The 286729-nt window shown below is 43.8% G+C and overlaps 1 protein-coding gene and 1 non-coding gene across 7 annotated transcripts; both read right to left on the bottom strand.

Annotated features, from left to right (window-relative positions):
• Positions 1-46515: 46515 nt before the first annotated feature.
• sfswap (splicing factor SWAP) lies at positions 46516-222989 on the bottom strand. Of its 6 annotated transcripts, none has more exons than XM_059994591.1 (19): positions 222565-222665; positions 218559-218659; positions 218127-218246; positions 217469-217600; positions 212156-212235; positions 207689-207914; positions 196719-196828; positions 195702-195837; positions 178224-178458; positions 176271-176402; positions 168536-168629; positions 153813-153987; positions 148389-148601; positions 119737-119933; positions 96054-96325; positions 91951-92082; positions 80231-80419; positions 50937-51009; positions 46516-47295 (listed from the first exon to the last, which is right to left on the bottom strand). In XM_059994591.1, the coding sequence occupies exons 3-19, from the start codon at positions 218134-218136 to the stop codon at positions 47245-47247; spliced, it is 2457 nt and encodes an 818-aa protein (XP_059850574.1). In that variant the 5' UTR covers positions 218137-218246; positions 218559-218659; positions 222565-222665; the 3' UTR covers positions 46516-47244. The 6 variants fall into 6 exon arrangements, 4 of the variants coding, with proteins under 4 accessions (XP_059850574.1, XP_059850570.1, XP_059850571.1 ...); XR_009516562.1 differs by lacking the exon at positions 218559-218659 and adding an exon at positions 52805-55823 and having other exon boundaries at positions 47231-47295; positions 218080-218246; positions 222565-222989; XM_059994587.1 differs by lacking the exon at positions 218559-218659 and having other exon boundaries at positions 218080-218246; positions 222565-222984.
• Positions 222990-234913: 11924 nt separating this feature from the next.
• On the bottom strand, positions 234914-234986 carry trnaf-gaa (transfer RNA phenylalanine (anticodon GAA)). The gene has a single exon. It is a non-coding gene; the product is annotated as a tRNA-Phe (tRNA).
• Between the last annotated feature and the right edge of the window lie 51743 nt (positions 234987-286729).

Genomic DNA, 286729 nt, shown 5'->3' with positions numbered 1-286729 from the left:
TGTACCCATCCAAAACTTCTCTTCAACTTTGAAATCGAGCTCGCATGCACCCCTTGCACTGGCAGCTGGTTCCACACTCTCACCACCCTCTGGGTGAAGAAGCTTCCCTTCATGCTCCCCTTGGAGCGTAGAAGGCTGAGGGGGGATTTGATTGAGGTATTTAAAATTTTGAGAGGGATAGATAGAGTTGACGTGAATAGGCTGTTTCCATTGAGAGTAGGGGAAATTCAAACGAGAGGACATGATTTGAGAGTTAGCGGGCAGAAGTTTAAGGGAAACACGAGGGGGTATTTCTTCACTCAGAGAGTGATAGCTGTGTGGAATGAGCTTCCTGTAGAAGTAGTAGAGGCCAATTCAGTTGTGTCATTTAAGGTAAAATTGGATAGGTATATGGACAGGAAAGGAGTGGAGGGTTATGGGCTGAGTGCGGGTAGGTGGGACTAGGTGAGATTAAGAGTTCGGCACGGACTAGGAGGGCCGAGATGGCCTGTTTCCGTGCTCTGATTGTTATATGGTTATATGTTATATGGTTAAACTTTCACCTTTCACCCTTAACCCATGACCTGTAGACCCACCCAACCTCAGTGGAAAAAGCCTGTTTGGATATAACCTATCTATGCCCTGCAAAATTTTGTACTAAATTATACCTCTGTAACAACTCCTCTCAGCCTTCTACATTTCAAGGAGACCTGTAACTTCTCTTCAACTCCGCTGAATTCATTAAGGTCACCGCACAGGGTGTCATTTGCCCGGTGTTTCTTCTAAGTACCCCTCATTTAGTCCACTTTATTGCTCTTTCTAACAGTCCACTGAAAAAAGTTAATGAATTTCTGTCACCACCCTTTGGACACTCTCCAATAATTGCAGCCTCTGTAGAATCATTTTTCATCTTCCTCTTGTCCCTGGGAAGTTCGACCACATTAAAACCATGAAAGGAATGCAAATGTCTGTTGTCTCCGGCTAAGCTTGACTTCGCCTCCTGACCCAACTACATCTTTGCTTCAGTAATTGCTGGCTGCAAGCTGGCTTGCTTTGAACAGGTAACCACCACCAGAACACTTGGACCACATCAAGGGCTGTGGAAACATACTCATCTCCATCCAAGGAGCCCACTAAGTGTCTCCATGTTTAGATCTGTACATGCCAAGACCAGAGGATGTGTTTAAGGTGATTAGAGAACATCTAGTGGCCTGTCTGAGGGAGCCTTCATTTCAACACAGACAGTGGGGGTTATTTTAGCTATTTATTTAGAGATACAATGCGGGACAGGCCCTTTGAGCCGCACCTGCCGATTTAACCCTAGCCTAGTCACAGGACAACTCACAATGACCAATTAGCCGACTAACCGGTACGTCAATGAACTGCGGGAGGAGACTGGAACAGCAGGAGAAAAGCAACAGGTTCCACAGAGAGGACGTACAGACTCCTTACAGATGACCATAAGACCGTAAAGTGTAAGAGCAGAATTAGGCACCACCATTTCATCGTGGCTGGCCTCTTTCCCTTGCAACCCCGATCTCCTGCTTCCCCATTCCTGATCTCTTCATGCCCTGACTAATCAAGAATCTATCAACTTCTGACTTAAATATATACAATGACTTGGCTTCCACAGCTGCCTGTGGCAATGAATTCCACAGATTCATCACCCTCTGGCTAAAGAAATTCTTCTCATCTCCATTCTAAAAAGATGCCCCTCTATTCTGAGGCTGTGCACTCTGGTCCTAGACTCCCCCACTATAGGAAACATCCTCTCCACATCCACTCTATCTGTGTCCTCTAGTCCTAGACTCCCCCACTATAGGAAACATCCTCTCCACATCCACTCTATCTGTGTCCTCTGGTCTTAGACTCCCCCACTATAGGAAACATCCTCTCCACATCCACTCTATCTGTGTCCTCTGGTCCTAGACTCCCCCACCATAGGAAACATCCTCTCCACATCCACTCTATCTGTGTCCTCTGGTCCTAGACTCCCCTACTACAGGAAACATCCTCTCCACATCCACTCTATCTGTGTCCTCTGGTCCTAGACTCCCCCACTATAGGAAACATCCTCTCCACATCCACTCCTCTGGTCCTAGACTCCCCCACTATAGGAAACATCCTCTCCACATCCACTCTATCTGTGCCCTCTGGTCCTAGACTCCCCATTATAGGAAACATCCTCTCCACATCCACTCTATCTGTGCCCTCTGGTCCTATACTCCCCCACTATAGGAACCATCCTCTCCACATCCACTCTATCTGTGCCCTCTGGTCCTAGACTCCCCCACAATAGGAAACATCCTCCCCATATCCACTCCTCTGGTCCTAGACTCCCCCACTATAGGAAACACTCCTCTATCCTGAGGCTGTGCCCTCTTGTCCTACACTACCCCACCATGGGAAACATCCTTTCCACATCTATTTTGTCTAGGTTTTTCAACATTCAAAAGGTTTTAATGAGATCCCCCCCCCCCCATCCTTCTAAATTCCAGTGAGTACAGACCCAGAGGTACCAAATGTTCCTTGTATGATAACCCTTTCATTCCTGGAATCGTCCTTGTGAACCTCCTCTGGATCCTCTCCAGTGCCAGCACATCTTTTCTTCTGGCACTGTTAGTGTCTTCCACAGTGAAGACTGATGCAAAATACTCATTTAGTTCATCTGCCATCTCCTTGACCCCATTATTATTCCTCCAGCCTCATTTTTCTGGAGTCCTATATCCACTCCCATCTCTCTTTTATTTTTTACATACTTGAAAAAGCTTTTATATGATACGGTTTGCTAGCCTGCTTTCATATTTACCTCTTCCTTCCTAATGATTCTTTTAGTTACTCTCTGTGAGCTTTTAAAAGTTCCCCAATCCTCTGTCTTCCCACTAATTTTTGCTTTGTTATATGCCCTCCCATTTGCTTTGCATTAGCTTTGATTTCATATTAGGACAGCTGTGGCATATTAGCCACAGTTGTACTAATATGCCATTTGAGCAGTTCTTTGTTTTTGGAGTACATTTATCCTGCACCTTCCTCATTTTCCCCAGAAACACAGACCATTGCTGCTCCGCTGTCATCCCTGACAGCATCTCCTTCCAATTTACTTTGGCCAACTTCTCTCTCATACCACTGTAATTTCATTTACTCCACTGAAATACTGCCATGTCAGACTTTACTTTCTTCCTATCAAATTTCAAGTTGAACCAAATCATATTTTGATCACTGCCTCCTAAAAGTTATTTTACATTAAGCTCTCTAATCACTTCCTAATTACATGACACCTAATCCAGTATAGTTAATCCCCATGGGCTCAATGACAAACTGCCCTAAAAAACCATCTCGTAGGCATTCAACAAACTCACTCTCTTGAGCTTCATTTCCAACCTGATTTTCCCCACCGACCTGCATGTGGAAATCTCCCATGACTACCATAACATTGCCCTTTTGATACCCCTTTTCTATTCCCTGTTGTAATCTGCGGTCCAAATCCCAGCTACTATTGGGAGGCCTGTATATAACTGTCATCAGGGTCCTTTTACCCTCGCAGTTTCTTAACTCAACCCACAAGGATTCAACATCTTCCGATCCTATGTCTCATCTTTCTATTGATTTGATGCCATTCTTTACCAGTAGAGCCACACCACCCTCTCTGCCTACCTTCCTATCCCTCCAATATAATGTGTAACCTTGGATATTCAGCTCCAAACTACACCATCCTTCAGCCATAACTCAGTGATGACCACATCATACCCGATAATCTGTAATAGTGCAACAAGATTATCTACCTTATTTCTTATACTCCGCGCATTGAGAAATAACGCTGAGTACTATATTTGCGACCCTTTTTGACTCTGCATCCCTAATGCACTGATAATCTCCCTACTGGCTACAATTATGTCCCATCACCTGTCTGTCCTTCCTGACAGTCTGAATGCACACTACCTCTGCTTTTTATTTTTTATCTTTGCTATTTATTGATATTTATTTATATCTGCATTTGTGCAGTTTGTTTACAGTTAACAGTTTCTGAATTCTACAGTTTATAATTACCGTTCTATAGATTTGCTAAGTATGCCCACAGAAAATAGATCTCAGGGTTGTATGTAGTGACATGCATGTACTCTGATACTAAACTTAACTTTGAACTTTGTACTTGGAGATGAAGGCTAACTTTGTATTTACCTTCCTCATTTTGATATCTTTTTTTTCCTTTTCAGGGTGTGTGGGGGGGGTACTTTTGGAGACCTGACCTGGAGTTACACTTTGACTTCGGTTCTTTGTGGGAGTGGGACCCGCTCTCAGGGCCTCACGACCGGCCGCTTTTCGATATCCCAAGGATGTGGCCCAGAAGATGAGCGTGACTTCAGGGTTCCGGGTTTTTGTGGCTCTGGGGAAGTCCTGATTCTAGGCTGGGGCCCTGCCTGAAGCGGTGCAGGAGAACGTGGAACATCGGGTGCAGTGGGTTAGCTGCTGTGTCCGAAGAGCTGCCCCTTTCTGGGTCAACCCTCTGGCGCAGAGCTCGGAAAAAGTGACGCAACGAACTCTTAACATTGTAAACCAGTGAGTTGTTTGTTATTTCTCCCCTCTCGCTGTGAAACTGGGACACCTCTTTTTCCTTTATTAGGGAGACTGAGAGAGCCTGTGGTGTGTCAAATTATTGGGGTACTGCAAGTGTGTGTCTTTACTGATGCTTTGCTGCACACTTGTGGGACTCGCTGGAGGCATTTTTGCTGGTGGGGGGAGTCGGTACCTTGCTGCTGTCTGTGCATGGGGGGGGTTTGGGTTTAACTGTCGTTCATTCTTTGGGGCACTTCTCCATTTTTGTGGATGTTTGTGAAGAAAAAGAATTTCAGGATGTACATTGTATATATTGTTACATACCCCGTAACTGGGTGTCTAACCAGCAGAGAAAGAAGAATCCATTGGAGTCTGGTGGTACTATATTCAAAAGTGTTTATTAGTAAAATAAGCAAATCAATACCAAAAATGCAAATATATAGATAACACACGTTAGCAACAATAAACCTAAAAGTGTATGAATAATAATAAGCAATAATAAACAAGCTCTATCGATGTCTAGGGGTAAATGAATTGTCATAGAAAAGTATAAAGTTCAGTTCAGTTCATGTGTGCTGAGGTAGATATTGGTTGTTGTGTTGTAATCATTGTAGAGAGAGAGAGAGAGCGAGAAGTAACAGCTACAGCAGTCAAACCTTCCTTTGCGTTCTTGATCCGTCGTATCATTGTGGTCATTCAGTTATGACCTCTCTGTCATTCAGCTAGACCGTTCTTCTGTGGTGGACTCGTCACTCTGGCATGAGTGGATTCACACACAAGTCCCCACCGGCCCTTCTATAACACTGTGAGTTTTACTGACCGACCTCCTGGTTCAGTCTCCGAAGCCCCACAACTTCCTGTGGGTTCCAACACTCAATCAGTGTCCACGAGTGTGTCTCCTGGTGTGTCTGAAGGGTGTCTCTCCAGACCTGACTTTCATCCCTACTCACGGGGTCTCAGCTATCAATTAATTTTGAATGACTGTGTCCATCAAACCAGCCCAGTCCAGCTGCCCACTGAGGAATGTTATAAGACAAATAACCCTCGCAGAAGTCATAATACGGTAAATCTCCTCTCTTCTCTGTAGCAGATGTTCTTGCATGTTTTCTTTTCATCTCTCTCTCTCTCTCATGAGCAGCATAGCAACAGTAATGGTTTGTGATTCTCAAAAGGGGGGGGAATATGGGCAACTCTGCACCCTATTATCAGAACTGTTCATCCTTCATAACACTGTGTATACCCACAAGAAAACAAATCTCAGGGTTATATATGGTATACAGTGGCATGCAAAAGTTTGGGCACCCCTGGTCAAAATTTCTGTTACTGTGAATAGTTAAGTGAGTAGAAGATGAACTGATCTCCAAAAGCCGTTTCTTCAGTTCATAATGTAATTAAGAAATGGCAGTTAGCAGGAACGGTGGTGGTCAAGTTGAGGTCTGGAAGACCAAGAAAACTTTCTGAGAGAACTGCTCGTAGGATTGCTAGAAAGGCAAATCAAAACCCCCATTTGACTGCAAAAGACTTAGCAGACTCTGGAGTGGTGGTGCACTGTTCTATTGTGCAGCAACACCTCTACAAATATGACCTTCATGGAAGAGTCATCAGAAGAAAACCTTTCCTGCATCATAACAACATTTCTCAGATATTAAATGTATCTGTTGAAATTACCTACTCAACGTGCAAATTAACCTTTAGGGAATGACATCGGAATGAACTCTAAATTCTGATGCCCTGATCTGTAATAGTATCACACTAACTGTGACGCTGTGTGTTTAAGAGAGTCTTCGATAGCTGAAGGGCCTGTACTGTACTGTACTGACTAAAGCCCTTCCCCTGGACAACATCGGTGGCGTGGAGAGGGGAGACTTGCAGCTTGGGCTACTGCCGGTCTTCCATAAAAATAAACCTTGCCCGGGCTTGCGCCCTGGAAACTTTCCGAGGTGCAAATCCATGGGCTATCGAGACTAACAGAGGCCTACACTGTACTGTACCGAATTCTATGTGTGCACCTGATGTCCATCATTGGACATCGCTGGAGTATCTGAAACTAGAATTATGGCACAACTTTGAGACCGAGATGAGAATAGATGAGAATCCAAAGGAGAGCGAAATCCTGAACCCAATCACAGACTGAACCAAAGCTGAGTTTGGGTGCTCTTTAAATATCCAAATCTTAGCACCAAAACATGGCCACCAATTAGCGGAGTGGGCCAGAATCTTTAAGGGGGCCTCGCCAGCTATCCACACTCTGGGGAATTGGAGTGGCCAAGCTCTGGAGGCTGGCTCGGTTGGGTGTGTACCGTAACACCTCCATTTTCCTATCAGCCATGTTCCTATTCAAGAGTCTCTTAAATGTCCCTAATGCATCTGCAGCTTCCTCCCCCACACCGCCACAGCAGGGCGTTCCAGGTTCCCTCCCTTCCACCCAACACGCTGTTCACGCTGTCAGTTATCTTTCGGAGGCTATGGAGCTGCAGTTTTCCACCTTGGTGTCCAATGCAAGAACTTGTGCTTACAGTTTATTAGTTCCTGGAAGCCTTGGCCAGACACACAGTTTTTCATCCACTTCGGGTAAGGCTCAAAATCAGAATCGGGTTCATCACCACGAACGTGTGTTCTGTCATGGTCTTCAGGCAGGAGTACAGAGCAACTCGTAGAAAATATATCAATCACAATAAGCAATATAAAGATAAATAAACACTGCAACAAGCCAAAGTGAGGTAGTGTTCGTGTGTTCATTCAGAAATCTGATGGCAGAGGGGGAGAAGCTGTTCCTGAATCATTGAGTGTGTGTCTTCAGGCTACTGTCCCTCCTCCCTGATGGCAGAGGGGAAGAAGCTGTTCCTGAATCACTGAGTGTGTGTCTTCAGGCTCCTGTACCTCCTCCCTGATGGCAGAGGGGAAGAAGCTGTTCCTGAATCACTGAGTGTGTGTCTTCAGGCTCCTGTACCTCCTCCCTGATGGCAGAGGGGAAGAAGCTGTTCCTGAATCACTGAGTGTGTGTCTTCAGGCTCCTGTACCTCCTCCCTGATGGCAGAGGGGAAGAAGCTGTTCCTGAATCACTGAGTGTGTGTCTTCAGGCTCCTGTACCTCCTCCCTGATGGCAGAGGGGAAGAAGCTGTTCCTGAATCGCTGAGTGTGTGTCTTCAGGCTCCTGTACCTCCTCCCTGATGGCAGAGGGGAAGAAGCTGTTCCTGAATCGCTGAGTGTGTGTCTTCAGGCTCCTGTACCTCCTCCCTGATGGCAGAGGGGAAGAAGCTGTTCCTGAATCGCTGAGTGTGTGTCTTCAGGCTCCTGTACCTCCTCCCTGATGGCAGAGGGGAAGAAGCTGTTCCTGAATCACTGAGTGTGTGTCTTCAGGCTCCTGTACCTCCTCCCTGATGGCGGAGGGGAAGAAGCTGTTCCTGAATCATTGAGTGTGTGCCTTCAGGCTCCTGTACCTCCTCCCTGATGGCAGAGGGGAAGAAGCTGTTCCTGAATCATTGAGTGTGTGTCTTCAGGCTCCTGTGCCTCCTCCCTGATGGTAGCAATGAGAAGAGGGCATGTCCTGGGTGGTGGGGGTCCTTAATGATGGATGACGCTTTTTTGGGGCATCGCCTTTTGAAGGTGTCCTCAACCCTAGGAAGTCTGGTGTCCATGATGGAGCTGGCTGAGTTTACAACTTTCTGCAGCTTCTTTTGGTCCTGTGCAGTGGCCCCTCCACACCAGACAGTGATGCAGCCAGTCAGATTGCTCTCCACCGTACATCTGTGGAAGTTTGCTTGAGCCTTGGGTGACATACCATCTCCCGAAACTCCTGATGGAAAATAGACATTGACTTGCCCCGTTTGTAATGTCATCAATAGGTTGGGTCCAGGACAGAGCAAAGATTTAGCTCTTAAAGCCTACTGCTCCTGAGCATACCTCCCTTGCAGATTCCTGACATTCGACAACCCTGTAATTGTCAGAGGGCTTAAACACGTGGCTGTGTATGTGCGTTGCTCAGGGTCAAGCCAAAATTCCGTCGGGGATTTCAACACATGCTCTAACAACAAGGTTTCAACCTTGAGATTCGTCTGCTTACCGGCAGCTACAAAACAAGAAACACCAAGGAACCCAACGTAAGAAAAGCCAGCACCCACCCGATGCTCAGAGGAAGAGAGAAAAAAAGCACAAATCCCACAAACAGCAAAAGCAAGCAACAGCATCCCGAACAAAACTGAGTTTCATTGACCTGGAGCTCGGAGCAGACGGAGTAGGCCCACAGCCTGAGCGTCAGTTCATCACAGGTCGCCGCAAACCTCGCAGACACGAAATGCTTCGCAGCCTCAGCGCCGCAGAGAGACGAGGAACCATCGTGGGAATGTGAGCGGAATTGGCCCGACATCCTGTCCTTTCAGTCTATCTAGTCCGGCCAAACACAAGGTTATGCCCCGCACTAGGTCCTGGGCCCTGCCATGGCGATACGCTGTGGGCCTGAAGCCCATTGCCCAGCCCGTGGTCATTCTTGACCTTCCCAGATTGATCCAGTCTCTCTCCCAGTTTAGGTGGGCAGGCTCTGAAACTTCTCCACACCGACTCCGACTCAAACATGCCTGGACTTCACTCTGAACACGTCTCCTTGAACATGCCGTGCAGACCTTGCATTGAACCTGCAAGGCTCAGTGCTCAAGTCAACCTCGCCTTTGCTGGCCCCTTCATCGTTTACCCCAGCAAAAGTGTTATTAATAAAGTGTTAGTCATATTTCTTACCTTATGAACCACCAGTAAGTTGTCTTCCAGCCTCAGTAGCACCACCTTAAACCAGACTGTCGATTGATCTGTAACCCTGGCCCAAATTTTTCTAACACTTTTCCAGCCTCGTTAACTGTGGCTGAACTTCCTGAGCAACTCTCCAGCTTCCCAGCCTTGCTTTGTTTTCACTGAAACCTATATTCATCTATCATGGGTGGAACGGCAAACTACATCTCTGGTTTATATTGTAACAAATCAGAAATTGTTTGCAAACGTTAGCTCCCACTGTGAAAGATCTTTTCTTCAGTTCCCTCGCACCAGAAAATTTAACATTTTCCTCCCATTTATTTTTCAAAGAAACACACCATTTTACACACAGGAGGGTACTTTGTACAAAGCCTATAAATTTCATGTGGCTAAATCTATTTTTGTCCAGTGGATCAATTACCGATGTGCACACACAGTTAAGACACTAAAATCCACATTGTTACAATGAACGCTGCAAGGCACAGAGATATTCTCTCTAATGACAGCTCTTTGCCTGGGCTTATTAAAACACAGTCTTTTTCAGCGATCAGAGTCAGAATCAGGTTTGATATCACTGGCATATGTCATGAAATTTGGTGTTTTTTTGCAGCAGTACAATGCCATATATAATAATAGAGAAAAATTGTGAATTCCAGTAAGTGTGTGTGTGTGTATAAAATAGTTAAATTGAATAAACAGTGCCAAAAAGTAGTGAGGTTGTGTTCAAGGCTTCAATGTCCATTCAGAAATCGGATGGCAGAGGGGAAGAAGCTGTTTCTGAATCGCTGAGTTGTGTGCCTTAGGAACAGGAAGGGGTCAATAACTCTACTGGGTGTTTTTTTATAGACCACCCAATAGTAACAGGGGCATTGAGGAGCAGACAGGGACACAGATTCTGGGAAGGTGTAATAATAACAGAGTTGTTGTGGTGGGAGATTTTAACTTCCCAAATATCGATTGGCATCTCCCTGGAGCGAGGGGTTCAGATGGGGTGGAGTTTGTTGGGTGTGTTCAGGAAGGTTTCTTGACACAATATGTCGGTAAGCCTACAAGAGGAGAGGCTGTACTTGATCTAGTATTGGAAATGAACCTGGTCAGGTTTCAGATCTCTCAGTGGGAGAGCATTTCGGAGATAGTGATCACAATTCTATCTCCTTTACCATAGCATTGGAGAGGGATAGGAACAGACAAGTTTGGAAAGCATTTAATTGGAGTAAGGGGAAATATGAAGCTATCAGGCAGGGACTTGGAAGCATAAATTGGGAACAGATGTTTTCAGGGAAATGTACGGAAGAAATGTGACAGATATTCAGGGGATATTTGTGTGGAGTTCTGCATAGGCACATTCCAATGAGACAGGGAAAGGATGGTAAGGTACAGGAACCGTGGTGTACAAAGGCTGTTGTAAATCTAATCAAGAAGAAAAGAACTTACAAATGGTTCAAAAAACTAGCTAATAATAGGAATCTAGAAGTTTATAAAGCTAGCAGGAAGGATCTTAAGAAGGAAATCAGGAGAGCCAGAAGGGGCCATGAGAAGACCTTGGCAGACAGGATTAGGGAAAACTCCAAGGCACACTACAAATATGTGAAGAGCAAGAGGATAAGACGCAAGAACATAGGACCAATCAAGAGTGACAGTAGAAAAGTGTGTATGGAACCGAAGGAGATAGCAGAGGTACTTAATGAGTACTTTGTTTCAGTAATCACTACAGAAAAGGATCTTGGTGATTGTAGGGATGACTTGCAGTGGACCGAAAAGCTTGAGCATGTAGATATTACGGAAGAGGATGTGCTGGAGTTTTTGGAAAGCATCAATCAGAATTAGAATCAGGTTTATTATCACTGGCATGTGACGTGAAATTTGTTAACTTAGCAGCAGCAGTTCAATGCAATACATAATCTAGCAGAGAGAGAAATAAATGATAAATAAAAAATAATAATAACAAAACAAGTAAAATAATTACGTATATTGAATAGATATTAAAAATGTGCAAAAACAGAAAAACTGTGTATTAAAAAAGTGAGGTAGTGTCCAAAGATTCAATGTCCATTTAGGAATTAGATGGCAGAGGGGAAGAAGCTGTTCCTGAATCGCTGAGTGTGTGTCTTCAGACTCCTGTACCTCCTCCCTGATGGCAGAGGGGAAGAAGCTGTTCCTGAATCACCGAGTGTGTGTCTTCAGACTCCTGTACCTCCTCCCTGATGGCAGAGGGGAAGAAGCTGTTCCTGAATCGCTAAGTGTGTGTCTTCAGGCTCCTGTACCTCCTCCCTGATGGTAGAGGGGAAGAAGCTGTTCCTGAATCGCTAAGTGTGTGCCTTCAGGCTTCTGTACCTCCTACCTGATGGTAACAGTGAGAAAAGGGCATGTTCTGGGTGCAGGAGGTCCTTAATAATGGACGCTGCCTTTCTGAGACACTGCTCCTTGAAGATGTCCTGGGTACTTTGTAGGCTAGTACCCAAGATGGAGCTGACTAGATTTACAACCTGCTGCAGCTTTTTTCGGTCCCGTGCAGTAGCCCCTCCATACCAGACAGTGATGCAGCCTATCAGAATGCTCTCCACAGTGCAACTACAGAAGTTGGATAAGTCACTGGGACCAGACAAGATATACCCCGGCTACTGTGGGAGGCGAGGGAGGAGATTGCTGAGCCTCTGGCGATGATCTTTGCATCATCAATGAAGAGGTTCTGGAGGATAGGAGAGTTGTGTATGTTGTTCCCTTATTCAAGAAAGGGAGAAGAGATAGCCGAGGAAATTATAGACCAGTGAGGCTTACTACAACTCATGAAGTAATATTACCACAAATAAAGTAAAAAATAATAACATGAGCTATTATTTACATATGTTATAGGTGTCTCATACGTGAGAAGATCTGGCTGGTGGCAGGGAGTTCGTTAGTCTCATGGCCTGGGGGAAGAAGCTATTTCCAATCCTAACAGTCCTTATCCTAATGCCACAGTACCTCCTGCCTGATGGTGGGGGGGTCAAAGGGTTTGTTGGATGGATGAGAGGGATCATTGACAATGGGCCCTGTTTATGATACTTGCTCCAGACCTGTGAATGAACTGACGAACTTCATGGTACCGTCACGGTGAGCGGTAGCCGACCGGTGGTGTAATGGCACCTACACCGGACTTCGAGCCAAGTGGTCCCGGGTTCGAATCCGGCTGGTTCCTTTCACGCTTTCCATCTGTGCTGGTTTGAGCATCAATTTAGCAACTCGGCCTCGTAAAATTCAAATGCCAAGGAAGCGGGAAGTTGGCTGCCCGATGTGCCTCAGGGTGCGGAGAGGGAGGACAGCATCAGTGAGCGTTGACAACCACTCAATCCAGGTGCACAGACGAACAAGACTCCAACGTAGTGACGGAAACAGCAGGTTTTACATAAAAACACCAACAGAGCACTGGTGGCACGATAGATAATTCTCCACACAAGGAGTCTGCTCCAGCAGTAATTGAGTCCAAATTAAACAGTCACAGAATATGGAGAACCCGTGCCAGTCACAATTAACTTGACCAGATCAAACAGAAAGCACCGGGGTTAATGACTCTCGTTAAGACAACAATTGGAAGAAACCTAAAAGGCCACTACTCTCGAGGGCTCTAGGGCTGATGACAGGTGCTCCCAAGCAGGGAAGGTGATCACAGTCCAATGTCAATTTTCAAATGAGGAAATTGTTGTGCAAGGCAATGATTAGACAACTCTATGGCTCCTAGTGATCCAAGGTCAATTACTCATGAAGGAGGGGAAGAAATTTACTATCAATTTGAAGGATGGAAGTAGCACATTAGCCCACCTGTGATATACGATGAAGTGACCTGGCAGAGGAGCCATCTCTCTGCATGGAAGGGGAACACTTAGCCCAGAGCCAACTTCACGCCCTCTCCACTGAGCACTGAAATCACACCAGGAGCACGTCCCTCCCCACCGTTGGAGGCACTTACACAAAGTGCTGCCTCAGAAAAGTAGCATATATCGTTAAAGGTCGGCAAGTCACCCTCGGACAAGGTGTAGCACCTGCTCAGCCCCCAATCAGGATCACGTGAATCCACGGGAGCAAGTGGTGGACGGTCGTTTGAGCAGCTGGTGCAGATCACAAGTCCTGGTCATGTGACCACTGACCCCAGGCATCTGCAAACTTTCTCCTGTTTATAACTGAACCTCTTGACCGTGTCTGCATGCTTTTATGCATTGAGTTGCTGCCACATGATTGGCCGATTAGATAGTTGCATTAACGAGCAGGTGTACAGGTTTACCTAAAAAAAAGAGCAGCCGCTGAGTGTAGTTGGGTAGTGAGGTGGAGTTACATCTCTACCAAAGGAGGTGTAGGGTATCCCTTCCTTCCACTGCCCTGCAGGTCACCCTTGGGCAAGGTGTAGCACCTGCTTAACCCCCTGATCAGGGTCACGTGAACCCATGGGAGCAGGTGGTGGACGGTCGTTTGAGCAGCCGGTGCAGATCACAAGTCCTGGTTACATGACCACCGACACCAGGCAGACAGTCTCTGAAGAGTATTGATAATGGCTGGGGTCACCCGTCTGGTAAAGACACTGCTCAGAAGAAGGCAATGGAGAAACAACTTCTGCAGAAAATCTTGTCAAGAGCAATCACGGTCATGGAAGGGCTGTGATCGGCCATGCCATATAAGATGGCACATAACAAACAAACTGTCATGGCTGGGTCCATTGACTCTGTTTTCCAGTTCACGGTCCGGTCCGCGGACTCCGCATTCCAGTTCACGGTCCAGTCTGCGGACTCTGCGTTCCAGCTCACGGTCCGGTCCACGGACTCTGCATTCCAGTTCACGGTCCGGTCCACGGACTCTGCATTCCAGTTCACAGTCCGGTCCGTGGATTCTGCATTCCAGTTCACGGTCCGGTCCGCGGACTCTGCATTCCAGTTCACGGTCCAGTCCGTCAACTCCTCATTCCAGTTCACGGTCCGGTCCGCGGACTCTGCGTTCCAGCTCACGGTCCGGTCTGCGGACTCTGCATTCCAGTTCACGGTCCGGTCCACGGACTCTGCATTCCAGTTCACGGTCCAGTCCGTCAACTCCTCATTCCAGTTCACGGTCCGGTCCGCGGACTCTGCGTTCCAGTTCACGGTCCAGTCCGTCAACTCCTCATTCCAGTTCACGGTCCGGTCTGTCAACTCCTCATTCCAGTTCACGGTCCGGTCCGTGGACTCTGCGTTCCAGCTCACGGTCCGGTCTGCGGACTCTGCATTCCAGTTCACGGTCCAGTCCACGGACTCCTCATTCCAGTTCACGGTCCGGTCCGCGGACTCTGCAGTCCGGTTGCTTCTGTTTTCCCTGTTCCCTTGGGCACCTTAATTGAGGCACCTGATTCTCGTTTCGGGCTATAGCAACATAAGTAGCTCCAGGGTCTGGTTTCTTCGCTGGACCGTCCCTTCAGAAACCCCCCTCCAAGAAGCTCGTTACCAGAAACACGTGGCCTCAGCCAGTGCGGGAAGTCTGGACCATTATCGGAGCTACTGAGTATCGTGGACACTAAATCACTTCGGTGCCTGCTTAGGGGATTCGGTCATTTTCGTGTCCAGCTGAGTTGCCGCTGTCTGCCGCTGCTCTGAGTAGGGTACCAATTCTGACGCTTTGGTAGCCAACTGAGACTGGCTGGCGGTTTGCAGAGTCCAAGCTCGAGTTCCAGGTCCAGGTCGAGCCAAGCCCGAGTTCTCAGTCAAGGCCCAGGTACCGAATCCCTGCCAAGGCCCGAGTTCTCAGTCAAGGTCCAGGTACGGAATCACTGCCAAGCCCGAGTTCTCAGTCAAGGTCCAGGTACGGAATCACTGCCAAGCCCGAGTTCTCAGTCAAGGTCCAGGTACGGAATCACTACCAAGACCCGAGTTCTCAGTCAAGGCCCGAGTTCTCAGTCAAGGTTCAGGTACCGAATCCCTGCCAAGGCCCGTTCTCAGTCAAGGTCCAGGTACGGAATCACTGCCAAGCCCGAGTTCTCAGTCAAGGTCCAGGTACGGAATCACTGCCAAGCCCGAGTTCTCAGTCAAGGTCCAGGTACGGAATCACTACCAAGACCCGAGTTCTCAGTCAAGGCCCGAGTTCTCAGTCAAGGCCCAGGTACCGAATCCCTGCCAAGGCCCAAGTTCTCAGTCAAGGCCCAGGTACCGAATCCCTGCCAAGGCCCGAGTTCTCAGTCAAGGCCCGGGTACCGAATCTCTGCCAAGCCCGAGTTCTCAGTCAAGGTCCAGGTACGGAATCACTGCCAAGCCCGAGTTCTCAATCAAGGTTCAGGTACAGAATCACTACCAAGACCCGAGTTCTCAGTCAAGGCCCGAGTTCTCAGTCAAGGTTCAGGTACGGAATCACTACCAAGACCCGAGTTCTCAGTCAAGGCCCAGGTACCGAATCCCTGCCAAGGCCCGAGTTCTCAGTCAAGGCCTGGGTACCGAATCCCTGCCAAGCCCGAGTTCTCAGTCAAGGTCCAGGTACGGAATCACTGCCAAGCCCGAGTTCTCAGTCAAGGTCCAGATACGGAATCACTACCAAGACCCGAGTTCTCAGTCAAGGCCCGAGTTCTCAGTCAAGGCCCAGGTACCGAATCCCTGCCAAGACCCGAGTCCTCAGTCAAGGCCCGAGTTCTCAGTCAAGGTCCAGGTACGGAATCACTGCCAAGCCCGAGTTCTCAGTCAAGGCCCAAGTTCTCAGTCAAGGTCCAGGTACGGAATCACTGCCAAGCCCGAGTTCTCAGTCAAGGTCCAGGTACGGAATCACTGCCAAGACCCGAGTTCTCAGTCAAGGTCCAGGTACGGAATCACTGCCAAGACCCGAGTTCTCAGTCAAGGCCCGAGTTCTCAGTCAAGGCCCGAGTTCTCAGTCAAGGTCCAGGTACGGAATCACTGCCAAGCCCGAGTTCTCAGTCAAGGTCCAGGTACGGAATCACTGCCAAGACCCGAGTTCTCAGTCAAGGCCCGAGTTCTCAGTCAAGGTCCAGGTACGGAATCACTGCCAAGACCCGAGTCCTCAGTCAAGTCCAAGTCCCAAGTCCTAGCCCAGGTTGAATCCTGCGTCTATGTCCGTGTTGTCATCTTGTCCTCGCTCCTGGCTTCCCTAATATTCTTAATAAACATCGTCCTGCTCCCAACTCCGCCTTGTGACAGGACATCGGCTAAATCCATTCAGGCTTTTCACTGGGGTCTGTGTCTGGAGGCTTTTGCTTGCCTCGGTTAAGTTGGCTGAAGCTGGTTCTTTGTGATTCAGCTCTTGGTCGAGTCACCCACGCCAAACAGTCGGAGTGGTCTCTGCTCTGGCCGATCCGCGCTGCCCCGCGTTCACTGGCAATCCTGGAAACGCCTGGAGTCCCGGCTCATCCTCGGCCCAGCCTGAGCTTCGGAAACCCGACTGGGTGAGGCCGGGGTTGTAACCCGGGCATCATCCCTGGTGGAGGTGGCAGAGTTTGTCCTCGAAACGTCGGGTGAAATCAATACCTGTGCCCAGCCGGAAGCCCGGGATGTTATCGCCAATTCCGGAGGGAAGGCTCCAGATCCCTTTTCAGCAATGAAGAGTCCTTCTACATCTGAGTGTTGCCGAGTCTCCGCCCAGGGCCTGCGTGACTGACCGTGGTGAACCCCGCCGGGGATGGAGGCGCTTCACTATTGCCCCAAGCGCCAGCGCCATACCAGACGGCAGAGAGCGTGGCACCCAGTCCCGATGGCTCATGTATCTCCCGTTTCAAAATCCACATCTGTGCTTTCGAGGTAAACGGGAATGCAAGAGTCGACGCTCAGGATGAACTGTGAGCGCACTCACTGGGTCCTGGGAGACTTCCAGCTCGGAGCGCAGAAGAGAAAATTGCTTACGAGCCTTCAGAGTGACGGGGCAGCCAGAAAGGGGCTTGGCTTTAATTAAAGGCAACTTCTGCAGTTACGGCAGCTTAGTGGGAGGATCGGGAAGCTCTGGGGCCCGCCGATCAATGTCCGGAACCTACACATTACAGGCATTAGTCTGGCAAAGAGCTAAAGTCTTCACTGATGTAACCAATGTTCACCAGTTCACTGTCAGCCATTAATAAAAATGTTTCAAAGTATAATAAAATAGCTGATTCACTGACTGCAATAACTTTCACAGTTCAACGAGATCCAGTAAAATATGAAGTTTCATTTTAAAGCTGTTTGGTCCTCCCCCTGTCCTCCAGCTCACAAGGTTCACAACATCTCGGAGCACCTCTCCAGAACAGCTCATTTAATCTGATATATTTACCATGGATTAGTGGCTGCAAAGTTATGTTTAGAGAGTTTAAATGTGCTGAAATTAATAACACGAGAGAGTCTGCCGACGCTGTGAATCGAGGCGGCCCACACACAGGAACTCAGCAGGTCAGGCAGCGTCTGTGGAGATGGGGCGATAGATAGCCCATGTTTCGGGCTGAGACCCTTCAGTGGGAAAGGAAGGGGGAGTAAAGAGGTGGGGAGGTGATCGGTGGAAAAGCCAAGGGGCTAAAGTAGGAGTCTGATAGGAGAGGCTGAGAGAAAAGGGCACAAGAGGTAGGTGAGCAGAAGAAATAAAGTTCAAGTTAAATTTTATTATCAAAGTGTAGATATGTTACCATATACAACCCCAAATTCATTTTCTTGTGGGCATACTCAATAACTTTACAGAATAATCATTTATAATAGAATCAAAGACAGACCACACTACTAGGGCGTTCAGCCAGAGTGCAGAAGGCAACATGAAAAGGAATATAGAAAGGAAGAAATAATAAATAAACAAACAAACAAGCAAGCAAGCAAGCAGTATCGAGAATGTTGGAGGAGCTGTATCCTCTTCGGAGAATATGATACTCACATCACTACTAGGGTAGGACTCGTCCTGTGAATTGAAAAAAATTACAGCTGAGTAACAGGCCCTTCAGCCCATCCAGTCAGGGATGGTAGGGTCCTGGGGAGTATTGTGGAACAGAGGGCATGAGGAGAGTTTGTGCTCATTCACTGAAAGAGGTGTCACGGGTAGACAGAATTGTGAAGGAGGTGTGTGGCACACTGGCCTTCATCAGTCAGGACATCGGTACAGGAGTTAGGAGCAGAAGAGGTTGTGCAGATGCTGGAAATCCAGAGCAGCACACACAATGCTGGAGGAGCTCAGCAGGTCAGGCAGCATCTAAGTTTTTGAGTATATTCAAAACGGAGGTTGGTAGGTTCTTGATTAGTCGGCGTGTCAAAGGTTTTGGGGAGAGGGCAGGAGAATGGGGTTGAGTTGGTTAAGTCAGCCATGATGGAAGAGTAGAGCAGACCCAATGGGCCAAATGGCCTAAATTGCTCCTGTGTCTTATGACTCATGTATGGAGTTGACATTTCGGGCTGAGGCCCTTCATCAGGAGTGGAAAGGAAGTGGGGGGGGGGGGGCGGTCGGATGTTTTTAAGTAATTATTCCCCATTGAGCCAGAGTACTGGTATCTGGCAGATTGCGGACTTCAAGAAGGGAAAGTCGAGGGAACACAGACCAGTCCTCATTGAGGGATTGCCAGTGGACGGGGTGAGCAGTTTCAGGTTCCTGGGCCCAACGTACTGATGCAATGCTGAGGACTGCCCCGGCTAGTGTGCTCCGTGCCTGCTAATATGATGAACTGATTCTGAGGCTTTGGGCCTAGTCCGAGTTGCTCCGTGTTTTAGATCTAAGGACTCAGTTTGGTTCGGAATGTTCTTGTTCACTTCTATTGTTAGCATGATTTGTGCTTTTCTCCCCCTTTCTCTGAACATCGGGTGTCGGTCTTTTATTTTTTAACTGGATTCCTTCGGGTTTCCTGCTTTGTGGCTACCTGTAAATCTCAAGGTTGTATAATTTATACATTGTTTGATAATAAATATACTTTGAATTACAAAGAAGGCACGACAGTGGTTAAATTTCATCAGGAGTTTGAGGAGATTTGGCATGTCACCAAAAACACTCGAAAAATTCTGCAGATGTGCCATGGAGAGCATTCTGACTGGTATGGAGGGGTCAAGGCACAGGATGGAAATAAGCTGCAGAAAGTTGTCAACTCAACCAGTTCCATCATGGGCACCAGCCTCTTCCAAGCATTGAGAACAGCTTCAAAAGGCGATGCCTCAAGACGGATATATCCATCACTAAGGACCTGCACCACCCAGGACGTGCCCTCTTCTCATTGTTACCATCAGGGAGGAAGTACAGGAGCCTGAAGGGACACACTCAGTGATTCAGGAACAGCTTTCTCCCATCTGTCATCAGATTTATGAAGGGACAATGAACCCATAAACTCTACCTTACTACTTTTTCCTCTCCTTTTCCGCTACTTGGTTAATTTAATTTCTTTTTCTATATATATATATATGTTATTGCAATTTATATGTATTATTATGTATTGCATTGTACTGCTACCAGAAAGCGACACATTTCTCAGTTAATGCCAGAGATATTAAACCTGATTCTGATTCTATGCTACAAAGCCTGAAAACAGGAAAGAAGAACTGGGGCTGGTCACTTGTGCATTTGGGACAGAGGTTCCCAACCTGGGGTCAACGGACCCTTTGTTTAATGGCATTGGTCCGTAGCACTAAAACGTTTAGGGTTTAGGGTTCCAGAGGATGTTCAGCAGCTGGGCTACCCGCTCCTGAAGACTCACTCTCCAGACAGTCCTGTCCGAGGGCCAGAACCAGTTGTGCTCAGCGGGTATCCCGCTCACCTCTCGAGGAGGATGTTCTGGGTTTCAGCCCTACTTTAGAAAGCAGAGCACAAGACCCTCCACTCACACTCCAGTGCCATTTTGAGGATGCCACACTATTATAGCTGTCATAGAGCACCTCAGTACAGGAACAGGCCCTTCAGCCCTTCTAGTTCATGCTGAACCATTAATTTGCCTAGTCCCATGCACCTGTATCCAGACCATATCCCTCCCATCCATGTACCTGTTCAAATATCTCTTAACTGCTGAAATCAAACCCGCATCCAGCACTTACAGCGGCAGCTCATTCCACACTCTCATCACCCTCTGAGTGCAGAAGCTCCCACTGAAATATTTCAGCTTTTGCCCTTAATCTATGATGGCTGGTTGTAGTCGCACCCAATCTCAGTGGAAAAAGACTGCTTGCATTTACCCTATCTATATCCCTCATAGTTTTGTATATCTCTATCAAATCTCCTCTCAATCTTCTACATTCTAGAGAATAAACTCCTAACCTGTTCAATCTTTCCCTATAACTCCGGTCCTCTAGTTCCAGCAACATCCTTGTAAATTTGCTCTGCACCCTTTCAATCTTTACTTACATCTTTCCCATAGAGAGGTGACCAAAACTGCACACTATACTCCAAATTGGTCCTCACCAACATCTTATAAAACTTCAACATAACATCCCATCTCCTGTACTCAATACTTTGATTTATGAAGGCCAATGGGCCAAAAGATTTCCCTTTCTATCTGTGACACTACTTTCAATAAATTATGGATCTATATTCCCAGATCCCTTTGTTCTACCACACTCCTCAGTGCCATATCCTGGTTGGTCCTCCCAAAGTGTAGCACCTCGTGCTTGTCTGCATTAAGTTCCATCTGCTATTTTTTCAGCCCATTTTTCCAGCTAGTCCAGATCCTGCTGCAAGCTTTGACAGACTTCCTTGCTGTCCACCACACCCCCAATCTTGCTGCCATCTGCAAATGTGCTGATTCCGTTTATCACATTCTGATTGTTGAAATAGATGACAAAGAACAACGGGCCCAGCACCGATGTCACCATTAGTCACAGTCTCCATTCTGCAAGGCAACCATCTACTATCACTCTCTAGTTTCTCCCACAAAGCCAATGTCTAATCCAATTTACTACTTCATCTTGAATGCCAAGCGAATGAACTTTCTTGACCAACCTCCCATGCAGGACCTTGTCAAATGCCCTGATGATGTCTATACAGACACCATCCACTGCCTTGTCTTCATCAACCTTCCTGACAACTTCCTCGAAAAATGCTCTAAGATTGGTTAGACATGACTCAGTGACTATGCCTTTATAATTTCCTGTCTGTCCAAATATCTGGTCCCTTAGAATACCTTCCAATAACTTTCCCACTACTGATGCCACTGGTTTATAGTTCCCTGGCTTACTCTTAGAGCATTTCTTAAACAACAGAACAACATTAGCTATCCTCCAATCCTCTGACACCTCACCCGTGACTAAAGATGTTTAAGTATCTGTGCCAGGGCCTCTGCAATTTCTCACTAGCCTTCCACAGGATCTGAGAGAACATCCTGTCAGGTCCTGGGGATTTATCACCATAATCTGCCTCAAGACAGCAAACACCTCCTCCACGTTAATCTGTACAGGGTCCATGACCTCACTGCTGCTTTCAATGGACTCTGTGTCCATCTCCCAAATAAATTGAGATGGAAAAAATCCATTTAAGATCTCCTTCTGTTATGGCTCCACACATAGATTACCACTGTGATCTTGTGTAATACCAAATCTGTACCTTGCTATCCTTTTCCTGTTAATAAATCTACAGAAACCCTTTGGATTCTCATTCATCTTGTCTGCTAGAGCAACCTCATGTCTTCTTAAGTGCTTTCTTGCATTTTTATACCCCTCAAATGCCCCATTTGTTCCTACCTGCCTATACCTGCTATGAACCTCCTTTTTCTCTTAACCAGGGCCTTGATATTATTCAAAAATCAAGGTTCCCTGAATCTGTTATCCTTGCCTTTTATTCTGAAAGGCACATCCAAGGTTTGTACTCTCAGAATTTCATTTCAGAATGTCTCCCATTTACCAAGTATATCTTTGCCAGAAAACGGCCGTCCCGATCCACACCTGCCAGAACCTTTCTGACAGCATCAAAATTGGCCTTTCTCCAATTTAGAATCAATCTGAGAACAGGTCTTATCTTTTTCCATAGTTACCTTGAAACTAATAGCATCATAATCACTAGATGCAAAGTGTTCCCCCACACAAACTTCTGCCATCTGCTCTGTCTCATTTCCTAATAGCAGATCAGGTTTCACACACTCTCTAACACATGGGGCATTGTCATAGGAAAACAGCATCCACCATCCCACAGGGACTCTCACCACCCGGGTCAAGCTCTCTTCTGGCAACAAATTCCACAGATTTACCAACTTCTGACTAAAGTAATTTCTCCGTACCTCAGTTCTAAAAGGACGTCCTTCAATCCTGAATTCATACCCTCTTGTCCTAGAATCCCCTACCATGGGAAATTACTTTGCCGTAGAAACATAGAAAACCTGTAGCACAGTACAAGCCCTTCGACCCACAAAGTTGTGCCGAACACGTCCCTACCTTAGAAATTACTAGACTTCCCCATAGCCCTCTATTTTTCTAAGCTCCATGTACCTATCCAAAAGTCTCTTAAAAGACCCTATCGTATCCGCCTCCACCACCGTCACCCCATTCCACGCACTCACCACTCTCTGAGTAAAAAACTTACCCCTGACATCTCCTCTGTACCTACTCCCCAGCACCTTAAACCTGTGTCCTCTTGTGGCAACCATTTCAGCCCTGGGAAAAAGCCTCTGACTATCCACATGAACAATGCCTCTCATCATCTTGTACACCTCTGTCAGGTCACCTCTCATCCTCCGTCACTCCAAGGAGAAAAGGCTGAGTTCACTCAACCTATTCTCATAAGGCATGCTCCCCAATCCAGGCAACATCCTTGTAAATCTCCTCTGCACCCTTTCTATGGTTTCCACATCCTTCCTGTAGTGAGGCGACCAGAACTGAGCACAGTACTCCAAGTGGGGTCTGATCAGGGTCCTATATAGCTGCAACATTACCTCTCGGCTCCCAAATTCAATTCCACGATTGATGAAGGCCAATACACCATATGCCTTTTTAACCACAGAGTCAACCTGCACAGCTGCTTTGAGCGTCTTATGGACTCAGACCCCAAGATCCCTCTGATCCTCCACACACTGCCAAGAGTCTTACCATTAATGCTATATTCTGCCATCATATTTGACCTACCAAAATGAACCACTTCACACTTATCTGGGTTGAATCTAATTTGTTATATTATCTAATCTGTTATCTAATCCATTTCTAATCTGTTCAGACCTTTTAACATTCAGAATGTTTCTATGAGATCCCCTCATTCTCCTAAACACCAGGGAATACAGCCCAAGAGCTGCCAGACGTTCCTCATACAGTAACCCTTTCATTCCTGGAATCATTCTCGTGAATCTTCTCTGAACCCTCTCCAACATCAGTATATCCTTTCTAAAATAAGGAGCCCAATACTGCATGCAATACTCCAAGTGTGGTCTCATGAGTGCCTTATAGAGCCTCAACATCACATCCCTGCTCTTATATATTATACCTCCAGAAATGAATGCCAACATTGCATTTGCCTTCTTCACCACCAACTCAACCTGGATGTTAACCTTTAGAGTATTGTGCTTAAGGACTCCCAAGTCCCTTAGCATCCTGCATTTTGAATTCTCTCCCCATCTAAATAATAGTCTGCCTGTTTATTTCTTCCACCAAAGTGCATGACCATACACTTTCCAACATTGTATTTCATTTGTCACTTCTTTGTCCAATCTCCTAAACTATCTAAGTCTCTCTCTGCAGGCTCTCTGTTACCTCGACACTACCCGCTCCTCCACCTATCTTTGTATCATCGGCAAATTTAGCCACAAATCCATTAATCCCATAGTCCAAATCATTGACATACATCATAAAAAGCAGCGGTCCCAACGCTGACCGCTGTGGAACTCCACTGGTACCGGCAGCCAGACAGAATGGGATGTCTTTATTCTCACTCTCTGTTTTCTGCCGATCAGCCAATGCTCCACCCATGCTAGTAACCTCCCTGTAATTCCATGAGTCTTATCTTGCTAAGCAGCCTCATGTGCAGCACCTTGCCAAAGGCCTTCTGAAAATCCAAGTACACCAAGTGCATCTCTTTTTTTCTACCCTGCTTGTAATTTCCTCAAAGAATTGCAGTAGGTTAGTCAGGCAGGATTTTCTTTTCAGGAAACCATGCTGACTTTGGCCTATCTTGTCATGTGCCTCCAGGTACTCCGTAATTTCATCCCTAACAATTGATTCCAACAACTTCCCAACCACTGATGTCAGGCTAACAGGTCTATAGTTTCCTTTCTGCTGCCTCCCACCCTTCTTCGGAGTAACATTTGCAATTTTCCGGTCATCTGGTACAATGCCAGAATCTAGCGATTCTTGAAAGATCATCGTTAACGCCTCTACAGTCTCCCCAGCTACTTCCTTCAGAACCCGAGGGTGCATTCCATCAGGTCTAAGTCATTTGTCTACCCTCAGACCATTAACCTCCTGAGCACCTTCTCAGTCGTAATTTTCACTGCACGAACTTCACTTCCCTGACACTCTTGAATATCCAGTATACTGCAGATGTCTTCCACTGTGAAGAATGATGCAAAATACGCAATCAGTTCCTCACAAACCACAAACATCAGGAACAAGGTACAGGAGCTTCAGAACTCACACCACCAGGTTCAGGAACAGTTATTGCCCCTCAACCATCAGGACTTTGAACCAAAGGAGATAACTTCACTTGCCTCATCATTGAAATGTTCCCACAACCAATGATTTCACTTTCAAGGACTCTTCATCTCATTATTTATTGCTGTTTATTTATATTTGCATTTGCACAGTTTGTTGTCTTCTGCACTCTGGTTGATCTTTCATTGACCCTGTTGTAGTTACTATTCTAAAGAATTGTTGTGTATGCCCGCAATGAAATGAATCTCAGGATATATACTTCGATAATAAATTTATTTTGAACTTTGTATAGGTGATATATATGAATTTGATCATAAATTTACTTTGAACTAATTTCTTTCTCATCCTCAACTTCTCTGAAGCCAGTTCAGTGGTTGATACAAGTCAACCTCATTGTTGAAAAATACTCAGGGAAATACTCAGCAGGTCAGGCAGCATCTGTGGGAGGAGAAACAACTAACATTTCAATTCAAAGACCCCTCATCAAAACTGGAGTTAGAACTTTGTCAGAAGAGTGTTTGACCTGAAATGTTAACTCTGTATTTCCCCCTTACCCATCTTCACTCTGGCCTCTTAGCACTCCCCCCCCCCCCAACCTGCTTATCACCTCCCTGTGCTGTCCCTCCGCCTGCTCTTTCTCCCACAGTCCAATCTCCTGTCCCATTAGATTCTTCTTTTTCCAGCCCTTTACCTTCCCCACCTATCACTACCCAGATTCTTACTTCATGCCCCGTCCGCCCCACCCACCTGGCTTCTTCTATCACCTTCTTTCCCCTCCCCCCATCTTCTCACTCTGTCATCTTCCACCTTCCCTTTCCAATGTTGACAAAGGTTCCTGGCCCAAAACATTGCCTGTTTATTCATTTCCATAGATGCTGCCTGATCTGCTGAGTTCCTCCAACAGCTTGTGTGTGTGCTCTGGATTTCCAGCATCTGCAGGATCTCTTATGTTAACCGACTTCTCTTTCACAGATGCTGCCTGACCTGCTGAGTTCCTCCAGCATTTGAGACTTCCTGCAGCTGCACTGTTTAGTCGTATTTACCCGGTAAAAGACACAAAGAGCTCAAGCCTGGGAGAAGAAGGATCTTTGAGGATGGCCTACATCTGGGAAGAACTTGAAAGACCAGCCCTGGTTAGAGGGTGCTGGTGAGCTGTAGTCGGTGGACAGTGCCCCAGTAGGGCTGATGGGCTGAAGAAGAACTACAAAGAAAAGGCAGTACCCTTCCACCCCTGAAGAGCAATGCTGAATCCTCAATGAATAAGCCCACAGATGTTCAGATCCTGGTTCTTTTCTAACAGCCGATCCCATGCCATATTCAAGTTTGCTGATGACACTTTTGCTGATGACAAGGCTGAAACAAAGGTGATGATGAATCAGCCAACAGGAGGGAGATTGAAAATCTGGCTGAGTGATGTAATAACAACAACCTCTCACTCAGCGTCAGCAAGACCAAGAAGCTGATTATAGACTTCAGGAGAAGGAAAGCAGATATCTATCAGCCAGTACTCATCAGGGGATCAGAGATGGAGAGGGCCAGTAACTTTAAATTCCTCGGTGTTATTATGTGGGAGAGCTGTCCTCTGCTCAGCACATAGGTGCAATTACAAAGAAAGCACAGCAGACCTCTACATTCTGAGGAGATTTGGCATGACATCTAAAACTCTGACAAACTTCTACACAACTTATAGGTGTGCAGTGGAGAGTATATTAACCAACTGCATCACAGCCTGGTATGGAAAAACCATTGCCTTGAATGGAAAATCCTACAAAAAGTAGTGGATTTGGCCTGGTCCATCACCAGTAAAGCCCTCCCCACCACATCTACATGAAACGGCGTTGCAGGAAAGCAGCATCTATCATCACTGGGTGCCGTGGTCTCCTTGGGTTGTAAGGGCCTGTTACTTTATCCTCCTTCTAACTACCTTGGTTGCATTGTGTTTCAGACAAACTCAGCGGGTCGGGCAGCATCTACGGAGAGGAATAAATAGTCAATGGTTTGGGCAGAGACTGGAAAGGGTTGGGTAGGGGGATGAGGTGAGAAGCTGGGAGGTTAAAGGCAAAAAAAGGTAAAGGAATCTAACAGGAGAGGAGAGTGGACCATGGGAGAAAGGGAGAGGACTACATTGCATTTTCCTCTATTATGTCACTTTGATCTCCTAAACACAATGTAATCATCTTACATGATTTAAATATTATACTTTTTATTTTACTATGGGAGTGGATAACTATTTCCTCTCCAAATATTCTATTTGCTACTCTTTTGTGTATGCATTTAACCAGATTACACCTTTTTGCAGACTATATCCCTCACAACATCCCCATCTACCTATCATCCCTTCATTTACGAGCGATTCATAACCTCAGTGAAGAAATTCCTCCTCATAAATATTCAGTTATCTGCACCCCAAAAGTGATCCAACTGTTTAGAGCTTGAAACATCAATGTTCAAGAACAGAAAGGCTACAAAACATGCTGGATATATCACAGGGAAAGCCCTCCTCACCACTGAGATGATCTACCAGGACTGCTGCATCAGTCGTTAAAGAGCCCCCACCATTCAGGCCATCGGGCAGGTGGTACAGGGGCCTTAAGTCCCACACCACCAGGTTCAGGAACAGTTATTAACCATCAGACTCCTGAACCAGTGTGGATAACTTCACTCACCTCAACTCTGAACTGATTCCACAACTTACGGACTCACTTTCAGGGACTCTACAACCCATGTTTTCAGTATTATTTATTTATTTTTGTATTTGAAGTTTGTTTTCTTTTGCACATTGGTTGTTTGTCAAGTTTGTCATCGATTCTATGTCTACGGTGAATGCCGGCAAGAAAATGAATGTCAAAGTAGAATATGGTGACATATACAGTGTCTTGAAAAAGTGTTCAACCCCCAATCTTATGTTCACATAAGCGAGTATTACAACCAGGGATTTTGATCAATTTTACAGATATTTTTTATTTGTGAATCACACGCTCCTTTTTTGATGGTAGATCCCAAAAAAACCAGGAAAAATTAAAAAGCACAAAAAACAAAAAATTCAGAAGTTGTAATGTTAACAGTTCAAAAGTATTCACCCTCCTAGTGAAAGATGAACTTCATCTCCATTTTAAACTGTTTGGCAGGGGCCAGCAGGATTTTATCCAGGATCTCTTTGTATTTAGCAGCATCGATCTTCCCATCAGTCCTGACCAGATTTCCAGTCCTTGCTGCTGAAAAGCATCCCCTTAGGATGACGTTACCTCCGCCATACTTTACAGTGGGGATGGTGTTACCTGCCCCATGTGCTGTATTAGATTTATGCCACATGTATCACTTAGTCCCGAGGCCAAGAAGTTTCACTTTCGTCTCATCTGACCACAAGACCTTCTTCCGCATTTTCACAGCATCTCCTAAGTGACGCTTTGCAAAGTGTTTGAGGGCAAGGATGTGCCCTTTCTTTCAGCCGGGGGTTCTTCCTTGCCACTCTTCCATAAAACCCTCGTTTTGTGGATCCATGAACTTCACCTCCAATTGCAGCCACTGACTTCCGAAGCTCACTCAAGAGTGACTGTTGGTGTCACAGTTGCCTCTCTCACAAATGCCATTCTTCTCTGGCGACTAAGTTTAGAGTGTGGCTGTGGTTTCACAAAGCTCTGGGGTATATTCAGTGGGGTATATTCTGTGGTTTGACAAAGCTCTGGGGTATATTCAGTGGGGTATATTCTGTGGTTTCACAAAGCTCTGGGGTATATTCAGTGGGGTATATTCTGTGGTTTGACAAAGCTCTGGGGTATATTCAGTGGGGTATATTCTGTGGTTTCACAAAGCTCTGGGGTATATTCAGTGGGGTATATTCTGTGGTTTCACAAAGCTCTGGGGTATATTCAGCGCCCTTCCAAGAGATTTGTGCTTCTCCGTTATCGTTTCCCTGACTTGTCATGAGTGCTCTTTTGCCTTCATTTTGGTTTGGCCTGTTGAAAACCTACCATGCTGTTGGACCTTACAGAGAGAGGGGATTTATTCTTATGAATTCATTAAACATGGGTGACCCTCCAATTTTGCACATCAACAAACTGGGTGAGTTGGTAAGGTAATGCTGTTTATTTCACCTGAGGGAAGTTAGTGTGTCAATTATAAATGGGTCCAATATTATTTCAGCCTCACAAATTAGTTTATTAATATTAATTGTTGGAATTTTTCTTTTGATTTGATATGATGCACAATGTTTTGTGGATTAGTTCCAAAAAGTCTTGGATGCTGCCTAGTTTAAAGGGCGAGTGCCATCACGAGAGTCTGAATGAACTTGGGTTGTTTTCTCTGGAGTGGCAGAGGCTGAGGGGAGATCTGAGAGAGGTTTATAAGATTATGAGGGGCAGAGATAGAGTGCCTGTTTCCCAGGGTTGAGATGTCTAATACCAGAGGGCATGCATTGAAAATGAGAGGGGGGAGGTTTCAAGTGGATCTGAGGGCTAAGACTTTTACTCACAGAGTGGTGCTGCCTGGTGTGGTGGTAGAGGCAAACACATTCAAGAGACATTTGGATAGGCACGTGTTGGCGTGTGGCCTAGTGGGTAAGGCATCGGACTAGTGATCTGGAGGTCACTGGTTCGAGTCTCAGCTGAGGCTGTGTGTTGTGTCCTTGAGCAAGGCACTTAACAACACATTGCTCTGCTGGGTCCTAGTGCCCTTCCCTTGGACAACATCGGTGGCGTGGAGAGGGGAAGGCCTGCAGCTTGGGCAACTGCCGGTCTCCCATACAACCGTGCCCAGGTCTGAGCCCTGGAAACCTTCCAAGGTGCAAATCCATGGTCTCATGAGACTAATGGATGCCTAAAGGACAGGCACATGGATGTCAGGAAGATGGAGGGATATGGACATGGTGTAGACAGCAGGAATTAGTGTTTGGGGGGGTGTTGATTTACTTTTTAGCTGATTAGGCACAACATTGTGGGCTGAAGGGCCTGTTCCTGTGCTGTACTCTTCTACGTTCAAATATATTTTAAATTTAAAAAACAAGATAGTAAAGTGTGAAAACAGTGTTGGGACTGAATACCTTCCCAAGGCACCGTACATACTTTAATAAATTTACTTTGAAAACTTGTTCATCATTATATTTTGTTTTCTATTTATCAATCCTCTGACTACAATATTAGCCTTGCCACCAGCAGCCTTTGTTATGAACAATAACCTTCTGAAACACAGGTCTAGCATCTATCTTGCAGTTCGTGTCCTCAAAGAACTCCACCCATTCCTCTTCGTTACCTAACGTTGACTCTTCCTTTCGACCTTTTGCTTCTCCAGGACCTCTTTATCTTTTCATTCATAATGGATCATGGAAAGTTTCCAATAATTGAGGCTAGAATGGCACAATTACCCATTTTATTTCTCACTCTTTCAGTCCTTGAAGCAGAGTTACACGAGTTGTTTTGTAATCTGCTAGATTATTTTTAAGATTTTGTAAATTCAAGGCCATTTTCGGTTGTCAACTGTACACAGGAATACAGCCAAACAAAATACTTCTAGTAATTTTCTCGTAATTTTTCTAGAAAAATATTCCCCAAGTCCCCGAGTACCATGGTCCCGCAGGTTGATTGTGCATGGATGTTGTCCTGCAGCCACGTTTCTGCAAGAACAACCACGCAGCAGTTCCTCATCTCAAGCAAGATAAAGGCAATCCAGCTTGTCTTGCTGGGAGTGAACACTGGAGGGCAGCACGGACAGGAGGGGCCAGCTCCCAACCCAGTATGCAATCCCGTGGCACACAGCTGGGTTCATTTTTATGGCAGCTGCAACAGGTGCCCTCGAGGCATTAGGGCCCAGTCCGCATCACGACCGAGGAAAGTGACAATCAATATGCCATCTATCCAGTCAGGTCTTGGGAGTCACATATCGATGGAGGGGATGTTTCCTGTGCTGGGACAGTTTAGGACCAGAGGACATAGTCTCATAATAGAGGGGCATCCTTTTTGAACAGAGATAAGGAGGAATTTCTTTGGCTAGAGAGTAGTGAATCTGTGGAATTCATTGCCACAGGTGGCTGTGGAGGCCAAGTTGTTGGGTATATTTAAGGCAGAGGTCAATAGATTCTTGATTAGTCAGGGCAGGGAGGGGTACTGAAGAAGGCAGGAGATTGGGGCTGAGAGGGAAAATGGATCAGCCATGATGAAATGGCAGAGCAGACTTGATGGGCTGAATGGCCTAATTCTGCTCCTATATCGTACGGCCCTATGTACGTCGAAAGATACAGTGAAACGCGCCATTTGTGTCAAGGATGTGCCGGGTTCAGTCCGCGAGTCTTGCCATGTTTCTGGCGGCAACACAGCAGACCCACAGCTACCCGCGTATCGACGGACTGTGAGAGGAAACCCACGCGGCGACAGGGTGAACGTACAGGCGTGGCGGAATTGAACCCTGATCTCACACCGCAAAGCACTAGTTTCTCTCTTCCATATGCCCCTAATTTCCTGCTTCTGGGCTGCCTCTCGTACCTTCTGCCGTGAAGACAGATATAAAATGCTTGTTTAATGGCTTATTCTTCATTAGTTCTCGAGCCCGAGTTTCCAAGGGAGCAGCATTTACTTGCTCTATTCTGTTCATGTGTAGAAACACCATTGCTGAGAGTTTTTTTATACCATAATTAATTAATGGAAATTAAAAGTCATTAGCTGCAATGCTGGTGTTTGAACTCGTCTCTTCAGATCATTACTCCAAACCCCTGCATTACTAGTCCAGCATGCCACTCTGTATTGAACTCGGAGACAGCCTGCTGCGCATAATGCCTCCCGTGTTGTGATAATGACTTCAAAATTACTGCAGCAGTTATAAAACTCTTTGGGAAGTTCTGACAAGGGCACAAAAGCATTAAATAAACACGACTCTTTGCAAAGGATTAACCATTGAGCACATCTACATGAAATGGTGCTGTCATCAGAGATCCCCACCACCCAGGCCACGCTCTCCTATCACTGCTGCCATCAGGTAAAAGGAACAGGAGCCTCAGGACTCGCACCACCAAGTTTAAGAACAGTTACTCCCCCTCAACCATCAGGCTCTATGAAAAGAGATAACTACACTCAATTGCCCGTCCATTCAGAGGTTCCCACAACCAACGATCTCACTTTATTTTCAAAAATTTATTGACGTACGATGCAGAACAGGCCCTTTGAGCTGACCCGCCCAGCAACCTCCTGATATTTTAACCCCAGCCTAATCACAGGAAAATTCCCAATGATCAATTAACCTACCAATCGGTACACCTTTGGACTGTGGGAGGAAACCGGAACACCCAGAGAAAATCCACGTGGTCATGGGGGGAGCATACAAACTCCTTACAGGCAGTGGCAGGAATTAAACCTGAGTCACTGGTACTGTAAAGTGTTGAGCTAATGACTCTTTATCTCGTTATCTCATGTTCTTGTTATTTATTGCAATTTACTTATATTTGCATTTGCACCATTGGTTGTCTTCTGCACTCTGGTTGATCGTTCATTGATCCTGTTATAGTTCTTATTCTATAGATTTGCTGAGTCTGCCCACAGGAAAATGAATCTCAGGGTTGTATGTGGTGACATAGATGCACTCTGATAAAATTTCAACTTTGAAATAGTATCTGTGTTAAGGCAACCAACAACTTTAGAGCAGAGGGGCATAAAATCGGAAGCTAAAAACTACTGGGGACATTCCCCCCACTTAACAATTTAATGTTCACCTAGTCTCATCAGAGGAAGTTCTGGAAAATAAATGAGTTCTAACATATTGGTCCCTTCAAAAAGACCACAACATTGTCGTAGGGTTTGGAGGCTTGCATGCCTCAATGATTTGGAGAGCTACGTTGGCTGGAGTCAGGGCTTTATGCTTTGGCTCTTAGTAGGGTCTCCCAGGCCAAACAGGTTAAAGGGTAGAGGTCAGACTAAGAGTGGGCCACTGGTCCTCCAGGTTCAGGGGCTCAGCTCAGGGTTGACTGGTCAAACAAAACTTATGGAAACAGCAATGAAGGATCCTTTTACATCTGGGTGTGACGGTACTTCACTTCAATTGTACTTCAGGGACTCGCATAACTGACAGTAGTGAAAACTGAGAGGAAGCTACTGACATGATGAAGGAAGCTCTGAACACCGCCAGAGATGGAGAACCTTTATTGTTGCCTTAAAAATCAGTGGCGTAATGGGCAAGACATGTCAAGATGAGACCACCCCTAGGGTGGAGGTGCAACACCTTATATTCTGTCTGGGTAGCCTCCAACCTGATGGCATTAATATAGAGTTCTCTTTCCAGTAAAAAAGTTTAGCTTTGCCCTTCCCCTCTTCAATTCACCAATCTGGCATCTTACCTCTTCTCATCTCCTATCACCTCCTCCGTCACTTTCTCCTATGGTCTATTCCCCTTGCCGATCGGATTCCTTCCTCTCCAGCCCTCTATCTTTCCTATGACTTGGCTTCACCTATCACCTCCTTTCCCTCCCTGACACCTTTTTATTCCAGCATCTTTCCCCTTCCCGTCTTGGCCTGATGAGACATCGACTGTTTAATCATTTCCATCGATGCTGTCTGACCTGCTGAGCTCCTCTAGCATTTTGTGTGTGTGTTGCTTTGGATCTCCAGCATCTGCAGAACTTTCTTGTGTTTCGCTCAGACTCAGAAACCTACTAGCAGGTTGCCCTTCGTATCCGACGAAGACAGGGAACCCGTGTGGGAGAGTTTTTAAAGTGGAAAAGCCACTTCCATGGGGATATTAGCTGGCAGTTAAAACAGTTTAAGGTTAAAATGATTCAATTGCACTTCAGGAAGTAGTTTATTTACATCTTTTACAGGGCTCCCGACTTCACATTGCATCATGCAATGGAGGAAGGAGATGAAAGCAAACAGAACGGTAGGAAACGTGACTTGGTTACAGGTATTTTGGGGGCAGTTGCAGAAGAGGTAAAGATGCAAACTGCTTGCCAATCCTCTCAACTGTTTGGTCAATTTGAATATGCAACAGATAAAGTGTGACAAGATAAAAACCGAAAACGCTGGTGATACTCAACAGGTTGGGCGGCATCTATGGAGAGAAATAGACATAACGTCAATGCCAAGTACCTTCAGTATTTCCGGTTTTTATTTCAGATTGCCAGCATCTGCGGTTTTGTTTTGCCTCTCAAAACTCGTTGAGATATTTGAGAAGTGATCAGGTGTTGTAACTTCATTTCTCTCTTTCACAGGTTTCAGTTTGCCATGGACAATGCCAAGCCCGGTTGTGAAAGGAGGGTTGGACATGGGGGTGTGAGTAACCCATCCTGTAAAAACTCAGTGCTACAGAAACAGCAACAGAAAAGCTCCAAACACCTCATTCCTGGGAGAGGAAGGAGACACCAAAATGGGTGACACCAGGGGACAACTTGAAAGGCTGGCCCAGGACAGAGGGCCCTGGTAATCCTCTATTGGCAACCTATGCCCCAGTACGGGTGATGGGCTTAAGTAGGTTAGTACTTTCTCCCTCCAGGAGGACCACAACCTTGTTGTAGGGTTTGGAGGCTTGCGTGCCTCAACGACCCGGACAGCTATGTTGGCTGAAGTCAGGGCTTTGTGCTTTGGCTCTTGGTGGGGTCACCCATACCAAACAGGTCAAAGGGTAAAGGCCAGACTAAGAGTGGGCCACCAGCCCTCCAGGTTCGGGGGTTCAGCTCAGAGCTAACAAACCTGACAAGTTAAACAAATATTGTTACAGAAACAGCAATGAAGAATCCTTCTACATCTGAGTGCATCTGAGGACCCTGAACACAAAAGGCAGGATCTCCCAGTGGCCACCCATTTCAGTACTACGTACTCCCCATTCCAACATGTCAGACCTCCAATGTCACAATGAAGCCACACTCCGTCAGGTTGGAGGAGCAACACCTTATATTGTCTGGGTATTCCCCATCCTGATCAGATGAACATCGATTTATCGAATTTACCGTAATTGCTCCCCTCTCATCGTACCTCCTCACCTGTTCACCTCTTCCTTCTGGTGCTCTTTCTTCCATGGACGTGTCCTCTTCTATCAGGTTCCCCCTTCTCCAGCCCTTTATCATTTTCTCCCAGCCCTTCACTTCACCCACTCCCTTTCTCCCAGTCTCACTCATCACCTGCCACCTTGTATTTCTTCCTCCCCTCTTCCCACTTTCTTACCCTGACTTCACCCCTTCCTTTCCAGCCCTGATGAAGGGTCTCGGCCCGAAACATCGACTGTACTCTTTTCCCACAGATGCTGCCTGCCCTGCTGAGTTCCTCCAGCATTTTGTGTGTGTGTGTGTGTGTTAACCTGAACCACAATAGGGTCTCAACAGAGAAGAGGGCCAAGGACAGAGCGAGATGGAGGATCTTCATTGCTGCCCTAAACACAAGTAGAGTAATGGGCAGTGAGTAATACTGCTTCCATAATCTCTTCCTGACTCCTTGAAAGTCGATGGTTTGCTCTGGTATCCATGGTATCCGGAGCTCTCTGTAATACTGGTAACTGGAGTTATTTCACAACGCATTGCAGGTGCCAGATGTTATGCAGATTAATAATTGAATCTAGTTGTAAATTACAGCTGTACAAATCCCACAGGCTTGGGACTCCTCCCCATCAGGAACTCCTCCACAAATCACTTATTGGATGTGTGACCACTTCTGGGAAATTTATAATCAAAAGTTTTAATGATTTAGCAATATTCCTGAAGAATATGTTCCAGAGATGGTCAAAAAAAGTCATAAGATTAAAAGCCCAAATACATAAATTTTTAGAAAATGAGTCATTATCGTAAAGCATTGTAAGGGCTCTTAAAATGATTCTCGTTTGGGTTTGATTAAAATTTGGGATCAGGTAAGTGTACAGCAGCACCAGTTGCAATGAATTACCTTTATTCCCTCACAAATCTTTCTATTAATGCTTTTGTTTTAATAGGAAATAGCCTTTCAGGATATTTCTTCTTACACAACGTTAAAGAAGACATATACGCAAAGCTTAAGAGGGCTGAAAGAAAATGCAACAGAAGACCAGCATTATCCTTTAAAGACACAGGAGTCATAGATAAATACTTCACTGACTCTTCAAACTTAATAAGTTCGTGTTAGAGGAATTTGAACACCTATGCTAGCAAAGATAACACGTATGAAAAGGATAGACATATTTCAGCAATTAATAACCATAAATCTAATTTTACTATAAGAAAATAGCAGAAACGAACGTACAAATCTTCAGTTGCAAATTTAAAAATTAAATCCTTTTCAAAATAATTCTGGCTTTATTGAAACAAAGTAATTTGGAAGACAATTTGCAGCTATAAATTGAAATGACTCTCAAAATTTTCACAGAAGCTTATGGTTCGGAACCTATTCCCCATCTACAATTCTGCCTCTCTTGAAACTCCTTTGTAAACGCAGCAAAAGGCATGGTATCCCAGGGTGGCACAATTTAGCATGACGACATTACAGCTTGGGATGTCGGAGTTCAGAGTTCACTCTTCTGTAAGGAGTTTGTCCACTCTTCCCTATGGAATGCTTAGGTTCCCTCCCACAGTCCAAAGCTGTACTGGTTAATTGGTCACTTTAAATTGGATGGCCCAGCTGAAAGGGCCAGAAGGACCCATTCTGCAGTGTATCTCTAAATAAATAAAATCGCTTTAACCCTCAGTCAGGCACCAATTATGAGCTGTCTTTGCTCCTATCAGAGTGATCTTGCTTCAGAACATTCTCTACTTACATTTATCCTCTATATTATAATGACATAAGGAGGCCCATTGGGTCCAACCCATCTCTAGACGTCCTGTTCTCTGGTACTTACTTTCCTGTATGTATGAAGCTCAAGTTTCTCATATACTTCCCTCTTTGCCTTTAATCTACACTTTGCTAACTTATAGAGTTCAATGAATGTCTTCAGGACACTGATACTGCAGATGCTGGAATGTAGAGCAAAATGTAGGGGACTCAGCAGGTCACGTGGGGAGCAGAGTGGCTCACAGGGTCTCGACATGAGATGTGCACCCTCTCTTTGGCACCAAAGACATTGCTTGGCTTTCTGCAGTTCATCTTTCAAGCACACCTTTGGAAACTGGAGAACCCAGCATAATATACCGGCTGGGTAGCCTCCAACCTGATGGCAAGAACATTGACTTCTCTAACTTCCGTTAATGCCCCTTCTTACCCCATCTCTGATTTATTTATTTTCCCCCTCCCCTTTTTGTTCTCTCTCTGCCCTTCACTCTGCCTGTTCTCCATCTCCCTCTGGTGCTCCCCACCCCCTTTCTTTCTCCTGAGGCCTCCCGTCCCATGATCCTTTCCCTTCTCCAGCTCTGTATCACTTTCGCCAATCACCTGTCCAGCTCGCAGCTTCACCCCAAACCCTCCGGTCCTCTCCTATCATTTCGCATTTCCCCCTCACTCCCCCTGTCCAAGTCCCAGGTCTGCGGCTGTCCATGCTCCCCCTGTCCCAGGTCTGCGGCTGTTCATGCTCCCCCTGTCCAAGTCCCAGGTCCGCGGCTGTCCATGCTCCCCCTGTCCAAGTCCCAGGTCCGCGGCTGTCCATGCTCCCCCTGTCCAAGTCCCAGGTCCGCGGCTGTCCATGCTCCCCCTGTCCAAGTCCCAGGACTGCGGCTGTCCATGCTCCCCCTGTCCAAGTCCCAGGTCCGCGGCTGTCCATGCTCCCCCTGTCCAAGTCCCAGGTCCGCGGCTGTCCATGCTCCCCCTGTCCAAGTCCCAGGTCCGCGGCTGTCCATGCTCCCCCTGTCCAAGTCCCAGGTCCGCGGTGAACCTAGTCCCTAGTCCCTTAGCCCGAGGTTCGTGTTCCTCTTTGTCCTCCATTTCCAGATCTTCTGTGTAGCGAGTAATAAACACTATTTTATTGTACCTAAGAAAGACATGTTTGTGTCCTGTGTGTGGGTCCTCTCCCTGCACCCTTGTCCCCACCTCGTGACACCTGGTCCCTCAATATCACCTCCCTGAATAGGAAGGCACAGCAGCGACTCCACTTCCCAAGGAGATTGAAGCAAGCGAGGCTGTCCCCTCATCTTAACTGAATTTCACAGGAGCACCATTGAGAGTGTCCTGCCAAGTTGCATCTCCATCTGGTCCGGGAGCAGCCGAGCATCGGACCGGATGTCCCTACAGAGGACGGTGAGAACAGCCGAGAGGATCACAGGGGTCTCCCTACCATCCATTGTGGACATGTTTCAGGAGCTCTGCCTACCCAGGGCCCTCAGTATTATTAAGGATCCCACCCATCCATCCAGCATCCTCTTTGACTTTCTACTGTCGGGCAAGAGACTCCGATGTATAAAGACAAGAACGGTCAGGATGGGAAACAGTTTCTTCCCTCGGGCTATTAGGCTTCTGCACTCCCTGCCGCATCACATTCAAAGGTCACCTGTTAACCTGTTCTGTTCCTTACAATATTTAATTTATGCACTTTGTTTTGTTAATGTAATCCATTTGTAGATTTAGTTCTTACTTTCCCAAATTACTGTGTGTTGTATGTATGTTACGTGTACTAGTGTGCTTTAAACCCTGGTTCAGAGAAACGTCTTGTTTGACAGTGTACATGTATATAGCTAAACGACAATAAACTTGACTTGACTATTCACCTTTCTTAAGCATGTCGACAAATGGATCACATAGACTACGGGCACTAATTATAGCAATCTCAATTCAATCAAGGATTACTGCTTGAAGTGCATGCCCCACTCTGGACAGGTGGCCCAGTAACTGTCAGGGTCATGGCACCTGTATGAAATGGCCCAATTGTAACTTCCTCTACACCTAAAAATCACAATGGAAGAAAACTCTATCAGACTAGTAACAAGTGCATGGAGCAGTCCGCCCATGGAGAACAGCATGTAGAAACCCCTGTCAGGAAATGGATTTATTTACTTATTTAGAAATATAGCCTTTCTGGCCCGATGAGCTGCAATGCCCAACAACCCATTGATTTAACCCTGGCCTAATCACTGGATGATTTACAATGACCAATTAACCTACAAACTGGTATGTGTTTAGACTGTGGGAGGAAACCCACGTGGTCATGGGAAGGATGTACAAAGATTCTTACAGAGGACACCAGAATCGAACCCCTCAAGCCTCAAGCTATAACAGTTTTGTGCTAATCACTACACTAATGTGGCGCACAACAGGTAAGTGCCAGTGTTGAAACCCAGACTTGAACCAGGGACCTTTAGATCTTCAGTGCAATGCTCTCCAAACTGAGATATTAATCCCAACCTAATTACGGGACAAGTTACAATGACCGATTAACCTCCAGGTGCTCCAGTTTCCTCCTACGTCTTAAGGACTGTGGGAGAAAACTCACACATTCCACAGGGGGAAGGTGCAAACTCCTTCCAGAGGCTGGGATTGAATGGCAGACTCCAGTGACCCGAGCTGTAATGGCGTCGCACTAACTGCTACATTACAGTACTGTAATGTTCCTACCGACATACATTAAGGTTACCCTGGGAGTATAGGAGGAATATGTTGTGGATCCATTCTTTTAGATTTTCTACTTACAACTATAAAAAAGGCATAGAGTTTAAAATTCTCTTACCTCTGGGTTTCAACATTCCCTGATCACCTGCTTTAACTGGGAACTTGTCATTTAATCTTCTTCAGAGAGCTTGTCAAAAGTACAGCACCGAAGGGGCAATCATCTGGCTACGTAAAGCAAGCAACTAATCATGTGACGGAGGAACTTTTGACAGCTGTGGAAATTTTCAGTAATAAACCTGACTACAAAAAAAAAGAAACCAATGGCAGTCGATTACGAGGTTTTGCAAAACCCCTTATAGATTCTTACCTCCCTGATCTACACAGCATTTGACGACAGAAGATGACAGGGAAAAGAAAAAGAGGTGACTAAAATTAGGGTAACTCCACTATAGATGGTCCCGAGCCCAGCTGTGAAAGGAGAGGGGTCAGGCATGGGGCTGTAAACCATCCTGTAAAAACATGGAGGTACAGAAATGCCAACCGAAGCTCCAAAGACCTCATTCCTGGGAGAGAAAGGATTTTATAAACCAGTTAGCCCAACCTCAGTGGTTGGGAAGATGTTAGAGTCAATTGTTAAGGATGAGGTGATGGAGTACTTGGTGACACAGGATGAGATAATACCAAGTCAGTGTGGTTTCCTTCAGGGAAAATCTTTCCTGATGAACCCATTGGAATTCTTTGAGATTACAAGTAGGATAGATAAAGGCAATGCAGTGGATGTGATATATTTGGACTTTCAGAAGGCCTTTGACAAGGTGTCACACACAAGGCTGCTTACCAAGTTAAGAGCCCATTGTATTACAGGGAAATTACTGGCAAGGTTAGAGCATTGACTGATTGGTAGGAGGCAGTGAGTGGAAATAAAAGGATCCTTTTCTGGTTGGCTGTCAGTGACTAGTGGAGTTCCACAGGGGTTGGTGTTGGGACCGCTTCTTTTTATGCTGTATATAAATAATTTAGATGATGGAATAGGTGGCCTTGTTGCCAAGTTTGCTGATGACACAAGATTGGTGGAGGGGCAGGTACTTTTGAAGAAACAGGTAGGATGCAGAAGGACTTAGATAGATTAGGAGAATGGGCAAGAAAGTGGCAAATGAAATACAACATAGGAAAATACATGGTCATGCACTTTGGTAGTAGAAATAAATGTGCAGACTATTTTTTACACAGGGAGAAAATACAAAAATCTGAGATGCAGAGGGACTTGGGAGTCCTTGTGCAGAACAGCCTAAAGGTGAACTTGCAGGTAGAGTCTGTGGTGAGGAAGGCAAATTCATTTCCAGAGGTCTAGAATACACGAGCAAGGATGTGATGCTGAGGATTTATAAGGCACTGGTGAGGCCTCACCTTGAGTATTGTGAACAGTTTTGGGTCCCTCATCTCAGAAAAGATGTGCTGGCATTGGAGAGGGTCCAGAGGAGGTTCACAAGGATGATTTCGGGAATGAAAGGGTTATCATACGAGGAACATTTGATGGCTCTGGGCCTGTACTCGTCGGAATTCAGGATTCCTGCACCAGGTGTGTCGAGCTGCAGCTCCTGAGGGACTGAGTTAGGGAACCGGAGATGCAGCTCGATGACCTTCGCCGAGTCAGGGAGAGCGAGGAGGTGATAGAGAGGAGTTACAGGCTGGTGGTAACACCAGGGCCATGGGAGATGGACAAGTGGGTCAGTTAGGAAGGGGAAGGGGAAGTGTCAGATACTAGAGAGTACGCCTGTGGCTGTACCCTTGACAATAATACTCCTGTTTGAGTACTGTTGCGGGGGACAGCCTACCTGGGAGAAGCAACAGTGGCCGTGCCTCTGGCACAGGGTCTGGCCCTGTGGCTCAGAAGGGTAGAGAAGGGAAGAGGAAGGCAGTAGTGATAGGGGTCTCTATAGTTAAGGGGTCAGACAGGCAATTCTGTAGATGCAGGAAAGAAACTCGGATGGTAGTTTGCCTCCCAGGTGCCAGGGTCCGGGATGTTTCAGATCGTGTCCAAGATATCCTGCAATGGGAGGGAGAACAGCCAGAGGTCATGGTACATATTGGTACCAACGACATAGGTAGGAAAAGGGAGGAGGTCCTGAAAACAGACTACAGGGAGTTAGGAAGGAAGTTGAGAAGCAGGACTGCAAAGGTAGTAATCTCGGGATTATTGCCTGTGCCACGTGACAGTGAGAATAGGAATAGAATGAGGTGGAGGATAAATGTGTGGCTGAGGGACTGGAGCAGGGGGCAGGGATTCAGATTTCTGGATCATTGGGACCTCTTTTGGGGCAGGTGTGACCTGTACAAAAAGAACAGGTTGCACTTGAATCCCAGGGGACCAATATCCTGGCGGGAAGAGTTTAAACTAGAACTGTTGCGGGGTGGGAACCGAACTGAAGAGACTGGGGAAGAGGAAGTTAGCTCACAAATAGAGAAAACTTGTAGACAGTGCGAGAGGGAGGATAGACAAGTGACAGAGATGGGACTTGCTCAGATCATTGGTTTGAGATGTGTCCATTTTAATGCAAGGAGTGTTGTGAACAAAGCGGATGAACTTACAAAGTGTGGATCAGTACTTGGAGATATGATGTGATGGTCATTATAGAAACTTGGATGGCTCAGGGAGAGAATTGGTTACTTCAAGTGCTGGGTTTTAGATGTTTCAGAAAGGACGGAGGGAGGCAAAAGAGGTGGGGGTGTGGCATTGTTGATCAGAGATAGTGTCACAGCTGCAGAAAAGGTGAACGCCATGGAGGGATTGTCTATGGAGTCTCTGTGGGTGTAAGTTAGGGACAGGAAGGAGTCAGTAATTTTATTGGGTGTTTTTTATAGGCCACCTAATAGTAACAGGGAAATCAAGGAGCAGATAGGGAAACAGATCCCGGAAAGATGTAATAATAAGTTGTCTTAATGGGAGATTTTAATTTCCCAAATATCGATTGGCATCTCCCTAGAGCAAGGGGTTCAGATGGGGTGGAGTTTGTTAGGCCTGTTCAGGAAGGTTTCTTGACACAGTATGTCGATAAGCCCACAAGAGGAGAGGCTGTACTTGATTTGGTATTGGGATATGAACCTGGTCAAGTGTCAGATCTCTCAGTGGGAGAGCATTTTGGAGATGGTGATCATAATTCTATCTCCTTTACAATAGCATTGGAGAGAGATAGGAACAGACAAGTTAGAAAAACACTTAATTGGAGTAAGGGGAATTATGAAGCTATCAGGCAGGAAATTGGTTTAATTGGAAACACATGTTCTCAGGGAAAAGAACGGAAGAAATGTGGCAAATATTCAGAGGATATTTGTGTAGAGTTCTGTATAGTTATGTTCCAATGAGACGGGGAAGTTATGGTAGGGTACAGCAACCGTGGTGTACAAAGGCTGTAATAAATCTAGTCAAGAAGAAAAGCTTACAAAATGTTCAGAGAGCTAAGTAATGTTAGCGATCTAGAAGATTATGAGGCTACTAGAAAGGATCTTAAGAAGGAAATTACAAGAGCCAGAAGGGGCCATGAGAAGGCCTTGGCGAGCAGGATTAAGGAACACCCCAAGGCATTCTACAAATATGTGAAGAGCAAGAAGACATGAAAGAATAGAACCTATCAAGTGTGACAGTGGGAAAGTGTGTATGGAACTGGAGGGAATAGCTGAGCTATTTAATGAATACTTTACTTCAGTATTCACTATGGAAAAGGATCTTAGTGATGACTTGCAGACTGAAAAGCTTGAGCATATATATATTAAAAAAGAGGATGTGCTGGAGCTTTTGGAAAGCATCAAGTTGAATAAATTGCTGGGACCGGACAAAACGTACCACCAAGCTACTGTGGGAGGCGAGGGAGGAGATTGCTGAGCCTCTGGTGATGATCTTTGCATCATCAACGGGGGAGGGAGAGGTTCTGAGGGTTGTGGATGTTGTTCCTTTATTCAGGAAAGGGAGGAGAGATAGCCCAGGAATTTATAGACCAGTGAGTCTTACCTCAGTGGTTGGTAAGTTGATGGAGAAGATCCTGAAAGGCAGGATTTATGAACATCTGGAGAGGTATAATATGATTAGGAGTAGTCAGCTTGGCTTTGTCAAGAGCCTTATGAGCCTGATTGAATTTTTTGAGGATGTGACTAAACACATTGATGAAGGAAGAGCAGTAGATGTAGTGTATATGGATTTCAGCAAGGCATTTGATAAGGTACCCCATGCAAGGCTTATTGAGAAAGTAAGGAGGCATGGGATCCAAGGGGACATTGCTTTGTGGATCGAGAACTGGCTTGCCCACAGAAGGCAGAGTGGTTGTAGACTGGTCATATTCTGCATGGAGGTCAATCACCAGTGGGGTGCCTCAGGGATCTGTTCTGGGACCCCTACTCTTTGTGATTTTTATAAATGACCTGGATGAGGAAGTGGAGGGAGGGGTTAGTAAATTTGCTGACACAAAGATCAGAGGGATCTTGGGGTCCAAGTCCATAAGACCCTCAAAGCAGCTGCGCAGGTTGACTCTGTGGTTAAGAAGCCATATGGTATATTGGCCTTCATGAATCGTGGAATTGAATTTAGGAGCTGTGAGGTAATGTTGCAACTATATAGGACTCTGGTCAGACCCCACTTGGAGTACTGTGCTCAGTTCTGCTCGCCTCACTACGGGAAGGATGTGGAACCCGTAGAAAGGGTGCAGAGGAGATTTACAAGGATGTTGCCTGGATTGGGGAGCATGCCTTATAATAGGTTGAGTGAACTCGGCCTTTTCTCCCTGGAGCGAAGAGGATGGGAGGTGACTTGATAGAGGTGTACAAGATGATGAGAGGCATTGTTCATGTGGATAGTCAGAAGCTTTTTCCCAGGGATGAAATGGTTGCCACAAGAGGATACAGGTTTAAGGTGCTGGGGAGTAGGTACAGAGGAGTTGTCAGGGGTAAGTTTTTTACTCAGTGAATGGTGAGTGCGTGGAATGGGCTGCCAGTGACAGTGGTGGAGGCGGTTACCATAGGGTCTTTTAAGAGGCTTTTAGATAGGTACATGTAGCTTAGTAAATAGAGGGCTATTCAAGGTAGGGACATATTCAGCAGAATTTTGTGAGCCCAAGGGCCTGTATTGTGCTGCAGGTTTTCTATGTTTCTATGATGAGGGAAGATCTCATTGAAACCTTTTGAATGTTGAAAGGCCTAGATAGAGTAGATGTGGAAAGGTTGTTTCCCATGGTAGGAGAGTCTAGGACAAGAAGGCACAGCCTCAGGATTGAGAGGTGACCTTTCAAAACAGAGACGTGGAGAAATTTCTTGAGCCAGAGGGTGCCAAATTTGTGGATTTTGTTGCCATGTGCAGCTGTGGAGGCCAGGTCGTTGGGTGTACTTAAGGCAGAGATCGATAGGTTCTTGATTGGACGTGGCATCAATGGTTACAGGAAGAAGGCCGAAAGAAGGAGAGAAAGAAAGGATCAGCCATGATTGAATGGGTCAACTCGATGGGCCAGATGGCCTAATTCTGCTGCAATGACTTTGGTCTAAAATGTATAAAGTTGTGAAAGCAAAAACCACAGTGCTGATTAACATTCGGCCCAGGCTGGAGGACTCCGGTGAGTTGTTGTCAGTGGTCTTTGCTCCAGTGGGGTTTATGGGGTGAAAAAGAAGAAAATTAAGGTGCTTTTGTAGAAGGTAGTATATCATTCTTAGAGACTAGCATTAACCATTTCCTGTCTAAATAGTGTGGGTTGCAGTACAGCAAATTCTAGAAAGTCTGCAGATGCTGGTAATTCAAAGCAACACACACAAAATGCTGGAGGACCTCAGCAGTGCAGGAAACATCAATGGAAAAGAGACAATTCGGGCTGAGACCATTCATCAGGACTGATTGAGTACATTGAACTGATGCCTTTCTTTTTTAAAAAAAAAGGTTGTGTGGTTGTCTTAGCTAATATTTTGAGATTGGCCAGAAGATTTATTTATTTACTGAGAAACAGCACAGAATAGGCCCTTGCAGCACTCTGAGTCATGTTGCCCAGCTAACTCTCCCCTCCTCCCGATTTAACCCCAGCCTAATCACAGGACAATTTGCAATGACCAATTAACCTACTAACTGGTGAGTCTCCGGACTGTGGGAGGAAACTGGAGCACCCGGAGGATACACAGACTCCTTTCGGGACAGAACCCGTGCCGCCTGTGCTGACCACTGTGCTGCCCCCAAGCCTGGTATGGATACATGTTTTCAACCACTCAGATAGTGAACTCGAGTACAATGGATAATAATTAACATTGTTTCATGCTCTGGTAATTATTTTATTTTTACAAGAATGAGTGGCTATTGACGTTTCACCTTGATTAGCTATGCAATCATTTTATCTTTGTTTAGTCAGAAATAGTAATTTTCCTGCAATCTTACTGAGTTAGCTCACATCATTGCAACTGCATGTCAAGGAGCTAAGATGGCACTGGAGGGTGACTTCTTCACATTCATCTGCGAAACAGCTTAAATTCCTCTCTTTAATGTCTTTTCTTTCCTTTTTCGGGTGGCTGGTGTTCTGTCGGAGTCCGTGATCTACAGCTGCACTCGAACTGCGGTTCTACACGGGAATGGGCTCTCGCTCTTGGAGCTTGCTGAGAGGTCATTTTCGCTATCTCCAGGGTGGACTCGACTCCTCGCCGGTGTTGCCAGCTGAAGCGTTCTGAGAGACTGGGTGCAGCTGTCGGAGGTCTCTGCACTTGAGCGATCGTTCTCTCTCCCCCTCTGCTCATTCTTGAGTTGAGTGAGCTCGAACAAGCAATGCTGCAGAAAGTAACATCAAAACAGCAAACTGTTGGTCTCCTCTCTCACTGTGGAAGGGATGATACCTCCTTCAACCTCATTAGTGTGAGTGAGAGAGAGAGAGGGAGAGGGAGCGAGCCTGTGGCAGTCGTAGTGCTGGATTATGGATTGTAGTGTTTGATTGACTCTAGATCATGGTCTCTTCACGGTTTTGCTATTGCTGGCATGTTGCATAGTGGGGGCTGATGCTTCCTGCTGGAACAAGTGAGGAGGGGAGGGGGAGGGTTGATTCTTTCACTGCTGCTAGTGTATGTCTGGGGTTCTAACGTTTTCCTGACGTCCATTCACTGGGATTTTCTTTTGTCTCGTGGATGTCTGCTGACAGTAACAATTTCAGATTGTTTACTGTATACTTTCTCTGACATTAAATGAAACCATTGAACTGTGTGCAAAGTTTGTGAACTCCACTATGATCAGCTGTGTTAGAAAAGCTAATCCTAAATATGGCATATCAGTTCAACAGGAACTTTGGAATGACCTTTCCAACTGATGGAACATTAGTGCATTTTCACTCCACTTTGCCCCACAAATCAGTCTTTAACCACCATTCTAAACAAATAAATTATCTTTAATATTTCAATCGTTTTTTTTTTGCGTCTGTAGTTGAAAACGTTACCAGAGCCAATTCCCTTCAATTTTCAGGGCAGGAGATCAAAGTAAATTTATAGATGGTGTTTAAATAAATGCAAAGTTTTCTCAAAATGGTTGATACACAATACATCATAAGTAATGCGGATACTACGTTCTGCTGTACTTCCACCGGTCTTCGTAGACTTGCCTGTACAAATTGCTCCAAGTTTAAAACCCCAGACATCTGTCATCCAAGATTTATGCCTTTTGACCTCCCTTAAATGTACAAAGTGGGATGTAACCTCATTGAGAAATCAAATAGTAGAACTCCTTCACAGAAGGACACGCTGAGCTCCTGTCTGGTTCTCACAAGTGACCAGAGGCAGCTAGATCTTAACGCTCAAAGGGCAGCCCCGTGCTTTCAGAGACACAGCGGGCTTCCAACGCCTTAAAGCACATTATCATTGTGTTCAAGAACAGGAGAGGGGAAACTGCGAAACGGCAACAGAACAGAATAAGATCTTGGTTCAAACTGTACTTATCAAAAGGAGCCGTACAAAAGTTTGTGCCAAAGTGGAAATACTGCCCAAATTGTCTAAATCAGTTAGTTCTTCTGCAACGAGGCAGCTGAAACTGCGGGAAGCCACTTCGGATCTCTGTGGTGCTGTAGGGTCCACTGATAGCTGTTCCTCCAGGAAAGATGGGTCTATACATCTTTTGAAGCAGCCAGCATTGCTCGCACTTTGGCCATTAGATCCTACACGAAAGAAAACACAATGTAAGCAATGTAGTGGAGTGTATAGTTGTACAACATCTCCGACACTCTTCACACAGAAATATTACTTCTGAGGTACTGTGATTCTGTCATGGCTGATGTATCAACAGTGTAATCAAAGTCAATTTATTATTAAAGTATGTACAGTGGATTTGGGTTGGTTAGTCAGGGCAGCTGCTTATTTGGGTCAAATTTTAAAGAACCAAACCAACTCCAGAAAACTAGCTGGGATTCCCTTCATTTATTTAGGACACTACGCCACTTATTTGGGGCAGGAGACTATTGCTGAAGAGTTTCTAGCTATCACCACTCTCCGTTAGACACTACACCATGCTTAGACCTAACAGTTTTTAAACAGCATCAGCTGTGTGTGTATGGGTTCAAAAAGTGAGATTTTTGTCACTGATAATTGGTGACAAATAAGCTGTAAGAAAATTTGTTTTGCTCACCAAAGTTTCAAGCATTCAGGCCTGGGGATGCCAGAAAAGGCCTGGAGTGAAAATGAAACAATTTCATGACTTCAACAAGTTAGGAATTACAAAGGTATGGGCAATCGTCTTGAATGTTAGAAGGAAAATGAAGATTTGGAGGATGCAGTCTTCTAAAACATTGTATGAAGTCAGTCTGTTATCTGGTGTCTGCCTTGATTTTGCTCATTTACAGGCAATCAAAACAACGTGGCAGATAAATTCCTGCATCAATAACTATTAGGAACTAATACACAGTTTTATAGTACTGTGGAGGTATTGATAGTGTTCTAATTTGTTCTGTATTTCATTTAAATACATAATTTGTCACTCACTTAAAAAGTAATTTGTCTTTTTTTTTAGTACCTTTTAACTATTTCCCTGAAAATTCAGCCAATTGAGGCAGCCACTCAAACGAGCCAAACTGTACTGATAACGATGTGTCCCAATTAACTGGAATCCATTGTGTATGTTACCATATACTACCTTAAGATTAATTTTCTTGCAGGTATTCATGGGAAGTCAAAAAATACAATAGAATTTCTGAAAATCTATATACATAGATAAAGGCTGACAATGTTCAAAAGACGAGAAATTGTGCAAATTTTAAAAATAAGTAAATCAATCGAAGATGCGAGTCACAGAAAAATACAGCAGAGAAACATCCCCTTTGGTACGTGCCAAACCATTTACACAGCCTACTCCCACTGAGCCGCACAAGTGCCTTAGCCCTCCACACCTCTCCCACCTACATATCTATCCAAACTTCTCATAAAAACATTGAGCTTCCATGCACCACTTGTGCTGGCATTCCATACCCTCACCACCCTCTGAGTGAAGAAGTTACCCCTCATGTTCCCCTTAAACTTTTTACCTTTCACCTTAATTCATGATCTCTAGTTGCTCCCAACCTCAGTGGAAAAAGCCTGCTTGCATTTACCCTTTCTATACCCCACCTCATGAGGGGCAATATTTTTTACATCGAGTGGTGGGTGCCTGGAATGAGTGGTGGTAGTGACAGAAACATTTGAGACTTGTAAGAGGTGTTTAGATAGGCACATGAATGTGAGGAAAATGGAAGGATATGGACATTGTAAAGACAGAAGAGATTACTTTAGTTAGCCATTTCACTTCTAATTTAATTGGTTTGGCACAACATTGTGTTCTTGTGCTGTACGGGTCTATGTTCTATGTTAATACTGAGAATGTGAGTTGTAGAGTTGCTGAAACTGAATCTGTAGGTTGTAGATCATAAATAATAAGCTTCAAAGTTCTTTCTGTATATTTCTCTTCCTTTTAGTGCCTTGCATAGCTGGATCTGGACTTCCTGTCAGATCGCTGGCAGGTGGTTAGAGTGGGCTCCCTCACCTCTGCCCCTTTGACCCTCAACACAGGTACCCCTCAGGACTGTGTACTAAGACCCCCACATACTCTATGAATAACCATGACTGTGTTGCCACCCACAGCCTCAATCTGCTAATTAAATTTGCTGACGACACTACACTGATTGGCCTAATCTCAAATCATAATGACGCAGTCTGTAGAGAAGAAGTCATTACCGTGTCACGGTGGTGTCAAGAAAACAACCTCCCCCTCATTCGTCAAAAAAAAGGAGCTGGTTGTGGAATGGAGACAGGCTAATCCCCATTGACAACAATGGATCTGGGGCTGAGAGGATGGACAGCTTTAAGTTCCTTGGCATAAACATCACTGAGGATCTCACATGGTCAGTACATACTGACTGTGTAGTGAAAAAGGCACAACAGCGCCTCTTTCACCTCAGACGATTGAGGAAGTTTGATATGGGCCCCCAAATTCAATGAACTTTCTATAGGGGCACAATTGAGAGCATCTTGACTGGCTGCATCACTGCCTGGTATGGGAACTGTACTTCCCTTAATCGCAGGATTCTGCAGAGAGTGGTGTGGAGAGCCCAGCGCATCTGTAGATGTGAACTTCCCACTATTCAGGATGTTAACAAAGACAGATGTGTAAAAAGGCCTGAAGGATCATTGGAGACCCGAGTCATCCCAAATACAAACTGTTCCAGCTGCTACCATCTGGGAAACAATACTGCAGCATAAAGGGCAGAACCAACAGGCTCCAGGACAGCTTCTTCCACCAGGCCATCAGACTGATTAATTTATGCTGATGCAACTGTATTTCTATGTTATGTTGACTGTCCTGTTGTACATAATATTTATTATAAATTACTCTAATTGCACATTCAGACGGAGACATAACAAAGTTTTTTACTCATGTATATGAATAAGTAATAAAGTTAATTTAATTCAAAAGTATCAGAAAAGTCTCTGAAGTACTTTCCTTACAATCTACGCATCACCTATAACCTTCAGGTTTTAACCTTGCTTATATAAAGACCCCCTTTACAAAGATCAAGATTCAAGATTGTTTAATGTCATTTCCAGTACAGAAGTGTAAAGGAGAACAAAATAATTATTCCTCTGAATCCGATGCAGCAAAAAAGAAAATCCGTAAGGTAGCTTATATACGTAGATTGATTGTATGTCCATAAAGGATTATTGGTACATAAGATGACAGACAGGAAATGATAAATTAGTGGTGGTTGGGGGTGTGGAAGGGTGGTTAGTGGGTGGAAGTGTTCTTCAGCCTTACTGCTTGGGGAAAGTAACTGTTTTCGAGTGTAAAGACACTGCCCAGGAGAAGGCAATGGCAAACCACTTCTGTAGAAAAGAATAATCATGGATATAGACCATGATTGTACTTGTCACACAACATGCCACATAATGATGGTGATAGCCCTGGTGTGGGTGCTACATAGCCACTTCCTGATGGAAATGGGACAAACACTCCACTTCATGATCCTTCATCATGTTACCAACCCCTTTCCAGCACCTCTCCGTAAATATGTCCTAGGTGCAAGTGCTGGTGATGCATTGGGCAGTTTGGACTATCCATTATAAAGCCTCCCTGGCCACCGCAGTGCAATTTCCATACCAAGCACGAATACAGCTTGTTATGACGGGCTCTACTGCACACCTGTAGAATGGTGCGAGTGTAGATGTGCACATAAAGTATAGATTGGTATTAGAAGTGCAGGGCAGCACCAGGGAGCCTTGTTAGCAATGCCATGACTTCAAATAAAATCTAACACAGCAGCTGCGTTATTCATACCTGAGTTATTTTGCTCTGCACTGTTGACAGAAGTTCTGGAGATGCTGTTTCATCTTTTTCCTGTGAGCCACCCCTAAAGATGACACAAAAAAAAGAAAAAAATGATATACTGGTATTCTGTAACTACATTAGCATCACTCATGTGAGGTATGCACAATACATGTATAGCATGAGCCTACCAAAAATATCCTGCCTTGCTGATCATTTACCTATAGATCGGCATCCTTTTAATTCCACCTTGTTACTTCTCTTCTAGCTCTAGATTATAAACTGTCATCTCTGCAACATTTGTTGAGTAATATTAAGGAAATAAAAATACAAACTTCACAAGCACAGAGTTGAATAGTGGGCAAAATGTACAACTTCAGGGCACAAATTCCACCATGGACAGCCCCAAGCCCGGCTGCGAAAGGAGGATTGGCCATGGGGCTAGTAACCCCATCCTGTAAAAACCCAGGGCTACAGAAATGCCAACAGAAGCCTCAAAGTCTTCATCCCTGTGAGAGGAAAGATTTTCAATGGGCTGCACCTTGAACCTCCAAAAGGACCACAACCTCGCTGTGAATAAGAGGTTTGTGTGCCCCAATAACCCAGAGAGCTACATTGGCTGGAGTTGGGGCTTTATGCTTTGGCTCCTGGTAGGGTCACCCATGCCAAACAGGTCAAAGGGTAGAGGCCAGACTAAAAGTGGTCCTCCAGGTTCGGGGGTTTAGCTCAGGGCCAGCAACCTTGACTGGTAAAACAAAACTGTTAAGGAAATAGCAATGAAGAATCCTTCAACATCTGAGCGTGATGGTATTCCTGAGTCTCCAGCTGAGACTTGCATGACTGAGAGTAGTGAAAAACCGAGCTGCTGACATGATGAAGGAAGCCCTGATCCCAGCCAGAGATGGAGGACCTTCACTACTGCCCTGAATGCCAGTGGCGTAATGGACAGTAAGTAAGCACCTTGAAAGACTGGCCGAGGATGGAGAATTCTGTCAGCACCCTATGCCTAAGTGGGGGTGATGGGACTTAAGTAAGTAAGTTAAGGGCATAGGTCAACCTCAGTCCAATTGACAGGCTGGGCTTTGTTCTCAGACAGTTACAATGGAGCCTTTGCTGGCCATTTGGTATTCACACTCTCACAATGGAAAACTGTAATAGTGTCAGCAAAGTGAACTTTGCATCAACTTTAACCGACCAGCAAATAAGAGTTGTTTGGCTTGGTTGTACATTTGTAACTCAGCCTTCTTGGCTCGGCTAGTTGGCGTGAAGAGCTGTTACTGTGCTGTATTTCTACAGAACAAAATAAAATAAATCGAATTGGACAGCTATAATTTGCCTGTTCTACACAACTAGTTGGTACATTTAATAGCTATGAAAAGGTCTACTGCTTTAAAAATCATCAACAAATTTTAAAACCACTAAACTAAAACCTTTTAAATTAAAATATTAATTAAACTAAATTTCTAAACTGATAAAGGAGACGATGACGACCCTTAAAAATTAGCTGTTTTAAGAGGGAAAAGGAAAATAGCTTATTGAATTTGGCCTAACACAGCAAATTTGCTACCAGTATGGTGAAAATATGTTAAAATACAGTACTTACTGATTTTAAAATCTCACTGTCAGTCAACTATTACAAAATCTATTCTGTTTCCTGTAATGTGGATTCAAGGCGACATGTAGGTTTAACAAGGTCAAGCTTGTTTAATTTAAAACATATGCTTTATTTGATCTTACCCTTTTATTCAAGCCTGTTGGAGGGTAAAAAAGTCGGCTGCAGAACAACATTGATACCTTCACAGCCTTTTTCCATGCCCCCAACTAATTTCTAGTTCACTAATTACTACTCACATCCGTTATCAGGAAAGTTAGTGACGTACCTCTAGCAGGGTCTTCTCCATTCTTCAAATGAAGTTATCCTTCACATACCAGTGAACAAGCCCAGTTGAATAGGGGGGGGGGGGGAAGAGTTTAAATTAAAGCACAGGGACAATACCCCCTTACAATTGGATACCATGGTCAAACGACCATCCCAGTCTTTACATACAATTTCTGCCCTGGACCATTCCTTGGTTGCTTTCAAAACCAAGGAACTGGTAGCAATGCAGCTGAAATTAGGTAGATGATTAATTTTTTTTTAAAAAAGCACAACAAGCCCATACTCCCAGATTGGTGGGGACAAAGGAGGAAAGGGGCAAGAGATAACTAGGGGATAAATAATTAACAAAAAGAGAATTAAGGCCTTACCAGAGGTAGGCTGTCCTATTTATTCGATTCATTATCCTCTGGAATCAAATGAACTTCGACCTAAAATACTCCTTTTAAAGTGAGACCAGTTTCAGCATCAGCAGTGCTGCAGTTCCACCTCCGTCTTATCAGTTATAGATCTGTTAGGGGGTCTCATTTCAGAGAAATTATTAACCAGTAATGTATCAACCATAGAAAACTACCCTTAACTTGGGAAGAGAGAATGGAGGAGAATGAAGCTGCAGAACAATATGGAAACATGTAGAGTACTTCAGAATAATATCAAAGGAAAACTGGTTTCAGAGTTCTACATTTTCATGCCTCATGCATAAGGAATTCCATCATTCAAAGCACGAGTACAGCAATTTTTCCAGCCTTAGACCAGGGTTCTAGCCACAAACATAGATCTGTGGGGTGGCCTGTTTTCTAATTCTCTTTTCATAAAATGTAAATTAAATGTGTAGTCCCTCAATGAATGGGTGAAAGATGAAAGGAAATTTTCCACTGCAGCTGTTTATGCTGGTATGGAAGCAGCTTTGATTCTGCAGAGTTAAACAGCCCTAATAATGGGAATATTGTCGGCAGGGGTCACCATTCTCAGCTGAGGGCCATTATAACTTCCACCACATCAAGAGATGTGCTTTGTGTGTTGCTCTTTTCTAATACGTGTATCATCAACCAAAGGAAGCAGAACTCATCTCTATTTACAGTACCGATCTCCGTCATTGGAAAAATAACATGAAGGTTGGAGAGGGGTTGTTCAAACTGGAGTTAGAATCTTACATCCCAGCTTCTCTTCCTACAAGATGAAGAGGTGAGGGGAGCAAGAGTAGTGCTGGATCAAAATAAACTCTTAAAGCTTTCTCCTTTAAAGTGAAAGGAAGGCTTTCAAAGGATTGTGGCTGTGAAGTAGGAGATGTGCAAAAGTCAGTATTAATTACCAAAAGATCCACTTCCGCTTGGGAAAATGGAGTTTATCTCTGAAAGCACTTCTATAGATATAACTTATTTTGGCAGACAAACACGGTGCTCTTAAGCTAAACAGAGAAGGCTAGCTCAACCTGATGGTTCTGGTATCCAGAAGCCCACCAGTGGTACCCAGCACCAGTCAGAAACAATCATTTGGCTAACAGTGCCCATGTTTGTGCACCACCTGCACTGGGAAATGATTCACTAATTTACAATGTGAGGTTTAATTTTAGAATGGAATCATCGTTCCAGCACGAGGACAAGTTTGAGAGAAAACTTTAACTTCAGGACTGCAGGTCAAACAGTGCCGTTGTTACTGTCAGTCACTAGCACCATGATACGCTGAACCATCTGAAGACTTAACCAAGCTGGACCAGTATTATAACAATTCATTGCCACCTTCAAGCTTGAGACCTGTTCCTGTTGCCTCAAATACTTGACAGTACAGTTTTATAAACTGAATACTTCATGGGGTTCATTCTGATCCAGTAACGTTTGGCACTTGAACACAATCAGTAGATGCATGATATCAGATTATTCTCATCCAAAGGGCCTTGTGGGGACAAAGGACACTACGTTCTTCGATCTAGTCAAACCCTGGCCTTGCAACATGGCTCTTGTCCTGCACAGTTGCCTTCCACAACTTTACTGGTATTAGAAACTCTACAAAGGATTTCAGTCACAGCTTTAAAAGTCAGTATAAACTAAGAACTATTGTAATTCATCAGCCCAATTGTTTTCATCCTGAAACTGCAATTCTCCAAAGTTGGCATTGAGGATCACCTCCAAGACTACCACGGCTGCCCAAGAACATTAAGTTCAAAGCAATACTCTTACGAACATCTCAAAGTGCCAAAAAGAAGGAACAGACTACAAATCCCTTTCCAGAGGACTATCCAGTATGTAACATCTGGAAGAGAAATCCACAAAGTAGGTCTCATTGAGACATACCAGGTGAGCTGAGCACTTCAAAAGTTGGTCATTCAAATGGAATGTCCATTCTTGGTCTTAGATCCTGGTTCTGTCAGGACTGGAATTTACATGGGGAAAAGAAAACCTCCAGCCAGACTCCACCATGGCCTTTAATGCATTGAGGAGGAGTTCAGCAGCTAAGGCCTCTCTTTTTCTTAACAAGGCATTCATAACCAAAAGCAGTTTTGGAATTACACACAACAGCTCATGTAAAGGGTTCGCTCACTGATTCAAGCAGCAGGGTCCTCTAATTTATCTTGATGCGAAACCATCAATGCTTTATTTAACCTTAGTTATCTTCCTTGACTCTGCTGATTAAAATTATCAAAAAGAAACCAGTGCTTGAGGATGCTTTGAGAATGCGCTGACACATCCAGCCAGCATGGGAAATATGAACCCTAATTGGTGAGGTTTAAGAATCGCTTTGGGAGTCCACTGTACCAATGTTAGCTGTCAGAAATGGCACAGGGGACTTCTCAAACAAAGCCCTAGACCTGCTTTGTTCCCTAGACCCATCATGGTCAACCCTCTGGGAGTGCTTCTTGAGCTTTTAAGTATGTTTTTCCCACAATGATGAGGGCTCCCTGGGCTCACTCATGGCATGTCTGGTGCTGTACAGGTTGGCACTCCTGAATATCTCTGTGTCGAGGCCTGACATCCAATCTTCTACAGTTTGCTTCCAAGTTCTCATTCTTTCTTTCTAGGTTCTCCCTGAAAAGTGGGCAGTGGGTAGAGGATAATAAATTGAGTCCCAAGAGAAAGAGGAAGGGACAGCAGTGACAGTGGTCAGAAATCAGGAAGGTCCAGTGACACGTGCAGCACATTTTAAATTCCCAAAGGGTCACCTAAGTCTCCTGCAATAGAATAAGGTGCAGAGGAAAAAATCCCAATACTGGTGGACTCTACAGATCTAATATTCCAGGACAATGAGGAACATGTGGTCAACTACAGAAACAATGGCACTCCCAAATATAGAGAATAAGGGATGGTTGTGTCACCGGAACATCACAGACATCTTCTGCACCCCTGCCGCACATAGTCCCCACCACATAGATAATATGATTGCCATCTTCAAAACAGTACATTTAAAATAAAAATACACAATAAAACCACTCAGTCTCTGTGCAAACTTGGTAATATGTCATGATACCACCAGATTGAATGGTTATCCTTGTAGACTGGATGACACCTTTTACCCCATTTTTAGAATAGGGTTACCTTATGTTCTGGATGCTCAGATACTGATATAACCTGTATCTACAGACAGCATATTCCTGGTAAGCTGGCCCTTTCATACATCTGGACTGAAAGTCATAACTATTTTACCATATGGAATACCTATCTCCAAGCATGCATGCAGCAGAGCCAGCAAGTGAAAATACAGTGGATTCCGGTTAATTGGGCCATTTGTTAGTCAGAAAAGCCGCTTATTTGGGACAACTCTTAAAGACCAAAAACGAATTGAGAAAATAACAAGGATTCCATTTGTTTATTTGGAAAACTGTGCCTCCTAAATGGAGCAGGAAACTGCTGCCGAGCAGTTTCTAACTAGTGTCAGTGTACTAGCATGGCTTAGAGTGAATAGTTTTTAAACACGTTTCTGTTCAGAAAGCAGCAATTTTTGTCTCTGATAGTTGGTGAGAAATAAGCACTAAGACAATTCAGAATTATTTTGCTCATGAGTTTCAAGTATTCAAGCTTGGAGATGCCAGAGATGGCTGTGAGTGAAAATGAAAGCATTTCACTACTTCAACAAGTTAGAAACTGTGAAGAATATGAAGATATCAACAATCACCTTAAATGTTACAATGAAAATTAAGATTTGGAGGATGCAATTGTCAAAATCATTGAATGAAGGCAGTCCAATTTTCTATACTAGGTGACTGCGTTGATTTTGTTCATTTACAGTCAATAGAATGCAAAGTACGTGAATTTCTCCATCGCTAAACACAGTCTTAATTTGTTCTGTATTTCGTTTAAGTACATAATTTGTTACTCAGTTTGGCTTTTTTATACCTTTTTAACTACTTTCACGAAATTTCAGTTAATTGGGGCAGCCGCTTAATTGGGCCAAGATGTACTGGTCCTGATGTGTCCCAATTAACCAGAATCCACTGTATATCAAAAAGTGGGCATCTCAAAGTGAACTGAGGCAACAGGTTGCGCCTATTCCCAACATAACTATACTGGGTAAATGTATAGTTGTGGGTACGACTGCAACAGCAGTATGAATACATAAGGGGCAGACAGAAACTTATTAATTGAGCAGCTGCCCTGAGATTTTCCCATCATGAGGTTGGATGAGAGTAGGTCATGGGCTAAGGGTGAAAGTCGAAATGCTTAAGAGGGTCTTGAGGGGGAACTTCTTCACCCTGAGAGTGTAGGATGAGCTGCAAGTGCAAGTGGTGGATGTGAGTTCGTTTTCAACAAATAAGAGAAATTTTGACAGGCACATGGATAGGGAGGTAGGGCTGTGATCCCGGTGCAGGTCAATGGGACTAGGCAGGTCATACATGAGATGGGACAAAGGGCTTCTTTCTGTGCTGTAATGTTTTATGACTCTATGCGTATCAGTTTATCCCTTTCAATGAAAATTCTACAAAATTCTTGTACATTTACCAGTACAAGTTATTTTCATCACTCTCCAGTGCTAAGGAAGTTGGTAAACACTTTCAGCATTAAATTAGAGGCCATTAAATGATGATACTTCAGTTCAGTTTGAGTTGTGACAATACACACAGTTTGTCACTGATCTTGTAAGGATTCACTGTAAAGCTGTTTACCGCTGAGATAATATTGCTCGGTGGCAAGCTAGGCACCTTAAAAGATAAATGCTTCTACTGGGATGATGCTGGATTAGCTGACATTTCCCTGCAACATATGAAAGAAGGCGGCTTCAGAAAGTAACAAGTTGTTGCCTACCGCTGGGAGGAATAAAGGAAGCATGAAGCAGCAGAATGCTATCCTGTTGACAATGTACCATACAGGAGCCATTTGGTGATATGGTATTGTTATACTCTCAACACTCAATCCCAACAAACAGTACGGTAATGAATACAGATAAACCAAGTGAAATGTGTGACACTGGGCAACAACAAACAGGGTTAGATTTATACTTGGAGGAAACTGGGTTCCAGCTTTATGAAACACCTCCATTCAGTACACAAGAAAACCCCAAACTGCCACTGCATGTCACCATAATTCTAAAAAGTTCAATGTTCAAAGTACATTTATTATCAAAATATGTATACTTTGTACAACCCTTAGATTCCTTAAGACCATAAGACATTGGAGCTGAATTAGGCCATATGCCCATTGAGTTTGCTCGACCATATCATTGTGGCTGATCCAGTTCCCTCTCAGCCCCAATCTCCTGCCTTCTCCCTGCATCTCTTCATGCCCTGACTGATCAAAGATCTATCAGCCTCTGCCTTAAATACACCAGTGACTTGGCAACGAATTCCACATACTCACCATTCTCTGGTCTGAGACTCCTCCACCATAGGAAACATAAGAACATAAGAAATAGGAGCAGGAGTAGGCCATCCAGCTCATTGAGTCTGCCCCGCCATTCAATAAGATCATGGCTGGTCTGTCCATAAAGTCAGCTCCATCTACCTGCCTTTCCCCCATAACCCTTTAATTCCTCTACTATGTAAAAATCTATCTAACTGTATCTTAAATAGATCTAGTGAGGAAGCCTTAAACTGCTTCCCTGGGCAGAGAATTCCACAGATTCACCACTCCCTGAGAAAAACTGTTTCTCCTCATCTCCGTCCTAAATCTTCTCCCCTGAATCTTGAGGCAATGTATCCTAGTTCTAGTCTCACCTACCAATGGAAACAGCTTTCCTACTTCTATCTTATCTATCCCTTTCAAAATTTTGTATGTTTCTATAAGATCCCCTCTCATTCTTCTGAATTCCAGAGTATAGTCCCAGGCGACTCAATCTCTCCTCATATTTAACCCCTTCATCTCCGGAATCAACCTGGTGAACCTCCTCTGCACCGCCTCCAAAGCCAGCATATCCTTCCTCAAGTATGGAGACCAGAACTGCACACAGTACTCCAGGTGTGGCCTCACCAGTATCCTGTATAGTTGCAGCATGACCTCCCTGCTCTTGAATTTAATCCCTCTAGCAATGAAGGCCAACATTCCGTTTGCCTTCTTAATAACCTGTTATACCTGCAAGCCAACTTGTTGCGATTCATGAACAAGCACTCCCAAGTCCCTCTGCACAACAGCATGCTGCAATCTTTCACCATTTAAATAATAATCTGCTCTTCTATTATTCCTTCCAAAGTGGATGATCTCACATTTACCAACGTTGTATCCCATCTGCCAGACCTTGGCCCACTCACTTAACCTATCTATATCCCTCTGCAGACTCTCCACATCCTCTGTACAATTCACTTGTCCACTCAGTTTAGTGCCATCAGCAAATTTTGCTACGCTACACTCAATGTAAATGGTAAACATCTGCGGGCCCAGTACCAACCATTGCGGCACCCCACTCACCACTGACTGCCAACCGGAGAAACACCACCTCTCTGCCTTCTATTCGTTAACCAATCCACAATCCATGCCAATGCACTTCCTCCAACTCCATGCATCCGCATCTTATTTATAAGTCTCTTGTGTGGCACCTTATCGGACGCCTTCTGGAAATCCAAGTGTGCGATATCCACCTGTTCCCCTTTATCCACTGCACCCATTATGTCCTCAAAGAACTCCAGTAAGTTTGCCAAACAGGACCTGCCATTTCTGAATTCATGCTGCATCTGTCTAATGGAACTCCCCCTTTCTAAATGTTTCGCTATTTCTTCCTTAATGACAGCTTCAAGTATCTTCCTGACTACAGATGTTAAGCTAAATGGCCTCTGGTTGTCCTTCTTTTGCCTACATCCTTTTTAAAAAAGTGGTGTGACATTTGCTATTTTCCAATCTGCCGGGACCTGCCCAGAGTCTAGAGTTTTGGTAAATGATTACCAACGCATCTACTATAACCATCTAGAAACATCTCTCCAACTCCTCTCCTTAAAGGCAGCCACAAAACAAAGAAAACCAATAGAACCCACTAAAAAGACTGTCAAACACCAGATCTGCAGAGAGAAAATCAAATCATGTGAAGAATCAAAGTGAACAAATAGTATTTTACCAAAGTGAGTCCACAGCCAGTTAGTTTAGAAGCCATTAGTAGTCCCATTCTATCCCATCCCATTCTCACTGTGACATCCATCCTAAACCATCCGCACTCTTCTACTGCAACTCAATTCAAGCTCGAGGGACCGTACCTTATATCCTAGAATGATTGGAAATCCAGCCACTAATCTCCCTCCTGGCACTTATCCCTGCAACTAGCAGAAATGCTACGCCTGCCCATTCACCTCCTTCTTCATCTCCATTCAGGGCCCCAACAGTCCTTCCAAGTGAGGCATCACTTCATCTGCAAATCTGTTGGGGTTGTCAGCGGGATCCACTGCTCCTGATGCGGCCTCCTTTACATTGGTGAGACCCATTGTAAATTGGGGGAACCACTTCATCTGCAAAAACTGGAAATTCTCAGTGGCCGAACATTTTAATTCCAATTCCAACTCTCATTCTGATCAGTCCACAGCGTTCTCTTCTTCCACAATAAGATCACTTCAAGGGTTGGAGAAGTAATATCTCATGTTCTGTCGAGGCAGCCTCCAACCTAATGGCATGAGCATTGATTTCTCCAACTTCAATTATTTTATTCCTCTGCCCTTTCATTTCTCCAGTCTGGCCTCTTACCTCACTTGCCCATCATCTCTCCTGGTGCCTACCTCCTCCCTTTTCTCCCACGATCTGATAGAAGAGGAGAATCTCATTTCTTATCAGATTCCTTCTTCTCCAGCCCTTTGACTTTTCCACCTATCACCTCCCAGCTTCTTAATTCATCACCACTCTTCATCCACCTGGATTATTACTTTCTAGCTTGTCCCTCATCCCATTTTCTTATTTTAGCATCTTCTCCCTTCCTTTCCTGTCCTGATGAAGGGTCTTGGGACTGTTGATTCAATTCCATAGATGCTGCCTGACCTGCTGAGCAGTGTGTGTGTTGCTCTGAAACTACAGCCAATTGGCTCCTCAGTGACTTCAATAACTTCAGACCATAAGATAGAGGAGCAGAATTAGGCCACTCAGTCCATTGAGCCTGCTCCACCATTCCATCATGACTGATCCAGTTCCCTTTCAACCCCAATCTCCTGCCTTTTCCCTATATTTCTTCATGCTCTAATTAATCACAAGACTCTATCAATCTCTGCCTTAAATACACCCAATGACTTGGCCTTCACAGTCTCCTGTGGCAATGAATTCCACAGATTCACCAACCTCTGGCTGAAGAAATTCCCCTCGTCTCTGTTCTAAATGGACATCCCTCTATTCTGAAGCTGTGTCCTCTGGCCTAAGATTCTCCCACTATAGGAAGCATGCTCTCCACTTCTACTCTATTAATGCCTTTGAACATAACAATAGGTTTCATGACCACACACTTCCTAACTGCCATAGTCCTGCTGTAGCTTCTCTGTTTCCTCAACTGCACCTGCCCTTCCACCCATCTTCGTATCGTCCGCAAACATGGCCACAAAGCCATCAGTTCCAGCTTTCTGCTATATTTCACATTACTGCAGAGGTCTTTTTCTTCTGGTTCTCCCAGTTGTGACTCTCTAGTGTACCTCAAATTCACAAATCCCCCTTAATGTACAATTTAACTCCTTTCATAATTTCAACCCTTCCGGCTTCCATCTTACCCAGACCTGCTCTCTCCTTCCCTCTCTGCATCTTAAAATCTGATATTCCTCAGTTCTGGCAAAAAGCCAACAATTCCATTTCCCCATCTCAACAGATGCTGAATGACCAGCCGGTTATCTCTGGCATTTCCTCTTTTTATTTAGATTTCTATACCAGCAGTGCTTTGCTTTTTGACTAGTAACTTAAGTAATTATTTTATGAAATTCCCCAATGATCTAGTTTGGATTTTGTCTATGAATTGAATTAAAGATTTACAATTCATCAAATAAATACCTTAAAGAAAGGTATTAGTTAAATGACTCTATAGATTCAAAGTGCATTTATTATCATAGAATGTATAAATCATACAATATTGAGATTTGCTTGCTTACAGGTAACCACGAAGCAAGAAACCTGAAAGAACCCAATTTAAAAAAATTAAAAGACCAGCACCCTATGCGCAAGAGAAAGAAAAAAAACACAAACCATGCAAACAATTGAAGTGAACAACAACATTCCAAACCAAAATGTGTGCTCAGATCCGAACCCTGGAAACAGCAATGAAAAATCCCTCTACATCTGAGTGTGATGGTATTCCTGAGTCTCCACCCGGGACTTGCATGAAAATCGAGAGGAAGCTACTGACATGATGAAGGAAGCCATGAACACTGTCAGTGATGGAGGACCTTCATTGCTGCCCGAAACGCCAGCGGTGTAATGGGTGAAACAAGAAGAATCTAATAGTATTAACTGCCATCTCCAGGCCAAGACTGCTGCTTTTAAGTAAACGACATACTGAGGCTAAAAATGCTGCTCTAAATCACCATGAGAGCAAAGTACCAGTCTTGCCTTGGTGATAGCAAACTGGGCAGACTGCACAGAGAAATAAAGGCTCTCATGAGCATAATTAAACATAGCATAATTACATTTCTCTTGATCTTGGTTAATTCAGTACTACAAAAATCAATTCCAAGACCAATCAAATGCCTTAAACATGTTTTAAAAAATCTTGAAATTAACTTAAAAAAATAAAATGTACAAATGTATCAGAATCAGATTTAATATCACTGGCATATTTTGCAAAAAATGCTGCTTTGCAGCAGCAGTATATTGCAATACATAATAAAAAAACTACAAATTACAATAGGATATATATTGTATATATACAGTACTGTGTAAAAGTCTTAGGCGCACACACACACACACACACACACACACACACATATATATATATATATATATATATATATATATATAGCTAGGGTTCCTCAGACCTGTCAACTTGGAGCAGAGAGTGAATTTGTAAATCTGGCAGGAACAAAGGATGCTGGTAACGGTGAGGGTGGAGTACCATGGGAGGGGTTTGGGACAGGTAGCAGAGAAGGCATGCCAGCGGCCGGGGGCGGGGGGTTTGTGCGTGAGTGTGGCATGGGTCCAATGCAGACACACCCAGCCTGAGACACCAGGAAAAGTCATTTGATTCCAAACAATTGGTTTAGTGATCATTACAGAATGTCTCTCTGGTGCTTCCTGCTCCCTCCCCTCTCCCTGACCCCTCCCACTCTAAATTTAAAAGTAATTATATAAAATACTGTACAAAAGTGCTAGGAACATATATAAGACTTTTGCACAATACTGACTATTAAGTCTTTCCAGTTACCAAACAGCACTTAACACTACTGAGCTAATACAAATTCAAGTACTCTTATTTCTGTTTCCCAACCATTTTCCTATTTTAACCAGTACTCTATGTGTTTGTGTTTATATGAGTATGTGTATTTATATACAGTGCCTATAAAAGTATTCGTCCCTTGGAAGTTGTTGTGCCGACCCATATAATCCTTAAAAAAAGTACTAAACCCACACTACCGAATAACCCTCCATTTTTCTTTCATCTATGTGCCTGTCCAAGAGGCTCTTAAGTACCCCTAATGTCTTAGCCTCCACTACCATCCCTGGCAAGTCATTCCAGGCACTCACAACCCTCTGTGTAAAAAAACTTACCCCTGATGTCTCCCCTAAACCTCCCTCCCTTAATTTTGTACATATACCCTCTGGTGTTTGCTATTGGTGCTCTGGGAAACAGGTACTGTCTATCCACCCTATCTATGCCTCTCATAATCTTATAGGCCTCTATTAAGTCCCCTCTCATTCTTCTACGCTCCAAACAGAAAAGTCCCAGCTCTGCTAACCTTGCTTCATATGACTTGTTCTCCAAACCAGGCAACATCCTGGTAAATCTCCTCTGCACCCTCTCCATAGCTTCCACATCCTTCCTATAATGAGGTCACCAGAACTGAACACAATACTCTAAGTGCGGCTCACTAGAGATTTGTAGAGTTGCAACATGACTTCTCTACTCATGTTTTTATTATTTTACAACATTGAATCACAGTGGATTTTATTTGGCTTTTTTGACACTGATCAACAGAAAAGACTCTTCTGTGCTTAAGTGAAAAAAAGATCTCTATAAGTGATCTAATTACAAACATAAAACACAAAATAATTGATTGCTTAAGTATTCACCCTCTTTAATATGACACACCAAATCACCACTGGAGCAGCCATTTGGTTTCAGAAGTCACATAATTAGTTAAATGGAGATCACCGTGTGCAGTCAAGGTGTTTCCAATTGATTGCGGTAAAAATACACCAGTACCTGGAAGGTCCAGCTGCTGGTGAGTCAGTATCCTGGCAAAAACTACGCCATTAAGTCAAAAGAACACTCCAAGCAATTCCAAGAAAAGGTTATTGAAAAGCATAAGTCAGGAGTTGGATACAAAAAAAATTCCAAGTTACTGAATATCCCTTGTTAAGTAAATTATCAAGAAATGGAAAGAATACAGCACAGCAGTAAATCAGCAAATACTGAGCAACTGTGCAAGAGGTGACTAGTGAGGGAGGTTGCCAAGAGGCCTATGACAACTCTGGAACAGTTACAAGCTTCAGTGGCTGAGATGGGAGTGACTGCGCATACAACAACTGTTGTCTACATGGTTCACCAGTCACAGCTAAAGGGATGATGGCAAAGACAAAGCCACTGTTGACAAAAAACTCACATGAAGTCTCGGCTAGAGTTTGCCAGAAGGCATGTGGGAGACTCTGAAATTAACTGGAAGGAGATTCTGTGGTCTAACGAAACAAAACTTGAGCTGTTTGGCATAAGCCAAACTGCACATCATCAAAAACACACCATCCCTATCATGAAGCACGGTGGCGGCTGCATCACGCTGTGGGGATGCTTCACTGCCGCAGGTCCTGGAAGGCTTATGACGGTAGAGGGTAAAATTAATGCAGCAAAATACCAGTAAATTCTGGAGGAAAACCTGATGCAGTCTGCAAGAGAACTGCAACTTGGTTGAATTGTTTTCCAGCAAGACAATGACCCCAAGCAAAAAGCCAAATCTACACAGAAATGGCTTAAAAACAACAAGGTTAATGTAGTGTCCTGGAGTGGCCAATTGAGAGTTTTGGCTGGACTTGAAAAGGGCTGTTCACTCATGATCCCCCTGCAACCTGACAGAGCTTGAGCAGTTTTGTAAAAGAAGAATGGGAAAAAATTGCAGTGTCTTAATGTGCAAAGCTGATGGAGACCTATCCACATAGACTCAGGGCTGTAATTGCTGCCAAAGTTGCATCTACTAAATACTGACTTGAAGGGGTGAGCAAATATCAATTAATTGGTGTTTAATTATTGTAATAAATTTAGATCAATTTGTAGAACTCTGTTTTCACTTTGACACAAGAGTTTTTTCTGTTGATCAGTGTCAAAAAAGCCAAATTAAATCCACTGTGATTCAATGTTGTTAAACAATAAAACATGAAAACTTCCAAAGGAGGTAAACACTTTTTTATAGGAGAGAGAGATATATATATAATAGCAAAAGGAAAGCAAAGAAAGTGGTGAGATAATGTTCACGGCTTCATTGTCCATTCCGAAAGCAGATGGCAGAGGGGAAGAAGCTGTTCCTGAATTGCTGAGTGTGTCATCAGGCTCCTGTACCTCCTTCCTGATGGTCACAACATAAGAAAGACAACTGAAAATCCTTAAAGATGTACATAGGATAGAGAGTTGGAGGTCGCCTAGAGCAAATTCTATGATTAAACAATCACTTTCACAGCAATTAGTAGGAGGACTGCCTACAAGTTCTGGGTGAGATCAGGAACCAAATGTATTCATTGCTTACTGTAATACCTTTGATAACTTAAAGTCCTATGAACTGTTAACAAGAGCATACGTCCAGCAAAGCCATAAAATAAATGTAAAATCTCTCAAAAAATGACAGCCAATAGTTTCAGTAGGAAATATCTATTTATGGTTGGAGGTAGTTACATCCCCAGCATCCCTAAGAAAACAACATGCAACATTTTCTTTAAGGGCCAGAATCAGGCCATTTGGCCCATCAAGTCTGCTTTGCTATTCCATCACGGCTGATTTATTATTTCTCTCTTTAAGGGTTGGCACAACATTGTGGGCCGAAGGGCCTGTACTGTGCTGTACTATTCTATGTTCTATGTTCAACCCGATTCTCCTGCTTTCTCCCTGTAACCTTTGACACCTTTACTAATCAAGAACCTATTAACCCCTGCTTTAAGTATACCCAATGACTTGGCCTTTTTCACTGCAGCTTTATACATATTTTAGACAATAAGACATAGTTGCAGAATAAGGCCACTCAGCCTAACGCATCTGCTCTGCCATTCCATCATGGTTATTATCCCTCTCAACCCCATTCTCCTACCTTCTTCCAATAACCTTTGACACCCTGACTAATCAAGAACTTATCAGGTTCTACATTAAATATACACAATGACTTGGCCTCCACAGTCATCTGTGGCAATGAATTCCAGATTCACCACACTCCGGCTAAAGAAATGCCACTGCAAAAAGCTCTGTATCATAGGTTTGCAAGACAAAGGCACATGTCATGTACAGATGGAGAGTAAACATGTTTTCAAGAACTTTAGTTCAATTTCTCTCTCAAGAATTTGGCTGATCTGCTGAGCTTTTTTCACATTTTCCATATTCTGTTAGAATAAACAATTCAGAAAGAGAGAGCTCCTTCGCAAAGATACCCAAAAATCTGTACTGGTATTCTGTCTATCTGGTGATCTACATTGACAATTTAAATCCCAACAAGTCCTGATGAAGGGTCTTGGCCCAAAACCTCGACTGTTTATTCCCCTCCATAGATGCTGCCTGACTTGCTGAGTTCCTTCAGCATTTTGTGTGTGTTCCTTTGGATTTCCAGGATCTGCAGAATCTCTAGTAATTCTGACATGCAATATACACTGATCAGGGAGATGGGAGCAGGAAGCCCACACTCAATGGCAGAGAATTAGCTTTGTCTCCTTCCATCAGATTTCTGAATTGACCATGAACACTACCGCATTCTTCTTCTTTTTGTACTATTATTTTATTTTGTAATTTAGTGCAGTTTTTAGGCCTTTGCACTGTACTGTTGCTGCAAAACAAATTTCACATCATATGCACAGTGATAATATTCCCCACTATGGCCACTTAACTCTTCTCCTTACCTGCCTATCACCTCCCACTGCCCCTCCTCCTTCCCTTTCTCTTATGGTTCACTCTCCTCTCCTATTTCTCCAGCCCTTTGCCTTTTCCACCTATCACCTCCTAGCTTCTTATTTCATGCCCCACTCCCCCACCACCTTTCATTTTCCAGCCTGTCCTCCTTCCCCTCTCATGGAATCTTTGCCCTTCCTTTCCAGTCCTGATGGAAGAATCTCAGCCTGAAACGTCAACTCTTTATTCATTTCCATCGATGCTGCTTGATCTGCTGAGTTCCTCAGCAAATCTTGTGTGTATTGCTCTGGATTTTCAGTCCCTGCAATCTCCCTTGTGTCAGTGATAATAAACCTGATTTTGATCAAATCCATGACTGAGATCACACCAAGCTGGATAAATCTGATGAAGCAGACATGAACTCAAAACTATAATAAAACATTTCTGTGGGCAAAGTAGCCACCACAGCTGAATTATAAGGTGTCACAAGATTATGGAATATATTTAATGAAACTATACAGAAGCTGATAGGTGAGAGGCAGGCAATAACAAGTCTGACAATACAAGACAGATGAGACTTTTATGGACCTGACTTGGTGCCTAACAACCAGCCGAGCTACTTAGTTGTGCTGGCTTGAACCCAATTAACCGGTTGAAAATCTTGGACAGGTTGAAGTCCAGTCTCCCTCTTAGTGAACTGCCTGTCATTGGAGTGTGTTAATAGGAAAGGACAAGCGTTCATTGGATTTTCCAGCTTTAACAGCAATTCCCAAGGGCCGAGGTAATCAAAGGGAAGGAACAGTGGGCACAGAAAATTAGATGGAAGAAGCTTTCTTCTTTGTTTAATTTCAAAGTAAATCTTATTATCAAAGTACATATACGTCACCATACACAACCCTGAGATTCATTTTCCTGTGGGCATACTCACTAAATCTTTAGAATAATAATCAAAACAGAATCAATGAAAGATCGCACCAACAGGGCAAGCAGCCAGTGTGCATGCAAAAGATAACAAACTATGCAAATTCAAAAATAAATAATACAAAAGAAACAATAAATTGTAATAATTATAAATTATTAAGTAATAAATATCGAGAACATGAGATGAAAGTGAGTCCATTGGTTATGGGAACATTTCAATGATGGGACGTGAAGTTGAGTGAAGCTATCCCCTTTGGTTCAAGAGCCTGATGGTTAAGGGGTAATAACTGTTCCTGGTTAAGATGGTGCTACTGAAGTTGTGTGACAGCCTTCTTACTGGCAAGAAATACAACGAAAAACATACTAATAACACTTTTTCTGAAGTAAATTGTGGTCAACTATCACCAGAAACATGAAAAAGCAAGTGAAGGTGAAGCTAGTTCGAAAGATGAGCCATACTGGTTATCGCAAAGGCAGAGCACAACGTATTCAAGTCGCAGTTGCAGATGGAGTGAACGACTTGGAGAGGAAGCCATGTAGAAGAATTACAATGCCTGCCCACCTAACCCAGGTGCGAGGATGGATCGCACCAAGTGCCGAGCCGACTTGTGAGATCGAGAATAGTTTAGGGCTGAGTCCTAAAGTGAGGCACTACTTGGTGCTTGGACAACTTAAATGCCTGTCCAGATAGATTAGGCAGTCCAAGTGTTAGGAATGGAGGTGCGGTTCAGGCTGATTTAGCTCACTCTTCTGCGATGATCATTCCCCTCGCTGGTGGATGTCACCTCTGCTAGTTTCACAGCATTTGTGCCCTACTCATATGATGAGCTGAGATAGAAGCTTGGGCCTACTACTTTGACTGCTCTGGGGAGCAGATCCAAGGACTCAATCTGGCTCAGAATACTACTGTTTGCCCAGTGGCTACAGTCTTTCTTTTTTTGACTTGGGTTTTTCGGGTTTCTTGTTTTGGGGCTGCCTGTAAGCAAACAGATCTCAAGATGTAAAATGTATACATCCTTCGATAATAATTGGTGGGGGTCCCTGCTGAGGAATGCTGCTTTTCTGTGTAGATGTGCTCAATGGTGAGGAGGGTTTTACCCATGATGGACTGGGTCATATCCAGTATATTCTGCAGGACTTTCCGTTCAAGGGCACTGGTTTTTCCATACCAGACTGTGAACACAGGCAGTTAACACACTCTCCACCACATATTAATAAAAGTTTGTTGAAGTTTTAGACATCATGCCATATCTTCGCAAACTTTTAAAGAAGTGGAGGCACTGCTGTGCTTTCTTTGTAATTCCACTTATGTGTTGGGCCCAGGAAAGATCCTCTAAAATGATAACACACCAAGGAATTTTAAGTTTCTGACACTCTCCACCTCTCATCCTCCGATGAGGTCTGCTCTTAGACCTCTGATTTCCTCCTCCTGAAATCAACAATCAAGTTCCTTGGTGTTGCTGACATTGAGTAAAAGGTTGTGGTGGCACCATTCAGCCAGATTTTCAATCTCCCTCTAATATGCTGATTTGTCACATTTGATTCGGCGTACGAGAGTGGTGTCATCAGCAAACCTGAATGTGGCCGTGGAGCTGTGCTTAGTCTCACAGTCATAAGTGTAAAACGAGTAGAGCAGGGGGCTAAGCACACAGCCCTGTGGTGCACCTATGCTGATGGAGGTTGTGCAAAAGATGATTTTGCCAATCCAAACTGACCGAGGTCTGTAAGTGAGGAAATCGAGGATCCAATTGCATAAGGAATCATTGAGCCAAGGTCTAGGAGTTTATTGATAGTTGATTTAAATATATTTAATTGTTCAGAGTTGTGAAAATTCGCAGAGACTTTCATTATAGCTCTTAAGTTCCTGAGTTTTTTTCCTGATTAATTTCAAATTTATATCAACTATAAATTTTATATAAGCTACCTTACCATTAGATCATAAGACATGGGAGCAGAATTAGGCCATTTGGCCCATTGAGTCCATCATGGCTGATTTATTGTCTCTCTCAACCTCATTCTCCTGCTTTCTCCCCATAACCTGTGACACCCTGGCTAATCAAGAACCTATCAACATCTGTTTTAAATGTAACCAATAACTTGGCCTCCACAGCCATCCGAGGCAATAAATTCCACAGATTCACCACCCTCTAGCAAAAGGAATTCCTCCTCATCTCTGTTCCAACTGGATACCCTTCTATTCTGAGGCAGTTCCCTCTGGTCCTAGACTCCCCCACTATAGGAAACATCCTCTGCACATTCACTCTATCCAGACCTTTAAATATTTTATAGGTGTCAATTAGACAATACACTGCCCTACTCTATATTTCATCTGTCATTTCTTCAGCAGACTCCCTGCTGCCAACAATATTTGTCCCTCCATCTATCTTTGTATTATCCATAAACTTGGCCACAAAAACATTAACTGCATCACCCAAATCATTTAATTATAACGCGAAAAGAAATGGCCCCAACCCTGACCCCTGCGGAACACCACTAGTCACCCGTAGCCAACCAGAAAAGGCCCACTTTATTTCTGCTCTTTGCCTTCTACCAGTAAGCCAATCTTCTATTGATGTTTCTTGTATACTCAGACCCTGCATAGTGCTGATTCGTTGCAACGTGGTTATTTAATTCTTTATTAATTTTTTAAATGACAAAAATTCATTCTAAACAACACATCACCTCTTCTTAAGAGTGGCAACCATTACAGTAAACATTCAACCAGCCAAGGAGAATGTTTTACATATGCTCTGAGCCACCCACAACCAATCATGTATTAGTTCACTCTGCCTCCCTCACATGGTTAAGTGTTCTTGCTCCCTTGCCAATTTATTCCATTCTTTTTACCCAAATATCTTCTCATGGCGACAGCCTTAATAGTGAAGAGTTTCTAGAAATGGCAGAGCAACACACCCTGGGTGAATCTGAGGACACGGATGGAGAAGATGAAGACGAAACATTAGCAAGAAACCTTACCACAAAATTCCTCAACACTAGCATCACCACGATCACACAGATCATCGATAATCCCCATCTGGAAGTGAAGCAATAAGGCAAAGAGAGGTTCTCTCAAATCTCAATGCCTACTTGAAGAAGAAGCCAAAGATAGAGGAGGACCCACAACCTGGGCCCTCCTCTATGATGTGACCACCACCTGCTTCCCTCTGATGCGATGTGTTGCTGCTCCACTGATGTACAGTTTAGGTCTATTTGCGTGTTTGTTACTCCATGAATTACTGCATATACACAAAATAATATATCACGTCTCTCGGTTTTGACATTTTTTAAATCAAGCAAACATGTCTTTACATAATGTTATAAAGACCTTGCAAAACACTGATTTACACAGCACTCCCCCTCCAAGGAACACATCTTCAGTGTTAAGCAGGGTTTGAGTGCAATACCATGAGCTCTCAGCTTGTAAGGCAGCCTCACAAGTACATAACATCTACGGATTCTCCTTTGTCTATCCTCCTTGTTATTTCCTCAAAGAATTCCAACAGATCTGTCAGGCAAGACTGTCCCTTGAGGAAACCATGCCAACTACAGCCTATTTTATCATGTGCCTCCAAGTACCCTGAGACCTCATCCCTAATAAATTGCCTCCAACATCTTCCCAAACACTAATGTTAGACTAACTGGTCTATAACTTGCTTTCTTCTGCCTCCCTCTCTTCTTAAAGAATGGAATAACATTTGCAATTGCCAAGTCTTCTGGAACCATTCCAGAATCTAATTACTCTTGAAAGATTATTACTAATGCCTCCACACTCTTCAGACATCTCTTTCAGAACCCTAGGGTGTAGTCTATTTGGTCCAGGTGACTTATCTACCTTCAGATCTTTCAGTTTCCCAAGTACCTTCTCCTTAGTAATAACGACTACACTCACTTCTGTCTTTGACTTCCCTTTGTCAACCACAGTTGCTTCATCCTCCCTTTAGAATACTTCTTCATCTTTGGGATATATCTATTCTGCATCTTTGTATTGCCACAGAAACTCCAAGCATTGTTGTTCTGCCATCATCCCTGCTCGTGTCTCCTTCCAATCAACTCTGGCTAACTTCTCTTTCATGCCTCTGTAATTCCCTTTGTCCCACTATAATAATGATACATCTAACTTTATCTACACCCTCTCAAACAGCAGGTTGAATTTTATTATATTATGATCATTGCTTCCAAAGGGTTCCTTTCCCCTAGGCTCTCTAATCAAATTTGGTTCATTCCACAACATCAATCCTGAATTTTCTTTCCCTTAGTGCATTCAACCAGAAGTTACGCTAAGAAGCTATCTTGTGGGCATTCTACAAATTCCCGCTTGGGATCCAGCACCAACCTGATTTTCCCAATCTATCTGCATATTGAAATTCCTCCATGACTAGCACAACATTGTCCTTTTCACAACCCTTTTTTTATCTCCTGTTGTAATTTGTATCCCATATCCTGGCTACTATTTGGAGGACTGTATCTAACTCCCATCACTGACTTTTTACCCTTGCAGTTTGTCTCTACCCACAATTCTACATCCTCCAATCCTATGTCACTTCTTTCTAAAGATTTGATTTCATCTTTTATGAACAGAGCCACACCAGCCCCCCCAGTCTACCTGCCAGCCCTTTCAATGCAGTGAAACTATGATCTTCTTTCAGCCACAAATCAGTGATGCTCATATCGTATCTCCTAATCTCTAACTGCTGCAAGATCATCTACTTTATTCTGTCTTCTGTGTGCATTCAAATATAACATCTTCATCACCCTTTTTGATTTTGTCCCCATGTTACATTTTAACTCATCGCACTGACTGCAATGTTGCTCTAACTGCCTGTCTTTCCTCACAGTCTCATGACACACTGCATCTACTTGTATACACTGCCCCATCCTCAGCCCTAACATTCCGGTTTCCATTCCCCTGTTAAATTAGTTTAAACCTTCTCCAATAACTCTAGCAAACCTGTCTGCCAGGAGGGACATGATAAAATAGGCTGTAATCAGCATGGTTCCCTCAAGGGAAAATTTTACTTGACAAATCTGTTGGAGCTCTTTGAAGAAATAACAGGCAGGATAGACAAAGGAGAATTGGTTAATGTTGTGTACTTGGATTTTCAGAAAGCCTTTGACAAGGTGCCACACACGATGCTGCTTAACAAGTTATGAGCCTATTCTATTACAGGAAAGCCCATGGATAAAGCACAGGCTGATCAGAAGAAGGCAAAGAATGAGAATAAAGGGAGCCTTTTCTGGCTGGCTGCAGGTGACTAGTGGTGTTCCACAGGGGTCTGTGTTGGGACCACTTCTTTTTACGTTAAGTCAATGATTTCAGCTCATGTAATGAATATCCTAAATTTGATCAAAGAAAACATTTAATTTCAATGAAAGAAAACACATGCAAAGGAACTTAGGAGTCCTTGTGCAGGATTCCCTGAAGGTCATCTTGCAGGTTGAGTCAGTGGTGAGGAAGGCAAATGCAATGTTAGCATTCAATTCAAGAGGATTAGAATATAAAAACAAGGACATAATGCTGAGACTTTTTAAAAGTACTGGTCAGGCCTCACTTGGAGTATCGTGAGCAGTTTTGGTTCCCTTATCTTAGAAACCCCTTTACCTAATTGAAACTTATCGAATGGTGAAAAGCTTTGATAGAGTGGATGTGGAGAGGATGTTTGCTATGATGGGAGAATCTAAGAACAGAGGACACAGAATTTGTGGATTTTGTTGCCATAGACTGCTTTGGAGGCCAAGTCATTGGGTATATTTAAGGCAGAGGTTGATAGATTCTTGATTAGTCAGGGCATGAAGGGATACAGGGAGAGGATAGACGAGAGGGGCAGTGGGGAAAATTGGATCAGCCAAACACATCTTATTTTGTTTCAGGCCAGCAATCCAGAGATCCTGCTTTTTAGCTTCTTACCCTACTACCTATATTCTCTCTTCAGGACTTCCTCCCATTTCATACCTGTGTCACTGGTACCACCACAACTTCTGGTTGCTCACCCCCTTCAGAATGCTGTGGACTCAATGAGACACCACAGACCCTGGCATTTCAGAGCCAAAATACCATCTGGATGTCTTTTTCACATCTACAGAATCTCCAGTCTACACCACTAACTATGGAATCCCCTATCACTACTGCACTCCTCTTCCCTTCTCAGCCACAAAGCCACAGCTTTGGTCACTGCAGCTTCCTTGTGGTAGATCCCACTACCCCTCCCACCAACAGTTTCAAAGCAGTATACTTATTGCTGAGGGGAACAGCCACGGGGCACTCTGCACTGGTTGCTTATTCCTTTCTCCTTGCCCAAGTCACTCTCATGCCTGCCTCCTGCAACTTAGGGGTGACTACCTCCCTGTAGCTCCTATCACCTCCTCATTCTCCTGTATGATCTGAAGGTCATCGAAGCTGCAGCTCGGTGAACCTTTGGCAGATGTAGTCATAAGGGAGACAAGAGGTCTCCCAAAGCTCCCACATCTCACTCAAGGGAGATATCTTTAAATCTGGGCCCATTCTCAAGTGTACTGGCTATGTATAATAGAGAAAAACATTACTAGAAACTTATTTACTTGTATCTATGTTTGCCCAAGTCTGTTGAGCCAAGGCCCAACCACTCTAACACTGGTCCACATACACAATGGCTGCTCCATTACAACTTCTTTCTTTTTATTGGCCCAAATAAGACTCACTCCCAACAAGACTTGCAGGTTTCAAATGGCTACAGCCCTTCAAGATGTTACTCTCTCATTTGTTACTTCAAACAATGACTCACTCCTGAGGAGATTAGCAGTTTTCAATTGAATCCTACCCTGCAGGATGTAGTTCTCTCACTTGCTACTTCAAACAATGACATATATATGCAATATATTTTTGGTTTTTATTATTATTATTGTGTTCTTAATCTTATTTTATTTTAAGTGACCTCAGATCCAGAGTAAGAGTTCTTCTTTACACTTGTGCACTGGAAATCACATTAAACAACCTTGAGTTTAGTTTTAGCTGGAACGACAATTTGAAATTGATTGAAAGGAATGAGTTGCCAGTGGAGAGGTTGATTACACTGTTTAAAATATGTGTGGACAAGCACAGGGATCAGAAAGGTTCAGAGCCAGGGTTTCCAACCTTTTAATGCCATGGATCAATACCATTCAGCAAGGGGTCCGAAGATCTCAGGTTGAAAACCCCTGGTTTAGAGGGATTTAAGCCAAATGCAGACCAATGGGATTAGCTCATGAAGACACCTTGGTTGGCATGGGCAGGTTGGGCTGAAGGGCCTGTTTCTGTGCAGTATAACTCTGCAACTTTACAAAAAGCCACACACTCAACGTTTCAGGGACAGCTTCTTCCCCTCCACCATGAGATTTCTGAACGGACAATGAATCCATGAATAATATCGTACTATCTCTTTGCACTATTTATTTTATTTTTAAAATATATACTTAATTGCAATTTATTGATTTTTAAATGTATGTTTGCAATGTATTACTGATGTAAAACAACATATTTCATGACATATGCCAGTGATATTAAATCAGATTCTGAAGTTAATCCATCAAGGGTAACGCCTTCCCCACAACTGAAAATATCTACATGGAGTGTTATTGCAGAAAAGCAGCATCCATCATCAGAGACCTGCACCACCCAAGTCACGCATTCTTCTCGCTGCTGCCATTGGGAAGGAGGTACAGGAACCTCAGCACAGTGGTTCCCAACCTCCGGGCCGCGGAGCATGCAGGGGTGCAGCGGTAGGTGGAACGCACCCAGCAAATCTTTAAGAAAAAAGCCGAAATAAACAAGCAATAAACGTGCTCTACACAAACGGCAATCTCCTCTGATCTGGGCAGACATTTACGTGCCAGGCAGCACCTAATTAATTAGCTTGTTTATTTCGGCTTTTTTCTTAAAGATGTGCTGGGTGTGTTCCGGCCACTGCTGTACCCTCTGCGTGCTTCGCAGCCTGGTATCAGTCCGTGGCCTGGAGGTTGGGGACCACTGCCTTAGCACTCACATTATCAGGTTCATGAACAATTATTATTCCTCAACCATCAGGCTCTTGAATCAGAGGGTAACTTTACTTGCCTTATTATTGAACTGTTTCCACAACCTATGGCCTCACTTTCAAGGACTCTTCATCTCATGATCTTGATATTTATCGTTTATTTATTATTATTATTTCTGTTTTTGATTTTGCACAGTTTGTTGTCTTCTGCACACTGGTTGAATGCCCAAGTTGGTGGGGTTTTTCATTGATTCTGTTACAGTTATTGGATTTATGGAGCATGGTGGCAAAAAAAGATCCTCAGGTTTAGATATAGCAACGTATATGTAGTCTGATAATAAATTTACTTTGAACTTTGAAGAGAGGCTGCCTATTAACCTACTAACCCCGTACATCTTTGGAATCCCACAGCGAAGCATCCAGAGAAAACCCACTTGGTGATGGAGAAAACAATAGACAATAGGTGCAGAAGTAGACCATTCGGCCCCTCGAGTCTGCACCGCCATTTTGAGATCATGGCTGATCATTCACTATCAATACCCAGTCCCTGCCTTGTCCCCGTACAACATACAAACACCTTATAGACAGCAACGTAATCGAACCCTGATGGCTGGTGCTGTAACTCCTACCCTACCGTGCCGCCTCAACAATTTTATTGATTAGACAAAGTGGGTCAAGTGGCGGGAAACAAATTTCTTAAGGTTTTCTGTTGTTTTATACCATTACATATAATTGTGCGATCATTATATCTTGTTTCTTGCTATTTATTGCTACTTATTTATATTTTGCATTTGCACAGTTTGTTGTCTTCTGTACTCTGGTTGATCTTTCATTGATCCTGTTATAGTTACTATTCTATAGATCTGCTGAGTAAGTCCACAGGAAAATGAATCTTTGGGTTGTATATGGTAACATTCTTTTTTTGATAATAAAATTTATTTCAAACTTTGGTGTTTAACGATGATGTTGTGTCCAGAAACACTTCTGGACAATTAATATTATGAAGAATTCATCATTTGAAGGACACCTGATGACCCTACCACGCCCTCCAGATCATTGAGTCCGAGGATTGGATAACCCCATTGTAATCTATCGAATGTTGAAAGGTCTCAATAGGATGGATGTGAAGAGGATGTTTCCTATGGTGGGGTAATCTAGAACTGTAAGACAAAGCCTCAGAACTGAGACGAAGAAGGATTTCTTTACTCAGAGAGTGGTGACTCTGTGGAATTTGTTGCCACAGGCAGCTGTGAGGCCAAGTCTTTGGGTATACTTAAGGTAGAGGTTGATACACAGTAGATTCTTGTTTAGTCAGGGTATGTAGGGATACGGGGAGAAAGCAGGAGGTTGGGACTGAGAGGGAAAATGGATCAGCCATGAAGAAATAGCAGAGAGGATACGATGGGCCAGATGGCTTAATTCTGTTGTAGTATCTTATGGTCTTATGGATATTTGGGTAGGCAGGAAGCACAAGGGCTGGTGACCTCCTGGGGTCAGAGGTCTGTGCAAGTCTGGTATATAAGGCCTGGATTTCGGGATCCTGTGATTGGTGAGTCCCGGAGTTTCTATCGAAGATTAGAGCCCGAAGGGCGAGGACCAAAGTCAATGAATCTGGAAGTCAACAACCATATCTGTGAGATCAATGGAGATTGGAGGCCAGAAATGACACATCATGTGTTTGTAAGAGTAAAGCAGCTTGTTTTGCTGTTGCTGCTTGATCACAGTGGACATGCTGGAAATAAATGAAGCTGAATAACTAACAAGATCATTTAGAACTAGGTGGTGACACTGGCACCACCAATCAATACATAATTAAAAAAATATGACTTACACTAAGTATAATTAAAAATCAAGTCGTGCAAAAAGTACATTGCAATACATAATTTATAAATCAATAAAGTATAATAAGTATATATTAAAAAACTTAAATTAAATAGGTAGTATTCATGAATTCAGGAACAGTTTCTTCCTCTCTGCCATCTGAACGGACATTAAATCCATGGGCACTACTTCACTACTTTCAAATTTCTATTTTTATACTACTTACTTAATTTAACTATTTTACTGTAATTCAGGCTTTTTATTATTAGGTGTTGCATTGTACTGCTGCTGCAAAGACAATAAATTTCCTTACACATTTATTGTATTTTTAATTGTGATACTGAGTCATGCTGTCCAGCAACCCCTGATTTAATCCTAGCCCAATCACAGGACACGTTACAATAACCAATTAACCTAACAACCGGTGCGTCTTTGCACTGTGGTAGGCAATCAACGTTTCCTCTAATTTGTAATGACCAGTGTCTGCCAAAATATAGTGATGTGCAATATTTTTGCCAAGTGACACGTGCACACTGAATTTTTAAGTGGAAGTACAGTTAAAGCTATTCTAAGGATAATAAACTACCAAATCCAGTTTATTGTTCATTGTTTAAAATAAATAAAATAACTATCAATAAGAACTTTGATCTCCTCTGGGTTTGATTGTTTTTGCTCTCAATTATCGGCACTCTCACAATACTTACGTAGCAGGCCATGCAGCGGGGAATGAAGGATTTTCTCACTGGAGCTTTTGCACACCATCCATATGTGATTTGCTTGCTATATAATGCTTTAAAAAGTCAAGTTTTCAAACATCAGTGCACTTCTTCTCACATGCAAATTCTCCAGCAACTTTTGCATCGTGACAGTAGATGCAGGTAACACCAGTTTCTGTGTTGTATATAAATATTTCTCATAGCTGCATCTTCCTGACATTGTGAATCACTAATTTCTTCAGTAAAAAAGTATAAATAAGCCCATTCTAAAATCTGCAGAGAGATCATTGCAAACCCCATGTTGTCAACACTGTCCGCATCGGAAACAGGCAAAGGAAATGTGATTGTGTACGATTGTGTAATATACTTAACATGCCAGCGAGGCAGGGGGTGACAACCTTTTGTGTGCTGGTAGCAGAATGTGTGTGGACACGTAGACCTTAGAGGGAACACTAGAGGAAACCCACATGGTTACAGGGAAAACGTACAGACTCCTTAAAGGCAGTAACAAGAACTGAACCCAGGTTGCCTGCACTGTAAAACTACTGTGCTGATGATATTAAACCTGATTCTGATTCAAGGGTTCATTGTTAAGAAATCTAATGGCAGAGGGGAAGGAGCTTTTGCAGAAAAGTTGAATGTGTGGCTTCTTGTAAAGTCATGGAGTTGTACAGCAGACTAGGAAGAAACGTGATAACACTGCTAATGGACAGAAACACAAAAGTAATCAAATTTAGACATTTGATCACAAAATTCTGTCAACTTTACCACAGCTTTATTAACTTTGTAATCCTGCAGGAATAGAATAATAAAACTGATTTAAATAAACACTGAAGATTAAATGTGAGCTTATCATTAAAAGCAGCAGCTCTGGAAGAAACAATTCCCAGCCTGATAAAACAGAATTTCACAGTAAAGGCCTCAGGTACAAGAAAAACATGCACCACATCATCAATAAGACTCCTGTATGGTACCAGACTCCTTAGGAACTTGCATTCCACTGTTCTCTTCTCCTTTCAACGGGAGACAACCTATTGTACACTTAGCACCGATGAATGTACAAAATAGCTTTTAAGGCCATCGCACAGAAATGATTAAAGTGGTTAGCTCAGTTCATTTAAGGAATCAGCAGTTGGCAGAGAAGAGCCAGCCTGCTGTGCAGAGAACAGACTGGTGAAAAACTGTGTATCGAGACCCACACGACGAGGGAACTTGTAGTTACCTCATCTACAAAGTACTGACAACTCACTGCTCCAATTCAGCAGCTCTAATGAGAAAATTAGGAATGTACACTTTCTGAGCTTACTTAGCAATTCATCAGCTGCAATACTTCCAGAGAATAAACTAATCTAAAATGTAGTTTATGCGTAATAAGAATCTGAAAGACATTACCTTGAATGATCCTGACTGGAATCTCTGCTTTCTGCTGGTGACAAGCTAGTAGAGTGCGCTGAACTTCTCGCGGAAGACTTCATACTCGACTTTTTTGGTGATAAAGACCGTGAGCGTGAACGTAAAGGTTTTTCTTTTAACTTGGGGTGAGATTTAGAACTCTTTTTCTTCTTCTTTTCGTATGGTGACCTGGGAGATGCAGTTTTTAAAAAAGAAATGTGTGAATAAAGTATCGTTGAAATGAAAAGCCTGCTGGACAGTGTGTGAACAAGTTACCCAATAACATCATTAAGTACAGCAGTTATTTATTTATTACTATTATTCCTTTGTTTTTGCATTGTAACATCGGAGTCTTTGCTCCCGTTGTTGCAGAGGCTACCTCTCTCTCACTCCTGTCTGAGATACCGAAGTGCTGGGTTATGGACTGTAGTTTTTGATGGACTCTAGATCAAGGTCTCTTGCAGGGCTTTTGTTATTGCTTGGATAGTGGGAGGGGGGGGATGTGGGGTTGGTGCTTCTGCTGCTGTTTGTGTATAAGGAAGGGGAGGAGGTGTCAGGTTTTGATGCTTTCTATGGGGTTTCTTGCTTTTTGGATGTCTGTAAAGAGTACGAATTTCAGGATGTATACTGTCTATGTTCTATATTAAATTGAATCTTTTGATTTGAACTATGTGCAAAGACAATAATCTATCCCTCAACGTCAGCAAGACGAAGGAATTGGTTGTTGACTTCAGAAGGATTAGCGGACCGCACGACCTGACTTGCACTACCTTACTTTCCCTTTTCCATTTTCTAATTATGATTTACAATTTAAATTTTTATTATATTTACTTTGATTTGTACTTCAGGGAACACGAAGCGCAGTATCAAATATCGCTGCGATGATTGTACGCTCTAGTATCAATTGTTTGGTAACAATAAAGTAAAGTAAGTAAGTTTGTTGTCTTTTGCACACTAGTTGTTGGCCCTGTTGGGCTGGATGATCATTGATCCTATTATAGTTACTGGACATATCCAGTATGCCTGCAAGAAAATGAATCTTAGGATTGTATCTGGCGACATATATGTACTTAGATAATAAATTTACTCTGAAGAAGAGAACATCCAATTTTCCTTACTACCATTAAATACACTCAGCAGGTGGTTTGAATTCTTAAGCATTCTTCACCTTGCTCTTGACAACTCTTCAAATTTATTCAATGAATACTTATCATAAGATAACTGTTAAGAGGCTTAATACCCTCCGCATTAATATTCCACACATCCATATTTGTGGTAGGAAAGCATAACATCGGAAGTTGTGTGGATGGGCAGGTGCGAGAATGGAAAGGGGCTCTTGTTGCTGTTGTTATTTTGTTGCTTACTGTGTTCTACTGAATATTATGGACATGTTACATTGGCACCAGAATGTGTGGTGACATTTGCGGGCATCCCCCAGTATATCCTTAGGCCTTTTTGGGTGCTAATGCAAACGACTCATTTTGCTGTGTTTCAATTAATATCATCATTGTCATTATGTGCCATATCATATGACATAGGCAAATATGGCCTTTTGACCATAATCGTTCTTGGTAAATTTTTCTACAGAAGTGGTTTGCCATTGCCTTCTTCTGGGCAGTGTCTTTACAAGATGGATGACCCCACTCCAGCCATTATCAATTCCCTTCAGAGATTATCTGCCTGGCGTCAGAGTTTGCATAACCAGGACATAATATGTACCAACTGCTCATATGACCTTCCACCACCTGCTCCCATGGCTTTATGTGACCCTGACTGGGGGCTAAGCAGGTGCTACACTTTGCCCAAGGACGACCTGCAAATTAGTGAGCCTTATACCTCCACTGGTAGAGATATATTGCCACCAGAAAGATATGTGATAAATAAATCTGAATCTGAAGTTTGTGACTGGTTGCATCATAGCCTGGTTTGGAAACACCAATGCCTTTGAACGGAAAATCCTACACAAGGTTGTGGATTCGGCCCAGTACATCACAGGTAAAGCCCTTCCAACCACTGAGCACGTCTACACGAAACATTGTTGCAGAAAGGCAGCATCCATTCAGAGATCCTCAGCATCCAGGTCATGTTCTCTTCTTGCTCCTGCCATCAGATAGAAGGCACAAGAGCCTCAGGGCTCACACCATCCCATTCAAGAACAGTTACTACCCCTCAACCATCAGGCTCTTGAATAAAAGGTGATAACTACACACATTTGCCCATCCATTGAGATTTTCCCACAATCAATGATCTAACTTCAAGGACCCAATCTCACTATCTGATGTAATCGTTATCTATTACTATTTATTTATATTTGCATTTGCACAGTTTGTTGTCTTCTGCACTCTGGTTGATCTTTCACTGACTCTGTTATAGTTACTATTCTATAGATTTACCCAGTATGCCCACAGGAAAATGAATCTCAGGGTTGTATATTAACATATATGTGCTCCAATAATAAAATTTACTTTGAACGTGAGTCCTATATTACTGTTAGTGCTCCTTGGCTGAAGGGAAGGAAGTCTAATTTAGTTATGAGCCATGGTTCAGTGGTAGCAATCCTGTTTTACTTATTGTATATTCAACTCCCATAGACAGTAGATAATTAATACTGTAATTCTGTTTAGCAATGACGTAGTCCTCTGCTGAAATGTGAAGGCCTCCAGTGCCCTCCAGGTTGGAAGCAATATTTACAGTAGAAAATCTTGCACCTTCTATTTGTTTGAGATCCAAATTAGATTATTGTCATATACACCAGGGTGCAATGGAATTAACTGCTCATTTAATATCACTTGAATATGTCATGAAATTTGTTGTCTCTGTGGTATAACATAATAGAGGGAAAAAAACATGAATTACAGCTAGTATGTGTTTGTATAATACACAAATAAAATAAATACTGCAAAAACAGAAATTTGAAAAATAGTAGTGAGGGGTAGTGTTCAATATTCATTCAGAAATTGGATGGCAGAGGGGAAGAAGCTGTTTCTGAAACATTGAGCGCTTTTAGGCTTCTGTACCTCCTCCCTGATGGTGGTAATGAGAACAGGGCATGTCCTGGGTGGTGGGGGTCCTTAATGATGATTATCGGCTTTTTGAGGCATTTCACCTTGTAGATGTTCTGGATACTACGGAGGCTGGTGCCCATGATGGAGTTGACTAACTTCACAACTCCCTGAAGCTTATTTCGATCCTGTGCAGTACCAACCCCTTCCCTTTACCAGATGATGATGCAGCCAGTTAGAATCCTGTCCATGGAACATATGTAGAAAACTGCAAGTGTCCTTTATGACATACCAAAACTCCTCAAACTCTTAGTGAAATACAGCCACTTTCTTTGTAGCTGCACAACATTGTGGGCTGAAGGACCTGTACTGTGCTATAATGTTTAAATACAGTGACAGGAGCAAAAAGAAATGATAAAGAGTCCACACTCCCTAAAACACATCCTCCCTTTGTTAATCCTTCCGTCAACCTTTGACTCAGTATTTGCCAATAAATCTTTAATTGCTTCCCGAGTTCTTGAAAGGTCTGAAACCTTAACATCTTTTCTTCCTCCACAGATAATGCCTGAACGTTTGTGCTGGAATTCTCAATGATGCACCTTGTGGAATAACCGAACACAGAATTCATGAAGAATTAATTGAAAACTAAAAAGATCAAAACTGCTGAATGATTCGAGAACATTTCAATCGTAGGAACTAATGTTAGCGGTTAAATGTTTTACAACTGACAAAATTAAATACAGATCACAGCTTAGTTATTAATCTGAGTGAGGTTGTGTGTCACACTAGTTACAGAATACAACACTAGCTAATTATTACTGTAAAAGCCATGCATATAGTTTTTTGTTTGCATTGTATTCTGTGTTGTGGGTGGTCTGGTAGCGTAGTGGACAGCACAATGCTCTACAGTACAGGCAATGAGGGTTCCCGCCGCTGTCTGTGAGGAGTTTGCATGTTCTCCCTGTGGCTGCGTGGATTTCCTCTGGCTGCTCCAGTTTCTTTCCACAGTCCAAAGATGTATGGGTTGGTAGGCTAACTGGTCATTATAAACTGTCCCGTGATTAGGCTAGGATTAAATTGGGGCATTGCTGGGTGGCGTGGCTCAAAAGGCTGGTTGGGCCTATTCCACGCTGTATCTGAATAAATGAATATATTAATTGATTATGGTAACTAATTATGAGTGGGGACCTGGTAAAAGCGGGGGAGTAAGTTACATAATTGTACTTAGTGCTGGTCAGTTTGGCGCTGGAGACCAATGGATGTTACAGCTTTTGACCACTTAAGTTATGTTTAAGTTGCATTGCCTCAAGATTGTTTGCTTTTGCTAGTTGCTTATAAAAGATCAATTGCAATTGTTAAGACTTTTGAAAGATCATTACGGGAGAGACTGGAGGGTGCACCATACAAGAAAAACAATCTGCGGGGGGTCGGCAGCAGTGGACACAGATTTGTTAGAATTGGCAGCTATGTTACAACACTGCAGTCTTTTTTAAAAAAAAGACTGTGTATGAGTATATGTGTATGAGTATATGTGGTCAGAATTTTTAAAAATAACAAATAAATGCAAACCAGAATGACAGTTTTTTCTCTTGGTTTTGCAGATGAAAGCACCAATGATTATGCTCTTCTTTTCATTCAAGGATTTTTCTCTGACAGAAATCTGAAGCAATTTAGACCTTTAGATATCAGCTTCTTTGTGAAATAAATCTGAGGCCGATTGGTGAGAATGTTTATTTAAACTGATAAAAGCATAAGAGATATCCATCCCCAGGCTTCACAGTTCTGTTGGAAAAATCATGATATGAACGAACACTATTTGTGGTTACATCATTATTTTAATATTCTTGACAGATGAATATTTTTCTTACACAAATATGATGAGTGAAATGGCTTTTCATACACAAAGCAGGTTAGCTGTTAAGTAGGAAAAATATATTAACTTTCAAGAGGACTGATAAATGAAATTATCTGATGGAACACCCACAATTGGCCTTCATTACCAAATCACCTATATCATCTCCTCAATTAATCTTGATCTTGCTGTGGTTGCACAGCAACATTCATACTGTTAAACTTTGCAGGGAAATGCTTTTACAGTCAGAGTCATGGAAAAGTACAGCTTGCATGCACCACATGCACTGGCAGTTCCTTCCACACTCTCACCACCCTCTTGAGTGAAGAAGCTTCCCCTCATGTTCCCCTTAAACTTTTCACTTTTCACCCATAACCAATGACCTCCAGTTTATAGTCCCACCCTACCTTAGTGGAAAAAGCCTGCATGCATTTACCCTATCTATACCCTTCTTAATTTTGTGTACCTCTGTCACATCTCCCATCAATCTTCTACAGTCTAAGGAATAAAGTTCGAACCTATTTAATTTTCTGTAACAACTCAGCTCATCACCCCCCCCCCCGCCCCACCCTAGTCCCGGCAACATCCTTGTACAACTTCTCTGTATTCTTTTAACCTTATTTACATCTTTCCTCAAGGGAGGTAATCAAAACAGCATACAATACTCCAAAATAGGCGTCACCAATGAATGGTACAACTTCAACATAACACCCCATCCTCTGTACTCATTACTTTGGTTTATGATGGCCAATGTGCCTTCTTTGGGAATACAACAACGTGAGGCCTCTGCTCGTGGGGTTTGAACGTGAATACTGCATCCTAGCTGTCTACATGATATGCTAGCCAGGTCAGTATGATATAGAGAACAAGCTGTTCTGATACAGCAGGCTCCCCCTCCCCCTCAGCTAATGAATCCAAAGCAAGGGCAGCGACGGTACAATTTGGTGTCAGCGGCATTGCAGGAGTTGTGAATCAGTATTGAACTCAACGTAGGACTACCTTAGGAACTCCAGCTCCTGATTTTTCCTTGGAGTTTACTCCCAAAGCCTTCCTGATGAATGGATGCAGCCGCAAAGCAGGAGAAGATTGAAATCAATGTGGATTCAGTCCAGATCATAATGGGAAAAGACCTTCCAACCATTGAGCACAACTACATGAAATGCTGTCGTAGGAAAAGTAGCGTCAATCATCAGAGATCCTCACCATCGAGGCTATGCTCTGTTCTCGCTGCTGCCTTCAAGTAGAGGGTACAGGAGCCTCAGGACTTGCACCACCAGGTTCAAGAACAGTTACTACCCCATAACAATGAGGCTCTTGAACAAAAGGGGATTATACTCAATTAACCATCCATTTGAGACGGTCCCACAACCAATGATCACACATTAAGGACTCTTTATCTCATGTTCTCGTTACATATTGATATTTATTTACATTAGTACATTTTGTTGTCCTCTGCACTCTGGTTGATCTTTCATTAATCCTGCTATAGTTACTATTCTATAGATTTGCTGAGTATGCACACAGGAAAATGAATCTCAGGATTGTATATGATGACATAAAAGTATTCTGATAATAAAACATACTTTGAACATTCCTTCCCTTAACAATATTGGTAAAATTTATAGCATTAATATATTTATTGCAGTCAAGAGTATGGACTTGAAGATCTGCTACATCATTGCTGTGTAAAGCCATCCTTTGGAGAGAATGTGCTCATAATGTGTGGTCAACAGATGTAAATGAGCAATGGTAATTGGTCCTAGGTAACTTACGGGTCTCAAATGCTTCCTAAATTATTTGAGCATTCTCACCAGGACACCATCTTAACAGATTCCATGCCTCGATCACAGGATGTTTGCTTTGCCCGCTGCTCTACTCTCTCTACACTCATGACTATGTAGCTAAGCACAGTTCAAACAACATCTAAAGAAATGCTGATGACACTCTTGTGATTGATGGTGACCAAGATAGCTTATATACATCAATTGATTGTATAGGCACAGGAGTGTCTGTACGTAAGGGCACCAACAGGAAATGATAAAGTAGTGGTGTTGGGGGGGCGGGTGTGGTGGGCTGGGTTAGTGGGTGCCAGTGTTGATCAGCCTCACTGCTTGGGGAAATTAACTGTTTTTGAGTCTGGCTGTCCTGAGGTGGATACTACGTAGTCTCATCCCTAATGGGAGTGGGGCAAGTAGGCCATAAGCAGGATAAGTGGAATCCTTCATGATGCTACTGGCCTTTTTCCAGCACCTTTCTGTGTATACCTCCTTGATGACGGGTAGGCTGGTGCTACTGATGTGTGGTTCTGTGCTGTATAATTACGACAGTGCTTTGGACAGAAGACTTTGACTTGGCCTTAGTAAGACCATAAGACATAGGAGCAGAATTAGACTACCTGGCCCATCAAGTCTGCTCTACCATTTAATCATGGCTGAACCTTTTTTATCCCCTCAACCACAGTTCCCGGCCTTCTCCGATTAACCTTTGATGCCATGTCCAATCAAGAACCTATCAATCTCTGCCTTATATATACCCAACGACCTGGCCTCCATAGCTGCACGTGGCAAAAAACTGCACATATTAACCACCCTTTGGCTAAGAAGCTTCTCCGCATCTCTGTTTTGAAAGGGCGCCCCTCTATCCTGAGGCTGTGCCCTCTTGTCCTGGACTGTCCCACCATGGGAAACATCCTTTCCACATCATGCTGTGGTGCATGGTATTTTTTGCAAGCAGGGTCAGATTTACAATCCTAGCCATTGCTTACCCGTACATTAACATTCCCACTGCCTTTTTAGCATGCTCCAGCAGATTTTGTTGTTAATAACTTTTCTGGTACTATTTAACCCAATTAAAGAAGCTGCTGAGTAGGACTTGTATTCAATCTCTCAAGTTTTTTATTTTATTTAGAAATACAGCACAGAATAGGCCTTTCTGGTCCTTCGAACCACCCTGGCAATAATCGACCGATTTAACCCTAATCTAGTCATGGAACAATTTACAATGACCAATTAACCTACTACCTGTTGGACTGTGGGGGGAAACCAGAGCACCCAGAGGAAACCAATGCGCACACAGGAAGGAACGTGCAAACATTGCTTACAGAGGAGTTGAACTCTGAACTCATTAAGGTCCATCATTCAGGATCCCCATCACCCAAGATGTGCTCTCTTCTCATTGTTAGCATCAAAAGGGAGATACAGAAGCCTGAAGACACACAGTCAACGATCCAGTAACAGCTTCTTTCATCTGCCATTGATTTCTGAATGGATATTGAACCCAGGAGCACTACCTCACTACTATTTTATTTCCTATTTTTGCACTACTTATTTAACTATTTTATATATATGTATTTATTGTAATTCAGTTTTCTTTTTTCTCTCTACTATTATGTATTGCATTGTACTGCTGTCACAAAGTCATCAAATTTCATGACATTTGATATTAAATGATATTAAACCTGAATCTGATCTCCAACACACTGAACTGGAATAGCATCACACTAACCATTATGGATTCCTGCTGCAACACCACACCATCCAGGAATCAAAGTCACCACAAATTTGATCTGACCCGGACTCATCTGCAAGGTGTTCTTGGCATCATTACTAAACTATGGGCACACTGCGTTCAAATCCTGAACCCAAGCTGTAAATGATGGTAATTCAACAAAGCATCCTTGCACAAACACATGCTCTACCATGTTCTAATAATGATCTTGCCTATTCTTTTTAAATTTTACCAAGTTCAGCTTTTTAAACAAAGCCTTGCTATCTTTAAATGTGAAAATTCTGCATTGTTAAAAGGCAAGTGTAAGTCAAAGGTCACATCTGCAAGTAATTAGTGGTGTTCCGCAGGGATCTGTGCTGGGGCATCTGCTGTTTGTGATGTGTGTAAATGACCTTGATGAAAATGTAGATGGGTGGGTTAGTAAATTTGCAGATGATACTGTGATGTCCTGGTTAAGACTTTTACTGCTATGCTGTAGGTATTTCATTATTAGTGGTTTTCTGTAAAAGCAGTGTGCCATGCTGGAAAGCATGTTGTGGCTTCGGCTAAGTTAAGGACACATGTTGTCCAACTTAGGAAATTCTGATACTATCCTGCTTTCTGTGGGACAGTAGTCTGGTTCGGGAATCTGTTTGGTGAGAGAGAACAGAAGGGAAGATGAATGAGGATGCTAATCCTGTTACACAAGGTGCTTTATGCAAATAGCTGGCTCCAAGGTGGAAGGGTAAATACTCCCAAGAGAATGCCCATTTGTTCGAGATGAGGTGTGTCCCTTCACACAGACCGTGGGCCCAGTGTACAAGTTAAAGATGACTCCAGTATGAGATCCAACTTTATGTGTGCATTTGGACTGGGTCAACTGTAATGGGCCATTTTATTTTTCCTTTTCTTTTTCCCACTGTTTAATAAAGCTGAAATTTGTAAATATACTTCCTTTATAACTTTATACAGTGTACAATTTGATAATTCTTGCCAACTGACAATTAATTGTACAAAGACAGTACTTACACAGCATTCGCTCCAATCAAGGTATCTTTAATCGGAACATCTCTATGTTCCTGTTTGGTTGAACTCCAAATCAATCCAGCCCGTACATTGTTTACAAAGGGTGGCCCTCTTACTGTCGAGTCCTGTAGCTGTTAGCAGGGCTGGCAACGAGCCAAGTTTCTATATGAGTCCAGTGTGGGGGCTTCAATACCAAGATTGGGGTTGTGGATAGTGTAGAAGACTGGCAAAGAATACAGTGTGATATAGATCAGTTGCAGATTGGGCAGAGAAATGGCAGATGGAGTTTAACCCAAAATGTTAAGCATTGTACCTCGGTAGGGAAAATGCAAGGAGATAGTAAAGGGCAAGATCCTTAACGGTGTTGCTGAGCAAAGAGATCTTGGGGTCCAAATTCATAGCTCCTTGAAAGTGGCTACTCAGGTCAATAAGGTGGTTAAAAAGGCTTATGGAATGCTTGCTTGTATTACTCGAAGCAGTGTTCAAAAGTCAAGCAGTTATCTTGCAACTTTATAAAACTCAGGTTAGGCCACATCAGGACTATTGCACACAGTTCTTGTTGCCCCATTATAGGAAGCATGTTGAGGTTTTAGACAGTGTGTAGAAGAAGTTTATCACAATGCTGTCTGGTTTCGAGGGCATGTGCTATCATGAGAGGCTGGACAAATCACCATTGTTTTTTCAGGAGCGGTGGAGGCTGAAAGGAGAACTGATAGAAGTTTATAAGATTATGAGAGGCATAGATAGAATAGACAAGGTATACCAGGGTATAAATGTCTAATACCACAGGACATGCATTGAAGGTGAGTGGGGGTATGTTAAAGGATAATGTGAGGGGCAAGTGAAGGACTTAACTCAAGAGTGGTGGATGCTGGAATACGCTGCCAGGTATGATGGTAGAGGCAAATACATTAGCTTTTAAGAGACATGGATGTGAGGAAGATGGAGGGATGTTGTGTACATAGGAGGGATTAGCTTTTTTTTACTTTCCAACTGGTTTGGCACAATATTGCGTGCCAAAGGGCCTGTTCCTGTGTTGTACAGTTCTATGTTCTGAATGTGGGTATCACTAGGCACTGCCAATCCCAATCGGCCATTCATTGTGGCTTGCTGATCCATTTCAGAGAGCAGTCAATTGCCAATCATGTTATTGTAGATGGGGAGGCACTGATTTATTCACTCATTGCTAAAGAAAGGAAGATAAAACTGAGGTAATATACATGGGGGTCCTTAGTGATGGATGTGTGTAGGTCTGTTGTCACCATTACTGATCTTAAATTAAATCTCAACTTCTCTGGTCAGGATGAACCTAGTATGTATGTATGCTGAACTTCCTATTCAGCAACTTCAACAGCACGACATCATGCCCCACTTCCAAAGCTACATTTTTAAAAAAAGGCTACGAGAAACACTAAAGGCCACCTTGCTCATCTGAACAGACATGAGATTACAAGCATTTACAAGTAGCTTAATGAAGTGCATTGCAATGGCAGCAATACAACCAAAGCCATTAATGGACATACCTGAGGTATCTGATTCTCAAGTTTGACTATAGATGCTGCATCCTAGCTATCTACATGCTATACAAGCTAGGGCAGTATGATATGGAGAGCAAACTGTGCCCATCTTGACGCAGCTGAGGTACTCAGAGAAACAGTAGAGATCGATACAGTTTGGCACCAGGAGTTGCCAGTCAGCGTTGAACTCAATGGATGACTTCAGCTCGGGATTTTCCATTCGGGTTTGCCCCCAAAGCCTTCCCCATGAGTGGATATAGGTGGAAGTCAACTGAGATTTGAAATCAGAGTTTCTCTTCTCCTAGATGAGCTGCCAACCTCAGCTGATGAGCCCCATCTGCCCGAAGCGACTGGTTTTAAGGCACCTGTAACCCGCCTTTGTCCCTTCTCCTGTCAGTAAATACTGTTCCTCTGGCTAAAGCCTCAGGTGAACGCCAGGAGCTGGATTTGGTTTTCCAAGGCTATTTGAGACAAATTTCATAGGGATCATTTAGTAGGTAATGGGAGCTTATCCCCATTATCCACACACCTCCCACCCCAACTTATGACATCCTTAAGGAACATATCTGCATATAACATTATAAAGTGCTCTCCAGTGGTTCAAGACAGCAACTCCCCATTGCCTCTCAAGGGCAATAGAGAGGGGTGGTAAAATACTGGCATGGCCACGTATTTACAGATAGCAAAAACAAAATCCTTCATCAAACTGAAAGTTTAACTTTGTTTCTCTGTATACAAATGTGCTGTGAATACATTTTATTTTTATTTTATGCTTCCACTGCTTACAAATTTTCATTACTATGTAATTTAGAAGGATCTGCTACGCAGGAGGCCTACCGTGATCGCTTTCTGCCACCTATATCGGAGCTGTTACCAACACGATAGGCTGTGGGTACATTCCTGTCCCTCTCTCTCTCCTCGCGTCGTCTTTCTGATGACTGAACTCTTCTCCCATGAGGCGACCTTGATCTACAACCAGGGAAAATATGATGTATTATTAAGAAAGCTGCATAATTGATTACATTTTTCTCAATTTGCCTTGTTTTCTTTTGTCCGAGGAAGGCACTGTGTGAATCAGGGATGAGAATTTTTTCCAGTGACTTCCCTTATCTGCCCTTCCTATTACCCTAGCTTAATCGTGGGACAATATACAATGACCAATTAACCTAATAACTAGCACAGCTTTGAACAGTGGGAGGAAGTACGAACTCCTTATGGAGAACGCCTGTATCGAACTCCAACTACCTGAGCTGTAATTATGATGCACTAAGTGCTATGCTACCATAGCACCACTGCCTCAAGTATTCTCAGAACATCTAAAATATACTTGATCAAGCACTTGAAATGGTCAAAGCATACAAAGATACGGATCAAACACTGGCAAATGGATCAGTATAGATGTGTACTTGATCCAGACAATTGTCTGTTTCAGTCCTGTACCATTATGATGCTACAACTGCAGTGGTTTGCTCTGGGAAGAAGATCATAATGCAGCGGTGTACAATATTCTTTTTGCAGGGAGGGCCAAATTCACCATCTTAACCATCCCAAGAAATACACTCATAAAGTCATAGAATATTACTGCACAGAAAAAGGCCCTACAGTCCATCTAGTCCATGTCAAGCCATTTAAAATGCCTACTCTCACCAATCTGTACTAGGACCATAACCCTCCATACCCCTACTATCCATCTAAATTTCTCTTAAACATTGAAATTAAGCTCACATGCACCACTTCTGCTGGCAGCTCATTCCACACTCTCACCACCCTCTGTTAAGAAGCTTCCCTTATATTTTTCACCTTTCAACCTTACCCTATGACTTCTAGTTGTAGTCCCACCCAACCTCAGCCTGTTTACACTTACCCAACTATACCCCTCTTAATTTTGTATACCCGTATCAAATTTCCCCTCAATCTTTACATTCCAAGGAATAAAGTCCTAACCTATTCAACCTTTCCCTATAACTCGGATCCTCAAGGCCCGGCAACATCCTTGTAAATCTTCTCTGTACTCTTTCAACTTATTTACATCTTTCTTGTAGCTAGGTGACCAAAACTAAATACAATACTCCAGATTAGGTCTCATCAATGTCTAATAGAACTTAAACATAACATCCCACCTCCTGTACTCAACACTTTGATTTATGAAGGCCAATGTGCCAAAAGCTTTCTTTACGACCCTATCTACCTGTAACACCACTTTCAAACCTGTATTCGCAGATTTCTTTGTTCCACAGCACTCCAGTATCCTACCGCTCACCCAATTTAAACGGCAAATTTGGCAGTCCATTTTAACATCAGGCAAAAAAGTGAGGATGGGGCCTTCAAGATTGCTATCAGAGAACAAAGGAAGCCTGGAAAGATACGGCTTGGTAAACTGTTGGAAGCTGGCAGTCATAAAGAAAACATCAAAATCAAGACCAATAGAGCTTGATATGAAAGAACATTAAAAATTACAGAGCCATGCGCAAGAAATGAAAAGACAGATCAATAGTGTTTTAATTGAGTGGTAGAAAAGACTTGAGGGGCAGAATGGACTTCCTATATGTGGCTAAGGGTGACAGACTTAATATATTGCAGAAGGACCAAATAAAATAAAAGCCTGCAGAACATTGCACAGACTACTTTCTCTGAATAACTTGCTATTAGAATCAGGTTTAATACCACTGGCATGTCGTGAAATATATGGTTTTACAGCAGTACATTGTGATAACTAATAAAAAATTATAAATTACAAAAAGCAATATATATAAAAATGAATTAGTGCTTATTGCCAATTAGAAGGACGAGAGGGGATCTGAATGAAACATATAAGATTATTAAGGGACTGGACATGCTGGAGGCTGGAAACATGTTCCCGCTGATGGGTTTAAGAATAAGGGGTAGGCCATTTAGAACAGAGATGCGGAAAAACTTTTTCACTCAGGGAGTGGTGGATATGTGGAATGCTCTGCCCCAGAAGGCAGTGGAGACCAAGTCTCTGGATGCATTATAGAGCCCTTATCGATAGCGGAGTCAAGGGATATGGGGAATTGTGTATGATGGGGAACGGCAGGAATGGGGTACTGATTGTGTATGATCAGCCATGATCACAGTGAATGGTGGTGCTGGCTAGAAGGGCCGAATGGCCTACTCCTGCACCTACTGTCTATTGTCTATAATATTCTTCCAAATTCAAAGTGCATTTATTATCAAAGTATGTATATTATATACAACCTCGAGGTTTGTCTCACAGGCAGCCACAAAATAGAGAAACCCAATAGAACCCATTAAAAAATACCTAAAGTCTGACAGCCAATGTACTAAAAAACGAACAAATTGTACAAACAATAGAATGTAAGCAAATAATGTTCAAAACTAAGTTGACGAAAGTGAGTTCACAAAGGCAATCGCAGCCAGTCCAGATGCCCATTAGTTGCAGGCTACAGTGTAGAGACAAGTAAAGCTGGCTGAGCAGTGAGCTGAACACCAGCCCACAATCCAAAGACATACCAGTTGGTAGGTAAATTGCCCAGTGATTAGACTAGAGTAAAAATCAGGGCTTGGTGGGCAGCACAGCTTGAAGGGCCAGGAGGGGCTACACTGCACTGTATCTCAATAAATAAAAAATAATGGGAATTTGAATAAGAGTGCAACTCCCCACAGTTTGGTCAGTGTGTGTGGAAACAAAGTGAATTTATGCTGTGGATACAGGCACAGATTTGGGCATCTTCAACCTCGAGTCTACTGGAGGAATTTTTCCCCATGTGGTCGATTCCCCTCTCCCTGCCCCCTCCCCACTCTCAGTCCACAACAGAGACCTATATCAGAATCAGGTTTATTATCACTCACATATGACATGAAATTTGTTTCTTTGCAGCAGCAGCAGTACAGTGCAATACATAAAATGTCTGCAGTACTGTGCAAAAGTCTTGACACTCTAGCTACATATATGTGTACATATAAAAGTAACAGTACTGTTTATGAGTATAGACATGATGGGCAGGAGGGCTTGTTTCGATATGACTAACACTGAAGCTGTAGGCAACTTTGCATCAAGCACAAGGGGAACTACAGAAGTCCAGAACAAACTCATGTCTCTGCTGAAGGCTGATTTTAAATTGAATTAGTTCTGGCTGTGTCCTAGATAAATATCCATACTAATTGGATATAGTTATTAAACGATACAGCATGGAACCGGCCCTTCTGCCATCCAGCAACCCACTTATTTAACCCTAGCCTAATAGGACAATTTATATTGACCAATTATTCTATGCAATGTTTGTCAGAAACAAACATACAGCATTTGAGGAACTCAGGCAACATTTATGGAGAGGAATAAACAGCTGACATTTCAGGTCAAGACCTTTTGTCAGGACTAGTACAAGAGTTCATGAAGGGCCAGCACAAGAGCATCTTCCAAGAGAACCACAACTTTGTCGTAGGGTTTGGGTGCTTGCGTGCCTCAATGACCCTAAGAGCTATGTTGCTGGAGTCAGGGCTTTAGGCATTGGCTCTTGGTGGGGTCACCCATGCCAAACAGGTCAAAGGGTAGAGGCCAGACTGAGTGGTCCACTGGTCCTCCATGCTTGGGGGTTCAGCTCAGGCCTAACAACCTTGACTGGTCAAACAAAACTGTTTCGGAAACAGCAATGAAGAATCCTTCTACATCAGAGTGTGACCCTTATTCCTGAGTCTCCCCTAGGGCTTGCATGACTGAGAGGAAGCTACTGACATGACGAAGGAAGGCCTGAACATCGTCAAAGATGGAGGACCCTCACTGCTGTTTAAATGCCAGTGGTGTAATGGACAGTAAGTAGGCAAGTAGAAGAACATGGTACTGAGGTAAAAGTCAGTTGTGGTCTCACTGAAAGAGCGGGATACAAAGGGCTAAATGGGCTAAATGATTTTATTTCTTATGTTCTGCTGAGGTAGAATATGTAATAACTTTGAGAACACACCTCGAATGTCGAACACTTCTGTATGCACTGGGCAGAGAATGCTTTGCTTTTGACCGCGACCTTGACCTTGATCTAGATCTTGATCTGGATCTTGATTTCAGGCGATATCTGGGACGTGACCGAGATCGTGACCGGGACCTCTTTCTGTGCTTTTTCTCTTTCTTCTTCTCTTTTTCTTTCTCCTTTGAAATTCTTTCGCTTTTCACTGAGATGTGACGTGACACTTTCACTTCAGTTGCTGGAACAATGTTGTAAGAAATTTCACTAGTGACCTACAGAGGAGCAAGAGATAAAGTTTATAAAACCCTTCAAAGCCAAGGAAATGTTTTCTTCTCTTTCTAGTTCAAAGCAAATTTTTATCATCAAACTACATATAGTCAGCCCTCCTTATCCGTGGGGGAATGGTTCTGGACCCCCCCCCCCCCCACGGATACCAAAAAACACGGACGCTCAAGTCCCTTATATAAAATGGCATAGTATTTGTGTATAACCTACGCACACCCTCCCGTATACTTTAAATCATCTCTAGATTACTTATAATACCTAATACAATATAAATGCTATGTAAAAGTTGTTATACTGTATTGTTTAGGGAACAATGACAAGAAAAAAGTCTGTACATGTTCAGTACAGACGCAACCATCATAGCCCTTCTGGGAATGCTGATGCTACCTTGGCATCAGCCGATCCCGATTCTCCCGTGATCTTTACATTCTTGAGGCTGTAGCGCTTCACATAGCCAGCCAGCCATCCCTTTACTTGTCTTAAACTCTTTTCTCTCGCTCTCATCAACCCCATCACAGTAGTGCTTTTTCACATATAATTTGGCCATCGACAGGGATTTGCTTCTGTGACATGTCCTCTAGCCACTCACTTAATGCTTTCTCAGTCTTCGCAAGCACTTGATCATGAACCAGAGAGACCACTTTTGCCGTTGTAGGGGCAGCACTAACACTTCCACGAATTTCAGCTTCTTTCTGCTTTATTGTGCGAATGCTCAATTCGTTCTTACTGACCTTATGGCCCACTTCGGAAAGCAACATGCCACTTTTCAAAAGATCTAAGATTTCTACTTTCTCGGCAAGAGATAGCACTTTACTCTTAGCCTTTGAGGAATTGCTTTGACCACCTAATTGCTTTTTAGGAGCCATTTTTTCACAGAAACAAAGTAGTGACCCAACGAGACGTGCAGCGAACAATGCTCAAACAACAAGTGCTGGAGAGAGAACTTCCGGGTTTTCCCAATCCGTGGTTGGTTGAATCTGCGCACGTGGAACCCGTGAATAAGGAGGGCTGACTGTAAATCTCCTCATACACAACCCTGAGATTCATTTTCCTGTGGGCATACTCAGCAAATCTATAGAATAGTAACTATAACAGGATCAATGAAAGATCAACCAGAATGTCGAACACAACAAACTCTGCAAATGAGATAATGAGATAAAGAGTCCTTAAAGTGAGATCATTAGTTGTGGGAACATTTCAATGGATGGGAAAGTGATTATAGCTTCCCTTTTTGTTTCAGAGCCTGATGTTTGAGGGGTAGTAACTGTTCTTGAATCTGGTGGTATGAGTCCTGAGCTCTTGTACCTTCTACCTAATGGCAGCAGCGAGTAGAGTGTGGCCTGGGTGGTGGGGTCTCTGATGATGGATGCTGATTTCCTGTGACAGCATTTCATATCTATTTAAAAAACCACAGCAGGGTGCTTCTTCACAGGCTAAAAACACTGGTATTTACATACAAGCAGATTTTGCAATTCAATGACAATTGGGAGCTAATTATTAATGGCCTGGATTTTTCTCTCAGCCACAAAGTATTGGCATTTACCACTGACCTCAATAATACAGCAATGAAAGATCTGCCTAATCTGTGACATGGACCTTCGATCAGTTTACAGAATTAGATCTAAATGATCCCTAGTGGCCAACAGCCGTGATTTAATTCAGAGTTGGTTAAGTGGCCACTTTGAAGAATTCCCACAGGCAGAAATATTTCGCCAGCCTTATAAACGTTCTTCAGTGCAAACTAACACTGGAACATACATGAGTAAATGTAAATAAAAATTTACAACCTAAAGACAGTGACAGCGATTTTTTTGATAACCTGGGAGTCTTCTTCCCATTCGTCTGCAAAACACTTTGATTTCTTCTCTTTTAATGTCTCTTTTACCCTTTACAAGGTGGTGGGGTCCTATCGGAGTTTGTGAACTACAGCTGAGGTTCTTCACGGCGGTGGCTTCTCACTTTCAGAGCTTGCCCAGCAGTCTAGAAGATGCATGCCTTCAGGGCTTGGCCTTGTGGACAATCCAATTCCTCACAGATGTCGCCAACTGAAGTGACACTACAGATTGTAACATCGAAACAGCGAGCTGTTGGTTTCCCTCTCATTAGGGGCAGAAGCAATACCTCTCTCTCTCTCTATTAGTGAGTGAGAGAGAGAGAGCCTGTCTGAGATGTCGAAGTGCTGGGTTGGACAGTAGTTTTAGATGGACCTAGATCATGGTCTCTGGAGGCTTTGCTATTGCTGCATGGTGGTTGGTGCTGAAGCAAGTGCGGGAAGGGGAAATGGGGCTTTGGAGTTCTAACGTTTTCTGTCATTCATCCTTTGGGTATTTTTTCTTCTGTTTTGCGGATGTCTGCGAAGAGCAAGGATTTTCAGGCTGTATACTGTATAGGTTCTCTGATATTGAACCACTAAGCATGACTGAAAAGAATCATATGGTAACGATGTAAGTTTATAAAACTCTGGTTAGACCATGCTTGGAATATTGTGCACAGTTCTGGTCACCTCATCACAGGAAGAATGTGGAAGCTTTAGAGAGAGTGCAGAGGAGGTTTAACAGGATGCTCTCTGGTTTAGAAAGCATGTCTTATGAGGAAGCATTAAGCGAGTTAGGGCATTTCTCTTTGGAGAGAAGGAGCATGATAGGTGTTAAGATGATAAGAGGTATAGATGGAATGGGTAGCCAGAGACTTTTTCCCCAGGGTGGAAAAGGCAGAATTTCAAGGTGACTCGTTGAAAGCATGGCATTGCGGGGGGGGGGGGGGGGTGGGGTGGACTGCTAGTAGTTATTTGGTTTTACAGAGAGTGTTAAGTACATGGATGTACTGCTGAGGGTGGTGGTAGAGAATGATACATTAGGGACATTTAAGAAACTTTTAGGTAGGCACATGGATGATAGAAAAATAGAGAGCTATGTGGGATGGTAGTGTTACACTGATCTAGGAATAGGTTAAAAGATCGGCACAATCCCGCCGCTGCACAAGTTTGTATGTTCTCCCCGTGACCGCATGGGTTTCCTCTGGATGCTCTGGTTTCCTCCCACAGTCCAAAGATGTACTGGTTAGTAAGTTAATTGTTTGTTGTAAATTGTCCCTTGATTAGGCTGGGATTAAATCTGGGTGTTGCTGGGCGGTTTGGCTTGAAGGGCTGTAAGGGCCTATTTCGTGCTGTATCACAACAAACAAACAAACAAACAAATACATAAACAAACATTCTGGGCCATTGGGCCTAGTTTTGAACTATGGTCTACAAGAGGCTGGATAAGCTGGGACTGTTATCCCTGGACTAAAGGATGCTGAAGGGTTTATGAGGTTTAAAGGTTTATATAATGAAGGTGATGGATGTTCAGAGTCTTGTTCCTGTGGGTAGTGGAGTCTAAAACTAGAGGGCTTAGGATTAATGTGAGAGGGGAAAGATTTTAAAGGGACCTGAGTAACTCTTAGATAGACACATAAATGATAGCAAGACAGGGCTATATGGAAGGGAAGGGTAAGATTGATCTATCACGAGCCGAAGGGACTGTACTGTGCTGTTTTATGTTCTAAAAACAAATATTATGCTATTTCCAACAGGGACAGCTACGTGAAGCTGGATTACTGGAACACGAACAACATTTTACAAGATTTACTTGAATAAGACAGAATACAAGGAGAAATATGAGACTCTTGTTAAAAGCCATTTACAGCAGTGAGCCTTGTTAACCAGAAGCACAAGCTACAGCATAAAGGAGAATGATTGGTAGGCCACCCACAAGCTGCAGTTCTGCTGGAAATGCCATTGCTCGGAAACAGGTATACTGCACTGCCAAAGCAACACACACAAAATGCAGGAGGAACTCAGCAGGTCAGGCAGCGTCTATGGAAAAGAGCAAACAGTTCATGTTTCAGACCGAGACCCAGTTTATGCTGGTGTTTATTCTGAGAAGGAGTATTTCTTCTAAGAAGAAATATATTCTGTGGTCACTTTATTTGATACCTCTTTTTGCACTACTTAAATCTTCTTCCTTTTATAAATACAGTTCTGTGCTAAAGTCTTAGGCACATATATATAGCTTAGGGTGCCTAAGACTTTTGCAAAGAACTGTAGTAATTTTATGCATTGCACTGTACTGCTGCCACAAAAAAAAATCATGACATATGTGAGTGATGATAAACTTGATTCTGATATGGGTCTCTATTGTGGACTGAGAGTGGGAAGGGGGCAGGGAGAGGGGAATCATGGTTGGGAAAAGGGGAAGGGAGAGGGGAGGGAGCAAGAAGCACCAGAGAGACATTCTGTAATGATCAATGAACCAATTTGGTTGGAATAAAATTACCTTGCCTGGTGCCTCGGGGCTGGCTGTGTCTGTACCCACAACACCCCTCCCCCCTGGTACTCTTTCTCTGCCATCCATTCCACCCCTCCCATGGTACTCCACCCTCACCATTCACAACATCCTTTGCTCCCGCCAAATTTACAAACTCACTGCCCAGTCCATGTTGACAAATACAGTTATATGCAAATGTCTTACACACCCTAGCTATACATATAAAACTCACAGTACTGATGTAATTTACAGATTTTTATTACGCATTGACATGTAGTGCTGCCGCAAAACAAATTTCACAAATATGCCAGTAATATTAAATCTGATTCTGTACCCAATAAAGTGGCCACTGAGTGCGTGTTTGTGGCCTTCTGCTGTAGCCCAATCACTTCGAGGTTTGATGGTTGAGAGATGCCCTTCTGCACACCACTGTTGTAACGCACCGCTCTGTTTCTTTCCTGTCAGCTTGACCCGGTCTAGTTATTCCTCTCTGACCTTTCTCATTAACAAGGTGTATTTGCCCACAGAGCTGCCACTCACTGGATTTTTTTTTGTTTTTCACACCATTCTCTGTAAACACTTGAGACCGCTGTGTGTAAAAATTCCAGCAGTTTCTGAGACACTCAAATCACTCTGGCTCCAACAATCATCTCACAGTCAAGTCACTTTGATCACATTTCCTCCCCATTCTGATGTTCAACAACTTAACTTCCTGACCACCTCTGCACTGGCTTCCTTTACAACGGCGACTAGATCTCAGGTGCTGAGACTCCGTGCTTGTGGAAAGACATTTCCAAACGATAAGCCAGAGGTAGAGCGCTTCAGATGAACTGTAGCTTGTCTGTCAGGGTACAGTCCAATCCAACCCTAACTGTTCACACCTACCTACACTAATCTCCAGTAAATACCTTCCAATGGCTGTCCTTGTTCAGCCTCAAGCCTCAGCAGTTTAAACTACAGGCAGTTACTTCAGGGATATGCAGACTCGATTGCAATGCGCCAGCCGATAAGAGATGCCTACTAATATAATTCACTCATATTATTTCAAAGTCAATTATCTCACTGGGTGCCTTTATTGGTATCTACAGTATTAATCAACAGTAGACATTGTTAAGCAATGGAAGTATAGCTTTGAACCATTTACTTTCATGATAATAGGCCCCAAATGGAAAGTTGATGACTTTGGTTCTGCTAAATGCACAACCCATTAACCATGGCGTCATCTCATTTTCATTAGCACAAGCGAACCAAAGTCTTTATGCGCTTTGCTTAACTAATACAAAGTGTCTGCTTGTTTTATAGATGAACCAGTCAAAAATTCCCAGGACAAGAATCCCTGATGGACTCAGGAGGCAGAATAACAGTAAATAAATTAGATGCAAGGAGAGGGCCATTAGCAAAGACGCAGAGCCTCTCAAATGTTGAAAGATCTCGACAGAGTAAATGTGGAGAGTGAACTAAGACCAGAGGACACAACCTCAGAATAGAGGGGCGTTTCTCTAGAATGGAGATGAGGAGGAATTTCTTTAGCCAGAGAGTGGTGAAGCAGTAGAATTTGTTGCTTGGAGGCCAAGTCATTGGGTATATTCAAGGCAGAGGTTGACAGATTCTTGATAGGTCAGGACATGAAGGGATACAGGGAGAAGGCAGGAGATTGGGGCTGACAGAGAAAATGGATCAGCCACAACGAAATGGTGGAACAGGCTCGATAGGGCAAATGGCCTAATTCAGTTCCCATATCGTATGGTCTTAGGGTCAGTGAACTGATCTCCACATCTGTCTGTGGTAATGGAATAAATTCCCCATTATCTCTGTTCCAAGTGGACGTCTTCTATTCTGGTACACAATATTCCATGATTTACTTTATTTAGAAATAGAAAACCATGCCAACCCAGCAACCTGCCATTCAACCCCTGCCTAATCACAGGATAATTTACAAGGGTAATTAACCTACCAAATGGTGTGTGTTTTAGACAATGGGAAGAAAGCAGAGCTCCCGGAGAAAACCCTCACACTCCATGGGGAAACATGCAGACTCCTTACAGATGACATCACAGGAAGACAAGGGCATAAAGAATGCTATTGGCACATTGACTTTTATAACTCACAGTACTGAGTACAAGAGATGGGATGTTATGTTGAAGCTGCATTAAGACATTAGTGAGGCCTAATTTGCAGTATTGTGTGCAATTTTGGTTACTTATCTACAGGAAAAATGCAAATGAGGTAGAAAGAATACAGAGAAAATTTACAAGAAGGTTGCTGCAACTGAAGGAACTGAGTTACAAGATTGAATAGGTTGGGACTTTATTCCTCCCAACGTAGAAGATTGAGAGATTTGATAGAAGTATACAAAAGTATGAAGGGTATAGAAATGGTAAATACAAGCAGACTTTTCCCACGGAGATTGGGTGGGACTACAACCAGGTCATGGGTTAAGGGTGAAAGGTAAAGTGCTTCAAGGGAACATGAGGGGAAACGTCTTCACTGACAGGGTGGTGAGAATGTGGAATGAGCTGCCAGTGCAAGTGGTGCATGCGAGCTTGATTTCAATGTTTAAGAGAAGTTTGTGGATAAGTGCATGGATGATAGGGGTATGGAGGGCTATGTTCCCAGTGCAGGTTGATGGGAGTAGACAGATTAAATGTTTCGACACGGACTAGATGGGCAGAAGTCCAGTTTCTCTCTGTACTTTTCTATGACGCTATTCCACGGGGAGGACATATAGATTATTGGCAGAACTCTCACACCCTGAGCAGCAGGAGCCCTGCGCTAACCACTACACTGCCATGGGTTCTGATACACATCTCTTCTTACGGTATAACAAAGTATTAAAAAAAAATGGCGGGTCCTTTAGTGAGCTACAATTTGGTCCTATGATGCTGTAAGCAGACAGCTAAAGAAGCATCAAACTACCTTAATCTGTCTCACAGCTTGCGGACCCGTATTCACAATATCCATCTATTACATTTGAATTTGAACATGCCACAGTCACAGACAACACCCAGTTTCACGCCAGAAGACAACAGTTGACTTTGGAATATGTTCAATAAATATTTTACTAAATGAAAGAGCCTTCAGTGACATTTGGGGGAAAAAATGGCATACAGCCAAACTTTGACAATATAAGATACAAAACATGGTGTTGAGTCTATTTTAAAGCATAATTTGAATTCAGCAAAAGGCACAATCATTGTTGAATTTTTATTCTCATTTTGTTTAAAGAAAACTCTGACCTCAATATATTTAATCACTTCAAGCATCTGCCCCCTAACACCAGTGAAAACTCACTTAACTAAACTTCCACAGATCCTTTAGGCAACAGTTATTACTTACTGAGCTGAATATAAAGAAGTGCACTGAATTTTAAGATGCATCAAATTTCACTGCCAACTAGTACAGTAAAACTTCAATTATTCAACACCTGATTGTCCACACAAGTACCAACAGTTTGACATCTGCTTCAGAGTCACAGAAAAGTACAATGCAGAAACAGGCCCTTCAGCCCATCCAGTCCATGCTGAGCTATTAACTTGCCCACTCCCACTGAGATGCACAAGGACCATAACCCTCCATACCCCGACCATCCATGTACCTATCCAAACTTCTCTTTAACATTGAAATTTATCTTGTATACACCACTTAAGCTAGCAGCTCATTCCACGTTCTCACCACCCTCTGAGTGAAGAAGTTTCCCTTAAGCTTTTCACCTTACACCCTTAACCCATGACCTCTAGTTGTAATGCCATCTTACCTCAGAGGGAACCCCTGCTTGTATTTACCATATCTATACTGCTATAATTTTGTATACCTCCAGCAAGTCTCCCCTCAATCTTCTATATTCCAAGGTATAAAGTCCTCACATATTCGACCTTTCTTTGCAACTCCAATCCTGGTAACATCCTTGTAAATATGATGTGTACCTTATTTACATCTTTCCTGTAGGCAGGTGATCAAAACTGCACACAATACTCCAAATTAGACCTCACCAATGTCTTATACAACTTCAATAAAATATCCCATCTCCTGTGCTCAATGATTTATGAAGGCCAATGTCCCATGACTCTAACTCCCTATGATATCACTTTCAATGAATTACAGACCTGTATTCCCAGATCCCTTTGCTCTGTCACTCTCCTCAGAGTCCGACCACTCACTGTGCAAGACCCACCCTGGTTGCTGCTGTCAAAATGCAACAACTCACTCATCAGTCTGGAACGTGAGCCGCGGCCAGGCAGAGTCTGATGTGTTTATACACTTCATACTTCCTCTAAGCTTACCTAGTTCACTGGAAAACTGCATAATATTACTGTGTAAAATGTGAAATCAAGTGCTTAGGTATTAATTAACATCCAATCTTTCCGGAAATTTACCAATATGATATCACCTGGGTGTCAATATCTCGGAGGACCTAACCTGGACCAAACAGCAGCTAAAAAGGTAAGACAGCAGCTATATTTCAGTAGGAGTTTGAGAAGATTTGGTTTGTCATCAAAGACACTCGCAGATTTCTAAAGACTTATCGTGGAAAGCATTCTAACTGTCTGGTATTGGGGAGGCTCCTGCACAGAATCAAAAGAAGCTACAGAGAGTTGTAAACTTCGTCAGCTCCATCATGGGCACTGGCCTCCGTAGTATCCAGGATATCTTTAAGGTGCGATGCCTCAAAAAGGTGGCATCCATCATTAAATCATTAAAGACTTCCATCACCCAGAGCATGCCGTCTTCTCATTGCTACTATCAGGAAGGAGGTACAGAAGCCTGAAGACACACACTCAATGATTCAGGACCAGCTTCTTCCCCTCTGTCATAGATGTCTGAATGGACATTGAATCCATGAACAATACCTCACTACTTTTTTTGTACTACTTATTTTATGTGCATGTGTGAAACCGCTAAACCATCAAAAGGCAAACGAGAATTACTTTACAATCTGACAGAAATCCAAGGGGGCAATTTAGAAATCAGCAGCTTATCCAAAGGGTGATTATTACCTGCACAGATGTGAATGTAGGAGGACAATTTGCAGATGACATGACAGTTGATGGCAGTGTGGATTACGAGGAAGGCTGTCTAAGGCAAGAGCTGGATATGAATCAGATTAAATGTTGGCAGGGCATTGGCAGATGGAATTTGATTCTGACAAGAAGCTTGGAGAGTCAAATAGGGGTGAGGGTGCTAAGGACTACTGATGAACAGAGGGGCCTTAGAGTTCATTGTTCCCTAACAACTAGTTATGCATCAGTTTGCAGCTTTGAACTGTGCTTGGAGTACAGCGTGTAGTTCTGGGTGCTGCACTCTTTAAAAAGATGTGGTTGTGCTGGAGAGAGTGCAGAGGAGATTCACAAGGGCATTGGTTGGAATGAAGGACTTCAGTTATGGGCACAGACTGGATATTTTGGGTTTGTTTCCCTTGGAGTGAAGGAGGCTGAGTAGTGACCTGATAGAAGTACACAAATTATAAAAGGCATAGAGAATCAGAAGCAAGTTTAATGTCACTGGCATATGTCATGAAATTTGTTGCTTTGTGGCAGCAGTACATAATACATAATAATTATTATTATTATTTCTATAAGAACAAAAAATAAATAAATAGTGCAAAAAGAGAAAAAATAGTGAGATAGTGTTTATGGGTTCATTGTCTATTCAAAAATCTGATGGTGGAGGGGAAGTAACTGGTCTTGAAAAATACAGCGTGTGTGTCTTCAGGTTCCTGCACTCCTCCTTGATGGTAGCAATAAGAAGAGGGCATGAGTATGACCGCAGGAAAATGAACCCCACCCCCCAGGTTGAATATGGTGAAGTCTATGCACTTTGATAATAAGTTTACTTTGAATTATGAACTCCTGGCTGATGGGGTCATTTAGTGATAGACGCAATCTTTTTAAGGCATTGCCTTTAGAGGATGGGTATATGAGGTATATAGAATCTCATGGCATCTGTTTTAAGGTGAGAGGAAAAAGCTGTAATTTTTGTTTTGCACACAGAATGAATGATAACGGGAACTTGCTACAAGAAGAGTTAAACAATTTTATGTGCTTTCTATTTTTTTATGTCTGGCACTTTAACAAATTTGCTACCATGGGGGTGTCTAAGACCAGATTTTCTGAGGCACACAACCTCAGAATTGAAGGACAGCCAAATAGAACAGAGATGAGGAGGAAATTCTTTAGTCAGAGAGCGGTGAATCTGTGGAATTTGTTGCCACAGGTGGCTGTGGGGGCCAAGTGTTTGGGTATATTTAAGGCAGAGGTTGATAGATTTTTGATTAGTCAGGGCATGAAGAGACACAGGGATAAGGCAGGAGATTGGGGCTGAGAAGGAAAATGGTTCAGCCATGATGAAATAGCAGAGAAATGTCCCTATTCTGCTCCCATGCCTTCTGGTCTTAGGTAAGGCACATGGAAGGATCAGAACCAATGCAAGTAATTAATGCACAAGGGCAAAAGATATCACGGACACCATGGACTGAATGCCTTTGGACAATAGCTGTAGTACTTTAAATTTTGAAATGCTCAACAGGAGTTTTCTACAGATCAGCAAGTTTGCTGAATGTCTCTGTGCCATGTCTTTTACCATAATACCTTCATGTCAACAATTATAGATAAAGTACTGGGCTTTCATGCAAAAAGGATTTGTTTTATGATGAAATAGGAATGCTATCATATTAAAAGCTCAAAGTAAAATTTATTATTGGAATACATATGTGAACTCTTCTATTTAATAACTGGTAGAACCTCCTTTAGCAGCACAAGCTCCACCAAACATTTCAGTTCCACAACACTAATGCTTTTTTTTTTAAACCATTCTGTTGTTGTTCTTGTGTTTCGGATCATTGTCTTGTTGCATCGTCCAACTTCTGTTAAAGCTTCAGGTGATAGACTGCTACCCTGACATTCTCCTGCAAAATGCCTTGAAACAATTTTGAATTCATTGTTTTTTCAACAATTGCAAGCTCTCCAAACCCTGAAGCAGTAAAGCAGTCTATGATGCTCCTTCCATCATGCTTCACAGTTGGGATAAGGTTTTGGTGTTAGTGTGCTGTGCTCTTATTCCTTCAAACATAGTAGTGTGTGCTTTTGCTAAAAAGTTCAACTTTCGTCTCATCTGTCAACAGAACGTTGTCCCAGAAGCACTGTGGAACATTCAGGTGGGCTTTGCAAACTTGAGACATACAGCAATTTTTTATTTTGGAGAGCAGTGGTTTCCTTGGTGGTGTCCTTCTATGGATACAATTCTTGTTCAGTGTTTTTCTTATTGTGGATGTATTAACAGAGACTTTAGTAAGTTCTAGAGATTTTTGCAGGTCCTTTGCTGTTACCTTTGGGGTCTTTTTCACTTCCTCCAGCATTGCACATTGTGCTGTTGATATGATCTTTACAGAACACCCACTCCTAGGGAGAGCAGCAACAGTATTGGATTTCCTCCATTTGTAGACAATATCTCTTACTGATATGATAGGACTGATGAACACTCAGGTTTTTAGAAATGCTTTTGTAGCCTTTTCCAGCTTCATGCATCTCTATAATTCTTCCTCTAAGGTCCTCTAAAAGTTGTTTTTGATGAAGTGCTCATAAACAGATCTTTCTTGAGAAGATGAGGCTCTGTCAGTAACCCGACTTTGTGGGTCTTTCTTGTAGTGCAGGGCACCTTTACAACCCACACCTCCAATCTCAGCTTATTGATTGGAACACCTGATTCTAAATAGCTTTTATAGAAGGCATTAACCCAGAGATTGACACTTTTTTGAACCTAGACTGATTGTTTAAATTGTGCACTCAGTATTGACAAGTAGTAGTATAATTATTTGTGTGTTGCTAATTTAGGCAGATTGTGTTTATTATTGTGACTTAGATGAAAATCAGATGACATTTTATGTTATTAATTCAGAAAACCAGGTAACTGCAAAGGGTTCACAAACTTTTTCTTGCAACTGTAGTTAGTAAATCTATCTACAAAGCAGTAACTGTAAACTGTAAGCATCAAAAATTGTGCAAATGCAGACATAAATAAATAGCAAGAAAAACAAGCCTGAAATAATAACATAACTGAGTCCTTAAATGAGTATAGCAATCCCCTTTTGTTCAAGAGCCTGATGGTTGAGGGGTAGTAACTGTTCTTGAACCTGGTGGTATGAGTCCTGAGCCTAACATACCTTCTACCTGATGGCAACAGCCAGAAGAGAGCATAGACTGGGTGGTGGGAATCGCTGATGATGGATGCTGCTTTTCTACTGCAACATTCATGTAGATGTGCTCAATGGTTGGGAAGATTTTACCCATGATGTACTGGGCCAAATCCACTACCTTTTGTAGGACTTTCCAAAATGTTGACATTCCCATACCAGGCCATAGCACAGCCAATTAGCACACTTTCCGTCACACATCTATAGATGTTTGCCAAGGTTTTCGATGAGATGCTGAACCTCTGCAGACTCCTGAGGAAGTAGAGGCACTGTCAGATTTTCTTTTCAATAATATTTATATGATGGGTCCAGGACAGGTCCTCTGAGATAGGAATTTAAAGTTACTGACCCTCCTTGCCTCTGATCCTTCAATGGTTACTGGCTCTGGTTTCCCTCTCCTGCAGTCCACAATCAGTTCCTTGGTCTTATTGAAACTGAGTGACAGGTTGTTGTTATTACACCACTCAGCTAAGTTGTTGATCTCCCTCCTGTATGCCGATTCATCATCAGCTTTGATACAGCCCACAACAGTGGTGACGTCAGCAAGCTTGTATACGGTGTTGGACCTGTACTTAGCCACACATTCATAGGAGTAAAGTGAGTAGAGCAGGGGGCTAAGCATGCATCCCTGCAATGCCCCTGTGCCGAAAGAAATTGTGGAGATGATTTGTCAATCCAAACTGACTGGGGTCTTCAAGATGCTGTGGACATTACAGAGACTTGGACGGTTCAGGGGCAGGAATGATTACTTTAGTGCCAGGCTTTAGATGTTTCAGAAAGGACAGAGAGGGAGGCAAAAGAGGTGGGGTTGTGGCACTGTTGATCAGAAATTGTGTCATGGCTACAGAAAAAGAGGAAGACCTGGAGGAATTGTCCACAGAATCTCTGTGGGTGGAAGTTAGGAATATGAATGGGTCAAATTGGGTGTTTTTTTATAGACCACCCAATAGTAACAGGGACATCGAGGAGCAGATAGGGAAACAGATTCTGGAAAGGTGTAATAATAACACGGTTGTCATGGTGGGAGATTTTTAATTTACCAAATATCCACTGGCATGTCCCTAGAGCGAGGGGTTTAGATGGGGTGGAGTTTGTTAGGTGTGTTCAAGAAGGTTTCTTGACACAACATGTAGACAAGCCTTCAAGAGGAGAGGCAGTACTTGATCTGGTATTGGGAAATGAACCTGGTCAGGTGTCAGATCTCTCAGTGGGAGAGCATTTTGGAGATAGTGATCACAATTCTATCTCCTTTACCACAGCATTGGAGAGGGATAGGAACAGACAAATTAGGGAAATGTTTAATTGGAGTAAGGGGAAATATGAGGCAATCAGGCAGGAACTTGGAAGCATAAATTGGGAACAGATGTTCTCAGCGAAATGTTTGGCAGAAATGTGGCAAATGTTCAGGGGATATTTGCATGCAGTTCTGCATCGGCACGTTCCAATGAGACAGGGAAAGGATGGTAGGGTACAGGAACCGTGGTGTACAAAGGCTGTTGTAAATCTAGTCAAGAAGAAAAGAACAACTTATGAAGTGTTCAAAAAACTAGGTAATGATAGAGATCTAGAAGATTATAAGGCCAACAGCAAGAAGCTTAAGAAAGAAATTCGGAGAGCCAGAAGGGGGCATGAGAAGGCCTTGGTGGACAGGATTAAGGAAAACCCCAAGGCATTCTACAAGTATGTGAAGAGCAAGAGCAAGCGGATAAGACATGAGAGAATAGGACCAATCAAGTGTGACAGTGGAAAAGTATGTATGGAACTGGAGGAGATGGCGGAGGTACTTAATGAGTATTTGCTTCAGTATTCACTATGGAAAAGATCTTGGCAATTGTAGGGATGACTTACAGCAGACTGAAAAGCTTGAGCATGTAGTTATTAAGGAAGAGGATGTGCTGGAGCTTTTGGAAAGCATCAAGTTGGATAAATAGCCGGGACCAGACAGGATGTACTCCAGGCTACTGTGGGAGGTGAGGGAGGAGATTGTTGAGCCTCTGGCATTGATCTTTGCATCATCAGACAGGTGAGGTTTGGAGGATTGGAGGGTTGTGGATGTTGTTCCGTTATTCCAGAAAGGGAGTAGAGATAGCCCAGGAAATTATAGAGCAATGAGCCTTACTTCAGTGGTTGTTAAGTTGATGGAGAAGATCCTGAGAGGCAGGATTTATAAACATTTGGAGAAGTATAATATGATTAGGAACAGTCAGCATGGCTTTGTCAAAGGCAGGTCGTGCCTTACGAGCCTGATTGAATTTTTTGAGGATGTGTCTAAACATGTTGATGAAAGTAGAGCAGTAGATGTAGTGTATATGGATTTCAGCAAGGCATTTGATAAGGTACCCCATGCAAGGCTTATTGAGAAAGAAAGGAGGCATGGGATCCAAGAGGACATTGCTTTGTGGATCCAGAACTGGCTTGCCTACAGAAGGCAAAGAGTGGTTGTAGACGGGTCATATTCTACATGGAGGTCAGTTACCAGAGGTGACCCGATCTTTGTGATTTTTATAAATGACCTGGATGAAGAAGGGATGGGTTAGTAAATTTGCTGATGACACAAAGGTTAGGGGTGTTGTGGATAGTGTCAGAGGTTACAGCTGTCAGAGGTTACAGCAGGACACTGAAAGGATGCAAACCTGGACTGAGAGTGGTGGATGGAGTTCAACCCAGATAAGTGTGAGGTGGTTCATTTTGGTAGGTTAAATATGATGGCAGAATATAGTATTAATCTTAAGACTCTTGGCAGTGTGGAGGATCAGAGGGATCTTGGGTCTGAGTCCACAGGACACTCAAAGCTGCTGTGCAGGTTGACTGTGGTTAAGAAAACCAAAGGTGTATTGGCTTTCATCAATCGTGGGATTGAGTTTAGGAGCCGAGAGGTAATGTTGCAGATATATAGGACCTGGTCAGACCCCGCTTGGAGTACTGTGCTCAGTTCTGGTTACCTCACTATAGGAAGGATGTGGAAACCATAAAGAGAGAGCAGAGGAGATTTACAAGGATGTTGCCTGGATTGGGGAGCATACCTCTTGAGAAGAGGTTGAGTGAACTCGGCCTTTTTTCCTTGGAGCGACGGAGGATGAGAGGTGACCTGATAGAGGTGTATAAGATGATGAGAGGCATTGATCATGTGGATAGTCAGAGGCTTTTTCCCAGGGCTGGAATGGCTAGCATGAGAGGGCACAATTTTAAGGTGCTTGGAGATAGGTACAGAGATGTCGGGGTAAGCTTTTTTTTTTAAACGCAGAGAGTGGTGAGTGCATGCAATGGGCTGTCGGCGATGGTAGCGGAGGCGAATATGATAGGGTCTTTTTAGAGACTCCTGGACAGATGGAGCTCAGAAAAATAGAGGGCTATGGGTAATCCCAGGTAATTTCTAAGGTAAGGACATGTTCGACACAGCTTTGTGGGCTGATGGGGCTGTATTGTGCTGTAGGTTTTCTATGTTTCTAAGTGAAGAAATCTGGTATCTAATTGCACAAGGGGGTATCAAGGCCCAGATCTTGGAGATTACTGATTAGTTTTGAGGGACGATGGTGTTAAATGCTGAGCTGTAATCAATAAAGAGTATCTTGATGTATGCATCTTTGCTGTCCAGATGTTCCAGAGTTGTGTGAAGAGCCTACAAGATAGCACCTGTTATCAAGTGTATCATGTACGGAACTTTCTACTAACTGAATATTTATCAAGCAAAACATGATTACTGTACTCTTAAGGTGAGTTTTACTGAACAGGCAGGCTTGCTAACAGTTACTTTCAGAGGTAAACTTACACAAAAATATAATTTTATTTATTTATTTATTTATTCATTCATTCATTCATTCATTTAGAGAAATAGCACAGAATTCGCCCTATAAGCCTCACCACCCAGAAACCCCCTATTTAACCCTGGCCTAATCACAGAACACAGAACATAAACACAGAAGAGTACAGTAGATGAACAGGCCCTTCAGCCCACAACATTGTGCTGAACCAGCTAATGAGTAAATAAAAAAGAACAAAATCTAATCCCTAATACCTGCACAATGTCCATATCCCTCCATCTTCCTTACATTCAAGTATCTTAAAAGCCTCTAATATATTTGCAATAATCAATTAACCTACTAACCAGTAACCTTTGTACTATGGGAAGAAACAGAAGGACCTAGAGAAAACCCATGTATTCCAAGGGGAAGACATACAGATTCCTTACAGATGATGTTGGGTTTGAACTCTGAATTCCGACGCCTGAGCTGTACAGTGTCATGCTAACCGTTACGGTACGTTTTAGGGAAAAAATCGTCAAAGGGTACGGGTAACAGATAAAATGCAGATTGCTCTACCATTAAATGGTGGGATTGTAGACAACAGTTTTGCATAATAGTGAAAAAAGGATTAATGGGGGAAACGAGCAAAAAACTGGGGGAGGAGAAATAAAATAGAAAATAGAGGATAGTACATTGGCGACTGTCATACAAGAGGTGGTTTAATGGTTGAACAGATTTCTATGCAGTTGTAAAGAGGAGAAAACTGCTGAATAATGTAGTATAGTCTGAGGCAATATAAAAGGTCTATTCAATCCACGATGGTTTTTCTAAAATAATGAAGACCTGTCTTCCACAGTCCACAAGCTAAATCTATTATAGAAGTCTGCTGAAAAATGCAAATGTGCTCGCTGCTCATGAAAGGATGGAATACTAAAAACAGAAACAGAACTGCTCACTAGGCTAATCAACAAGTTTTAAGTACTGGAAAAATATTAGATCAGCGACAATAATAGAAAAAATTTAGCACCTTAAAAAATTATTACTGTGCCAATGAAGCAGCTGATAGCTTTATCAGATTGCTAAATCATTTAAATCTGGCAAATGCTGTGTACTACAGAAAGATTCTCCTCAAATCACAGTTATGGTAATTAAAAAATCTCTCAATTTTTCATGGCTCTGGACTAGCATTTCCTCTCATTTTTGTTCAGCTGCATGGACCAACCATTGTGTTGAGCAGGAAATATTTACATGGCCTGAAAACTGCACAGCATACTAAATTTTTTTTGTAATATACGTAGATTGAAAATTGTAAAAATCACATACTTCTGATTTTATTAATTGAAATGTATAATGGAATACAGTAGAACAAAAAAACCTTTCACATTCCATAAACTTTTTTTCATCTGTCTTTATTCCAACTGCTTGGCAACTGGGCTCTATGCACAGGAGGTTTCAATTACTGTGCGGCCATGCACCCATGATGTAGGAAAACTGACACACAAGTGCAAGCCATTGTTCCATTTCCACTTACTATACAAAGGACTGAAGAAAGTCAAAGCAGCAGCCAGTAATCTCCCAGGAATGTGGCTGGACCCTCTTCCATATTCAACCAGTTTGACACCACATGGTTTCATGGTGACTGCAGTAGTAGTCATTATCTCACAGTTCAATAAAGTCTTGAAATTTCATTTGATTTGGAGGCACCCACAGAGGCAAAAATCAACAGTTTTACATCAAGTTATTAAGAACCTGGGTTGTATGGGGTGGCCAGAGATGGGTAGCACTTTTGGTGAAGGGGTTTGTCATGTCCATTCTGGGCCAGCTCACTCACCTTTGGTCCCCACCAGACACTCAATTCTCACCCGTGGCTCCAAGTAGCTGCTTTCATGCAACAGCGGCCACACCCTGATACAGCTCTTTTGACAGGTGGGCTAAACCAGGTGAGGGTTATCCCACTGAGAAAGGGACATGCCGGTCCTAAGTCAGCTCAGGTGGACTGAGCAGATGAGATCTATGTAAGATCCAACGGCTAGGAACGCTGTACTGCAACACTCCACTGAGAGCGAAGGGCATGACGAGGCACAAAGTCATGGTCATCTAATGCAACCAAGGAAGACCCTGTTGTGATCATGAGTACTCGTACCACTGGACCCAGACTTCCAAGGCTGAGACAGTGCAAAGGTTTTCTACTCTAAAAACCCATTCGACATAACGGACTCAATCTAATCCGAGCACACAGGTGAGGAATCCTATGATGCAAAGTTTGTGAAAGAACTGTAAGATGCGTAGGAAAGAAACGGAAGATGGCAGATGGAGTTGTATGTTCATTGAATCAAGTTCAGTTTAGTCTTTATAAGGAACAGATACTAAACAGCTAATAATAAATCCAAGAGCCTCCCCCCGCCCCCAGATCCTCCAAATCCAGAGCAACAGACACACAATATCAGGCAGTATCTATGGACAGTATGTTCTTGGGCCAAAATGGCAATTGTTTATTTCCCTCCATAGATGCTGCCTGACGTGCAGAGGTCCTCCAGCATTTTGTGTGTGTTGTGCGAAACTGCTAATATTCTGCAGGTAGGTGGAGTTGACTTATGTACATTACTGTGCAAAAATCTTAGGCACATATATATTTAGCTAGGGTGCCTAAGACCTTTGCACAGCACTGTGGTAATTTTATGTATTACACCGTACTACTGCTGCAAAAATAAACGCATTTCATGATATATGTAAGTGATGATAAACCTGATTCTGATATGTGTCTCTATTGTAGATTCAGAGTACAAAGAGGGTAGGGAGAGGGGAATCAGTTGGGAAAAGGTGAAAGGAGAGGGGCAGAAGCGGGATGACCTCTGCTTTACTGAAGAAATCCGGACTGCCAGCAGATATCCACCATATAATTCTACCTCAGATGCAGGTACCACCAAGACTTTATGAGCTCCCAAAGCACTTAACAACCATGCTGTCTCCCTTTGTTGCAGGCTGTGAGCATCACATCACGAATCTGACTGATTTTGTTATAATGATAATCAACATCCAACTGAACTCAGAGATATAATAGTTAGTTTCGATGTGATGTCTCTGTAGACGAGAATTCTCACTGATGTCCTGCCATAGGGTCTCGATCCAAAATGCCGAATGTACTCTTTTCTATAGATGCTGCCTGGCCTGCTGAGTTCCTCCAGCATTTTGTATGTATTGCTTGGATTTCCAGCATCTGCAGATTTTCTCTTGTTCATGTACAGTATTAATAAACTATGTACTAGTTCCTAATTGTTATCGACGGAGGGATTGATCCAGTATAACTCTATGTTTTCTTTTGATTGACTCAATGATCAAAATCAGCACAGACACCTAGTGCAGATAAAGGACTGAGTTCATACAACTGTGTCGACGATTGCATCCTCCAAATCTTCATTTTCATTGTAACATTCAAGGTGATTGTCCATATTTTCACATTCTTCATAGTTCCCAACTTGTTAGGTAGTGAAATTGTTTCACTTCCACTCCCGGCTGTTTCAGGCACCCCAAGCCAAATGTTTGAAACCAGCATGCAAAACAATTCTGAATTGATTTACTGTTTATTACTGCTTTTTGAACACAAACACAAGCAACTGACACCATTTAAAAACTCTTTGCTCGAAGCACAGTGTAGTGTCTAACAGCCACACAGGTGCACGTGCCTGACGCTAGTTAGAAACTGTTCGGCAACAGTCTCCTGCCCCAATTAAACGGCACAGTGTCCCAAATAAACAAAGGGAACTCTTGGTTTGTTTTAGTTCTTTAAGAACTGTCCTAAATAAGCAGCTGCCCTGATTAACCGAAGGCCCAATTCATCAGAATCCACCGTATATATTTTCCAGTTTCAATGAAAGCTCAGCAAACAAAAACAATACCCATCATTACTCTTTTGAGAGAATACATTATAGTCCATTTGCATTTGAGCTGTCAAATATCTACATATCTTTTATTGCTTTTCTTAGGCTGTAACTGGATAACAATACATGTATTGTGTAATGTACATACACATGCAAAAAGCATCCAAGGAGTAACAAATCACAAACAAGAGAAAATCTGCAGATGCTGGAAGTCTCAGCAGCATGCACAAAATGCTGAAGGAGCTCAGCAGCCCAGGTATCATCTACGGAAAAAAGCAGTCGACGTTTTGGGCCAAGACCCTTCGGAAGGGATGGCGAAGAGTCTCGGCCCGAAACTTTTGACTGCACTTTTTTTTCCATAGATGCTGCCTGGCCTGCTGAGTTCCTCCAGCATTTTGTGTGTGTTGTAAGGAGTTTCGAGTTAAGTATTTAGAGTTATATACCTGAAAACACACACTCAACGTTTCAGGAACAGCTTCCTTCCCTCTGTCAGCAGAATTCTGAATAGACAACGAACCCATGTACACTACCTCAATACTTTTTCTCTATCTTTTTGCACTCCTTATTTAATTTAATTTGTTATATATCAGAAAATATCCGGAAGAAGATGGCACCAGCGAACAACACTACCAAAGATGACATCCTCAAGACGGTTCACAGAGCAGCTTCTTTACCCTCTTTCGCATCTTTTTATTTCAGATATGGTTCTGCTGCTGTTAGAACCTGTTATCTACATTCTGGCAGTGCGTTTTCGAACTGATCGGGAGATCTGGCGCTTTGCTGTCTCCAAGAGGGTTCCATGAGGCAGCAAGCAAAGTGTGCGACATGGAGGCCAGGAAGCCTGAAGACGGGAAGCAAGCCCGTGATTGACTCCATCTCTTGCAGATCAAAGCACTGAGAAAGATTGAAATCATCAAAAGTGTTCAGCGTCAATGACTAGAGCCTCGCTCTCCCTCTTGCTCAATGCTTCTGAAGGAAGGTCCTTGCGTTGAGCGATTTCTTTCTCTCCCTCGATCCTGTTGGAGCATGGTTCCAGAGCAAGGTTTACTCGACGCACTTTGCGCACTGTGGCCTCTAATTCAAGTTTATGATGTGTTCTAGTTTCTGGTCACTCCTTTTCTCTGTTGCTATCTTTGGGTGATTTTTGAATTGGGGTGGCCTGCAGATAATGAACACTGAGATATGCCTTTTGATTTTGTGTTTTACATTCTGTTTTTACTCATTTATTTTGTTGCTGTTTGTGGGATTTGTTATTTTCTTGCATGTGGAGCGATGGAGGGGTAAGAGAATGATATTTTATTTGAATGGGTTCCACGGTTCTTCTTTGTTCCCTTTCCCTTTGATGATTTCAATCTTCCTCAGCACTTTGACCTGCAAAAGATGGAGTCAATCACAAGCTCACATCCCATCTCCAGGCTTCCTGGACTTCATGCCGCACACTTTGCTTGCTGCTTCGTGGAACCCTCTCGGAGACAGCAAAGCGCCAGATCACCCAATCAGTCCAGAAACACACCACCAGAATGTAGACAACAGACTCTGTCTGTGGGGAAGATGAATCTCAGGGTTGTGTACTGCATGCATACTTTGATAATAAATGTAGTTTGAATCCTTTGAATATTTCCTACTGTAATTTACAGTTTTCTCTACTATTATATAGTGCAATGTACTCAAGCTGCAAAACCAACAGATTCCACAAAACACAAAGCATGCTGCCGATGCTGTGGTCAAATCAACACATACAAACAAGCTGGATGAACTCAACAGGTTTTCTACGGATACTGCCCGACCTGCTGAGTTCTTCCAGCTTGTTTGTATGTGTCGATTCCACAAAAGATGCCAGTGGTATTAAACCTGATTCTGATTCTCAGTAGGTATGGAAATTCTGTACTATACAATAGATCCTTTATTAAATGAGACACCACTGGGGAAAGAGAAAGAAAACAAAAGGCAAACATCTCAGTTCAGGAATGGGACACAGAGATTGAACACAAATGCCCAAGAGTGCTGTTCAATTACTTTTGGGACCAGTGTAGTTCAGCATAAATTAAAGACCAATAAAAGATAAGTGGAACTTTGGAAAGATTAAGATTCTTGGGCCAAATAATCTTTTCTCAATATGTACTTATGAACACATAACATTATGTTATATTGTTTTATTAATTGTTTTATGATGTTCCCAAAAAAACAATGATCTCACTTTTAATGACTTTAACTCATTATCTCATGTTCTCATTATTTATTGCTACTTATTTATATTTGCATTTGCAGTTTGTTGTCTTCTGCACTCTGGTTGATCGTTCATTGACCCTGTTAGAGTAACTATTCCATAAATTTGCTGAGTATCCCCACAGGAAAAAGAATCTCAGGGTTGTGTATGATGACATATATGTATCCTGATAATAAAATTTACTTTGCACTTTAACATATAGTTAACGTTTAGCCATATAAACACCATGGCTACCAGAGCAAGTCAAAGGCTAGAAATCCTATGGCATGTAACTCACCCCCTGCCCCCCAGAGCCTGTCCACCATCTATAAGGCTCAGGTCAGGAGTAAAATGGAACACTCGCCTGGATGAGTGCAGCTCCATCAACACACAAGAAGCGTGACACCATCCAGTACAAGGCAGCCCTTGATTGGTACCCCTTCCACAAGCATCCAATCCCTCCACCATCAATGAACAATTGCAGCAGTGTGTACTATCTACAAGATGCACCTCAACTACACAACAAAGTTCCTAGGGCAGCACCTTCCAAACCCATGACCACAACCATCTAGAAGGACGAGAACAGCAGATACCTGGGAACACCACCACTTAGAAATCCTCCTCCAAGTCACTCACCATCCTGACTTGGAAACATCACCGTTCCTTCATTGTCACTGGGTCAAAATCATGGAATTCCCTCCCAAAAGGCACCGTCGGTGTAGCTACACCTCAGGGACTGCAGCGGTTCAAGAAGGCAACTCATCACCACCTTCTCAAAGGCAACTAGGGATGGGCAATAAGTGCTGGCTTAGCTGGTGATGCCCACATCCCGTAAATGATTAAATAAAAAATACAGGAACAGTCAACAACTAATTCTGTAATAAAAACATTATTCATAAGCTTCAATTTAAAGGCAGGTTTTATGGCATTTAATGAGAAAAAAATGCATTGTGCTTGTTATTAATAAAGAAAGAAGTGCCAAGTCAGACTCAACCCTTGAGATTGACCAGGAGAATTGAAAAGAAATATCTATATATTTACTTAATATAGTGTACATTTAGTGCTTACTGATCTCCACTGACCTGTATGCTCTGGGAGGTTTCTTCAGTGGCTGCAGTTTCCATTTCTCCGGAAGGCATGGGGGTTTTCAAGGTTTGCAAGAAAAGTGCAGCTTTCTTTTTGCGCTCCGCCTGCAGCTGCCTCTCCTTGCATTCTTTTGAAGCCTGTGCGAGCTTCTCCCTTGCAGCTGCTGCCAGTCTGTCCTCCAGTTTCTGTTTAGCTGCAAGGAGCAACAGAAAGCACTAATTATCTTATACATGGGAGATTCTGCAGACGCTGGAAATCCAGAGCAACACACACAAAATAACGGAGGAACTCTGCAAGCTTAACAGCATTCTATGGAAAAGAGTAAACAGTTGACGTTTCAGATCAAGACCCTTCATCAGGACTGAGAACGGTGGGAAGGCAGATAGCTAGAAGGTGATAGGTGAAGCCTAGAGGGTGGAAAGGTAAAGAGCTGAGAAGAAAGGAATCCGATAGAAGAGGAGAGTGGACAATAGCAGAATGGGAAGGGGGAGGGGATCCAGGGGAAAGTAATAGGCAGGTGAGAAGAAGTAAAAAGTCAGTGGAGAATACAGGAGGGGGGTGGGGGAGTGGAATTTGTTCACTGGAAAGAGAAACCGAGTTGGAGGCTACCCAGATGGAATGTAGGATGGTGGAGGAGCAACACCTTAGAACAGGAAAAGTGGGCAACTAGAACTTACAGCATGAAGCCAAAAAATACACAGCTGTTTATTTTAAAAAAATACGTTGTTTTATACAGTTTGCGTAGAGCTTCACCTTTAATAGAACTGGTGACACTAAAGTAGAATTGATGTACAAAACATTAGTGTAAATTCTTAGTCACATAATAGGACAGCAATTAAAATTTAAACACAAATATTTAGATATATTATCAGCTCAATTGCCAGGATTTTACAAGCTAAACATACGAATCTTAAATTAGTTGTGTACATTTGCATTTCATTATAGATTGTGGATAATTTAGCAATCATTTGATTAAAAAACGGCTCGATGCCAGAGAGCAGATTTCTACATTTTTGCATACAAATTGCAATCAGCCAAGTACAAATTCTAGTAAGCAAATGAATTAATGAGAAGACGAAGATGAGAAATTAGTCATAATACCTTTGGTTTGGTGAAAACTCGACCGCTAACAAGATCAGAGAACCCGCTGGTCCTCTGAGTTTCCAAAGGACTGAACAAAACTTCAGGATGGATACCAGCACTGGGGGTTTATTAGCTCAATCAGCGGACAAAGGCATGAGAGAAATCCCTTTGCCGCAGAGAACCTGGTTTAAACCAAGCCTCGCTGTTGGAATAGAAAATTCTTTTATCTTGGTCAATGCAGAGAGCTCCACCATGGACAGTCCCAAAAAAGGAGGAGAGTTGGGCATGGGGCTAGCTGTTGTGTGCTTAATGTTTCAGTAATATTTGAGTAATCTTATATATATATTGGTTGATTAAACATTCTTGTTTGTTTAAATAATTCATTATCATTAGACACCCTCACCTAGGTGACCAAGTCTGAACACGTCATGGCTTGATCAACCATGGCTGGGTCTCCTGCGTGAGGCTGTCTGACGTTGAAAGACCCAAAGCACCTGATGGTCCCAGGCTATATCACGGATGATGTGTTCTGAGCATCGAGAGGTGTATTCTTCAAACTATGGCTTACATGTAAAAATACACAAATTGCACATGTCATCACACAACCATGCGATACATGCACATCTTGCTCAAAGTAAACACAGAGTTAGATCCATATTCCTGGACTTTTAACTAGTTTAAGGTTTTCAAGTTACAAAACATAACATTAGCAACCCTATCCCGGAAAAACCCAGAGCTACAGAAACATCAACAGAAGCTCCAAAGACCTCATCCTTGGGAGAGGCAGGGTCTTCCAACATGGGCTACAAGCTGGGGTGAATTTGAAAGCCTGGCCCAAGACAGGGGACTTTGGCGAGCTGCTGTTGGCGGCTTATGCCCCAGGAGAGGTGACGGGCTAAGAAGAAGTAAAGCAATAAACTCTCTAATTAAGGGCAATTACATTAACCTTCTAACATCAGGGAGTCTTAGATTCGCACAACAGAGAAAGAGGCCCTTTGGCCTATATGTCTGTTCTTGTCATCGGTTACCTGTCTATACTAATTCCATTTTCTAAATTCAGCCTTTAGTCTTCTCCCAAGTGTGTCTGCAGCCCTCAAGCCACTAAGTTAATTGGCCACTTAAGTACCAGCTCTGTCTGATAAACTGCTTCTTCGAAATTCAAGTGAAAATATATTCAAACCACGGACATGATCTGTCATTGAAGAATGGCGGAAGCAGTTCAGAAAGCCAAACAGCAATCAGGTTCCATCATTCATCAGGACTGGAAACACAAGGTGAAGAGAATATTTTATGTTGTAGAGAGATGGAGAATGAAACCATAAGGTATAGGAGCAGAATCAGGCTATTTGGCCCATTGAGTCTGCTCCGCCATTCCATCCTGGCTGATTTATTATCCCGCTCAACCCCATTCTCCTCTCTTCTCCCCATAACCTTTGACACCCTGATGAATCAATAACCCACCAACTTCCACTTTCAATATACCCAATGGCTTGGCCTCCACAGCCTTCCATGGCAATGAATTCCAGATTCACCACCCTCTGGCTGAAGATATTCTTTTCATCTCTCTTCTAAATGGACGTCCCTCTATTCTGAGGCTGTGCCCAGAACACAGGGTGCAGCCCAAGGTTATCGGGTAACAAAGTGGCAAACTGACAAGGTGAAACAGGGACACCACATTTGCTGGGAAAAAAAAACAGTAGTTGGAGTGTTTACATGAAATGTAAAGTCAATATTAAATCCCAGCACAAGCACGTGGAAGATGAAGTAATTTGAGCTTCCTATGTGTATTACACAAAAAAGTTAACATACAAGGAGTGTTTGATGGCTCTGGGGCTGTATTTGATGAAGTTTTAAAGAACGAGGAAGGATCTCATTGAAAATCTATCAAATATTGACAGGCCTACATAGATTGGATTTGGAGAGGATGCTTCCTACAATGTGAGAATCTGGGACCAGACAGCACCGCTTCAGAATAGAAGGAAGTCCACTTAGAGCAGAGATGAGGAGGAATTTCTTTAGCTAGCATGTGGTTCCAAGGAATAAAGTCTGAACCTATTCAATCTTTCCTTATAACTCAGGTCCTCCATATCCAGCAAAATCCTTGTAAATTTTCTCCACACTCTTTCCGCCTTATTTACATCTTTCCTGTCGGTAGGTGACTAAAACTGTACACAATGCTCCAAATTAGGCCTCACAAATGACTTGTACAAATTCATCATAACAACCTATCTCCTGTACTCCATACTTTGATTTATGAAGGCCAACATGCCAAAAGTTTTCTTATGACCCAATCTACCTGTTATGGCATTTAACAAATTACAGACCTTTATTCCTAGATCCCTTTGTTCTACTGTACTCCTCAGTGCCCTACCATTTACTGTGAAAGATCTAGCCAGCTTGGACCACCCATTTCCTGTACTCAAAGTAACCTCAGCCTTTCCAATCTAACCTTTTAGCCAAAGAACACTCTTAATTGGAACCACTGGGGTTAATTTTCTGCAGTCTCTTTGGAAGAGAATAAGGGATTTTTTTTTACAACCAAGTAAATCAATAATTATTGCCATTTCCATCTGTACGTTCGGCACTGCACTAACTCACAATACAAATAGAGTTCATCTGGGAAATCGGTTGCCGCTCAATAACTTAAATGGATGCTGATGTTTCCAAACAATTAGTCCTGAAAATTTCATATTTCAATTTGTAAACATTACAGATCAATCAGTATAATCATTTAAGTGCATAAAAATCTAATTTAGTAAGGAGAACTCATGCAGCTCCACCATTAATTCAACTTTTAAATGGTTACTGAACCGACAATACAATAGCTTGAGAACATTCACGCAGAGTTCGTAAAGACTGCAATTGGTGCTTCATTACTTGGAGAGCATAAGTGAATGAAAAGAAAAGCCTGACTTCATAAACAGTTGGGTGCATTGTACCCCTGCAGCCACTGCTGTCCGAAGAGATGCCACATCTGATATGCGACTGTACTACTTGGCATCAATCCAGCAAAACACACTCTGAAGATGTACCAGTTGGTAGATTGATTGGTCATTGTAAATTGTCTTGTGATTAGGCTAGGATTAAATCTGTGGATTGCTGGGCAGCATGGCTTGAAGACCCAAAAGGACTTACTCTGTGATATATCTCAATCAATCAATCAATAAATATTCTCAGGCTAGTATATGGTGACATGCACATACTCTGTTGCCTCAGAACCCAACCCTACACCCGCTCTTCATGAGAGGTGGAAACGGGTAAAGCCAGCCAACAGGCCCTGGTGAAGCTGTGTAGGCCAAACCCCTGTACATTAGACACAATGGATTACAGAAACAATGATGAACTCCAACCACAACATCAACTTTGGACAGTGGAGACAGGAGGTTGTTGATGGCGAACGCTCCCCTGGGAGCTCAGGGTCCAAGAAGATGGGCTTTGATAATAAATTTACTTTGAACTTTGAATGGAGGTCACTTAAAGCCAGGATCCTGTCCTCGTCGCTGTCTGTGTGAAGTACGCATTTTTGTCCTGCGAATGCATGCCCCCCCCCACCCCAACCCCCTGGTCTGGCTCCTTCTAACCTCCTGAAGACGGGTGGGTCAGTGGGTTAATTAGTCCCTCCAGTGCAAATGAATGGTGGGGGGGAAGAGCGAGGTACAGGGAAGGTGGGAGGAATATGATGCAATTAGTGTAATCGTAGAAGGTCGGTACTAACTTGGAAGGGCCAAGGGCCTGATTCCGTGCTGTGTTACTCAGTAACTTGAAAAAGAAAGTTCAAGGTTCAAAGTAAATTCATTATCTAAGTACATGTATGTCACCATATACAACTCACCTAGGGCCATTCAGAGTAAATACAAAGAAACACAACAGAATCAATGGAAGACCACACCCAACAGGACAAACAAGCAACCAATATGCAAAAGACAGCAAGCTGTGCAAAAACAAAAGGAAAAAATAATAACCATAAATAAACAGGCAATAAATATGAGGGGGGGATCTCACTGAATCCTATCGAATGTTGAAAGGTCTCGATAGAGTGGTTGTGGAGAGGAAGTTTCCTGTGGTTTTGGACCAGAGGGCAGAGCCTCCGAATAGAGGGATGTGCATTTAGAACGGAGATAAGGAGGAACTTCTTTAGCCAGAGGATGGCAAATCTGTGGAAATTCATTGTTACAGATAGCTGTGGAGGCCAAGGCAACAGGCATATTTAAGTTGACAAATTAGTCACAGCATGAAGGGATACGGGGAGAAGGCAGAAGTTTGGAGCTGAGGAGGAAAATGAATCAGCCACACTGAGATGGCGGAGCAGACTTGATGGACCAATTGGCCTAATTCTGTTCCAATATCTTATATGAGATGAAGAGTCTTGAAAGTGAGATCAGTTCAGTGTTGGGTTGAGGGAAGTTAGCCGCTTTGGTTCAGGAGCCTGATTGCTGAGTTAGTTAAGTGGCTGCTATTTCAATCAGAAAGCATTGATAGTGTGCAAAACCCTCAGTGAATTATTTCATAGAATCAACAGGATAAGGCCAATGAGTAACTTGACAAATCATGTTATCCATAAAGCAATAACTTGCAAAGATACCGCAACTTTTTACTCTTATTGAGAAATATCTGCAAACCCTCAAAGCATTTTACGCTTAGCTTCGGCTATCTAGACCGGCAACTTGTCATTCTCTTGGACTTAACTACGCTACAAAATAAGGGTTGATTCCAGTTTGCAGTTCAAACCGGTCTCACTTACATTGGTGGCTGCAAAAATACATAATCATTAATCGGGGTGGCTGGGGGGGGGGGCAGGTTGCTTGAAGGGATGGAAGGGCCTGTTCCATGCTGCATCTTAATAAAAAAAAATTTCCAATCCTTTGCAGGCAAGCTTTCCAACCATGTATGTGTAAACATAATAACCATATTTACTGCACTCAAATCCAAGTGTATCTGTAGACACTTACAAAACTACTCCACTCAAATCTAAGTCTGAATGGCTCCATCTCCACCAAACTCTGGCGACTGAGTTGCTGAGAGGTCCTTCACCTACGAGACGGAATGATGCAGCTTGATCTGTGCCACATTTCTATGGTTTGCTCTTTTCAGCATCCATGTTATTTTGCTTTTCAACTTGAACTTGAAATCTAAACACATACATATACAGTAGATCAACTGGACTCTTTCAAATGTGTTTTTATATTCTGTGCATTTTTTCGTTCTTTCTTGTCGCTGTGTGTATGTGAGGGTGAGTGTGTGTGTGTGTGTGTGTGTGTGTGTGTGATGTTTTTGCTGCTGTTAGTGCAATTTGCATTTTGTGCTGACGGGGTCAGGGGGATGTTGATGTTCTTGCTGTCATTTGTGGGATCTTTTTTGCACATGGAAAGAGGCGATGCTCTTGTTGACATTTGTGAAATACACTAATTTTTTGCATGGGGGGAGGGTTGATGTTTTCCTTTGAATTGGCTCCATGGTTTTTGTTTCGTGGTTGTCTGTGGGGCAGGCGAATCACAGGGTTGCACACTGCACACATATTTGGATAATGAATTAACTTTGAACTTTGTAAAAGTATTCAGCTCCTGTTTGTTCACATAGATGAGTATTACAACCAGGGTTTTTGATCAATTTAAGCGATTTTTAAAAATTTGTGAATCACATGCTCATTTTTTTTCCACAATAAACCCACCAAAATATAAGGAAAATAAAGTATGAAAAAACTAAAAATTCAAAACCCTAAATGTCAACAGTTCTAAAGTATTCATCCCTCTTTGCTCAGTACTTAGTTGAACTACCTCTTGCATCTAATATACCCAGAGGTCTTTTTGGATAAGTCTATTAACTTTGCACAATATGATGGAGCAAGATTTGTCCGTTCCTCCTTGCAAAATTGTTCAACCTGTGCCAGGTTAGTTGGGGAGCGGCAGTGGACAGCAATCTTGAGGTCTTGCCAGAGATGTTCCATCAGATTAAGGTCACGACTTTGACTGGGTCACTCAGACATCAATTTTCTTTATTTGAAGCCACTTCATGGATGCCCTGGAAGAGGCTAGCAGGCTTTTATCCAGGACCTCTCTGCAATTAGCAGCATTCATATTCTTATCAATCCTGACCAGATTTCCAGTCCCTGTTGCTGAGAAGCATCCTCATAACATGATGCTACTGCCACCATATTTTGCAATAGAACTGGTGTTACCTGCCTGATGTGAGTATTAGATTTACACCATACAAAACACTCCGTGTTTAGGCCAAAAAGTTCCACTTTATTCCTCACCACATCTTTACAGTATCTTCTAAGTAACACTTTGCAAAGTCTTTACTTGCACGGATGTGCTTTTTTTCAGCCAGATCTTCTTCCTTGCCACTCTTCCATAAATACCTTTTTTGAACAAGGCTTTAGATTGTGGAACCATGAATTTCTTCTCCAGTTGCAGCCACTGATTTCGGCAGCACACTCAGAGTAACTGTTAGCATCACAGTAGCCTCTCTTACAAGTGCCATTCGTCTCCAGCGATTAACTTTAGAGGGGTGGGTAACCTGACCCAGGCAGTGCATTTTTTTCCACATTTTCACGATGGACTGCACTGTGCTCCAAGGTATGTTCAGTGTCTTTGAAATGGTCTTGTACCCTTCCCCAGATTTGTGCTTCTCTATTATCATTTCCTTGACTTGTCTTGAACACTCTTCTTTTCATTTTGGTTTGGTCTGTTGAAAATCTACCATATTGTTGGACCTTACAGAGAGAGGGGGGTATTCTTATAAATTCATTGAAAACAGGTGATCCTCCAACTTTCTACACCAACAAATATGGTAAATTGGTAAGGTAATATACTGCACCCGAGGAAAGTTAACGTAGAAATTACAAAGGGGATGAATACTTTTTCAGCCTCACAATTTTGGTTTTTAATCTTTAGTAAACTGTTGAGATTTTTGAATTTTATTTTGATGCACAACGTTTCACAAATTAGCTCCAAAAAAAACCTACTTCAACATATTGTAAATTTAGAAAATGAGACAGTAAGATGTGAAAATAGTTGTAGCAGCGGAACAGTTTTTCAAGGCACTGTATAATCTGACAGACATTGAAATCATCTAGGGCCATAACGCAGAAAAGAATAAACCATTTTGCCAAATTTCCAGGGATAAATATTTCCACAAATTCGCAAACAACAAACAAGTCTGGATGGGGTCTGTTTTTCAGACTCAATGGTTAACAGTGAAATGCCCAGTTCAGAGGGATGTCAAGGGATGTATTATGTGTCACTGGCATAAAGCTTCTCTCTAATTCACAAGGAACTTTAAAGAATCCCCATAGGAAATGCATAAATCCAGCAAATGTAAAGTGTAAAGCCAAGAGAGCTCTGTTTTAGAATTTCACCTCCCACGTCACCTATTGCCGTATGAAATCCGATGTCTCAGAAAAGATAGCAAACATATCTCTGATGCATCTGAGAACAAATTTCTTACAGTAAATAAGGAAAATATTCACTCTTGATATTTTCTTTAAAGTTTAAGGCTCATTTAATATGAAAGAATGTATGCGGTATACAACCTAAAATTCATGCTCTTCACATACATCCACGAAACGAGATCCCATAGAATGAGTGATACAACACCAAGCCCCAAAGCCCTTCTCACCCCACCCTTCACACAAGCAGCAGCAAAAGCATCATCCCCCTCCCCCACTTGTGCCAGCAGAAGCACTCACCCTACCCACCCACCCCAACATGCAACAGCAACAGTAACAGCTGTTTACATGTTCAATTAAAAACAGAATACAAGGCTAACACCCTGCAGGATTTTCATTCACATTTACATCAGTTTTTCCAAATGTTACCAACTTCAGGTTCCTTAAGATTTTAATACACAGAAGTGGTAGTGGGGATAAGCTTCCCATGGCCTGCATCTCATATAGCCTCTGTCAACCAAGTCCAGCTCCTGGCCTTCATGTGTGGCTTAGCTACTAAACCTGGCAGAACTGGTTCTACTGATAGGAGAAGGGACAAAGGCCTTAAAACCAACTGTTTCAGACAGATAGGGAGGAAAACTCTGGCCTCAAGCTCCGATACCATGTAACTATACCCACTCATGGGGGAAGCTTTGGGAATAAACATAGAGGTAAAATCTAGAGCTGGAGTCCCTGAAGCTGGCTGGCAATTCCTGTGACACCGCTGGTGTCAAACGGTTCCTTTGGATTCTCAGCTGCGTGGAGAGGGGGAGCCTGCGGCATGGACAACAGCTTGGTCTCCATATCGTACTGCCCTGGTCTGCGTATCACGTAGACAGCTGGGATGCAACTTCCACAGCTGACCCTAACCAATGGGGAGCCTCAAACAATTTATGGTATTTTGTATGTCTGTATTTGAATTATTGTGAATTAGATGTCGGTTTGTTAGCATGGGTCAAAAATGCTTGCAGCAGACCCCAGGGGTGGGTAAATCCAATTAAATTTTAGGTTCACTTGATTAGCATTCCATTGGCAGAGCACTTAGGAATATTGCAGTCTGCTGAGAGAAAATCTTTAAAATTTGTACTACTGTTATGTGTCAAGACTGCTAATCCTATGACAAAACTGGATAGCTGACCTATCTTCAAAACAGTTAAAGGTCTAGAAAAATTGATCTTCTGTTGAACCCCTTTTGCTTGTTGGGATTAAGAACTGTAAAGAATTGAATGTACAGTTTAAGGATTTCCCACGATATGCTGTAGAACTCCCTAGCAATTTTATCTAATGCAGCACTCATATCAATTAAAATTTCTTGAAAAACCCAAGTTTCATTGTCACTATGAGTCAGGGAACTAAAGATCAAACTGTTGTATCATGAGGGATGTGACCCGCTTCTGAAGGCGACCACTGGGGAAAATGAACAAGAAAGGTATTTCATACGGAGATAAATTAATTGAAAAATTTAATGTACTTACACGTCCTGTAAATGTTTAAGCATTCACACAAAATGATCTGATTGACAGAGAATGGTTACTATATTTGTCCCTACTTAAGGCACAGAATGAGGCTCCGAAAATCTTTTTGTTAAAATACGTTAAGTTAATAGATAGACATCTCATCCTTAATATGCAATTTGTTATTCTCAAAGAAGCGCTGCTGAACATTAATGGAAACTGAAGAGGGTCGGTGCAAAAACTAACACGTAAAAAAACTAACTGACTGACTTTTCAAATAATGTCACTTTGAAGGTCTCCATTCAGTTCTTGACATTATCCTGGGAGAAAGAAAGATCACTTGCATTCCTCACTGCATCTGCACAATAAGGTTAGATGATCAGGCATGGTTAGACTATCAACTAGAGAAAGTTCACTAGGCACACAGAAAAAAAAACAAAAATATCACCATTCTTTGTGTGGTTTGTGGGAATACGATTTGAAATAGGATACAGAGGTTATTGCCTGCAGAATGTAACAATTGTCCCTGATTGCTACAATTCAGAACCTTTAGGTTCTGAGCAATGAGAAACAGAGAGCCCTGGAGAAAAGAGACGGAATGCCAAATCTACAATACTGCAGCCAATCAACGCTTCTCAGTGTTCAGAATTGTAAAATTCATACTGGGACAACACTGCAATTAATCTTATAAATAGCAAGCTTCTGAACTCCAGCAAAAAAAAAGCTTCAACAATTTGGAGAGTTTACTGCCAATTACAATTTCAAATTGGGTAAAATCATTGAATATAACTCCAGTTCCAACAATTATTTTAACAAAGAGCTACAATCCCAATATCAAGCCTTAAACTTAGACCTAAGCCTCCCACTGACTAAATTACACTATTTACCAGATTCAGTCACATTACTGGAGAGCATATCTAGAAATCAAAAGCACAACAGCACCATCTCCTTGACAAGATAAAGGCATACACACTCACCCCATGTTAAAGATACAGTGCTTTTCATCTCAGTGCTCCCTAACCGTGCAAATGTTCACTGGAGAAAAATTACTGGTTTGGAAAAGTCACCATGCATATCAGAGCTGACAAGCTGAACTACTCAACATCATGGGTAAAGCCCTCCCCACCGGTGAGTGTATTTACACAGAGCGCTGTTGCAAGAAAGCAGCATCCTTCATCAAGGACCATTGCCATTTAGCCCACTTACTGTTACATCACGGGTAAAGCCCTCCCCACCACTGAGCGCATTTACATGGGGCGTTGTTGCAGGAAAGCAGCATCAGGGACCATCGTCATTTAGGTCATACTCTCTTCTCACTGCTGCCATCAGGAAGGAGGTACAGAAGCCTCAGGACCCACATCACCAGGTTCAGGAACAGTTATTACCCCTCAACTATCAAGCTCTTCAACCAGAGGTAAATTCACTCAACTTCACTCACCTCATCACTGAATTGGTCCCACAACCTATGGAGTCACTTTAAAGAACTCTTCATCTCATGCCCTCAAGACTTATTGCTTATTATTTATTTATCTATCACGTTTGCACAATTTTGTCATCTTTTGCACATTGCTTGTTTGTCTGCCCTGTTGGCTGCAGATTTTCATTGGTTCCACTGTGCTTCTTGTATTTACTATGAATGCCCACAAGAAGAGGAAGCTCAAGGTTGGATGTGGTGACACGTATGTACTTTGAACACGTTTTACAGAACATCATTTAAGCCACATTACTAAAATGGATAACTGCTGCTGTGACAGGCTGAGCTTCAGCCTAAGGTTAAACATTTCTCATTGGGAGGCACATTACCGTAGCATTCACAATGTCACATCCTGGAGACCAAGCACAGAAATCCAGATTGACAGTATGATAAGGAATTTAGGAATTCTCTGGTGCAGAGACCGTTGAGGGTGGAGATAGGTAGATATTTGAAAAAGTAAGGGATTGAAGAACTTGAGGCCAGCATAATCAGTCTTGATCATATTGAGTGATTGGGATGGCTTGAGGGACCGAGTGGCTTCTCCTGCTACAACTTATAATTACCAAAGAGCATCAGGAGAAGCAGAAGTGATGCCTCCAAAAGGTGGCATCCATGATGAACAATCATCACCAACTCTGCCTACTTCATCATGGGCATTAGCCTGCCCATCATCAAAGACATCTTCAGAAGGTGATGCCTCAACAAGGCAGCATCCATCATTAAAGACACACATCACAGGACATGCACTCTTCTCATTGCTACCATCAAGGATGAAGTACAGGAACCTGAAGACACACACCTCAAGGTAAAACAACTTCTTCTCCACTGTCATCGGGCTCTTGGACCAACCTGAAAAACCTCTAACCTATCCCAGATTACATATGTTTTCCTATCATGGGCACCAGCCTCCTCAACATCAAGGACACCTTCAAAAGGCGATGCCTCAAACAGGAGGCATCCATCATTAAGGACTCCCGTCATCCAGGACATGCTATCTTTCCATCAAGGCAGAGATACAGCAAAAGGATACACACTCAATGATGCTGGAACAGCTTCTTCCCTTTTGCCATCAGATTTCTAAATGGACAAAGAACCCATAAACACTACCTCACTTTTCTTTGCTCTCTTTTTGCACTACTTACTTAATTAAATTTTATATATAAATTTCTTATTGTAACTTAGTTTTTAAAATTTTGTATTACTGCCAAAAAAACCAGCAAATTTCACAACATATGCAACTGATTCTGATTCAGAGTAACACATACAAAATGCTGCCTGACCTGCTGAGTTCCTCCTGCATTTTACATTTGTTACTCTAGATGTCCGAGCATCTGCAAAATCCGTCGTGTGCATAAGGAGAAGCAGAAGACCATTCAGCTCCTCACATCGAATCTACCATTCAAGAACATAACGATCCAATCTTTTACTTCAGCACTACTTTCTTCTTCTAGTCTCATCTCTAAGATTCTTCTGGAATCTGTAATTCTGTCTCCAAATATACTTTGCCACAGGGACTCTTGGGTAGAGAAATTTATATATTCAAGGATGTTTTTGCTTATTTGGGCCTAATTAAGGTAGGGATCAACTTGATTTTGATTCTGACCCAACACATCGATTATCCCTCTGCCACCAAAGAAGCCACTCAACCCACCAGGTTGCTTCAAGTCTTTGTTTTACTGAACGACTAACCCCTTCTTTTGAGTGACCCCTGGCTCGAGATGCTCAAAAGAGAGCAAGAGAACCAAAAGAACATCAGCCTTGCATTTGCCCGATCAGCCTGGTTTCATCAAGGCATTCCCTCAGTTATCTAAAATCAAGAGACAGGGGTCCAGCCAGCTTGATCTCTCCTCCTGGAACAACCTCACCTCTTGTAAATAATTTATTTATTCTACTGTTTACTGTCCATTAACCAATCTCAAATTTACGGCATATAGCTTTCAATCCCAGATTCTCCAAATTTTGTTGGATAACCTCTTGCAGTTGACAGAATGATATATCTTTTATTACCACTGCTTTGCGCAGGCTCAATTCTAACCTCTGGCGAAGTCTGCGTGGTGTTTATAAGAAAGAAATCTTATCAAAAGCTTTACCAAGATCTAAAAACATCACACCTACTTTGATTCTGCTGGTTCAAATTTCAAAAAGCTAAGAGATTTGTGAATTCCCTTTCATAAATCTACAATTACGGTGCATAATCCTATTATACATACCTAAACATCACATTACCATTTCAAACTGCAGAGAGTTGTGGACACAGCTCAGCACATCACAGAAACCAGCCTCCCCTTGATGTACACTTTCTACATTTCTCCCTGCCTTTGTTAAATGACTAACAGAATCAAAGACCCCCCTGCTCACCCTGGACATTCTCTCTTCTCCGCCCTCCCATCTGGTAGAAGATACAAAATTCTAAAAGCATGCACCACCAGGCTCAAGGACAGCTCCTATCCCACTATTATGAGTCTATTAAATCATAACACCAAGTTCAGGAACAGTTATTACCCCTCAACCATCAGGCTCTTGAATCGAAGGGGATAACTTCACTCAACTTCACTTATTCAGTTACTAAAATATTCTCGTAACCAAACGACTCACTTTCAAGGACTCTTCAACTCATGTTCCTGATATTTATGCTAATTTATTTATTATTATTATTTCTTTATTTTCGTGTTTGCAATTTGTTGTCTTCTGCACTTTGGTTGAACACGCAACCTGGGCGGTCTTTCATTGTTTTGCTTGTGTTTATTATTGAGTGTACCCATAGGAAAATGAACGTCAGAGTTGCATATGGTGACACAGAATCACTTTGATAATAAAGTTTACTTTAAACTTTGAAATCGCAGTACAATAAAATGGGACTCTTGACTTCATAATCTACCTTGTGCTTTATGATCTACCTTAATGTTCAACTGCACTGCCTTTTGTCTGTACTGTAATATTTTACCATGCCACTTCACATTGACACCATCAGGGAGGAGGCAAAGGAACCCGAAGAGCCACGCTCAACAATTCAGGAAAAGTTTCTTCTCCTTCATTATCAGATTTCTGAATGGTCCATGAATCCATCTACTTCATCTTAAACCCATCACCACTACTGAAGCACAGGTTACTGACAGCAGCTCACCAGATTCTTCCATCTTGGCCGAAGGCTGATTGCCCCATGGCATCCACACAACATATCAAGATCTTTCCTCTCCCAGGGTAGAGGTCCCCCACCACCCAGGACATACCTTCTTCTCAATGCTACAATCAGGAAGGATGTTCAGAAGCCTGAAGGCACACATTCAAAGAATCAGGGACAGCATCTTCTGCTCTGCCATCTGATTTCTGAATGGACATTGAACCCCTGAGCACCACTTCACTACTTATCTATTTCCTATTTTTTTTATATGACTTAAGAACACAAGAGATAGGAGCAGGAGTAGGCCATTCGATAAGATCATGGCTGATCTGGCTATGGACTCATCTCCACCTACTTGCCCTTTACCCATAACCTTTAATTCCCCTACTATACAAAAATCTATCTAACCTTGTCTTATTTACTGAGGTAGCCTCCACTGCTTCATTGGGCAGAGAATCCCAGATTCACCACTCCTTGGGAAAAGCAGTTCTTCCTCATCTCCATCTGAAATCTCCTGAATCTTGAGGCTATGTTCCCTAGTTCGAGTCTCACCTACCAGTGAAGAAAACTTTCCTGCTTCTCTTAAATCTCTAACTCGTCTATATTCCGATTGTATGTCCATCAAATGGTGCTAAGAACAGGAGTGTCTGTACATAAAGTGGCTGGCAAGAAAAATGGTGAAGTAGTGGTGGTTGGGGGTAGGTTAGTGGGTGGAGGTGTTTCTGCTTCTGACAAAGGGCTTGACATACACGACTCTGAAGTACTGGGAAGGATGAGTAGTACTGAATCAATACCGTAAATTCTGGTGTATAAGCCGAGAATTTGGCCCTAAATTTTGGTCCTAAAATCAGCGGGTCGGCTTATACAGAGGGTGCCAACTTTGGAAAAGCAAGTACACAGAAGACAGGTCGTACTTATTGGCTGTTTTTGAGTCAAATTGGTTCCACTGTCGACACATGAATTCTTTGGTTTGTTTAAACTCACATCCAGTGGCTGGAGCACGGACATCAAACCACCAGGGATGACTGCAATGTCCGTATTTTCAGCTTTCAATGCCGCTTTGGTCTCACCTGACAAGTGCGCTTTGAACATGTCCCAGACAAGTAGCAACTTTTCCTTCCTGACACTTTCAGGACATCAACACCACACCTCTTTAACACACTTCAAGCAACCCGCTTCGTCCATCCAGCAGTGTTCTTGAACATAAACAACACCCCGCGAGAATTTTCTAAGCAATCTTTGTTTTTTGTCTCAACACAGATCACATCTATTCATAAATTTGGTGCACCAACTTCATGTAGCTTTGAAATTTTCGCTGATCTCACAGTGTTTCTCGTCCCATTTCAACACTTGAACTCGAATCATTTCTCTGGTAACAACGTATCCAGACGATCACTGGTGATTCACCCACTCTAAAACTTTTTCTTCCAGTTCAGGCCACTGGCATGTTTTCCGCGGATTGCACATTTCGTCTTTGGCATTTTCCCTCAGCGTGTCCTCCGCCTTTCCCCACTCTCTCTCGTTTACACTAAACTTCTTAACAGCTGTAGAATTATTCATTCCTTTAGCAAAATCAACAACCTTCAGCTTGAAGCCAGCATGTTTTAATCTTTTGTACATGGTGGTCGCAAACTCAATACTGAGTACACGTACTGATCCCACCACCCTGTGTTATGTTTTAATGAGATTACGATGGGCGCTAAATGGTTTCACAGGGATTACATTTCAGAGGATTCTTTTCCATTGGAAACCTAATCCAATATTTCTCTCCCTGATTTATTTATTAAAAATTTCCAGGGTCTGGATCCTACAAAGCTGAGTACCGGCAAGTGAGATCTTGTGACTTTTCCTGGTTAAATCAAAAACCTCTACAAAAGGGGTTGGCTTATACAAAGGTAACATGAAAAAGCCACTTTTTTAACCTTGAAAATGTGGGGGGGGGGGGGGGGGTCGGCTTATACTCCAGAATACACAGTATTCCTAGCCTGGTCAATATATATTTGGAAATTAGCATCTCTTGGATTTTCCACCTCACTGTGTGATCTTCCTGTGCACAAACTGGCTGCCGCATTACACGGGCAACTCAATTCACTGCTGGTGAGGCACTTTGGACACCTGTGAAGTCACAAAAGGCAGGATTTAAATGCAAGTCCTTTCCTGTAATCAGCACTCTGAAATGAAGCACACTATGTTCAGTACTTAGAGATTCAGAACAGATTTTAAATGTCAATATATTAATGCAATCACCTGCAAGCTGTCTGGATTAGCTACACCAGTGTAATTCAGGGACAAAGTAGTATCTTAATGAATGTAAATGACCTGCAAAGCCAGCTCTGTTTTCTTTACCCTTCTTTGATGGAGCCATTAAACTCACTTAAGTCTATAGACTCCGGGCTCTCTCCACTGGTTAGCATTTAGGAGTGAACATTTTCAATCCAGTCCTGCCCTAATCTGATATTTACATACGTGCTTACACTCTGTGGCCACTTTAGTAGGTACAACTGCTTGGAATGCAAATATCTAATCAGCCAGTCACCTCAACCCATAAAAGCACGCAGACAGTCGAGAGGTCCAGTTGCTGTTCAGACCAGACATCAGAATGGGGAAGAGATGTGATCTAAGTGACATTGATTGTGGAATGATGGTTGGTGTCAGATGGGGTGGTTGGAGTTATTCAGAACTGCTGATCTGGGATTTTTACACAGAACAGTCTTTAGAGCTTACAGAGAACAGTGCACTAAATTAAAAAAAAATCCAGTGAGTGGCAGTTCTGTGGGCAAAAAGTTTTGATTAATGAGAGAGCTTTGAGAAGAATGGCCAGGCAGGTTCAAGCTGACAGGATAGTGACTCCAGTCATTATCATGGGTTAAGGATGAAAGGTGAAAGATTTAAGGAGAACCTGAGGGAGAACTTCTTCACTCAGAGGGTAGTCAGAGTATGGAATGAGCTGCCTGTGCAGGTGATGGTTGCAGTTCCATTTCAACATTTAAGAGAAGTTTGGATAGGTATATGGATAGGAGGGGTATGAAGGGCTATGGTATAGATGCAGGTCAATGGGAATAGGTAAAATAATAATTCATCACAGACTAGACAGACCAAATGGCCTCCTTCCATTCTGTAGTGCTCTATGACCCTGTGACATCACCAGTGAGTCAATGACTAGCCAGCACATGTATAAAACACTCAAGCATTGCCACCATTCCAGCAGACATTAGCCCTGCACACCACTGCATCACTACAAGATGGTATTGAGGACCTCAACACTACACACTGAGAGCACAAACAGGAAGTGCAAAGGGTCGGGAGTGTGCCACCTCACTGTCTCTCCATCAGCCCCACTGTTAACCCATCTGTGGGAGAGGCTTTTCTCATTGCTCATTAAGGGGCTGTCCTAGAAGACAGCAGGCCTGTCAAAGAGAATGATTTTACACACAAGTTAAAATGAGAACAGAGTGAAAAGGTTAAGGACAAGAAAAAAAGCCAAATTGCAGAGCACAGCTGCCAATTGTGGGATGAAAACAATGAGAGATGCACAGAATCTCAGGTCTCCAGCAATCTCAAGAGAGTTGTGGTGGCTGAGGAGGTTACAGATCAAGGCCACAGAGAGAAAGAAAAATAATTTTGGCCAAGAGACATCTTTTATGACTTGCCCAATCAATCAACTACATCATTCTGCACAATTTTAAAATTAAAAACTTCTTTTGTTTGAGCATTTTCTGGGGTTGAAAATTCATGATTACCCTTCCAAGTCCAATGAGTTAAAAATGGCAGTCAAAACATCTAAGTGGCACACTCTGTGGGTTAGCACAGCAGCTCTAAACTTCTGTTATTACAGAAACTTAAGAGACGGTGGTTCTAAGGCATTATTTAAAATGTCATTCTTGTCATGAGCAAATGCTCAACCATTTCACACGACAGCAGTTCCATCATGTGAAGCCTTAACCACCCCGAGTTGATTTAATTAATGTACTACCAGCTTGACGTCTTATTAATAAATCCACCACACTTTAATTCCACAAGATTATCAACATTTTTACTGGCACTTTTTGGGATTACATCCTCCAATTCCAACCAAGTAGAATTAGGCCCTCTGGTTTTATAATGAAAGAGTCAAATTCAATTTTTATTGCATAGAATTGCAGGGCTTGGGGAATCACATTGAATAATTCCATTCATTGTCTGCGAGAGTCATAAATCAGTGGTTCTAGTGAAGAGGCAGCCCTACTATTCAATTACATTCATGATGAATAGTGCACCGGAAAAAACAAAATGCAGCTCCATTGTATCAAATCACATTTAAGATTACAGCAGATGGTATAATAACCATCAGTACAGACAAACGTTGACATGCAGTACAATCATGCTGTAACTTCCAATCTGCTGTTTACAGGTATAGGGACAGAAATATTGAAAAATGGTCAACAGGCATTAAAATTGGTGGAGCTGTGGATAACGAGGAAGGACTCTCTGGAACTTGAAAATTAGTGGAATTGCGGATAATGGGGAAGGGATTGAATATTGGCGCACTTGTTGGTAACAGCATTACAATATTATCTACTGTCTACATTGGGAGTTGAATATACAAGTATTAAACAGGATTGTTACCACCAAACCATGGCTCATATGTCAATTAGACTTCCTTCCCTTCAGCCAAGGAGCACCAACAGTAATTAAGGACTTCAACTTATCACTAACTTCAGATTCAGAAACATCTCTATCTTCCCTCCACTTGCCCGCAGGTTCTCTCTTGGCAAGGTGTTGCACCTGCTTAGCCCACCCCCTCTGATCAGGGTCATGTGAAGCCATGGGAGCAGGTGGTGGATGGCCATATGAGCAGCTGGTGCTTATCACAAGTCTGGTTATATGTCCCTTGACACCAGGCAGGCAATCTCTGAGGAATATTGATAATGGCTGGGGTCACCTGTTTGCAAACATACTGCCCAGAAGGTGGCAAAGGCAAACCACTACTGTCAAGAACAATCATGGTCATGCACATAATGAACAAACGATACACAGAGTGGTCAGTATCTGGAATGGGTTGCCAGGGAAAATGGTAAAAGCAGATATGTCAGCAATGCCTAAGAGACATTTAGACAGATAAATGAACAAGCAAGGAATAGAGGGAGACAGATCCTGTATAAAGTTCAAAACAAGTGTATTATCAAAGTATGTATAAATTATACAACCTGGAGATTCGTCTGCTTACAAGCAGCACAAAGCAAGAAACCTGAAGTAACCCAATTTTAAAAAAGACAAAAACATTTCACGTGGAGGGAAAAGAAACATCAATCAAATAATAAAAGCAAGTAACAGCATTCAGAACAAAAGTGAGTCTACGCAAATGATAGGTTAGATTAGCACCTGTGACCATATTGTGCTATGTGCAGTGTGCTGTGGGTAATGTGTTTCATGCCTTGGTCCCAGAGGAACCTTGTTTTGTTTGGCTACATTCATGTCTGGTTCAATGATAACTAAACTTGATCTTAGTCAGTGCAAGTATGATGACGCCACAAGGCCTACTCTTTTGCTGTGTAAACAGACCACAACTGCATGTGCTTAAATCAGGGGTATCTGCTCTGTAGGTCCACATTTCCCTCTTGCTTAATGGTATTGCTCCACGCCACAAAAGGGTTAGGAACCCCTGGCTTAAATTTTCAAAATATGTACTGGTAACTAGAATATTCAAAGACATACACCTGCTCTCAACTTCCCATTATAGATTCTATTCAACGTTCATAATAAAGATTGATGTTATGAACTTGTCACACAGTGCTCACATCCATATGTCTGTAGATGTGGTGCTGTGTATTTATCAGAATGAAAGATGCAATCATCACAAGAAGTTAACTGAAGTGGTTTTGAGTTAAAATGTGACCATAATCATTTTAATGGTAACAGAGCAACTGATTTTAAAGCGGGGACTGAAAGGTGTGAAAAATTGGTCAATTTAATAAAAATGCTTTCAACATTCTAAACACAAGAGATTCTGCAGATGCTGAAATCCAGAGCAACAACACAGAATGCTGGAGGGACTCAGCAGGTCAGGCAGCACCAATGGAGGGAAATAAACAGTCAACCATTCGGGCCAAGACCCTTCATAAAGACCTGAAGAAGTCTTGAGTATAAGAGCCATGTATCTATTTCCTGGCTGTCTGTATCGTATTTCGTGGTGTGTGTTTATTATGGGTAATGCCATGTAGATTGGGGCGTGGTAAATGTGATATTTATGGTTAGCCAGTCTTTGGTCTGGTTAGAGAGTAGGTCAGGGGTATAACTTTTTTTGTTGAACATTTAAGAACGCTTAGTTTTTAGACTTTTTAACTATGTTTAAGACCAACTAAGTTGTTTGAAGACAGTTTATTTCATTATATCACTAGTTTTAGTTTCATTAACTCCTTTATCCTTACAAGACTGTTCGTTGTGCTGGATTCTGAATAGAGGGTTGAACACTTTCTTCAGCTTAGAACCTCGTTATTGGAGCCCATCATACAGTGGCACACCATCCCCCCCACCCCGCTTAAGTCTATGAATGGTTTTGGTTTGTTTTAAGGGAACTGCTACATTGACAGGTCTCAGCTACTGTTTATTCATTTTTATAGATGCTGCCTGACCTGCTGAGTTCCTCCATCATTTTGAGTCTGTTGCTTTGGATTTACAGATTCTGCAGAATCTCTTCTGTACTCATATCCTGACTGTTAAAGGCCAGCGTGTGATGTATCTCCTTTACCAACCTGTCGACCGCCTATCTTTCCAGTCCTGATTAAAAATCTCAGCCCAAAATGTTGACTGTTTATTCATTTCCATAGACGCTGCCTAAACTACTGAACTCATCCATCATTTTGAGTGTGTTGCTCTGGATTTCTAGCATCTGCAGAATTTCTTGTGTCCCTAACTTCTCCTATACTCATGTCTTGGCTGGTGAAAGCCAATGTGCAATGCACCTCCTTCATCACCCTATCTACCCTCATCGTTTCCAGTTCTGATGAAGAGTCTCGGTCTGAAACATCAACTGTTTATTCATTTTCATCAAAGCTGCCTGCCCTTCCCAGTATTTTGTGTGTGTTATTTTCACCTTCTAACATTTGCTACAACTTTAATACTTCCATTTAGTCCAAATGAGAAACACTCCAAAAGCTTGGCTTCCTGTGAAGCAAGCCTGACATTAAAATTATTTTTAAATGTGATGCAGATCCACTCGATACTAGAGATCAGACGTAGCATTAAGCTGTGGACTTAACATTTGTTAACTAAAACGAAGATGAAACTCTGTAGATAACGCACTAACACAAAGCGTGGAAAAAGTGCAGTCTTACTCCTAATAAAACATAGAACAGGATGGAAAAGGTTGCTGGCCCATAACCATGGCCCGATTATAACTACCAAACTCAAATGTTAATCGATTGCAACATGAAACGTCTTCAAAATGATGGGAGTAAACCTAAATGTTTAGACCAGGAGTTCCCAAACATTTTTTATGCCATGGACCCTTATGACTGACCTTTATGGTTGGGAACTCCTGGTTTAAATTGAGATCCCTGCACTACTTTGCAAAAATAGTTTCAAGGGACATGGTGCAAAGGCGAATAATCGAAGTTTATTTATTTTTATTTTATATTATTTAGCGATACAGTGCACAACAGGCCCCTTCTGGCCTATCAGCCATCTATTTGACCCTAGCCTAATCATGGGACAATTTACAATGACCCATTAACTTACTAACTGGTACCCCCTTGGACTGTGAGGCGAATTTCTTGCAGATGCAGGGAGAGCGCACAAACTGCTTACAGACGACGGAAGGAATTGAACCTGGATGGCTGGCTCTGTAAAATCATCATGCTAACTGCTACGATACTGTGCTGCCCAGAACGTGATGCATATGTGATGAGCTAATTGAATGGTAGAAGAGATTCAAGAGGCAAAATGGCCTTCTCTTCCACTTATGCTCACTTTCCATTCACAGGCCATACCCATATCTGAAATCATTCATTTCCAATAAACCTTTAGCCTCCATTCAACAGGAAAGTGATGGATCTCCTGTTGACAAGTGGCAAGGTCTGAGATGTTACAGTCAGCGGTGAGAAATCAGCGCTCAACAATAACTCTCTGAGTCAATCTGCAGGTTGAGTCAGTGGTGAGCAAGGCAAATGCAATGCTAGCTTTCATTTTGACAGGACTAGAATATAAAATGCAAAGATGTAATGTTGAGGCATTCTAAAGCACTTGTGAAGCCTCACTTTTGAGTACTGTAAGCAGTTTTGGGCCCCTTATCGGAGAAAGGATCTGTCGACATTGGAGAGGAGGTTCACAAGAATGATTCTGGGAATGAAAATCTAACGTATGAGAAGCGTTTGATGCCTCTGGGCCTGTACTCACTGGAATTCAGAAGAATGAGAAGGGATCTCTTTGAAACCTATCGTATGTCGAAAGGCCAAATGACCTAATTCTGCTCCTATATCTTGTGGTGTAAAAATATGCCATCTCAGACCAGCAAACTCTATCAGATGGACCTTCCTTTTTTTAAAAACATTGGTTGCTATTAAAGATCAGCTTAGGTTCAGGAGACCCTTCCAAGCTGATAGTAAAGAACTCTTAAGACATCTATTCTCAAAGTTAAGAAGTTAAACACAAGAGGTTGTGCAGATGCTGGAAATCCAGAGCAGCACACACACAAAATGCTGGAGGAACTCAGCAGATCAGGCAGCATCTATCGAGGGGAATAAACAGTTGATGTTTCGGGCCAAGACCCTTCATCATGAGACCTGATGACCGGTGGTGGTTGCTTCAGACCACCACCAAGTTCAAGAACAGTTAATACCCCTGAACCATCAGGCTCTAGAACCAGAGGGGTAACTTCATCTACCTCAAAACTGAACTGTTTCCACAACCAATGGACAAACTTTCAACAACTTTTCATCTCATGTTTTCTGCTTTTTCTTTGTGCTCACTGTGAATACCCACAAGAAAGTTAATCTCAGGGTTATATATAGTGACATATATGTACTTTGATACTAAATTTACTTTGACTTTCCATAGAAGCTGCCTAACCTGCTGAGTTCCTCCAGCATTTTGCATGTGTTGCAATGTAAAAAGCATGATTTTAACCAATATTTTCAACAAGGCACAGAACGATAATGTCAAAATGAATAATTTAGGAATCCAATAAGTTTATCTGATCAAGTTAAAATCCACACACAAAAATATTATTAAATATAATGACTAATCTCAAGATTGTATACAGCATACATATTTTTTGATAATAAATGTACTTTGAATCCATGAATCTTTAATAGCAGTTTGGTAGATTGTTAAAATTTACTTCTCATAGTAGTTGTAATATTTGCCAGAAACAGGTGAAATTCTAGAGGCTGTGATTAACAAAGTTAAAACATTTCCCCCCGTGGAGCACTGAAATAGTGGCTTTCCCTGCTTAAGAGCATATGCTCCAGCTCTGGAAGTGTTGGTAGTCTCATAGTCTGAAGATACCAATGATGACAGTTTTCCCGTCTTAACAGTTGTAAAAAAAAACCTGGGTCAAAATTAAATGTCAGAGAGAAGGAGAAACTTCTCCTAACATGATGAGAGCACAATCTGTTGCCAGGATTAGCAACAAAGGCAGAAACTTAATCAACCTTCAAAATTAAACCAGACCAGATACAAGAAAACAAAATTAATAAAGGAACAAGTTCAGAGTGTGAGTGTGCGTGCCTCTGTCTGAGTCCGAGTCTGAGCCTATGCCTGTCTGTGTCCGAGCCTGAGCCTGTGCCTGTCTGTGTCCGAGTCTGGGCCTATGCCTGTCTGTGTCTGTGTGCAAGCCTGAGCCTGTCTGTGTCCGAGTCTGGGCCTATGCCTGTCTGTGTCTGTGTGCAAGCCTGAGCCTGTCTGTGTCCGAGTCTGAGCCTATGCCTGTCTGTGTCCGAGTCTGAGCCTATGCCTGTCTGTGTCTGAGCCTGAGCCTGAGCCTATGTCTGTCTGTGTCCGAGTCTGAGCCTATGCCTGTCTGTGTCTGAGCCTGAGCCTGAGCCTATGCCTGTCTGTGTCCGAGTCTGAGCCTATGCCTGTCTGTGTCCGAGTCTGAGCCTGTGCCTGTCTGTGTCCGAGTCTGAGCCTATGCCTGTCTGTGTCCGAGTCTGAGCCTGTGCCTGTCTGTGTCCGAGTCTGAGCCTATGCCTGTCTGTGTCTGAGCCTGAGCCTATGCCTGTCTGTGTCTGTGTGCAAGCCTGAGCCTGTGCCTGTCTCTGCCCATGACAGTGTGTAAGTGTCTTTGCCTGTGTGTGTGTGTGTGTGTGTGTGTGTATATACAAGAGTGAGTGTCAGTACAGGAGCTTGGTGGGAGAGAGAAAAGCAACTTTTACTGCTGATGTTCTGTTATTAGACCATAAGACATTGGAGCAAAATCAGGCCATTTGGCCCATCGAGTCTGAACCACCATACCATCGTGGCTTATTTATTATATCTTTCAACCCCATTCTCCTGCTTTCTCCCCAAATTATTGACACCCTGACAAATCAAGAATCTATCAGCCTTCACTTTAAATATATCCAATGACTCTGCCTCCACAGCTGTCCGTGGCAATGAATCCCAGATTCACCATCCTTTGGCAAAAGAAATTCCTCCTCAATTCTGTTCTAAAAGGATGCCCCTCTATTCTGAGTCTGTGCCCTCTGGTCCTAGACTCTCCCGCTACAGGAAACATCCTCACTAGGTCCACTCTGTCTGAGCCTTTCAATATTCGATAGAGCAGGATACAAAAGCTAGAAAGCATGTACCACCAGGCTCCAGGAGAGCTTCTATCCCACTGTTCTCAGACTTTTGAAAGATTAACTGAGATAGATAGCTTGGTTGGCATTGAGCAGTTGGACCAAACGACTGCTTCTATAAGATCATAAAGACATAGGAGCAGTTAGGCCATTTGGCCCATCAAGTCTGTTCTGCCATTCCATCACTCTCAACCCCTTTCTCCTGTCTTCTCTCCAATAACCTTTGATGCCCTTACTAATGAAGAAGCTATCAACCTCGACTTTAAATACTGTTGTGAGTTGCCTCTTGTGTAGTTCTACTGAACATTGTAGATATGTCAGGTTAGCGCCAGAATGTGTGGTGGCCCTTGTGAGCTGCCCCCAGCACATACTTAGGTTATGTTGGCTGTTAATGTAAACAACAGATTTCACTGAATATTTTGATGTACATGTGATAAATAAATGAATCACAGCCTGAAGGTAAAATTGATAATAATTATTCTTATACTTGTGTAAAGGGTGGGGGCTTTGTTGTTTCAATTATTAACTCTTCGGTGATTCTTGTTTCGTGGATGTTTGTGAAGAGGATGAATTTTAGGTTGGATATTATATACTGCACACATTTTTTGATATTAAATGAACCTTTGAATTATTCTCCTCTATAGAAAATGGATAATGGCACAAATTATTTAGGCTGAGCGCTTTTTATCTATGCTGTGATTTCTATTATATTTTTGTAACTGTAAATCAAATCTTCATCCAAGTACCCAAAATAGCACATCAAAGTTGTGCCTGAAATTTAATGCAATTTAAATTTTATTCTGACTGCCAAAAAGGAACTAGAATTTTAAAAATTATAACAAGCTGCATTTTGATCATACTCTTAAATACCAGAGACAATTCAGAAAATTAAATCAACTGATCACACGGTAAAATTTGTGGCATTCAGAAAAAATAACATTATTTTGCAACATGTAGGAATCTATAGATTAAAAAAATGATTTCTTTGAAAAAATAGCATTTTTATTTTTTATCTTTTTTTTTGAGATACAGCGCAGAATAGGTCCTTCTAACTATTCGAGCCACGTTGCTCAGCAATCCCCCAATTTAGTCCTAACCTTATCACAGGACAATTTACAATGACCAATTGATCTACCTACTGATACAGTTCAAAGGAAACCCACGCAGTCATAAGGGGACTGTGGTAGGAATTGAAGCCAGGTCGCCTGTGCTGCAAAGCGTTGTGCTAACCATACACTATCGTGCTGCCCCAAATATAGGAAAATACAATCTTTACTTAAGTAAACACTACTTGAAGTGATTCCTAAACTCAGGAGATTCTGTAGATGCTGGACATCTTGAGCAACACACACAGAATGCTGCAGCAACTCAGGCAACATCTATGAAGGGGAATAAACAGTTGACGTTTCAGGCTGAGACTATTCTGCTGAAAGGTCTCAGCCCAAAATACTTGACTGTGCATTCCCCTCCACAAATGTTGCCCCACCTGCTGTGTTCCTCCAGCATTTTGTACGTGTTGCAAAAGTGATTTCTGCCTAGTAAGATATAATATCCCATATTTCCTAGATATATTTCACATCATTTATGGCTTCTACATTTGTTTTTCATCTTGGATGTTATTGTGGAACTGTTGGAGCCTGTGATTTGCTGTTGGGAGATTGTTTGGGTGTTCCAGCATTCTGCAGTCTCCGAAAGGATTATGGAAGGCAGAGGTGGTATGAGCGAATCTCATGGCGGTCAGGCTACATGCCAAAGTTTGACTCCATTTCAATGAAAGCTTCTATTGTTCTAAAGTGACGAGGGAGATTGAAACGTCAAGGTGAATGCGGAAGCTTGGAGATCATTTGGGTGCTTCAGCACTCTGCAGTCTCTCAGAAGTCTCCAGGAGACAGCGGCAGCGTGCGCGAACTTAGTGTCGAGAAGGCTGCAAGCTGTCCCCCATTTCGCCAATTAGAGCTTTTATTGTTTGCCAATTAAAACAGGGGAGATTGAAGAATCAAGGCAAGTTTGGAGAGCAAGTGCTGGCTGCCTATCTTTTGATTGCTCTGATATGAAGGGAAAGGTCTGCCGTTGGGCCCGGTGCATGTTCCCCAGGTTTTCTGCATTTTGGATACGGACATGGACTATAGACTTTTCTTTCTCGGTTTTAGATATTTTACATTTTATGTTTTTCACCTGATCTTTCTTGGTTTTTTTTAGTATGGGAGGAGGGATTTGGGGGTTGATGATTGTGTTGTCTGTCTTTACTTTCTTGGTTTTATGGCTACCTGGTGAAAAATTTCAAGATGTATACTTTGATAATAAAAGAACCTTTGAGTGGCCAGTTTAAGCAGAGCATGTTTTATTACAATGGAGTCCACTTTCCTTTCCTACCGAATAAAGATAATTTGAGTGAACAGACTACTTGGGATATTCACACAATTAACATATGAAGACCCTGGGCCTGTACCCACCAGTTCAGAAGAATGACGTGGGATCGCATTGAAATCTATTGAATATTGAAGTGCCTAGAAACAGTGGGTGTGGTGAGATGTTTCCTACAGTGGGTGAGTCTAGGACAAAAGGGTAAAGCTTCAGAGTAGACGGATGTCCATTCTGAAGAGAGATTAGGAGGGATTTCTTTAGCCCGAGGGTGGTAAATATGTGGAACTCATTGCCACGGACAGCTGTGGAGGTCAAGTCACTGAGCGTATTTAAAGCAGAGGTTGACTGGCACTTGATTAATCAGAGGGTCAACGATTACAGGGAGAAGGGAAGAATCTCAGGGGTGCACATGGTGACATATATATACTTTGAACAGGAGAATGGGGCTGATGGAATGGTGGAGCAAAATCAGAAAGCCAAGTGTCCTATTTCTACTCCTATGCCTTATGGTCTCATGGAATGAAGAAATATTTCAGTTTCACCTTGAACTAATTTGCAAATAAGAACAACCGACTCAGCGATGTGCAACTCAAGTCCTGGAATTCCAATGCCAAAAAAAGAGGCAAATTGATCATATTTGTTATTCTGTAGCAAAACTCACTAAATTTTGGACCAGTATCTCAATTGTCGGTTATTTTTTAAACATAGGGTGCCAAGATGTATTAAAGCATATACAAACTAAGAAAACACGACTCCCTCCACATTTTCTGTGACCAACAGGTTCAATAAAATATAGAAAATGAAAAAATGGAAAGTAATTACTGCTCATTGTCACAACAAGATACAAACTATTTGAAGCAAAAGGATAATTTCCCCACAGAAATCAGGCTCTAAATTTAGCACAGAATTACAAGAGAACACAGTCTGCGTTTAAAACATCTCCTCTAAATGTCACGCCTGTCAGCTTACCTTGTTTTGCCTCTATTTCCTCTGCTGTAAGTTGAGGTTTCTTTTCCTCAGGAGGGAGGGAGGGAGGGACATCTTTGCTGGATTCATTGTTGACAGCTTCCTGTACGTCTTGGTCTTCATCACTATCATCATCCAGTTTAACTCGCTTTTTCTCCAACGGGAGCATATCGTTTTCTTTTGCCTTAATCGCAAAACTTATCGGCGCAAAAGATGCTGTGAAGGAGATGCCCAATGTAATGAAAGTTCCCCACAATCAACATTTTTAAAAATAAACCACCTTCTCTGATCAAAATAAAATACAGTGGATTCCAGTTCATTGGGCCATTGATTAATCAGGGCAGCCACTTACTTAAGGCAACTTTTAAAGAACAAAAATTAGTTGAAAAATAGTCCGGATTTCCTCATTATTAAGGACCCAATGCCATATAATTGGGACAAGAGACTGTTGCTGAACAGTTTCTAACTAGTATCAGTTACATGCACTTGTGTGCCTGTTAAGACACTAACCATGCTTAGAGCAAACAGTTTTTAAACAGCATCAGATGTGTGTGCTTGTTATGTTATCCATTTGAGCCAAAGGACGCCAAATCAAAAAGCAATATCTGATAATTTTGCTTTTTTAATTTTGATAGTAAAAAAAACTTCAGACCTTTGCCAAGAGTCCATGACACCTATCTACATTAGGTGTCTGCATCAGTTTTTTCATTTACAGTTAATCAAAAGAACATGGCAATGCATGTACACTGGATGAATTCCTCTGTCAATAACTAATAAACAGATTATTTTTATTTTATATGGTGATACAGCATGGAGTCAGCCCTCTGAGACACACCGCCCCATCCCAATAAACCCTGACAAACTTGATTAAACCTAAGCTAATCATGGGATAATTTACAATGACCAGTTAACCAACCCAGTACATCTTTAGACTGTGGGAGGAAACTGGAGCACAGCAGGAAACTCATGTGGTCACATGGAGGATGCAGAGACTCCTTAAGATGCTGTTGGAATTGAACTCTGAACTCCAGTTATTTCTTTTTTATACCTTTTAAACTATTTCCATGAACCTTCAGATAATTGGGACAACTGCTTAATTGGGCCAAAATGTGCTGTTCCAGATGTGTTCCAATCAACCAGATTCCACTGTACACATTACCCGCTATACTATACAACCCTAAGAAATGTGACTTTTTTGCTATCCAGAATATTCAGAGAAATTTGCACTGGATGGGCACCGAGCGAACAACCCAATCTGGTTTATCATCTCCCATTCCTATGACATGAAATCTGTTGTTTTTCCCGTGTAGTACAGTGTAAAAACATAAGAATTACTATAAATCACAGAACAATTACTCTGCCATGAAAGGTCCCAACCCTAGCTGCGACAGGAAGAGGGTTGCCGGGGGCTAGCAACCCCACCCCATAAAAACCCAGTGCTATAGAAACCCCAACAAAAGCTCCAAACACCTCATCCCTGGATGGGAAGAAGATGGGCTGCACCTGAGAAAACTTGAAAGACTGGCCCAGAACACAGGACTGAGAGCAAGCTGCTCTCAGTGGCCTATGTCCCGGTTGGGATGACAGAGCTTAAGTATGCAAGTTCAGTCCAAAAACATAAATATTACCATAAATCACAGAACAATAGCACAAAAAATAGAATAACAACAGTGTTCAAGGGTTCATTGATCTTTCATACATGAATACATGGTACAGCTTCTTCCCCTTAGCATGTGAGTTTTCAGGCTCCTGTACCTACACCTAAATGATGGTAATGAGAAGAGAGCATGTTCCGGATATATTAGGAATAGTCGCAGGTCATAGTGCTCTCAAGCCTGCTCAGCAACCGAACAAGATCATGGCTGATCTGTCTGCAATTGTAGCACCTCATTCCTACCTAACCCCAATAGAAATCTGGCCCTCCGTCTTATCAAGAATTCATTTACCTGTACCTTAAAAACAGTAAGAGACTCTGCTTCATCACCCTTAGCGGTGTAGAGAGATGCACGTCTCTCAACCTTCTGACAGACAGGAAAAAGCTATCCATTCTAGGGGTGACTTATTGTAAAACCACAACCGTAATCTTGCGTTCTCTTCTCTTTGCTGCCATTAGGAAGGAGGTACAGGAACCTCTGGACCCACACCACCAGATTCAGGAACAGATATTAACCTTCAACCATCAGGCTCTTGAACTTAACTAAACTCATCAGTGAACCGTTCCCACAACCAATGACTTACTTTCAAGGATACTTCATCTCAAGTTCGCAATATTTATTGCTTATGTATTTATTTATTATTGATTTTTTTTCCCTTTCTGTATTTGCAGCTTGTTGTCTTTGCATATTGGTTGGTTGTTTGTTTGTCATGTTGTGTGTGGATTTTAATCGATTCTACTGAGTTTCCTTATATTTACTGTGAATGACTGTAGGAGAATAAATCTCAGGTCTGTACATGGTGACATATGTACTTTGATAATAAAAAAATACTTTGATTTAAAAAAATTACTTTTAACTTTGAATGTTTATATTGTACACATTTAACAGAAAGAGCCCAATCCACCTTCTTGCTGTTCACAGGGGAGCAATAATCGCTCGATTCCCATCCCTTCCCTATTTCCAGGCACCTCTGCAACTCATCCCCATCAATCTGCCACCAAGCCTTTCGATCCCTCTTACCACTACTCCCCCTCCCCTCCATAATCATTTACAAAGACTGAGCCTATGCTTCAATGAAACAGAGGCTCATCACCCTCGGGATACCTGTGTATTATACTGAAAGGCTTCAAGCAGGAAGTGATAGCGGAACAACAAAACATCAAATATAGGCCCTTCAGCCCACAATATTGTTCCAACCTTTCAACCTACCCTCCTATATTAATCAATATAAACCTTCCCTCCTACATAATCTTCCATTTTTCTATGTTTGTCCACGAAACAGTTTAATTCTTCTCTTCTGATGTCTGTCTTTTTTCTTTTTAAGGTGGCTGGGGTCTTGTCAGAGGCAGTGATCTACCGCCGTAGCTCAAACTACGATTCTCCGCAAATGGTGGGTTCTTGCTCTCAGAACTCACTGAGGGGGAGGGGGTATGGGGGAGAGTTGATGTTTTTGCTGCGGTTTATGTGTGGGAGGGGGGCTTTGGGGTTCTAACTTTTTCTGTTTTTCATTCTTGGGTTTTTTCCCGTTTTGAGGACATCCGTGAAGGGTAAGAATTTCAGACTGTATACATTCCCTGATATTAAATTGAACCATCAAACTATTGATCCATGTGCGTATTTCCCTCTACCGTCACCTATCAGCATATTCCACACACTCACCACTCTGTTTAAAAATCTCACCCCTACAATTTCCTCTAATTACCTTAAAATCATGGCTCCTCGTTATCAGCCATTTCCACTCGATTGATGCCTCTTATCACCTTGTACACCTCTGTCAAGTCATTTGACATGCTCCATTGCCTCACAGAGAAAAGCCTTTGCTAGCTCACCATATCAACCAAGAAACCCCAAAACTGGCAGTTTTCAGAGAGTAAAGCATTGATCCTGAGTCTGAAGATTTGCAAAAACATTTACATTTTGATTTTTTTTCTTAGCGTTTGTAAACACAGGTTGTAGCTTCCAGGTTTATTAGACAATTTATATGGGTAAGTGCCAGGACTAGCCACTGTGTACTTGACAACATGACAGCCATATCTGAAAACAGGCAAATGTCTAATGGACTGAAGTAAATCTCACCTAGAAGGTCCTACAGAGATTTCACCATGTTTGCAAATAGTCCGTGAAAGCATTGCTCAAAGAATCTAATGTGTGCTATAGAAATCATAGAGAAGTACAGCACAGAAACAGGCCCATCAGCCCCACCACTCCCTGAAACTGCCAACTCCCAACGACCTGCATAGTGACCATAGCCCTCCAGACCCCTCCCATCCATGTACCTATCCAAACTTCTCTTAAACTTTGAAATTAAATCTGTATCCACCACTTGCGCTGGCAACTCATTCCAGATTCTTGCCAGAGTGAAGAAGTTTCCCCTCATGTACCCCTTCAACTTTTCACCTTTCACCCTTACCCAGGACTCCTGGTTGTAGTCCCACCAAACCTCAGTGGAAAAAACCTGCTTGCATTAACCCTATCTATACCCCTCAATGTTGTATCCCTCCAATAAATCTCCTCTCAATTTTCATTTCCAAGGAATAAAGTCCTAACTTATTTAATCCTTCCTCATAAATCAGACTTCTGGACCAGGCAACATCCTTGTAAATTTTCTCAGTACTCTTTCAACCTTATTTACATCTTCCCTGTAGGTATGTGCCAAATAGTTGTAATGTGAAATTGACACAGGACAATGCAGATGGGTCCAACCGGCAATGCACTCAATAATGATCATTCAGCATTTTGGATGTGCAGCACATTAAAATTCAATCGGTAGAGTATAACAGACAATGCTGGCTGCATGCAGCTCATACATCAATGCTCAAACACAGACAAGTTAACGTCTGTGTTTAACCTGACCTTTCTCTTCACAAGTCTTAACAGATATGGAGTGTGTATACATCATCTTGGTCAGAGTTCAAACCTTCTATCACCTGCTTTTAAGATTCTGTATATTTATTTAGAATCAGAATCAGATTTAATATCACTGGCATATGTCATGAAAATTGCAGTACAATGCAATACATAATAATAGAAGAAAAAACTGTTTATTAAAATACATATAAAGTAGTAACATTAAATTAGTGCTAAAAGATAGGAAAAAACCAAATGAGATGGTGCTCATGGGTTCCAAGTCCATTCGAAAATCAGATGGCAGAGGGGAAGAAGCTGTTCCTGAATCATTGAGTGTGTGTCTTCAAGCTTCTGTACCCCCTTCCTGATGGTAACAATGAGAAGAGGGCATGCGCTGGGTGAATGGGGAGGGTCCTTAATGATAGACGCTGCCTCTTTGAGGCATTGCTTTTTGAAGATGTCCTGGAAATGCAGAGGCTAGCATCTATGATGGAGCTGACTAATTTTACAACTCTCTGCAGCATATTTCAATCCTGTGCAGTAACCCCACCTCCCCTATACCAGAGGGTGATGTAGCCAGTTAGAATGTTCTCCACGGTACATCTGTAGAAATTTGCGAGATACAGTGACGAACAGGCCCTTCTGGGCCTTTCAGCCATTCTGCCCAGAAACCCTCTAATATAACCCTAGCCCCATCACAGGATAACTTACTGTTAGCCTACTATCTGGTATGTCTTTGGACAGTGAGAGGGAACCAGAGCACCCGCTAGAAACCCATGTGCCCTTGGGAAGGAACATTTAAACTTGCTGACAGAGAACGCTGGTATTGAACTCTGTACTCTATTGCCATGAGCTGTAATAGTGTCACACTAACATGGCATAAAGTATTGTCCTGCGAGAAATGAGAGCACGGCTCCATGCTTACCTTTTATTAGTTTTCCATCATTTACAGATTTATCAGCAGAACTGGCACAGTCTGCTTGTGAGATCATTGCAGTGGAGACAATTGCACTGGTTCCTTCCTGCTGAACCTCAAATTGCATGGCCTCTGAAGTACTGCTTTCAGAGCACAACGCGACAGTACTTTGTGCTGGAGCCTCCTGTTTAAAACAAAGAAAGCTTACATTAAAAGGTACATCAGGCTGATGTCAATATCTTCAAAAATCAGCAACAGTCAATGCATAATTCCACTTGATCTAGAGATCATGGGTTTAGGGGGGATCGAGGGGAGATTTGACAGAGGTACACAACATTATGAGGGTATAGACAGGGTAAAAGCAAGCAGTCTTTTTCCACTGAAGTTGGGCGACACTACAACTAGAGGTCATGGGTTGAGGGCGAAAGGTTAAAGTTTAAGGGGAGCATAGGAGGGAACTTCTTCATTCAGAGAGTGGCACAAGTGTGGAATCAACTGCCAGGAAGTGATGGATGGAAATCTGACTTCAGCATTTACAAGAAGTTTAGATAGGTAAATGGATAGGAGGTGTATGGAGGGCTATGTTCTAGGTGAAGGTTGGTGGGGCAAGGCATATTAACACTTCGGCATTAATAGATAGGCCGAAAGGCCTGTTTCTGTGCTGTAGTGTTCTATGACTCCGTGATTCAATAACTACATTCTGTCTAGATGTGTCTTTTCTACTCTTTCCTCCATACAACACAAAGCATATTTATATATAAATGTTGTAACTGTATCTAAAAATAAATGGCTAAACTCATGTAAAGCATGAGGTTCCATTATAAGCACCACACAATAGGAGAAAGGGCGAACAAACTGACTGCAAATGATTCAGAGAGTGGATTTCAGTTCTATGGAGAAACTGAGAAGTACAAGGTAGTCTCCTGAGGCAACAGAAACTTAGGAAAGAAAATTAAGAGCTGCTGAAAATTAATTTTATTTTATTTAGAGATGTTACACGGAACAGGCACTTCCTGCCCAACAAGCTGCACCGACAAGCAACCCATCTTATTGACCCTAGCCAAATTACATTGTAAATTAGTGAGTGATCCTCATCACACACTGACTTACAATGACCAATTAACTTACTAATCGGTACAGTTTTGGACTGTGGGAGGAAAGCTGAGCACCTGTAGGAACCCATGTGCTCACAGGAAGTAAGTACAACCTCCTTACAGACAGTAGCGGGAATTGAACTTTGAACACTGATGCCCTGGGTTAACTGCTACACCATTGTACTGTCAAATTATGAATGATTTTACAAAATAAAGAGAAGGGTTAGAGACTGAAGCTCAAGGATAACAAGTAATTTATTTGGCATAGTTTGTTATGAACTAGAATCTATGCAGGTAGTTGAAACTGACTAGATAGATCTTTCAAAAAGGATCTCGTTCACTCGAAGCCTCCATCAGTTGGGTTCGACTGTGGATGTTGCATCCTAGCAAGCCAGTCAGCAATATGATATCGTCAGCAAGCTGTTGCCCATGCAGCTGATGAATCTAAAGGAATGGCAGAGACCGATGCAGTTTGGCACCAGCAGCATTGTAGGAGATATCAGTCAGCACTGAACTCAACACAGGGCAGCCCCAGGGATTCGAGCTTTGAATATTTTCCCTCTGGGTTTATTCCTGAATTCTTCCCCATGAGTGAGTATAGCCTCAAAGCAGTGGAGGTTTAAGATCAGTTTTCCTTCTTCTAGATGGGCTGCCAAACATGCTTGACCAGCTCCATCTGCCTGAAGCAACTAGTTTCAAAGTGCCAGTGACCCACTTTTGCCCTTTCTGCAGTCAGAAGAAACGGTTCTACCAGGGTTCGTAGCCAAGATACATATGAAGGCCAGGAGCTTGATACGGTTGTCAGAGGCTATTAGAGATACGGGTCATTGGGAGCATTTATTAGATAGTAGGAGCACCCCACTAGTGAGGACAACCTTAAGGAACCCTTGTTGGTGCCTGGGATTTGCAGAGCTCATTCAAAGAGCTGGAATAAACAAGATGGTTTGAATGACCTGTATCTGTGCTATTTTATTCAACGAATTCCAAGATTCATACAGTTTACAGTCTATTTCAAAGATGAGGCCCATAGATACTTATTTTATTTTTGCAATAAGGCAAACTACAACTCCCTACCTAAGAAATGATCCATTGGCATTAGGAGGGTCCAGAGGAAGCTCATGAGAATGATCCCAGGAATGAAAAAGTTAATGTCTGAGGAACATTTGTTGGCCCTGGGCCAGTACTTGCTGGAATTTAGAAAAATGAAAGGGGTATCTCATTAAACCAAAGGACACAGCCTCAAAATAGAGGTACGGTCATTTAGAAGGGAGATGAGAAGAAACTTCTGTAGCCAGAAGGTGGTGAATCTCTGGAATTCATTACCACAGGAAGCTGGGGAAGCCAAGTCATTGAGTATACTTAAAGCGGAGCAAAATAGTTTCTTGGTTAGTCAGGGGATCAAAGGTTACAGAGAGAAAGTAGGAGAATGGGGTTGAGAGGGATAATAAATCAGCCATGATGGAATGGCGGAGTAGACTCGATGGGCCAAATGGCCAAATTCTGCTCCTATGTCTTATAGCACTCTGCCCGCTATGAAAATCTACAATTTATAATATTGGAAACGTAAATGAAATAAAGCTGCAGATGCTTGTAATCTCAAACAAAACCCGGAATGGTGGAAATAAGCAGCATCTGAGGAGAGACAACCAAAGTGGCTTCAGTTGAAGGCCTATTCCAGCATTACTCATTTCCTACCTGCTGAATACTTACAGCAGGGGTTCCAAATCTCCTTTACTCCACAGACCTCTCCCATTAGCAAGGGGTTCGTGCACTGCAGGTTGGGAACCCAACTGACAGTACGGTTCATCTTACAGGGTATCTTGGCACAAAGTAGAAAGCAGATCAGAGTACATCTATGTCACTATATACAACCCTGAGATTCTCTTTTTTTGGCAACCATCCATAGTAAATACTAACAAACACTATTGAGCCAGTGAAAAAATGCAAACAATATGGACAAACAACCAATCTGCAAAAGACAACAAACCAGCAAACACATGAGTAAGGATAAAATAAGAATGATTGAGAGACAGACAGGCAGATAAATATGTTAACAATAAATATCAAGAGCATGAGTGGAGGGCCCTTGAAAATCAGTCCATTTCAAAGGTGGGGCAAGTGGAGCTGAGTGATGTTATCTCCTCTGGTTCAAGAACCTGATGGTTAAGGGGTAATAACTGTACCTGAACCTAGTGAGAGTCCTGAAGTTCCTATACCTTCTACCCAATGGCAGCAACGAGCAGAGAGCATGTCCAGGGTGGAGTGGGTCCCTGATGACAGATGCTGCTTTCCTGAGATAGTGCTCCATGTAGATGTGCTCAATGGTAGGGAGAGTTTCACCAGAATAATGCATTGTGAAAGCATGTAAGTCTCTCCAAACTTTGCAGAAGTAAAAATAATATCCTTGTAGACACTGGCTGATGGAAAGGCATGGTTCAGGAACTGTTATTACCCCTCAAGCATCATGCTCTTGAACCAAAGGGGATAACTTGACTCGGCCTACCATTGAAACGTTACCACAACCAATGGACTCACTTTCAAAGACTCTTTGTCTCATCATCTTGATTTTTATTATTTACTTATTATTAGTATTAGCTTTTTTTCCTTTTGTATTTGCACATTTTATTGCCTTTTATTCATTGGTTGCCTGTCTTGTGTGCAGTTTTTTCATTAATTCTATTGTGCTTCTTTGTATTTACTATGAATATAAGAAAATACGAGGGGTGATTGATAAGTTTGTGGCCTAAGGTAGAAGTAATCTATTTTGGAAAACCGAGCACAGTTATTTTTCAACACACCCCTCCTACATTTACACACTTAGTCCAGTGGCTGTGGAGCATATGGATCTTGGACCTCCAGAAAGTACCCACAGCATGGGTCATTGATAAGTTTGTGGCCTACGGCAGAAGGAGTTGAGTTATACAGCTCATTTTATTTAGAGATACAGTGTGGAACAGGCCCTCCTGGCCCTTTGAGCTGTGCCGCAGATAACACACCAGTTTAATCCTAGCCTAATCCCGGGACAATTTACAATCACCGATTAATCTACTAACCAGTACGTCTTTGGGCTATGCAAGGAAACTGGTGCATGTGGAAGAAACACATACTTTCTACAGGAAGAATCTATAAACTCCACACAGAGGATGCTGGGATTAAACTTCAAACTCCAATGCCCAAGGCTGTAATAGTGTTGCACTAACCAGTATGCTACTGTTGTCTCATAATGATGCCAGGCATGCCTGAGCTCCTTGGTGCCTTGCTCTCCAAGACCAGGTGTAATTGGACTGAGCCCTGGTATCAGTGAGATTCAGCACAGTAGACATTGTGCACGCCTTCCCTGTGTAATCAGGAACGGCATCTCCAGTTTCACAACTGGTGAGGCCCCACCTGCACTCCACAGTCAAAGCTGTCGGCAGATTAGTGGTGAAACCAGGTCCTGAAGAACGGATTCAGCCACAATATCAACTGTTTATTCATTTCCATAGATGCTGAGTAGCCTGCTGAGTTCCTCCAGCATTTTTCAAGTGCTGCTCAAGATTTCCAGCATCTGGAGAATCTCCTGTTGTGTCTCTTTAGGATGTAGCTAAAGGGTAGACAATAGCTGAGAGAGGTAGTGGAGGTAGCGGGGGGGGGGGGGGGGGGGGCTGCGGGAATGCAGGAGGGGGCGAATACAAATGCCGCTGCTCAAAATCCAAGAACCAGACGTTGCCAATTACTAATTTCATCAGTGCACAGGCGACCGTTTGTGATAATGATGTTGTTGGACGCATTTCCCCAATCCAGCAAATTAAACTGTACAATTTATGGCAATTTCAATAGAAATAATCCTCCAAATGCTATTGCCCCTCTTCCTGATTTAAATTCGTGCACTACACTTGCAAGCTTCACATTATCAAGCCTATCCTTGAGTTTAACATAAGGCAAGGCAATATTTCACATCCTCAGACAGCTTGGTGACCAGACTGAGCCAAAGACATGGATCAAAGATTGAAGATGCTTGTTCAGATCTGGATAATATGAATAAGTTAATACTAATATATCCAGAGCAACACACACAAAATGCTGGAGGATCTCGGGCAGCGTTTATGAAAAAGAGTGAACAGTCAACGTTTTGGGCCGAGACCCTTTCTCAGGACTAATAAATCATGATGTCATTAGACTCGTGATCATTTTCATCATTATCTGCTGTATCAGATGGTGGGGTGGAGTTACGCCTCGACCAAATGAGGTGCAAGGTGCTCCTCAACTAGCCTGCAGGTTAACTTTGGGTAAAGTATAGCCCCCCAATCAGGGTCATGTGAAGCCATGGATGGTCATTTGAGCAGCCGGTGCAGATCACAAGTCCTGGTTATGTGACCACTGACACCAGGCAGACAATCTCTGAAGAGTATTGATAATGGCTGGGGTCACCCGTCTTGTAAAGACACTGCCCAGAAGGCAAGGCAAACCACTTCTGTAGAAAAAAATTTTGCCAAGAATAATCATAGTCATGGATAGACAGAGGAAGAGCATGATCGCCCACATCCGGCTCATGATAAGTTGGTGAAAAACCAAAAATACCTTTCGAATCTAAGTGACGGTGACAAAAAAGACATAAAATTGGCAGAGCAGCTGACAGGTGTTTTGTGACTAACATGTAGCGACCAGTGAGGCTACATGTAGCTCTTAAGGCATTCCATGCTGTTTCTAAAATATACTGATTTGCCACGATGCTACAGACTGTAACATCTCAGAACAGTGAACTGTTAGCCTCCCCTCTCGCTGTGGCAGGAGCGACACCTCTTTTTCATTAGTGAGAGAGAGGGAGAGAGCCTGTGGGATGTCGAAGTATTGCGATTAACAGTGGTTTTTGATGGAACTCTAGATCATGGTCTCTCTAGGAGGTTTACTATTGCTTGCATGGTGGGTGGTGGTGGGAGTGGGATACTTCCCGCTGGAACAAGTGGGGGAAGAGGGACTTTGGGGTTCTAACATTTTCCTGGCTTTCATTCTTTGGGTTTTTCTGTTTTGTGGATGTCTGTGAAAAAAATTTCAGTTTGTATAGTACATACATTCTCTGATATTAAATGGAACCACTGAATCATATTAATTTACAATTAAATGAGTATGATCAGAAAAGATTTTGTGGAAAAAATGTTTAAAAATTGGAGATGCTGAGAATCAAAAATAAAAACAGAAAATACTGGAAATAATCAGCAGATTAGGCTGTACTTGTGGGAAGAGGAGAAACAGTCAAATGTGGGAGGCACAGCAGCGTATTGGTTAGCATAAAGCTTTACAGTGCTAGTGATCACCGAACCAGTGGGGGGGGGGGGGGGTCACCTCGCACCACTGTCTATAAGGAGTTTGTACCTTCTCCCTGTGACCTTGGGGCTTTCCTCCAGGCTCCTTCCACAGCCCAAAGATGTACGATTACGTTTAGTAATTGCAGGCATGCCATTTTGGCAGTGAACGCATAAAGACACTTCTGGACTTCCCCCAACACATCACAAACTTTTTGATGTACATGTGACAAATAAAGCTTTTTTGTTGCTGTTTTGTGAGACTTTGATATGGCTCTGTGGCTGATTTTCTTTGTATCATGGCTGTCTGTGGAAGGACAAATATCAGGGTTGTATACTGCATACATAGTTTGATAATAAATGTACTTTAAATCTTTGAATCTTGATCTTCAACCAATTAACTGCCCGCTTAATCAAAAACAAATCGGAAATCTCCAGATGGTGGGAAGACAAGGATGCTCCAGTTGACTGAGCAGAAAGATTGCAAATGGGCTTTAATCCAGAGATGTAGAAGTAGGAATCCAGAGTGCTAAAGGGCATGTAAAATAATGGGAGGATACTAAGTGGTTTGGTGCAGTACAGAAATGTGAAATATATATCCACAGACGCTGAAAATCAGCAGATTGGGAAAGTGGTTAAAAAGGAAAAAAGACATACGGGATGTTTTTCTTTACTAACTGAAACACAGGATGAAACAAAAACCTTACAGCACTTCGGCCCACAATGCTGCACTGAACATGAATTTACTTTAGAAATTACCTAGCGTTACCCATAGCCCTTGATTTGTCTAAGCTCCATGTACCTATCCAGATCGCATCCACCTCCACCACTGTCTCCGGCAGCCCATTCCACGCACTCACCACTCTGTGTAAAAAACTTACCCCTGACATCTCCTCTGTACTTACTTCCAAGCACCTTAAAATCGTGCCCTCTCGTGTTTGCCATTTCAGCCCTGGGAAAAAGCCTCTGACTATCCACACGCTCTACCTTCATCAATGTGTTTAGTCACATCCACAAAAAATTTAATCAGGCTCGTAAGGCACAATCCGCCTTTGACAAAGCAATGCTGAGTATTCCTAATCATATTATCCCTCTCCAAATGTTCATAAATCCTGCCTCTCAGGATCTTCTCCATCAACTTACCAAACCCTATAGTGATTCTCACTGGTCTATAATTTCCTGGGCTATCTACTCCCTTTCTTGAATAAGGGAATAACATCTGCAACCCTCCAATCCTCCAGAACCTCTCCAGACCCCATTGATGATGCAAGAATCATTGCCAGAGGATCAGCAATCTCCTCCCTCGCTTCACACAGTAGCCTGGGGTATATCTCATCTGGTCCTGGTGACTTATTCAACTTGATGCTTTCTAAAAGCTCCAGCACGTCTTCTTTCTTAATGTTTATAATGCTCAAGCTTTTCAGTCTGCTGTTAAGTCATTCCTACAATCACCAAGGTCCTTTTCCATAGTGAATATTGAAGTAGAGTAGTCATTAAGTATCTTCATTATCTCCTCTAATTGCATACACACTTTTCCACTGTCACACTTGATAGGTCCTATTCTTTCACATCTTATCCTATTGCTCTTCACATACTTGTAGAATGCCTTGGGGTTTTCCTTAATCCTGCTCGCCAAGGTCCTCTCATGGCTCCTTCTGGCTCTCTGAATTTCATTTTTAAGCTCCTTCCTGCTAACCTTATAATCTAAATCTTTATCATTACCTAGTTTTTAAAGCTTTTGTAAGCTTTTCTTTTCTTCTTGACTAGATTGTCAACAGCCTTTGTACCACAGTTCCTGTACCCTTCCATCCTTTCCCTGTCTCATGGGAACGTACCTATGCAGAACATCAAATATCCACTGAACATTTGCCACATTTCCCTGAGGACATCAGTTCCCAATTTATGCTTCCAAGTTCCTGCCTGATAGCCTCATATTTCCCCTTACTCCAATTAAACGCTTTCCTAACTTGTCTGTTCCTATCACTCTCCAATGCTATGGTAAAGGAGGTAGATTTATGATCATTATCTTCAAAATGATCTCCCAGTGACACCTGACCAGGTTTATTTCCCAGAACCAGATCAAGTACAGTCTCTCCTCTTGTAGGCTTATCTACATATTGTGTCATGAAATCTTCCTGAACACACCTAACAAACTCCATCTAAACCCCTTGCTTTTTATGAGGCATCAATTTCATTAATTCCCACCCCATCTAAACCCCTTGCTCTAACTTAATTGCTAAATCTCACTTTGGTTGAATACACAACCTTTTCAATTTTTCCACCTTTTCACCACAACAACCCTATTATACCTTTCCAGAATCTATCTCCCTGTCTGCTTCTCAATGCCCCTGTTACTATTGGGTGGTCTATAAAAAAACACCCAGTAGAGTTTTTGACCCCTTCCTGTTTCTAACTTCCACCCACAGAGACTCAGTAGACAATTCCTCCATGACTTCCTCCTTTTCTGCAGTTGTGACACTATCACTGATCAGCAGTGTCACACCTCCACCTCTTTTGCCTCCCTCCCTGTCCTTTCTGAAACATATAAAGCCTGGTACTCTAAGTAACCATTCCTGCCCTTGAGTCATCCATGTCACAGTAATGGCCACAACATCATAACTCCAAGTACTGATCCACGCTCTAAACTCACCTGCTTTGTTCATGATGCTTCTTGCATTAAAATAGACACATCTCAAACCATCAGTATGACTGCATCCCTTCTCTATCACCTGCCTATCCTCCCTCTCACACTGCCTACAAACTTTCTCTATTTGTGAGCCAACTGCCCCTTCCTCCATCTCTTCAGTATGGTTCCCACCCCCAACAACTCTCCCCAGTAGCCATAGCAAACCTCCCCGCCAGGATACTGGTCCCCCTCGGACTCAAGTGCAACCAGTCCTTTTTGTACAGGCCACACCTGCCCCAAAAGACGTCCTGATGATCCAGAAATCTGAATCCCTGTGCCCTGCTCCAATCCCTCAGCCATGCATTTATCCTCCATCTCACTGTCGCAAGACATAGGCAGCAATCCTGAGATTACTATCTTTGAGGTCCTGCTTCTCAACTTCCTTCTTAATTTTTGTCCATTTTCCTATCTAGGTTTTTGGTACCAATATGTACCACAACCTCAGGCTGTTCCCCTTCCCACTTCAGGATATCGTGGACACGATCAGAAACATCCTGGACCCTGGCACTTGGGAAGCAAACTTCTATCTATGTTTCTTTCCTGCATCAACAGAATCACCTGTCTGACCCCCAACTATAGAGTCCCTTATCACTGCTGCCACGTCTTCCTTTACCTACTCTTCTGAGCCAAAGGGCCAGACTCCGTGCCAGAGGCGCAGCCTTTGCTGCTTCCTCCAGGTAGGTTATGCTAGAACTGTGTACAATAGTAATTGGAATGCGGTTAGAAAGGGCGCAAAGAACTGGAACTGAAATATTGCAGCTACAGCAGAAAATTGGATATGACATGTTGTCTTCTTTGGAAAGAAGAGGTGGAGGAGTGTGGTTCAGAAAATTACAAAGGAAGCTGAACAGCATAAATAAGAAGGAACTGTTTTCCTTAGCAGATGAGCAAGACCAAGTGGCACAGATTTAAAGTGATCAGTAGAAAGGCAGATGAGGCAAAACATTTTTCTTCCAAATGGCAAAAGGATTCTGGAACTCAGTCCCGTAAAGAGTGGAAGAGACAAAATCTGTCATCACATTTCAGTAGTACATGGAACATGAAAAAAGGTTGTGTGGCTCTGTTCAATGGGAAGAGATACTGTGGCATAAAGTAAATACTATGACTGTTTTTAACCATGGTGCAGGAGTACATTTTCAGTGTGGAGATGAGGATACAGTCTCCTCTCGAAGAAACATTGAGAAACGTATCACAATGCGAAGCATTGCATGAATTGCAACCACTCTGGCTGCACTATACCCATCTAGTAAGGGTTCGACAGTTACTATTGCCATGAACGTGAAATTATTTCATGGCTGTAGATATTCCTGTTGGTGTAATTTACTAACTTAGAATTCATGCTGATCTGCGACATGACAGCAGTCATAACAAGTGTCAACGAGGTTTCACAGTCAACAAGCATGAAATTAGAGGTATGATCTTTCAAGCAATGATATTATATCCACTCTTTCAATACAAAACTATTCTATTTGTGAATACACATCTTGATATGAAGGTAAACAGTATTCACACTATGGTAACAAAATATTTAAGAAGTTCCAGTGAAATGAAAGACCTGCACAATGCCATATCTATATTCCTTATGCATATCTGATTTCAGGTGCTAATATTTATTACGCTCTTGTGTGTTACAATGAAAACAAATTAGAGCCAGTGCGTCTAATCAGCCATGCAGCTAAAGCTATTTAGTGCGTCCCAGCCCAAGCTCTGTTCCATCTTCAGAAATATTCAGCTCACTATTTAGAACCAAACAGGTCTTGCTGTCCTTTTAATTGCTAAATCTCGCTTTGGCTGATAACACAACTTTTTCAATTACATTACCTTTTATTCATAAACAGTTACTAGCCGAACTTAGATTCATGTATAATGGAACATAACAGAAATTTCTGGATTCAATCCACTCCGCCACCAAAGAAGCGTCCAATAAATAAAAAGCAATAAATTTCAATAAAAAGCAGTCAAGCACAACTCAAATCCAAGCAGGAAGGTGAAAATCTATAAACACACTGTTCGTTGCAGCAACAACCGTGCACTCGGCATCAATGAGACCAAAAAACTGATTGTGGACTTCAGAAAGGGTAAGCTGAGGTAAAAGACACCAGTCCTCACAGAGGGATGAAAAGTAGAAAAAGTGAGCATCTTCAGGTTCCTGGCTGTCAATATCTCTGAGGACCTATCCTGGATCCAACATATCAATGCAGCTACGAAGAAAGCATAATAGTGGCTATATTTCATTCGGAGTCTGAGGAGATTCAGCTTGTCACCAAAGACACTCGCAAGCTTCTACAGATGTACTCTGAACAGCATTCTAAATGGCTGCATCACTTGTCTGGTGGTGGGGGGGGGGGGGGGGGGTGGTTGGGGAGGCCACTGCACAGGATCAAAGTAAGCTGCAGAGAGTTGGCAACTTAGTCAGTTCCAACATGGACACCAGCCTCCGTAGTATCCAGGATATCTTCAGGGAGCAGTGCCTCAAAAAGGCGGCGTCCCTCTAAAAGACCTCCACCACCCAGGACAAGTCCCCTTCCCATTGCTACCATCAGGGAGGAGGTTCAGAAGCATGAAAGCACACACTCAACAATTCAGGAACAGCTTCTTCCCCTCTGCCATCTGATTTCTGAATGGACATTGAATCCATGAATATTACCTTGCCACTTTTTTTATTTCTATCTTTGCAGTACTTAGTTAATTTAACTAGTTAATACATATTCACAGTAATTGTGTTTATTCCTCTTATATATTGCATTGTACTGCTGAACAAAGATAACAATTCACGATAAATGCCAATAAATAAGCATACAGGAGGGAGACTGAAAATTTGGCTGAGTGGCATCATAACAACCTCCTCTCCCTCAATATCAGCAAGACCACGGAAGTGACTGCAAACTTTTGGAGAGGAAAAGCAGGAGTCCATGAGCCTCACTGCAGGATTGGAGGGGGGAAAACAGTGCATGTTAGTAACTTAAGTTCCTGGGTGTCACTACCTCAAGAGGACATGTCCTGTATCCTCCTATAAATGTAATTGACAAAAAAAAATGCACAACAGTGCCTCTACTTCTAAGATGGCTAAGAAGACTCAGCATGTCATCAAAAGCCTTGAAAAAATATGTAGTGCAGAGTGTATTGACTGTTTGCATTACGGCCTAGTATGGGAACATCAACGCCTTTGAATGGAGTGTCCTACAAAAGGTAGTGGATTTGGCCCAGTGAAGCCCTCCCAACCATTGAGCACATCTACATGAAATGTTGCTGTCGGAAAGCAATCCATCATCAGAGATCCCCACCACCCAGGCCCTGCTTGCCGCTGCCATGAGGCAAAAGGTACAAGAACCTCAGGACTTGTACTACCATGTTCAAGAACAGCTAACACCCTCAACCATCAGGTTCTTAAACAAAAGAAGATAATTGCACTCATTTAGTGAGATGTTCCCACAACCAATTATCTCACTTTAAAGGACTCCTTCCCTTGTTATTAATGCTCTCATTATTTATTGCTATTTATTTATAGTTTACATTCCAACAGTTTGTTGTCTTCTATGCTCTTGCTCTTTCATTGATCCTGTTTACTGTTGTTCTGTAGATTTGCTGAGTATGCCCACAGGTAAAAGAATCTCAGAGTTGCATGCACTCCGATAATAAATTTTCCTTTGAACTTTGAAACTTGACTCTGATTCTGAAATTTGTTTTGGACTTCTGCACTGGCAAATGACCTGCATTCTGTTTACCCAAAATAACACTGCTCCTTTTGAGATGATTTCAGAATTTTAAAACCCAAAATTATTTCACAAAGGTATGCCAATAAATAGCTGACCATCCTGAGTAAATTCACAAAGTTGAAACAAACTAGTTACTAAATGATATTGAAAGATGCTACATATTATTATTTATCCACGAAGTCAACCTTCTCTGATGATCCAAACTAATGCTGGACAGTGTGGCTCACTAAGCTATTCCAGAGGGTTGTTAAAAGTTAACCACACCACGGTCAACCAGCAAATACACTCAATGACATTTTGTTAAGACAGCTTCTGTACCTAATAAAGTAGCCATTGAGCGTATGTTCATGGTCTATCGCCGCTGTGGTCCATCCACTTCAAGGTTTGACGTGATGTGCATTCAGAGATACTCTTCCACACACCACTGTTGTAACACGTGGTTATTTTGAGTTCTGTTGCCTTCCCATCAGCTTGAACCAGTCTGGGCATTCTCCTCTGACCTCTTTCATTAACAAGATGATTTCACCCACTGAACTACTGTCTGTTTTTAGTTTTTTTAAATTAATTTATTTATTGAGATACATTGAGCTGCGCCACTCAGCAATTCCCTGTTCTGACCCTAGCCTAGCTGCTGGACAATTTACAATTAACGATTAACCTGCCAACTGGTACATTTTTGGACTGTGGAAAGAAACTGGAGCACCTAGCGGAAACCCCTGCAGTCACAGGGCCAATGCACAAACTCCTTACAGGCCGTGGTGGCATTTGAACCCGGGTCACTGGTACTGTAAAATGTTGTGATAACCACTACACTACCATGCTGCCTTTTCTGTAAACTCTGAAGCAGGAGTTCTCAACCAGGGTGCCATACTCCCTGGTTAATGGTAAGGGTCCATGACTTAAAGGCGGCTAGGAAACCCTAATCTAGAGACTGTTACGAGTGAAAATCCCAGGAGATCAGAAGCTTCTGAGATACTCAAACACTTCACCTGCCACCAACAATCATTCCACAATCAAAAGTCACTTAGATCACATTTCTTCCCCACTCTGATATTTGGTCTGAACAACAACTGAACCTCTTGACCATGTCTGCACGCTTTTATGTATTGAGTTGTTGCCACAGAATTACAACAATATGAATTTACAGAAAACACTGAAATAAGTGTTCAAATAATAGGGCATATTATTGGCAACAATGCTGAATTTACAAGCAGTTGTATTAAAGTAATAAAGTGGCTACTGAGTGTGGGTCTGCCAATTACTTTCCTGAAAGGCATCAGTAAATCAAGTGGCTTTTTAGTTGATAATTAGTTTTTAGTTTTTAATGATAATTTAGTTGTTAGATGGTCGCCCTTTCAGAAACGTGCTTTTTTTTTTCCAGATTTATTTAATTACATGACTGAAAATTCCTCAGCTAAGCTGGGACCAAAATTTGAGGCTCCAGATTGTTTGAATCTCATTTCCCATACAATAGTGTAAGGAGAATAAAATGATTGTTACTCTGGATTCAATGCATCACAAAGCAAACAAACACAATAATAATTAAAAAAAACAATAAATATAAATCCATAAGATACCTTATATCTATTGATTGATTTTATGTCCATAAAGTGACACTAGGCACATAAGCTGACTCCGACAGGAAATGATAAAGTAATGGTGGTTGGAGGTGTGAAGGGGTGGTTAGTGGGTGGAGGTGTTGATCAGCCTTACTGCTTGGGGAAAGTGACTGTTTTTGAGTCTGGTGGTCTTGGCATGGATGCTACGTAGCCTCCTCCCTGATGAGAGTGGGACAAACTGTACTTGAGCAGGGTGGGATCCTTCATGATGTCACTAACACTTCACTGGCACCGGAACATCGTCTGCACCCCAAGCCTCTCTCTTATTAACACTCAAATAGAAGTTATTTTCAGCTTCACATAACAAACAAGTGCTTTAACCACTTTCTCCATACCTGCTGGATACTGTAGCCTTCTTTTTGAGAGAAGTATTGCTTTTTGAACTCATAGTAAGCATTGTACTGATGCCAGGGCTGCAGAAACTCAAACCTGAAAGACAGACCAAGTTCAAACTCAGAACAGAGGGCAATATACAAAAACTCTTTTCAAACTACATTTATGCACAAAATAACTCCTTATAAAGTGCTACAAAATATATCAAATCAAACTGCAAGGAGATACCTCTGCAGTTTGCTAATGATTATACACTTGCTCATGAAAATGTGACCAAAAGATTCAAGTAAAGATCTCAACAGTCTGCCACAGAGTACAATCCAAATTCAAACTAATATATCAGTACAAAAAGTTTGCTCCAAAGCATTTAATTTTAATGGGTTAAAATTTTAATTCAGGCAATTTTAAAAGGAGAGAAGCTCAAATACAAGCAAAATTGGAATAGTGTAACTACGAACTAAACGTGAAATTTTAGACTGCTAGCAAGGCTGACACTTATTGATCATCAGTAATAAAAGGATTAATTATTAGGGTGATAGATGGCATTGCATAAAATTCTGAGACACATAAATGCAGTGGCATGCAAAAGTTTGGGCAACCCGGTCAAAATTTCTGTTACTGTGAATAGCTAAGGGAGTAAAAGATGACCTGATTTCCAAAAGGCATAAAGTTAAAGATGACACATTTCTTTAATATTTTAAGCAAGATTACTTTTTTATTTCCATCTTTTACAGTTTCAAAATAACAAAAAAGGAAAAGGGCACGAAGCAAAAGTTTGAGCACCCTGCATGGTCAGTACTTAGTAACACCCCCTTTGGCAAGTATCACAGCTTGTAAACACTTCCTGTAGCCAGCTAAGAGTCTTTCAATTCTTGTTTGAGGGACTTCCACCCATTCTTCCTTGCAAAAGGGTTCTAGTTCTGTGAGATTCTTGGGCTGTCTTGCATGCACTGCTCTTTTGAGGTCTATCCACAGATTTTCGATGATGTTTAGGTCGGGAGACTGTGAGGGCCATAGCAAAACCTGCAGCTTGCGCCTCTTGAGGTAGTCCATTGTGGATTTTGAGGTGTGTTTAGGATCAGTATCCTGCTGTGCAACTTCAGCTTTTTTTTTTACAGACTGTGTGACGTTTGCTTCCAGAATTTGCTGGTATTTAATTGAATTCATTCTTCCCTCTATCAGTGAAATGTTCCCCGTGCCACTGGATGCAACACAAGCCCAAAGATGATTGATCCACCCCTGTGCTTAACAGTTGGAGAGGTGTTCTTTTCATGAAATTCTGCACCCTTTTTTCTCCAAAAATACCTTCATATCTTTGCTCATTACGGCCAAAAAGTTCTATTTTAACTTCATCAGTCCACAGGACTTGTTTCCAAAATGCATCAGGCTTGTTTAGATGTTCCTTTGCAAACTTCTGATGCTGAATTTCATGGTGAGGACGCAGGAAAGGTTTTCTTATGATGATTCTTCCATGAAGGTCATATTTGTGCAGGTATCACTGCACAGTAGAACAGTGTACCACCACTCCAGAGTCTGCTAAATCTTCCTGAAGGTCTTTTGCAGTCAAATGGGAGTCTTGATTTGCTTTTCTAGCAATCCTACGAGCAGTTCTCTCGGAAAGTTTTCTTGGTCTTCCAGACCTCAACTTGACCGCCACCATTCCTGTTAACTGCCATTTCTTAATTACATTACGAAGTGAGGAAATGGCTACCTGAAAACACTTTGCTATCTTCTTATAGCCTTCTCCTGCTTTGTGGGCATCACTTATTTTAATTTTCAGAGTGCTAGGCAGTTGCTTAGAAGGAGCCCATGGCTGCTGATTATTGGAACAAGGTTTGAAGAGTCAGGGTATTTATAAAGCTTTGAAATTTGCATCACCTAGCCTTTCCTAACAATGACTGTGAACGAGCCATAGCCCTAACAAACTATTCAAGGTCTGGGACATTGGTAAAAGTCATCTGAGAGCTCAAATCTGTTGAAGCTAATTAAGGTCTGAGACCTTGATAAAAGTTATCTGAGATGTTAATTCATATCTCTAAATTATTAAAATAAAGACGGTGAAAATTTGACTAAAAAAAGAAATGAAGAAAATATTAGGAAATATTGGGGGAAAATACTATTATTGTTTCAGGTTGGAAAAAAACTGACGGCTACTAATCCAGCAAAACAATTAAAATTATATCTCACATTCCTGCTTCCAAGAGGACCACAACCTTGTCATAGTTTGGAGGCTTGCATGCCTCAATGACCTGGGGAGCTATGTCGGCTGGAATCAGTGCTTTGTGCTTTGGCTCTTGCTAGGGTCATCTGTGCCAAACAGGTCAAAGGGTAGAGGCCAGACTAAGAGTGGTCCACCAGTTCTCTAGGTTCAGAGATTCAGCTCAACTCTGACTGGTCAAACAGAATTGTTACTGAAACACCAGTGAAGTATCTTTCTACATCTGCGTGTGACTATATTCCTGAATCTCCACCTGAGACTTGCATGACTGACAGTACTGAAACAGAAAGGGAGATTGGGCATGATGAAGGAAGTCCTAACCACCACCAGAGAATGGAGGACCTTCATTGCTACATAAACGCCATCAGCATAACGGGCATTTCACAAGTCAGATTCCTGGTATCTCTGGAAGAGCTATCTATTTTAATAAACATTTCATATTTTAAACTCAAATGTAAACACAAGGCCTTTTAACCCCCTCCCCCACCACACACACATCTAGTTTTAATATTTTATTAGAATCACAGGATTCATTGCTTGTTTTTCTTCAAAACTGGAGAGATAAATTACAACTGACAAAAAAGAATTCCATCTGGGAATGGAAAGGGGAAAGAGTTAGGAAGAAAAATTCTGGTTAATTCCAGTGTTCTCCTTCTTAATGCAGTCTATTATAAATTTTATAGGCAGTATATTAGGGAAAATTCAATATATTGCCGACGTAAGTGATTCAATTGACAAGTCATATTTCTACGATGCTGGAGCTTTTTTATACTTGCGGTATAACAAATAACAGAACTCTGATGAATACGATACGGTCCATTGTCTCCCTGCCAAGCCGAGGAAGAGCTATTCTCTTAGATACCACTTTCTTTCTACATCAGACAGCATACAGTATTTTATACTCAATGGGCAATTTATTTGGTACACCTGTACATTAATGCAAACATCTAATTATCCAATCATGCTGCAGCAACTCAATGCATAAATGATCAAGAGGTTCAGTCACTCTGATTCAAACGTCAGAATGCGGAAGAAACGTGATCTAAATGACTTTGACCATGGTGCCAGGTAAGGTAGTTTGAGTATCTCAGGAACTACTGACTTTCACACACAACCGTCTCTAGAGCTTACAGAGAATGGTGCAAAAAGTGAAAAAAAAATCCAGTGAGTGGCAGTTCTGTGCGTGAAAATGCCTTGTGAGAGAAGTCAGAAGAGAATGGCCAGATTAGTTCAAGCTGAGAGGAAGGTGACAGTAACTCAAATAACCATGTGTTACAGCAGTGGTGTGCAGAAGAGCATCTCTGAACGCACAATATATCGAAACCTGAAGTGGATGGGCAGAAGACTGTGAAAATACACTCAGTGGCCGTTTTACTAGGTACAGGTGCTACCTAACAAAGTGGCTACTGATTGTATTTCTTAAAATTTGATTACGTTTTCTGCATCACCACAATTACAAGTGAAGTCCAGAATTCTAGTACTGTATGAAAAGAAATTCAGAATTCCTACTCCTCTGCCATTACTTTTAAGTCTGAAGGATCTCACCCAATCGTTGGTTATTAACATCTCTACTCAGCAAATGCAATGCTAGCATTTATTTCAAGGGAACAAGAATATAAGAGCAAGGATATAATGCTGAGGCTTTAAAAGGCATTGGTTTTTGTCGCCTTATTTCTGGGCATTGGAGGGTCCAGAGAAGGTTCAAGAGAATGATTCTGGGAATGAAAGGGCTAACCTATGGGGACCATTTGATGTCTCTGGGCCTGTACTCACTGGAGTTTAGGAGAACCGGGGGGGAGGAGATAGAAATCTCACTGAGATCTATCATATATCTAAAGACCTAGACAGTGTTGATGGAGAGAGGAGATTACCTATTGTGGGGGAGTCTAAGACCAGAGGATACAGCTTCAGAAGAGAGGGGCATTTATTTAGAACAGAGATAAGGAGGAATTTTAGTCAGAGAGTGGTGAATCTGTGGAATTTGTTGCCACAGACAGTTGTGGAGGTCAAGTTGTTGGGTATATTCAAGGCAGAGGTTGACAGCTTCTTGAGATTGGGGCTGAGAGGGAAAATGGATCAGCCATGATGGATTGGCAAAGCAGACTCGATGGGTTAAATGGGCTACTTCTGCTCCTATATCTTCTGGTCTTATGTTCAATTATGAAGGTGTAGAAGCCAACATCATTATCTATCATGCATAAGATCTTTTTGGACTCTAGTCTCCCCCACAATCATGTCTTTCCTTTCTCACATCCAGCATGAATGACAGAGTGGACTGAATGGCTTGAATCTGCTCCTATGTCTCCCTCCTTACACTGGAAGGTAAGGAAGGCCACTCACATAATGCCAAGAATCTAAGCCAATGGAAAAGTTCTACTTGAGAACACCCAAGGTTTAAGTTGCCATTTAGTTACGTTCCTTATTTAGTCATCTTGCTTCCAAAATTCTACCCAATGAATAGATTGTGGAAGATATTGAATTAAATCTATCAATAGATTAATCTCCATTATGAACTTAAGTAGAACACGGCACCAAGATTGGGGGCGTAGCGGACAACAGGAAGATTATTACAGCTTGCAGCAGGATGGGGACCAGCTGAAAAAATGGGCAGATGGAATTTAATGCAGACAAGTGTGAGATGTTGCACTTTGATAGGACCAACCAGGATAAGTCTTACACAGCGAACAGTACAGAACTATAGGTCCATAATTCATTGAAAGTGGCATCCCAGGTTAATAGGATTGGAAGGAAAGCTTTTGGCACATTGGCCTTCATAAATCAAAGTATTAACTCCAGGAGATGGGATGTTATGTTGATTTTGTGTAAGACGTTGGTGAGACCTAACTTGGAGTACTGTGTGCAGCTTTGGTTAAGTGTGAAAATACAAAAAGAAAGAAATAATAATAAATATCGAGAACATGAGATGGAGTCCTTAAAAGTGAAGTTAATAATAGGCATCCGTTAGTCTCATGAGACCATGGATTTGCGCCTTGGAAGGTTTCCAGGGCGTAGGCCTGGGCAGGGTTGTATAGGAGACTGGCAATTGTCCAAGCTGAAGTTATCCCCTGTGATTCAAGAACCTGATGATTGAGGGGTAGTAATTATTCCTGAACCTGGTGGTGAGATTGCTGAGGCTTCTGTACTACCTTCTTGATGGCAGCAACAAGAAGACAGCATGACCTTGCTGTGGGGGGAGGGGGGGGAGGTTTGTGTGTATGTGCTAGGTGAACTTTGCTTCTTTAAAAAAAAAAATCCTCTCTGGCACATTTCAAGTAACTGAAACTTAGAATACAAATACTCAGATAATTGATATAGATCTCACTTATACATAACATACTGCAGAATCTCATCATATAAATAACTGCCAAGCTGCATTGCATATTGATTGCACTTAAGATTATACCCCACCTTCCTCCTGCTCAGCCTGAGTGCATGGTTACTTACAGAGATCAGATATGACCTGAAGCACTTCAGTGGTCCTTCTAAAAGTTTATTTTTCTTCCGTTTCTCATTCCATCTTAACTTTATAGACATTAGATCACAAACTACGGCTAGCAAACACTGGCCAGTAATCAAGTGGGAGGGCTGTGAAATAATCAAACTCGTTTCTCTCCTCTCTATCCCAAGGGTATTAAGTTGAGTGTTTCAATTGCTGCTGTTGCTTGGGAACATCTCATTTGACATAGGACACTCAAAACAGGATAACAAGTGGAGGCATAATGCAGGCATAGTCTAGACTTTAGGGTGCATAGTAAAATATCAGCTTCAACAACCAATCTTTAGACCTAAATGTGGAATGTAGATTATATTTTAAAAAAAGCTCTGCACAAGAGGTTCCTAGAGCTGTGAACAGTAGTTAATTAGAAAAACATTCATTTTGGGTGTTTGGAGTGTGGGTGTGAAGGAGGAGATGTGTTTAAGTTACATGTAATTCAAAGGAAGCATTATAGATACATGGTAAATGTAGAATTGTTCTGTGATATTTAGCATATAAAAGAGTCACATAATATTGGGTCAACAGGCCTCTTCCTCCCAAAGGATCTCAATATGATGTCTGCTGCTCATTTTTGTTGAATAAACTATTCACTAACTTCTCTCCAGTGACTTTGTTCACAATACAACACCTGACAAAAGTACAATCAAGCTCAATCAAAAAAAAACACACCCAAGGAATCCAGATCAAATTTGCTCCTTAAGTAGTTTAATGATATGGGACTGAATTTATCCTCTTGTCTTCCAATCTCATTTCTTCCTACATAATCATTCTCAAAACCCAGTGAATTAGGACAACTTCAGATCCAAGTCAAGTATCCTCCAGCCTCCCGTGGCTACCTAGATCTGAATCCACCGGTTCATTTCACACTTCAATTTGAAAACCTACTTTCAACACTTTGCCCCTATCCCATTCAACATTAGAAAATATTCCCATTACCATTTAAATACTTCAGCTTTTTAATACTCTTTCCTCCAGCGACCTGCCCCACAATTCAGAGGTGCAAGTCACAGAATCAGTTTATCCATTATAAAGAACATGTGGATAAAGGCATCCAGCACTTCACATGAAGCCTCCAGACTAAGCCAAAGGATATGAAATCAAAATGTCCAAAGATTGAGTCCAGTATTACTGAAATTCTTAACAATTCAATGAACATTCAAAATCCATATTTTTTTTTAATCCTTTTCCACCTTCCAGGGGTTCCCAATCTTTTTTATGCCATGGACCCCTACCATGTTAGGTTAAAAGGTTCAACACGGACTAAATAGGCCAAAATGTCTGTTTCTGTGCTGTATTTTTCAATGACTCTACCTCCCAAGGGATCCACAGATCCCAGGTTGGGAACCCCTGCCACATAGACAATGATCGATTCCAAAATGTCATGAGTTAAATGGTCAACAAGTCAGTTAATGAGCATAGTTAACCAGTTAGACAAGTCATAAGCTCACAAATCACAGTTCATAGTTCAACTCCCCTCCATCCACTATCAACATCCTGAGGGGCACCACTGACCAGAAGCTTTATTGGACCACCAACAGTCAGCAGTTATAAGAGCAGGTTCTCTTCTGCATGTACACCATCTACTAACCTATTCAATCTTTCCTTACAACTCAGGTCCTCCAGACCTGGCAACCTTGTAATTTGTCTCTGCACACTTTCAACTTTAATTGCACCTTCCCTGTAGAGTGGTGACCAAAGCTGGACACATTACTCTAAATTAGGCCTTACCAATGTCTTAAACAACTTCAACATAACATCCCATTTCCTCTATTCAATACTTTGATTTATGAAGGCCAATATGCCAAAAGCTTTCTTTATGACCTGTGATGCCAATTTCAATGAATTATGGACCTGTATTCTCAGCTCCCTTTTTTACTACACCACCACATGATCATGTCCATGTGTCACAGAAGAATAAATCAATGGAACACTACGTATTTTGCAGATCAGTTTTCTGAAATTATAATGGAATGAATTAACATAAAGAATTCCATAATAAAATCACTAAATTATTTCCACTTGCCTTGTATCATTCTTGTCTCTGACGCTAGATTCGAACTTTGTTCCATTCCTGGCGACGTACTCTGCCAGTTTGTCGATAACTGGTTGGATGTCAGGGGGAGGAGGGATAATAACTGGAACCACAGTTGCAGCACTGAAAATACAAGACAGTTAAATTGTACAAATAAGCAAATAAAAACTGTGACAACATAATAGCATGGTGTTATACACACAAGAGATTATGCAGATGATTGAAATCCAGAGTAACAGGCCACAACAAATGTGGAGAAACTCAGCAGTTCAGGCAGCATCGACGGAGAGGAATGAAGAGTCAATGCTTCAGGCTGAGTCCCTTCATTGGGACTGGAAAGGAAAGGGGAAGAAGACAAAATAACGATGTGGAGGGAGGGGAAGGAGGACAAGTTAGAAGGTGATAGATGAAGCCAGGTAGGTGGGAAAGGTAATGGGCTGGCAAGGGAGCAATCTGATAGGAGAAGAAAGTGGATCAAGGGAGAGAGGGAAGGAGGAGGGACACAGTGGATGGTGATAGGAGGGCAAGGAGAAAAAGTAGGCACTGAGACTTTCGGCCCATTGCATCCAGGCTAACCATCAAGTATTTATCTGTACTAGCCCTATTTACCAGCTTTCATTTCTTGATGATTTAAGTGCTCACTTGGCAATGACTTAAATGTCATGAGAGCACCTGCCTCCATCAACTCCTCTGTTCCAGATTCCAAATATTCTTGGGGCGAGAAGGTGAGGGGAAGGGAAGGGATAAAAACTGGAGGGTCATAGCCAAGGGAACCATTTCTTTTTAAATTCTGGCTTCCTCCCCATTCTTTCTATACTCGTTGAAGCATCTCGGTCCAAAAAGTCAAATATTTGTTTAACTCCATAGATGTTGCCTGACCTACTGAGTTCCTCCAGCATTTTGTGCATGTTGCTCTGGACTTCCAGCACTTGCATCTCTTGTGATTATTCTTAACCTACTCTTCCCTTCTTAAGAGCTCTATAACTGGGAAAAAAATTCTTACTATCTACTCAGCTACATCCTTCACAATTTGTATGTTTGTATTAGATCCCTCCTCCATCCTTGCTCAGCCACCTTTAAAATTCTGGTTCCCTAAAGTCCTGCAGGTAAGGTCACCCTTACCTGGTTTCTCTTTCATGTAACCCACTAAGGAGGCTGACTCTATACCTACCCAGACCTGGTCAAATTAGAGATGGACAATAGATGCTGGCCCTGCCAGTGATGGCTATACTTTCTGAATAATACATCAGTGAACTGAGGAAAAGGACAGCCGGACCAAGATGGGTTTATTGCATTTTTATTCAATTTAATTTTATTTTATTTATAGTTACAGTGCAGAACAGGCTATTCCGCCTATCAAGCCGTGCCACCCAGCAACTTGCCTGTTTAACCCCTAGCCTAATCACAAAAAAATTTACAATGACCAATTAACTGGTACATCTTTAGACTGTGGGAGGAAACCTGAGCACCCGGAAGCAACCCAAGCACTCACAGGGAGAACATAAAGGAATTGAACTCTGAATTCCAATGCTCTGAGCTACAATAGCGTCGGACTAACCACTACTCTGCAATGGTACTATAATTACATTGCCCAATCTGCCCAGAACTGCAAAAGAAGCCACTGGTAAATTAGTTATTTATTGAGATACAGCAGGGAACAGGCCCTTCAAGACACGTCACCCAACAATTCCCAATTTAAGCCCGGCCTAACCAAGGGTCGATTTACAACAATCAATTAACATTAAACCGTACCTCGCTGAACTGTGGGAGGAAACCTATGTGGTTACAGGGAGAATGTACAAACTCCTTATAGGCAGTGGCTAGGATTGAACCTGGGTCGCTGGTACTGTAAAACGTTTCTGCTAACCACTACGCTACTGTGCTACCCCTTTCTACATAGTTTTAAAACCAAGGGAGCTAAATGTTGAAGTTAAAATATCTCACCTGATTGTGGTTGCGGTAGAAGTGCCCTGAATATTATTGCTATCCCCTTCCGGAGGTGGTGGTGGTGTGGTTGCAGATGCTGAAGTTGCCGATGCCCCTGCCGTAGTTGGTGTAGCCATCTCTGAAGGTAAGCTGCTATAATAAGCAGCAGCATCTATTCCGGGTGGTGGTGGTGTGAGGCAATATGTACCATCAGGCATCATGTAATATCCATAATACATGGTTGTCACTGACGCTGTAAGAGAAAAATCATATAATGAAGACTGCTGTCTGATTACTTTTACCATCTTTCAAAAAAGCTATTATGAAATTGTCAGTTTTCACTTATAAACACAAGAGATTCTACAGAAGTTGGAAATCTGGAGTAGCACACACAAAATGTTGGAGAAACTTAACAGGTCAAGCAGCACCTAAACAAATTAATAAATAGTTGGTATTTCGGACCAAAACACTTCATCAGAACTAGAAAGAAAGGGGAAAGATGCCAGAATATGGAGGAGGGAGGGGAAGGAGGACAAGGTGATAGGTGGGTGGGAGAGGGAAAATGATGTAAGAAGCTGGAAGGTGATAGGTGGAAAGGCAAAGGGCTGGAGAAAAAGAAATCCGGTAGGAGAGTAGAGTGGACCATGGGACAAAGGGAACAGGGAGGGGCACAAGGGGAGGCGACATGCAGATGAGTGGAAGAGGTAAGAGGCCAGAGTGGGGAAATTGGAAAAATCATTGTTCAAGCCATCAGGTTGGAGGCCACCTAGATGGAATATGCTCCTCCAATCTGAGAGTGGCCTCATCATGGCAGAAAAGGACACAGACCGACAACAAGTTTCACTTATGTTCATAGCAGCCCTTTTACTAGAACAGCTGACGAGTACTTCTTCAAAAATGCAACCAGGGTTGTATGAAATCACATTCATGTTTATCACATTGCAATGCTAAACGGTTGCAATTCCTATTAGAACAGATAGAAAAGTAATTGCTGTCAAAATAGAGTTTAACTGGATTCTATCAAAAATACCCGAAAACTTAATTAAGCAAATCACACTTGACAAACCACATCTGCATTTATCAGTATTCAACGCAGCTTTGAAATAATTGATACTAAATTACACGACTTCATCAATACTGATTAACTACTGAAGTGCCAACTACCAAACTTGCTCACATCAACTTAGAAGATCAGCATCATGTGTACCTGGAGACCACTCAACACAAGTGGAAAGCAACAGCTGCCGTGCCGACAGAAACAAGATAACTCCCCTGTCCCCACTGTGAGAGTCTGCAGCCGCCCCACACACACAGACTAGAGCAGCTACACAAACTCAAGCTTCATTGCCAAACTCAACAAAGCACCAACACCAAAGTGCTAATATTGTTCCACGCTAATAATAATTATGCTTGAATGCAGTTTCACTCAAGTTTTTGGGTTTAAATGAATTGCACTGCAGACACTATTGTTGGCCGAACTACTTGTTGATGGATTTCTCTCACTTCCATTTTTAAGTGTGTCTGTTTGTTACATGCTGTGTCATATGATGTGGGTGATCATGTTCTTTCCATGTCCATGATTGTTCTTGGCAAAGTTTTCTACAGAAGTGGTTTGCCATTGCCTTCTTCTGGGCAGTGTCTTTACAAGACAGGTAACCCTCCCCCACCCCCACCAGCCATTATCAAAACTCTTCAGAGATTTTCTGCTTGGTGTCGGTGGTTACATATCCAGGACTTGTAATAAGCACCAGCTGCCCTTTTGACCTGCTCCCACGGCTTCACATGACCATGATCCGGGGGTTAAGCAGGTGCTACAACTTGTCCAAGAGTGACCTGCAGGCTAGCAGAGGAAGGTGTGCATTACACCTCTTTTGGTAGAGACGTATCTCCACCCTGCCACCTCCATTCTTAAGTAATTATTAATTATACCGGGATTTGTTAACTTTATCATCTGGTTGTGATGAGGACATTTCACTCCTAACTCAACTTGATGACCTTTCTCCAATTCCTCCAGTAGAATGCCCCCATTAATTTTAGCTTGCAACATATCCATCCTCAATATTAACTTAATCAAGGCAATGAATCCAATCCACTGTCTGCTGTCTCCTCAGTCACAGAAAAGGAGAATCTACATTCAGTGGCCGCTTTATTAGGTACAGAAGTCGAACCTGCTGTGATCTTCTGCTGTTGTAGCCTATCCAATTCAAGAATCAACGTGTTGTGTATTCAGAGATGCTCCTCTGCACACCACTGTCGTAATACCTGATTATTTGTTACTGTCACCTTGAACCAGTCTGGCCATTCTCCTCTGACTTCTGTCATTCTCCCACATTTTTACCCACAGAACTGCCACTCATTGGACATTTTTTGTTTTCTGCACCATTAAAAATGCTAGTGGCTACTGTCCGTAAAAATGTCAGATCACACCATCTTTGGATCTTGTGAGGAAACCGGAGCACCCGGAGGAAACCCAAGCGGTCACAGAGAGACAATATAAACTCCTTACAGACTTGGCCAGAAGTGAACTCCAAATTCTGACTGCCCATGCTGCTAAAGTGGCGCCTCAAGAATATCTACTTAAATGAAAGTGTTGGCTGCATTACAATGGGAAGTCCAATGATGGAAGTGTAGTGACAAAGCAGTATACGTGCTGGCAGTGAAGACCATAAGATATAGGAGCAGAATTAAACCATTTGGCCCATCAAGTCTGCTCCATCATTTCATCATGGCTGATGCATTTCCCTCTCAACTCTAATCTCCAGCCTTCTCCTCGTATCCCTTCATGCCCTGACTAATCAAGAATCTATCAACCTCTGTCTTAAATATACTTGTGGCAACAAATTCCACAGACACACCACTTTCTGGCTAAAGAAATTCCTCATCTCTGATCTAAATGAACGCCCCTCTGTGCTGTGTCTCTGGTCTTAGACTCATCCACCATAGGAAACATCCTCTCCACATCCACTCTATCACACTTTCACCATTCAAAAGATTTCAATGAGGCCACCTCTTATTCTTCTGAATTCCAGTGAGTAGAGGCCCAGTTCCATCAAACGCTCCTCACATGACAAGCCTTTCAATTCTGGAATAATTTACATACTTACTTACACACAAATTGTAATTCATAGTTTTTTCTATATTATCATGGATGCATTGTACTGCTGCTGCAAAGTTAACAAATTTCATGACTCATACCTGCGATATTAAACCTGATTCTGATTCTCAACATTTCACTATTGCTTTTATTTACCAGTCCTCTATTTAATGAGGAAACAATGGATGTACAACACCTAGATTTAGAGAAGGCATCAGAGATCACAAAATAAAAGTAATGGTGGGGAAGATAATGTACCGGTGGAGACAGAGATCTAAAAAGGCAATAGGGATAAGTCATTTTTTCCTCTGGTTGGCGAGCTGTAATAAATGCACCACAGGCTCGAAATGGGAGCCCCAACTCTTTACAAGTTATTATAAATCACTGAGATAAAAGCATTTAAGAAATGCTTGCTAAGTTTGCTGATGACACAAAGAATAGTAGAAAATTGAATTGCAAGGACACAAAAAAATGCCACAAAGGAATTTGGGTGTGCTAAGTGAGGAGGCAAAGATGTGCCAAACTGAGAATAATGTAGGCAAGTGTGAAATTATCCATTAAATTATCTAATGAGAATTGTAGGGCTCCGAAGTAAAGAGAGATCTCGGTGACCTTGATGATAATTAATAAATGATAGTGAGGAAGGGAAATGCAATGCTAGCATTCATATCGAGAGAACTAAAATATAAAAAGGATGTAATGCTGAGGCTTCATAAGGCATTTGTCAGACCACATTTAAGAGTATTGTGAACAGTTTTGGTACACTTTTCTAAGAAAGGATGTGCTGGTATTGGCAAGAGTCAGGAGAGTGATCCCAAGAATTAAATGGTTAATGTGTGAGGAGCATCATTTGATGGCGCTGGGCCTGTAGTTGCTAGAGTTTAGAAGAATTGGGTGGGGATGGAATTATTTCATTGAAACCCACTGAATATTAAAAGGCCTAAATACAGTGGATGTGGAGAGGATATTTCCTATTATGGGGGGAGTCTAAGACCAGAGGGACAGGCTCAAAATAGAAGGACATCCCTTTAGAACAAGGGTTCCCAACCTTTATGTCATGAACCAATAACACTAACCAAGTGGTCTGTGGATCCCAAGTTGGGAACCCTTGCTTTAGAACAAAGATGAAGAGCAATTTCTTTATCCAGAGGGTGATGAATCTGTGGAATTTATTACTGCAGGTGTGAAGACCAAGTTGTTGGGTATATTTAAAATGGATGGTGACAGGTTCTTGATTGATATGGGTGTCAACAGTTACACTGAGAAGATAGGAAAATGGGGTTGAGAGGGATAACAAATCAGCCATGATGAAATAGCAGAGCAGACTTGATGGGTCAAATGGCCTAAATCTGCTCCAATGTCTAATGGTTGAAAAGGTAAGTGAACAAATACAGTAAGTGGTTGGTAATTATACAGTTCAATACCAATCCAACATGCCAGTAGGACTCTAAATAAAACTTGATAGTTTAATTATTAACAATAGCCTTAGAGCAGGACTTGGGAACTGAGAATGAGAGAGATGGACGCATGGAAGGTCATGCATGGATATCTAATGGCACATAACAACAGAAATGGCTGAATGGTTTCTTTCTGTGCCATATCGATCTTATCATTCCATAAATACCATCAACTAAAATCAAGCTGGCCTCAAAACTTGAAATGCCAAGTTTTAGAATCAGAATCAGGCTTATTATCACTGACATTATACACAATGTCATGAAATTTGTTGGTTTGTGGCAGTAGTATAGTGCAATACATAAAAAATTACTTTTAATTTATAATAGGAATACAAAAATAGTGTAAAAAGTGAGGTATTGTTTATGGATTCAAGGACCCTTCAGAAATCTGATGGAAGAGGGGAAGGCTGTTCCTAAAATCTTCAAGCTTCTGTATCTCCTCCATGATAGCAACAATGGGAAGAGGGTATACCCTGGACAGTCAGGGTCTTTAATGATGAATGCCGCCTTGAGGCATCACCTTTTGAAGGTATCCTCAATGCTGGAGAGGTCTGTGCCCATGATGGAGCTGGCTGAGTTTACAATTTTCTGCAGCTCTGTAGTTGACGATTATAATGGATTTGTGACACTATCTCATTTATTTGGTTATGCTTCAGGAAGGTGGCATCCATCATTAAGGACCCTCATGACTGAGGACATAACCTTGAGGAGGAGGTACACAAAACTGAAGACACACACTCAACGTTTCAGGATGACAGCCTCCGTGAACAGATTTCTGAATGGTTCATGAACCTATAAACAAGACTTCAATATTTTTTCCTCTCTTTTTGCACTACTTTCTTAATTTAATTCTTATATATATTTTATTGTAACTTATAGTTTTTATTATTTTGTATTGCAATGTACTGCTGCCACCACAAAACAAAAATTTCACGACATATGCCTGTGATATTAAACCTGATTCTGATGTTTTACTTACAGAAAATTTCTCTCAATTTCAAATAACAAAGACAGAATTCTGTAATGTGAATTCTGGTGACAATAGCTCACTCAGCCACTATCCTTAAATATAGACAAGGTTAGCCATTTGTATCCAGAGATACCGGCCACGTGACAGATGCACTGCCACCTGGCTGGTCGGAGGACACACCACATGCCAATCAACATTTGGTCCCCCCCAACTAATCAATGCACACCTAAATTATTGGTCACCTTAATTGGATTATCTCGCCCAGCCCCATGCTTTAAAAGGTGAGACTTGCCCTTGGCTAACCCTCGCTTGCACACCACCACACTGGAGGTAAGTGTATTGATTTATGCTTGGGAAGGTCTATCGTTTGTCCTGGTAAGGGAGCCACAGCTATCCAAGGTCAAGGGGGATAGCTGTCGTAGTGCTTTTCCCTTGTTCTTTGTATGTGTAACCGTACCCTGTCCCCAAACCGCTTTCTGCGTATTGTAGTTGCTTGTGTTGACCCGACTTCCCCTTTAATAATAAATTCCTTATTATTAAAACTGTGTGTGTCCAGGCCTCTACTGTTGAGACCCAAAGAACCAGTTATTTTCCATCACAACATTTGGCACTGTGAGCAGGGTTTATGGGGACGGCCTGCGATGTCTTCAATAAGGGTGACAATGTCAAGTACAGCGGTGGCGAGGGGGGGTGCAGACTTGTTCAATTGCCTATAATCAACGGTCATCTGCCAGGAGCCGTTCCTCTTACGGACGGGCCAAATGGGGCTATTGAAAGGCGAGGCAGCAGTTCTAATAATTCCCTCCTGTAACAGGGCTTGAATGGAGTCTGTGATTTCTTGGTGCCACCCCCCGGCACTCTGTACTGACTGTTACAGATGATCTTAGAGGGAGGGGGAATAACAATTGGCTCCCACTTAGCCGCCCCAACGACAATAGTGGCTCGCGCAATGCCGAAGGTGAACTTGCCCGTTTGTTTCAAGTGATTGTCCCTTTAAAACATTGATCCCGAGGATACATTCCGGGGAGGAGGCAATAAGGACTTGTACACGTCTGGGGGAATGGTTGCCTATGGCTAGGCAAAGGGTGACCTTCCTATCTGGTAACAGGGAGCCCCCCAATCCCTCTATCTGCATGTCCGTACCCCTCCATAAGGCAGGATTGCCTGGGATTATCGTGTACTGGGCACCTGTGTCGACAAGCGCCGTCCACCTCTGTGTGCTTCCCTTTCCCCAGTGTACTGCGACGGGTATATGTGGCCTCAGGTACCCCGGGCGGGACAGGGCGAGAGAGCAAATGCACCGGGGGTCCTGGCCTTCATCCTATGGGAGGGGGGAAGAGGGCTGCCACGCCGGGGGTGAGGCACTTTGCTGGTGGAAGCGGGACATTTCCTGCCTGACGAGCTGTCTGAGTTCTGCTTCGAGACAGTTTCAGGCAGGCGAGGCGTGGAGGGTGGCTCGGTGTGGGTGGTCTTTTTGTAAGTAGTCTTCCCCCTGCAATGCTCCTTCCACAGGGCATATAGGTTGGGGGTGGGGATGCCATCTATCTGGTTACAATCCACCCCTGCACACAGCAGGTCCGTGTACAGCTGCCTGCGTGTATACCTGAGAGGGACAGTGTCTAGGGCCCTTGTCTCCGTCTTGTGGACCTACGTAGGTGCCCCCCTCTGCATATATTCTAATCCCTCCAGGAGAGTGATGGCATCTCATACGGTCCTACCGCTGGCTGGTGCCATGAGGGGCAGGATTACCGACTTCAGATCGGGGCGTGTGGTAGTGACCAAGTATCCCGCTAGGGCACCGGTCACTCGTGTGTTTTCAAGGAAGTTACGGTCGCAGGCACCTTGATAGATGCCGTTGACCAGTGCCCATTCCCTGACCGTACCCCATTGCGGGCGCCCGTGTAGATCCCACACCAGAAGTGTGGGATAACGAGCTCGTACCGCGGTCACTACCCGATCCCACAGGGTTGTGCCGTCGCGGATTTCTGCTTGTGGCACCCACAGCGCATTGTTTATGCTCTGTTGGTCAGAGAGGCTTCCCAGGGTGCTTGCCTCCTGATGGGAGAGGTTGAGGTTGGGCCCCCCGCCTCGTCTCACAGCTGGGGCAGCCAGGTGCTCGCCTGGTCGTTGGCGGTAGCGATCCGCCAACTGGGTCAGCACTTTGGGGGAGAAGTCCCGGGTCTCCGTGGTCTCGGGAGTGACTGGGGAAGGTCCGGCTGTCTCCCCCTCGTTCCCTTCCTCTCTGTGGTGAACCTGGGACAGCGTGGTGATGGGTTGGGCATGTTGGAGCTCGGGTGAGAAGGGGGAAGGGTGGTTGTGGGACCTTGGTTCCTCGGGCACCCCCTCATCGTCACTATCCAGCCAGATGTCCCCATCCCCCAGCCATGCGTCCAGCTTGTCGCCGCACTGGACAAAGGCTCCAATCTTTAATGGGTCCAGCTGCCAGCCAGACCGATGGGCTGCCCTGGCCTGCTGAAGTTTTATGAGGCGACAGGCAAGTTCAGTTCCCCTAACTTCAAGGTCATTGGCTCGGGCCTGGGCAGCCTGTGCTGCTTCCTTCAGCATGCAACAACGCTGAATGAGGTCTTCAATTTCCCTGCCCTCCTGACCACACAAGTGCTGCAGGTGATCAGTAATTCTAACCTGGCGTCTCAGCAGGGACGCAAACAACCAGGAGGCACCCCTTGGACTCCCCTTGGCTTTGGGGAACCCTGATTCCTTCAGGAGGGAGACCACATGATGGCCCAGCTTCTCTCCACGGGGCTCTAACTGCTCAGACCAGTCCACTGGTTTTCCGTGGTCTGCCAGCATGCTGGCCAGACTCTCAAATCCCTCCCTTTCATCAGCCCACCCAGGGATCTTATCCTGGGTGCCTGCACTGGCTTTCCTTCCCTTATTCCAGAACATTATCCCCTGTGCTTGTGTCCAGCCAAAACCTATGAGACCCTGCTCTGCAGCGCTAAATGTTGTGATGGAAAATAACTGGTTCTTTGAGTCTCAACAGTAGAGGCCTGGACACACACAGTTTTAATAATAAGGTTCTTTGAGTCTCAACACCATTCTACCCCCTAATCGTACAGTTCAAAAGTCTTGGGCACATATATATAGCTAAGGTGAAGACTTTTGCACAGTACTGTGGTAATTTTATGTATTGCACTATGCTGCTGCTACAAAAATAATTTGTGTGTGTGGGTGATGATAAACCTGATTCTGATCTGGGTCTCTGTTGTGGACTGAGAGTGGGAAGGGGGCAGGGAGAGAGGAATCATGGATGGGAAAAGGGGAAGGGAGAGGGGAGGGTGCAGGTATTGATCAATAAACCAACTGTTTGGAGTCAAATGACCTTGCTTGTTGTCTTAGGCCTGGGTGTGCCTGCATTCATGTCAACCCTCCCTACCCCAGCACTCCTCTCCCCTCCCATGGCACTCCACCCTCATCATTCCCAACATCCTTCACTCCTGTGAGACTTACAAACTCTCTCTGCTCCACGTTAACAAATACAGTACTGTTGAAAAGTCTTCGGCACCCAGCTACAGATATGTGTAGCTAAGACTTTGGAACAGTACTACAATTGCCAGGTTTCAATGGTGATTTGTGGACTTGATAATCATGCAAGTCATCATGGAACTAATTTATTCTCCCCTATGTGCAGCTGCCTCATTTTCACTGCAGTTCTAGTGTTTTTCATGCACTCTCGATCACAAGCTAACAAGACAAACAAGTGTGACAAATAATCTTTGACTTGAACCTTGGTTCTGTCTCTTCCCACAAGTGCCCCCTGACTGAGTTTTTCTAGCACTTTCTGTTTTTATTTTAGATCGGCAGTTTTCTTTGATTTTTAAGACTCCCTTCACACCCAGTAGGGAAACAGAATCAGGTTTAGCTATCACTGGCATACATCATGAAATATGTAGTTTTGCGGCAGCAGTATGTATAAAAAATTACAAGTTAAAATAAGAAATATTATATATATCCTAAAACATTGAGTGTGTGTCTTCAGGCTCCTCCACCTCCTCCCTGAGGGTAACAATAAGAGGACATGTCCTGGGTGATGGGGGTCCGTAATGATGGATGTCGCCTTTTTGAGGCATCACCTTTTGATGGCATCCTTAGTGCTGGGGAGGATCGTGCCCACGATGGAGCTGGCTATGTTCACAACTTTCTACAGCTTTTTTCCCAATAAAAATTCAGAAATCTGAAGGTGGAGGGGAAGAAGCTGGTCCTAAAATGTTGAGTGTGTATGTGCAGGTTCCTGTATCTCCTCAATGATGGTGGCAATGAGAAGAGTGCATGCAGAGTCCAAACTCCATGCAACAACTGCCTTCAAGTTTACCTTCACATGACACTAACACAGTTAATTAACTATAAAGTCAGCCCTCCTTATCCACGAAGGATTGGTTCTGGGACCTCCCGCAGATACCAAGATACATGGATGCTCAAGTCCCTTATATAAAATGGCATAGTATTTGCATATAACCCATGCACATCCTCCCGTATACTTTAAATCATCTCTAGATTACTTACAATACCTAATACAATTGCAAGGCAAACAATGATCAAATGACGAGTAAAACTTTTAATCATCTCTAGATTACAGAACTTATAACATCTAATACAATGGAAATGTTATGTAAATAGTTGTTACACTGTCTTGTTTAGGGAATATTGACAAGAAAAAAAACTGTACATGTTCCCCTCGCTCACAACACGAGCAGCGAACGACCGTGATCTTTACGTTCTTGAGGCTGTAGTGCTTTACATAGCCAGCCAGTCATTCCTTACTAGCCTTAAACTCTTTTCTCTCGCTCTCATCAACCATCAACCCCATCACAGCAGTGCTTTTTCACAGATAATATGGCCATCGACAGGGATTTGCTTCTGTGACATGTCCTCTATCCACACACTTAATGCTTTCTCAGTCTTCGCAAGCACTTGATCATGAACCAGAGAGACCACTTTTGCCGTTGTAGGGGCAGCACTAACACTTCCACGAATTTCAGCTTCTTTCTGCTTTATTGTGCGAATGCTCGATTCGTTCTTACTGACCTTATGGCCCACTTCGGAAAGCAACATGCCACTTTTCAAAAGATCTAAGATTTCTACTTTCTCAGTGAGAGATAGCACTTTACGTTCCCTCTTAGCCTTTGAGGAATTGCTTTGACCACATAGTTGCTTTTTCGGAGCCATTTTTTCACAGGAACAAAGTAGCATTCGAACGAGATGCAAAGTGAATAATGCTCGAGCAACGAGTGCTGGAAGAGCACTTCCGGGTTTTCTCGATTCGCGGTTGGTGGAATTCGCGCATGCAGAACTCGTGGATAAGGAGGGCTGACTGTATTTCACAGATTAAATACTGACCCAAGTGCTTTATAAATAATCATCTATATTACAAATCACAGATCAAACAAATTGACCACATGCACTTTCACTTGTCTGTTCGATCAGTCAGATGTGGAATGAGGTGCCAGGGTAGATTTGGAACAAAGACTCTTCCAGCAAAAAGGTAGTTGTGACTCAGGCCCAAGTGAATGTTACATGATTATGTCTTCGATGGTAGTAAGTGTGACAAATCAAAATGGAAGTTTTTCTGCACAAGACCAAGTTCTGCCAAAGAGGTGGAAGGGGAACTGGCTGGGCCTTGAGTCCATATCTTCAGGATAATAAATGGGATATACAAGGACTGAACACGAATGATACAAATAAGGCAACTAAGACCAGGGAGATGAACCTGTCAAAATCATGGAGGTCTAGAGAGGTATCCCAGATGAAGTCCGGAAGGGACGGGGCAGGGGATGAGGGGCGAGCCCAGAAGGGACGGGGCAGGGGACAAGGGGCGAGTCCGGAAGGGACAGGGTGAGGCAGGATTTTCCTTCTAGTATTTTCCCCCTTCCCCTTTCCTCTTCTTCTATTCCCCACTCTGGCCTCTGACCTCTTCTCCTCACCTCCCTAATAGATCCTCTTGGGTCCCCTACTTCTTCCCTTTATCCTATGGTCCACTCTCCTCTCCTATCAGATTCCTTCTTCTCTGGCCCTCGACCTTTCCCACTCATCCAGCTTCACCTATCCAGCTTGCCAGCTCCCTTTCCCCACCTTTTTATTCTGTCATCTTGCCTCTTCATTTTCAATTCTGATGAAGGGTCTCAGCCCAAAACATCAACTGTTTGAAATTCAAAGTTCAAAGTAAATTTATTATCTATATTAAAACAATCCTGAGATTCATTTTCTTCTGGGTATACTCAGTATATCTATAGAATAATGAACATAACAGAATCAATGAAAAACTACCTAACTTTGGCATTCAACCAGAGTGCTAAGGACAACAAACTACAAATAGAAAAAGAAAGAAATAGTAAGTGAATAAATATCGAGAACGTGAGATGAGGTGCATTTGAAAGAGTCCATTGTTATGTGGGAACATTTCAACGATGAGGCAAATTCACTTCCATTGATGTTGTCTGACCTGCTGAGTTCTTACAACATTTTGTGTGTTGCTCTGGATTTCCTGCATCTGCAGATTCTCTTGTGTTAAAGACAGGATAGAGCCAAGATATGATGAAATGCTCGGTGAGTTAGGAGCAGGCAGAATTGAAGGGCAGCCCTGTTTGTGGATCATGAATCTGGCTGTATAGGCACTATCAGGTCAGAGATGGTGGATGGGAGGCCTCTTAATGTGATTGCCTGGAAGATAGTGGCCTGGTATTTGTTCGCGAGGTCTTGGTATGGTGGGTATAAGGATGTAGGTCAGAGCTATCATTTGACCTATGCAAGGTAGTGTGTCAGACCTCAATGGCACTGCCCTTGTCTGTGAATTCGATGACAAAGTCAGGATTGCACTGAAGTAAGTTGAGGGAGGGACTATGGTTGGAGTGGGTGAGGGAAGTGGAGAAGTGCCTGCTGTCAATGTCATATTAGCATCTGGAAAGCAGGAGAATCAAGGGGCAAGACAGGATGTGTACAATGAATATCGTTTGTTCTATCACAGGAACTGTGATATGCACCAGCTGATCATATGACCATCTATCACCTGCTCCTATGGCTTCACATCACCCTGTTTGTGGTGGGGAGGGGACTAGGCAGTTGCGAAACCTTGCTCAAGGGTGACCTCCAGGTTAGTATAGTGAAGGAGTGCCTCATACCTCCTTGGGAGAAACGCATCTCCACCCCACTAACACATATGGAATATCAGGCCTGCCAAAATCCTGGATGGTTGAATGGATGAAATAGCTCAAGAAACTGACTGGCCTATTCACAAACTTTATGACCTTGCATCCCTGAACCAAATGCAGTTAGAAGCCAAAAGGCAAAGTTTTTGAGAAAAGATTGCTAGAACTTAAGTGGAGGGTAACATTACAAAATATTATTGAAATATACAGCATTAGTAGAACAGAAATTTATATCTAAGCTATAGTCAACTACACACAAAATGCTTATCTGATGAAAGGTCTCAGTCCAAAATGTCAGTTTCTCCTTACAGTAAAAAAAATTCCCTCTCCTTCCCCTCTTCTTTTATTCCCCCACACTGGCCTCTTAACTGCCAATCACCTCCCCCTGGTGCCCCCTTCCTTCACTTTCTACCAAGGATCACTCTCCTCTTCTGCCAGATTTGTCGTTCTCCAGCCCTTCCACCTCGCTTCACCTATCACCTTCTAACTTGTCCTCCTTCACCCTCCACCCACCTTTTTACTCTGGCGTCTTGCCCCTACCTTTGCAGTCTTGAAGGGTCTTGGCCCAAAACAACAACTGTTTGTTCAGTTCTATAGACACTGCCTGACCTGCTGAGTTCTGCCAGCATTTTGTGAGTGTTATTTTGAATTTCCAACATCTGCAGAATCTTTTGTGTTTGGCATATATAACTAGCATAATGTACTCCTGCTAAACATTTCTTTCCATAGAAAAAGCAAGGAATATATTGAGTGGGTCTACATGTGTCGCTCCCCAAGGAGGTCACAAAGAAACCACAAATAAGTTGTCTATGTGGATGTCGAGCTTTCAGCATCTATTATATAAAGCCAACAACCTTCAGTTTGATCAATAGCTTTTCTCCCAAGTAGTAACGTGTACTCAACTGAGCAAGACGTGATCAACAGGACTGAACCTCTTAAGCATCACATAACAATCATGTCACCAAGTGCAAGGCAATAAGCAAATTCATATAATCAAAGCACTGCAGAATCTTTCACTGACCTCCTGCGTTTCCCAACAGATAGAGACTCAAATTCAGGTTCGAGTTTATTCAACAAGGGCACATTTAAATGTGCGCCGTTTGCGTTTTAACAACCAAGGTAACTTAAGGATGTGCTGGGGACAGCCTGCCAAGTACCAGCACACATGCCGGCACCAATGTTCACAGAACAACAGTGAAATACAACATACACAAAATGCTGGAGATATTCAGCAGGTCAGGCAGCATCTACAGAAATGAATGAACAGCTGGCGTTGCGAGCCGAGACCATTTTTCAGAACTGGAAAGGAAGGGAGAAGATGCCAGAATAAAAAGGTGGGGGAGGGGAAGGAGGGCAAGCTAGAAAGTGATAACTGAAGGCAGGTGGTGGAAAAGGTGAAGGACTGGAGAGGAAGGAATCTAATAGGAGAAGAGAGTCGACCATTGGAGAAAGGGAAGGAGGGAACCCATGGGACGAGACAGGCAGCTGAAAAGAGGTTAGAGGCCGGGGGGGGGGGGGGGGTGGGGAGTAGAAGAAGAGGGGAAACAAAGCTCCCAGAAGGGGAGAAATCGATGTTCATGCCATCAGTTTGGAGGCTACCCAGATGGAATATAAGGTGTTGCTCCTCCACCCTAAAGGTGCCTCATCTTGGCGCAAAAAAAGGCCACAAACCAACTGTTGCAACAGGAATGGGATAGGAATTAAAATGGTTGGCCACTCAGAAGTTCCGCTTTTGACAGATAGCACAGAGGTGCTTGATGAAGCAATGACCAAATTTGCATCAGTTCTCACTATTGCAGAGGAGGCCACATCGTGGGCACCGAGTACAACAAATCCTGTTCCTCCAACCCAGCCACGCTCACACACAGACATTGCTCTAACCTCAAGACAGGCACCTCCAGCCTCCACCACCTGCGAGGCTTGAGGACTCGCAGATATCAGGCCTTCAATCAAATGGATTGGACATAAATTTACTGTGGCATTACAACAGCTGAATATTTACTTATTCACTGAAATACAGCACAGACTAGGCAATTCTGGCCCTTCGAGCCACGCTGCCCAGCAACCCCCAATTTAACCTTAGCCTAACCACAGGACAATATACAATGACCACAACCTTTGGACTGTGGGAGGAAACCCATGTGGTAGTAGGGAGAACACACAAACTCACTACAGACAGCGGTGGGAATTGAACCCAGGTCTCTGGTACTGTAAAACGTTGCGCTAACCACGCTACTGTCCTGCTTCACCTGAGTAACCTCTTCACTCCTTATTTGACTGACAACTGCCAAGACAAATTAAAGCATCTCTATCCTCTCTATTCAAATAAATGTCCATTACTATCACCATTAACATACCACAGACTACACATTATGACACATTACTTTGCAAAAGTTTCTGACGATGTTGCAGTTCCCCAAATCCATGGTGTCTCACAGCCAAAAAGGGCAGACACATTTGCTGTGTGAAAGCATCACCTCAATTTCCCTTCCAGACCATACTAACTTGAACAGATATCTTTCAGAGCCATGCATCTCTTTTCCATCTGTGTTGCATGTTTATTTTGTGCATTATGGTAACTAGTCACATGAGTGGGGGGGTAGTAAAAGCGACGGGAGTAAGTCGCATATTCGTGCTTTGTCCTAGAGAGTTTGGAGCTGCGGATCGACGGATTTCATATCTTTTGTTGACCACTTAAGATCGAATTATGCTTAAGTTTCATTGCTTCAAGGCTATGTCTTGCTTGTTGCTGATAAAAGATCGAATACAGTTCTTCAACTTTTGAAACATTATCATTGGAGTGATCGGAAGGCACATCATACAAGGATAACAATCTGTGGGGATCGGAGCAATGGCAATTGATTTATTAGAAGTGGCCGCTACAGATATCCTTTCATTCTTTTGGGTAAAAATCTTAGTCGCTATCCATCATAGACTATCCAACATGGCAGGGGTAGCATATAGTGTAGAGGTTAGTGAAACACTTCACAATGCCACCAATCACTAATTGGGGTTCAATTCCTTCTGTTGTCTGTCTGTATGTTCTCCCCATGAGGTTCCTCCAGGTGCTCTGGTTTCCCCCCACATTCCAAAGACGTACAGTAATGGGTAGGGTTAGTAAGTTGTGTGCATGCTGTGCTGGCCTCAGAAGCATAGTGGTACCAATGCCTTTGAATGGAAAATCTCACAAAAAGTAGTGGATACGGCCCAGACCATCACAGGTAAAGCCCTCCCAATCATTCCGTGCACCTACATGAAACAATGCCGTAGAAAAGCAACATCCATCATCAGAAATTCCCTCCACTCAGACAATGTTCTTTACTCGCTGCTGCCATCAGGAGCCTCAGAACTCACACCACCAGGTTCAAAAACAGTTACTACCCCTCAACCATCAGGCTCTTGAACAAAAGGGGGTAACTACACTCACTTAACCATCCATTGAGATGTTCCCACAACCAATGATCTCACTTTAAAGAACTCTTTATCTCATGATCTCACACTATTTATTGCAATTTATATTTTCATTTGCACGGTTTGTTGTCTTCTGCACTCTGGTTGATCTTTCACTGATCCCATTATAATTACTACTCTATAGACTTGCAGAGTATGCCCACAGGAAGATTAATCTCAGGGTTGTATATTGTGCCATGTATGTACTTTGATAATAAAATTTACTTTGAACACTTGTGCCAGCACATTCTCCATTGGTATCTGAGGCAAACACATTTCACTGTATGTTTCGATGTACCTGTGACAAATAAAGCTAATCCCTTTAAACTTCTGTCACCAAAACGTATTTGATGAAATGTATTAAGGGATACAGACAAAAAGACAGATGTAGGGTCACAGATTAGCTGTGATCTCCTTTATCAAAGCAACAAGCATAATAGCCCCCTGTTCCTACAGTTCAATAGGCATATATTAGCTCAATCCCTGTATCACGCCAACTGATGTTTTTCATTCTTGGAGGTATGTTGCTGCTGGGGGACTAAATGTTCGGTGTCCTTTAAGATGATGATATTCTGGCATCCACTCCCTTCTCAGTCTTGAAGAAGTATCTTGGTCCAAAACATCAAATGTGTATTCATTTCCAAAAGTGCTGCATAACCTGCTGAGTTCCTCCAGCATTTTGTGCGTGTTGCTTTGGATTTCCAGCATCTGCAACCTTTCTTTGTGAGGAGCCTCTGAGCCTATACGACTGGAATTCAGAAGAATGAAGGGGGATCTTATTGAAACCTACTAAATATTGAAAAGCCTAGATAGAGTGGATGCGAAGAGGATGTTTCCTATGGTGGGGGAAGTCGAGGACCAGAGGGTACAGCATTAGAAAAGAAGAGCGTCCATTTAGAACAGAGATGGGGAGGAATTCCTTTAACAGGAGAGTAATGAACCTGTGGAATTCATTGCCACAGATGGCTGCAGAGGCCAGGTTATTGGGCATACTTAAAGCAGAGGTTGATAGATTCTTGATTAGTCAGGGGCATGAAGGGTGATGGCGAGAAGGCAGGAGGTTGGGCTGAGAGGGCTAAAATGGATGAGCCATGATGAAATGGGGGAGCAGACTTGATGGACCAAATGACCTAATTCAGCTCCCTCATCTCATGGTCTTGTGGTTAATATGGAGGTACCTTCACTGCATGCTCCTCACAAAGAAAGTATATATATCTCCTGCTTAAAGGACAACCAGCATCAACCATACCTCCAAGAATGAAAAACATCAGCAGACACTGAGCTAATGCATAACATGCTTTCAATCTGGCATCGGATTTTGTTTGCACGTATTGAGTTACGAGTGCTTATCTGTATACTTACAATCTGAAGTGCCTTCTACAGTCGCTACTGTCTCGGAGCTGTTAGATTCCAGCTGCTTCTGCTCATTTTTGGCATCAGCTTGCACCTTCCGAACCAAAGCTGCAAGCGGATGGTCTGGATCCATGACCTTCAGAGGCTAAAACAGAATTCGATCTTTCATTAGGCCTGGTTCTCTGGCCAGTCATTGGTGCTAAAGCTACAGTATTGTGCAAAAGTTTTAAGCACATAACACAGCTAGGGTGCTCAAGACTTTTGTACAGTATTTTATGTATTGCACTGTACTGCTGCCACAAAAAATACACAGATTTCATGACATGTGACTGATGATAAACCTGATTCTGATATGGGTCTCTGTTGTGGACTGAGGCAGGGAGAGGGAAATCATGGTTGGGAAAAGGGGAAGGGAGTGGAAAGCACCAGAGAGACATTCTATAATGATCAATAAACCAATTGTTTAGAATCAAATGACCTGGGTTCTCAGGGCTGGGTGTGTCTATACCTTGCTCCCCTCTGCCTACTGTCCTTGGCACTCCTTCTCTCCCACCTGTCACAAACCCCATTGTACTGCTCTACTGTCTCGATCCCCAACATCCTTCGCTCCCGCCTGATTACAAACTCGCTCTCCATTCCACGTTGGCAAATCCAGTGCTGTGCAAAAGTCTTAGGCAATCTAGCTATATATGTCACTAAGACTTTTGCACAGTACTGTATGCTTTACTTTCTGCAAGAGCAAACTTAATCTTCCTCTGGTTCTATTTCCCCGCTAGAAAAACAAATGCAGTTCTAATTTTTTGTCTTCTATCCCATGAATTGATCAGTGAACACAATCTATGACTCACTTTCATGGAGATATTGACTATTTTGCAAACAAACTCAAGTCCAATCTCTAGGTATGATATTCATTAGCGATATTCATTAGCATTATTCTTAACAACAATTAGACAGAGACGGAGTCGGAGTCAAAGTCAACTATATTTTAGGTGTGTTGAGCCATCAGATAAGATCGCAGTGACTCACCTTCGTTAACTCTTCCAGTCTGGAGTTACTTTTGGAAGCAAAAAGACTCGGATGGAGGTAAGAGCCATCGTTGTCATCATCATCTTCTTCACCAGATTCCGTTACAGATTCTGTCACAATTAGAACATGTTTCAGTAAACAGTAATGCACAGCAAACACTCACTGTTGTGTCGTGTAAACAACCTTTAAACTGCAGGTGTTCCAACCTTCTTTATGCCATGGACCAATATATTAAACAAGGGGTATGTGGAACCCAGGTTGGGAACCCACGCAATGCATCCAGTATATATTCTGCAGCAGGATTAATGATCCACATCAGTAAATATTGCAGCTTCTCATATAAGTAGTCTTCCAAGAGAACTACAACCTTGTTTTTGGGTTTGGAGGCTCACAGGCTTTAATGACAGAGAGCTATGTTGGCTGGAGTCAGGGCTTTATGCTTTGACTCTTGGTAGGGTCACCCATGCCAAACAGGTCAAAGGGTAGAGGTCAGACTAAGAGTGGTCCACCAGGTTTGAGGGTTCAGCTCAGGAATAACAATACTGACTGGTAAAACAGAACTGTTACAGGAACAGCAATGAACGATCCTTCGACATTTGAGTGTGACCGTATTCCCTACCCGGGACTTGCGTGGATGACAGTAGAGAAAAACAAGCTATTGACACGATGAAGGAACCCTGAACACCACCAGAGATGGAGGACTTTTACGTCAGTGGTTAAACAGGCAGTAAGTAAGTAATCAGTCATTACGATCCATATCAGTAAACACCGCAGCTTCTCATGTAATTAGTAACACTGGGTCAAAAGGCCTGCTCTAACCTGCAAAACACTATGACATCATACGTTAGGTCCACTGATTTATTTGCTTGAAACATAGAACTGTATAGCACAGGATAGACAGACCTAGGATTCTAGAGTATTCCGAATCTCAGAAGTCAAAGACAAGGCATGAAACTTGTCACTTAAAGACTGTTTATCAAGAATTAATACAACAAAGAAAACAGAAACAGGACAGTGATAGGGGTCTTATTACTTTGAAGAAAAGCTAAAGAAAAAAATGATGGCTGGCACAACGCAGTTACCTTTATACCACAGAGGTAAGTAAAATTCCCTAGGCAAGAATAATCCAATTAGAAAATACTCAAATTTTATTTATTTATTTAAAGGGATAAAGCACAGAGTAGGCCATTCAAGTTGCACCTCCAGGCAACCCACTGATTTAACCCGACCCTAATCATGCAGTTAACCTACCAACTGGTACATCTTTGGACAGTAGTAGGAAACCAAAGCCCAAATACTGCAATAAAATCAGCCGATGAGAAAATATTCCTTCAGAACAAAGCAGCTACGAAGTTTCCAGAATTATACTTTGGAAGGCCACTAGAGGCATAATAAACTGTTTATCTATATAAAGGCTATCTCAAATACACGCAGATAATTAAACAATTGAATCCAACAACAGGCCTTTCAGCCAACAGTTGTGCTGGCCTTTTAACCTAGCCCAAGATAAATCTAACTCGGCCCTCCCACATAGACCTCCATTTTTCTGTCATCCACGTGCCTTTCTAAAACAAAGGTAGCAATACACAAATCCACATTCTGGAACATACAGCCAGTAGCCAATTTATTAGGTACACCCGCTTGTTAATTAAAATATCCAATCAGCCAATCATGTGACAGCAACTCAATACATAAAAGCATGTAGACATGGTCAAGAAATTCAAAATGGGGAAGAAATGTGATCCAAGTTACATTGACCATGGAACGATTGATTGTTGGTGCCAGATGGGGTAGTTTGAGTATCTCAGAAACTGCTGATCTCCTGGGATTTTCACACACAACAGTGTCTAGAGTTAATAGTCAACGGTGCGACAAACAAAAAAAAGTGAGCAGCAGTTCTGTGGGTGAAAGAGTCTTGTTAATGAGAGGTCAGAGGAGAACAGCCAGGCTGGTTCAAGCTGACAGGAAGGCGACAGTAACTTAAATAACCATACGCTCCAACAGTGGAGTGCAGAAGAGCACGTCTGAATGCCCAAAATGTCGAACCTTGAAGTGCAATAGAAGACGACCACAACAGGTTCCACCCTTATACATAATAAAGTGGCCACTGACTGTACAAAGAATAAACTAGTCAACCCTCGAGCCCAGGGATTCCCAAACTGCTTTTATGCCATGGACCCTACCATTAACCAAGGGGTCTTGGAACTCAGGTTGAGAACCCCTTTAGCCCCTTCTTTTATTCATTGATGTCTTGGGATTATCTGCATCTCGGCTCCAAAGAACCAGTTTGGCTACAATTTCCCTTAGTTCAACAATACTAAACCCAAAGTTATTAACTGAGTTAGCTAGTACCCATTTCTCAGAAGAGTTCCACTTTCCACTACCGTGTGTATACAGTTGCCGATCTTGTGTTTTTTCCTGAATAATCTGTATGTTCTTGTTATAACCGGGGAGGTAGTGGAGATAAGTTACCGCTACTATTAAATGCTCCAAATGGCAAGTGCCTCAGCTACTAAACCCAGATAAATGCTTCTACTGACGGGAGAAGGAGCAAAGGTAGGGAACTGGTGCTCTAAAACCTGTTGCTTTGGGCAAATGGAACTTGTCAGCTATGCTTGGCAGTTCATCTAGAAGGAAAACTCTGATCTCAAACCTCTGCTGCCTTGTGGGGAAGGCTATGGGAATAAGCCTCAAGGGAAGTATTTTGCAGCAGTTTTCTCTGTGGAAAACTCCAAACAGATGTGCAAGACTGGTCAACAGTTACTGGAAATGTTTGCCTGAAGTTATTGCTATACAAGGGGGGTCACACCAATTACTAAAAGGAAAGATTCACATACTCTTTCCAACAAATATATGTTATATTAGATCATTTTTCTTAATAAATAAATGGACAAGTATAATGTCTTTTGTGTTATTTATTTAATTGGGCTCTCTAGTTTTAGGACTTGTGTGAAGATCTGATCACATTTTGGGTCAGATTTATGCAGAAATAGAAAAACCTACAGGGTTCACAAACTTTCTAGCACCACTGTATATCTGATGGTCTTGTGAAAAAAAAGCCCAGAGTCCCTGAAGCAGTCCTACATTGAGTTCAACACTGACTGGCAACTCCTGTGACACCACTGGTACCAAACTGTATCAGTCTCTGGTGTTCCTTTGGGTTCATCAGCTGCGTGGAGGGGGGAGCTTGTTACATGGCCAACAACTTACTCTCCATATTGTATTGCCCTGGCTTGTGTACTGAACATAGATAGCTAGGACACAACATCCATAGTGGTTCACAACAGAGGGCCTCCTGTCTTTTTTTCTTGCCCAATGCACTTTACCAGGGGAAAACTCCCTACTTGATCTCCTAAGTTACTCCTTGATATTGCATCTTTGAAGAAAAGTGAGACTACATAATCTCATAACAAACTGATCAACATTCTGATAAAATGTACTGATTAATTGAATCTCCAGTACAGATCCTTAAGCGTGTGATTGCAGAAGTATTCCATATAATGCTTTCTGCCTGCTCTGTTATTAAAGTAACGTCATGTTTATCTGATTTTGGCATGCATCTTGACTATCTTGTGTATTTCCCATCACACTCAACTTTCAGTTCAAATATCATTTTTTTTCTGTCAGCCTTGAATGACTCAGATCGAGTTAAGAGTAAAAACAAATTATATTGTTGATGGAGCTCGGCAGATTTGTGCTAATGCACGATCTCAGTCTGAAACATCTACCCCTCTGGTGAACAGATGCTGCTGCACTTACTGAGTCCCATGGACAGCATTCTGACTGGTTACATGACTGTCTGCTATGGAGGTGCACAGGATCTAGAAAAGCTGCAGAGGGAGGTAAACTCAGCTCAGCCAGCTCCATCATGGAAACCAGCCTCCCAGGCATCGAGAACATCTTCAAAAAGCGATGCCTCAAAAAGCCAGCATCCATCATAAAGAACCCCCATTTACCATCGGGAAGGAGATACAAGAGCTTGAAGACACACACTTAACATTTTAAAAACAACTTCTTGCCCTCTGCCATCAGATTTCTCAAGTCAATGAACACTACCACATTATTTTGCTCTTTTTGCAATACTTATTTTTAATGTTTTTTTATGTAACAATATTCTTTACATTCAATATTGTGCAAAAGTCTTAGGCACATATATACAGCTGGGGTGCCTAAGACTTTTGCACAGAACTGTAGTAATTTTATGTATTGCACTGTACTGCTGCCACAAAAAAAAACATTTCTTGTCAAATGTGTGATGATAAACCTGATTCTGATCTGGGTCTCTGTTGCACAGTGAGAGTGAGAAGGGGGCAGGGAGAGAGGAATCATGGCTGGAAAATTGGGAATGAAGAGGGGAGAGTGCGGGAAGCACCAGAGAGGCATTCTGTAATAATTAATAAACCAATTGCATGGAATCAAATTATCCTGCCTGGTGTCTCAGGACTGGATGCGTTGGTATCCACACTATCCCCCCCCCCCCCACACCCCAGCACTCCTTCTCTGCCACCTGTCCAACCCCCACCACATGGCACCCCACCCGCACTATTCCCCACATTTTTTCTCCTGCCAGATTTACAACCTCACTCTCCACTCCACATTGACAAATACAGTACTCTGTCAAAGCCTTAGGCACCCTAGCTATACAGTTGCAAGAATAAGTTTTTGAACCCTTTGCAATTACCTGATTTCCTATATTAATTACTCATAAAATGCACTCTGATCTTCAGCTAGGTCACAATAATAGACAAACACAAACAATCTTCCTAAACTAATAACTCGCAAATAATTATACTTTTCCTCATTACCAAGTACACAATTTTAACAATCACAGTCTAGGTTCAAAGAAGTATGTGACCCTCTGGGGTAATGCCTTCTACAAAAGTTATTTGAAGTCAGGTGTTCCAATCAATGAGATGAGATTGAAGGTGTGGGTTGTAGAGGTGCCATGCCCTATAAAAAAGACAAAGTCAGGTTACTGAGAGAGCCTGCTCTTCTCAAGAAAGATCTGTTTATGTGCACCATTCCTTGATCAAAACAACTTTCAGAGAACCTTAGAAGAATTGTAAAGATGCATGAAGCTGGAAAAAGCTACAAAAGCATTTCTAAAGACCCAAAGTGTTCATCAGTCCACAGTAAGAGAAATTGCCTACAAATGGAGGAAATTCAATACTGTTATGAGTATTCAATACAGAAAACCAGGTAGTTATGAAGGGTTCACAAACTTTTACTTGCAACTCTATACATGTGCCTAATTCTTTTGCAGAGTACTGTATTGCCAATAAATAACAAATTTCATGGCACTTCAGTAATAATATCTGATTCTATTTCAGTGCTTTTTTGCATTAGAATGTGACATCTGCAGTTTGCTTTTTGGATCACCAATTGAGTTAGGACAGCGTGAAGTAGGTCCTCCTTACCGCTTAAATAGGTGGCAATTTATCTGAAACCCCCATGGAGGGAAATTATCTCTCACCAGTTGTACTGTGGAGTCACCTCAAATCTTATCATCTAAAAAGATAACTTCTTATTCCTCTAAGCTCCAGTACAAGTCAAAATGGCTCAATCCTTTTATTCCAGCAACTTTCTCTGCACCATCTTCAGTGGAAGAATATTTCTTGTTAAGTAAAGAGCTAAAATTGCATTCATTATTTCAGGTTGGGGTGGCAGGGTGGAGATACGTCTCTACAAAAAGAGATGCAAGGCAATCCTTCCCTCCGCTAGCCTACAGGTCCCCCTTGGGCAATGTGTAGCACCATCTGCCCCCCAGCACCAATCAGGGCAGCCTGAAGCCATGGGAGCAGGAGGTGGATGATCGTACAAGCAGCTAGTGCATATCACAAGCCCTGGTTATGCAACCATTGACACAGAAAAACAATTTCTGAAGAGTATTGATAATGGCCAGGGTCACCTGCCTTGTAAAGACACTGCCCAGAAGAAGGCAAAGTCAAACTGCTTCTGTAAGAAAGAAAATTTGCCAAGAACAATTATGGTCACAGAAAGAACATGATCACCAACATCATACCAATTGTCACATAACAGACGATTTATTTCCAGTGCAGTCTCACCATCATCCAATACAGCTTTTCAGTTCCATTTATATTCCATTGGTTTTGAACTGGTCAGCATTTTATATTCCTTTCTAATGCTTACCTGTATGCAATTTTATATACAAGGGCACACAGTTGCCTCGATACAGCAGTATAACATATTTTCTAAACCTCATTTTCCTCATGCTAAATCCACACTCCCGTTTTTAGTTCATCAGTTAACAACCTGTGCCCCTTGGCAGACACTTTAGAACATAGAAAAGTACAGCACAGAAGTGGGCCCTTTGGCCCATCTAGTGCATGCCAAGCCATTTTAGCTGCCAACTCCCATCAATCTGCACAGGGACTACAGTCCTCCATACCTCTGCCATCCACGTATCTGTCCAAGTTTCTCTTCAACGTTGAAATGGAGTTCACATGCACCATTTGTGTTGGCAGCACTTTCCACACTTTCACCACCCACCACCCTTTGAGTGAAGACGTTTCCCTCATGTACCCCTTAAATTTTTCACCTTTCACCCTTAACCCATGACCTCTAGTTGCAGTCCCTCCCAACCTTAGTGGAAAAAGCCTGCTTGCCTAAAAAGCCTATCTATACCCCTCATAATTTTGTTTCATAGGGACACATCAAGTGCATTCCTTCACACTCCTTATTTTTGCCACATACATAGCAGAAATATTTTCCAGTACCAGTATCATTCATTGCAGAATACCAACAACCAACCTGCTCTTGTAACCACTGGTGGCTGTCCAATCAAATTTCTGGTCAACTCCAAGCCCAAGACTTTAACGGTAGGGTACTTGGCAATTGTCCCATCACAGTACATTAAAGTGCTTAGACTCTCTTACTCAAGACAGACAGTTGCCAAATTGTTTCTTGACATGTGGGAAGGAAGCTGAGGCTTTGGAAAGAGCGCAGAAGAGGCTTACCAGGATGTTGCCTGGATTAGAGGGCGTGTGCTATCACGAGAGGTTGGATAAACTTTGGTTGTTTTCTCTGGAGCTGCAGAGGCTGAGGGGAGATCTGATAAAGGTTTATAAAAATTATGAAGAGCACAGGTAGAGTAGACAGACAGCATCTTTCCCCCCCCCCACCCCCCCAGGGTGCAAAATGTCCAATATCAGGGGGCATGCATTTAAGGTGGGAGGGGGGTCGGTTTAAAGGAGAGGGGCAAGGCAGAGTGATAGGCATCTGAAATGTGTTGCCTGGGGCTGAGGTAGAGACACGAGTAACTTTTAAGAGGTGTTTAGATAGGCACATGAATGTGAGAAAAATGGAAGGATATGGATATTGTGTATGCAGAAGAGATTAGTTAGCCATTAGGTTACTAATTTACATGAGAAAGTCTGCAGATACTGGAAATAATGCTGGAAGAACCCAGCAGGTCAGAGAGCAACCATGGAAATGAATAAATAGTCAACGTTTTGGACTGACCCTTCTTCAGGACTGGAAAGGCAAGGGGAAGATGCCAAACTGCTATTTGATTGGTTCGGCACAACACTGTGGGCTGAAGGGCCTTTTCCCGTGCTGTACTGTTCTATGTTCTATATCAGTCCACACCCCAGTGTTGAACTGTTCTCACTGCATAATGCAATCAATAACATCCACACTTCTAGCCTAATGATAGAAGGTTACTGATGGGAGAGCTGAAAGTGACTTGAATGTGTATGGAAAGATCAGCCACGATATTATTAAATGCCAGAACCAGTTGTTATATACCCCTAGGGTTCATATTTTTCTGTGAACTGTCACTTTAAAACACTGAGAGAATGAGACTGACTTTTGGACACTGTTGGATTTTGACTGACTACAAAATTGCTTGGTTACTACGGTGAGATAGGTGGAGTTATTTGATGGACTAGGAATGTTTACATTTTTTCTGCGGCTTGTTTTGAATATACAAGGACGCAGTCAGAGTCGAGGTGGTTTCAGTCAATGGAAGACACCAGTGAGTGGGGTTGCTGGTTTAAACTTGCAGTAGCCCAAAGGGGTGAGTTGAGATCGATCCAGAGTATTGATAAATGACTCTCACAAGTGCTGCAACTAGAAGTTTACAGAGAGGAGAGGAGAGGGAGGTTTGAAATAGAAGAAACCGAGTGAAAAAGAGATCACTGTTTGGCCTCTCTCTCCAAGTAGCCCGTAAGGGTGAGTTTGATTCCATTCGAATACAAAAGTGTGATTGTCACATGATTCTCTGGTGAGGGGGAAACTTCTGTGAATCCCACTTGTGTGTATACCCTTGTCTGGGTGTGGTAATTCACTGAAGGCACCCCAGTGGCAGATCACTGTTGGAGTTACTTCGTGTCGTGGAACTGGATCAGTGGCTATCAGTGTGTGTAAGGGTGACCCTATGGGAACTACTGGTGTGTTTAACCCTTGCCTGGGTTAGTAGTTTTACCACTTGAAGACGGTACCCTTAGTGAAGTCACATTTTGGCTAACTTGAAGGATTCAGAGGACAACGGGAAGATTGACGACACCTGTTTATTTGGATTACAAATATCTCTCTCATGCCAACAGTAACAATTTCGTGGATTGAATTGAACTTTCTTACATACCATTGTAACACTGTAACTCTTGCCACCTGAGCTTGAATGAGTTTGGGAACTTTATTTTTACATCTGTAAATGCGTAACACTGCTAGTTTCTATATTTGGTAGTTACTAATAAAATCTTGATTTGTTAACAGCAAAACCAGACTCCAGGTGTGTTCTATTGCTGCGGACACTTTTACAAGGTTGCATGTACGTAGCACAGCACAAGGGGACAAATGGTCTACTCTTGCTTCTAACTCCAATGACTACATCACTTTTTAAACTTCCTCTGAGCCCTTCCATGTCTTGCCCTTTGCAACAGTCACAAAATATTATCAAAAACTAAATACACAGAGATAAAAAGAACAAGGGACACTCAGAGACGACTTTCGCATACTGGTTACACCCTGACAGTCTAAGAATCAATTTTTACCTTACTTTCTACTCTCCCTCTTTCAACAGAATCCGGTTTAATATTACTGGAATATATCATGAAACTTGTTTTGTGGGAGCAGTACAATGCTGTAACAACTGTGAATTACAGTAAGGTTTATATATATTTTTATAAGTTAAATTAAATAAGTAGTGCAAAAAGAGAAAAAACAAATAGTTAGGTAGTGTTCATGGGTTAAATGTCCATTCAGAAATCAGACAGCAGAGGGGAAGAAGCAGCTCCTGAATAGTTGAATATGTGCCTTCAGGCTTCTGTACTTCCTCCTTGATGGTAGCAATAAGAAGAGGGGATTGTCCTGGGTGATAGGGTCCTTAATGACGGGACGCCACCTTTCTGAGGCATCGCACCTAGACCATAAGACCCAAAGATATAGGGGCAGAATTAGGCCATTTGGTCCATCAAGTCTGCTCTGGAATCTCATCATGGCTGATCCATTCTCCCTCTCAGTCCTAGTCTCCTTGCCTTTTCCCCCTAACCCTTCATGCCCTGGCTAATCAACCTCTACCTTAAATATACATAATGGGCGGCTGTGGAGGCCAAATCGTTTCAAGATATCCTGGATGCTGGGGAGGCCAGAATCCATTGAGAAATCATTACTTTCACATTATTTTTAATAAAGTATGTTGCCCTGTTACGTAGGACTTCATGAGACAATTTATTTTTTTTTAAGGATGAACATTGCCATTCCATTTTATTACTTCTTAGGCCAGATAACATCCTTGAAGTCCTTCAGAAATCCTGATTATGCCACATCTTTCTAAATATACACTAAAACTATCCTCTAATTAAAGATATTGCCTCACGGTCTTCCCATCAGCAAAAGTATAATTCACCTGTTTATAATCTTCATTTTCAGCAAAATATAAAAACATAATATTCATATTAATTGATACAACCCCTGTTGCAAAAAAGATCTGTTTATCACCAGAATGAAAAATAACTACAGATGCCACCACCCTAGCAGTCACCTATTTACCAAAATGCCACAAGTCCATCACCACCTCCAAAACTTCTTTCCTGTAGCTCTCCAGCTTCTCAACAAAACTCACGGTGTAATACCCTGCACAACATCCGCTAAATGGCTTTTCCTAAACTCTCCTTGCTCTGTCAATAATTATTGTGTCTATGTTCACATTTTTTTTTTGATTATTGACATCTGTGCTAATTGTTGATTGTTCATGGCTGTTTGCACTATTGTCTTGTGAATGGTTGGTTGCTATTGTGTTGTCTGTCATGGTATAATTCTGTGCGTAATGAAACAGAAGGCTGGTAGATTGCATTGGCAGCTTATTTGTAGGATTGTTCAGTGACCTTGAAGGTTAGGTCACAAACATTTTGTCATCAGTCGAGGTCACCTCAACTGGTGATGAAACATTTGTGACCTAACCTCCAGGCTCGGCAAACATTGTCCTGCGTTTTACAGTTGGAACCAAACCACAATCAATTCTAGTGACAAAGTGGTTCTGATTCTGAATGCCATTTCAGACAGCTTCAGTTTGGTGAATTAGTTTTCTGTCTCACTAATTCACAAACAGAAATGGAAAATCACTTCCCCCTTCAACCTTGTTACTGATGGCAGCATTTTACCAACTCCGGACCCAAGCCATAGGCTGTGAAAGGAGCGTTGGGCACAGGACTGGCAACTCTCTTCTGTGAAAAAACCCAAAATTGCAGAAACTCCAGCTGAAGCTCCAAAGACCTCATAGCTGAGAGTGGAAGGATCTTCACCAAGATGGGCTATGCCTGGGGACAATTTGAAAGACTATCCCAGGACACAGGACTCTGGCGAGTTGCTGTTGGCAGCCTAGGCCCCATGAGAAGTTAAGGAGCTGAAGAATATTTTGCAGCTTCACAAAATACAGCACTGGTCAAATGACACGATCAAGACAGAATATGTAAAGGAAACTTAAAAGGATCTGAAATATCTTAGCTTACTCCGTTTTTCCTCCACTTTTTTTTCTGTCTGTGCAACATATTTCCCTTCCTTCATGGTCTTGAGGATGTACTTATAGTACGGATTCAGGTAGTGATCGAAGCGTAGAAAGTCAAACTGAGAATTCCGGGCTTGCTTAGCTTTCAGCATGATCTCAAACGGCGTTCCCTGCTTACATACAAACTTTGCTGTGCGTTCAATGATGGCATGCATTTTTGAAGTTCCAGGCTAGGGAGAAAGTAAAAAAACAAAGTTATCAAATTCAAGTTATTGTCATTCAACTGTACAAAAAGGGGGTCCACAGAGGTTCGTGAGAATGATTTTGAGAAAGAAAGGGTTAATATATGAGGAGCATTTGATGGTTCTAGGTCAGTACTCGCTGGATTAGAAAAATGAGGGAGGACTTCATTTAAACCTATCGAATATTGAAAGGTCTGGATAGATTGGATGTGGAAGTAGGGAAGTCTAAGATCAGAGGGAACAACCTCAGAATAGAGGGGCATCCATTTAGAACGGAGATGAGGAAGAATTTCTTGAGCCAGAGAGTGGTGATCTGTGGAATTCACTGCCACAGGCAGCCATGGAGGAACATCATTGGGTATAGTTAAAGCAGAGGTCGATAGGTTCTTGATTAGTATGGGGATTAAAGGTTTTGGGGAGAGGGCAGAATGGGGTTGAGAGGGATAAGAAATCAGCCAAGATAGAATGGCAGCCTAAATCAAGAGGCCTAATTCTGTTTCTAGAGACAAGAAAATCTGCAGATGCTGGAAATTCAAGCAAAATACAGGAAATGCTGGAGGAACTCAGTAGGCCAGGCAGCATCTTTTTGAGCCAAGACCCTTCATCAGGACTCATGATGAAAGGTCTTGGCCTGAAATATCAACCATTTACTCTTTTCCACAGATGCTGTGTGATCTGCTGAGTTCCTCCAGCATTTTCTGTGTGCTAATTCTGTTCCTATGTCCTATGGTGCAAAACATACTTAAAACATACACATTAACACAAAATGTAATATTACCACAAAAATTAACTCATAATAAGGTGCATTTACAACATAAGTTAAAAGGGAACAGTGTAACACTACTGGCACATCTGACAAGTGTGGAACCTTCATTACAATACACTGGGTTGAATTAAATACTCCACCCACACCAGGATAGAATATCAGCTACTGTATATTGCTGTATGAATCTAGTTCATCAATCCAGAACATTACAATCAATACACTGGGAACTGAAAATACTGACCAATTAGCTGATGAGGACACAAAATATCTGTCGATTTGCAGCTGGTAAATTTATAACTAGTGTATTTGCCAAAACCACAATTTATCAATTATATGAATCAACTTGTATTTCAAACTATCTCAGGTAAAGCCCTCCACACCATTGAGCACACCTACATGGAGCATTGTCGTAGGAATGTAGCATTCTTCACCACATAGGACATGTTCTCTTCATCCGGAGGGAGGGACAGGAGTCTCAGGACTCACCACCAACTTCAGGAATAGTTATTACCCCTCAACCATCAGACTCTTGAACTGTTCCTACAACCTATGGATTCTTCATCTCATGTTTTCGATATTTATTATTTTTCTTTTTCTATTTGCACAGTTGTCTGTTGCACATCAGCCCAAGTTGGTGCACTACTTCATTGATTATTTGGTTATTATTTTATTTTGGGTTTATTGAGTGTGCCCAGAAGAGAATGAATTGCAGGGCTGTATATGGTAGCATACATGTACTTTGATAACAAATTTACTTTGAACTTTGAAACATCCTTTCTCAAGTATTTTTCTGTTGTGGGTACAGTACATTTGTTATTATTTTACACTTGGCCAGTATGTAACTTGTTCTGCAATACCTTTAAAACCTCCTCACCCCCACCCAACCATGCACCATCCCCCTCACCTGGTCTCACCTATCAGCTTGTACTCCTCCCCCTCCCTCCCTTCTTCTGAAGTCCATCACCCCTACTGGGCCCATTTGGAACCACCCGTGGCAGAGTTCTTCACCTCTCCCATTCCCCATTCTTGTTCTCTTGCTTCTGCCCCCTTTCCTTTCCAGCCACAATGAAGGGTCACAGGATGAAATGTTGACTGTTCTCTTCCATGGATGCTGACTGACCTGCTGAGTTCCTCCAGCATTTTTTGTGTGTTTCTCTGGAATTCCAGCATCTGTACAATCTTGTGTCCTTAAAACACAACTTAGTGTGGTAGCATCCCAACATAAATAAACCTGAATAATCCACACAAGCATAAAAGTGACTTCTGTACATTGAAGGAAAGCAAGAAATATGATACGAGAAATCAATTTCAGGATTATTTAAAAAAAAGGAGAAACGTCTTTACTTAGAGGGCCATAAGTGTGGAATGAGCTGTCAGCACAAGTGGTGCATACAAGCTCAAATTCAATGTTTAGGATAAACTTGGATAGGTTCATGGGTAGTGTTATGGACGGATATGGTCCCAGTGCAAGTCGCAAATGGGTCAAAGAGCCTGTTTCTATGCTGTTTTTTTCTATGACTCTATGATACTTCACAACCACAAATTGGTATAACTTGGAAGATGTGTTTTGTTCTTTAAAGATTACACCTTCATGAATAATCATAGACCATAACACACAGGAACAAATTAGGCCATTCAGCCCATCAAGTCTGCTCTATTTCATCCTGGCTGATTTATTGTTCCTCTCAACCTCATTCTGCTGAATTCTTTCCGTAACCTTTGACATCCTGACTAACGAGGAACCCATCAACCTCTGCTGTAAAAATACCCAACGACTGCCACCACAGTCATCTATGGCAATGAATTCCACAGATTCACCACTCTCTGGCTAAAGATATTCCTCCTTATCTCTGTTCTAAATGAATGCCCCTCCATTCTGAGGCTGTGTCCTCTGGTCCTACACTCCCCCACCACAGGAAACATCCTCCCCAAATCCACTCTATCTAAGCCTTTCCACAGTCAATAGGTTTTAATGGGATTCGCCCTCATTCTTCTAAACTCCAGCAACTACAGTTCCAGAGCCATCAACCCTTTCATTCCTAGAATCATTCTCATGAACCTCCTCTAGACCAGGGATTCCTGACCCCTTGCTTAATGAGATTGGTCCATAGCATAAAAAAGGTTGGGAACTACTGTTCTAGACCCTCTATTGTCTTCGATAAGGAACCAAAACTATTTGTGCAGAGGCCTGACTCTCCAACCCAAGCCCCAAGGGACTTGCATTGGGTCAAGTTCTCAGTCTAAAATGAGGTAGGAATCAGCCACGGCCAAATCCGGTTTTAGCTTACTCAAAGTAAAAGGTGAAATATTTAAGGAGATCCTGAGTGTGAATGGATTTTGTGTTTGCTTTTACAATCGATGGATCTAACTCCAGATCACCTCTTCCTGTTGTTACGAAGGATGAACAACTCTGATGGGCAGAAGGGTGCAGACTCACCCATGCCCCCACTTTTGGAGAATCGCAAATCGCTACTATTTCGATGCTGTTATCAAGGAAGTAAGAGAGACAAAGGAAAGCTGCCAGGGCAGTTGTTATTGATAACAGCTCATGAAAGTTAATGAGAGAGAGACACAGCTAAAAGGTATCCCATGGTGGAATGGCTCCTACCAACAAAAGGGGAATGAAACCATTGATTACTGCTATTGTCTTTTGGAGAAGAATTGTTTACTTGGTACTGTTCTATTCATTGAAACCCCTCAGGGGGCAACCAGAGTGGGCTGGTTTGATGAGTTACATCATCCTAACCTGATTGACACGAGACCCCGTGAGTGGGGATAAAAGTGAGGTCTGGGGTAACACTCCTCAGATGCACCAGGAGAAACGCTAGTGAGCATCAGAACCCCCACGAGACGGGGTGGGAGATTGGAGACCGAACGAAGGGTCGGTAAAGTTTAACTCACAGTGTTTTGTAGCGAGACTGGTGGGGGCTTGTGTGTGTGTGTCCACCCTTGCCTGGGTGACGAGTCCATCACGGAAGAATGGTCTAGCTAAAGGACGGAGGGGTCACACTTGATTGGCCACAACAACGCATCGACGGATCAAAATCGTAAAGGAAGGTTGGCAAGATAATAGCTGTTACTGTTAACACGTTTTCTCTCTCTCTCTCTCCAACAATTGCAACACATCAACAAACAACTACCGCAGCCTGCATGAACAGAACTGAACTTTATCTTTCCATCTGACAATTCATTATCCCCTAGACAACGATAGAGCTTGTTTCATTAGTGATTATTATTATACCCGCACTTTTAGGTTTAGTATTGCTAACGTATATTCTCTATATATTCGCATTTATATTATTTTGTATATTTTTGCTAATAAATATTGTTGAAAATAGTATCACCAGACTCCAACAGACACTTCTATCTTTGCTGGTAAGACACCCAGTTACGGGGTACGTAACACTGTGAAACACATTTGTACACTGCATGCAATAATTGCAAGAAACTTTACAATACTTACAACTTCTACATCAGAAGGGACAAGCAGCCCAGCAGGAGCTGTGTATGGCTCCTCGTTCTCTTCTGTATTATCATTCTCAGCTGCCACACAGATCAAAGGAATATGCTATTAGTGACAAACACAAATATACATACACATCAAATGTAAATGAACATTAAACTAGCTTTTTTTTTGCAAAGTAAAAATTGCCTCTAAGCCAGCAGTCCATGGCATAAAAAAGGTTGGAATACCCTGATCTGGAGCAATGACCCTTTATTCAAGGCTGGACTGTCAAATCTTTGGAGACCGAGGGAATGGTCACAGGAAATCCAACCTAGATTCCATGTACACCTCACTATTAAATTAATACAGTCTCACAAACGGAATTTAGCTCGACCACAACCTTGCTGTGCTTTGGAGGTTTGTGTACCTCAGTGACCCAGAGAGCAGTTTTGGCTGGAGTCAGGGTTTTATGCTTTGGTTCTTGATAGGGTCACCCATGCCAAACAGGTCAAAGGGTAGAGGCCAGACGACGAGTTCCTCCAGGTTCGGGTGTTCAGTTCTGGTCTAATAGCCCTAACTGGTAAAACAAAACTGTTACGGAAACAGCAATAAAGAATCTTTCTGTAGAGTGCGACGGTAGTCCTGTGTCTCCGCTCAGGACTTGCATGACTAACGGTAGTGAAAACCCAGAGGAAACCCTGGACACCACCAGAGATGGAGGATCTTCACTGCTGCCCTAAACACCAGTGGTGTAACAGGCAATAAGTAATGTGTTCATATGCCTCTCAAAGTCAAACCCTACATTCCCATTGTGAGAGGTGGAATTAGGCAAGGCTGGCCAACAGGGCTCTGGTGAAGCTCTATAGCCAATCCCCTGTACAGTAGATGCAAGGAATGCAGAAGCATTGAACTCCAACCATACCATTGACTTCAGAGGACGATGGAGTTGGAAGGTCGATGACCTATGCTCCACTGAGAGTTACGGGCCAACTCAATTCAATTCATGCATTCACATGGAAATATCCCTCTTCCAGCACCAATTTAGCCATAAAATCCTAGCTTCAAACCAGGTGTAGTACAATTAATGAGAATGCATACTCAATTCCGCAAAGACAGAGCAACCTTTTAAGGAAACGTCTCAAGTAAAAATTACTTTTGCACATTCCAAGGGCATTAAAAGGGACTGGCTTAAATAGTACTTGTTGGACTGGCATAAATATTGCTTTTTGGATCTGAAATGCAGTCTGCAGTCCATCTAGCCTGCTTCTCTAAGTTAATGCTCCCACTATGTCCCTCAACCTATCCTTTCCCAAAACAGTGGGAGTAGAGTGGGAATAAAGGGGGCCTGCCCTGGACAGCTGCTAGCAACTAGGTGTTCCAAACGGGTCAGCATTGGGTTCTGTACTTTTTATATTATATGTTAATGAACAGGATGACAGAATTAATGGCTTTGTGGCCAGGTAGGCAAACAGTCATAGAAAATTACAACACAGAAACAGACAGTTCAATCCGTCTCGTCCATGCTGAACCATTTAAACTGCCTATTCCTATCAACCTGCACTGCGACCACAGCCCTCCATACCCCTACCATCCATATACCTATCAAAACTTCTCTTAAACGTTGAAATGAAACTTGCATGCACCACTTGTACTGGCAGCTCGTTCCACACTCCCACCACCCTCTGAGTGAAAAAGTTTCCCCTCATGTTCCCCTTAAATTTTTCAACTTTCACCCTTAACCCATGACCTATAGTTGCTGTCACAACCAACCTCAGTGGAAAGATGGAGGGACAAATAGCTATGAGGAAGCAGGGCATCTGCAGAAGGACTTAAGATAGACTGGGAAAATGGGCAAAGAGGTGGCAGATGGAATACAGTATCGTGAAGTGTACGGTCATGCACTTTTGCAGAAGGAATAAAGGCATAGACTATTTTAAAAATGGGGAATGAATGCTGAAATTAGAGATTCGCAGGGACTTGGAAGTCCTTTTGTAGGATTCTCTAAACTTTAACTCGCAGGTTGAATTGGTGGTGAGGAAGGGAAATGCAATGTTAACATTCATTTCGAGAAGACTAGAATATAAAATCTGGGATACAATGCTGAGGTTTTAGAAGGCATCTGTCAGACCACATTTTGTAATACTGAGCCCCTTATCTAATAAAGGATATGCTGGCATTGGACAGGTCCAGAGGTTTATGAGAATTACCTCCTCAGAATGAAATAGTTAATGTATGAGGAGCATTTAATCACTCTGGGCCTGTACTGAATGGAATTTAGAAAAATAAGGGAATGGCTCATTGAATCTACCAAACAGTGAAAAGCCTAGATTGAGTGGATGAGAGGAGAGGATATTTCCAATAGTGGGAGAGTCTAGGACTAGAAGGCACAGCCTCAGAACACAAGGATGAAACCTTTAGAACAGAGATAGGGAGGAAATTTTTAGCTAGAGGGTGATGAATCTGTGGAATGCTTTGCTACTGATGGCTGTGGAGGCAATATCATTGGGTATATTTAAAACAGTGGTTGATAGGTTCTTAATTAGTCAGGGCGTCAAAGGTTAAGAAGGAAAATAAGTCAGGCACGATCAAATAGTGCAGCAGACTCGATGGGCCAGATGGTCTAATCCTGCTCCTATGTCTTTTGGACTTAAAACAGTATTTATACTTATTACCGCTACAGAAATAAATTAATTCCCAGCTTTAGTACTGCAATCATGACCTGGAATTCTCAAAGCACTGGCAAAGGCTAAGTAGTCAACCGATTAACATGGAAAGCATAAATTAAAGTGCACTTCAACTTTAACCTCCTCGACTTAAAAGTAGAAATAGTAGACGATGCCACTATATTGGATTATTCACACTAATTTTATCTACTCTTTGGTTATTGCAGTTCACTAAATGAGCAATAAATTGATTTGAAGCATTTTCCCAAATGATGTACATTGAACTGGTATGAGATTCAAGATTGTTTAATGTCATTTCCAGTAAACAAGTATAAAGGAGAACAAAATAATTGTTACTCCAGGTCAGAGGCAGCACAATAATAATTTAAAAAAACACGATATACTGTAAATGCATAAGATTGCTTATATACATAGATTGATTGTAAGTCCATAATGATGCTCGGCACAGGAGTGTCTGTACATAAGATGACTCTGACAGGAAATGATAAAGTAGTGGTGGTTGGGGGTGTGGAGGGATGGGTTAGTGGGTGGAGGTGTTGTTCAGCCTCATTGCTTGGAGAAAGTAAATGTTTTTGAGTCTGGTGGTCCTAGCATGAATGCTATGCAACCTCCTCCCTGATGGGAGTGGGACAAACAGTCCATGAGCAGGGTGGGTGCGATCCTTCATGATGTTACTGGCCCTTTTCCAGCACCTTTCTGTATGCACGTCATTGATGTGGGTTGATCAGTGCTGGTGATGCGTTGGGCAGTTTTGGCTATCCATGGTAGAGCCTTCATGTCCACCATAGTGCAGTTTCCATACCAAGCAGTGATGCAGCATACAAGGATGCTCTTTAATGCAGACTTGTGGAATGATGTGAACATGGATGTGCAAGGTCCAGCTCTCTTCAGCCACCTCAGAAAGTAGAGACATTTGTGAGCTTTCTTGACTGTGTAGAATGCATTCTGGATCCATGACCCATTGTGTGAGATATGCACTCCCAGGAGTTTGAAACTGCAAGCACTGTAAGGAGAAGCTGGACAAACTCGTTTTGCTTTCACTAGCATTGGAGGATGACGTACAGTCCTGTGCAAAAGTCTTTGGCACATATATGTTTGGGTGCCTTAGACCTTTGCACAGTACTGTTGCAACTTTATGTCCACAAAAAAAAATGAATTTCATTACATATGTGAGTGATTATAAATCTGATTCTGATCTGGGTCTCTATTGTGGACTGAGAGTGGGAAGGGGGCAGGGAGAAGGGAATCATGGTCAGGAAAAGGGAAAGGGAGAGGACAGAGAGTGGGAAGCAGCAGAGAGACATTCTATAGCAATCAATAAACCAACTATTTGGTATCAAATGACCTTGCCTGGTGTTTCAGGGTTGGGTATGTCTGTACCACCTAGGCACTCCTTCTCTGCCACCTATCCCACACCCCTCCTTCGGCACTCCACCTTCATTATTCCCAACATCCTTTACTCCCAACAGGCTTACAAACTCGTTCTCCACTCCACATTGACAAATACAGTACAAAAGTCTTAGGCACCCTAGCTATAAATGTGTCTAAGTCTTTTGCATGGTACGTATTTAATGTTACAGAGGCATATGATTAAGTGTGGAAATTTCAAATACTGCAGGGCAAGGGCAAAGATTTAAGGTGAGAGGGAAGAGTGGTAGGTGGCTGGAACAAGCTACCAAAAGAAGTGATAGAATTTAGGTAGACATATGGGCGTGCAAGAGGTATCATGTTACAACTGTACAAGACTGTGCTGAGATCACACTTGGATTACAGCATTGCAGTCTGGTTGCCAAGTTATAGGAAAGATATGATTAGACTAGAAAGAGTGCAGTAAGGATCTACAAGGACGTTACTGAGTTCCCTTGATTTATGAAGGAGACTAGTAGGCCGATCTTTCTCCCTTGCAGCTTAGGAGGCCGAGTAACCTTACACACGTGTATAAAATAAGGAGAAACAGAGATAGGATGGATGGTCACAGTCCTTTCCCTCAGGGTCATCATCATCATCACCTGCCATGTCATATAATGTGGGTGATCATGGTCTCATGACTGATTAGTTCTTGGTAAGGAGGAGGGATGGGCATGGGGCGAGCAAACCCAGCCCGTTAAAAAACTCAGAACTACAGAAATAGCAACAGAAGCTCCAAAAGACCTCATGCCTTGGGAGAGGAAAGATACACTAAGAAGATGGACGACTAGCCCAGGACTAAGGCCTCTGGCTGGCTGCTGTCGGTAGCTTATGACCCATTAGAGGCGATCAGCTTAAGAAGAAAAATATTAACAGTGGATCTTTATTTGCAGTATTATTTGAGCATGAGGTCTACTTTGGGGGGCCAATAACTGCAATTGTACAGGATAATGAAGAAGATCGCGATACTGTACGGAACAGGCCCTTCTGGCCCACCGAGCCATGCTGCCCTGCAATCCCCCGATGTAACTCTAGCCTAATCAGCAGACAACACAATAACCAGTTAACCTACCATCCGGTGGGACAGCGGAAGGAAACTGGAACACCCAGAGGAAACCCAGGTCAATGGTACTGTCAAGCTTAGTGCTAACCACTATACTATTGTAACGCCCTAAGAAAATGCCCATCAAAAATTTAGTATTCAAACAGAATTAAGCAAAATAATCAATTCAATACTTGCCATCTGTTTTAGCAAGTTCCTCCTCTTCTGTCGGCTGTGATGGATCATAGTAATCACTGTTATAAGCAAATCCAACCGCATTATAGATGCCATCCTCTGCTAAGGCCTCACTCAGACGCCTGTATTCCTCCTCTTCAAAGGCAGAGGGTTGTGGAGAGGAAAGAAATGCATTAGACTTAAATGGCACCAAATCTGATCTGACCTGAACATAAAGCTACTCATTAAATTCTAATACTTAATACGTGATCATGGACTAAATTACTGAAAAGATTTATAACATATCTTTAATAAAATTTAATGCGAACTAGGAAAAAAGCCTCAAAATATATCCACAGATAAATCAACTTTCCTATTGAAGAGAAAGACACAATAATTCTTAGTTTCCATTCTGCCCTACTAGTTGCGTACAATTTTCTTTTGCGGCTAATTTAACTACTGCTGAGATCCTTTTTTTGACAAGGAGGGATTCCTTTTCCAATTCCCCAGGGTACTGTCAAATAAGGAATATCAAAAAGAATGAGTAGCATGGTCAAGTTACAGAACAGTTGTAAAATTTGCAGAAATTCACAATGAATTTGGTGAAAAGATAAAGTTGTTTCACAAAGAAGTACCTTGCCTTGCCTCCTCCTCAAGCAAGTCCGTATGCAAGGCTAAATACCTCTCCTCATCGCAAAGGGCCTCAATCCTCGCCTCTTCCTCTGACAACTGATAATCTCTGTTCCAAGTGTACTCAGCGTCACATTCTGAGAGGTCGTGTAAGTGACCCCGGCAGTCGTACCTGCAAGGTGAACACACTGGTCAACACAAATAGAAATGAACCAATGACCAATAAAAAAATGCACATACTTACCACACTAGGCAACCTGAAAGCAACATTTATGGAAGCAAAAGCACATTGTAGATAAAATTACAAAAATACAATAACTTAATATATTAGATATTTAAATTTAAACATCTTTCTGTCCATATAAAACAATAGCAAATACTTTGAGAAAAGTTAACCCTGTTCTTCACCATAATACTGCACGGTTAACTGTAAACAGACGCCCGGTTTGCCAAGTGCCGACACTTAAAAAGAAATGAATCTTACCGTGCACGTTTCAGTCAATCACATCGGTCTGCTAGCTGTCAAAGACACGCTTGCTGGACAATATTTCATCTGCAAAAAGCAGTTTTAACAGACGCACAAACCTGAGGACATAAATACCTATCAGCAAGAACCAAATGGGCCGAAAATGTCCTCGCTTCACAATGCTCTGCGCTTTCCTGGATGATGAGGAGGAGGAGGATAGGGAGAGCTCTTCATCAGAAGGCAGTCTGTCCTTTGGAGGCAAAATCAGGACTAGGGCTGTTTTTATCCTAGCCATTTTATTACCTGTTAAATTCACTGGGGAAGAAGCTCTGGATTATGTCACAGAGAGAGACATACACATATATTTTAAACATTGATGAGGGCAAATAAAGACAGAGCATGCATGCTTACAGGAAAATTACCCCAATTCACAACAGTTTAATAAATGCTTTTTTTAAAAAAAAGCAAAATATTGCAAAACATCTGAAATAAAGACAGAAGATGCTGGAAAACCACAGGTCAGACAGTAGTTGCACAGGATAGTTAACATGTCAGAGTTGGGATTTTTCAACAGAACTGGAAGAAGTTGGAGATATAACAAGTTTTATGATGGAAAGAAAGGGATGGTAAGCCCAGTTCTGATGAAAGATCGCTGACCTGAAATGTTGCTTCTGTTTTAATTTCAGAAGATTGAGAGGCCGTGCCACACTCCAAGGATTTGTGCACAAAATTCAGGCCAACATTCCTGTGAAGTATTGAGAGTGTGCTACACTCCACTACTGAACTGCTGTTAAACCAATGTCCTGTTTGCACTCTCGGGGAGATGACACAACCCTTTGGAACTCTTTCAAAAACCAGATTTCTCCATGGTGACCTAGTTACTATTTATTCCTCGCAATATATAAAATAAAACACTCAGTGATCATCACATATGTGGGAACTTACTGTGTGCCTAATTACTGCCACATTTCCGACATTACATTTACACTTGAAAAATACTCCGCTGGCTGAAGAACATACAAAGTTCCATTTTTGATTTTATTTCTTTATGGAAATACAGTGTAGAATAGGCCCAGTGAGCCATGCCACCCAGAAATCCACCAATCCTGGTCTAATCACAGGACAATTTACAATGACCTACTAACCGGTACATCTTTGGACTGTGGGAGGAAACCCACCCATTCCACAGGAGGATGTGTAGTCTCTTTACAGATGACGCTGGAATTGAATGCTGAGCTCCGATGCTGAGACCTATAACAGCATCGTGCCTACTGCTACGCTGCCATGCAGTCATGAAAAGTGCTGTTAAAATGTTCTAAAGTGAAAGACATCTGAGAATAGTGGTGGGGACATCACATACATCAAAGTTGGTTTACACCCGGGCAGTGAAGCTCACATGGAGCACCATGATAGAGTATCAGTTAGTTCGGACCGTTGGGTCTTGAGCTCAAATCCGGCGATCTCGGTAAGCAAGTTTCTACTTTCCTTCCGCTGTGCACCTTTAAGGAGTTTTACGTTCCCTCATGACTGCGTAGGTTTCCTCCGGGTGCTCCAGTTTCCTCCCACAGTCCAAAGATGGACCTGTTAGTAGGTTAATTGGTAATTGATCTGTGATTAGGCTAATGTAAAAATAGTTAGGTTGCTGGGCGGCACAGTTGGTGGGCAGGAAGGGCCAGTTCTGCACTATATCTAAATAAATAAGATAGACAAATGGAATCTAACTTCACTCGTTTTGCTTAAGAGGTAAATATAGGACAGTGCACTGGGTCAAATTTCCTTGCTCTTCTTCAGTGTTAGGGGATGTTTACGACCGTAAGACCCTGGAGCAAAATTAGCCATTCAGCCCATCAAGGCTGCTCTGCTAACATGTTGTGCGCAACACATAACTCTTGGGTCAGTTCCACACTGGCTGTGAGCAGCAAGACACCTAGTTTACTGACTCTCTGGCCCACACAGCTGAAGTCTGAAAACTCAAACGCTGCTCCTATAAATGGTTAGACAGCAAGGTGATGCTGAGATACATTCCAAGATATGCTGGGACACATTGTCAGTGATGTAATCTGGGGTTGTCGAGTGTTTTGGGTCTTACAACATCAGATACTCTTGCCCAGGTGACCCAGCCAAGGGTTGATCAGGCCCTGGCTTGTGTCCCAGCAGAACTGGTCCATAGGTCACACCCTTTGAGCCACAGCCATCTGGAGACTCAATTCAGCAGCTTCTTTATCAATCCTGAGGGCTCTTTTCTTTGCAACCCCCGTAATTACAAGCAAGACCTCTACACACACCTCTACAGGTTCACATCGTGCCCTCCACCCAGCTCTAGCACTGCTCTACCAGCTCCTGGTATTGGGTTTTCTTACACCTCCTTAATCCAATTTCAGTTAAGTCATGTGCCCTGATGTACCTACGTCAAAACTGTCAAAATGGCCATGAAAGTCTGTGAACTTCCAATATATATTTATTATTTGTAAATAAATTTAAGAATTACTAAAAAAAATTGAATGTTAGACCATATAGAACAGAGCAGAATTAGGCCACTCAACCATCGAATTTGCTCCACCATTCCATCAGGGCTGGTATATTATCCTCTCGACCCCATTCTTCTGCCTTCTCCCCGCAGCCTTTGATGCCCTGACCAATCAAGAACCTATCAACCTCTGCCGTAAATATATTCAATGACTTGGCCTCCATAACTGTCTGAGGCAACAAATTCCATATTCACTACCCTCTGGCTAAAGAAATTCCTCTGTTCTGAGGCCGTGTCCCCTGGTGCTAGACTCACCCACTAAAGGAAACATCCGCTGATGCTTTCTTTTAAATCAAACTAATTAAGTGGATTCAATCCAATGGTTAAACATTTTAAACATACCTCAATCCACATAAAGAAAGGTAACACCTGGAATTTATACACATTGTTCCAGCTGTTCCTCACTACTGAAATGGAAGGAGTCCCTGTACCTACAACCAGACTGATCTGGAGTAGGTTCAGTCCCAAGGTTTTCTGATGTACCCCTGGAAAAACTCCAGCTAGCTGGCAGTTCAACACTGGACTAGAAGCCCAGTGTCACTGTGTGTGAGGGCGGCAAGGAGCAGTCCGAAGTTCAGGTCTTCCAAGTACTCAGGGCCCTAAGTTCTTATAGCTCTCCCAGAGATTCAAAATTGTTTAATGTCACTTCCTGTACACCAGGGTAAAGGAAAACGACATAATTGTTACCCAGATTCGATGCAGCACAAAATAATGAACACAAGAATAATAATAAACACTAAACATAAACACATCAAATAGCTTATATGCATAGATTGATTGTATGTTCATAAAGTGACACCAGGTATAGGCGTGTCTGTACATAAGGTGACAGACAGGAAATGATAAAGTAGTGGTGGTTAGGGGTGTAGAGGTGTTGATCAGCCTTACTGCTTGGGGAAAGTAACTGTTTTTAAGTCTGGTGGTCCTGGCGTGGATTCTATATAGTCTGCTCCTTGATGGGAGTGGGACAAATGGTCCATGAGCAGGGTGGGTAGGATTCATCCTGATGTTATTGACCCTTTTCCAGCACCTTTCTGTATATATGTCCACCTGCCTGATCGGACAGGAGTCTGGCCCTAACACCTAATCCAAAATACTGACACTGCGATGCTGCCGCCCTGCAGCCCCTCGTCGGCTGTGTTATGCTCCTTCAGCACCAGCTCTTCCCAAGCCACCAGCTATGTACACCCTCTGTGCCAATCTCGTTGCCAACCGTGCGGTGCTCCCTCAATACCACCTTGGCCCCAGCTGCTGGCACCCCCTCACTGTGTGACGCTCCCTCACTCTCCCCCCGGCCATGTGGCGCTCCCTCAATATCAAACCCCTCCCAGCCGTGCGGCGCTCCCTCAATACAACAGCATAGCGCCGGCCTGGACCCTGAGACTGCCTGGAGTGCGGCTGACGGCTGTAACTCGGGGAAAGGTGGGTGAAGGTAGATTTGGGGGTGGGGGAGGGGTTGGGTGTCGTTGCGGGCTCTCAGCGGCGGGGATCACCGACCTGTCGATCAGCAGCCCCGAGTCTCCCAACCACGGGATGAGGTGGCGGCCCTGATCCAGAAAGCGGGCCCGGTCGTCCTCCCGGAACAGCTTGCAGGCGTAGCCGAAGACCAGCAACTCGGCCCCGCTCCCCGTACCCGTCCCGGCCCCTATGCCCGTGCCCGCCGCGCCTTCCTCCTGTTTGCGCTTGCGGTGGCTCGGGAAGGCGTGTGCCCGTGCCTGGGCCTGGGCCTGGGCCTGGGCCATCGTCCGCCGCTGCCGCTCCTCCTCCTCCTCCTCCCGCCGCCGGGCCGCAAAATGGCGCTGCTCCCGTCCACCCGTCTCCAGCGACGCACTTTCCACACGGTCCTGCCAACACTAAGTAACCCACACCAGCTCGCCGGACCGCGGTGGCTGTTGCACGCTTTATTTTAGTTTGTTTGTTTTTCGCCCCCTCATCTCGCTCTTGCTTCCTTATCCGAGGAAGCGAGATGACGAATCTGCGGATGGCCTGCCGCTGGTCACGTGTCAGATTCAGCCCCCAGGCCAGATTCAGATTCGATCGGAGTCCGATTCAAATCCAGATCAGAATAAGATCTCGGCTCAGATTCATTTATTCATTACATGAACGCTCGGCGTTCAAGATGAGGTGGTCAATGGTATAGTAGGTGGTTGCCTCTCTGACTGGAGGCCTGTACCTAGAGTTATACGTACTGTAGGGATCGGCGCTGGGTCCAGTGTTGTCATCTATATCAATGATCTGGATGATAACGTGGTTAACTGGATCAGCAAATTTGGAGATGACACCAAGACTGGGAGTGTAGTGGACAGTGAGGAAGGCTATCATGGCTTGCAACAGGATCTGGACCAGCTGGAAAAATGGACTACAATGGCAGATGGGAATTAATGCAGATAAATGAGGTTTTTGTGCTTAAGTAGGACCAACCAGGGTAGGTATTACACAGGGGACAGTGGGGCACTGAGGAGTGTGGCAGAACAAAGGCATCTGGGAATAATTCGTGGAAAGTGGCAACACATGTAGATAGAGTTTTAAAGAAAGCTTTTGGCCCATTGGTCTTCATAAATCAAAGTGTTGAGTACAGGAGGTGGGATGTTATGTTGAAGTTGTATTCGATGCTGTTGAAGCCAAATTTGGAGTAGTGTTTGTAGTTTTGGTCACCCAACTACAGGCAAGATGTAAATAAAGTTGAAAGAGTACTGAGAAAATTTACAAGGATATTGCTAGGTCTGGAGGACCTGAACTTTGAACTTTGAACGTAGAAGATAGGAGATTTGATGGAGGTCATGGGTTAAGGGTGAAAGATGAAAAGTTTAAAGGGAACATGAGGGTTGTGACAGTGTGGAATGAGCTGGCATCACCTCTCCTCTCTGAGGCAGAACACACTGTCCTCAGTAACGGCCTCAGCTTTGCACCCACACCTCAGTGAGTTCCATGCCTGCCATGTACGCTGCATTCTTCTCCTGACACCTCTGTCTCCATGCCTCCATGCAAGGACTCTCCAGCCTGCGCCGATGACCTCTTTTCCTGTCTTCAACCCTCATCCTCTTCCTGTCACCCAACTCTGGTCTTCCGCCTGCTCTGGATCTTTTTGCCGTTAACTGCTGACAAGACATTAACCATCTCAACTTTAACACTCCTCTCCCGAATTCCAACCTCACTCCTTCCAGACGTGCTGCTCTCCGGTCTCTCGTCACTAATCCTAACCTCACCGTCAAAAGATAAAGAGTGGTGTAGTGGTCTGATTTCCATCTTGCTGAGACCAGGCGATAACTCCCAGACACCTCCTATTTATCTTGAACAGGACCCCGCTAAGGAGCATCAGACCATTGTCTACTGCACCTTATCAACTCTGGGGATCTCCCATCCAATGCCATAGTTTCTTTACCTCTCACCTCCTGTTTCTACCTCTCACCCAAGATCCATAAACTTGCCTGTCCAGGTAGTCCCATTGTTTCTGCTTGTTCCTGCCCCACCAACCTTATATAAGCTCTGTTATATCCCCCCAGTTCAGTCCCTTCGTGCCTACATCCATGACACTTCACACGCTCTGAATCTTTTCAATGATTTCAAGTTCCCTGGCCCCAATCACTCAGTTTCACTATGAATGTCCAGTCCCGATGCATCTCCATCCCCATCCCCCATCACGAAGGCCTTAAAGTTTTCTGTTTCTTTCTGGTCAACAGACCCAGCCAGTTCCCATCCACCACCACTCCTCTCCGTCTGGTAGAACTGGTTCTCACTTTTAATATTTTTTCTACAGCTCCTTCCCCTTCCTTCAAACCAGAGGTGTAGCCATGGACACTCATGTGGGTCCCAGCTGTGCCTGCCTTTTTGTCAGCTACGTGGAACAGTCCATGTTCCAAGACTACACCGGTATTGCTCCCCAACTCTTGCCACTCTACATTGCTGCTTCCTGCACCCATGCTAAACTTGTTGACTTCATCAACGTTACCTCCAACTTCCGCCCTGCCCTCAGATTTCCTCGGCCCATTTCCAACACCTCCCTCCCCTTTCTTGATCTCCCTATCTCTATCTCTGGAGACAGTCTATCTTTTACAAACCCATCGATTCTCACAGCTACCTGGATTATACCTCTTCCCACCCTGTCACTTGACAAACTACCATCCCCTCTTAGTTCCTCTGTCTCCGCCGCATCTGCTCTCAGGATGAAGCTTTTTGTTCCAGAGCTAATGAGATGTCTTCCTTCTTCAAAGAAAGGGGCTTTCCTTCCCCCAACATCAACGCTTCCCTCATCTACATCTCTTCCATTTTGCACACGTCTGCCTTCATCCCATCCTCCCAGCACTCCTACAGGGATAGGATTCTTCATCTCACTTACCACTCCACACCCAGCATATAAGTCTCCATAATTTCTTTTTTTTCCAGTCCTGAAGCTTCGACTATTTACTCTTTTCCAGAGAGGCTGCCTGGCCTACTGAGTTCCTCCAGCATTTTGTGTGTGTGTTGCTTTGTACTTATCATTTTTTAATATTATTCTGTTCTTTATTGCCTTGTGTGTTTTTGTGCTGCATCGGATCTGGAGTAACAATTATTTTGTTCTCCTTCACAGTTGTGTACTGGGAATGAATCTTGAGTCTTGAATTTTGAATAAGCCAATTCCAATTCCAGTTACAGCTGGATTGTAATGATTCCATGGTAGGCTGACAACTCAATGCTTTTTGTGGACGTTCCATATAGCAGGCAAAAATTCTACCGTGAGTCACCAACACTGCACATCCAGTTCACTGGTTTATTAGTGAGAGAGACAGCAGGGGAATTGCATGGACGTGGTCATAGCAAGGACTAGGCCTGAGGCCGCGGTGTCGCTCATATGCAGCTGCCCGGGAGAGGGGCGTCTGGGAGAGAGGTGCCCGGGAGAGGGGCGTCTGGGAGAGCTGCCCAGGAGAGGGGCATCTGGGAGAGAGGTGCCCGGGAGAGGGGCATCTGGGAGAGGTGCCCAGGAGAGGGGCGTCTGGGAGAGAGGTGCCCGGGAGAGGGGCATCTGGGAGAGAGGTGCCCAGGAGAGGGGCGTCTGGGAGAGAGGTGCCTGGGAGAAAGACGTCTGGGAGAGAGGTGCCTGGGAGAGAGACGTCTGGGAGAGTTGTCCTGGAGAGAGGTGCCTGGGAGAAAGACGTCTGGGAGAGAGGTGCCCGGGAGAGGGGACTCTGGGAGAGAGGTGCCTGGGAGAGAGACGTCTGGGAGAGTTGTCCTGGAGAGAGGTGCCTGGGAGAGAGACATCTGGGAGAGTTGCCTGGGAGAGAGGTGCCCGGGAGAGAGACGCTGGGAGAGAGACATCTGGGAGAGTTGCCCAGGAGAGAGGTGCCCGGGAGAGAGACATCTGGCAGAGTTGCCCGGGAGAGAGGTGCCCGGGAGAGAGACATCTGGCAGAGTTGCCCAGGAGAGAGACATCTGGGAGAGTTGCCCAGGAGAGAGACATCTGGGAGAGTTGCCCGAGAGAGAGACATCTGGGAGAGTTGCCCGGGAGAGAGACATCTGGCAGAGTTGCCCGGGAGAGAGACATCTGGGAGAGTTGCCTGGGAGAGAGGTGCCCAGGAGAGAGACGCTGGGAGAGAGACATCTGGGAGAGTTGCCCAGGAGAGAGGTGCCCGGGAGAGAGACATCTGGCAGAGTTGCCCGGGAGAGAGGTGCCCAGGAGAGAGACATCTGGCAGAGTTGCCCAGGAGAGAGACATCTGGGAGAGTTGCCCGAGAGGGAGACATCTGGGAGAGTTGCCTGGGAGAGAGACATCTGGCAGAGTTGCCCGGGAGAGAGACATCTGGCAGAGTTGCCCGGGAGAGAGACATCTGGGAGAGTTGCCTGGGAGAGAGACATCTGGGAGAGTTGCCCAGGAGAGAGACATCTGGGAGAGAGGTTCTCAGGAGTGAGACACTGGGAGAGAGGTGCCCAGGAGAGAGGCGTCTGGGAGAGTTGCCCAGGAGAGAGGTGCCCGGGAGAGAGACATCTGGCAGAGTTGCCCAGGAGAGAGGTGCCCGGGAGAGATACATCTGGCAGAGTTCCCCAGGAGAGAGGTGCCCGGGAGAGAGACATCTGGGAGAGAGGTTCTCAGGAGAGAGACACTGGGAGAGAGGTGCCCGGGAGAGAGACATCTGGGAGAGAGGTTCTCAGGAGTGAGACACTGGGAGAGAGGTGCCCGGGAGAGATACATCTGGCAGAGTTGCCCAGGAGAGAGACATCTGGCAGAGTTGCCCGGAAGAGAGGTGCCCAGGAGAGAGACATCTGGGAGAGAGGTTCTCAGGAGAGAGACACTGGGAGAGAGGTGCCCGGGAGAGAGACATCTGGGAGAGTTGCCCAGGAGAGAGACATCGGAACGGGTACCAGAGTCGGTGTGGCCCAGCGTCCATGCCTGCGTCAGTGCTTCCTTCCAGTGTTCACTCAGCAGAAGGCCAGCCGTACTGAGCTCGACTGCAGACTGCTGCAGCATTCATGCACACAGGGACTTGGACTATATTTTTTGTGTGAGTATATATTACTGATATATGTGGATGTGCTGTGTTTTCCACCTAGGCCCTGGGGTAAGGCTGTCTCATTTGGCTGTATTCATGAGCATCCAGCTATGGTGAAATGACACTTGAAATGGGCAATTCTTTGTAAAAATTATCCATAAAAAACACTTAATTTTTATTGTGAATGCTACTTGATATGTGCCAGTGATGCTGCTGCAGCTAAGTTTTTCCTTGCTGACAGATACTCTGCACCACAACTTGAACTTTGATTTTGGATTTGTAGAGGGAAGAGTCTTGTGACTAGGGACTGCGCAAATGCAAGTAATAAATAAATAATAATACGTAACAAGAATATGAGATAACAAAAAAAAGAGAGTCCTTAAAGTGAGATATTGGTTGAGGGAACATCTCAATTAATGGGCAAGTAAGTGTGTTTATCCCCTTATGTTCAAGAGCCTGATGGTTGAGGGGCAGTAACTGTGGTGTCATCCAGAGGCACTTGTACCTTCTATCTGATGGTAGCAGTGAGAAAAGAGCATGGGCTGGGTGGTGGGGGTCCCTGATGATTGATGCTGCTTTCCTGTAGATGCGCTCAGAGGTTGAGAGGGCTTTATCCGTGACGGACTGGGCCGAGTCCACTACCCATTGTAGGAGTTTTTGTTCAAAGGCATTGGTATTTCCATACCAGACTGTGATGCAATCACTCTCCCTGGAGTGAACATTCATATATCCAAGTACTCAGTTACCAAGGTAAAACAGGCAGCCAGGATTTAATGTTTTAAGAAAGTATAAGAAGTGTTTACATGGGTTAAGTTGCTTGGCACCAATTAAGGTATGATTAATGTGATATTAGGGGTAGGGTTAGGGTTAGCTACTAAGTCTGGCAGAGCCATTTCTACTGACAGGAGAAGAGGCAAAGGCGGATTACTGGCACCTTAAAACCGGTCACTCCGGGCAAATGGGACCCTTCAGTTGTGGTTGGCAGCTCCTCTAGGAGAAGGAAAACCTCTGCTGCCTTGTGGCTGTACCCACTCGTGGGGAAGGCCTCGGAAGTAATTGATAAGGGAAAGCTCCGGAACTGGATTAAGGCAGTCCTACCTTGAGTTCAATACTCAAAGGTTCAATGGTCCAATTTAATGTCGGAGAAATGTATACACTGTACATCCTGAAATGCTTTTTCTTCTCAACCGTCCACAAAAACAGAGGAGTGCCCCCAAAGAATAGATGACAGTTTAAAAGTTAGAACCCCAAAGTCCTGCCAGTTCCCCTCCCTCCTGTGCGTAAGCAATGTTGATGGTGCCAAACTGTATCGCTCTCTGCCGTTGCTTTGGATTCATCGGCTGTGTGGCGTGGGGGAGCTTGCTACATGGGCCACATCTTGCTCTGCATATTGTACTCTCCAGGCTTGCGTATCATGTGAACAACTAGGACACAACATTCATGGTCGACGCTGACCAACGGAGTCCTCATTCACTCAGTGTATGATATGCAGTATATTGTCTGAATCTATGTAATTTGAATTAATGTATAATATTAATTAATATTATACAGCATTTTGAATTAAAGTACAATATATGTTTTGAGTCCTTCAAGAGGACCACCACCTTGTTGTAGAGTTTGGAGGCTTGTGTGCCTCACTGACCCGGAGAGCTATGCTGTCTGGAGTCGGGGCTTTATGCTTTGGCTCTTGCTAAGGTCAGCCATGCCAAACAGGTCAAAGGGTAGAGGTCAGACTAAAAGTGATCCACTGGTTCCCTGGGTTCAGGAGTTTGGCTCAGGGTAAACAACTCTGACTGGCCAAACAAAATTATTAGAGAAACAGGAAGGAAGAATCTTTATATACAGACAGAGATGGAGGACCTTCATTGCTCTGCCCTAAACACCAACAACATAATGAGCAGAAAGTAAGACATATGTTTCAAGTGAATAATATTAATTAGTGTTATACAATGTTTTGAATTGATGTGTAAAATATGTTTTGAGTGTTGTCTGAATCTATATGCGAATAATTCCGATGTAAGCAGCTCTTTCGTTATACCTGTACATCACTGTACGTGTGTAGTTGGACTGACTGACATTAGTAGCTTGAAACAATTTATTAAACTGAACACCACTTTCCTGTCATTCTGTCTGGTTGCACAGTACTGGATTTGTCAATGTCAAGTGCAGAGTGAGATTGTAAATCGGGCAGGAACAAGGGATATTGGGAATGATGAGGGTGGAGAGCTGCAGAAGGGGTGTGGGACAGTTGACAGAGGAGTGCCAGGAACGATGGGGTGGCACGGAGCAGACTCACCCAGTCCTGAGACACCAGGGCTGTTTGTTTTTTTGTGGCAGCAGCACAGTGCAACACATAAAGTCACTACAGTACTGTGCAAAAGTCCTGGGCACCCTAGCTATATGTGCCTAAGACTTTGCTCAGTACATGTACTTCGATAATAAATTTACTTTGAACTTTATTATCCTGCATTACTCCTTTTGACATAGCCCAATTAAGTGTTATAGCTGCAAATATACCAAAGTGTGGATTACGGGTCGTTCTTAGAGAATCCAGCGTCACAGGGTAATACATTGTTTGGATGAAAGGAGGAGTGAAAGTAAATCATTCTGTGTCACCAGAGATTGTGCAGATGCTGGAAATCCAGAGCAGTGCACACAAAACACTGGAGGAACTCAGCAGGTCAGGTAGCATCTATGGAGGTGATGTTGTTCTGGCTGACCTCCAAGAGGACCACAACTTTGTCGTAGGGTTTGGAGGCTTGCCTGCCTCGATGAGCCAGAGAGCTATGCTGGCTGGAGTCAGGGCTTTGTGCTTCGGCTCTTGGTAGGGTCACCCATGCCAAACAGGTCAAGGGGAGGAGGTCAGAATAACGGTGGCCACCAGTTCTCCAGGTCTGGGGGTTCAGCTCAGGGCTAACAACCCTGACTGGTAAAACAAAATTGTTGCGGAAACAGCAATGAAGAATCCTTCTACATCTGAGTGTGACGGTATTCCTGATTCTCCGCCCGGGACTTGCATGACTGACAGCAGTGAAAACCGAGAGGAAGCTACTGACGTGATGAAGGAAGCCCTGAACACCGCCAGAGATGGAGGATCTTTATTGCTGCCCGAAACGCCAGCGGCAGAATGCACAGTAAGTAAGTACATTTTGGGCCGAGACCCTTCTTCAAAGCGAAGGGAAAGACTCCAGAATAAAAAGGTGGGGAAAGGAGGAGGACAGCTAGAAGGTGACAGGTGGGTGGGAAAGGTAAAGGGTTGGAGAGGAAGGAATCTGATAGTAGAGGAGAGTGGACCAAGGGAGAAAGGGAAGGAGGAGGGGACCCAGGGTGAGACAGTTAAAAGGCCAGAGAGGGAAATAGAAGATGAAGGGGGGGGTGTTTTTTTACCAGAATGAGAAATTGATATTCATGCCATCAGGTTGGAGGCTACCCAGACGGAATTTAAGTGTTACTCCTCTATCCTGAGCTTGGCCTCATCTTGGCACATGAGGAGGCCATGGACCCACATGTGGGAAGGAGAATGGGAATGGGAATTGAAATGTTTGGCAGCTGGGAAGTTCTGCTTTTGGTGGGTGGAATGGAGTGCTCAAGAAATTGGCTCTGTGTTGTGTCTGACCTTGCTGCTGCATTGAGCCTTGTCGGAGGAGCTGGTATGCAGTCCAGGGGAGTCTGGGTGATTGACGGGAGGCTATCTTGGAAGCTGAATGAGGTGATCAGTGGAATGTCTGTATAAGGCCATCTAAAACTTTGACAAGATTCTATTGACACACAGTGGAGCGAATCTTGACTGATTGCATAATGGGCTAGTACAGAGGGGAGCAATGGGTCGCTCCTGGTATGGAGGGGAGGAGTGGGTCGCTCCTGGTACAGAGGGGAGGAGTGGATCGCTCCTGGTACGGAGGGGAGGAGTGGGTCGCTCCTGGTACGGAGGGGAGGAGTGGATCGCTCCTGGTACGGAGGGGAGGAGTGGGTCGCTCCTGGTACGGAGGGGAGGAGTGGGTCGCTCCTGGTACGGAGGGGAGGAGTGGGTCGCTCCTGGTACGGAGGGGAGGAGTTGGTCGCTCCTGGTACGGAGGGGAGGAGTGGGTCGCTCCTGGTACGGAGGGGAGGAGTGGGTAGCTCCTGGTACGGAGGGGAGGAGTGGGTCACTCCTGGTATGGAGGGGAGGAATGGATCACGCCTGGTACGGAGGGGAGGAGTTAGTCACTCCTGGTACGGAGGGGAGGAGTTGGTCGCTCCTGGTACGGAGGGGAGGAGTGGGTCACTCCTGGTACGGAGGGGAGGAGTTGGTCACTCCTGGTACGGAGGGGAGGAGTGGGTCGCTCCTGGTACGGCGGGGAGGAGTGGGTCGCTCCTGGTACGGAGGGGAGGTGTGGGTCGCTCCTGGTACGGAGGGGAGGAGTGGGTCGCTTCTGGTACAGAGGGGAGGAGTGGGTCGCTCCTGGTACGGAGGAGAGCAATGGGTCGCTCCTGGTACGGAGGGGAGGAGTGGGTCGCTCCTGGTACGGAGGAGAGCAATGGGTCGCTCCTGGTACGGAGGGGAGGAGTGGGTCGCTCCTGGTACGGAGGGGAGGAGTGGGTCGCTCCTGGTACGGAGGGGAGGAGTTGGTCGCTCCTTGTACGGAGGGGAGGAGTTGGTCACTCCTGGTACGGAGGGGAGGAGTGGATCGCTCCTGGTACGGAGGGGAGGAGTTGGTCCCTCCTGGTACGGAGGGGAGGAGTGGGACGCTGCTGGTACGGAGGGGAGGAGTGGGTCGCTCCTGGTACGGAGGGGAGGAGTGGGTCGCTCCTGGTACGGAGGGGAGGAGTTAGTCCCTCCTGGTACGGAGGGGAGGAGTGGGACGCTCCTGGTACGGAGGGGAGCAGTGGGTGACAGAGGCTGACAGAGGCTATTTGAGGCACATGCCATGGGGAGTATTTAATAGGTAGTTGGAGCTTGTCCCCATTACCATTCCCAACTATGACAACCATTCGTAACCCATGCTGGACATTACATTATCGTGGCTCACATGGTGGACTTCCCAACGACTATGAACCTGGTGTTAAACTCTGACTGTTTCAAACCTGTCTGGGTCATGGGCATTCTCTTGCAAAGTGACCTTTATGCCTGCAATTAAAACATTTCCATTTTTATCTTTAAAACGGAGCATACTAAACTGAACAAAGTATTTGTATTCTAGAATCTGCTGTCTCCTGCGACCCTGAAATTCAAACATCAAAGGAAATTTATTATCAAAATACGTAGATGTCACCATATACAACCCTGAGATTCATTTTCTTGCAGGCATACTCAATAAATCCAATAACTATAATAGAATCAATGAAACACCACACCAGCAGTAGGCAAAGGGCAACAAGCTACGCAGATGTAAAAAGAAAGAAATAATAATAAATAAGCACTAAATATCAAAATACTGTATGAGATAAAGAGTCCTTGAAAGCGAGTCCATGTGGGAAAATTTCAATGATTGAGCAAATGAAGTTGAGTGAAGTTATCCCCTCTGCTTCAAGAGTCTGGTGGTTGAGGGGTAATAACTGTTCCTGAACCTGGTGGAGTGAATCTTGAGGCTCCTGTACCTCCTTCCTGATAGTTGAGAGGTGATAACTGTTCCTGAACTTGATGGTGTGAGCCCTGAGGCCCTTAAACCTTCTTCCTGATGGCAGTGATGAGAATACGGTATGCCCTGGGTAATGAGCATATCTGATAATGGAGGCTGCTTTCCTGCAACAGTGCTCCATGTAGATGACTCAATGGTGGGGAGGACTTTACCCATGATGAACTAGGCCGTATCCACTACTTTTTATAGTGTTTTCCTTTCAAGGGCATTGGTGTTTACATACCAGGCAAGAACAAAAATTTCACTGCTTATTTACCAGTATTAACTTGGTTTTGCAAGGCAGCTAACTTCAATCTTATTTCCTCACCTATCACCCTACCAGACTACAGATCCAACGTATAATCCTCCGTAACTTCCGCCACCTCCTAAGGGATCCCACCACCAGACACATCTTCCCCTCTCCCCAATCACGGCTTTCCACAGGGATCGCTTCCTACGTGACTCCCTTGTCCATTCATCCCCCCCATCCCTCCCCACCAACCTCCCTCCAGGCACTTATCCCTGCAAACGGAAGAAGTGCTACACCTGCCCCCACACTTTTTCCCTCACCACCATCCCAGGCCCTAGACAGTCCTTTCAGGTGAGGCACCACTTCACCTGCGAGTCAGCTGGGGTGATATACTGTATCCGGTGTTCCCGATGTGACCATTTATACATTGGGGAGACCCGCCGCAGACTGGGAGACCGTTTCGCCGAACGCCAGCGCTCAGTCCTCCAGCAGAGGCGGGAACTCCCTGTGGCCACACACTTCAATTCCACAGACCATTCCCACTCCGACATGTCTGTTCATGGCCTCCTCTACCGTCAAGATGAGGCCACACGCAGGTCGATGGAGCAATACCTTATCTCCCACCTAGGTAGCCTCATGCCGGCATGAACATTCAACTCATGGACCTCCGTTGATACCCTTGTCCCCCCTTACCCCATCCCTATCTATAATTTTAGTCTGGTTCTCTTTCTCTTTTTTCCCCCCCTCACTATAATCTCCCCCCCCCCCCGACCTACCTTTCTTTCCCTTCTATTTCCCATAATTCTCCACCTTCCCCCAGCCCATTTCCCTCCAGCCTATCACTTCCCAGCTCTCTACTTCGTCCCTCCCCCCACTTCTTATCCCCCCTCGACCATCCCATGTTATTTCACTCCTGATGAGGGGTTTCGACCTGAAACGTCGTCACTACCTCCTTCCATAGATGCTGTCTGGCCTGCTGAGTTCTGCCAGCATTTTGTATTTTTATTCAATCTTATTGTGTCATTTTGAACCAAGGCCATAACTCATAGGAGGAGAATTAGGCCATTCAGCCCATTAAGTCTGCTCCACTATTCCACCATGGTTGATTTATTCTCCCTCTCAACCACATTCTTCTGCCTTCTCCCCTTAACCTTTGACACTCTGACTAATCAAGAACCAGTCAACTTCACTTTAAATATACCCAATGACTTGGCCTCCACCCCTGTTTGTGGCAACGAATTCCACAGATTCGCCACCATCTGACAGGACACCCTTCTGTTCTGAGGCGGTGTCCTTGGTCTTAGACTCTCCCACTATAGGAAACATCCTCTCTATCAAGGCCTTTCAGTATTGATTGAGATACAGCACGGAACAGGCCCTTCTGGCCCTTTGAGTCGTGCCACCCAGCAATCCCCTGATTTAATCCTAGCCTAATTATGGGACATTTTAGAGAATACTCATAGGAATGTACTAACTCCTTACAGATGGCACCAGAATTGTTATGGTGCTAGTTATGGTGACCAATAAATAAGTTCCAGTGCCAAAACCCGGGATTGAACCAGGGACCTTTAGGTCTTCAGTCTAACACTCTCCCAGCTGAGCTATTTCAGCTGATGTATCTGCAGGATCGTATTTCTCCTCTGTCTTGTGCCTCACCATTCCAGCATCTGCAGTATTGCTTATCCCCTCCGTCTTGTACCTCACCATTCTAAATCTGCAGCACTGTATTTCTCCTGTGCTTGCACCTCACCATTCCATCATCTACAGTATTGTATTTCCCTGTGCTTTGCACCTCACCGTTCCAGCATCTGCAATATTGTATTTCCCTGTGCTTTGCACCTCACCATTCCAGCATCTGCAGTATTGTATTTCCCTGTGCTTTGTACCGCACCGTTCCTGCATCTGCAGTATTGTATTTCCCTGTGCTTTGTACCTCACCATTCCAGCATCTGCAATATTGTATTTCCCTGTGCTTTGCACCTCACCATTCCATCATCTGCAGTATTGTATTTCCCTGTGCTTTGTACCTCACCATTCCAGCATCTGCAGTATTGTATTTCCCTGTGCTTTGTACCTCACCGTTCCTGCATCTGCAGTATTGTATTTCCCTGTGCTTTGTACCTCACCGTTCCAGCATCTGCAGTATTGTATTTCCCTGTGCTTTGCACCTCACCATTCCAGCATCTGCAGTATTGTATTTCCCTGTGCTTTGTACCTCACCATTCCAGCATCTGCAGTATTGTATTTCCCTGTGCTTTGCACCTCACCATTCCATCATCTGCAGTATTGTATTTCCCTGTGCTTTGTACCTCACCATTCCAGCATCTGCAGTATTGTATTTCCCTGTGCTTTGCACCTCACCATTCCAGCATCTGCAGTATTGTATTTCCCTGTGCTTTGTACCTCACCATTCCAGCATCTGCAGTATTGTATTTCCCTGTACTTTGTACCTCACCGTTCCTGCATCTGCAGTATTGTATTTCCCTGTGCTTTGTACCTCACCGTTCCAGCATCTGCAGTATTGTATTTTCCCTGTGCTTTGTACCTCACCATTCCATCATCTACAGTATTGTATTTCCCTGTGCTTTTCACCTCACCATTCCAGCATCTGCAGTATTGTATTTCCCTGTGCTTTTCACCTCACCATTCCAGCATCTGCAGTATTGTACTTCCCTGTGCTTTGTACCTCACCATTCCAGCATCTGCAGTATTGTATTTTCCCTGTGCTTTGTACCTCACCATTCCAGCATCTGCAGTATTGTATTTCCCTGTGCTTGCACCTCACCATTCCATCATCTACAGTATTGTATTTTCCCTGTGCTTTGCACCTCACCATTCCAGCATCTGCAATATTGTATTTCCCTGTGCTTTGCACCTCACCGTTCCTGCATCTGCAGTATTGTATTTCTCTTTTGCCTCGTCCCTCACTGTCCCATCATTTTATTTATTTAGAGATACATCATGGAACAGGCTCTTCCAGCCCAGCAAGCCGCAGCACCCAGCACCTCCCTCACTTAACCTTAACCTAATCACAGGATAGTGTAAAATCATCAATTAACCGACTAGCCAGTACATCTTTGGACTGTGGGAGGAAACCAGAGCATCTGTCTGACTGATATTTGCCCAGAGGAAGCTAATTGATTATCAGAGCAACTCAAGTAGATTCTATGAGTGGCGTTTAGCAGTGTAAATGTGAACACAGTCGAAGCAGATTGTGATGCAATAAGTGAGTAGCCAAATTTAGCTGGTCCGAGGCAGAGAAGTAACCCCTGTCAAATTCTTAATGTGGGTTTATGCCGAATGAGTTTTGTGGACTTGAAAAAGGGTAAGATGAGGGAATACACTCCAATCCTCATAGAGGAATCAGGAGTGGAGAGAGAGCAATTTCAAGTTCCTGGCTGTCAATATCTCTGAGGATCTATCCTGGATCCAACATATTGATGCAGCTGTAAAGAAGACACAACAGTGACTATATTTCATTAGGAGTCTGAGGAGATTTGGTTTGTCACCAAAGACACTCACAAATTTCTGCAGATGTACTGTGGAGAGCATTCTGACTGGCTACATCACCATCCGGTATGGGGAGGGGGACTATTGTATCAAATCGAAACAAGCTGCTGAGAGTTGAAAACTCAGTCAGCCCCATCATGGTCACTAGCCTCTGTAGTATCCAGGACACCTTCAAGGAGCGGTGCCTCAAAAAGGCAACATTCATCATTGCAGACCTCCACTTCTGATCCCTCGATGAGGTTTGGTTGCTCTATGAAGCCTGAAGACACACTCTCAACGATTCCCCTCGGCCATCCGATTTCTGAATGGACATTAAACCCGTGAACACCACCTCACTTCCATTTTGTTTCTATTTTTTCACTACTTATTTAATTTAAATATTTAATATGTGTATATATTTACTGTAACACACAGTTTTATTATTATGTATAGCAATATGCTGCAGCCACAAGGACAACAAACTTTTTGACACTTGATCCAAGTGTTTCTGCAGGACCATGATTCTAATGGGTGCTTATATATGTTGTAAAAACAAGCCTGGAGGATGTGGAATCGATATGGGTAGAGCTACATAACACTAAGGGGCAGAAAACGCTGGTGGGAGTTGTGAACAGGCCACCTAATGGTAGTAGTGAGGTTGGGGATGGCATTAAACAGGAAATTAGAAATGCGTGCAATAAAGGAACAGTAGTTATAATGGGTGACTTCAATCTACATATAGATTGGGTGAACCAAATTGGTAAGGGTGCTGAGGAAGAGGATTTCTTGGAATGTATGCGGGATGGTTTTCTGAACCAACATGTCGAGAAACCAACTAGAGAGCAGGCTATTCTAGATTGGGTATTGAGCAATGAGGAAGGGTTAGTTAGCAATCTTGTCGTGCGAGGCCCCTTGGGTAAGAGTGACCATAATATGGTGGAATTCTTCATTAAGATGGAGAGTGACATAGTTAATTCAGAAACAAAGGTTCTGAACTTAAAGAAGGGGAACTTTGAAGGTATGAGATGTGAATTAGCTAAGATAGACTGGTAAATGATACTTAAAGGGTTGACGGTGGATATGCAATGGCAAGCATTTAAAGATCGCATGGATGAACTACAACAATTGTTCATCCCAGTTTGGCAAAAGAATAAACCAGGGAAGGTAATGCACCGGTGGCTGACAAGAAAAATTAGGGATAGTATTAAGTCCAAAGAGGAAACATAACTTAGCAAAACAAAAGCGGCACACCTGAGGACTGGGAGAAATTCAGAGACCAGCAGAGGAGGACAAAGGGCTTAATTAGGAAAGGGAAAAAAGATTGAGAGAGAAAGCTGGCAGGGAACATAAAAACTGATTGTAAAAGCTTTTATAGGTACGTGAAAAGAAAAAGATTGGTCAAGACAAATGTAGGTCCTTTACAGTCAGAAACAGGTGAATTGATCATAGGGAACAAAGACATGGCAGACCAATTGAATAACTACTTTGGTTCTGTCTTCACTAAGAAGAACATAAATAATCTTCCGGAAATAGTAGGGGACCGAAGGTCTGGTGAGATGGAGGAAATGAGGGAAGTACATGTTAGTAGGGAAGTGGTGTTAGGTAAATTGAAGGGATTAAAGGCAGATAAATCCCCAGGGCCAGATGGTCTGCATCGCAGAGTGCTTAAGGAAGTAGCTCAAGAAATAAAGGATGCATTAGTGATAATTTTTCAAAACTCCTTAGATTCTGGATTAGTTCCTGAGGATTGGAGGGTGGCTAATGTAACCCTACTTTTAAAAAAGGAGGGAGAGAGAAACCGGGGAATTATAGACCGGTTAGTCTGACATCGGTGGTGGGGAAAATGCTAGAGTCGGTTATCAAAGATGTGATAACAGCACATTTGGAAAGAGGTGAAATCATCGGACAAAGTCAGCATGGATTTGTGAAAGGAAAATCATGTCTGACGAATCTTATAGAATTTTTTGAAGATGTAACTAGTACAGTGGATAGGGGAGAGCCAGTGGATGTGGTATATTTAGATTTTCAAAAGGCTTTTGACAAGGTCCCACACAGGAGATTAGTGTGCAAACTTAAAGCACATGGTATTGGGGGTATGGTATTGATGTGGATAGATAATTGGTTGGCAGACAGGAAGCAAAGAGTGGGAGTAAACGGTACCTTTTCAGAATGGCAGGCAGTGACTAGTGGGGTACCACAAGGCTCAGTGCTGGGACCCCAGTTGTTTACAATATATATTAATGATTTAGACGAGGGAATTAAATGCAGCATCTCCAAGATTGCGGATGACACGAAGCTGGGCAGCGGTGTTAGCTGTGAGGAGGATGCTAAGAGGATGCAGGGTGACTTGGATAGGTTAGGTGAGTGGGCAAATTCATGACAGATGCAATTTAATGTGGATAAATGTGAGGTTATCCATTTTGGTTGCAAGAACAGAAAACAGATTATTATCTGAACGGTGGCTGATTAGGGAAAGGGGAGATGCAACAAGACCTGGGTGTCATTGTACACCAGTCATTGAAGGTGGGCATGCAGGTACAGCAGGCGGTGAAAAAGGCAAATGGTATGTTGGCATTCATAGCAAAAGGATTTGAGTACAGGAGCAGGGAGGTTCTACTGCAGTTGTACAAGGCCTTGGTGAGACCACACCTAGAATATTGTGTGCAGTTTTGGTCCCCTAATCTGAGGAAAGACATTCTTGCCATAGAGGGAGTACAGAGAAGGTTCACCAGATTGATTCCTGGGATGCAGGACTTTCATATGAAGAAAGACTGGTTCGACTGGGCTTATACTCACTGGAATTTAGAAGATTGAAACGTATAAAATTCTAAAGGGATTAGACAGGCTAGATGCAGGAAGATTGTTTCCGATGCTGGGGAAGTCCAGAACGAGGGGTCACAGTTTAAGGATAAAGGGGAAGCCTTTTAGGACCGAGATGAGGAAAAACTTCTTCACACAGAGAGTGGTGAATCTGTGGAATTCTCTGCCACAGGAAACAGTTGAGGCCGGTTCATTGGCTATATTTAAGAGGAAGTTAGATATGGCCCTTGTGGCTAAAGGGATCAGGGGGTATGGAGAGAAAGCAGGTACAGGGTTCTGAGTTGGATGATCAGCCATGATCATACTGAATGGCGGTGCAGGTTCGAAGGGCCGAATGGCCTACTCCTGCACCTATTTTCTATGTTTCTATATATTATGCATGCACCATAGTGATCTCAAGAAAGAATGACTGTTTCAGATCAGAATTGGCTCATGTGCAGAGATATCTTTAGCTGCTATCTCTCACAGGGAAATGAAGTTATTCGGAAGAAGCTCACAAAACTTCTGAAATTTAAAAATGATTGGTATGTCTTTGTAATGTAGATCTGAAAAACTCAGAAGTTCACAAGCCAATTTCTAAAACTACACTCAGTGACCGCTTTATTAGGTGCTACCAGGATTCAGGGCAGCTTCTAGCCTGCTGTTGTAGGACTATTATTCATAGACATAGGCTTAGAAGAGTACAGCACAGGAACAGGCCATTCAGCCCACACTGTTGTGCCAAACCAGCTAAAAAATAAATCAAAAACACCCAATCACTAATACCAGACATCCACCACTCTGAATAAAACACTTACCCCTCACATCCCCCTTCAATCCTGTCCACTCTACCTACGCAAACACGAGGAAATCTGCAGATGCCGGAAATTCAAGCAACACACACAAAATGCTGGTGGAACGCAACAGGCCAGGCAGTTAGTAAGAGATTCTACTCCACCAATGTCTCTCATAATCTTATAAACCTCTATCAGATCTCCCCTCAGCACTCCAGAGAAAACAAACCAAGTTTGTCCAGCCTCTCATTACACATGCCCTCTGAACCAGGCAGCATCCTGGTGAACCTCTTCTGCACTCTCTCCAAAGCCTCGACATCCTTCCTTCAGTGGGGAGACCAGGAATGTACACAATACTCCAGATGTGGTCTGACCACAGTTTTATAAAGCTGCAACAGAACCTCCTGGCTTTTGAATCCAGTGCTTACTAATGAAAGCAAACATTCCATAAGCCTTCTTAACCACCCGATCGACCTGTGTGGTCACTTTCAAGGAGCCATGAACTTGGATCTGATGATCTCTCTGCTCAGCAACACTGTTAACTTTGAATGTAGAAGATTGGGAGGAGATTTGATGGAGGTATACTAAATTATGAGGGGTATAGAGAGGGTAAATGCAAACAGGCTTTTCCCGCTGAGGTTGGGTGGGTGGGTCTACAACCAGAGGTCATGGGTTAAGGGTGAAAGGTGAAAGGTTTAAGGGGAGCATGAGGGGAAACTTCTTCACTCAGAGGGTGACGAGAGTGTGGAATGAGCTGCCATTGCAAGTGGTGCATGTGAGATCGATTTCAACATTTAAGAGAAGTTTGGATAGGCACATGGATGGTAGGGGTGGGCAGGACTACGGTCATGATGCAGGTCGACGGGGGTAGGCAGTTTAAATGGCTCAGCATAGACTAGATGGCGGAAGGGCCCGATTCTGTGCTGTGACTATGACTATTGAATGGACTCGAGCTCACACTCATCCTTGTCGTGGCCAGCTTCGATTGTACAGTATCATGCACATGGAGGACTCCAAATCCCAAACAGCTACTGTATGGTGAGCTATCTCTGTGCAGGAGGAACCTCCTCGCAGGTGGTTCAAAGCCAACATTGCAAAGACTGGACGTACACTGAAGCAGCTGGAATGGTACGCACGGACCAGACTGGATGGTGTGCCTTTAAAACTCGCCCACAACAACTTTTAAGGAGAAGCATCATGCTAACATGTTGGCTGCCTGAGAGCAACGGAAAGTTGCAGCAGCAATTCCTCTCACTGACTTGGAGCGGTTCCCCTGCCCTCACTGTGAACGGGTTTTCTGCTCAAGACTCGGACTTCACGGCCACCTTCGGGTCCATAAAGATGAGCTGCACGAGAACGGCCGTCCATGTTGGACGGCCATCACTCTGTGCAATGTGCACGACAACACACACAAAATGCTGGAGGAACTCAGCAGGTCAGGGAGCATCTGTGGAAATGAATCAATAGTCAACGTTTCAGGCTGAGACCCTTCATTAGGACTGGAGAGGAAAGGGGGAAGGTGCCAGAATAAAAGGGTGGCGAGAGGGGAAGGAGGACAAACTAGAAGGTGATAAGTGAATCAGATGGGTGGCAAAGGTCAAGGGCTGGAGTTGAAGGAATCTGATATGAGAAAGGGAAGGAGAGGGGACCCAGGGGAAGTAGGCAGGTGAGGAGAGGTAAGAGGCCAGAGTGGGGAAGAGGGAGGGACTTTTTTTTCTAACCAGAAGGAGAAATTGGTATTCACGCCATCAGGTTGGAGGCTGCCAGGTGGAGTACAAGATGTTGCTCCTCCATGCTGAGGGTGGGCTCATCTTGGTGCAAGAGGTCATGGGCCAACATGTAGGAATGGGAACGGGAATCGGAATTGAGATGTTTGGCCACCGGGGAGTTGTGCCATTGGCAGATGCAGTGGAGGTGCTTGACAAAGTGGTCCCCCCATTTACAACGTTCCACCAATGTAGAGGAGAACCAGGCACAGTAGATGATCTCAGCAGATTCACGGTGAAGGACTTTTTGGGCCCCTGAATGGAGGGAAGGGAGGAGGTGTAGGGACTGGTGTGGCCCTGAATGGAGGGGAGGGAGGAGGTTTATGGGCTGGTGTGGCCCTGAATGGAGGGGAGGGAGGAGGTGAATGGGCAGATGAGGCCCTGAATGGAGGGGAGGGAGGAGGTGAATGGACAGGTGTGACCCTGAATGAAGGGGAGGGAGGAGGTGAATGGGCAGGTGTGAGCCTGAATGGAGGGGAGGGAGGAGGTGAATAGACAGATGTGACCCTGAATGGAGGGGAGGGAGGAGGTGAATGGACAGATGTGGCCCTGAATGGAGGGGAGGGAGGAGGTGAATGGACAGGGGTGGCCAGGAATGGAGGGGAGGGAGGAGGTGAATGGGCAGATGTGGCCCTGAATGGAGGGGAGGGAGGAGGTGAATGGACAGGTGTGGCCCTGAATGGAGGGGAGGGAGGAGGTGAATGGACAGGTGTGACCCTGAATGGAGGGGAGGGAGGAGGTGAATGGACAGGGGTGGCCAGGAATGGAGGGGAGGGAGGAGGTGAATGGACAGGTGTGGCCCTGAATGGAGGTGAGGGAGGAGGTGAATGGATAGGTGTAGCACTTTGGCGTCTTGCAGGGATATGTGCCGGGAAGGAGAATAGTGGGGAGGGATGAATTTTGTTACTGCACTCAGTGCATGCAACAATAATGAATTAAGTTACATTAACCTGTTTCCCTCACCTTGTTGTTATCACCTGACAATCTGGGCACCCAACAAGTCCAACCATCTCAAATCAAATCAAATCATGTTTAATTGTCACTTAACCTTACATAAATACAGCCAAACCACGCAGCATTCCTCTGGGGCCAAGGTGTAAAACATATACAGCACATTCAAAACAGCAAGCAAAAAAAAAAGTCATGCAAAATCACCCATATATAGTCCAAGACCCTGAGTGACATGTCCTGGAAATTGATAGTACAGTTCCCAGCAATCCAGCCTGTCATTCTAGCACCAACAGGAGAGGCCAGCCCCCAACCCAGCTACACTGCCTCCAGCGTCTCCTCACCTGGAGTGCAGCAGCAGGCAAGACTGCGGCTTGAGGCCTAATCCTAGCTACATCCGAGGCAACGCAGCTCCCATGCCGCCTGTCTTGTCACCAAACAAGGGAAACAAGCCTGTGGTATCTTATGTTATCCAATGGGGTCATGCCCTTGTGAGACAGTCGCTCCCGGTTACACTTCTCCAACTCTGATGCCTTCCGGTCGCAGGAAGCAACACAGTCTGCACCCTGGCCAACTCATCCAAAACCAAAGTGTTTTCCGCTGACCCACCGGCTGGCTCCTCCTTCTCCGGTTCATGGTACACTCGGAATCAGGTCAGCAAGTTTAGAGAAGCATCTTTGTCAAGAAATAATCAGGTTAATTCAGCAGTTGGAAATCATTTGATTCAACTATGGATATTTTTCCCTTTGGATAAGTATGATTTTCTGAACTGTGATCCCACTCTCAGACACTCACCATGATTCCTGAATTATTCTCTGTGCCGCTTTCTGAGATAACTACCTTCATTTTAATAAATTATACATCTGTTGTATAAATTTAACTTCACACGTTCTTGATGTGAATCAGAGAAGAGTTTTATTATCTTCATTGCGCTCCCCAACCCACCTGGCTTCACCTATCACCTTTCGACTTGTCCTCATTCCCCTCTCCCCACCTTCCCTGAGAATCTACGGTACATGTTTCCGGAACACAAGTCGTGGCCGGATCAACCACGGCTGGGTCTCCAGGGTGAGGGTGCCTGATACCGAAAGACCCGAAACACCCGGTCACCCATTTGGGTTACATCAGTAACCGAGCATGGTATTCTTCATATCACTAAGCTGGAGCTACTGGTGATGACCAGGAACGGACTGACTGACGATGATGAACAGTGTGGTGACAACTGGAAAGACAGTTGACAGCCCGGGGAGATGGTAACTGGGATGGGGAGGGCTAGCGACCCAAACCGTGTCTTCTGTGAGGGAGAAAGCCAAAACATTGTCTAATGGAAACACATCCCTAGGAGAGCCCGATGGGAGGGGGGGCAGTGGGGGAGGATGAACAGCCCAACCTGAACCACAGAAATGGAAAACCAATGACGAGTTCGGAATGTATTTGTGGGAAGATCCACAAGTCCTGAATGAAATCTCTGGTGGGTGAAGCACCAACACAGCCCACCGGGAGATCACCTGACATTCTCTAGCATCTTCCGCCTTCCTTTCCAGCCTTCGTGAAGGGTGTCAGCCTGAAACGTTGAATTGTTGGGGGGTGGGAACCGAACTGAAGAGACTGGGGAAGAGGAGGTTGGCTCACAAATAGAGAAAGCTTGTAGATAGTGCGAGAGGTAGGACAGGCAGATGAAAGAAGGGACATGCTCCGACTGATGGTTTGAGATGTGTCTATCATAATGTAAGGAGTGTTGTGAACAAAGTGGATGAGCTTAGAGCGTGGATCAGTACTTGGAGATATGATGTGGTGGCCATTACAGAGACTTCGATGGATCAGGGACAGGAATGGTTACTTCAAGGGCTGGGCTTTAGATGTTTCAGAAAGGACAGGAGGGAGGAAAAAGAGGTGGGGGTGTGGCACTGTTGATCAGAGATAGTGTCACAGCTGCAGAAAAGGTGGAGGCTATGAAGGGATTGTCTACGGAGTCTCTGTGGGTGGAGGTTAGGAACAGGAAGGGGTCAATAATTTTACTGGGCGTTTTATATAGGCCACCTAATAGTAACAGGGATATCGAGGAGCAGATAGGGAAACAGATCCTGGAAAGGTGTAATAATAACAGAGTTGTTGTGATGGGAGATTTTAATTCCCCAAATATCGATTGGCATCTCCCTAGAGCAAGGGGATTAGATGAAGTGGAGTTTGTTAGGTGTGTTCAGGAAGGTTTCTTGATACAGTATGCAGATAAGCCTACAAGAAGAGAGGCTGTACTTGATTTGGTATTGGGAAATGAACCTGGTCAGGTGTCAGATCTCTCAGTGGGAGAGCATTTTAGAGATAGTGAGCATAATTCTATCTCTTTTACAATAGCATTGGAGAGAGATAGGAACAGACAAGTTAGAAAAGTGTTTAATTGGAGTAAGGGGAATTATGAGACTATCAGGCAGGAAATTGGAGGCTTAAATTGGAAACAGATGTTCTCAGTGAAAAGTATGGAAGAAATGTTGCAAATATTCAGGGGATATTTGTGTAGAATTCTGTATAGGTACGTTCCAATGAGACAGGAAAGTTATGGTAGGGTACAGGAACCATGGTGTACAAAGGCTGTAATAAATCTCGTCAAGAAGAAAAGAAAAGTTTACAAAAGGTTCAGAGTTAGGTAATGTTAGAGATATAGATCTAGAAGATTATAAGGCTACTAGGAAGGATCTTATAAGGAAATTAGGAGAGCCGGAAGGGGCATGAGAAGGCCTTGGCGAGCAGGATTAAGGAAAACCCGAAGGCATTCTACAAATATGTGAAGAGCAAGAGGATAAGATGTGAAAGAATAGGACCTGTCAAGTGTGACAGTGGGAAAGTGTGAATGGAACCGGAGGAAATAACAGAGGCACTTAATGGAAACTTTACTTCTGTATTCACTATGGAAAAGGATCTTAGTGATTGTAGTGATGACTTGCAGCAGACAGAAAAGCTTGAGCATATAGACATTAAAAAAGGATGTGCTGGAGTTTTTGGAAAGCATCAAGTTGGATAAGTTGCCGGGACCTGACTAAATGTACCCCAGGCTACTGTGGGAGGCAAGGGAGGAGATTGCTGAGCCTCTGGCGATGATCTTTGCATCATCAACGGGGGAGGGAGAGGTTCCGGAGGATTGGAGGGTTGTGGATGTTGTTCCTTTATTCAAGAAAGGGAGTAGAGTTAGCCCAGGAAATTATAGACCAGTGAGTCTTACCTCAGTGGTTGGTAAGTTGATGGAGAAGATCCTGAGAGGCAGGATTTATGAATATCTGGAGAGGTATAATATGCTTAGGAGTGGTCAACATGGCTTTGTCAAAGGCAGGTCATGCCCTACGAGCCTGATTGAATTTTTTGAGGATGTGACTAAACTCATTGATGAAGGAAGAGCAGTAGATGTCGTGTATATGGATTTCAGCAAGGCATTTGATAAGGTACCCCATGCAAGGCTTATTGAGAAAGTAAGGAGGCATGGGATCCAAGGGGACATTGCTTTGTGGATCGAGAACTGGCTTGCCCACAGAAGGCAAAGGGTGGTTGTAGACGGGCCATATTCTGCATGGAGGTCGGTCACCAGTGGAGTGCCTCAGGGATCTGTTCTGGAACCCTCACTCTTCATGATTTTTATAAATGACCTGGATGAGGAAGTGGAGGGATGCTGAGGATGCTAAGGTTGCTAACCTTAGATGCTAAGGTTGCTGATGACACAAAGGTTGGAGGTGTTGTGGATAGTGTGGAGGGCTGTCAGAGATTACAGAGGGACATTGATAGGACGCAAAACTGGGCAAATGGAGTTCAACCCAGATAAGTGTGAGGTGGTTCATTTTGGAAGGTCAAATATGACGGCAGAATATAGTATTAATGGTAAGACTCTTGGCAGTGTGGAGGATCAGAGGGATCTTGGGGTCCAAATCCGAATAGGACGCTCAAAGCAGCTGCGCAGGTTGACCCTGTGGTTAAGAAAGTGTACAGGCCTTCATCAATTGTGGAATTGAATTTGGGAGCCAAGAGGTAATGTTGCAGCTATATAGGACCCTGATCAGACCCCACTTGGAGTACTGTGCTCAATTCTGGTCGCCTCACTACAGGAAGGATGTGGAAGCCATAGAAAGGGTGCAGAGGAGATTTACAAGGATATTGCCTGGATTGGGGAGCATGCCTTATGAGAATAGGTTGAGTGAACTCGGCCTTTTCTCCTTGGAGCGATGGAGGATGAGAGGTGACCTGACAGAGGAGTACAAGATGATGAGAGGCATTGATCGTGTGAATAGTCAGAGGCTTTTTCCCAGGGCTGAAATGGCTGCCACAAGAGGACACAGGTTTAATGTGCTGGGGAGGAGGTACAGAGGAGATGTCAGGGGTAAGTTATTTACACAGAGAGTGGTGAGTGCATGGAATGGGCTGCCGGCAACAGTGGTGGTGGCAGAAACGATAGGGTCTTTTATGGGATTTTAGATAGGCACATGGAGCTTAGAAAAATAGAGGGCTATAGGTAAACCTAGTAATTTCTAAGGTAGGGACATGTTCGGCACAACTTTGTGAGCTGAAGGGCTTGTACTGTGCTACAGGTTTGCTATGTTTAGTCATTTCCATAGATACTGCTTGTGTGTTGCTCTGGATTTCCAGCATCTACACAATCTCTTCTGTTTATTAACATTGACATATATTGTGAAATATGTTGTTTTGTGGCAGCAATATCACTGACGTACATCTCTTCCACCTGTTGATATTTATCAGGCGCACTGTGTACGCAGGACCCTTAGCATTGTCAATGTTCCCACCCAGCTGTCCATCAATCTCTTTAACCCCTCACCATCAGGCAGGAGGTACTGTGGCATTAGGACAAGAACTGTTAGGATGGGAAACAGCTTCTTCCCCCAGGCCGTGAGACTAACGAACTCCCTGCTGCCACCCAGGTCTCATCACGTGTGAAGTGTCAATGGTGTCATACCATTTACTTTTTAACTTCTGTTATAAATGCATGCCTGGGCAGCTGCTATTCTGATGGCATGAATATCGATTTCACCTTGCAGTGAAATAAGTATTCCCTCCCCCTTCTCGCTCTTTACAAACTGACTCTTCCATTCCCCACTCTGGCGTCTTACATCTTTCCCCCCCGCCTGTCACCTCTCCCTGGGTCCCCTCCTCCTTCCCTTTCTCCAAAGCTCCACTCCCCTCTCCTATTAGATTCCTTCTGCTCCAGCCTTGACTTCTCCTACCCACCTGGCTTCACCTATCACCTTCCAGCTTGTCCTCCTCCTTCCCGCACCTCTTTATTCTGGTGTCTTCCCCCTTCTTTTCCAGTCCCGAAGAAGGTCTCGGCCCAAAACGCTGACTGCTTATTCCTCCCCACAGATGCTGCCCGACTGCTGAGTTCCTGCAGCATTTTGTGAGTGTTGCTCTGGATTTCCAGCTTCTGCAGAATCTCTTGTATTGAGTATCACTGACATATGTTGCAAAATCTGTTGTTTTTTGCGGCAGCAGTACATTGCAGTACATAAAACAAACTGTAAGTTACAATAAGAGATATGTAAAAATAAATAAGTAGTGCCCTGACCAATGAAAAAAGAGAGCGAAATAGTGACATACAGCATTGCGAAAATATCTTACGCACATATATATAAAACGAGTGTGCCTGACTTTCACATAGTACTGTAGTAATTTTATGTAATGCACTGTACGGCTGTCACAAAAAAAAACAAATTTCATGACATCTGTGAGTGATGATAAACCTGATTCTGATCTGGGTCTCTATTGTGGACTGAGAGTGGGAAGGGGGCAGGGAGAGGGGAATCATGGTTGGGAAAAGGGGAAGGGAGAGGGGAGGGAGTGGGAAGCACCAGAGAGACATTCTGTAATGATCAATAAACCAATTGTTTGAATCAAATGACCTTGCCTGGTGTCCCAGGGCTGGGTGTGTCTGCACCCCCTCCCCCCACCCCGGCACTCCTTCTTCACTGCCTGTCCCACATTCCCCCCACGGCGCACCACCATCATCATTGTCAGCATCTTCTGCTCCCGCCAGATTTACAGACTCACAGCTCCACGTTGACAAATCCAGTACCATGCAAAAATCTTAGGCATCCTAGCTAAATATACAGTATGTGTCCAAGACTTCTGGACAGTGCTGTATTATTAAAGGGTTCATGGACCGTTCAGAAATCTGATGGCAGAGAGCAAGAAGCTGTTTCTGAATCGTCTCGGAGTGTTAAATTAGGCACCATTTTTCACATCTCCTTAATGACTGATAAATCTGTTTGAAAGTCCACATCAGTTAATGATGCCATGGTTTAATAACATTTACCCAGCAGTCCAGCTCTAAGATAATTGTGATAATTGCACCAGTGTGCCTGACTTGAATATTTATATAATTCGCACGCATTGTCAAAATCATTTGATTTTGGCGGTGTTCACTGAACCTGGCAATTAGCTTTCAAACATTTCATCACCGATCGAGGTGACAACCTCAGCGGCACAATCAGAAGCAGGTTTAATAAATGTTGTGAAATTTGTTAGCCTTGTGGCAGCAGTACAATGTAATACATGATAAATATCATAAAAAACTGAATTATATTAAGTATGTGTGTTAAATAGTTAAATTAAGCAAGTACTGCAGAAACAGAAATAAATTTTAAAAAATAGTGAAGTGGTGTTCATGGGTTCAATGTCCATTCAGAAATTGGATGGCAGAGGGGAAGAAGCTGTTCCTGAATCATTGAGTGTGTGTCTTCAGGCTCCTGTACCTCCTCCCTGATGGCAGAGGGGAAGAAGCTGTTCCTGAATCATTGAGTGTGTGTCTTCAGGCTCCTGTACCTCCTCCCTGATGGTAGAGGGGAAGAAGCTGTTCCTGAATCACTGAGTGTGTGTCTTCAGGCTCCTGTACCTCCTCCCTGATGGCAGAGGGGAAGAAGCTGTTCCTGAATCGCTGAGTGTGTGTCTTCAGGCTCCTGTACCTCCTCCCTGATGGTAGAGGGGAAGAAGCTGTTCCTGAATCACTGAGTGTGTGTCTTCAGGCTCCTGTACCTCCTCCCTGATGGCAGAGGGGAAGAAGCTGTTCCTGAATCACTGAGTGTGTGTCTTCAGGCTCCTGTACCTCCTCCCTGATGGCAGAGGGGAAGAAGCTGTTCCTGAATCGCTGAGTGTGTGTCTTCAGGCTCCTGTACCTCCTCCCTGATGGTAGAGGGGAAGAAGCTGTTCCTGAATCACTGAGTGTGTGTCTTCAGGCTCCTGTACCTCCTCCCTGATGGCAGAGGGGAAGAAGCTGTTCCTGAATCACTGAGTGTGTGTCTTCAGGCTCCTGTACCTCCTCCCTGATGGCAGAGGGGAAGAAGCTGTTCCTGAATCGTTGAGTGTGTGTCTTCAGGCTCCTGTACCTCCTCCCCGATGGCAGAGGGGAAGAAGCTGTTCCTGAATCGTTGAGTGTGTGTCTTCAGGCTCCTGTACCTCCTCCCCGATGGCAGAGGGGAAGAAGCTGTTCCTGAATCATTGAGTGTGTGTCTTCAGGCTCCTGTACCTCCTCCCTGATGGCAGAGGGGAAGAAACTATTCCTGAATCATTGGGTGTGTGTCTTCAGGCTTCTGTACCTCTTCCTGATGGTGAAAATGAGAACAAGGCATGACCTGGGCGATGGGGGTCCTTAATGATGGATGCCGCCTTTTTGAGGCATTGCTCCTTGAAGATGTCCTGGATACTATTGAGGCTACTGCCCACGGTGGAGCTGACTAAGTTTACAAGTCTCTGCAGCTTATTTCGATCCTGTGCAGTAGCCCCAACCCCACCCCACCATACCAGACAGTGATGCAGCCATTCAGAATGCTCTCCATGGTACTGTAGAAGTTTTTGAGTGTTATAGCTGACAAACCAAATCTCCTCAGTTCCTATTGAAATATAGCCATTGTCTTGCCTTCTTTATGGCAGTATGCACTTGTTGGTGTTTCTCTCAGGGAGTCCTCATGTTTATGTAGCCCCAGCCCCTGTCCACTTGCCTCAGTCCTGATTGGCTACCTATTCAGTTGACCTTTGAATCCTAATGGCTCGCATATCTTTTGCTCTTAGGGGTTTGTAGATGGCGTCTATTTCCATACATTTATTTATGGAGTTATTGGAAGAGAAACAGGCTTCTAGAAATTCTCATGCCTTCCTCATGTTTGGATGCACAAGGACCTCCCAGAAAGCACCAACAACTGCGAACTGAGAACGTCACCTTGACTAGTGATGATCTAATTAGTGACGAGCTAATTGCCAAGCTCGGCAAATGACTCAGCAATAGCTGGGTGTTTAAATGGGAGGATGAATACAGGGCTCTGATAGAGGACTTTGTCAAATGATGCAAGCTGAATCATCTGCAGCTCAGCATCAGTAAGAAAGGGAGATGATGATGATCTTTAGGAAGGCTACGTCTGCATTGCTCCCTGATGGTGAGGATATGGATGTGGTGAAGACCAACATTTACCTGGGGGTGCACCTAGATAAGGACTTGAGTGGAGCACCGACACAGTGGCTGTGTACAAGAAGGGCCAGAGTGGCCTCTACTTCCTGAGGAGACTGAGGTCCTTTGGAGTGTGCAGGCCTCTCCTTCACACGGTCTACTGGTCTGTTGTCACCAGTGCAGTCTTCTATGTGGTGGTGTGCTGGGGCAATGGCATCAACTTAGCTGATGCCAACAGGCTCAATAAACTGATTAGACAGGCTGGCTCTGTTATAGAAGCCAAACTGGACACACTGGACGCTGAGGTAGAGCAAAAGACCCTTCAGAAAATCCTGGCAATTCCGGACAATGTTTCTCACCCTCTGCTTGCCACCTTGGCTGAACAGAGGAGCACTTTTAGTAATAGACTGAGACAACTGTGCTGCTCCAAAGAGCACTAGATAAGGTAATCCTTACCTTTGGCTATTAGGCACTATAATGAGTCAACCTATAGCTGGGAAGTGATGACCCTCCTCCAGTTATACTGTTTGTGGTAATCTACCTGTTTTAATTCTTTCTACTTATCTTCTAATATTTATTTCTGTGTGCTTGTAATGCTACTGTGATGCTGTAATTTCCTTTGGGGTCAATAAAGTATCTATCTATCTAACATTAAACGCCTGAACCTGCACTACCAATATCCACCACAACTTTCATTTCAAAATTGAGATAGAGTGGAAAACTTGATATTTGGTAAAACTAGGATATGTTCAAATTTCTCAGCGTCCTCATTCCCACTGCATCATTTCATCTCTTTGTACTCCATTTTTTATCTCTCTCTGCACTCTGCTGCACGGAGGTTGAGGCTGTGGGCTGCTCCAGGCTTTGTGTCGACTTGCTCCGCTGTGTGCTAAACTGAGGCTGTGGGTCTGTTCCAGCTGCTCAGGCTTCCTACTCACTTTCACTCTGAATGCTGTTGCTGGCTTTTATTGTTTGCACAATTTTGTGTTTATGTTCTCTCTTTGTACATTGGGTGTTGGTCCCTTTTTTAAAAATTTAGCCGGTGCTGTAGTGGCATCCACACCAGACTTCGAGGCGAGCGGTCTCGGATTCGAATCAGGCCAGCTCCTTGTGCGCTTCCCATCTGCACTGGACTGAACGTTGAGCTAACAACTTGGCCTCTTAAAAAAACATACAAATGCTAAAGAAACAGCAAGATGGCTGCCCAAGACTCCACAAGATGCGGAGAGGAACCATACTGTACTTTTGTAAAATTGTTTTTTTTTCAGGTTTCTTGTTTTGTGGCTGCCAGTAAGGAGACAAATCTCAAGGTTGTATAATGTATACATACTTTGATAATAAATGTACTTTGAACTTTGAATGTAGGTTAATTTAATATCAGAGAATGTATAGTATACAACCTGAAATTCTTACTCTTCACAGACATCCTCTAAACAAGAGATCCCATAGAATGAATGATAGAACATCAAAGCCCCAAAATCTACCCTCCTCCCACCCTTTGCACAAGCAGCAGCGAAAGCATCAACCCCCCCGACCCCCCAACTAGTAGTAGCAGCATCACCGACTCACCCCCACTTTCGTCACCTCCCCCACCATACAGGCAACAGCAGACCCTCCCCCAGAGAGCCCTTGATCCAGAGTCCATGAGAAACGGCAGTCCATAACCCAGCATTTCGGTATCTCAGACCAGCTCTCCCTCACCATCGAGGGACAGAGAGGTCACTCCTGCTACACTGAGAGAGGGAGACCAACAGACCAGCTCTCCCTCACCATCGAGGGACAGAGAGGTCACTCCTGCTACAGTGAGAGAGGGAGACCAACAGACCAGCTCTCCCTCACCGTCGAGGGACAGAGAGGTCACTCCTGCTACAGTGAGAGAGGGAGACCAACAGACCAGCTCTCCCTCACCGTCGAGGGACAGAGAGGTCACTCCTGCTACAGTGAGAGAGGGAGACCAACAGACCAGCTCTCCCTCACCGTCGAGGGACAGAGAGGTCACTCCTGCTACAGTGAGAGAGGGAGACCAACAGACCAGCTCTCCCTCACCGTCGAGGGACAGAGAGGTCACTCCTGCTACAGTGAGAGAGGGAGACCAACAGACCAGCTCTCCCTCACCGTCGAGGGACAGAGAGGTCACTCCTGCTACAGTGAGAGAGGGAGACCAACAGACCAGCTCTCCCTCACCGTCGAGGGACAGAGAGGTCACTCCTGCTACAGTGAGAGAGGGAGACCAACAGACCAGCTCTCCCTCACCGTCGAGGGACAGAGAGGTCACTCCTGCTACAGTGAGAGAGGGAGACCAACAGACCAGCTCTCCCTCACCGTCGAGGGACAGAGAGGTCACTCCTGCTACAGTGAGAGAGGGAGACCAATAGACCAGCTCTCCCTCACCGTCGAGGGACAGAGAGGTCACTCCTGCTACAGTGAGAGAGGGAGACCAACAGCTTGCTGTTCTGATGGTACAATCTTCACTGAGCAGCCACCTACCTCTACAACTCCCAGGAATTGTCCGAGTCAAAGTTCAAAAACTAATTGACTGTCACAAGTACATATGTACATATAACCATATAACAATCACAGCACAGAAACAGGCCATCCCGGCCCTCCTAGTCCGTGCCGAACTCTTAATCTCACCTAGTCCCACCTACCCACACTCAGCCCATAACCCTCCACTCCTTTCCTGTCCATATACCTATCAATTTTACCTTAAATGACACAACTGAACTGGCCTCTACTACTTCTACAGGAAGCTCATTCCACACAGCTATCACTCTCTGAGTAAAGAAATACCCCCTCGTGTTTCCCTTAAACTTCTGCCCCCTAACTCTCAAATCATGTCCTCTCGTTTGAATCTCCCCTACTCTCAATGGAAACAGCCTGTTCACGTCAACTTTATCTATCCCTCTCAAAATTTTAAATACCTCAATCAAATCCCCCCTCAACCTTCTACGCTCCAATGAATAGAGACCTAACTTGTTCAACCTTTCTCTGTAACTTAATTGCTGAAACCCAGGTAACATCCTAGTAAATCGTCTCTGCACTCTCTCTAATTTATTGATATCTTTCCTATAATTCGGTGACCAGAACTGTACACAATATTCTAAATTTGGCCTTACCAATGCCTTGTACAATTTTAACATTACATCCCAACTTCTGTACTCAATGAGCTTTAGATCACCTAACCTAACACTATGTGGCCTAGTATCCTAAAGATTTGTAAAATTAGCTTTATTTGCCCCGTGTGCATCGAAACCTGCTTTAGTCTGAGCACGTGCTGGGTCAGCCCACAAGTGTTGCCACACTTCCAGCGCCAACATAGGAAGCCGAGAGCTTACTAACCGTAATCCACACATCCATGGGGCGTGGGAGGAAACCCACATGGTCATGGGAGAATGTACAAACTCCTTACAGACGGTGACAGAATTGGACCTGGATCGCCGGTGGTGTGAAGTGCTGTAGACCTAGCGATGCCGACTAAACCCTTAGGGAATGGACTGTTTGACCCTCTCTAATGCCAGCACAAAACTACTCATAATACACCAAGCGTGACCTCGCCGGTGCCTGATAAATCCTCAGCATTACACCCTTGCCTCCAGGAGGACCACAACCTTGTTGTGAGGTTTGGGGGCTTGCGTGCCTCAATGACCCAGAGAGCCGTGTTGGATGGAGTCAGGGCTTTATGCTTTGACTCTTGGTAGGGTCACCCATTTCAAACAGGTCAAAGGGTAAAGGTCAGACCAAGAGGGTCCATCAGTCCTCCAGGGTCGGGGGTTCAGCTCAGGGCCAACAACCCTGACTGGTCAAACAAAATTGTTACAGAAACAGCAATGAGGAATCCTTCTGCATCTGAATGTGACGGTATTCCTGAATCTCCACCCGGGACTTGTGTGACTGACAGCAGTGAAAACCGAGAGGAAGCTACTGACACGATGAAGGAAACCCTGAACACCACCGGGGATGGAGGATCTTCATTGCTGCCCTAAACGCCAGTGGTTTAACAGGCAATTGATTGTGGCTTGTGTTTTTGCAGTCAATTATAAAGATACAGTTTACTGCTAAATCATCTGTGCCTCTCTGCTTCTGGGTCAAGCCTCCTCTACATTTTGAGGAGGAACTGCTTTTCCCAGAGAGTGGTGAATCTGGAATTCTCTGCCCAATGAAGCAGTGGAGGCTACCTCAGTAAATATATTTAAGATAAGGTTGGATAAGGGTTAAGGGGAAAGGCGGGCAGGTGGAGATGAGTCCATGGTCAGATCAGCCATGATCTTATTGAATGGCAGAGCAGGCTCGATGGGCCAGATGGCCGACTCCTGCTCCTATTTCGTATGTTCTGATGTAGGTAGTAGGTATCAAATCCTCACTTTTAATTTGTAGTCCTCTCAAAACGAATGCTAGCAATGCATTTGCCTTCCGACTCAACCTGAAAATTAACCCTTAAGGAATCCTGCACGAGGACTGCCAAGTTCCTTTGCAACTCAGATTTTTGAATTTTCTCTCCCTTTAGAAAATAGTCTACACTTTCATTTCTTCTACCAAAGTGCATGACCATACACTTCCTGACAGTATTCCCTCTGCCACTTCAGTTAGGGAATGGTTAGGCATTGTGTGCGGAATGGCCTATACTATGCTTCAGGAGAGGGAAACATCAAAGAATCAAAGGTGGAGACGGTCAATAACTTTAAATTCCTGAGTGTCACTAACTCAGAGAACTTGTCCTGGACCCGTCATATAAATCCAATTGCAAAGAAAACATGACAGTACCTCTACTTCCTTAGGAGTCTACGGAGATTTGGCATGTCATCAAAAACTTTGACAAACTTCTATAGATGTTTAGTGGAGAGTGTATTGACTGGCTCCATCACACCCTTGTACGGAAACACCTAAGCTTTTGAATAGAAAATCCTACAAAAAGGTAGTGGATTTGGTCCAGTACATCACGAGTAAAGCCCTCCCAACCACTGAGCACATCTACATGAAACACTATTGTAGGAAAGCAGCATCAGAGATTCCAACACCCAGGCCGTGCTCTTTTCTCACTGCTACCATCGGGTAAAAGTTACAAGAGCCTCAGGACTCGCACCACCAGGTTCAAGAACAGTTACCACCCCTCATCCATCAGGCTCTTGAACAAAAGTAGATAACTACACTCATCTATTGAGATGTTTCCACAACCAATAATCTCACTTTAAGAACTCTTTATCTTGTTATTTCATGTTCTCATTATTACTGCTATTTATTTATATTTGCATTTACCAGTTTGTTGTCTTCTATGCTATAGTTGATCTTTCATTGATGTTGTTATAGTTACTATTCTCTAGTTTGCTTAGTATGCCTACAGGTTGTATGTGGTGACATACATGTGCTCTGATGATAACGTTCACCTTGAACTATTAAAGACAGAACTTCACCCTAATAACCTTGGTTCAAACCTGGCCTGGCAACCAGCCCTGTTACAGGAAGATCTCAATGAGTCTGCAATATTTATGGAGGGGAATAAGCATTTGATGTTTCAGGCCATTCCATTTGACATTCTATGTCTTTGGACTGTGTGAGGAAATCTGTGTGGTCACAGGGAGAACGTACAAACTCCGTACAGACAGCAGCGGGAATTGAACCTGGATCGCTGGCCCTGCAGGGCATTACACTACCTTGCTGCCCCTATGGGGCATAATTGACAACTGTAATGTTTCAATCAATGGCAGTCTTTGTGACTTTCTATCCTGAAAGCCCTGAAACTCAAAGATCAGAGTCACTGGAAATCTGAACTACAAACTGAAAATGTTGCTCAGGGCTCACCAGTGGAGAGAGTTGATGTTTACCTTTTACCCTGGAGGCTGTGGAGTTCTGCACACGAGGACTTTCATAGCGCTGCCCGGATTTCAAATACTATTTGGTGTACGTTTAATATTTCTGCAATATTTGAGTAAATATATTGTTTGATTAAGCATTCTTTGTTGTTTATATACAGTACTGCGCAAATGGTTGCTCTGCACTGCTGCTCCAAACAAGAGCTAATTTCATGACATATGTGAGTGATGATAAACCTGATTCTGATCTGGGTCTCTATTGTGGACTGAGAGTGGGAAGGGGGCAGGGAGAGGGGAATCATGGTTGGGGAAAGGGGAAGGGAGAGGGGAGGGAGTGGGAAGCACCAGACACATTCTGTAATGATCAATAAACCAATTGTTTAGAATCAAATAACCTTGCCTGGTGTCCCAGGGCTGGGTATGTCTGCATCCACGCCACCCCTGGCCCCTGGCACTCCTACTCTGCCACCTGTCCCACACCCCTCCTGCAGCACTCTACCCTCACTATTCCCAAATTCCTTTGCTCCTGCCAGATTTACAAACTCGCTCTCCACTCCACGTTGACAGATACAGTACTGAGCAAAAGCCTTAGGCACATATATATAGCCAGGATGCCTAAGAATTCTGCGCAGTGCTGTTATTCATTACGGGTTATTTGTACGAAGTACAGGAATGGCACATTACATTATGCCACTGTGTCATATGTGAGCACTTCTCTAAAGTAAGGACGAAACCACAGTACACACATTATCTTCTGGCTCCATGTTTTTCTTTCAATTAAAGCTCAAAGTGCATTTATTATCAAAGTTGGTGTACTATATACAATCTTGAGATTTGAATCCTCGCAGGCAGCCACAGAACAAAGATGCCCAATCGAACGCATGAGAAAAAGACCGTAAAACACCCGACGTGCAGAGACAAAAAACAAATCATGCATTACAATAAAAATAAGCAAATAACTTTCTGAACTGAATTTCATGAAGCCAGTCACAGCGGGTCCAGGACCCTTTTAGTCACAGGCCCCAGCTTCAGCTCTGCAGAGGGATGAGTGAACTTCGCCGAGCAGTGAGCTGAACACTGACCCCTCCCTCACCGATAGTCCTGAGACCCTGACCTTTTCAATTGGTCTCGGTGCTTAAACCGGCCAAGCATCAGCTCGTTCAACATTCTCAGGCCCAGGCCCTGCTGCTTCAGTATGCTCTCAAGCCCAGGACACACCACCTCGACTTGGCCTGGCACAAATTGATCAAACCTCTCAGGCCTGTGCCTGGGCCCCACCACCCCAACTCTGCCTTGCCTTCGCTTGCCTCACTTTGGTTCCATTTTTATGTTTTGGAGTTACAAAACATAACATAATTAACAGCAGAAACTTCACAGCATTTGCCTGAGCAGATTTCAACCCCCTCCGGTACTGACCCAACAGCAACTCTTACTGTTTACACGATCTCCTCCCAGTCACAGATTCAAGATTCAAATTTCCAGATTATTTGATGTCATTCCCAGTACACAAGTGTAAAGGAGAACAAGATAATTCTTACCCTGAATATGGTTCAATAAGATAAAGAACACAATAATAAAAAAACACAATAAATATAAATCCGTAAGATAGCTTATGCACAAAGGTGGATTTTATGTCCATAAAGAAATGCTAGACACAGGAGTGTCTGTACACAAGGTGACTGACAGGAAATGATAAAGTAGTGGTGTTGGGGGTGTGGAGGGGTGGATTAGTGGGTGGAGGTGCTGATCAGCCTTACTGCTTGGGGAAAGTAACTGTTTTTGTCTGGTGGTCCTGGCATGGATGCTACATAGCCTCCTCCCTGATGGGAGTGGGACACAGTCCATGAACAGAGTGGGTGGGATCCTTCGTAATGTTACTGGCCCTTTTCTGGCACTTTACATATCGGATATTTTAATATCTAGAAAGTGTCCACAGATGGGTGATTGATAAGTTTGTGGCCTAAGGTAGAAGGAGATGAGTTATACAGCTCTCGTTACATGCACATGCAGGTCAACTCTTTGAGTGATTATGCAGAAAGTTTGAAGTTAATAACTCATCTCCTTCTACCTTAGGCATGAACTTATCAATCACCCCCAAAGAGTTAGTAACTTCAAACTTTCTGCATAATCACTCAGAGTTGAACTGTATGTGCATGTAACGAGAGCTGTATAACTCATCTCCTTCTACCTTAGGCCACGAACTTATCAATCACCCCTGCTGTGGACACGTTCTAGAGGTCCAGGATCCGTATACTCCATGACCGCTGAACTAAGTGTGCAAATGTAGGAGGGGACTATGTTGAAAAATAAATGTGCTAGGTTTTCTAAAATTGACTCCTACCTTAGGCCACGAACTTGTAATCACTGCTCGTATGTACAATTGTAATTCCACACTATTTCCACATGGTCAAAAGGTTCAGCTGATGTTCAGACTAAACATCAGAACGTGGAAGAAATGTCACCTAAGTAACTTTAATGTGCCCGTTTGTTGGTGCCAGATGGGGTGGTTTGAGTATCTCAGTAACCACTGATCTCCTGGGATTTCATGCACAGCAGTCTCTAGAACCCACAGAGAATGGTGTGAAAAGCAAAAAAAAAATCATCTGGTGAGTGACAGTTCTGTGGGCAAAAAACAAATGCCCTGTTGATGAGAGAGGTCAGATGAGAATGTCCAATCTGGTTCAAGGTGACAGTAAGTCAAATGACCATGTGTTACAACGGTGGAGTGCAGGAGAACATCTCGGAATGCACAATATGTCAAACCTTGAAGTGGATGGGCTACAACAGCAGAAGACCAGGGCCATATACTAAAGAAGCCACTTAGAGTACATTTACTTGTATTAGGAATTTTGCTGTGGTGTGCTAGTCAGGCTGCAATATACAATAAGAACCAACATTGAACAATTATAAAGAATCATATCAAAGTTAAAGTTAGAGGTTTAAGTATGGATATGGAATAAAATGTGCATGTATTTACAATGTAAACAGTATTATAAAAAGTGGTTTAAAACGTTTACACTGCAGTAAGTGAGGTAATAGAGGGTGGTGGGAGGGCTAACTAGAATGGTTGATCAGATTAATGGCCTGGGGGAAGAGGCTTTTAAGATGATGTGAAGTTTTCGTTTTAGTGCTTTCTGGAAGGGAACTTCTTTTTGTTCATTATGACCCTGCTGGCCTCCCATCCTTAAAGATAAAGAAGGAGATTAGATAAGCATTGAAACATGCAGTGAAATACGTTGTTTGTGTAAATGACCAACACAGTCTGAGGTTGTGCTGGGGCAGCCTGCTTTCAGCACCAGACTCAAGGACAGTTCCTAATGAGACTATCGAATGGCTCCAAAAGTGGTGATTTGGCAGATTTATAGATGGTATTTGTTAACTTAGCAGCAGCAGTTCAATGCAATACATAATCTAGCAGAGAAAAATAATAATAAATAAAATAAAGGATAGTAATAAATAAGCAAGTAAATCAATTGCATACGTTGAATAGATTTTTTTTAAATGTGCAAAAACAGAAATACTGTATATTTTAAAAAGTGAGGTAGTGTCCAAAGATTCAATGTCCATTTAGGAATCAGATGGCAGAGGGGAAGAAGCTGCTCCTGAATCGCTGAGTGTGTGTCTTCAGGCTTCTGTACCTCCTACCTGATGGTAACAGTGAGAAAAGGGCATGCCCTGGGTGCTGGAGGACCTTATAAATTTACGATCCTCTGCAGCTTCTTTCGGTCCTGTGCAGTAGCCCCTCTATACCAGACAGTGATGCAGCCTGTCAGAATGCTCTCCAAGGTACAGCTATAGAAGTTTTTGAGTGTATTTGTTGACATTCCAAATCTCTTCAAACTCCTATTAAAGTATAGCCACTGTCTTGCCTCCTTTATGATTGCATCAATATGTTGGGACCAGGTTAGATCCTCAGAGATCTTGACACCCAGGAACTTGAAACTGCTCACTCTATTCACTTCTGATCCCTCCATGAGGATCGGTGTGTGTTCCTTCGTCTTACCCTTCCTGAAGTTCACAATCAGCTCTTTCGTCTTACTGACATTGAGTGCCAGGTTGTTGCTGCGACACCACTCCACTAGTTGGCATATCTCACTCCTGTACGCCCTTCGTCACCACCTGAGATTCTACCAGCAATGGTTGTATCATCAGCAAATTTGTAGATGGTATTTGAGCTATGACTAGCCGCACAGTCATGTGTATAGAGAGAGTAGAGCAGTGGGCTAAGCACACACCCCTGAGGTGCACCAGTGTTGATCGTCAGTGAGGAGGATATGTTATCACCAATCTGCACAGACTGTGGGCTAACGGTTTGGAAGTCAAGGATCCAATTGCAGAGGGAGGTACAGAGGCTCAGATTCTGCAACTTCTCAATCAGGATTGTGGAGGAGCCTGAAGACACACACTCAATGTTTCAGGAACAGCTTTTTTTGCTCTGCCATCAGATTTCTGGGCGGTCTATGAATGTATGAATACTCCCTCAGTATTTGCTCTCTTATAATATTTGTTATTGTAATGTGGTTCCTTAAAGTTGTCATAGCCAGGGGAGGGGATGGGAACAAGCTCCCACTACCTATAAAATGCCCCCAAATAGCCTCTGACTACCAAGCCCAGCTCTTGGTCTTTACACGTGGTTTAGCTACTAAGCCCGGGGGAACCGTTTCCACTGACGAGAGAGTGGGCAAAGGTGGGTCACTGGTGCCTCAAAACCAGCTTCTCTGGGCAGATGAGGCTCCTCAGCTCGCTCTCCATTGGCTTACGTAACTAGGCAACATTCATGGTTGATCCTGACTGATAGAGGCCTCAGAGATTGTAGTTTACAATTTTTTAAACATATTGCACTGTATTGCTGCCGCAAAACAACAAATCTCATGGCATACGTCAGTGATAATAGCCCGAGGGTGGTGAAGCTGTGGAATACATGGCTCAGACGGCTGCGGAGGCAATGCCATTGGGTATATTTAAAGCAGAGGTTGATAGGTTCTTGATTAGTCAGGGTGTCAAAGGTTATGGGAAGAAGGCAGGTGAATGGAATTGAGAGAGATAATAAATCAGCCATGATGGAGTGGTGGACAGACTAGATGGGCCAAATGGCCTAATTCTGCTCCTATGTTTATGGTCTGATAATAGACCTAATTTTGATTCTGATCTTAGTCTGAAGTAAAGTGTTGTCTGTGATTCAAATCAATTCTGCAGTTTAGAACAAGAGAGCAGCAAGAGATAAGAGCCCATTTATCTTCCAAACTTATATTGGGTTACTCGGTGTTACCAACACAAGTCAATGGTGTCAAACACTTTTCAGTCAATGAATATTACTCACTGTGTTTCCTCAAACCTACAAGCTTGCTCACTACATTGTAAATCATAATTTCAAATTGTAAACATTGATTTTCTAACTTCTGGCAACTTTTTCCCTCCTCCTTCCCTCTTTTATTCCCCACTTTAACCTCTTTCCCCTTCTCCTCACCTGCCTATCACCTCCCCCTGGTGCCCCTCCTCCACTTTCTCCTATGTTCCACTCTCCTCTCCTATCAAATTCCTTCTTCTCCAGCCCTTCCACCTATCACCTCCCAGTTTCTTACTTCGTCTTCACTCCCTCCGCCCACCTGGCTTCATCTGTCATCTTCCAGCTTGTCCGCTTTTCTCTCCCCCCACCTCTTTATTCTGGCATCTTCCCCCTTCCTTTCCAGTCCTGACGAATTGCCCCAGCCCAAAATGTTGGCTGTTTATTCATTTCCGCAGATGCTGCCTGACCTGCTGACTCCTCTCCAGCATTTTGTGTGCGTCTGCAGAATCTCTTGTGATAATGACTTACTGACAGTGTTGAATAGCTTTGAAACAAAGCTGTGCTGAGAAGGGATTTTGGCCTATCACTTTTCTTGGCAGACAATTTTTTCCCATTAATTGCCCTCTGTTGGACTCCTACAAGCCCACATCTATCAGAATAAACTATGGCAGTGGCACATGAATATTAACGATAACACCAATCGTTTCTCAAAAGGGTTGTTGCACGATTAACGTCAGGAATTTGTTTTCTGAGGCTGTTGGTACTTGTCAGCTGAAGGAACTTATTTCATCAGAGAGAAGGGACAGGGACATGAAGCAGATTGTCCTGACTATGTTTTCCAAGCCTGGAGCTGCAGATGGAGTCTTATTGACCCCAATATTAATATATCTGTATCCAGAGAGCCATGCCTGCCAGGTGACAGCACTGCCCTCACCTGGTCGGAGGTCACACCACCTACCAGTCAACAGTTCGCCCCTCCCAGCTAATCAATGCACACTTAACCATTGGCCACCTTAATTGGATTAACCCATTTAGCACCAAGCTGTTGGCCACCGGTGAATCACCTGGGCTGGAAACTCCAGCCCCCTGACCTATAAAGGGTGCTACATGTGTTTGGCTTGCTCTCTCTGCTATCCTCGAGGGACTACCCTGCTTCACTCCAGGCTGAAGACTGCAGAACAGCGCTGGAGACACGTGGCAAGGTGTGCATTGAATAGGGTTATGGGAGCGTTTATTGTTGTCCCTGTAGCAAAGAGCCGTGCTTGGCCGTAGTCAGGGGGTGGCAGGTATTGTAGTTACTTTGTCCTTGCTTTTATGTGTACCTGTACTCCGTCCCCACACCATTTTCCCGTGTATTGTACTGCCGACTCGACTTTTCCCACGCTCCTCTATTCTCAGCGCGTTTGTGCGAATATTGTAGCCACTTGTGTTGTTCCCAAGCTCTTCTCCCCTTGTAAATAAACTCCTTATTGTTAAAACTGTGTGTCCAGAGCTCTTGCCTGTGAGACCCAAAGAATCTGTCTCATTTCCATCAGAACAATATCTGAATATTTAGAGGTCAAACGTAAGCAGACAAACATGGAATATCTAACAACAAACCAGGAGTGCTCAGAGTGCCATGCCGGCAGCCAATGTAGGGTCATTTTCACTGAAGTGCCCCAGTCTGCATTGATTGCCCTGGTCAAAACGCTCAACAGTAGCAAAAAGAAGTAACCAGAGTTCAGGAACACATGGAACTCAACGTCCCCCAAGATGAGTCGAGAGCCTAGCCGATCAATCCTGGCAACGTGAATCCCAAGGCTGCTGCACTTTCCTTTGACAGCAGCTGGCACGAGGGAGCGGAAGACTTGTCAAATACAGGCAGATGACGCCGAATGCCTGCCTGTCCTCCACTCTTGTCCTCATCAACTTCATCCTTGTTTGACCCCTCAGTCAGAGGAAAGCAATGGAGTCGATCATGGACTTATGCCCTCGATGCCTCAGTCAGAGGAAAGCAATGGAGTCGATCATGGACTTATGCCCTCGATGCCTCAATCGGAGGAAAGCAATGGAGTCGATCACGGACTCACGCCCTTGACGCCTCGATCAGAAGGCAATGGAGTTGATCACAGGATTGCACCTTTGATGTCTCAGTCAGAGGGAAGCAATGGAGTAGATCACGGATTTATGCCCTTGATACCTCAATCAGAGGAAGGCAATAAAGTTGGTCACGGATTTACGCCTTTGACGCCTCTATCAGAGGGAAGCAATGGACTCGATCACAGACTCGGGCCCCTGCTCCAGGCTACAAGGCCCCCAGGCCTCACACTCCACTCCAAACCTCTCCAAACTCCTTTGGAGTCAGCAAAGTGCCAGGTCACTCAATAGGCCCAAAAACACACCATCAAAATGTAAATCACAGGTTCCAGTCATGCGCAGCTCAGCTGTAGAATCATATTTGAAAGAAAAATAAATGGTTTTGTGAACTGTCTGCTGGTCGTGTTATTCATTGGTGCCATCTCCACACCTCATGATGTTGATTTTAGATCCGGCACACTGAAACTGCGGCCGTGTCTCCACAGATACTGCTTCTGTGCACTGTGCTGCCTCTAGCAGTCTGAGGACAATTAGCTGCGAATCTGTTCTGTATGTTCTGCCTTTCCAAACCACAATAGATGCAGGGCAGACTTTGCTTTTAATGAACCCACTCTGTCACCGTGATTCTTCAGCGGGTAGTTCATAAACCGCAGAGCAGCAGTCTGTGTCGAGAGCACTCCATTGTCAGAGGCGCAGCCTCAAAGAGACATTAAACCATAAGACATAGGAGCGGAATTAGGGGCATTCGGCCCATCGAGCCTGTTCCACCGTTCCATTTGTAATCCCTCTCAAATCCATTCTCCTGGCTTCTCCCTGTATTCTTTGACACCATAACTAATCTAGAACCTATCAACCTCCGCTTTAAATATACTTTGACATGGCCTCTACATCGTCTGTGGCAGTGAATCCCACAGATTTACCACCCTTTAGCTGAAGAATTTTCTCCTCATCTCTGCCCTAAATGGGATGTCCCTCTATCCAGGGGTTCTCAACCTTTGTTATGCCATGGATCCCTGCTATTAGCCAAGGGGTCTGTAGATCCCAGGTCAGGAACACCTGTTCTAGACTTCCCCCACTTTAGGAAAGATCTTCTCCATATCCACTCTGTCAGAGCATTTCAGTATTCAATGGGTTTCAATGAGATCGCCCCTCATTCTTCTAAACTCTGGGAGTACAGGCCCACAGCCATTGCACGCTCCTTGTACAGTAATCCTTTCACTCCTCTGGCCCCTCCCCAATGTCAGCACATCTTTTCTTAGATACCTTCATCATCATTATGTGCCATGTTGTATGACGTTGGAGATCCTGGTCTATGACTGGGCAAATTTTTCTACAGAAGTGGTTTGCCATTGCCTTCTTCTGGGCAGTGTCTTTACAAGACGGGTGACCCCAGCCATTATCAACACTCTTCAGAGATTGTCTGCCTGGTGTCGGTGGTCATGTAACCAGGTTGTGATCAGCACCGGCTGCTCATACGACCATCCACCAACTGCTCCCATGGGTTCATGTGACCCTGATCGGGGGGCTAAGCAGGTGCTACACCTTGCAGGCCAGCGGAGGGAAAGAGTGCCCTCCTTTGGTAGGGAGGTATCTCCACCTGAAGAAGTAAAGGGCTGAGAAAGCAGGAATTTGACAGGAGAGGGGAGTGGACCTCGGGAGAAAGGGAAGGCGGAGGGACCAGATGGAGAGGATGGGCAGCTGAGGGGAAGAGAAGGTGGTCAATAGTTCAATGTTTACAATTTACAACCTGAAATTCCTACTCTGCACAGATACCCACGAAACAGCAAAAACCCAAAGACTGAATGGCAGAAAAACGTTAGAAACTGGAAGCCCCTCCCCCCCACGCACAAGCAGCAGCAAACGTATCAAACACCCCCCCAACTTGCTCCAGCAAAAGCACCAGCCCCCTTGCCAGAGAGAGAATGGGAAAGGAGAAAGAGAGAGAGAGAAGAGAGAAGAGAGAGAGAGAGAGGAGAGGGAGAGGGAGAGCGGGGAATGGGAAAGGGGGGAGAGAGGGAATGGGAAAAGAGGGAGGGAGAGAGAGAATGGGAGGCTGTAACAGATGGAGCCTTGGCAACTGTTGTAAGGGTCAGGATCAACACGTTGCTGATAGGCGGCATCATTTGGAAACTCTGAATAGCGGAGAAAATGAACGGTCAGGCGGGGTCCACAGTGAGGCTTAGCCAGGCCCTGTGGAAAGAAATCACATTGCGAATAATTCTGGGAAAGTGCCTGAAACCAAGGAGTGTCATTTGCGAAGGGAACTGTTTATCAGCAGGGTGGTGAGGGACTTTGAGCCTAAAGACACTCAGATATCAACTAATCTCAGAAATCAATGCTGTGGGATGGAAACGTGCAGCTGAACTCGTGTCCTGGCAAGGTGGGGAAGACAGCAGGGAGACTCTCAGCCAGGACTGCTTTCACACAAAATTAGCTGTCTGAACTTTATATTCCATGTGTCACATCTTGGATCCTGAAGTTTTTAAACCAAGGTTCTTTCAGAAGTTAGGAAACAGGTACAGAACCTGTTGCTTCATAATAGTTTTATTGAGCATTAATAGAAGAAAGGGAATTGAAAACGGACAGTGACAGGAGGAAAGGGTTGTAGCGGGAGGGAGAGAAAAGAGGCAAAAACAAAGATGGTGCCCCCGTGTGGTCACTTCTTGTTATACCCACAATCCATTCAAATTTACAGATCAGAGACAGCCAGTCAGAAGACCTGTATTCAAATGAGAGAGAGAGAGAGAGAGACTACATATACCTGTCTGGACACGCCCCCCCACTGACTGGCTCCGCCCACAGACCCCTGTATAAAGGTGATTGGAGGCACTGCTCCCCCCTCAGTCTCCAGGATGTTGTGTGGTGCTCTCTTCCTGCTAATAAAAGCCAATCATTTGCCTCCCGTCTCCAAGAGTTATTGATGGTGCATCAATTTTATTAGCTGCAATTTTAAACCATGGAGAGCATTTTACGACTGCACAGATTGGACATTGATCCTCAAGCTCCTGAAGCAGCCATTGCCTTTGAACTCTGGCTTGCGTGCTTCCAATCGTACCTGGAAGAGATTCCCGTGACTGAGCCTGCTATCATGCACAGAGTTCTCCTCTCCAGAGTCAGTCCGCGGGTGTACTCCCTTATCAGAGACCTGCCGACCTACCAAGGGGCACTGGACACCCTCAAAAGACAGTACCTATGGCCGGTGAACACCGTCTACGCAAGACATCGCTTAGCGACGCGACGGCAGCAAACCAGAGAGTTGAGCGCTGAGTTTGTCCGGGCCCTACAGTCACTCGTGCAGGCCTGCGACTGCAGGGGACTGACGGCGGAACAGCATACAGAGCTGCTCGTAAGAGACGCCTTCGTTACGGGGATCAGGTCAGTGTACGTGCGCCAACGGCTGCTGGAAAATGCCGATCTTACCTTACGCTCGATCGAGCTGGCCGACACGCAGGAGGCTGCTCTGCACAACGCTGACGCTGTCCAGCCGCGCGATCCCCCGCCAGTCCCATGGACGCTGCAGACCCCGCAACCCGCCGGCGAATCGACCACGGCTGCTGCCAGTCGCAAGTCCGTGCAGTGTTATTTCTGCGGACTTGAAAAGCATGCCCGAAAACGCTGCCTGGCCCGAGAAGCGACCTGCTCCAGCTGTGGCAAGAAGGGCCACTTCGCCAAGGCCTGTGAGTCCAAACCACGAGCGGGGTCAAGCAGCGCCACGTGCGAGGCATGGGGGTCGCCATCTTTTTTGGCGCCACCTTGCCCCGCCCCCGACCCACCGGTGTTTACCAGGCACCAAGACGGCGGTTCAACTCTGGCCTCTGTGACCCTTGACCAAAGCGCCCCACACCAGCTCGCAAGGTCAATGATGGACATCCGGGTGGAAGGGCACAGGACTAGCTGCCTGTTTGACATGGGCAGCACTGAGAGTTTTATTGACCCGGACATGCTGCAACGCTGCAGACTCGTGACACGGCCGGTAAGCCAGAGGGTCACCATGGCTTCTGGGTCGCATTCCACAGACATCCGGGGGGGTTGTGTAGCGACATTGGTGGTGCAGGGCACAGAATATCGGGATTTGCGTTACTGGTCATGCCTCAACTGTGCACACCTGTGCGCTATTGGGGCTGGATTTCCAGAGCCACCTGAATAGTGTGACAATGGAGTATGACGGGCCCCTCCCATCAATCACTGTCAGAAATCCTCAGTTTTGTGGGGCTTCGTCATATACCCTGCTACTGCCCACACACCGACCCGCACATCCCACCCAGCACCAGGCCAACAGCTGCGCTCCTGACACCACTTGCAGCCTCTCCACCCTCAAGATCCCTCCCCCACCGCTGTTCGCCAACCTGACCCCCGACTGTAAACCTGTGGCAACTAAAAGCAGGAGGTACAGCGTGGGGGACAGGGCCTTCATTCAGTCGGAGGTGCAGCGGCTGCTCAGGGAGGGGATCATTGAGCCAAGCACGAGTCCTTGGAGGGCCCAGGTGGTCATTGTTCGGACCGGGCAGAAAAATAGGATGGTCGTGGACTATAGTCAAACCATCAATAGGTTCACGCAGCTTGACGCATACCCCCTACCCTGCATCGCGGATATGGTCATCCAGATAGCTCAGTACAAGGTGTACTCGACAATAGATCTGAAATCCGCATCACCAGCTCCCCATCCGCCCAGAGGACCGCCCCTACACAGCCTTCGAGGCGGGCGGCAGGCTCTATCACTTCCTGCGCGTCCCCTTCGGTGTCACAAATGGTGTCTCTGTCTTCCAGAGGGAAATGGACCGGATGGTGGACCAGTACCTACTGAAGGCCACGTTCCCATATCTGGATAATATCACCATCTGCAGTTACGACTGGCTGGATCACAACGCCAACCTCCAACGATTTTTCCAAGCTGCCAAAGGGACAAGTGTGTGTTTGGAACCACCCGACTTGCTATTCTTGGGTATGTCGTGGAGAACGGGGTCATTGGCCCTGACCCTGATCGTATGTGCCTCCCGTTGGAACTCCCTCTTCCCATCACCCTCAGAGCCCTCAAAAGATGCCTGGGCTTCTTTTCCTATTACGTCCAATGGGTCCCCCATTACGCAGACAAGGCCCGCCCCCGGTCAAGTCTACCACATTTCCCCTCTCTGCTGAGGCCCGCGCGGCCTTCAGCCGCATTAAAGGGGACATTGCCAAAGCAATGATGCATATGGTGGACGAGACCATTCCCTTCCAAGTAGAGAGTGACGCCTCCGATTTCGCGCTGGCTGCTACCCTCAATCAGGAAGGCAGGCCAGTAGCGTTCTTCTCTCATACCCTTCAAGCCCCTGAAATTCGGCACTCTGCGGTGCAGAAAGAAGCCCAGGCCATAGTGGAGGCTGTTAGGCACTGGAGGCACTATCTCGCCAGCAAAAGGTTCACCTTGCTGACCGACCAGCGCTTGGTTGCGTTCCTGTTCAGCAACCAACAGTGGGGCAAAATCAAAAATGATAAGATTTTGCGGTGGAGAATAGAACTCTCCACCTACAACTATGATATCCTGTACCAGCCTGGAAGGCTCAATGAGCCCCCTGATGCCCTATCCCGGGGAGCGTGTGCCAGCGCACAGCTCGACCGGCTATACGCACATCTTTGCCACTCGGGGGTTACCCGATTTTACCATTTCGTGAAAGCCCAGAACCTGCCTTACTACCTTGAGGGAATCAGGACGATGACCAGGGACTGTCAGGTCTGTGCTGAGTGCAAACCGCACTTCTACCGTCCTGAAAAGGCGCAATTTATCAAGGCCACCTTTGAGCAACTGAGTATCGACTTTAAGGGCCCCCTTCCCTCCACCCACCGCAATGTCTACTTTCTCAACATTATCGACGAGTACACGTGGTTCCCCTTTGCCATCCCCTGCCCCGATACCACTGCCATGTCTGTCATAAAAGCCCTGCGCCAGCTCTTCACTCTGTTCGGATATCCCTGCTATATCCACAGTGATAGAGGGTCCTCCTTTATGAGTGACGAGCTGCGCCAATACCTGCTGGCTAGGGGTATTGCTACTAGTCGGACCACGAGCAAAAATCCCTGGAGGAATGGACAGGTGGAGAGGGAGAATGCCACTGTGTGGAAGGCCACACTCTTAGCCCTCAGGTCAAAGGGATTGCCAGTCTCTCGCTGGCAGGAGGTCCTCCCCAAGGCACTCCACTCCATTCGCTCCCTGTTATGCATGTCCACCAATGCCACCCCTTATGAGTGCCTCTTTTCTTTTCCCAGGAAGTCTGCCGCTGGGACCACCCTACCGGCTTGGCTGACGTCCCCAGGGCCAGTGCTGCTCCGGAAACATGCGAGGAGCAATAAATACTCCCCGATGGTCGAGAGGGTTCACCTACTTCATGCGAACCCCCAGTATGCCTACGTGGTCTTACCTGATGGGCGGGAGGACACGGTCTCTGTCCGCAACCTGGCGCCCGCAGGAGCAGCAGACCACTACCCTGAACACTCCATGGTGACTATGAAGCCGGTACCCACCGAGGTGTATACCCACCTGACACTGCGCACACCAAGCCCTACACAGACTCCTCATGACACCCCCATACCAGGCGCCACACACACGCATGGGGGATTACTGATGCCTAACGAGCTGGCACCTTAAGTCAGGCCGGAGCCAGCACAACCACCGTCACCGGTGTAATCACCACCGGCATCTGTGCAATCACCACCGGTGCTATGTAGATCGCAGCGACAGACTCGATAGACTTAACCTGTAAATATACTCGTCAGAAACTTTGCCCCATGGGGACTCTCTTTTAAAACAAAAGGGGGGTGAATGTGGTGAACTACATATACCTGTCTGGACACGCCCCCCCCCCCGCTGACTGCTCCTGTGGCTCCTCCCCCTGACCCTGGTATAAAGGCGATTGGAGGCACTGCTCCCCCCTCAGTCTCTAGGATGTTGTGTGATGGTCTCTTGCTGCTAATCGTGGTCTCTTGCAGCTAATAAAAGCCTATTGTTCGCCTCCCGTCTCTGAGAGTTATTGATGGTGCATCAGAGAGTGAGAGAGAGGGAGAGTAAGAGAGAGAGGGAGGGAAAGAGAGGGGGGTAGGGAGAGGGGGGAGAGAGAGAGGAAGAGAAACAGAGAGAGAGGGGAGAGAGAGAGGGAGAGAGAGACATCAGACAAGAGAGAGGGAGAGAGACAGAGAGAGGGAGAGAGAGAGAGAGAGGGGGAGATAGAGGGAGAGTAAGAGAGAGGAAAGAGAGGGAGAGAGTGAGGGAAAGAGAGAGGGAGGGAGAGAGAGAGGGAGGTAGAGAGAGGGGGAGAGAGAGAAACAGAGAGAGGGGAGGGGGAGAGAGAAAGAGAGAGGGAGAGGGAGAGAGAGAGTAAGAGAGAGAGGGAGAGAGTGAGGGAGAGGGAGAGGGAGAGAGAGAGGGAGAGAGGGAAAGAGAGAGAGAGAGAAAGGGAGAGAGGTGATGCACCATCAATAACTCTAGGAGACTGAAAGTGAACGATAGGCTTTTATTAGCAGTGATGCACCATGTCGAGACTGAGGGGGGAGCCACAGGAGCAGTCAGCGGGGGGGGGGGGCGTGTCCAGACAGTTTACCACAAGAGGGAGAGAGAGAGTGGGGAGAGAGAGGTGGAGAGAGTGAGGGAGAGAGAGAGGGGAGAGAGAGAAAGAGGGAGAGAGGAGAGAGGGGGAGAGTAAGAGAGAGAGAGAGGGAGAGGGAGGGGAGAGAGACAAAGAGAGAGAGGGGGAGAGAGGAAGAGAGAGGGAGGGGAGAGAGAGAGAGGGAGAGGGAGGGGAGAGAGAGAGAGAGCACTAGGGTGCCCAATACTTTTGCTCAGCACTGTAGTAATTTTATGTTTTGCACTGTACTGCTGCCTGAGAAAACAAATTTCAGGACATATGTGAGTGATGATAAACCTGATTCTGATCTGGGTCTCTATTGTGGACTGGGAGTGGGAAGGGGGCAGGGGGAGGGGAATCATGTTGGGAAAAGGGGAAGGGAGAGGGGAGGGAGCGGGAAGCACCAGAGAGACATTCTGTAATGATCAATGAACCAATTGTTTGGAATCGAGTGATCTTGCCAGGTGTCTCAGGGCCGGGTGTGTCTGCACCCACACCCTACCCCCGGCACTCCTTCTCTGTCACTTGTCCCACACCCCTCCCATTGCACTCCACCACCACCATTCCCAACATCCTTTAATCCTACCAGATTTACAAAATCGCTCTCCACTCCACTGTGCAAAATGCTTAGGCACCCTAGCCATATATATGTACTTAAGACTTTTGCACAGTACTGTAGTCATGGAAAGAAGAAACAGAACATGTTCACAGGTTAAGGTCATGAACTGGAGCAGGGCCCGTTTTGAGGGCATGAGGTGAAATCTAGCTGGCATCGACTGGGTGGCTATTGAAAAACAGGAGGTCAGTTGGCAAGTGGGTGTCTTATGTGCTTAAGACTTTTGCACAGTACTATACATACTGTGACCACTAGGAAGCATACTAAATAGTTACAGGTATATAAGTAGTTCTAAAAAGTACAAGCAGGCAATTAATTGTTAAACTGCAAAAAAAAAGTAAACCATTTAATCCAACGTACACAAAATGCTGAAGGAACTCAACAGGTCAGGCAGCTTCTATAGAAAGAAGTACAGTTGTCATTTTGGGCTGAAATGTCGAATGTACTTTCTTCTATAGATGCTGGCTAGTCTGCTGAGTTCCCCCAGCATTTTGTGTGTGCTATTTCGATTTTCAGTACCTGCAGCTTTTTTCTTGTTTGTGTGTCTAATCCAACACACTCTGCAGATAGCTATCTGTTGTCTACCTAACTCCTGCCTGAAGCCCCTGATTCTATCAGCCCCACAGGCAATCAGGCAGTCATTTCTACATCATAAATGCAATCTACATCTCCCTTGTAGCTTTTATCCAAATCCTGAAGTAATTCAGATTCCAAAATCGGAAATCCTTGTGGTTAAGGTCCCCTGATCCCTAATTGCCTGTTACCTGGAATATTTGTTTTTTTTTGGGCTGCCTCAACCAGTTTTGTTCTTAGCTTCATGAAGCAGAAACCTTCAAATGCTGGAAATGAGAAATAAAAACAGAAGATTCAGGGTACTAAACACAAGAGATGCTGTACGTCCAGAGTAATGCACACAAATTGCTGAAGGAACTCAGCGTCTATGGAAATGAGTAACAGTCAACATTTTGGGTCGAGATCCTTCATCGGGACTGGGAAGGAAGAAGGCAGAGTAAGAAAGTGAGGTAGGGGAAGGAGGACAAACTGGCAGGTGAGAGGTGAGACCGGGTGAGGGGGAAGATAATTAGCTGGGGGAAGGGGAATGAAGTAAGAAGCTGAGAGGTGATTGGTGGAAGAGTCAAAGGACTGAAGAAGGAATCTGATAGGAGAGGAGAGTGGACCAATGGAGAAAGGGAAGGAAGAGGGGCACCAGGGGAGGTGATAGGCAGATGTGGAGAAGGGGTGAAAGGCCAGAGTGGGGAATGAAACAAGAGGGAAGGGAGAAGGGAAAAAATATCAGAAGTTGGAGAAATCAATCTTCATGCTATTAGATTGGAGGCTTGAGAGTGGCATTGTCATGGCGGTAAAGGAGGCTGTGGACAGACATGATGGAATGGGAAAGGGGATAAGAATTAAAATGGTTGGCTACCAGGAAATCTTTCTTGTTGTGGACAGAACGAAGATGCTTGACAATCTGGTCCTTCAATCTATGTTTGATCTAAACCATGTAGAGGAGGCCACGTTGGGAGTCAGGATACAGTATATGACCCCTAGGTGAAGTGTGGCCTCACCTGGAAGGACCGTACGAAGACCTGAGTGAAGGTGAGGGAGGGAGTGGAGGGTCTGGTTGTAGCAATTCTGCTTTCAGAGGTAAGTGCCAAGAGGGAGATCAGTGAGGACGTACGAATGAACAAGGGAATCATGAATAGAGTGATCCTGGTGGGAAGTAGAGAGTCAGGGAGAGGTATAATACTGTGCAAAACTCATAGACACACTTGTATAGCTAGATTGCCTAAGACCTTTGCACGGTACTGTAGTAATTTAATGTATTGCACTGTACTGCTGCCGCAAAAAAAAACAAATTTCATGACATGTGAGTGATTCTGATCTGGGTCTCTATTGTGGACTGAGAGTGGGAAGGGGGCAGGGAGAGGGGAATCATGGTTGGGAAAAGGGGAAGGGAGATGGAGAGAGTGGGAAGCCCCAGAGAGACATTCTGTAATGAATAATGTCCCACATCCCTCCTGAAGCCCTCCACACTTGCCATTCCCAACATCCTTTGCTCCCGCCAAATTTACCTCGCTGTCCATTCCACGTTGACAAACACAGCACTGTCTAAATGTCTGAGGCACTCTAGCTTGTATATGTACCTGAGGCTTTTGAACAGTACTGTAATGTTGATGGACCGTTCAGAAATCTGATGATGGAAGGGAAGAAGCTGTTCCTGAAATATCTTGGAATGTTAGATTGGGCACCTGAGATACACATATATAGATGTGCTTTAGACTTTTGCATGGAACTGTATTTATCCTGTATTTGTCAACATTGAGCAGGGGTGGAGTGGCTGGGTGGAGATGCGTCTCTACCAGAGGAGGTGCAAGGTGCTCCTTCCCTCTGCTGGCCTGCAGGTCACCCTTGGGCAGGGTGTAGCATCTGCTTAGCCACACCCCACCCCAGCCCTCTGATCAGGGTCATGTGAAGCCATGGGAGCAGGTGGTGGACGGTCGTTTGAGCAGCCGGTGCAGATCACAAGTCCTGGTTATGTGACCACTGACACCAGGCAGACAATCTCTGAAGAGTATTGATAACGGCTGGGGTCACCCATCTTGTAAAGACACTGCCCAGAAGAAGGCAATGGCAAACCACTTCTGTAGAAAGATTTGCCAAGAACAATCATGGTCATAGATAAGACCACGATCACCCACGTCATACAACACGACACAGAATGAATGAGCAAAGACTTCTGCAAGGTATTGTAAATTTCTAGATCTTTCTACATTGTGCTGAAGGATATTGAAATGAGAGATGGCAGATGTTGGAAACTGGAGTAACAAACTATTTAATGGCATCTTATCATACCAAGGGACTATTCAATAGTCTTGTAACAGTGGTGTACAAGGTGTTCATGAGTCTGGTGGTACGTGCCTCTTGGTGGAAATCATTTATAAAATATAATCATTGTCATAGAGTCATAGAGAAATACAGCACAGAAGCAGGCCCTTTGGCCCATCTAATCCATGCCAAAGCCATTGAAGCTGCCTACTCCCATCAACCTGCACCAGGATGACAGCCCTCCACACCCCTCCCATCCATGTACCTATCCAAACTTCTCTTAAATGTTAGAATCGAGCTCACATGTGCAATTTGTGCTAGCAGCTCATTCCACACTCTCAGCACCCTCTGAGTGAAGAAATTTCCCCTCATGTTCCCCTTAAACTTTTCACCTTTTACCCTTGACCTCTGGTTGTAATCCCACCCAGCCTCAGTGGAAAAAGTCTGCTTGCATTTATCCTATCCATACCCCTCATAATTTTGTATACCTCTATCAAATCTCTCAATCTTCTACATTCTAAGGAATAAAGTCCTAACCTATTCAATCTTTTCTAATAACTCAGATCCTCCGGACCCGACAACATCCTCGTACATTTTCTCTGCACTCTTTCAGCCTTACTTACTTCTTCCATGTAGATTGGTGACCAGAACTATACACAGTACTCCAAATTATGCCTCATCAGTGTCTTATACAACTTCAACATAACATCCCATCTCCTGTACTCAATACTTTGATTTATGAAGGGCAATATGGCAAAAATTTGAACTAGTTCTATGTGTCAAACTAGAAAAAAATTCCTCAACCAAGGTCTACAGGCGAGATGACCTTAGGCTTGACAATGCATCCTACACAACATAAAATTCCATATATGGATTCTCTTTGATGTGGAGGTATTGTTCTGCAAGAGCATTATCCAAGGATATAGACCACAGGCACTAAAGAGGTATTAGAACAGTATTCAAGCAAAGGTACTCTTAGGGAGGGGAGCACTCGTGCTTTGTGGCCGAATGGCTGGCCGCCGTTGATGGAGCAGCTAGAGTTGCTGGTGACCAAGAGGCCGGAACGTAAGTTGTAACTGCTTCAGGAGATTGCAGAGACCAGCGGAACCAGAACCACAGAGGGCGATTGGATTGAAAACTTAGCTGATAACCAGCAGCCTCAGTTGGCTGAATTGACTGGTACGGAAACACCGATGCCCTTGAATGAAAACTCGTACAAAAAGTAGTGGATTCGGCCCAGTCCATCACGGGTAGAGCCCTCCCCACCATTGAGCACATCTACATGCCATGCAGTTGCAGGAAAGTAGCATCCATCATCAGGGACCCCACCACCCAGGACATGCTCTCATTTCGCTGCTGCCATCAGGAAGGAGGTACAGGAGCCTCAGGACCCACACCACCAGGTTCAGGAACAGTTATTACCCCTCAACCATCAGGAAGGAGGTACAGGAGCCTCAGGACCCACACCACAGGATCAGGAACAGTTATTACCCCTCTACCATCAGAAAGGAGGTACGGGAGCCTCAGGATTCACACCACCAGGTTCAGGGACAGTTACTACCCCTCAACCATCAGGAAGGAGGTACAGGAGCCTCAGGACCCACACCACCAGGATCAGGAACAGTTATTACCCCTCTACCATCAGAAAGGAGGTACGGGAGCCTCAGGATTCACACCACCAGGTTCAGGGACAGTTACTACCCCTCAACCATCAGGAAGGAGGTACAGGAGCCTCAGGACTCACACCACCAGGTTCAGAAACAGTTATTATCCCTCAACCATCAGGCTCTTGAGCCAGAGGCGATAACCACTGAACTTCTCTCGCCTCATCACTGAACAGTTCCCATAGACTATGGGCTCACCTTCAAGGCTCTTTGTCTCATGTTGAAGTCATAGAGTAACTGAAAATTACAACACAGAAATAGGTCCTTCGGCCCATCTAGTCCAGGCCAAACCATGTTCATGATATTGATTGTTTATTTATTTATTAGTAGTAGTAGATTGTTTTTTTTTGTTTCTTTGTATTTACTGTGCATGGGGTGCATGGGAGGGGTAGCACCTCTAGATGGGGGGGGCTTGTCGCACTCCTTGGAGTGGCTCATCATCTATTGGTGCCCACCAACGCCCAGCTCTCACCTGTGGCTCCTCGTAGCTGTTTGCATGTGACAGCGGCCACATCCCGGGCAACGGCTTCGACAGGCTGGCTGAACCAGGTGAGGGTAGCCAACGGGTCTGAAACCCTGGGTGAGATGGGAATTTGCTCCTCCCAGCATGCGGAGACTGCTTCGGTGGATCAGGCGGAGGAAACCCCGGGGGTTCAATGGCTGAGAAGGCGTTGCAGCAGTGCATCGTGGGGTGCGTAGGGCATGACAGAGCACTGAAGAAGACGCGGCCATCCAAAGCAGCCAAGGAAGTTGCCAGACGTAGCGATTTTTCATGCCAGTGGATCCTGACTTCTGAGACCAAGAGAGTGGGAGTCTCTGTGCAAGGCAATAGACAATAAGTGCAGGAGTAGGCCATTCTGCCCTTCGAGCCAGCACCGCCATTCACTGTGATCATGGCTGATCATCCACAATCAGCACCCCGTTCCTGCCCTCTCCCCATATCTCTTGACACTGCTGTTTTAAGAACTCTATCTAACTCTTTCCTGAAAGCATCCAGAGAATTGGCCTCCACTGCCTTCTGAGGCAGAGCATTCCACAGATCCACAACTCTCTGGGTGAAAAAGATTTTCCTTAACTCCGTTCTAAATGGCCTACCCCTTATTCTTAAACTGTGGCCCCTGGTTCTGGACTCCTCCCAACATCGGGAACATGTTTCCTGCCTCTAGTGTCCAATCCCTGAATAATCTTATATGCTTCAACCAGATCCCCTCTCATCCTTCTAAATTCCAGTGTATACAAGCCCAGTTGCTCCAATCTTTCAACATATGACAGTCCCGCCATCCTGGGAATTAACCTCGTGAACCTACACTGCACTCTCTCAATAGCAAGAATGTCCTTCCTCAAATTTGGAGACCAAAACTGAACATAATACTCCAGGTGTGGTCTCACCAGGGCCCTGTACAACTGCAGAAGGACCTCTTTGCTCCTATACTCAACTCCTCTTGTTATGAAGGCTAACATGCCATTAGCTTTCTTCACTGCCTGCCGTACTTGCATGCTTACTTTCAGTGACTGATGTACAAGAACACCTAGATCTCGTTGTACTTCCCCTTTTCCTAACTTGACACCATTCAGATAGTAATCTGCCTTCCTGTTCTTGCCACCAAAGTGAATAACCTCACATTTATCCACATTAAACTGCACCTGCCATGCATCTGCCCACTCACCCAACCTGTCCAAGTCACCCTGCATTCTCCTAACATCCTCCTCATATTTCACACTGCCACCCAGCTTTGTGTCTTCTGCAAATTTGCTAATGTTACTTTTAATCCCTTCATCTAAATCATTAATATATAATGTAAACAGCTGCGGTCCTAGCACTGAGCCTTGTGGTACCCACTAGTCACTGCCTGCCATTCTGAAAGGGACCCGTTAATCCTTACTCTTTGTTTCCTGTCTGCCAACCAATTTTCTATCCATGTCAGTACCCAACCCCCAATACCATGTGCTCTAATTTTTCCCACTGGCTTTTCCACGTTAATATCTTTCACTCACCGGTTACATTGTGCACAGGTCGGCTGGTGGCGCAGTGAGATCAGCGCCGGGCTCAAGAATGGAGGATCCCCAGTTCGATCCAGTGACAGGCTGCCCCCGAGCTGTGCCGGGTTGATATCGAGCTCGCAACTCGGTCTTGTAAAAATCATTGCCACCCTGCACAACGTAGTCTTCCTCAGACCCTGAGACATAACCATTATTTACTATGAATACCTGCATGACAATAAACATCAGGGTTCTATATGGTGATGTATACATATTTGATGATAAATTTACTTCGAACACTGCAGGTTAAAATGGGAAAAAATGTAGGTTAGCTAACAGCACAGGCCTTTCTCTCTGGAGTGAAGGGGGACAGGAGGCGACTTCATCGAGGTGTACAAGATACTAAGAGACATGGGCAGACACCAACTTTTACCCATCATGGCAATGGCTAACAGCAGAGAGTGCTTAGTGCATATAGTTGAGGTGACTGGAGGAACGTACTGGGGGGGGGGGGTGGGTCAATGTCAGAGGTAGGTTTTTTTCGTCAGTAAGATGAAAGAGTTGATTGTGGACTTCAGGAAGGGTAAGACGAAGGAACACACACCAATCCTCATAGAGGGATCAGAAGAAGAGAGAGTGAGCAGCTTCAAGTTCCTGGGTGTCAAGATCTCTGAGGATCTAACCTGGTCCCAATATAGCAATGTTGTCTTAAAGAAGGAAAGACAGCGGCTATACTTCATTAGGAGTTTGAAGAGATTTGGCATGTCAACAAATGCACTCAAAAACTTCTATAGTTGTACCGTGGAGAGCATTCTGACAGGCTGCATCATTGCCTGGTATGGAGGGGTTACTGCACAGGACCGATAGAAGCTGCAGAGGGTTGTAAATCTGGTCAGCTCCATCTTGGGTACTAACCTACAAAGTACCCAGGACATCTTTAGGGAGCAGTGTCTCAGAAAGGCAGCGTCCATTATTAAGAACCTCCAGCACCCAGGGCATGCCCTTTTCTCACTGTTACCATCAGGGAGGAGGTACAGGAGCCTGAAGAGATACACTCAGCGATTCAGGAACAGCTTCTTCCCCTCTGCCATCAGGGAGGAGGTACAGGAGCCTGAAGAGATACACTCAGCGATTCAGGAACAGCTTCTTCCCCTCTGCCATCAGGGAGGAGGTACAGGAGCCTGAAGAGATACACTCAGCGATTCAGGAACAGCTTCTTCCCCTCTGCCATCAGATTCCTAAAAGGACATGGAATCTTTGGACACTACCTCACTTTAAAAAAAAATATACAGTATTTCTGCTTTTGCATGTTTAAAAAATCTATTCAATATATGTTTATTTATTACAGTATCATTTTTAATTTTATTTATTACTATTATTATTTTTTCTCTGCTAGATTATGTATTGCATTGAACTGCTGCTGCTAAGTGAACACATTTCACGTCACATGCCAGTGATAATGAACCTGATTCTGAATCTGATTGATGCTTTCCATGGAGAGTGGTGGGTGCGTGGAACGCCCTGACAGGGTTGGAGGTAGAGGCAGATACATTGCAGACATTTAAGAGACTCGTAAATTGGACTGCATTATCGAGCACCTCCACATCTTCCACCACAAGCGGGACGTCCCAATGGCCAAACATTTTAATTCCCATTCCCATTCCTGTTCTGATGCGTTGAACCACGGCATCCTCTTGTGCCAAGATGGGGCCACCCTCAGTGTTGAGGAGCAACACCTTGTATTCCATCTGGGTAGCCTCCAACCTGACGGTATGAATAACAATTTCACTTTCCGTAAACAAATTCCCCTCCCCCTTCTATTCCCCACTCTGACTTGTCGCTGCTTCCCACCTGCCTATCACCTCCCTCTGGGTGTCCCCCTCCTTCTCTTTCTCCCATGGTCCACTCTCCTATCAAATTCCTTCCTCTCCAGCCCTTGACCTTTCCCACCCTCCTTGCTTCACCTATCACCTTCCAGCTAGCCCTACTTCCCCTCCCCCAATCTTTTTATTCTGCCATCTTCCGCCTTCCTTCTCAGTCCTGATGAAGGGTCTCAGCCCGAAGTGACGACTGTTTATCCCTCTCCATAGATGCTGCCTGACCTGCTGAGTTTCTCCAGCATTTTGTGTGTGTTGTGTTACCCTGGACTTCCAGCACCTGCGGAATCTCGATATTTATTTATTTAGAGATAGAACACGGTAACAGATCCTTCTGGCCCAATGAGCCTGCGCTGCCCAATTACACCCATTTCACTAATTAACCTAGTGGAGCGTGTATCAAGCTTCAAATTCCATGGTGTCCACATTTCCAAGGATCTCACCTGGTCCCTGAGCTCCTCCATCCTGATCAAAAAGGTGCAACAGCGCCTTTATTTCCTGTGGAGCATCAAGAAAGCTCACCTCTGTCCCAGGATACCAACGGACTTTCACCGCTGTACCATTGAGAGCATACTCACCAACTGCATCTCAGTGTGGTGTGGGAATTGTCCCGTATCGGACCGCAAAGCACTCCAGCAGGTGGTGAAAACTGCCCAGCGGGTTATCAGCACCCAATTGCCCACCATTGAGAACATCTACCATAAACACTGCCTGGGCAGGGCGAAAAGCATTATCTAGGATGCATCTCACCCTAACCGTGGACTTTTTACTCCCCTCCCATCTGGTAGGTGCTACAGGAGCCTCTGCTCCCGCACCAGCAGGCACAGGAAGAGCTTCTTCCCTGAGGCTGTGACCCCGCTGAACCTCACATCACAGCGCTAAGTAGAATCGCAGTTATTTTGTAAATAACACAATTCTTTGCATTTCTGGTTAGATGCTAACTGCGTTTCATTTGGCTTTGTATCTGTACTTGGCACAACCACAATAATGTTGAATCTAATCCAATCTAACCTGTCCACTTTAGGAGTGTGAGAGGGAAGTGGAGCTGTTAGGGGAGAACGTACAATCTCCTTACAGACAGAATTGAACACGGGTCGCTGGCCCTGTAATAACGTGATACTAACTGCTCCAGTACTGATTGATCTTGGAGTAGATTAAAAGGTTGGCATAACATTGTGGGATGAAGGGTCTCTGGTGTGCTGTGTTCTACAGTGTGTTCTAAAACTTCTGGATGTCCGGAAGCCAGCATCTGTTAAGTCAAAGTTCAAAGGAGCATACATTTATTATCAAAGTATGTATACATTATGCAACTTTGAGATCTGACTCCCTGCAGGCAGCCACAAAACAAAACAATAAAAGTAAGCAAGTAGCCTTTAGAACCAAAGTGAGTGCGTAGTCACGAAGCTCAGAGCAGCGAAGAGCGGAGTAAACGTCATGGAGCGGCAAGCAGAACCAGCCTGACCCCTGCCTCCGGCCCCAGCACCCAGCCTTTTCTGGGCAATACCAATATGTTATGGGAACACTAATGCCCTTGGACTGAAAGTCCTACAAAAGGTAGTTATGCCCCAATCCATCATGGGTAAAGCCCCCTCTCGCATTGAGCGCATCTACATGGAGTGTTGCCGCAAGAAAGCAGCATACATCCATCATCAGGGTCCCCCTCCACCCAGCCCATGCTCTTTTCTCACTGCTGCCATCTGGAAGGAGGTACAGGGGCCTCAGGACTTACTCCACCAGATTCAGGAACAATGATTACCCCTCAACCATCAGGAAGGAGGTACAGGGGCCTCAGGACTTACTCCACCAGGTTCAGGAACAATGATTACCCCTCAACCATCTGGAAGGAGGTACAGGGGCAACAGGACTTACTCCACCAGGTTCAGGAACAGTTATTACCCCTCAACCATCAGGAAGGAGGTACAGGAGTCTCAGGACTTACTCCACCAGGTTCAGGAACAATGATTACCCCTCAACCATCAGGAAGGAGGTACAGGGGCATCAGGACTTACTCCACCAGGTTCAGGAACAGTTATTACCCCTCAACCATCAGGAAGGAGGTACAGGGGCCTCAGGACTTACTCCACCAGATTCAGGAACAATGATTACCCCTCAACCATCTGGAAGGAGGTACAGGAGCCTCAGGACCCACACCACCAGGTTCAGGAATAATGATTACCCCTCAACCATCAGGAAAGAGGTACAGGGGCCTCAGGACTTAATCCACCAGGTACAGGAACAATGATTACCCCTCAACCATCAGGAAGGAGGTACAGGGGCCCCAGGACTTACTTCACCAGATTCAGGAATAATGATTACCTTTCAATAATCCAGAAGGTGGTACAGGAGCCTCAGGTCCCAACACCACCCCTCAACCATCAGGCTCTTGAACCAAAGGGGATAACTTCACTCAACTTCACTTGTCCCATCACTGAAGAGTTTCCACAATTTATAGAATCACCATCTGATGTTCTTGATGTTTATAAATATTGTTCTGCTTTTTTTGTTATTTCTTTGTGTTTACTGTGAATGCCCGCGGGAAAATGAATTTTATTTTGTTGCTGTTCCTCTGCACCTTGTGCACATCAGGCAGCAACTTTGGGATTTTTCTTTATGAGGCCAGGTTGCTAGCTCGACTCAACCCAGCACAGATGGAACGTGTGCATGGAGATGGCCTGATCTGGACCTGGGACCACTCGCCTCGAAGTCGGGTGCAGATGGCACTGCACTACTGGCTGGTAGCCCTCTGCACACCGGCTGAACACCCAGGTTGGTGCAGCTTTTCATTGGTTCTGTTACAGTTATTATGCTACAAACTTATTAAGCATGTCCACAAGAAAATGAATCTCAGGGTTGTATACGGTGAATTTGACAATAAATTTACTTTGAATCTTCCACTGTAGACCGAGGGACACCAGACAGAATCAGCTGGAAAAGCCAGGCTTAGAGATAAGAAAGGTGGGGTTGTGGAGAAGCTGACATTCTGAGGCAGGAGAGAGAATAATATTGTCACAGGGGTGGAAATGTAGCCATTGTGAAGCCAAGGATCTATAATCTAAAAATTTAACTGTGATAACAATGGTGCATGAATTCTATTTCTCTTTCAGATGGTTGCCAGGGAGATGGTGAAGCTGATTACTAGGGAAACCGGAAAGTGATCTCTCTCTGACCTTCTCATACTGAGTTGGATCAAATGGCTTTTCCTTCAGTACCAAATAGCAGAGAAAAGATGAAGGAGAAATGGGCAGGGCAGGAGCTGTTCTGAGAGAAATGGGAGAAATTAGAGAGACAACAGGAGGCAGCTGCTGGAATCCTGAGCAAAACATCTGGAGCTCTGTCAAAACAATCAGATGTGGCCCATGTGAGGAGGGAGAGAGGGAATGAAAGAGAGAGAGAGAGAGAGAGAGAGAGGGAGGGAATGAAAGAGAGAGAAGGAGAGAGAGAAGGAGAGAGAGAGAGGGAGAGAGGGACACTGAAATGGGTCAACAGTTCACTGACTTTAATGAGATCTGTTGCAGAATTTAAAGGGAAAGGCAAACAATAAACACTTGACCAACAGAGCCATTAACCGAAACTCTCAAACTGATGCTCTTTGGTAGAAGAAATAAAAGCGTAGACTATTTTCTAAATGGAGAGAAGATTCAAAAATCTGAGGTGCAAAGGGACTTGGGAGACCTTGTCCCTGAAGGTTGAGTTGATGGTGTGGAAAGGCAAATGCAATGTTAGCATTCATTTCGAGCGGACTAGAATACAAAAGCAAAGATGTAATTTTGAGACTTAATAAAGCACTTGGGAGGCCTCACCTGGAGTATTGCGAGCAGTTTTGGGCCCCTTATTTAAGAAAGGATGTGCTGACGTTGGAGAGGGTTCAAAGGAGTTCATGAAAGTGATTCCAGGATTGAGAGGCTTGTCCTATGTGGAGCATTCGATGGCTGGGGGCCTCAACTCACTGGAATTCAGCAGAATAAGGGGTGATCTCATTGAAACCTATTGAATGTTGAAATGTCACAATAGGGTGGATGCGGAGAAGATGTTTCCTATGGTGGGGGGAGTCTGAACGAGAAGACACAGCCTCCGAATAGAGGGGCATCCTTTTAGAAGGGAGATGAGGAAGAACTTCTTTAGCCAGAGAGTGGTGAATCTGTGGAATTTATTGCCACAGGTGGCTGTGGAGGCCAAGTCATTGGGTGTATTGATAGATTCTTCATTAGTCAGGGCATGAAGGGATATGGGAAGGCAGAAGATTAGGGGCTGAGAATGGATCAGCCATGATGAAATAATCGAGTAGACTTGATGGGCCAAATGGCCTAATTCAGCTCCTATGTCTTATGATCATATAAAATGTAATGTCAACACTGTTACAATGAGTGAATGAAACCATCCCAAGAGCAGGACACAGGCATGGGGATTTAGTTAGGATGCAGACGTGAACATTGGACAGTAAACCGGAGGAACCTTGACATGGAGCCTTGACGCAGAGAGACGAGGTCTCATAAGTAAACCCTAAAACTGGAGTAAAACTTAGAACACACGGTTCTAAGCAGCCGTGAAATGTTAATCACCACACAGGTAAAACCAATGATCTGGCAACTGGTGGTTGTAATGCCGGGGTTCTTATGCTGCTGGTCCTGATGGAAACCAGGCATACCGTCATCAAGGAAAATTAGAAGCAATTGGGAAATTAACGGTCGGAACCGTGGCACAATCAAAGGAAATTAGAGGAAACCAGGGAATAAACAACCAGGACTGTGATAGTAACCCCCCCCCCCTTCAACGGGCGCCTCCAGGTGAACCACCAGGCTTGACCGGATTGTCCCGATAGCAGTCATGGATGAGGGAAGGGCTCAGCAAGAAGGAACGGGGAATCCAAGAATGTTCCTCCGGGCTGTATCCTTCCCAGTCGACCGGGTACTGGAGGCCTGTCCCCCAGTATTCACCGGATGGTGCACGCTGGGTGGTCGTCGATGATCCAGGCAGGTGAAGGGGGTTCAGCAGGAGGGCACAAAGGGCTGACAGATACCGGTTCCAATTAGAAAACATGGAACGCAGGATGAACATGCATCCTGAGTCTGACTGCCGAAGAGTTGATTATACTCTCAATCTCAAATGATCCCAGGTAGCGAGGGGCAGGTTTCTTGGGTTCATTCTTGAAGGGAATGTCTTTAGCAGAGAGCCAAACCTTCTGCCCGGGCCGATAATCAGGTGCAGGAATCCGATGGTGATCAGCAGTCCTCTGGTTGCAGTCGGCTGAGCGGAGCAGGGCCGCGCGTGTGTCTTGCCAGGTCTTGCGGCACCGGCGGAGATGGGCCTGAACAGAAGGCGCAGCAATGTCGTCTTCAGGAGCCGAGAACAGAGGGGGCTGGTAACCGAGGGAGCATTCAAAGGGAGACATTCTGGTGGCG

This window comes from Hypanus sabinus, chromosome 18, assembly GCF_030144855.1.
Source record: "Hypanus sabinus isolate sHypSab1 chromosome 18, sHypSab1.hap1, whole genome shotgun sequence".
NCBI classification, from domain to species: domain Eukaryota; kingdom Metazoa; phylum Chordata; class Chondrichthyes; order Myliobatiformes; family Dasyatidae; genus Hypanus; species Hypanus sabinus.
This window is presented reverse-complemented; position numbering and strand designations above follow the sequence as displayed.

What these genes read in the sequence shown, in the direction of transcription:
- sfswap (XM_059994587.1), bottom strand. Translation starts at nt 222,809, where the DNA reads ATGGCCCAGGCCCAGGCCCAGGCCCAGGCACGGGCACACGCCTTCCCG. An exon ending in GGAAATAGAGGCAAAACAAG is followed by an intron (nt 119,934 to 148,388) that starts GTAAGCTGACAG and finishes TGCTCCTTGCAG; the next exon opens with CTAAACAGAAACTGGAGGAC. An exon ending in GGTGGCAGAAAGCGATCACG is followed by an intron (nt 80,420 to 91,950) that starts GTAGGCCTCCTG and finishes TGCATCTCCCAG; the next exon opens with GTCACCATACGAAAAGAAGA.